This window comes from Scophthalmus maximus, chromosome 22 (genome assembly GCF_022379125.1).
Source record: "Scophthalmus maximus strain ysfricsl-2021 chromosome 22, ASM2237912v1, whole genome shotgun sequence".
NCBI classification, from domain to species: domain Eukaryota; kingdom Metazoa; phylum Chordata; class Actinopteri; order Pleuronectiformes; family Scophthalmidae; genus Scophthalmus; species Scophthalmus maximus.
The window spans coordinates 4227818-4516175 of NC_061536.1; the positions used below are offsets into that span (position 1 = coordinate 4227818).

General features: G+C 41.7%; 8 protein-coding genes and 3 long non-coding RNA genes across 17 annotated transcripts in view; 4 read left to right on the forward strand and 7 right to left on the reverse strand.

Annotated features, from left to right (window-relative positions):
* Positions 1 to 9916: 9916 nt before the first annotated feature.
* LOC118291859 lies at positions 9917 to 11490 on the reverse strand. Its single transcript, XR_004786777.2, has 2 exons — positions 11264 to 11490; positions 9917 to 11006 (listed from the first exon to the last, which is right to left on the reverse strand). It is a non-coding gene; the product is annotated as an uncharacterized LOC118291859 (long non-coding RNA).
* Positions 11491 to 15165: 3675 nt separating this feature from the next.
* LOC118291858 lies at positions 15166 to 29278 on the reverse strand. Of its 3 annotated transcripts, none has more exons than XR_004786776.2 (3): positions 29265 to 29278; positions 28986 to 29078; positions 15166 to 17139 (listed from the first exon to the last, which is right to left on the reverse strand). It is a non-coding gene; the product is annotated as an uncharacterized LOC118291858 (long non-coding RNA). The 3 variants fall into 3 exon arrangements; XR_004786775.2 differs by having other exon boundaries at positions 28952 to 29078; XR_004786774.2 differs by having other exon boundaries at positions 15166 to 19499; positions 28952 to 29078.
* Positions 29279 to 29554: 276 nt separating this feature from the next.
* Positions 29555 to 31326, forward strand: bet1 (Bet1 golgi vesicular membrane trafficking protein). The gene is made up of 4 exons (XM_035620315.1): positions 29555 to 29722; positions 29882 to 29988; positions 30156 to 30212; positions 30551 to 31326. Exons 1-4 carry the CDS (start codon positions 29704 to 29706, stop codon positions 30704 to 30706), a joined length of 339 nt encoding a protein of 112 aa, XP_035476208.1. The 5' UTR covers positions 29555 to 29703; the 3' UTR covers positions 30707 to 31326.
* Positions 31327 to 31373: 47 nt separating this feature from the next.
* zgc:85777 (uncharacterized protein LOC405871 homolog) lies at positions 31374 to 48282 on the reverse strand. The gene is made up of 9 exons (XM_035620314.1): positions 48061 to 48282; positions 41836 to 41956; positions 37241 to 37370; positions 35040 to 35146; positions 34433 to 34600; positions 34090 to 34263; positions 33380 to 33541; positions 32392 to 32542; positions 31374 to 31705 (listed from the first exon to the last, which is right to left on the reverse strand). The coding sequence occupies exons 1-9, from the start codon at positions 48241 to 48243 to the stop codon at positions 31615 to 31617; spliced, it is 1287 nt and encodes a 428-aa protein (XP_035476207.1). The 5' UTR covers positions 48244 to 48282; the 3' UTR covers positions 31374 to 31614.
* Positions 48283 to 49076: 794 nt separating this feature from the next.
* On the reverse strand, positions 49077 to 50791 carry gngt1 (guanine nucleotide binding protein (G protein), gamma transducing activity polypeptide 1). Its single transcript, XM_035620312.2, has 3 exons — positions 49902 to 50791; positions 49687 to 49785; positions 49077 to 49510 (listed from the first exon to the last, which is right to left on the reverse strand). Exons 2-3 carry the CDS (start codon positions 49780 to 49782, stop codon positions 49385 to 49387), a joined length of 222 nt encoding a protein of 73 aa, XP_035476205.1. The 5' UTR covers positions 49783 to 49785; positions 49902 to 50791; the 3' UTR covers positions 49077 to 49384.
* A 271-nt stretch (positions 50792 to 51062) lies between these two features.
* tfpi2 (tissue factor pathway inhibitor 2) lies at positions 51063 to 53570 on the forward strand. Its single transcript, XM_035620311.2, has 5 exons — positions 51063 to 51223; positions 51415 to 51585; positions 51822 to 52001; positions 52394 to 52567; positions 52935 to 53570. Exons 1-5 carry the CDS (start codon positions 51151 to 51153, stop codon positions 53015 to 53017), a joined length of 681 nt encoding a protein of 226 aa, XP_035476204.2. The 5' UTR covers positions 51063 to 51150; the 3' UTR covers positions 53018 to 53570.
* Positions 53571 to 60247: 6677 nt separating this feature from the next.
* calcr (calcitonin receptor) lies at positions 60248 to 110634 on the forward strand. Of its 2 annotated transcripts, XM_035620310.2 has the most exons (22): positions 60253 to 60874; positions 87963 to 88028; positions 90418 to 90565; positions 90908 to 91015; positions 92567 to 92652; positions 92743 to 92899; positions 93052 to 93162; positions 93291 to 93403; positions 94290 to 94362; positions 94497 to 94607; positions 94809 to 94921; positions 95257 to 95422; positions 95509 to 95619; positions 95847 to 95959; positions 97591 to 97682; positions 100010 to 100136; positions 103953 to 104106; positions 104881 to 104941; positions 105120 to 105186; positions 105330 to 105548; positions 106086 to 106127; positions 109208 to 110634. In XM_035620310.2, the coding sequence occupies exons 2-22, from the start codon at positions 87984 to 87986 to the stop codon at positions 109427 to 109429; spliced, it is 2439 nt and encodes an 812-aa protein (XP_035476203.2). In that variant the 5' UTR covers positions 60253 to 60874; positions 87963 to 87983; the 3' UTR covers positions 109430 to 110634. The 2 variants fall into 2 exon arrangements, with proteins under 2 accessions (XP_047186231.1, XP_035476203.2); XM_047330275.1 differs by lacking the exons at positions 106086 to 106127; positions 109208 to 110634 and having other exon boundaries at positions 60248 to 60874; positions 105120 to 105218; positions 105330 to 105453.
* On the reverse strand, positions 74546 to 118813 carry LOC124849779. Of its 3 annotated transcripts, none has more exons than XR_007030338.1 (3): positions 118314 to 118813; positions 117352 to 117450; positions 74546 to 74866 (listed from the first exon to the last, which is right to left on the reverse strand). It is a non-coding gene; the product is annotated as an uncharacterized LOC124849779 (long non-coding RNA). The 3 variants fall into 3 exon arrangements; XR_007030336.1 differs by lacking the exon at positions 74546 to 74866 and adding an exon at positions 90414 to 90531; XR_007030337.1 differs by lacking the exon at positions 74546 to 74866 and adding an exon at positions 100793 to 101602.
* A 7598-nt stretch (positions 118814 to 126411) lies between these two features.
* vps50 (VPS50 EARP/GARPII complex subunit) lies at positions 126412 to 227261 on the reverse strand. Of its 2 annotated transcripts, XM_035620586.2 has the most exons (29): positions 227096 to 227261; positions 226523 to 226591; positions 216634 to 216756; positions 215746 to 215817; positions 206860 to 206913; positions 202112 to 202182; positions 201515 to 201632; positions 200739 to 200774; positions 200334 to 200416; positions 193668 to 193710; positions 192426 to 192524; positions 188814 to 188954; positions 182034 to 182166; positions 173910 to 174001; positions 173629 to 173723; positions 171114 to 171212; positions 169108 to 169198; positions 167905 to 168090; positions 164705 to 164823; positions 163249 to 163355; positions 162059 to 162180; positions 159222 to 159299; positions 158691 to 158771; positions 139770 to 139918; positions 136887 to 136983; positions 136117 to 136275; positions 133256 to 133377; positions 128472 to 128661; positions 126412 to 128109 (listed from the first exon to the last, which is right to left on the reverse strand). In XM_035620586.2, the coding sequence occupies exons 1-29, from the start codon at positions 227126 to 227128 to the stop codon at positions 127990 to 127992; spliced, it is 2982 nt and encodes a 993-aa protein (XP_035476479.1). In that variant the 5' UTR covers positions 227129 to 227261; the 3' UTR covers positions 126412 to 127989. The 2 variants fall into 2 exon arrangements, with proteins under 2 accessions (XP_035476479.1, XP_035476480.1); XM_035620587.2 differs by lacking the exon at positions 159222 to 159299.
* Positions 227262 to 229344: 2083 nt separating this feature from the next.
* On the reverse strand, positions 229345 to 239762 carry hepacam2 (HEPACAM family member 2). Its single transcript, XM_035621274.2, has 9 exons — positions 239609 to 239762; positions 236291 to 236650; positions 235913 to 236200; positions 233086 to 233385; positions 232029 to 232154; positions 230719 to 230740; positions 230586 to 230620; positions 230363 to 230436; positions 229345 to 230249 (listed from the first exon to the last, which is right to left on the reverse strand). Exons 1-9 carry the CDS (start codon positions 239664 to 239666, stop codon positions 230139 to 230141), a joined length of 1374 nt encoding a protein of 457 aa, XP_035477167.2. The 5' UTR covers positions 239667 to 239762; the 3' UTR covers positions 229345 to 230138.
* A 14445-nt stretch (positions 239763 to 254207) lies between these two features.
* Positions 254208 to 288358, forward strand: part of cdk6 (cyclin-dependent kinase 6) — a 36048-nt gene continuing 1897 nt past the window's right edge. Inside the window, exons 1-8 of the mRNA XM_035620486.2 lie at positions 254208 to 254440; positions 255480 to 255895; positions 259539 to 259674; positions 265781 to 265948; positions 280181 to 280290; positions 286352 to 286402; positions 286743 to 286878; positions 287045 to 288358. The exon at positions 287045 to 288358 is cut by the window's right edge and continues 1897 nt beyond it. Coding sequence (XP_035476379.1) covers positions 255672 to 255895; positions 259539 to 259674; positions 265781 to 265948; positions 280181 to 280290; positions 286352 to 286402; positions 286743 to 286878; positions 287045 to 287197 — 978 coding nt within the window. The 5' untranslated portion in view covers positions 254208 to 254440; positions 255480 to 255671 and the 3' untranslated portion in view covers positions 287198 to 288358. The remainder of the gene's footprint in view (positions 254441 to 255479; positions 255896 to 259538; positions 259675 to 265780; positions 265949 to 280180; positions 280291 to 286351; positions 286403 to 286742; positions 286879 to 287044) is intronic.

Consider the following 288358-nt stretch of genomic DNA (forward strand, 5'->3'; position numbering starts at 1 on the left):
CAAGCATGAGCCAACGGAGGGGAGAGAAAGAGGTGGGGGTAACAGAGTTCAGAGGCTGAGTAAAGAAGAAGAAGTAGAGAGAAAGATAGGGGAGAGAGTACAGAAGGGGGAGGAGGTTTTTAAGGGTAGAGCACGCAGCCCATGACATAGCTGAAGCATGAGTACATGCCTGTTGGCTGACGTCCACTGTGAAAAGTTCTGCATCTGGAAAAAATCTTCGGCCTCCGCTCGCCTCCCGCTACATCTTTGCTTCTTCTTCTTCTCTTTTAATCTCACCTCTGCCGCAGTTGTTTCTCGTTGGCTAAGGTTTTCTCTTACTCTATTCCATCTCTCCTTTCTCTGGCCCAAAGATTGCTCTTTGCTCCCTTTTGCTTTCCTCTTTGTGAGGACAAGAAACAACAGACGGATGAAACGAAAGACAGGAGGAGGCTCCTGGACCTGTTTCCCCCCTTCTTGATGTTTCAGGATAGTCGGAGGGAAGAGTTCAGCATTTTTCCCCGTGTCTTGTCTTGTTGCTCTTCATCTGTAGTTTTGCTCCTTCTCCCCCCCCCCCCCCCCCCCCCCCCCCCACTGTTAAACCCCTTTATAGTTATACGTTCAGATATCGAGCGTAGAAAGTAGAACATTCAGATGGATTAATGGATCTGAGGAACTGAGGTTGTTGTTTATTTTAGGATAGACAGAGCTGGGAAATACAGTTGGTCACGCTCTTGCTGTATTCTGAATACGAAGCTATAGTTGTCTAAGAACAAAGGCCGGAAACACGGGGAAAGCGACCAGCTTGGCTTTGTCCAAAAAAACCTCACTAATTAACGTGTCATCATCTTTTCTTTTTAATCTGTGCAAAAGAAAAAGTGTAAAGCCGACCCATGGTTATCATGCGCGCTATCAGTCTTCTCATCTAACCCTCAGCAAGATAGCAAAGTAGTATTTCCCAATGTTCTACCATTTTTTTAATATAGAAAATATTTCTGATTCATGTAAATACTGAAAAGAGTGAGAATTTGCTCAATTTGTTGCCGTTGTAAGCCCCGAAAATGTGCAGCGCTTTGGTATTTTGAAGCCAGTTCTATCATAATGTTGAGGGAGGAAGTGTCACTTTCACAATCAGTTGACTCACTCCAGAGCTGGTGTCATTTTGTATAGTATCTCTCTCAAGAGATACACAATGAAAAGGAAAACAACAAAATCTACTTTGGCGTTAGCACGGGAAATAACTCATTTTCAGCGTAACTCACCATCATTTTTTCAAAGAGTGGCGTTTTGAAATGTGTCCATTGAGTCACATTGATCTACTATCAAGGTGGCCATGACTTACATGAGGCACATCGGCACAGCTTGTGCCCCAGATTCTCACTGCAGGTTAAATAGGCCAATGTGTTGAAATTGCACACTGATTATTTTGCAGCGTTCGTGGTCCGCACCTTTGCATTGAACAGATATCGCTGAGACTGGCGTGTGTGGTCGGACGGCCGAGCTCTGGTTTTATTGTGACAGTAAAGACTAATGGATGAGAGCGCGTGTTGAAACACCGTGGGGGTCCCAACTCTAGTACTGACTCCCCCAGTCAATTTCACAGGTTTTTCATGGGACAGTGGGACAGGTATGAGCACGTCCCACTCTCTCTCTCTCTCTCTCTCTGTCACACACACACACACACACACACACGCACACACGCACACACACACACACACACACACAGGCACACATACGCACACTTTTCTCTTCCTCTTTTACCTCTTTTCTGTTTTCAGACACAAGATTTCAACTTAACAAAAACTCCCCGATGCTGATAAAGTAAACAAGCCCATGAAAAAACACATCTGTTGAGCACATAACAACACATACCGTTTCTTTTTAGCATGTTTGGTGCACAAGGCAGATTGATTGCCACCGTCTTTCATGTTCTTTTTGTCGGGCTTTACATGTCAAACATTCGACTGGTGCGTAGCAAAGTGTGTCTTTATGTCTCAATCTTCTGACTTTAAAATTCCCTTTGAGTCGTCTCCCTCTTCCCTTTTTCTTTAATCTTCCACCTCTGTCTTTTCTTAAATATAATATAAACACGACACACACACACACACACACCACAGCTCCAGGGCGTGTCCACGCTTCCCCTCTTCACCGAGTTCAGTCCGTTGACCAGATGATCTCCTGGAGCCAGTCATGACGCTGGGGAGGAGTCTGAAATTTGCAAGAAAGAAAAAAAAAACACCTTTCTTTTCCTTTTCTCCAGTCCTGCTTTGTGTCTTTCTTTTTTTTTCCTCAGCCAAATTCAAGACTTCGTGATGACCGAAAAAAGTCTTCCACGTGTCCACTGCTGGACGCGGAGGGAGGAGGGGAGAGGGGAAAGAACATGTCTAGTTTTCCAATTCAGTTTTTTTTATTTCTCGATTCCTTAAATCAAGGTTCTGAAAAATGAGAAGTAGTTTTTGGTTCTATGTGTTTAATGTCCATTCAGATACATGATACAATGCACTCCCTAAAGCACGTATACACTCTCACTCTATCACACAGAAGGGCAGATTAAAAAAACACAGCTGGCTGGCTCAGAAATATCTGATATGATTTGGGTGAAAGCAGTACAAGATGAATGTCTTGACATAACAGTGTTTTTTAGGTTTGATCCTCATTTTTGTATAGAACTAACTGTTTGTTCATAAAATGCATGAGATAATAATAAAAAAGGATTTGGGCAGGAATAAAGGTTGGGTCACTAAAGCAAACTGCAAAACTGCACAGGAAAAGATGAAGGGTCAGAAAAAAAGAATTTAATTATAGCTTGCAGAAATGGTAAATGAAAGAGTATACTGTGTACGCAGAGTAGAGGAATAACGCAGAGGGAGAATTCCCTGGGACAAAGGAGAAATGGGAAACGTGTGCATAATATGTGCAAAAAACCAGAGTATGAACCGTTTTCATCATGCAAAAAAATTGCAGAAAGAGAAGTTAAAGGAACATACGAGCAATTGCGTGAGGGTTTTTTTTGCTCAGGTGAAGAACTTCATCTCTCTCGCTCTTTTCCTTTGTCATTTCAGTCTTTTGTAAGAGCACTATTGTCAGCTTGCGTTTATGAATATGACAAAGACGCTAGTTTCAAAGCTGCTGGGCTGTTTTGACGAGTAACTCAGTTACGCTGAAGAGGACAGGCCCTGGCTGGTGAGACACAGAGAGGGTGGGAGAGTTCCCCTTTTTTAATTATGTCTTTTTTAAATTTCGACATTCAACTCGCCTTGTTATGGCTGTAAATGGTCAATTGGCTGCAACCTGTCTCTCTTTTCACCAAATCACACACAATGTTATGGTGTTACGGATAAATGTCATTTCAAATGCATTAAACATGAACTCATTATTGCGTGGGCCTTCATATAACTTCGCCATCCTTTCTGCAAAACCTAGACTTGGAAGAGAACGTTTATTTGGTTCACATAGCACGTCACACGATCAACTGAATGTGCGGTGAATCATCGAAACAAGATGACTCGTGTCATAAGATGTAACACGACGTCAACAATACAAAGGAACAAGTCTCCAGAGAGCATGTGCGCCTTTTTACTCATTGTAAAATAAAAAAAAGACCGATTCACGTATCGTCATTGAGAAGGGGGTCCGCTGGATTCGTGAAAACATTCGCTTGTCATCTCCCCAACATGCTCACTTCATCACACCCGTCACATAATTGCTTAGTTTGCAGCTAAGTAACTTAGATATGAAAGGTGTGATTAATATTTTTCAGGAAGTCGGAGGGGTACAACAGAGTTGTGTTTTCAAAATAAAAGTACTGGTATTTATCAAAAGGTTCATTCATGGTGTCATCCCATTAGATCAAAAGACAGAGTATAGGACGGTGAAGCTGAGGGAGTTGAAACGGTGTACCTCAGAAAACGGCATCATATTATGAGCTAGATATGGAAATAATTAAAGTATTGTATTTATTCAGAGTCTGACTGAGAAGTCAATTCTACTTTTGGAATATAAAGAAATGTAGGTTTACGAGCTGCTAACTTAAAGGGATTGAAAAGGTTTTGAACAAAACTTTCCTTTTATCTTTGTAAATCACCTTCATTTCTAATTGCCCAGCATCTGTCCAGTAGTCATTTATTCTTCTGTCTGTTGTTGGTTGACGCGTGAGTGTTGGAGACCGGCGCGTCGTGTCAGTCCCGACCACGCAGAGGATACAGATGTGCTGGGACACGCTATTAGCTATGTGAAATGTGACCCCTTTTCCCTCCCTTAGGGACAAACGCACACAAAAAAGCTAAAACCATGTTTTCTCTTCTAAAACATGAACATATTTGATTGTCATCTTCAATTGATAAACCATTTTCTGCTCAGGGGAAAAAGTCAAGTAAACCCATCGTGTCTGGTCTAGGAGGCATTAGGGCTTCCACAGTAAAACCCTCCTAATGACAACTACAAGATTCCAAATGTTCAATAAGGCTGGTACAATGAGAAAGGTGTTATTTTGAACACAGGCCAGCGGCTCACCAGGCCTACGTGTATACAAAGATGGTTCGATTTTTTAATTCCGCCAGAGAGGTTATGTTATTGATTCCTTTTTTTCGTCTGTTTGTTAGCACGATCATTCAAAAATGTATGGACGGATTGAAAATATAATCAAAAAATAGGTCTCGTCCATGGCAACCAGGGCCTTCAGTGACACTATACATGCATTGCACATGCTGTATTTACTAGGAATGTCCTGATCCGATATTCCATATCGGTATCTGGGCAATATTGGCCAAAATGACTGGATCGGATATCCGATCCGATACATTATAGTAAACATACCAAATAAATGCCTATTTACAAACACGAAAAAGTGGTATCGTCCCATCCCTAGTATTTACCATGATTCTGTTACAATGTTTTTTTGTTTATCTCAATGTTATATTACCTCAAACCTTCACTGTAACAAACTAAAAGCTTGTACTATTCCTTGATCGTCTTACTTTTTGCATGTGAACTGTTAAACTATATAGAACTGAAGATATCTCATGTCGACTCACATGTTTTTTCGTGCATAAATGAACAAAATAAATGAAATGATGTCAGATGGCAAAGCCTTCATCATTCGGTTCGGAGGAATTTAGACCAAATGGTATCCATCAGCCTCGTACAATATATCTTTTGGGCAACAGGTCGGTTTTAAACTGTGAAAATTGGATTTGAGTTCATACAAAGGTTGTAAAACCATCCACGACTCTTGAGTCATTTCAGGTCTCACACCTGAATGTATAAAAACACACACACACACACATCAATACACACACACACACACACACACACACACACACACACGTGCTCAGGTGAGCATGTCCGCTGGTGTTGGGGACCATGTTGCTGTATTTTCTTAGCCTGTGTCAGACAGGATGTCCACACTGAGCAGGAATCAGGGGTGTTTCCTGTGACTGCTCCCTGGGGTCTGTAAAGTCAACACACACGCGCACACACACACACAAACACACACACACACACACACACACACACACACGCACGCACGCACGCACGCGCACACACTGTTATACACTGTCTGATGTTAGTATAATCATATCATTTCAAATACATTGACATGATTGATAAAAATTGAATTGAATTTGAATATTTGAATTGTCTCTTTGTGATGCCACAAACTGTGGGAGCGGACTGTTGGAATACCAAAGTGAGATACTCTTTCCGGTAATGTCCACTTTTACAGAACTTTGTCGAGGTTGCAAGGTGAGATTTTTTTTAAATCGCAAATGCTGAGAAAGACATGAGAGGAGTGAGAGATAGACTTTTTTCCAGCATGTAGTCTGATCTCTAAATCTGGTTTTCTTCCAACACGTCTGGAATTCTCCCCCCCCCCCCCCCTCTTCTTCTTCTTCTTCTTCTTCTTTTCCTCCAGTCTTTGCTCTTCTCCACGTCTGTTGACCCCTCCCTTTGGGGCAACAATCACACGTGAAAAAAGCAGCACCGTTTCCCATTATAGTTCAAGGTGTTGTCCTGCACACTGCATATTTTAAAAGGACTTTTATAACTTTTCAAAAAGCCCAAACCTGCACCGTTTCAGCTCTTAATCAAAAAGCAGTGGACTGTACTGGTCCGTGCAAACCCGCGCTGCGCGGACGAGCCTCGTTCAACTTCACACGAGGCTCTTTTGGATTTTGCGGATCTTCCACGTGGAGTCTTGGGGAAAAGTGTACAAAATGAATCGCCAGACATCTGGCATATTTAATCATCAAACATAGCTTAAATGAAGACCTGGAAGAAGCGAATACAAAGTGGCGTCACAGTGCATATGTAGCTGTCAGACAAGTTTAACCACTTCAGGGGACACAATGGGTTAAGACAGGGGATTGTATATTATCTCCTCTGCACCTTTAATATGCTGCTATTTCTTCTTAATGATGCGATGCACAGTGATCATTTCCCTTCAAGCAGACTTGTGTAGGTGACGTGGCTGGGCTGGGCCCCTGAGAGAGCCTCTGCTGCTCGTGGCTCAGACCGATTTTCTAAAAGAGAACAGAGAGAGAGAAAAGAAGAAGAAAAAAAGAAAAGGTAATGACAAGCCCCAGGGGCCCGAGTGAACCGAGTGCCGGTAGCACGGGGGTTGCGTCTCCCTGAGTCTGCCAGCCTATCGTGGAGAAGAGTCAGTGTTTAGGGAGGGATGTCTCCGGCTTAGAATAACATGGCATTAAAGTCAAATATGACAACTCACAGTCTCCTTCAACCTTCAACTGCCACGGTGTAGGTTTTGTGCATTCTGCTCTCTCATAGCCTCCTCTCTTCTTTGCTTTATTTCCTTTCATTCTCATTGCACTTTATTCTGATAAAAATGTAACGTTGGATGCTGTGTCCGACCACAAAGACACTTTTTCAAATAAAACCCTACAGTCCTTTGAATTTGTCTTCAAGAAAATACCATTTCTGCGATTGGCCCGGTCCTATTCTTTTCTATTTTTCTCTCCAACCAGATGTGTTTCTCCTCTGGATCTCCCCCTGTGCAGGCCCCCGTGATTCATTTTCCACAGACATCTTAAGAGGTCCAAAACCTCTCCCCTCCCCCCACGCCTTTTTTTTTCCCTTCCCCGCTTTCTCTCTCTCTCTCTCTCTCTCTCTCTCTCTCTGTGTTAAGGCTCCTACTGCTGGATTGTCTCAGCCTGCAGAGCTTGTCGGTAACAGTGAAACGAGGAGCCGACAAAAGGGAAGGAATGAGGCTCGTGTGGAATCTCCAGCAGCCAAAGGGTTGGTGCCTTGCGGAGGATCCACTCTCCGTCTTTCTCCCCTACCCCGGTGGTCAGAGGGGGAGGTAGGACTTTCCTGCCCAGGTGCTGTCATGGGTGGATCCACTAGATGACACCCCAAGGGTGGTAAACACACCTCCAATATGAGGGGGAGGTCATTCTCCTCCCTCTGCCTCCCTGCCACATTCCCACCCTTCCCCACTCCAGGACACACTCCTTGCCTCCTCACTCGTTCCCTTGTTTCTATGTGTTTCCTAGGACTTTCCAAGTTGGATGGCGCTTCCTTGCGATTGGTGGAGGACATTTCAAAGGCTGGAATCCCATAGGTTCAACAGTTTATGCCATGGCCCGGTCGACAATGTGCTCTTGTGTAACTGTATATCGGTAGAAATGAAGAGATTGACAAGTGAAACTGGTGCTCTCCCCAAAATGAATGAATGAACTATTTCTTGATGAATATGCGATGAAATTGTCCTAGTAACATGGAAATAATGGAATCACTTGGTGTCTGCTTACAAATAATAAAGAAGGATCTCCACGTAAAACAAATAAGGAATGAAAAGTTAAAGAAGACGTCACGCAAAAGCAGCAAGTGCAAATAAAAATTACAGCAAGAATAAAAACACGACATCACATAAAAGCTATTAGATATAAATCAGAAAGAATGAAAGTACTAGAAAAATAAAAAAAATATAAAAAGACATTGAGACATTCATGGGAACAAATTTACACAATGGATTATGAGAAATAACAGGATGGTGAGTGCCTCTCCAACGGGAGAACAGTACAATAAGGGAGGAGGTGAAAATAAATTTGTAGAAAGAAGAATCAAAGGAGGATTTGAACTCGACATTGTTCTGTGCAGATACACAACAGGGGGTAACTATAGTCCGACAGATTCAGTGTGTAACTAAATAAATAAGGTTGTCATTCATATGACATCTCATTGCACACAAGAGGAAAAAGTCACACACACACACACACACACACACACACTCACACACCTGTAAATTTCACGTCTGGCTCCTTGAAGTGTGTGCGTGCGCCGGCCGTACCTTGTCTTTACAGGCACGTGTCCTGTGATTGCATGTTGAGAGAATCCCCCCATTTCCACAGCAGTAAAGAGTAAAATTGAAAGGAAGACCGAGGAGAGGTGAAACCCCTCAATTACCTGTCGTCTGCTCTACAATATAGTTTTATTTTCACAGGGGTCAAAAGAATTTCACATGGGGTCACGGAAAATTCTTTTTTTAAATTGTGGAAATTGTATCTGCAATAACCTCCCAGGTGCCCAGGGCCCCGTGACTCCTGTTTTTTTGTTTTTGTGTGTTCGTGTATTGTCAACACGGATAAAAAAGAAAATACTCTATTTGGAACTTTGAGCCACAAGGATAACAAGAGCTCAAACAATCTTCATCTTCTTCTTCCGTGTCCGGTGACCTTTTTTGAGGCACCTGATTTGTTCAAAACCGCCATCGCTCTTTCCCGGAGGTAAACAGGAAGTGCCGTTTTAATCGGACGGCCCGATCATTGTGATAAAGTCTGTCTGTGAGCAGGAAATACGAAGAGTCGAGAGGAGTGAGCTCGGGGGAAAACATTGAGTTTGGCTCAACCGCACTTTAATACTCATGCATTGCACTGCAGTGCTGTTATTACATGGGTAATATCGTCATTTATGGCTTAATTTATCCGTAAAAGAAAAAAAACCTTCATCATACTGAGGCCGTGGGGTGTGGCGCCAAATAGTTAGTGAAAACTAGATTGCATGATGCAAAAAGCCCCATTAGCTGAAGTGCAAACAGCAGTTAAAGGGGGTTTTGAAAGTTAATGATTGTTTAGTCGCAGCGCACTTATGAATGGTTTCCGAGCTTTCTACCAGCAGTCATCCTCAGATGAACCCGGAGTCCAACCGTCCCCGTCCAAGGTCTACATCGCACCAAACCTCCTGCCACGTTGTCTCTCCTCTTCTTCCTCCCCTCCCTGTCTCTCTTCTCTCTCTCTCTCTCTCTCTCTCTCTCTCTCTGTCTCTTCCTCATTCCCTCACTCTACATTTCTCACTATGATTTTTTTTTTTAACATTTTCTCGTCTCCTCCCTTTTTTCTGAATTGTTTTTTGCCATCTCCTCCAGTCCCCCCCCCCCCCCCCCCCCCCCTCTCTGATGATACCTCTCCTCTCCTTTAACGTCTCTCTCCGCTTGCTCGCCATTTTGCGTTTCATTCTTTCTTTCTGTGGCAGCTCCGTCTTTGGCAGAGCTCTGACGCCGGCTGTGTGATGTGGTTGTCTCAGGGATGAAGGGAGGGTCAGTCCAGTGGATTTGCTTCCTGTGCTCGGTGCAGTCTAACTGCCAGCTCGTCGGCCACGCAGCAGCATGCAAAAGGGCGCAGTGATGGTTCAGCTGCTGCATCTCGGCCCGTAAGGGCCGTGTTCACCACGCGGCACTCTCTCATTTTGTCGAGACTCTCAGACAGACACACTGTCGGGTCCTGAGAGCCGCCAAACACCAATTGCCTGCTAAATTATTGGTAAAAGATAAGACTGGGCTCTCAGTAATTTCCACTTCATTCAATTCGGTCATTTTCTTAAGACGTTTCTGCTGCAGATTTAGAACAGAACTTTACAATTACTACACTGCATTTGTCATTAATGTTGTGACCTTTTGACAATGAAAAGACTTTACTACAAAGGAAAGTTCCGTAGTAAATTTAATCATGAGTTGCCATGTATTTTATTTTCCAAGTAGTGCAGAGGACCATTTCTCTTTTTCACTGTCTCAGACTGATTGATTTTCTTCTTAATCGAAACGGCTGTATAATCATTTTGATCATATGATGATGCATGTACAGCGTTTCCACTAAATGTTTCTGGAGAGGCTATTACATTTCTAGAATGCGTGATCAAGTCGACTAATCACTTCCTGATCAATAGCTGGGCTGCAGCCGGGGCTGTACGTGGCCTGTGGCCTCTGAAGCAGGAAAGTGTTCATGCAAGCACTTCTCATTGACACATAAAGTCAAATATTGTTTCTTAGAATAGACAAAAAATGCAGGGGGCAAGGGTGGATGTTTGGCAAGTGATGGTCAACTGGCGAAAAAGTACAGCAAATAGCATATAAGTCACATTCTTACAAGTCTTTTTACACAGTAATGGAAGTCATAGGTTCATATCTGACGCGTGGCAGTGTTTGTTTGGATCACAGGTTGATCTACCTGAAAGCAAAGCCTGGTAAAAAAAAAAAAATGATATCACGTGATATTTCCAAACTTTATGAGTTGACAAATATTGCCTTAATGTTCCTCTCAATGATGACATGGAGGATCCAGCCCTCGAGTTTGTACACAGCTCAAGTGAAGCTTGAGTGTGAACAGTTATATATATTATGCAACTCAATCATACAGAGTGACCACAAATGCAGCACAACGTCCAGAGGTGCAGAGCACAGAGCTGCTGTTTCTCTCCCCTCTGTTCTGCCCGTCAGAAAAGTACAAGCACTTGTCGCTCTTGATGTGATTCAGGGCAATTCTGAATGCATGTGCTTCAAATACACGTACACACCGTTGACCAGCCGTTTCAGTTCAGTCTCCGGTGTCTGGGCTCCAGTCTCTCACCAGAGCAACAGCGATCTGAACAGCGGATCCTTCCACCTGCTCATTACAACGTTTAAACCTAGTCCGGAGGATCATGCGAACATTTCACCTCAAAGTGTCCTTGGGCAACAATGTGAGAAACGTGAAGCTTCTAAACGCCTCCCACACTCCCTTCTAGGGCCCAGCCCAACCAGACTGAAAAAGAAAAAAGGAAAAAAGAAAGAGAGAGAGAGAGAGAGAGAGAGAGAGAGAGAGAGAAGAAGAAGAAAAAAGTTAACAGCTTCTCGCAAAAAAAGTATTGAGAATTGTCAAGACAAAACATGGAAACAGCATGAAACTGCCTTTGCAATTCCCTTTACAGATTGATGGAGTCACAGTCTCTTCTCTGAACATGTGATGAAACACTAAGGTGCTCATGTGCAAAAAGAGAAAAGAAATAGTGTTAAACCTACAGCACAAACAGTTTGCCGTGATGGATTTTCCCTTCTTTCCGCTCGTCCTATCATTGTGAGACAAAGTCTTTCCGAGCTCAGACACAGTGAGCTCCTCCATCAGCCCCAGCCGGGGAACACAACTCTCGTCTCTTCATGAGTGAGAGAGCAGCATCCTCTTCTGGTTCAAACGCTCAACAAACGAGACACTCCCCAAGCTGCTCCCGTTCCTCCTTTGTCTTCCTCTGATGTCTCTGCATGGCACAAAGGGATTTGTCAGGGGGGGGGGGGGGGGGGGGGGGGACGACTCATTACCATACTCATAAATAGATTTTTTTGCCTCCGATGATTTAAAGTCAGACAAAACAGAAGTTCTGTATTTTTCTCTCGAAGGAAACATAACGTTAAATGTAGCTGCTGAAAGCACTGTCCCATTGTCCAGTGGAGGGTGCCACTGCATCACACTGCACCGCCAGCCGCTGGAGGTTTTCTTTCAAAATGCAGGAGCCACTGCGTCCCGATTGGTGGAGCATGCTGAGAAAGCACGTTTCCAACTCTCCGTTCCACAGAGAAAGAAAGGAAAACAGTCCATTTGTTTAACAGCTGCACATTTCAGTGCCTTGCCCAAGGGACACCACTGGCACCCACATCTATGCTGCCAATGCAGAGACAGGTCTCTTCCCGTCACAGCGCGGTGATCTGATGACAGTCTGCAATTCACATCATGTGATTTTTCCAAGACACTCACCTAGGTGCAATCTCTACCGAGAAGAAAAAAGAAAAAACACAAACAACACGACAAAGGAATCCTGAGAGAGTGCTGCACTCCACTTTCAAGTGCACGTTCAAACTTACCAAGTAGAACACAGCTAAAGCCTTCTGCTGTGCAGATATGATATGGTTGTGTTCACGCCCAGCCTGACACCAACTCTGGAGCATGTAGGCCGGACGGACGACACTCCTGCCTAAACAATGGCGGGGGACCAGAGGAGCCCTACTACGAATGTCTTCTGTTTTTCTTTTTCTTCCGAGCGAGCCCGATTGGCCTGAGGGTCTCTGCAGCCATCCCGTCGCACGGTCTCATGCCGGGGCTTCAAGATGCATGGTTTCCTTTCCGTCTCTGTGGCTGACCTTTGAGTCTGTTTGTAGTCTGCGCAGAAATCGAGAGCCGCGTCCGAATATTCCGCTGCGTGCTTCGTGAACTCCTTGCGACCGCCACAGAAAATGTATTAAAAAAAAAACCTTTTCAGTGCAGCGTGACCTGGCTCTCAGTCAGCAGAATGAATTTTTTTTTTTTTTGGCGTTTGATTTTCTGTGGCTTCGATGATGTAGGATGACGGACGGGTCGCCGGTACTGTCCAATGATTGAGTGACCTGTCAGTCTGTGTTCACCAGTAATTTATGGCTAACTATAAAGCCTTTTTTCTGTTTTGGATTGAGGCAAAAGGACCAACACATAAACCAGTCTGAGGTGAATCACTTCGGCAGACTGTTGCTGTCGGGATTTACACACTCTGGTTGAATCATTATGATGACCAACTGATAAATCTGCCTGAACGAAAGTGGAACAAGAGAAGATTAGGAAAAATGTAAATTTGTCATGTGAAAATGTGTTCTTTCTGTCTGTCTGTCAGTAACCACAAAGGCCCCATGTTGACTCTGTGCCATGGAAGTAATCCTGCATCCTCATTTAATCTTGAGGTGCTGAAGTCTAGTTTTTTAAAGTTTTGCTATGAATCCATGCAATGAATGGAATAAAATACCACAATGAATGCTTTTCATTATATCTTATGCTCGGCGGCGTGTCCTCCTCTCACTCCTCTGTCATTTGTTTCCATTATATAGCATGACATTGATTGACACTGGTTTAATGACACCTTCACTAAACCAATGCCTCGCTGGGTTTTCTCGAATCATATCTCTAAGCTTTTTTAAATTTTATTTTGTGCAATATTCCCACCCAATGCCGCCTGGCAGCCCCCTAGATCCATTTCTGATCCGGCTGCTCTCTTTTGAGTCCAGTAACACTACCAGTGTGGGACTAGAGGCATATGCGTTGATTGATACCGATGCATGGCAAGAAGCCCCGTGTGGTGTCTGATATTAAACATCTTTTTGAAATCCCAACGAGCTGTGTCCGAGCTCATCTTAGATTGATTCACTCGCTCCGGAATAACTCTAAACTCTAAATCTAGGCTGACGTGTGTTTGCGAGAGAGAGACCCTGCCATGTTTGCTCGTGCTGTCCCCGCTTACCTGTGTTTACCAAAGGTCCTGTTCAGTCATTCAAGAGTCACCGGGAGACTCAGTAAGGGAATGAAGGCTCCATCTGCATACATTCGAATTGTAAATGCAGTCAGATGCTCCTGCCAGCAGCCATACATAAAGATTCGTTTTTAAAAGTGTCAGAACTTCCCGGCCAAGCTCGAGGGAGCAGAGAGGCACAGATCAGCGGACTAGGGACAGATGGGCCACCAGGACACACGGATAATCATGCATATGATTAGCGTGGCATGGCAAGACCAATTCCCTGCAACCTCTACGTCACTTTTCCATTTGCAAGGGGCATAATTCACAGTTGCAAATCAACAGGCCTTTGCAAGCAATTTGACGGATCTGCAACCAATTAGAGAAGGGAAAACGTGTGAACTAGTGTTCTAACAAATGAACATATTTGTTCTTCTTGTGGAGAAGAAGCGAAAGTCTACTGAAGTGATAGTGAATTCAAGCGCGCGCTCCTCGGAAGGGATCATTTCCCGAGTCGTGGCGTCTCGGTGTGTTCATGTGCTGTGAAAAAAACTAGTTTGCGCGCTGTAAATCTTGACACCTCTTTCCAATATTTGCATAATAGAAAAAGAAAAAAAAAAGGCAGCAATGGATGTCAATGATTTAAAACATGTTCACATTAATCATAAAAAACTTCTGTTTTGGTTGAAAGTTTGGTGTTAGGCGCGGAGCAGTTTGCCGGTGGCAGAAGTGTAACCTATTACAAGTTCACATTAAAAGCTACTATTTAGAGCTTATTGTAAAAATATGTTGGTTGGTTCAAATGCGTAAGTCGTCAAAGAAATCGACAGCTTGTGCACCAACATTTTTGCAGACTTTCCGTGTCGTTGTTCCGACTTGGGAAGGAAAGAAACAGCCAAACTACCAAATTCAGAGTCTGACTGACTGACAACCCAACATTTCATTAGAATTTATCATTTTTAAACAGCTTCACTCTCCAAAATATAATCATTAGTTTGTTCTGATCTTTTAGGCACTTTAGTTTTACAGTTCCATCTGAAATTAATTGTGTTTTGGTTTATGTGAAAGGAAAATGTATGCATTTTTTTCACTGCAGCCATTCACGACTCTGTATTTGACAACAATCATTATTAAATTGTGTCACATTTAAATTTCCACTGTTCAACATACAACCTGTTAGTGGATCCTGGTTGTACACGTGGTTGGTGTAGTTAAAGCAGTCTCCTGCTCCTCGATCACCTCTCCTTGGCGTTTCTTCCTCCACCTCTTGCCGCTCCGTGGTTCTGTCCTAAACACCCGTGACTGACCTACAGATTTGTTGATCTGCTCCATGTAAATTTCCGAGGAAGAGGTAAATAGCTGTGTGTCCTATAGCGCCACACTGGGAGTGTTCTGCCCGGTGCAGACGACGCACTCAATCATCCGTCGCCGGTCCAGACGATCGGGAGGTCGGCTCTTTCCACCTCTCCTCCTGCCACCCTGAGTGGAAGTTTGCCAACACTTGATTAGCTCAGTGGGAGTCCATGGCAAAGCCAGGGCTCAGGTGATTAGTGTCTATTTGACACGAAGACTCCAGGTTCTCCACACAGTACGGGGTCAGAAAACATGTACCTCAGGATGTTTTTCGGAAACTCGATTAACGCTCAATCAGTACGAGCGTACAAGACCTTTGCCAGGGCTGAAGAATCTTTTATTCACACTGTCACAAAGTCTTTCAACTTCAGTTCATTCAATGTAAGACATGACATTGATGTGTAACTTTGTCGGTTAAGTTTCACAGTAAAGGGTTAAAAGACTGACATCAAACTGCTTATTCTTATCTGTGCAAATTTCAGTACGCTTCTTTGAAGTCGGTCGGCTCGTTCTTGTGGGAAACATAAGCTGTGTCCAGACATGCACTGAGCTCCCGAAATGTCCTTGAAATTTTCCAAAAGGGGCTGTATGTGGGAACACAAGTGTCTTCAAATGTTGCCCCGGAACCTCTCCTGCCAGCCCCCTAGAAAAATGTCCAGAAAATGTGAGAATACTGCAGGATAATCTCCAAAAACTAATAATAAACAAAAACACTGCTCTCCACAGAAGAATTATTGTCATGTTCCGTCTCCTGCTCTACCCAGATGCAGCAGAATGTTCCGTAATTCTTTCCATTGGCGTTAACACGTCGGACTCACACAATAATCCTGCTGCGTTCATAATGTGTGAACGTTAAACTCCGAAAAAAATGCCCCCACCCAATTTTCCAGACATTTTCATGTCTGAAAGCAGCTTGAGAAATGTCTTTGCTGAAACAAAAACATGATGTTTTCATTGACTTCCTACTTTCTGTCATACCTCACCTGTCCACTAGTTGCCTCCAGTTGCTGATTCTTGTCTTTTAGATAATATAATAACATATTCTAAAACAAATGCCGGAGATCCCCTGAGTGTGAGAGAGTTCAAAAACTGTTAATGATTAGTGGACAGTAGTAACTTTTATATCCTTATTTTTCTTTCTAGGGCATTGGGTTATTTTTATCTTAACACTCCTCATGTACACTAAAACATTAGTCTGTGGTGTTTTTAATTCCAATAATGTACTTGTTAAAAGACATATAATCACAAGATTAATATTGTTTGTACTACACCACGCTGATAGACTGACCTGATCACAGACATAACTTATTTAACTTATTTGTATTCCATGTGGGAAATTTGTCTTGGTTTTTAATGTTTTTATTGACTTTCTACTTCCTGTCATTTCTCATCTGTCCACTAGATGTCTCCAGTTGCTGATTCTTATCTTTTTACACATTTGAAGATGTCACAGCGCAGGAGTAAATAATAATTTCAAAGATGCGCCGAATAAGAATTGGCTACTTCCATTTGGAGGTCGTGGTATACTTCATGCTGGCTCACTGTCAAAATGTCTGCTGTGAAAAAGGCCCGTTAATATCAGTCCACTGAATTTGATGACATGACTTAAATCCCTGCATGACCTGCAGTTTCTCAACAGGAAAAAATCCAGGCGGCAAAAATACATTTCCATCAAAACATAACTGAGAGAACAATTTAGTAATAGAAAATGTATTTTTAGGAGACAGGGTGACAGTTGTTGCTGACTTTCAGCTTGATATTTGAATAATAATAAATAAAAAAGCCTTTTAACCTTATCCTGAGTCTTTGTGTGCTCTCTCGACACCTTAACTGCCAGAGTGCACGGTCTCCATCTGAGAATATTTTAAAAGTACAATCTGCACATGCATTATTCAATTTAGATGATCTTAAACATTCTTTGTTTTTTTACGATTGATCACTGAGGCCACTTCTAACACCACTGTTCTACAGTGTGGGGATTTTATTGTGGATTAGACACATCTGTGTTTCTCTATTCATATTATGGAGTGCTTACTTTGGCTCCCTGAAATTCCAAGGCCTGATGTTCCACACGTGAAATGCATTCGTGCAGTGTTATATTCCCTTGAAATGAACAGTTGCCAGCAGCAGAATACATCGTGGGGGAATTAACAAGGTGTTTTTCACCACAAAGCAGCTGCATCCTGCAGAAAATGATGACCTTTCACGAATTCACCATTACAGCGGGCAGGTTGGTTACGGCGACCAACAGTGAGCAGTCTCAGCCTTGTTGGACATCGGCCGCTGACTGAATTCAACCTGGAAAATGACGATTAGGAGCTGGTGAATTACCTTCCAAGCATAGAACAGCACAAAAGACTTAGAGAGATACACATTCAGACACAAAAAACATATCGGGAAAAACAATTAAGCAAATTAAGGTCCATTAAAAAACGCCTCAAAACTGAAATCAAATTTAATTTTCCAATTAATCGATACCATCGACGTGGCAATTTGTACACGTGACTTCTCTTTATTGGAGCTGGCAAAAGAAGCATTTTCTCTAGGAGGTACGGACAGATCTGCACAAGCGATAATCCCTCCAGTCCTCCTCTCTGTGTCAGTCAGAAACAGCCATACTGACTCTCCCCTTTGAGCCATTTGTGTCACACCTTGTTTGTATAATGACCTGTTTTCTGTCTTCTGATCAAGTTTTGATTTGATGTTGCTCGTATTCTTCCTGTGCATTGTTTTTTTTTTTTTCTAAATCTGAGATTTATCATCAGAACGAGGATTTGTGCACATTTACATGACAATCCGCTGAATGAATCCCAGAGACAAGATCCGACGCAATGACTCTAGTGATGTACAGAGGGGGCCCTGGACTGAACTGTTCAACCTTCACTCCAGCTAAAGTCTCAACAGCGTCTGCCAGTGCCTCGCTTCATCTAATGTCCCAATCCACCTCAGTGTGACTCATCCCACCAGAGGCCCACCTTGACTCTGCCATGATCCAACACCTCTATATTTACACACAAAGCTCTCCTGCGCTGCGGTTGTGGTGGTGTCCCTGAGACTGCAGAAGTGCGGCGGGCAGGGTTTGAACGTGTCGCGACAAGAGAACAGCACGGGTCGCATTGAAGTCGAGGCCTGTCTCCGCCGCGGCAGAGAACAGACTGAATTCAGAGCTTGTGTGTGAACACAATGTTGAATGTCTGTAGAGAAACGGAACACAGAGAAAGGTTTCCAGTGCAAGTCAGGAGGCCTGGACCGTCTGCAGGCTGAGACGTGAAGGAGACTAACGGCCGTGTGTGTGGTGATGACTACTGATGTCAAGCTCCATACTGACCCTGCCTTACTTGTTAACATTTACTTATTCCATTCTTTTTTTCCCCTTCTTTTCGTCTACTAAGTTGTCCTTGTTCTATATCTGACAAGAAAATGAATACCTGGAGTTCAAGCACTGTTTCTGTGGAGCGCTTGAAAAAATCTGCAAACATGTTGAGTTTTCAGCAACAACACAAATAAGTCACGTTGGACCGATGGCGATGGTGGTGGCCCCCTAGAACAGGCCTCATTCCGAGGGTTTGAAGGAAAATGCCAGATGATGACATTAAGTTCTTCTTCCAGATAAACGATGGGTCCGATGAGAAGCAAGTATTTTGGGATGCCTCCCCCACATTTTAATCAAAGCTCTCATTTCACTGATCCTTTCAAAAAAGAATAATTTGGATCTGGTGGCCTCATACAGATTGTTGAATGGTCTGGGGGGGGGTGAATGGTCGCTGCTGGAGAAGATCTCGCGGACAAATATTCACTCAGTTCAAAGATGACTGCTGCACCTGATGTGGTTAAAGTCATTTGCATGACATGTCAGTTTCTGTGTAAGCATCAGAATGTCTCAGGTCTGAACATGACCATCTCTGGTGGAAACCTCAACACGCCAGCTATGCTCCAGGCACAAAGTCCTCTCATGTGGTTCAAAAGACAGTCAGGAGTCGGCTGAGCAGTTTCTAAATCCGCCTTGAGACTTCTTTGACCAAAGAAAGCGGGGAGGGTGGGGGGGGGGGGGGTGCAATCTGTGAGCTTCCATCTGAAATAATAGATTCCAGGCAGAAGAACATTAAATCTAACCAGCTCGTCTGTGTTTGTCTTGATTCATTCAAGGACAGACAAAGTAAAGACCTTTTTTTTTGCAGCAGCAGTTTCAGTTTGTGCTTCTTCTCCCCTGAGTGTGCAACGATGACTCAATGTTTGGGCCGTGCGAGGGATGGTGGGAGGACGTCATCGGGCCTGGTGACATCTGAGGAATTAGCGACGCTGTGAAGAGCTGACCCTAGGACTAATTAGGACGTGTCTGTCGAAAATAAAGCCTATTCATGTGCACGCATGACTCCACTTTCCACAAATGTATTCATCAGCAGAGACGTATTCAGGAAGGTCAGGCCTAATGTATTCCTGACGGCGATGCGATGTGATCTCCGCTACACTGTGACACAACAGGAGCAAACAAACGGTGCAAATCTCATCATTATATTACACCAATCTAATTTATTTTGCCGCGACGTTGAGGGCAAAAGTTCTGTTTCTGGACGACGGGCCTCGTGCAGATGCGGATACAGATGTTCGTGTCGTGCGTTGAACTAGGGGGCACTGTCGCTCCACCTCCAGTCGCTGTACTGTTGGGAGAGAGAAGCGCAAGAAGAACATAGTGATTTATGGATCAGTGACATAAATGGGACTCAAGATCAGCAATGCGGGCACAAAGATATCAATAACACTGGTGATTATTTGTAGTTCTTCAATTAAACAAATGAGTAGTTAAACTTCATCTTGCACGGTGCTATGTAATAATAGATGTGTTGTGATAGCGACACCCTCGCTGCATTAGACGCTTGAATCCCGTTTGACTAACGCAGCCTCCAGCTTCAGATTTCCATCAACTGAGGTGTGACACATTTTAAGAGATTCACGGTCGGCCCTTTTGAAAAATACTGCAGCCTTTAAACCTGTGCTGGCGTTCATAATCAGATTACAGCTCAGATTGTGCTTCCCAAGCCAGAAAGTGGGTCGGGATGTTACAGAACGATAAAGGCAGCAGGGATCTGAGTGCTCCTCCCACGCGCATTCTTCATCTCCCACTCTTTTTTTCTTTCAAGACGCTGGGTGTCTTCCGAGGGTGACGTTGTGAAAGCAAAGTCACTGCGTAACTTTTGAGATACTACAGAAAACAAACGGCTCCACTCTCAATTCTTATGAGAGCAGCTTGGATAACCGGGTGACGCTCAGATAGGATATGCTGTGTGAAGCTGGTGTATGAAAATAAGAAGATCAAGGCTTCATTGAGGCCTATAGTTAACAACAGTGCCAGCGTTTGGGTTGTTTCACTGTCTAGATTAGGTGTGGTTAATGTCTCTATACACCAGTGAATATATCGATGACTGACATGCATGCAAAATGACCTATCATGCTTGCTCTTCAGCCTTCCTTTGTGTGTTGTTATGGCAATGTTTCCCAAAAACAGTCATTGATTATAGACTGTATATAAAAACGAATTAAGCCACCAGGTCCGTAAAATGAAGCCAATGCGGAAGTGCCTGAAGCCTGTATTCTCTCGAATGACCAGCAGAGGGCGACCCCACTGGTTGCAAAAAATAAGACCGTTTCTATAGAAGTTGATGAGTAAATGACTCACTTGATTTATAACGTCAGTAAATATTTTTCTGAGGAGTTTATGGTCTCAATCGTTAGTTTCAAACTCTTTTTCAATACAGCATGGTGTTCATTTTGTAAGCCTTCTATCTAAAATAGATAGAAGGCCAGTATGCATTCGGGCATGGATATGGCATGATTGACAGCTAGCACCATCCAATAAAACAGCTAGGTGCATGGGTGCAAGTTGCAAAGATGGTCACTTCTGGTTTCAAAAAACCAAGATGGCGCTGGTCAAAATGCTAAACTCGAAGCATCATGATGGCAGTTCACAAACCAATAGGTGACATCACGGTGGGTTGTCACTGGTTTGTGATATATGAACATCCCTAAGACAAATGTTGGCCTCAAACAAGGAAATAACGGACTGTGTTGTTAAAACATGATTAACATGACGACTCTGCTTCACATCAGAACACAGCGCTGGGCATTTAATCGAAGATTAGATAAAATGAGAGAAAACATTGTAATATGAACTTGATTATATATAAATATTAAGACTGCTGTTGCAAGAACGCTGCCTCGCAATAAACAGGCCGTATGGTTCAGCCCATTCAAATAGCAAACAGTGCCACATTTAGTAGATTGCTGTGCTAATTTAGCTCGTGTAAAATATGTGAATAAGCCTCATCATGCACATCTGCCACTGGAAGTAGTTCAATGGGACACTGTCCAAACACTGTCCGTAGCCACTCCTGCCTGGACCCAAACACGTAAACGGTACCCGAGCGAGGCCATCCTCAGTCCAAATAAGTATTCGGCTGGCAAAACAAAACAGGCAGTTCGCCATTATGCCCAATCCCTGTGGGGAGATTACCTTTAAGCAATTCATAGCAGTTCTCAGCAAACTATGAATTACTTGTCAAAGCTTGTCATGCAGAGTACCAGGGCTATAAGAGGGCGCTGGAATTGAGCTCCGGTGATACTCAATTATAGCAGGACAAAGGCGTGCCGCACGTCGACATATTGTAGAGAGGAGAAGTGCAGCGGACCAAAGCTTGGGGGCCACAGGAGACACAGCAGTGCACAAAAATGTAATTCTGTTGTCGGTGCGTTGGTAAGCCTTTCAAATGGAATTCACATCAGGGTTAGCTCTGTCTGGATTTCTTCTTTTTTTTTGCCGAGACAAAAAAACAACAGCATCCTATTCATGACAGTTAATAGAAAGCTGTCAGGCTTGTGGACGCAGCAAATGATCGCTTCCCAAACTGTCAACACACCAACCACCACTTCACAATTAAACGTGCAAAACTCCCATATATGAAAATGATGCCAGAGCAGTAGCAGCTTGCACAGTAATGCTCTTGTCTGACCGCGTCAAACTGAAAAAGCCCAGCTTGGCTGCAGGGATTAAAACAGATGACAAAAATGTTTTTCTCAATATGATCAAAGGCGTCAAGCACAATCAGCTCGCGGCTGGCTCACGACTCACTCTGCCGAACTGTGTCTCCGCGAACTTCTCCCCTCCGAGTGGATATACAGGAAAAAGCTCATTAATGCACAATCGTGTTATTACTCATGCATTTTCATCATCATGATTATCTGTGTGTGTTGGAGCATAGGCTACATTCATCCATGACCTTGCATTTTACAGGATGACTGGATGGATGGACTTTGACACCTTCATAAGATGAAAATAAAAAGTGGGCTGGCATACGTGCATGATCCTGCAGACAGAGCAGACCCCCTGACCAATTGCCCATACCGATGTAACCCGCAATTCAGTTAATAACTCAGCAACTGTTGTCTTCCTGAAAAATAAATCAAAGATGGTACACGGCTAAAAAACGTGCATGTTACCGAATAAAAAATAAAATTTGAAGACAAATGTGGTTAACGGATTTAATTGGAGAAGCGCAGCAAATAATTGGAATAACTGAGATCAAGTGAACATGTAAATAATGTACTAAAGCAAGCATTTGACCAGTCACCTGTTCATTGCAACCATCTCGGATGTAGCTACTAATCCAGTAAGCCAGCTCGTCTCTCAGCACCAAAATAGTTCCTGGACACGACATTTGTTATGTCTTTGACACTGAAGGGGTTTCCGAAACAGTCTGTGATATGTGAACATCCTGAGATAAGGAAATAACAGACTATGATTAACATGACGGCCATGCTTCACATCATACCACTGCGCTGACCAGGTTAAACAAAAGATCAAAATCAGTAATGAATATAAATGTAAAAAAAACAAAAAAAACTGTTGCATTGCTAACTTTGCTTAAGGATCCAAATGTGATAGTATTACAAACATTTGAAAATGATATATTAATGCGTAAAGATACGTACAGTGTATTGAAGGTTATGTCATTCAGTGCCCTTTGGTAAATGTTTACATGGTCCTCCTCACACAGTCCAAAGACATGCAAGAGAGGTGAACTGGCAAATGGAATTGCTCGTGTGAAGGTGAGTGTGTATGGTTGTTTGTCTCTGTATGTTGCCCTGTGATAGACTGGCGACCTGTCCAGGGTGAACCCCTCCCCGTCACCCATTGTCGGCTGGGATCTGCTCCAGCCCCCCAGAAACCCTCATGGGATATAGATATGGATGGTTAACATGGGACATGGGCAAAGGTCAAGTGCTGATCAAATCTGAATATTGACAAACACCATCATAGTAACTAGTTATAAATCTTCTTTTTTTCATGTCATATGCACACAAACACAGGTGTTGTACAATACATTTGAATTCTTGCTTTTCTAGTCCTCCATTGACACAATTTAAGATTACAATTTTTAAATATTTAAGTGGTACAAAATAAAAGATTTAAATTTTTAATTATATATACAGAAGTATATGTGTAGCATAGTTGTTGTGCATTGTTGTACAAAAAGTCATAAGGTGCATTGTGCATTTTTGCATTGTTGTGCATTATTGCGCAAATAATGGCAGGAGTGTGATGGCCCATGGAAAGAAGCTGTATGCCAGTCTTGGCATAATAATAATTATTATAACAACAACAACAGCAATAATAATAATAATAATAATAATAATAAAATGTTGCCAGTATAAAAGTAAAAATCTGTACTTTAAAATATACTTAAGAGTTGCTTTGAATCCACTTGAGTCATCGCACTAAGTTTCTTTTTCACCTCCTCACTGGGGCCACCAGCTTCCGACGGCACGACGTGAAGTCGGAAGATATTTAAGCATCATTTTCCCATAATGTGAGATAATCACCACCAGGTGCAGATCCACTGACATTCTGTTGCATCATGCCTCGAGACAAACAGCCCCCAGTGGGCTCGATTGAATCTCAATGCAACTGTGTGGGCAATGACAATAAGAATGTATCCAGCAAAGGCATTCTCTGTCAGGCGAGTGCAGCCGACGTCCACAGACACTTTGCCAGATGTCTCTAAAGCAAAGACGTGCAGGGGAAGAGACAGATGCCACTGGAGAGGAATGGCTTGTTAAACACTCTCGGTCTGTTCTGCAAGTAAACACGCACCTTTGTGTCAATGTAGTAGGATGACTTTAAAACCTCTCAACATTTGATGTCAAAGATAATTAGATCTACAGCAAATCAGACGAGTTCCCTCTTAATTAACCGATATGTTGATCAATCCTTTGGTCTACAATACATAATAATATATAGTAATAAGCTGCATCTATAGGACTTTTTCTTAATAGTGCTACTAAGTACTACACCCGACACGGCATATGAAATGAGGAACATGAGCAGAGAAAAATAAAAACAATAAAAAAAAAGATCAGATCAGTCAGTATGAATATGAGCCCATGTCAAATTCCAAAAGCTTTAATAAAGAGAAAGATTTTTAAAAAGAAGCTAAATACTTCCCCGATTACATAAGAATGTCACATTTGAGAAGCTTAAAAAATATCTATTTTTAACAGTTTTAGATCAATTTTCTGTCATTCCTATTGAATAACTGATATATCCTCTCCATCTCTTTCAAGAGAATGAAATACAAGCCACACACTTATGGCTGCAATGTCCCTTATATGGTTTATTTGCGTACAGCGAGCAGCAACATCAGCCAACATCAGTGTAAACACACAGCTCACGTCTCTTTACTTTTCCTCCCAGCCGCTGTTCATTCAGCACACTGATAACGTATTAGCCGTGCATCAAGTGTGGACACTGAGTAAAGGCTTGGGTATAAGAGCCAAACACACACACGCACACTAACACGCACACACACACACACGCACACACGGAACAGCAAAGCCCAGGAGTCAGGTTTCCTTCCATTCAAGGGTCAGATAAGAAAACAGTCATGTAATTTGCAGCCAGAAGCACTTTGAATGACATTCATTGATTAAAATGTCTTCTGTGGGAAAGGAAAAAGCAGTCTTGTTTACATCATAATCAGAGGGAAAACAAAGCCACTCAAGCCGGCCCCCCGTGGGGTTAACAGGGCTACGGTGAATCAATATTTCAATTCAATTGTAAATAGTGCTGTCAAGGGAGTCAGTGTCGGTGTGAACCCCCCGAATCAAAGCTCAATTTGAACACAGGGAAGAGAAAGAAGCTACTCATATCTTCATGCTTTTTGGGGGGAACTTTGCTGCATTGCAAATGGATTCCGGGGGGGGGGGGGGGGGGGGGGGGGGGGTTGGTCATCAGGCCGCAGACACACACTGACAAACAGATGAGACGAGTGAATATGAACATGGACACAGAGGGGTGCCAACTTGTTTTAGTGTGAGTAATGGTCTTGTTCATTAGGAGTGACGGGGGGAATCCCCCTAAGGAATTCAGCAAAATGTGAGCTCTCAAACAGATGAATTTGAGAAAGGTACATCGCTCCCTTGGTTCTCCCCCTCCCTCTTCCTCTCAGTGTCAATTTTCCATTTCCTAATTTGTATGAACGGTTGGTAGCCATTACTGCAAAAAAGCAATGAGATTACAGACCACAGAATAATACAAGATGACAAGATTACATTAACTAAACCACAGCTTGAAAATGCCTTAAAAATATTTGATGAAATGGGGAAACTGAACAATGCATACTATATATATATATATATATATCTGGACATCTTCTTTTGAGATAATGTGCATTCAGTGGACAAGATTCAGGAGGGCTGTCATCTCTCTGACGTGTTGTCAGATGTCGTTCTGAGATGTCCTGAGACAGCTTCTCCTTAAGCCTCCATTTCCATTGGGAAAGTTAAGCGACCTGCAATTATGATGCCACGGTGGCATCATAATATAAGTCAGGAAATCCTATACTCTCATCACCACACCGATCAAGCTTCTCTCAGCTTAGAGCCACGTGGTGTCACGTTCTTATGTACTCGTTACCCACGTGCTTTATCCTCCTCTCACGGCCTTGGTGTTTGTATTTTACTCTGACAGTGTGGTAAAGGTCTATATGGGGCCCTACAGTTGTCAATATAAAATCAATAAATAAGACACTTTTCTTCAAAGTAAAAGTAAAAATACATATTCATAAACTGAGAATTTCTGAAATTATTGAATATACTATTCAAATTAAATAAAATATGAACCCTTGAGATGTTGTGCATTTTCATTTCACCAATAATCGAACCAATTACAATTCCCCAGCCTCTGTTAGGCATCCACACCATTTTAAAATTTAGATAGAGCAACATCAAAACCAAAATAAACGAATATAATGTGTAATACACAGTTATAGTAGAATAACTAATCACTCCTTTTATGTAACACTGTACATGTTTGTAAGTGCAGCCAAATCAAACTAGTTTGCTCGAAGGTGGTTGGCTTGTGTAGAGACGCTTGGGGGCACACGTGATAGCTGAAAGCTTTACTCATTATAGTCATTCTGCCATTCATAACATAATGTCACATTATTTATCACTGTTTGTCTTTGCCTCCACCCTCACTCGTCTTCTCTGTACTCTCTCTAGATATCACAGTCTCCTCCACATCGCATTAAAAAAAACTATTTGCTGACAAATTAAAGGATTTAGGTCTATTCAGAACAATTCAGCCGTCTATTCCGACGCCAAAATCCTGATATGATTGGTCCCAAGCCGGAGAATTGGCGAGCACGCCTAAAGGGCTGGCAGAGTTCTCTTAACTGCGGTTCAAAGCTGTGTTGAGTGTGGGATTGAAAATCCTTTCTCCAGAGACTAATAGTAAGAAGCACAATAACATCCTTTTGATCTCTCCTCCGGCATGTTTTCCTCTTCCACTTCTCCCCCCTCCGCCATCTGACTCATTCATCGCTCCACTCTCTGGAGAAATCATGCCGATCGTGGCGAACCAGATCGAGCATCAGGGTCTACAGTGAGAGGTGCAGTGCAGAGACAGTTGGGCAGCTCTCATTTTAGTTTTTATTTCAGCAACTCTATGTGCAGAGCAGCCGTTGCATGATTCCTCCAGCAGGCACTTTTAATCTTTTTCTGCCATTTCCTTTTTTTTTGATGACCCAACGTGCTACAGTGAGAGGCAACCGGTTGGCTGAGCTCTGTCCGAAAGGTGACGCAAACTGCCAACGAGCACCGTGGGAGCCTCGAGTTTCACCTTTTGACCAGCGCCATGTTGTGTTTTTTGCAACCGGACGTAAGATTGGGGGTGGGTCTGACTGAGAGCCCGTCCACTGCACCGTGCACCGAGCGAATACAGGCTACAGACACTTCTGCATTGTCCTTATTTTCGGGACCCGGTGGCTATGTCCACTTTATATACAGTCTATGTCTAAAGCAAAAAAATACAAAAAAATAAGAGTAAAAATGCATGTTTCCAAAAAATTTTTTTTTTAAATCCTTTCATAAACCCTGATATCATATTAAACATCCCCAGAAGCTTTTCCCAATTTATGTAATCCTGTACATTTTCCAGATATAATTGTCCTCACAGAAAATAACTGATGGTACTGACCATATAAAACATTTCAAGAAGCATTTCAAAGCTCATAGAGAATATATAGTCTCTAAGGGATGGAAACAAGCCAGCCGTAACACAGCATTGTGTAGGATATACACACACGACTGATATGGTATATGTGCGTGTGTGCTGATCATTGCATCGGGATGTTTTTGGACCCACAGAGTTTCAGTAATGATTCAGACCAGTTTCCAAATGCCTTTCTCCATCCTAAAGGCCCATTTCATAAATCCAATGCGCTCAGATCCACAAAGGCATCAGAGATGCGCGCACAAACACAGTTCAATCAATACCCTCTGTTTCTCTGACACTTATGTCAAGGTCATGCAAACAGCAAGGCCTTTGGGAAACATGAGCAGATAAAAAGATGAGCACCGGGGCATTTGAAACGCATTATGTGGTCTAGGAGCTTAAAGTTGGATTTATTTATAAGATATTGGATTGGAATAAATTAATGTCATGAAAGTCATTTTAATCTCTCATATCATATTAGATGTCGCCTGCGATATCGGCGAAAGTCTAAGGGAGAGATGATGTATGAGGGCCTAAGGGAAGCTAATCACTGCTAAATGGCACCTTTAGGATTTTGGAAATATTGAGAATCTCCTCTCTGTCCTACACAGCGCAGACGGATGTGTCAGTAAGCCCAGATATTAGAACCCACAAAGGATAGGCCTATTTGTCACAAGTTTATAGTGGTCACATTTCAAAATGTTCAAAGCGAAACAATCTGTGTGTGCCTGAAAGGGACATCATAGCAATTTTCTCCTCACAATATGTTGCTCGTATAGAAGACACATATTACACCGAAGGGAGATTAACCCACTGATGTTTGCCACTCTGGGACCTACTGAGTTTTCAAGATACTGGGAAGAATCGGTTGTTTACTTCTTAATTACATTATTTTTTTGTCCCCGGTAATTATATTTCTTATATGTAAACGATGCATTTACATATAAGTTGCAACCATTTGAAAGAAGTTTATTTGATGCAAGAAAATGCTATGAGCCTTGCCACCGAAAGAATGACTGATGTGACTGTAATTTATCCTCTCTAGCCCTGAAGTAAATTTGGTAAACCCCTTGAAGTACACATAATATAAACCGTGGCATGAAAGCAAAACTACATCTTTTTTATTTTTGATATTCTCACTACAATGAGGGAGGGGAGCAAAAACTATGCAAAGTCCAGGTTTTTAATGGGAGCGGGAACAAATGGACCAGTTAAGTGTAATGAGATAACACTGATTAGAGCAGTGATCAGGTCTTCTTCCCCCATCATGCCGCTCTTCACTATGAAAATACCATGGGATATTGTTTTTATTTAGAAAAAATAAACACTCTGTGGTTCCCATGACTCCATTTGTATCAGAAGTTCATCAGCAGGTTCAAATGTGACTCTTGTGACAACTTATGATATTGCTCCTGCAGCATTGAGTCTATAAAAGCTCACCGTAATACCAAATATTTATATATTGAATAACCAAGATTACAACAACCACAAAAACAGAGAAGAGAAAAGCTTTTCACTCATCAGAATTGTCACATTAATTGGACAGGACCATGCAGAACTTACCGTTGCCTGATAACGATAAACATAAACTCCTCACCCTCTTTAAGATACAGATAAATGTCGTCAGTCAGGAAGATGAGGTGCAGTCGACAGAGACGCATGCTGATGGGTTCACGAATGTTACATCCCCCTGTGGTGACACACACACGCACACACACAAATGTCTTCATCGCTGTGTTCTTGATTTCTTTTCAAAATTCTGTTCAAAGGTCATTAGTTATTCCAGTTAGTACATGATATACAGATGTAACTATACAATTAGACATATCTGACAAATTGTTTGAATTGCATTTGATTTTCAATTATTATTAATTACCTGATGCCAAGAACTGTGGGAAGGGGCCAGGAGGGGAGGGAATATGAAGAACACCAAAGGAAAAATGAGACAGACAGACAGACACACACACACACACACACACAATAAGACACAAACATATTTCTCTTTCCTATTTAAAAAAAACTTTATACTAATTAATCAAATCACATTTCTGCGTCCAAAAGTAGTTTTATATATATTTATATATATATAATATTATATATAATTTCCAAGGATCATTTTTGCAAATCGCGATTTTGCCAGGTAAGGATTGTCCCCCTCGGCCACCGTATGCTATCGTGGCGTTTGCTGACGAGCAGGCAGGGGGAAGTCGCTCCAGTCAACCCTCGAGTGACTAACTGTCATTCTCTACCTTAGTTCCATCGGAATTTGTCGCCGCTCACACAACATCCACCGCCGGTTCCCTCCGCGGCTCAAGATGCGACGCGCCGGTTTGGGTGAGAAACGCTCATCTCGCACACCTAGCTTGATTGCTACTTAGCCGACGGTAGCTAACGCTGTGATCAAATGTAAATGAATTGTGTTAAAAAAAAAAAAAATGCTAACGAGGTAGCAAACTGCCGCTGTGCTAATTGGTCGTCGTGGTTTCGGTGAAGGTGAAGGAGGCTCGGGGAGTTATGTCGCCAGTGGATACAGTGTCTACGAGGAGGAAAACGAACATCTCCAGGAGGGACTGAGAGCCAAAGTCAGCGCGCTGAAAAGCGTAAGTAGCTCGGGACGACATGAAGTGCACCGACGACACGACGGTCTCCCTCAGGGGAACCTTGCAGTAGACAAGTCGACCCCACAAGTGCCTGTGATGTCACGTCTAGTTGTCCGCAGTGGCAGTTGTTGTATTGATAATCACGTATCGACGCTTCATGTTCGCAGTTGTCCATTGACATCGGAACGGAAGTCAAATACCAGAACAATATGCTGGACGACATGGTGAGTTCCACTTTGACGATCAAACTGATTCAGATAGTAAAGTGAGAGCAGTCAAACGCAATGTCTGAATACTAAAGTGAGTAAATACAATACTGTTGTGCATCATATTTCCCTACGATGAGTACAGTGCATTTCACATCTGGAATGCAGTGGAGTAAGAGTATTAAGTAGCCTTTCGATTTGAGAACTCAAGAAAAGTACAAGAGTGGCTTAAGTAAATGTATTTGGTTATTATATTCCATCGATTGTCAAATATTACATGACATATGGATCAGGGTGTTGTGCTCGTCATCTGGCCTGTCCGGACTTTGGACTGTTCTCTCTCTTTCCCACACTAGGACTCAGACTTTGACTCGACCGGTGGCCTGCTTGGTGCGACCATTGGCCGAGTGAAGCAGCTGTCCAGAGGCAGTCAGACCAAGCTGCTGTGCTACATGCTGCTCTTCTGCTGTTTTGTCTTTTTCGTCCTCTACTGGTTCATCAAGCTGAGGTGATCGGAGGGATCCTCCTGGATTTTGGCCCTTGATAAATTTCTCATCGTCAGACCGCCAGTCTGTGCCACGCTGCTGCGCTTCAAAGTTAGTCCAACATAACGAGGACGAGAGGCGGGGATGTCATACAAAGTCCCCAAAATCAAGTCACTCCTGATGCTGTTTGATAGGAGTCCTAGAAAGTAAAACTGCTTTAGAAAAGTGACAGGTCTGAGGTAATCAATGATCACATGAAGTAGGTATCATATATATTGACAATGCCAGTATTTGTGCGGACTTGATATCAGCCCAATTTAACTGAACTGAGACGATGAGACATAACAAAACAACTGGAGAAGAAACTGTTTCAATAACCTCAGCGCAGTAGTGGGCACATTGAATATATATATATATATATAACGGCAACAGATCTGTGGATTACTTAATCAACCAAAACCTTAACAGCTTCAGAGGTGATGAAGTCATAGAATAACATCTGAAGCAAATAAGTGTAACTTTGATTAAGAATGAATGGCAATGTCACACAATTTGTCAAACAATTTTACAGCAGTGTACTTCATTAGTGTTCATATTCTGTTGTAAAAATGTTTTTTAATGTAAATAAAGACGTTTTATGCTCTGAATCGACTAGTATGCTTAAACACACAAACAGAATGCAACGGAAACAATAAAAACTGAACTGGTATTTTACTTATTTACGTCAGAATCACTGGATATTAATTTCACACACCCATTTTATACATAATACATTAGTCTCTAAAGGAGCCGACCACCAGTTTTGTTAAAACAAAGACAAAAAGAGTTGAAAGTATATCAGAACTGCACTTGGGTGATCTGTAATTCATTGTGAACGATTAGCTCATAATCAGCAGAGTTGGGACATCAGTCCCTGGGTTCAGCTGTTTATTACATCACTTCTTCGGGAGCGTGTCCATGTACTTGCAGATAATTCCCAACATGACCTCATCAGCCCCTCCACCAATCGACATTAACCGGGAATCCCTGTGGAAAGGGACAGAGTTAATGAAAATCTTGAGGCTTGCCACACATGATTTACTTCACAAAACCCAGAAGTGAAAACAGTGAGAAATCTTTGTTCAGCTGCATTATTAACCCCGTCACTAGATGTCAGAACAGAGTAAAAGAAGGGCTAGGACGATGTCAATCAAACAGCGTTACTTGACTGTACGTACACTGAATAAACAAGGCCAGCTGCTTCCTGCAACACTTCTCAACACTGCAGGTCTTCAAGAATGATTATTTGATCACATGCTGCATGTCTGTACAAACCGTTGATCAGTATGATTTCAGCTTTCTGGTTAAAAACAGAAATCTATTTAAGTGCACAGGAGAAAAGTAAGTGGACCCGAAGTAGTTGGAAAAAAACGTCATTTGCCTGATGAAGGTCTCGCACAGAAATGTCGCAAAATAAATATATCACTGCAAGTAAGAATGTGCGCTGCAGGTTTTTCAATAGCTTTGTGGTTAAGGAATTAGTTTTGACTTTTAAATACACTGACCATGATCTTTATAAGGCTCTTGCCAATTGAAAAGCAAAGCATGTGAAAATCACAGTGCAATGAGCTACAAACCACCACAATATGGTTCATACAACAACATGGTGAAACCAGATGGACAAGACATGTACTACATTTCAGGTGTGTTGCTGTTCGTCTCAACGGTCTCACCTGTAAAATCTGCTGACCAGAACCTCACTGGTGAAACCCATCCCTCCCCAGAACTGGAGACAGCTGTCACTCACTTCTCTGGCCAGACGGCCCCCCTTCAGTTTGGCCATGGAGGCCAGCTTGGTGACATCATTACCTTTAATGTACAATGCTGCAAGGGGAGAGGAAAAAAAAGGAAAGAGAGAAGTAGTGAGAAAAGAATTCCAGCAACTGATCCAGAAGAATGTGGGAAAGGGAAAACAAGGACGACTAAAAAATGTGGTTCAGTTTCACAGTCACCTGTGGTTGGCTTTGATTCAGTGTTTTCCCCATTCACATCTTTTTTCTCAGCGCAACGGATCAAATAGTGCTTCCTATAGTCAGGCAACCACACAAATCAATCAAAACTTAACACTGAGATACCAGCCTGCTCGGTGCCACTCGAGCCTAGTTTGGTTTTACGTCATTCTTGTTGAATTCAGTCAATGGCAGCGTTCGTTACTGACTCCTCGGGCTTATCTCCAAGGACGGCTGTCTGCAATCACTGGCGGCGCTTTTCCTAAAACACTGCACATGCACATCAAGCATACATGTTTCAAATTCAGACTTTCATGGGTATTTTTGAATGTGCATTGTCCTTAGTTGAAATAACTCAATCTACATTACCATATGAAGAAAATTCCCTTCATCTGGATGTTGCAGATATTTGTTTGTGTGTGCGTGTATATATATATATATATATATATATATATATATATATATATATATATATATATATATATATGTATATATATATGGACAATAAGTGTTTTTTTAAATGAATAGATTAAGGTCCCAAACAGGCATTCCCACAGATAACCCACCGGCTCTCATTTTACCGCCACCCTCAATCGTCTCCACACTCTGAACCAAACCTGGCAGACGCTGAGAGGGAACAGAGCCATTCAGACTACTGAGCTAATGTAAATCTTTCTTTTTGTTATGCCATCTCTCTATCAGGTGACCCTACCTGTGGCACAGTGGAGGAGGGAACGGAGGAGCTCCACCTCCGTCTGCAGCTCAGCCAACCTGAAGTGAACCGACTGGTGGTGGAGGACGGGCTGCTTGAAGATCTTCCTCTGCTTTGTGTACGCGATGGTCTCCTGGATGACGACGTCCATCGTTGTCAGGACTACAGGTGTTGAGATAAGAGAGACAGAGAAGTGATGTCGGGTTTTTACTTACTCACTGAATTCCTGCAGACGGCAGTGTCAATTAATAGCTGCGTGCATGTCTGTGAGTGTGTCTCTTTTTTAGTTTCGTAATGATGTATAAAACCAGGCTATGACGCACCAGTGTCAGTGGTATCATGTAGTTTCACTCCTGCTTCATGTCTCAGTCGTTAATAACAGCTGCCAAAGTAAATATTGACCCATGGTTCAAACTGATAATTAAAAGCAAAAAAGTATTTGAAAGAAAATTAATGGGTGAAAATATGTGACCTGCACTCCCCATTTTTAGAAACTAAAACCAAAAACAGAAGTAATAGCACAAACTGGGCCCCCCCCCCCCCTTCTATTGAATCTGTAGGAGGCAGATGAGACTGGGTGGAAGACAGATGAGCAGAACGGCGAAGATAAAGGTGAAAAACTACATAAAACTGGGAAGGATGACATCCAATTACTGGATGTGCCTGGGGGACGGGGAAGAGATGAAGATGATCCAGTAAAGCTCACTCACTATTGGCCACTGCCCAGAGCCTCTCTTCCTGGAACTGAAGCATCTGGTAGGTGAAGCCCATGCCTTCCTCGCCGATGATGTTCTTGCAGGGCACATGGACGTCATCGAAAAACACCTCGGCTGTGTCCGATGACCACATACCCAGTTTATCAATCTTGCGGGCAATGTGTACTCCTACAGTGGGAGGGACAGGAAACCAAATAAAAAAACTGAACACAAATTCCTATTATCTGAATAAATTATAACACTATTTTAGGAAAAGACAAGTCTGTAGAAAAGGTCCCAAAGTGTGAATCATTTCAATCTTGAATGTTTTTGTCAGAAAATGAACAGAGCTCCTAACCTGGCAGGTTCATGGGCAAACAGATGAGAGACTTGTTTCTGTGTGGGGGTCCGTCACTGGTGTTGGCGAGGAGGCACATCCAGTCGGCCTGGGTACCATTGGTGGTCCACATCTTTCCGCCGTTGATCACATATTCGTCCCCTTTCCTCACTGCCTTAGTCTTAATACCTGAATCAGTGAGTGTGTGAATGAATTGAGAGAGAGAAAGAGAGAGAGAGAGGTGAGTGGGAAGATAAGTGTGAGGACAGAAGGTTAAACGAAATGTTTTAAATGGATGAATACAGTAGGTAACGACTTATATTTGTCCAATGGATCAAATACATAATAAAATAATCCACACTAATTCAGACAAAAAAAGAAGCCGAGACGTGTTGAAGTGTGACGAGAGTGAACTTTGGCCGTTTTCATTTGGTTGCTTTCAACATGTTGTCCTTCTCTCCTGAGAGATCATCAGTGCCAACAATGATTGTACAACTGCTTTATTTCTTGCTCTTCAATCATTTTATAACATTACTCAATTGAGAAGGCTTCTTCAGAGGCAAAGAAAAAGAAGAAAAGGAAATTTTATGTAAATAAATGACAGGAAGATGATGAAAGCGAGTTATACTTGAGACATCAGAGCCAGCTCCGACTTCACTAACTCCGAGGCAGGCGACTTTGTCCCCCATGATGGAGGGAAGCAGGAACTCTTTCTTTAGCTCAGCTGAACCAAACCTGCAGACACACACATAGGAAAAAGAATGAATAACTAGTAATTAGTACCTTCTCTTTTTATTAGTTATTAGTAGTTATGTTTTGACACCAAGGAAAACCCAAGAGCACACCTCATACTTACTGTTTTGTGTTGTTCTTACAGGAAAATTAGGTCAAAGTTCACATTTTTCCATCAGATTTTCTATCAAATCTATCAAAAATGCATTTACAGGTGACCTATCAACCACATGACCATGCACATCAAAACTAGAGCCAATTCTTTGGTCTTATACTGCATTTGGTGAAAACATTTTGAATGACCATAACTTAGGAAATCGCATACAGAATTTAATGGAACTTCATGGTCCTCATTCAACATCCCTATGGGTTTATAGAATAAAACCTGCAGTGAACTTGATAACAACGTCACGAAAAATGATGCAATTCTTCTGCGAAATGCCATATGCAACGTTACATGAATGGGGGTGAAGTCTGCAATCTCCGATGAACTCGTACTATCGCACCATTGTAAAGGTGAGTTGGCTCTGAGTCAGGAAATTACATTACTGGTGATGATGTCTGAGGTGTTATTGAGTGCATGACAATAAATCTGTGAGATCAAAAAAGACGTCTCTCGTACAATGGTTGTCAGGCTCCTGTCTGACAAAAGTTGTGTGAAACCTGATTGTAAATCCTCTGTGAGACTGTGGCAGGACAGAACAGTTGGATTTGTGCGTTAAAACAACACTGCCAAGTTTCGGGTGATCACAGTTCCAGTGGGACAGAGGACCCTAAAGCTCCCACGGTACCCTCCCTTTTGTTTCTGCAGCTCTCTTAGCGCTCAAACCTCGTTGCAGGCGAGTGTGGATCCCCTAATTAAGCTCCTGAGACTCCAACTGTCTATTTCACTGAATTCTGCCTCGTGCCACCAGCAGCTGTTTCACAGCAGGAGGACGCCGCACAAGAGGCCAAGGCCTTACATGGGTCAGACAAACAATCACCAAATAAATTAGCACACCTACCCTCTGGGGAGTTTAACTTTGATAAAGGGCTTCACAACCGGCTGTATTTTCTAAAATTTCAATACTACAACCATCGACATTGACATGATGTGGTTACAGAGACCTGGATGATAAATATTTTTACAATACTACGCCAGTCTTCGATTCAAAGACGGGCTCAAGTCTGAAAAGCTTGTCGTCATGTTTGAATCCATGTTAAGGACCCAAGGGTAAAGAGTCTTCCTGCGGTCCATCAGTTCAGGATATAATTGATCTTCTTGAACATGAATATTGTTTTGTGACTGTGTCCAATCAGCCCCATGATGACTGATCCCATACTACAACTGACTGTTCTACCAGAGGGAGGATGCTCTTGGCTCGTCACTATTATATCTGTACTGTATATGTTATGAATATATGTTGAAGGACATTCAAGAGAAAAAGCGTTAACACATGATCCAGTAAAAGTGATTGAGATTACCCTGCATCTGTGCAGGAACCACATCACAGAGTCGTGATCTATTCACCTGATTCACTTCAAAATCCTCTGGTACAATTCCATAGTTGAGGAAAGTACACAATTGTCACATTACATTAGGGGAAATGCAAGTGGCAGCACATTAACCGGAGCAGCTTAATTAATGTACAATCAAAACACAGTAAAGTAATTATAAGCTGAGTAAAAATGGGTCTTAAAGAGGAGGCAGACAATCGCAGAGTGTGTCGAGCCACCGATGAAGAAAGTATTTGAAATCAAGGATCGTCGTCCATGGGACATCAGGCGTTGCCAGGGGTAGCAATACGAGTAGGTTTCTTATCATCTCAAAAATTAAACGCATTCATGTAGAAAGAAAATATTTGTGGGTTGTACTACCCAGGCAGTTGTAGTGGTGGTGTGAAAAGTAGCAGACATCATTGCCTGAGTCACTGACTAGTAGTGACTCATGCAAAGAGAAGGCAGCGGTGGAGGGAGATGAGTTGCACAGGCAAAATGTGCATTTCACCTACGGACATGGCAGCAAGCCAAACAATTTAGAGTTGACTTGAAAGGGGAGAATGAAAAAAACTCTGGATTCCAGTTATGCAACACTACAGCACGTTTCTGAGATTGTACCTGGCCAATGCTGGAGTAGTCATGTCAGTTTGTACACCGATGGCCATGGGGATGCCTCCGCAGCGGATGTTGCCCAGCTCCTCTGACACTGCGACACTGAAGCTGTAGTCCAGTCCCAAGCCTCCATACTCTGCACAGGACAAAACACACACACACTCATACTGCTGACAGTTCACTGTACAATTATTATTAATTGGTGCTGTCACGATGGGTTGACCCCATCACTACATTGGTCACCTCAAACACCGACTTCCCCGTCTCCCTTCCATCTGACCTGTTGTACCACAATCACTGCCTGCCATGTTTCTGCACAAAGACATATTCGCACAATGCACACTGTCAATCGTACATTACATCCTGAAGTAATCTGCTGGCACCGTAGCATGCACTCAAATCAATTACAGGGTGACACCATTATTAACTGCTGTATCTGTTATTATGTGTAAAAAAAAAAAGCACTGCTGGGGTATGGGATGCGTGCTGCTGCTGAGGTTCACTGTCACACCAGTGTCATCTCATCTCTTCTGCGTGAAACCTGATTTTTAAGAAGCCCATTTACATAATATGTCCAAAAATGGACGTCTATTTCCTCCATTCTGCAAAGACCTCAGGTCCTTAATGGAGTCGAACAGTGCATGTTTAAAACACCACTTTCTGTCACATACCTCCACAAAGAGCCATCTCTTTATCTTTCCTCTCATTTGCCTTTCATCATCATACGCAGCAGCTATTGTGTATTAAATAGCCTGGTTTTAATACTAATATACTTTTTTTCTGCCTGCTACTTATTGAATTTAGCCAAGGTTCCCACTTTTCACGCTGCAGTTCTCTCAAGTCGTGGACATAGTCATCCCATGCTGGTGTAGCAAATGTAGTCTGACAGTTATTCATTTAGGACACATCTTTTGATGGTAATCGTCCCGTCAGCCAAGAACAAAAAGACTGAGCATCTGTGAAATGCTCGCTGCTCAGTTTTCCCATGACAAATTAGGGAGTGCCAGCCACTGGATGATGGAAACAAGTTTTGACTCACAATGGATAATTATCAGCAAATTTACTGTGAAGGCCTTCAACACTAGCAAAGTGTTTTAATATCACCTGTCAGACTAGTTATCAAATAATGGAGAGCACAGTGAGGCACGACTGTCAGAGGGCGCAGAGGAAAAAAAGAAAGCGAGCTAATGAAATGGGGACAGAGGGAAAAAAAAGGGAGATATGGTGGGACAAGCAAACAAGTGAGGGAGTTGGGGGAGCATAAAATAATAAGAGGAAACAGGTGTGGCTTTGCGGTGATAAGTCTGTGAGCATCGGAAACCCTGCGGTGGATAATGTGGACGAAGGGAAGCACCAAGGTTTACCCCACTATCAACAAAACAGCAGGCGGTGGGGTTGAACAAGCAAGCAGGAGAAAAGCAAACACAATTTCTGTCACAAATGTCAAAACCCGTACACATGAAGTGCGTTTCTGCTGAGCAGCAGATGCTCCTCAGCACATGTTGCCGTCAGGTTGGAGGCTCCATATGAAGCAAATACTGAACGATAAAGAATCACAGAGGAAAAGGCAGTGACGCACTGTAGTTTTCTATTTTATAGTATCCTATTTCTATATTGAATATACATAAACGAAAAAGAGATACCTGCCGATAATTACACATGAACGAGAGTCAATGAATCATAAGCTACGACAACTAGGACAATGAGCATATATTCAACTCACACGCACACACAATGCTTTTGAAAAGTAATGTTGACAGTGTTGCCAAAGAAGAAGAGAGACACTGTGTCGGCTGTCAGGTTTATATCTGTCTGGCAGGAGACAAGGCCACTGCCATGGTGTGAACTGCGGATACCTGCGGATGTCAGTGCTGTGGAAACCAGGTGGCGAGCCAGGGGTCATCCCCGTCGCCTCCCTCCACATGGCTGCCTCGGGAAAACTTCCTGCTCTCATGTTTTGAGAGGCACTAATGTCTTCCCTTGTAAATAGGAAAGAGAGGAAAATGTGTGTTGAGTTTTTCGCCCTCAGCGGACCACATGAAGGGACACGCTGTCGTGCCTCACGAGTGGTAAAGACAAATGTGTTGCCAGTTTCAAACGTATATGGCAATTTAAAGTTAAAGCACTGTCTCTCTCATCCGCAGGCCGTGCTCCGTTTTCCTGTTTTCCCCAGATATAATGTCATCACTGCCTCCAGGGGAGCTCTAATTAATTACGTGGTAATTACGTGGCATGGCCTGATTAACCCTTCAGAGCTGGATTCTATTCTAAAATGAGTTGATTTGCATTATGAATAAATTACAAAACCCCAACACATTTGCCATATGTTTTACTTTTATTGCACCGATGTGTTTTTTAGGGGCTCAATCAATTACTTTTTTTATGGGAGATTTGCTTTATTGTATTGGACTTGAGAACCTTTCTGGTCACCCACCTGATCCATCATTTCTCCATTGAGGCTCTTTAATCCCTATTCCCCATTCGCCCAGACCTCTAAATCAATTAACCCAGTGCGTGGGGGGGGGGGGGGGGGGGGGGGGGGGGGGGGGGGGTCTTTGAGAGTATGCCTCATTAGTCAGCACTGCAGCAAAGGGAGTAGCTGAAGTAACTACACACTTATCTGAAGACTTACAATGCCACGCAAATTAAATCCTTCATAATATGATGGATGATCATAAACTGTAATTTGTCTGAATATAACACAATGTGTGTCAGCTCTCATCGAAGATGGGGATTTCTACAGTTTACTGTAAGACTTGAACCAGGTCAATTTTAACTGCATACTGAAAGATGTCATGGTATCGCATGTTATCTTTTTATTTTTTACTGCTGTTATTCTTTCTGATTTGTATTTATTTGCTCTTATGTGATGCTGTCTTTTGTTGTTCCTATTCTTTTTATTATTACTTACTGCTTTTACGCAATGTTGTCTTCTTTTGCTTTAATTGCCAATGTTTTAATTGGTGCAAATGCATTTTCGTGTCTGTCAAAGCACTTTGTAAACCCCCTTTTCAAAGGTGCTATATAAATTTTTTTTTTTATTTATTTAATTTTTTTAAAATTTAAAGTTTTTTATTTTCATGGTTACACCGTAATTGTTGTTCTGAATGTACTGAGTAAAAATGTCTGTCTATTGTAATTTTCTAAAAGTTGTTTTAGAAATGATACCTCCTAAACATATTTTTTTAGCTGAACATGATAGTTGCTAATTTACAGTCTACCACTGAGCTGCTGCTCCTCCTCTAATCCTGTCATCTAATGCTTGAGGCTTGTGAACTCAGCACATTTTAATTCCCTCGACCTCACTCTTCTTTGACCTACAGGCCTGTGGTGGAACCTTCCTCACTTAGCTCGCTGTGCAACATTAGTGTTTACAGATTTGTTAATTTCCACATCACTTGTCTGATAATCCACTGCATCTGTTTTTACTGAAGTGATGTTATCAACGCAAGACACAGACAATGATAAAAGCAGAAGGTTTCATTAGAAAAAATAAAGCTACAACTCAGGGAATAACTGAGTATGTGAAACTTTAGATCTCTGCCATTGAATGTCAAATGCTCCCCACACATCTTTTCACGTATTTAAAACGAATTACACTTTACAACCACAGATATTTTGTGGTCCTGCACTGTACTTATCCCGCTCCCTCCTCCGGCCCAGCAGTGACCCAGCTGGGTAAACATCTGGAAAAAGGGCTACACTGTAGCAGCAGACAGCTGTTGTGGGAAGTTGCTGTGACACCAGCACCGATCATCACAGCGGGAACATTTCAAAACCAGACCAATATATAATATAATATGTAATGTATGGCTGTCAGACAGACAGAAAATGAACGGAACATGAAGTCAGCTGTGAAAAAAGGCCTGCCAAGTGCTCACTGAAGCAGAGGTGGTCAGACTGTGAACACAGTGAAGGATTCCTTCATTTCTCGTCTATTGCTGGGTATGTTTTGATTCACCTATCCCTTGTATTCAGACAAATTTGAATTATGATTCTGAGTGATTGTTATTCATGTGTATCTCTTGGACTACAAATGGTATCCTTAAAGCAATATTTATGTTGTCCCAAGGCCTTTTTCCTTTTTAATTCAACTACTTGTCTTCATTGTGCAAATTACCAACTGGAATCCAAACGGACTAAAGTGTGTCCCTGAACATGCCAAACTCATGCACCACAAGGCTACTTTCATGAAATGGACGTATACTGAAAAAACAAGCCAAACAAGTCTGGACTTATAACGTTATTTTTTTAATGCTCTCGACTTGTTCCTTTAAAGCATCTGGGTTGAAAAACAGGTAAAATGTAAAAAAAAGGATTTCAATACTATGCTTGAGACAAAATAATTTTATTTCCATGAGAAACTAATGTGCACTGAGTTTGGCACATTGCAATGGTTAGTATCATTTCCTAGTTGGCTTATAATATCCTTCGATTCTTTCAGAAAAACAAAGCATTTCCAAACTTAAAAAAAGGCTTCTGGGTCGTTAATTCAAACACCATTTTTTCCTTTAGTCTCTGCTCTGATAATGCACCAAATGTGTTTATGAAAATGAATGTTGCACTTTTGTAAATACAAACAGCTCATCTACAACTCTTACCGACTGGTTTGTTGACTCCCAGAAAGCCGGCATTTCCTAAGATTTTGAAGATTTTGTGGGCTGGAAACTTTCCCTCTGCTTCCCACTGATCTACATGGGGGTTGATCTCCTGGTCGATGATCTATAGGGAAAACACAACAGGGGAAAGATATATATTTATGCATGTTTATGTATGTGTGTGCACAAAATTATGATTATAATTTTTTTCTGGTAAATGTTGAGCATAAATGTACATGTTTCCTTTTTCCCCCAACATGATTCTAACCACAAATGACAACCCTACTATTCTAAGACCAAAATGATATAAATTAATAAAATAATAATAATAAAAACAATCAGGGGTTGTTTGGCCTTAATCGCAATCACAGACATTTTGAGCAGAAAAGTTGGTATATAAACAATAACAGAAATCTGTAAAAATGTTAAGAAAAAAATGGTCCAACACAAAACAAAAGTGATATCCTGGATGTGTGTTTGGAAGTGTGATACTTTTGTCCTGGCGCAGTTGGCGACCAATCCTGTGCTGATATTTGGCATCTTTGCATCCAACCATTCAAATGCCAATATTTTAATGACTCTGAGTTTCCTTCCACCGTTTTCCTCTTGGCAGGGTAGAAAACCATCTTAAGTAGTATTTGGAACAGCACGCAAAAATAAACCTTGGTACTGAAACCCATACTAATGACATTCCCTGTGGGTTCGCAGCCACTCCATCTATTCAGCCGCAAAAACCTGAGATCCACAACTGCCTGACAATGACGGATACTTTATGAGCAGAACAACAAAAAAAAAGCCACACATTTGCAGCTTTGGTTGAAGATAGAGCTGCAAGTTAATAGATTAGTAATCGCCTACTATATTTGATTGATTGATTTCAGCTTCTTAAATGTGAATATTTTCTGGTTTCTTTGCTCCTCTGTGACAGTAAACTGAATATCTTTGGCATGTGGACAAAAGAAAACATCATCTTGGGGTTTGGGAAACACGATCGACATTCTTCACCATTTTACGGACCGAACAACTCATCGATTAATTGAGAAAATAATCAACAGATTAATCGATAATGAAAATAATCGTTAGTTGCAACCCTAATTATAACTTACATTGTATGAGAGCCGGTTGACTTTGTCTGATTTTAAAAACAGGCTAATATGATATATCAGCATGTTTATCAGTTTTATGCCAGTTTGTATCAGAATTCAATACAATTTTGAATGTATGAGGATGAATTCAGGTGAATGCATAACCGAATTGTACGTAATCTTCTTCAAAAGTGGAAGCAGCTTTTGTTTTGTCTCACAAATCCAAATTCAAGCAGCGCTGTGCTTCGTCAGTGGACATAACTACTAGTGGCTGGTGTTGCAACTCCTGAACACTGTGTCGACAGGAAGTGAAGAGTGAATTATAACGTGACTTTGGAATGAGTGAACTTTTAGTGCCGTGACTCAGTACAGTAGCACATAGGAGTAGTCCACAGCTGGAAAAGCACTAATGAATGACCAATCTATTGAGATGCTTACACAGAGCTATTTTTGCTGGAACTCAAGCTGCTTCACAGAACAGGCTAGTGACGGTTACAGTGTGTGAGGTATTTATTTGTCAGCCTCTTTAAAAAAAAGACTCTACCTGGCACAGCGGGCAACCAGAAGTTTTAGCACAGTTTCCGCAAAACATGCTGGTTTAGGTGCTGCTCCTGCCATTAACAAATAAATATACAAAATAAAAACTTATGACTTCCCTTGTCTATTTCTTGATGAGTGCTTTTCAAATTAAAATGTCCTCCAAAGAAATGATGTTGCTATTTGTGTATTTCACTCAAATGCATAATTTCTAATGGGCCATGGGTTCAACAAAGCCATGATAGTCTGCTCCATAAACTTTTCTTTGCTCAGTAAAATGTGCTCTAAACGGTGGGTGAAGCCAATGAAAAGTAATGATCAAAACAAAAGAGGCATTTCGTGGAAAGGGGAAACCTTGCCAATGAAAGGAGTTAAATGGGCCATGTGCAATAACCTTTTATCAATGAACCTTTTATTTTTTCATCAGCTTAGCTTTGGCATATCTCTGCTTGAGAGTGAAAGTGCAATCGTCAGCAAGACAAGACCCGTGTTTTACCATTGAAACTAAAAACAAGTACTGAAGAAGAATTCGCAGATTTTTTTTTTCCAGGGTTGCAACACATGATGCACACTCATCTTGTCCTTCCAAAGCACACAAAACCAAACCCACCAGCTATTTGACCAGCCAACACAAATAAAATGGCTGAGAAACATCTGCATGAAGGCAGACAGAAAACATGGACATGGATAATACTTTCAACTGGGCACACACACACACACACACAGGGCACATGCCTGGGCCTGAATCTGTGAAACCCAAGCTAACTTACATAAAATCCAAACACAACAATATGCACATAAAAGGTTGGTTTTGATTCCCTTTACCCCCAAATAAACTCAGCTGCATTCACAGTTCAGATCCTGAAGACCGGAAGGGAGGGAAGACGAGCCGCTGGAACAGGAAATATAAAGGTCATGGGGGAGTTATTCAACAATTTCACATCACCGAACTGACATTCATTGAGACAGGGTCAAGAACATTGTGTTATCAGGTCTTCCATGTTGTCGCGTCGGACCTAATCCCCAGTGACCAAGGATTACTCCACATGAAGAACAATTCTTCAGTTCTCTGAAAAATTCTAAAAGTCTAGGAAAAAGCAGAGCGAGAGTGCAAATGTCTGCAGCACTGTGACGGGTGGTTAATCCTCCCACTTGTACTTCAGATGTGCAGACAAAAACTGTGTATCAGCTGAGTATCAGCTAAGTCTCAGGATTCAACAGACGATGAAGGGATCCTGGCTGATACTGACGGTACATTTTGGACTAAGAATTGGTTTTAGTGTAATTTATATTAGAGATGTTCCGATGCCATTTTCCCCTTTTCGCTACCGATTCCTATGTCTGGGCTTTGTGTGTTAGCCAATACGGAGTACCGACCCGATACCAGTGGATCTAAAAAATATAAGAAATTTAACAGCTGTTTGCTGCAAACCCTGTTTGTAAGTGATGATTGCTATCATTGTTGTTTGGCCTGGCTCAGGTTAAACCCTTTGAAAACAGATACATACAGAGAATGAAGCCATAGAGCTTCTACTATTATCGATATTATTATCTAATATGACAGTCATAACTGAAAAAGAACACAAATGAATAAATCTAGGAATAAACAACAATCACTTCTTCTTCGCCGTTCTAAAAACATTTAGAATCGGAATCGGAACATCTCTAATTTATATATTAGAGGCATTCACGAGATGGAAATATAAAAACGTATATACAGGTACCGAGAGATGAGTCATGACTTTCAAAGTTGTTGAATTTTCAGAAAATAAATAAATATGTGACTATCATCTCGTCTTTTGAATAATGGTTGAATAGTTCCAGGTGATTGTCGAATTTTATTTTTGCTCAAAATGCCCATCAGTACCAAGTAACATCCTAGACATGTCTGGCGACAATGGCCTTGTTGTGTGAAGGGAAGTCCCTGTCTGAAACCAAGGGAGACTGCACATGAATAGCCTCTTCCTAGAAACGCTGGGGAAATCTCTTTTGGCTCCTTATCTTCATTAGCAACAGCAGCTGACCTTCCACACACAAACACATAAACACACACACACACTTTGGCCTCTGGTACTTTTACTCAGTCTGTAAATGAGCTCATGAATACACCACTCAATGTGACACACCAACAACTGCACTGATGAGAAACTACAGGATTTCCTATAGCCCCATTTGTATTCATCTATAAAAACACACAACCCTCAAATGAATTCTTTTAATAAACCAAACTGCCTCAAGTTCCCTTTCCTGCACTGCAAACATATTGTTCTGCATTTCCGTTTCACATTTTCCTCCTTCCCAATATTCCCAGTGCTACTTTATTTTCAGCCTCCTCGTATCCTTTTGAAGGTTTAGTCAGACAACAAGCTTCCCTCCATTTACAGCAACATCTTTCCTACCTGCAGGTAAATTAGGCTCTTGCTATTTTTTTGCAGCCTCTGTCTCCAATGTCTGTCTAGAAATTTACGTCCAATGAGTCAGGCTGATTTTTTGGTACCATAATTTGCCACTGCTGATATTTAGTTCCTAAAAAAACAGATTATTTGCATGTCAGATATTATTGACTGCAGGAGAAAAGGGTGAAACAGTTTAAAAAGAAAAACTATTTTTGAAAAAAGGTGCAAGACTAAAGTTGAATTCAGCATTTGGATGAGCTCTCTCACTCTCTATCACACACACACACACACACACACACACACACACACACACACACACACACACACACACACACACACACACACACACACACACACACACACACACACACACACACACACACACACACACACACACACACACACACACACACACACACACACACACACACACACACACACACAAACTTTTGAGACAACACTGGTTTAAACACAAATTTAGATATATTCATATTTTTATCAGTATAGAACAATATTTCAGGGTTTTGTTCAATTTCATGAAAAACTGACAAACTCTTAAATCCACAATGGTATGAACTGAACTGAACTACCAGTAACTTACCAGTTTATTCTCAATGCTGTGGCCCACTCCGTTTTTATCTACGTCTTGCAAATAGCTACAAATGAGCAAACCTTCCGATAACAGAAGCTTTTCTGCACATGAATCACATCCCAGCCTTCTACTAGCGGGGGAAAAAACGTGTTTTTTTAAATCTGAAACCGACTGTTAATGTAAGAGTACAGGCGAGTCCACAACAATGTTCTCTGAAGAAAGATAATACTGTTATGTAAACCTCCGCCATAACAGAGAAACACTAGATATACTGTACTTCCATTTTTAGATTCACTCTTTAGCTGAAAATAGCTGTTAAGCGTGTTCTTTTTGCAGGATTGACCTACATTTAAGACTGGGGACCCATTGCTCCACTTCTTTCATTACGTTCCGTGGCCTGTCACACAATGACACACAATGCACGTAACACCGGGTGTTGATAATCTGAATTGACAAATGTAACCCTAGTTTTTCGAAAATCCCACCACAAGAGCAGAGATGCTGCACATGCTGGCAAGAGCAGGGATGATGGATGCAGGATGGAACATAAATGCTTCTTTTTTTTTTTTTAGACGATACTGTTAAGCAGGATTTGCTGTTACTGAGTAAACTTCAGGGTTAACTCTGGGTTGTCAGTCTTATAAAGCTGGTTCACTTCTTACTGGGGTAAATCACCATGGGAACTAATGCTAAAATCTGTCAACACTCCAACTACTGACAAATCAGATCACTGGGAAACCAGAGTCATAAGTCTACAGGATCCTGACATGGGACAAAAGAGTTTACAGCAAAGTGACAGATAATAAAAGCGACAGATTTTTTTTAATTTATTTTTTATAGATGAGTGGAATGGTTTTGCTATACCATCCTTTGTTCTAATTATTATAATAATACAATAATGTGATGAACATTTCAGTCAGATAGACCTTCTCTTTCTCTCCTCTGTGCCATGGCACCAGAAACGGGGCCTATCCACACTACATCCTTGGCCTGACTTTGAAAAGTTATTTTTAAGTGTTTCTCTCCCACGGTATAGTCATGTGAACATATCGTTCACGTTGCACCTCCTGGCCACTTGTCTCTACGACTGCGTTCTCACATCATCCAAAGTGCCACATTCATATCCGTGGTCCTGATGACGTTGGCTTGTTGTGATGAAACAAACACCAGTGAATAAGTAAGGATCTCTCATGTAACCAGAGGCAGTAGAACAAAACTACAGCTTGAACTGAGCTGCGTGGGCTGATGGAGCGTCGACACTTTGTGAAGAATTGATGCATTCAAACTTCACTTTATATATATATATATGTATATATATATATATGTATATTCATAACTACGACGGTGAGGTCATGGCACAGAGCGGACTTCTTAACAGGGGAGCTCTCGCGGTGACCTCTCACCCACTTTGAGCGGACTGCTGTGCGAGGCTCCTTCCGGTTACATAAGAGGGACGACGCTTATACGACTACAATTAGTATTATTATTATTTTTTATTGTCCACCAGAACCTGTGGGCTGTCGAATAGCATGATAATCAGCCGATACGAAAGGCGAAAGGAGCCTCGTTCTCATGGCAACGTGACCGAGGCTCGCTCCCAGCGTTAGCATCCCCGTACCTTCCTGAGGGACTCCTTCAGCGCGAAGTGCTCCTGTGTGTAGATGAGGTGGTCGCCGGCGGTGGCGGGGTCGGACGACACCTTGTCGGACGAGCGCCTGACACCGACGAGTGAGTTGAACTTGTGGAAGTGACGGCTGCTAGCTAGCAGGTTGAGCCGCAGCGCTCCTCCGCGCAGCGCCATCTCTGTTGGCACCGAGTGCGCGCATGCGCAGTTCTGCGGCCCCGACCGGGTTCGCTTTTAGTGTCATTGCGCATGTAAACTGTACAACGACATTTTTAAAACTTTCCCACCGGTGCATTTGCATAGCAAACATACATTCACTTTAATAGAACAGTAGGTAAAAAATAACATGTATAAAATTATATAAATAGAAGTTTATAAATAAATGTCTCTGTTGACTGAGCATATAGTGCAGATAGACTAGACTAGAGAGATTGACTTTACGATCAATCATTGTGTGTGTGTGTGTGTGTGTGGTTTTTTTTTACAAAGCGTCCAACAATTGACATTGTCACATCTACTGCTGCACTAAAAGCAGATTTTAGTTCAGGTCACAAGGTCAGGTTAAATCGAATAGGTCGCAGAAAAGCTCAGGAATGCGACTTTATTCCATTCCAGACATCTATTAGATTCTGTTGCTTCCATTCCAAAACCTCCATTTTTGTTGTGAGGCAACGCTTCTTCCGATCAAGCGAATAAAATTGAACACAGACCTAATAATATTCACTTAAAAAAAACGTAAAAATATTTTTCAAGAGACGCTGTAAACAATATCTACTTGGAACTAAAGGTAGGTAGGTACAGGTTTTCTTAAACTAAAACTGTACAGAGAAAAGCAAAAAAGAGTCTGATATTTACATAAATGTCTCAGCTATATATGATGATAACACTCCATTAAAGATTTATGAGAAAACGTCCTGCAAACTCCAAATGTATGCAAACTCGGTTATGCAAATGTTTGTGTCTCTAGCCTGTCATGAAAAACCTTTGCGCAGTGAGTGATGGAGGCAGGCTGAATTATAAACAAGCATATTTAATGACACTTGCTTCTGTCTATGAAACAACACAGGGGTCAAATGTGCTCAGACTATATACACCACACGAGAGAGAAAGCATCATATAACCCTTACCAGTTACCCTTCTCAAAGAATAAGGTTACAAATCTGGTTGGGAGTCGGTTACGTGGGAAAATGTGAAATTTTACAAATAGTTTTTTTCATCATCTCCGTCTAGTGTTCTCAGTCTGCAAATCATTTTCATGAGGGGAAGGAGAATGTCCTCGGGTGCTAATCGGAGCTATGAAAAGCTCCTCAGGTCCAGTCTAGCAGATGACACATCCACCTTTCTCCTTGAAGGGGTTCTTGTCCTCTGGAATGCCTTTGACAAGGATGTCGTCCTCCTCTCCAGCCTGAATGTAGTCCTTCATTTCTTCACAGCATTTAGATGTCTAGGGTGGGTGATAGCACAATGGTGTTAAGACAGTTTAATGCAGCAATTTAAGTTTGAAATCCTCACGGTAGAGTGAATGTGTATAATTATATTCAAACAGGTTGACAGTTATGTAAAAGTCTTCTTTAAAAGTAAGGCCGTGACATATTTTTCACCTCATTGTAAAGAACTTACCAACCACCGCTCAAGTTTCACTTCAAGTTTAAGTTGGTTTACTTCCATTACAGCCTTGTCCTTGTCCGTCAGATCGTCTATGTTAATAACTGGCATTTTCTGCCAAAAAAGAGGAAATAAATAATATTCACCCTTTTAGTACAAATACAAGATCTTGAATGATTCTACCCCCAATTTAAAATAAAATATCATAGGAAGAATACGTGTGTACTTACGATTGCTTACAGGGAGCGGTCCTTCACCCCCAAAATCCTGCTGTAGAATCCCTCTCCTCTCACTCAATCTGGGTTATAAAGTAATCCGTGTAAACAATCCTAATCTGTTTTAATCCGATTAAAACATGTCGCCAATGTTTAATCCAGTCAATTGGAAAGAGAATCACACAGTTGTCTGTTTGGGGTCTTTGAATTAGTTGAAAAAAAAATGTTTCAAAAAGGAAGAAAAATTAACTGCATTTACTATAGTGCAGATTAAATTAAGATTTTTGCTACTACGACTGTTTCCTATGCACAGTGTAACCCAGATTTAGGTCAGAGGATGGTGCCTTGCGATTCAAGGTCACTTTGATAAGACGACTAATCTGTATTTAGCCTCCACCTGTCAAGGTGGAGACACATCCTTGTCCTAAAGATGACTGCAAGGCAGTTTTCCCAACAGGCCTGTATGTGAAGCCAAAGAGCTATAGTATGTTGCGCATATTTATATTAGTATTTCTATTTCCTACATACCTATTGCTTTTTTTAAAAAATGATCTGCTGTCCACTTTGCTGCTGTGATGCCCAAATGTGCCCGTTGTGGGACGAATAAAGGATTATTATCTTATCTCATGTTATCATTTAGTTTTCGGAAGGAAAAATGCTTTCAGTTCCAAGGAAGTAATGAAGCAATGCTGTTTCCTTGGGAGAAGAATTTTGGAGGCGGTTGCAGTCACTAGGCAAACACAGAGCCCAGGGCTTGAAATGGAGGTGACAGTGTGTGTGTGTGTGTGTGTGTGTGGGGGGGGGGGGGGTCAGATCCAGTCAGACGGGTATGTGGTGGGAACTTGTCAGGATGCAGTGGACATGTAAGGGCTGTCAGGATTTCACAAGAGTGTTTGTCACTTAGACAACACAACATGAGGGAAACTAACAGGGCTGCAGTAAAGTTCCTGGGAGCCTAAATCGTCGTCATCATCATCATCACCATCATCATCAGTGACCAGTGAAAGTGGCTGTCTGGTTTAAATAAACTCTTAGTCACGTTACACTAACAGTCCTTTACGCAAAATGTTACAAAACCCCCCGTCTGATGTCACCGATCAATTCGTCACTTTATCTCCGTCGGAGCTCCTCTGCGATATGGAAATGACTCAACACATCCCCGCCCCTCGAATTCCTCCGGGAGACACCAGACGCATATAAGTGGACGCGGTCCTGCAGCGCGGAAAGGAGACGCGACGCAGGGAGCCGGAGCCAAAGTTGCGCCATGGAGTTTTGCACGTTCGCGCTGGTCACACTTTTCCACTGGTTTTACAGCGCGTCGGCGCTGTCGCCCAAAGGTAAGAGGTGTGGATGAGTCGACGGTGTTCCTTTAGTGTTTGTGATGTTCACTGGACCTCGCGCCCAAGACCCGTTGGCACCATTTTCACGCACAACGGGATTGGGCTTTACGCGCGCCAGTGTTCACACCGTAACCAACTGTTCTATGGTGGCTTCGGATTTCCTCAACGCTATTCCTCGCTGCTTGCAGGCGTGTGTCTCCTTCCAGTGGAAGAGGGGCCTTGCAGGGCAGATATCGAGCGCTATTTCTACAACACGATCAGCCAAAAGTGCGAGGTTTTCTACTACGGGGGGTGCCAGGGGAACGCCAACAACTTCAGGAGTTATCAGGAGTGCCAGAAGACATGTTTCAGAATACCAAGTAAGTTGTCAAAGTGTTGATGAGCATACACGGCAGTCGGTTGATGACCTTGACCATGACCACCTCTGGAAGCTGTTGAATGTGTGAGCTGGGTGTGGTTTTACTCTGTTTTTTTTTTTTTTATATATCTAAAAGAAGAAATAATAAAATCTTGAATGTGGCTGTAGTCCAGTTATTTTTGTGCATTAAGATGCCACCAGATCCAATACCGACCGTCATTTTTTTTTCCTCCCCAGAGATTCCCCAGATCTGCAGGTTTCCTAAACAGGAAGGACCCTGCCGTGCCCTCTTCCGCCGCTACTTCTTCAACATGAGCACCATGCGGTGCGAGCTCTTTTACTACGGCGGCTGTCAGGGGAACTCCAACCGCTTCCAGGACCAGACCTCCTGCATGGAGTACTGCAGTCCACGAAAAAGTTAGTAGCAACGTCAACATGGTGGTTGTGTTGCACACTGATTATTAATCCGGACACAATGCACAGTGGCTCTCTTGCATGCATGGACAACACAGGGTGGTAGTAGCGCCGCTAAACAGTGACTGACATGAATTCATTTCAAAAGTTTGAACTATATTGTTTAAAAGAAGAAGAAGAAGGAATGAACCATTACTTCGTACAATAATGATGCTTCATCGTGCTTTTGTGAGAATGCACGATGGATAAAAGTATTTCAGTCAGAAGGAAAAGATTAAATAATCTGATTCAAACTATTTTACAATCAAAACCTTTTTTCTTGTTGTCCTCTTCTTCAAAAACCTTTTCTTTGGTCTCAGTGTGTGCTTTGTGTTTGTGTTCCCCCCTCCCCCCAGCTGTTCCCGTGCTCTGCCTGGACCCGATGGACAAAGGGAAGTGTTCAGCCTCCATTACTCGGTATTACTACAACACAGCCACCAAGATGTGCGAGGAGTTCATCTACTCAGGCTGCGGTGGGAGCAGCAACAACTTTGTCTCCAGGCATAGCTGCATGGACGTGTGCGTTAAAGGTGTGCGAGTATGAGTGTGTGGGAATGAAAGTCTCACTGTCCACCTTAAGAGCCTGTAACTCAAGATGGTGGAATCCTCTATTCCATGATTACAGTATTAGGAGTTTGTTACGTAGACCACTTGTTGGTTTGAATTAGGGGACTCAGCTGATTTCATTACAGGCTTTCAAAAATGCTTGGCATGTGAAGAAAGCATTTGCACACACTTAGTGATGATGTCCTCCAAGCCATTTATGCACTACAGCCCGTCTTTAATTTGTGACTAAAAGTGGAAACCAATGAAGATCTGGCTCTAGGAAGTTCTGTCTGCTTATTTATGAGAGAAGGCGATCATACTAATCAGCTGTCATACCCTTTTATGTTCCAGGAAGGAAAACGCACACGGGCCTAGGAAATGTTCGTCGCAAGAGACGGAATAGAAATAATCACATCAGTGTTGCAGGCGTCTGACACTTGTCCTCACAGATGCTCCCTCGGAGAGGAAACGAGCAAATATCAAACTGAGTTTGTTTATGCCAAAAAGATGACCAGGTCGTCCTCGGCGTGACCGGAAGAGTCTTAAATATACAACGTTGATTGTATTTATAATGAGTTCAAAGCCATTGTTTTCAAATGTGTTTTTATTGTATGACGTTGATGATGTTTATTACTGCTGCACTAATATTCCTGAGTGTATTTTGATACTGTATGTATGTAATGTACGTTTTGTGTGAGTAATGCTTTGAGAACAGCATTTTTCCTTATTTGACAAACTGTGTTATGAACACATATTTGGCTAACATATACATACTTGTAAAAATAGTATTGAGCCATTTTTTTGCACTTTTATGCTGCGGTTGTCTGTAATTAACTGTATTGCGTGTTATTTCAATATTTAACTAACTCCAAATGTGTTGATTGCAACTTCTTCACTCCCGGAAGTCAATGCTTACTGTATCATCTTCAGCGAGAGTCTTTATTACTGCAGCGAGTACTGCCAATAAAATGAGGTCGCTTACTGTGACATGTTTATCCATACTAGATTTTATATTGTTCATTAAAAGAAAAGAAAAAAGTACTGACCAGCAATTGCTGTACTGGAAAACAACAGAAAATGTCAGAGCCTGGCTCACTTTCTCCTTATGAATCTGAGTGTACAAGTTAACAGATAAATAATGAGAAACCACAGGAGTGTGGCCATGATAGTGAACAAAAACACATACTGTATATGGAGCCTAAACAAATATTAAACAACACAGACTGAATACACACTTTAAGCTCCTACAATTACTTTCTACTGAAGCACAATAGCGCTGCGGCCAACAAACACAGACATGGCTGGGTCTTCACTTTCTCTCAGTCACTTTCACTTTATCTCCAGGCCTCTCTTCCCTTTCCTTACTAATGCCGCTGTCTTCCCTTCTTATCTGCAAATTCTTTGCAAGGCTCTCGGCCTATCTCGGTTGCTTCAGTATAGCCTCGAATCAGGAAGGAAGCAATCTTGGAGCAGCAAATGTAACCGTGGCAGGTTAATTAGAGCGTCGCTGCGTGCTCGCGAGGAGAGCAAGCTGCAGGTTTACACATTGTGAATCAGCAATTATAATGTAATTATAGAGAACTACAAACTATTAATGAGCACAGACCTGAATGCATCCATGCACAAATGTATGTATGTATGCAGTCACACATTTTCTCCCCAAGCTAAGTTATTGAATTGGATTTCCTTTTTCTTTTGCTCAATACAGCCTATTAAGTGTATTCTCAGATAATAAACTTTATGTACCACAAGCGTGTATGCCCACTGTGGGTGGAAGGATATTAATTTCAAAGTACCCGGTGTTTCTAAAATATCCTGACTGTCCTCCATCTGCTTTGTTCAGTTGAAACAGTGTGATTTTTTTTTTTTAAAGCAATAAATATTTATGGAAGACACTAAATGAAACTGCTCACCCATCTGGCTGGGATATACTGTAAATAACAGTAAAAGGTCATACATCTGGCTAGGCCCTTTGCCATTAAGAACCAAAGCTAAATCATCTGTTAGGTAGCAATATGAGAGAGAGGATGTCATCCAAGGAGTGTGTATGCAGGCTCCCTACATAATCTTTGATATCATCACTGCTGTTTATGATCGAAATGTTGGCTGATTCATTTAAGATTATTTCGACTTGCTGTCCTTTGAGGTAAACCTTCCTTTCCTATCTACACTTTTCAATCAACAATACAAGCAATAATGAATTTATGAGGTGCAGAAAGTGGCAAAGAGCAAAAGAGGTGAATCGTTGAATCTCATCTCATCTAGTTCACCGGTCCTGCTCGGGTCGTTTCATTAGCTGCACAACATTAAGCTGCGTAGTTTTGTCTCACTCTCAATGGTGATGGATTGAAGTTTACATTGAAATGTGGTAGGTTGATTAACTGTGTGTAGCAAGCTGCCTTTGACTATTTGTCACATGGTAATATTGTTGGGATTTTTTATAAGTTAGTGTCAAAATACTGCACTGATTTTAAAAGTCAACATTCACAATGACTGCGTATTGCAGTTAGGTAATGTTGAATGTGCAATTAATTTACAAAATACTGAGACATGCTACTTTAGCATTTAACATGACATCAAATGATCAGAACATACTGCCCCACCATACTGTAGGTGAGGGGGAGTATCTTAGATGCCCCCTGGTGGCAGATTCACATATATAATAAAGATCAGACCCTTTTTTTAGAGTGCAAATAAGGGTAAATGTAGTCTATTCATTTCTAATGAAACATATTTTTTACTGTAAAATCCTGGAGGGCTGACAATTATAACTGAATGAATACAGGAAACTGTAGATACAACAGATTTTGCAGCCGCTGCATGTTTCAGAATACCAGTGCGGCCCACACCATGCGGTTCAGGTGTTGGCTCAGCAGCAGTTATTCTACTGCAGTCTGTGTCTGTAGGTGGATGTTATTTGCTGAAATGTCTTGAGTACTCTCACAGCTTTGGCAAGGAAGTATTTAAAAAAAAAAAAAAAAAAAACTCTGGTCGGAGATACAACTACACGTGGTTAACAAATTTGTCTCTGGGTTTTTACACAGGAAAAAAAAATCATTTTTGGTCCCCAACTGAATATTCAAATGGTACATTTCCCCAGAGGAAAACAACATCCTAAGAGTTGTTCTCTATATTGAGTATAGAGTATTGTGCATATTGAATCGTTCAATGTTCCAGTGTCCCCAAAGACAGAAACAAGAAATTATATTCGCCAATGCAACAGGATGAGAACACTTTGGTTTTACAAATGTTGGTGCCTAACAGATGATGCAGCAGTGTCGGCTTGGCAGCCCTCGTCACAGCTGGTAAGTAAGTAATTTTTTTAACCTTAACATACGTTTTTCTTTTGGGGTTTCGCGTGGCACTAATAAAGACGACACCCGCTGACAAGACACTGAACCCGGGAGCAACACTCTGCACAAACAGAATCGTTGTTTTAGGCTACACTATTTCTGGGATGTCAGTGTCTGGTCGGTTTAAACTGTAGACCAAACATGTCAGACGGCTTCCCCGTCCTGACATGACATCAGAGTTTCCCCAACGTTCATCACCCTCTGTTGTGTAGAGAGGAGCGTCTCAGGCCTTTATTCCTCTCGCCGCCACTCACACAAGATCGATGTGTGTGGGGATGAGAGCCTGGGCCGTTCGTCGCTGTCCATCTCGCTGCCAAACACTAGCTGCTGCATAATTAAACCAGTCGAAAACAACTCCATATTTGTGCTCCTGAGGCGGTTAGGAAGCCTTCAGTTGTATACTGCCATTTGATTTCCTGGGAAATGCAAACAGGGGAAGATGAATTTATCCACATATACGTGTTGCTTGTGGACATGCATGTAGAAGCTTGGTAAAAGTCATTACTCTTCCTCACCCACACATCCCGCTCCTGAAGTCCTAATGTTATTTCCCCCTGCCTTGGCTCTAGTAGTGGTGCAGTAATTGATTTTCGATGTGAATACTGATTTCTACAGTTTTTATGGGAAATTATAGTTTTGGGAATACACACAAAAGTCCCACCTGCTGTCCACAGACCATGGCCTTCACAGTAACAGTAGCATCTCTAATGTAGCGGATGACTCATAGCTGCAAGTAAATCTACAGCTTTCACCCTCCTGCAAATGTGCCAGCAAACAAATACAGATGCCGATTTTTCCCTAAGCCACATGACGATATTCTCTCCCGGATTCTTTTTGGAGTTGAAAATTGCTAAGAGCAAATCAAATGAATATAAATAAAGATATCAGTCTGAGCTGGAGCCTCTTCCTCCTCCTCTTCTTTGACTGTGCGCTTCAATTACCAGCTTCCCAGGGGTCAAATACTTTACACCGAGCTCCTGTTCGGCACTCTACATCTAAACATGTTGGCACATTTGAATTCACTGCTTGATAATGGGGATTTAATACATATTACATTTAGGAAAGCTGAGCCACGGCATGCCAACCCAGGAGGGGGTTGAGCGGGAGAGCTGAGTCCTGAATGAGAATATTTGTATGCAAACTGGAGGTGAGGAACAATCTTTCTTTATGTGATACCTGCCGCAAAATGAAACTGGACACATTTTCGGTAACTGATCAAGGATATGAGCAGACATTTACTCCACTTATTGCAGTACAGATTTATCACAACTATTTATCTGGTTATTTCAGATACATGAGTAAGTATTTAATAAAAGATTTGTCACAAATTGTACAACGACTTCACTGACATCTCAAAACTGCTTATCTTTCGCAGCAGATATTTTTTACTTGACACAATAAAAGCGCAAAACGGACAGTCGCACAAGACACTCATATTGAATCGGTTGATCAGTTTACCAGCTTGACCAGATGATCTCTAAGACTGAATCTTAAAGGTATATGCATTTAGCTCTGGTACAATATGTTAATATGTATCATGAAAGTTATTGGTTGCTGTTATGAGTCCTCCAATTCAAACTGTCAAATTTGTGCCAAAGAGCACTTACACTCGTACAAAACCTTCAACACACAGCAGGCAACAGAATAATAGTTAACCTAGCCCTCTTAAATGTGCATTGACTGAGTTTTTGGGCACTTTGAGCCAACAGAAAAGGACTACACTTACCCTTATTATTAGCTTATTAGTGAACTTGTTAGCAAACCATACAGATTTGAAGCAACTTTTGCATAAATTCTAAGTTGTGTTCTGGCCACCTGACAAGTGTAAGCAAATCCAGAAAAAACCCAAGAAAGCATGTAGCTGCTAAGGCATCGTTCTCTGATTAGAGAACCTCATATCAATGAGGTTGATAAGAGCAACGAGAGTGAACCAAAACAGAAGAGTTGGCCCGAACACCGAAACATTGAGCTAAAAGGTGCTAAAACGCAACATTGAGTTGAGACCAACTGCAGAGTTGGGTGGTAATTAACTTCACTGTCAGCAAGTCTCGGATTTTTCTGTATCTCTGGGACAAACAAAAATAATTGCATTCCATCATGGCAGGATATGATGCAGTGACGTCCTATTCCATACAAACTGTGTGCAGACGGCGCCAGCACTGGCACCAAACTCACGTGGCCTTTTTTTCGGGCATCATTATACTCCACATTAACCACACAGCAAGTCCCACAAAACAACTGCGGAGAAAAGTTCCTCCTGTCCTCTGCCCACAAAACCATCTGCTGCATACTGTAGCCTCAAATGTGAAAAAAAACCAACGAGAGGACTCTGCCAGGAGGGATTTCTCATATCACTATTGCATGGTCAGAAAGTTTTTTCTCCAGGTGCCGTTCGGGGTAAAAGTAGTAAAGTCATTTGAATCTGGGAAAGAAGAGAGACAGATCTATTGCCGTCAACCACAATCGGACTCCCCCCCCCCCCCCCCCCCTTCACAGGTCCAGAAAGTATTCAGGGTTAATCTAAACAACCTATGTGAGCACACGTGCATGTGAAATGTAGCTGACAAAAGCAATGTTGTTTTCAACAGAGGAAGACGACTGACACTCGCAGGTAGATTGTGTTTTTTGTCCACTCCCGTCCCTCTCCCCGGAGGGTTGTTCTGTCTTCTCTGCTGGTTTGCAGATCTCCTGGCTTTAGAGATGACAGGCTCATCATGTCTTTCACTGTTATAATGTGTCATAAATATGCAGCTACATGTCCACCACTGACTTGACTGTGCCTGTGCATGTGTGTGTGCGCGCGCGCGAGATGAAGAGAAACGAGAGTTCAGTCTGTAATGACGGGAGCTGCAGACAAACAGCTGGTTGCGCTGTAATTAAGTGTAAAGAGAAATTTGTGGAACGAAAAGGCATCATGGAGAAGACGCTTTCTGATTTTTTTAAGTACTCCCAAATGTGCTAGTTCCACAGATGTTTTCTGTTTTATGCACCACCATTTAAATGCCAAGTGTGGCGGTACCAGAAATCAAATTAGCAATGTTTATAATAAGGAAATCATTTGCTGCGACCAGGGAGAGCTTTATGTGCTCGGCGATTTAGATTTTTTTCTTCTTTTGCTGCATCATAAAACTCATAGTAATACCCCCTCTTAATTCGACTAGACGGTCTCAAATCCACAGGAAAATGCGAAAGGATCTGCCAACAACTCATCTTTAGTTAAATAAATAAAGAGGATGTTTCATTTTAAATGTTATATTTGATTCGCTTGTTGTTATGCATTATAGTGAGGCTGATGATGTAGAAGTGGGGGACAGTGCAGTATGAGTTATTATTACAACATAATGCTTGATCTACTTGAGCGCGACAGTTTCCTGTGCCCCCATCATACCTGAACTATGGTCAAATTGTTTTGGAGGGTCTTCTGTTGATTAGACTGCCACTAAAAAGTCTAAAGAGTCACAAATTAAAGTAGATCATTTAGATTCTCATTTCACATTTCCTGAAGTTGATGTGTTGGACGCAGAAAAAAAAAAAAAAAGGCAGAGCGAAGGGATCTGAGCAACCTTGACAAGGGCCAAATTGTGATGGGTAGACGACCGGGTCACAGCATCTCTAAAACCCCAGGTCTTGTTGGGTGTTAGTGAGCTGCCTAAAAATGTTCAAGGGAGGACAACCAGTGAAACCGGCAACAGAGTCACTGGTTGCCCAAGGCTCATTGAGGTTCACGGGGAGCAAAGGCTGGCCCGGTGTGGCCTGATCCCAAAGGAGAGCTATTGGAAAACAAAATCTTGAAAATCCTGTGACAGAAATCTGTCAGAGCACAGTATGGACAGGTCAGAGAGGAGAGCGGAGAGATAGTGCTGTAGCAGGATGCACCAGGGCTGGAGGGCAAGCCAACGGAGGTGGAGGCATGTGAGACGCCCTTTGACATGTACCACCAACCGACCCAAGCGTGGCAGACCATGTGCGCCCCATCACGGCAACGGTATTCCCTGACCGCGGCGGCGGCCTCTTTCGGCACTATCATGCAACACAAAATTGTTCAGGATTAGTCAGAGGAACATGAGAGTGCGAGGTTTTGGACTCGGCTTCCACACTACCCCAGATCTCAATCCAATGCGGGAGGTGCTGCAAGATCTAGTCTGACCCGCTGAGGCCGGGACACCCTCGGAGGTCTTGTTGAGGTCATGCTTGGAAGGGTCGAAGCTGTTCTGGCAGCAGGCTGCGAGGCATTAGCAAGGAAAGGAGACGTTTTCGTTCTCACCAAGATGTCACTTTGAAACGCGGCGCACTGAGGGGATCAGAGAGGCAAGCTCATTTTTAAAGTCACGGTCGAGTGGCACAAACAAATCGTGTCGTATGACGTCACCGTCATTCCTCTTTTAGCGGTGTTGGCGTTAAAGCGCCGGTGTCCGGAGGAGTATCCAAACCGTGCGCACACGCGCGCCGTGGAAAAGCTGCCTCTTCCCCGCGGTGTGTGTCTTTAACACACACGCACACACACACACACACACACAGAGAGAGAGAGAGAGAGAGAGAGAAGGAGAGGAGATAAGGCGAGGAGGAGCTCCGCCGCCACACGCTCGTCCGCGTCAACGGGAGGCTGCTGGACGCACTCGGATTAGCGGCCAGTCCACTGGCTGCAGACCGGCGCCGTGGCCCGCGCGCACCGCCGCCCATCACTCCGCCTCACGCACCTGGGCAGAGCCGCAGCACCAGCAGCATTTGATAGATTTAGTTTTTTTTTAATTATTGTGGCTTTTATCTCCGTGGGTGGCAAGTTTTTTTTCTTCCCCCCCCCACACACATTTTCTTTACTGCGTTAAATAGGCTTGGAGCGGTCTCCGAAGCGAAGAGGACGCCGGGGCTTCACGGAGGAACCTCCTCAGCATCTGTTTCGTTTCCTCTTCAGTTTTCTTCAGAATCTCTTCAAGTAAGGTAAATCCCCTCACTCACTTTCCTCACTGATGGGTATTCACTTCTAGAAGTTGCAGCTGGGGGGGGGGGGGGGGGGGGGGGGCGCACTGGTCAGTAAACTATACAGGGGAGATGCTATCTTCAGATTAAATCTCTATTTTGCTTTTCTATGTGTCCTCTTTTTGTCACTGACTGATGAAGAAGAGCACGTTGCGTGGCATGGCCGTGACTGTGGATTTTTTTTGTGTTTTTTTTTGAATTGCTGGGTTCATGCTGCACATTTGATGAGTGTCCTATCGTGGCGCGTCGAGGGCACGTTGGGATCTCCACATCATCTTAGCTCGAGATGATCTCCAAGCCTGGGAGGAAAAGCCCAGACAATGCAGAATGTGACTCGCACTCACGTTGTGCTGTGCAGTTGTCTACGGTGCTCTATTTTTAACATGGTTGAAGAACTCAAGGGAAGGCGGTTGTACCGGTGGAGAGGAAAAGAATGTTGTTCAGGGATTTTTTGGGGGACTGAAGAAAAAAAAGAATAAATCCTGTCTGAGTATTTAATTTAGGTTAATGCTTAGAGATGCCTTTGTCAGGAGCAGATAGTCCTTGGTGCACCTATGCAAATTTGCAGAGGGATTTTTTTTTTAAATTATGGAGTACAAACTGCGAACTTAAGGGAAGATCTGTGCTCCTATTTGCAGCCAAAGAGTTCTGAAGAAGGGTTTTTACAGATGAATCCTTTATGTCACACACGCGCACACACACGCCCGGGTTCTGTTATGTACAGGCTCCTACTTCTCTGAGAAATTCACAGGACAAAAATTGAAAGGCATCTGTTCTGTTCCCAGTGATAAATATAATTTTACAACTAATAAACGCACGGAAGGACACAGACACACACACACACACACACACACACACAGACAGACAGACGAGCATTCGTGCTGCACACAATGCACAACAGTAGTCACGTATACGCAGATGAAAGGTCAAGGCATGCCACCCCACTGCACTTGCCGTATTAATCAAAACAGGACTATGCCACACTTAGAGAACACAGCGGCCGTGTGTGGAGAGTGAGACCGAAGCTGCACCTTTGCTTTGCTCTCAGAAAGGACTGTTGACTTTGTGTGAGTTTGTATGATTTTCATGAGCCAAATCCATCCAGAGCTTCTTCTCCTTCTCCCTGTGCAGTTTTTTTTACACTGCTTGAGACCGCCCTCATGCATTCACCCTCATATTGATTATATATAGCAAATTCACAGAGGAGGGAAAATAAGCATTCCTACATGGACTGACTGGACCACAAGCCGGAAACGAAACAAGCCAAAGTCATTGCTGAATGCCGCCTGTCTCACTTCAGTCTCCAGTTGTGGCAGGGACGGAGCAGAAACTGAAGAGGCTGCCTTCGGAGAGGTCTGCGGCTAAATTGGGATTCTTCTTGTGGGGATTCCTTTGTGTTTACATAACCGTGTTTAGAGTAATGGCTCGTGTCATCTGGGGTTTTATTAGAGGCAATGGTGAGTGAAGCGGTTTCAGTGAGCTGATATGGCTGAGGTAGCGAGAGCCCCTCAGCTCATGCAGAATGCCGATACACTGTGTAGTTCAGAGGAAGACAAGAATAGCAGCAGACACCCAGTCGGTCTGTCGAAGAAAGAGAGGCAGAAACAGCACAGAATGAGAAAGACGGCAACGAAAAGATACGCGCAGACAGGCAGACTGAGATATACACGGCGCCCTGCGGTGAATCGTGATTGGTTGGTAAAGTGTCTGGCTGCTTTCTGAGTCTCGGAGATAAGTTTGTCATTCATCATCCCACGCGCTGTCTGCCGCTCGGCGTGCTCGTCTGTCTGCTCACAGAACCGGTGAGCGGTTGAGCGAGCAAGCGGAAAAAATTTGCTCCCCATTTCAAGGGACAGGAGCTGGAGGTCTGAGAGAGAGAGAGAGAGAGAGAGACAGAAAGGTCTTGGTGGAGAGATTAAAAAGCAACGACGGGCCTTTGGAGAGTTGTGTGTGTCCACTGTGCATTGGATATCAGTGGTCGTGCTCGAGGAACAGCTTTTCAAAAGCTTCATGTCCAAATGAAAGAGGTTGATGAATGTGGGAGATGCAGATTTATGTTGTGTCTCTGTGCTTCTATGTCATATTTTGAGAATTGGGACAACAACACTCAATGTAATACTGTAGCACACGTCACCAACATTATTTACACACTGTATTAAATGCAAATGTAGGTCCGTACTCAGCTCCTGTGCTCCTGTCTTCTTCTCTCTCTCTCTCTCTCTCTCTCTCTCTCTCTCTCACACACACACTCTCTCACACACAGCCATGTCTCTGGAGGACATTACATAGACTTACATTAATTTACTGGAGGTTTAACTAATAAATAATAACTATGCTACTTGCTTAAATCTAATCCTTAATCTAATCCCTTAACTAAAGCAAGCCTTGAAAAATGTCTTTGATTTAAAATCTAATGATTTAAATGATTGCTTATTTCCCTATCGGAAGACAACTCCCCATGATGTGATTGTATAAACAGGTTTAGGTCCCCACAACATGAGTAATGGGCCACACGCACGCACGCACGCAGGCGCACGCAGGCGCACGCAGGCACACGCGCACACACACGCACACACGCACACAAACACACACACACACACACGCACACGCACACGCACACGCACACGAACACACACACACACACACACACACACACACACACAGAGTCATGTAATTGAGACCCATCACTCTGGGAAGGTCAGCAGACTATCCTCTGCTCCTCTGCCTGTTGTTATACCTCAATATCAATCAAGCAAATGCTCCATGTTTTATTCATATGTACATGTAATGACCCTAAATGTCACCCTTTTCTCTCCGTCTGAGCATCGTAACAGACGTGTTCGTGAACGAGACAGTGCACAATTTACTCCTGAGGGGCTACCAGTAGTATTTATCCAGCTGCCTGCCACTTTCATGGCAAAATGAGCGATCAAGAATCGTGTGGTTTAATCTAATTCCGATCCAAAGTTCAATGTGGAAAAATCTCTTATTTGACCCCCAAAGCCAGATTGATGATGTGGACAATTTTGCTGTCATTCAATTAACTACTTGCGTTGGCTGTGGTGCCAACCTTGAAAGCGGAGCCAGGCTAACAGTTCTGAGGAAACTGCATAATTTGTACGAACGCTGCGATGTCACACACGAAGGTTAGAGTTCCTGCGTGTGCAGGCCGCACATCCGACGATGAAGGATCCAAGGGCGTGGTTTCACCTCTTCCATTACGTGATGAATAGGACTGTGTTGTCAGAGCCAGAGGTCAGGCCTTACTCCTTCACTTCATGCTTCCGGAGGTGCATTATTCAGCAGCTCATAGCTGGGTCCGTGCAAAACGATTAAGGTATTTTAAAGAGTAGCGAGAGACACTGGACTTTACTTTGGGACTACTGCGCGAGCTGGAATGGTCATAGGATGTGATTAGAGCTAAGCTTCGCAACATGTGCGGCACAGCTGCGGCTGTTCTGTACAGTCCTGTCCATCTTTCATGTTACCTCCATTCTGCTTCTGAGTATGAGTCAGATCTGAACTTTATTTAGGCAAATGCGCTTGTTCGTGTTTTTTATTTTTTTCCCCTTCAGTGAAAACAGGGGGTTGTAAAATTTAATTTCACAGTCATCTGTTGCCGTTATCTCTGCTCCGTTAAGCTGTTCAGTTGGTTGGACGAGCAGCAATAAGAGCTCGAAACATTTGCATGATTTATGACTGAACTCGAGACTCTAGGAAAGAGATGCACATGGTATTAATCAAACAGGAATGTATTTATTTTCCGCTTTGTTGTTACTTTAACACAAATGCTGACATGTGTCTACCGCGGTGATACATCTCCTATAAATAAAGCAGCATCTACGGCAGATCGTGAACAGCAACAGGAGCATCAATAGGTGGTGCTACAATAGTGAACGACTGAGATCTTTGTAAACACGGGTCTATAAACCCAAAGACAGCAAGAGTAGTATGTATGTGTGTGTGTGTGTATTTATAACAAAGAAGATACAGACATGTGCATTTTAACCTTTTCCGAGAAAATGTATTTGTGTCTCCACTGGCCTGTGATCCCTTCCCCACCTACAGCTATTACCCAAATTCAATTTGCAGCAGCACTGCTGCTCAAGATCCTCCAGCAAATGGCAAAAACGTGCTCCCTCCCTACCTGGATCGATCGAACGTTCCCCATCTGAAACCCCCCCAAGATTTGTTAGCGAAGCCAAGGAACGTGCACTGCCAAATTACTATTTTAATATTTGTACAGTGTTCACCTCACAAGTATAGCTTATGGTCATAAAAAATAAATAAATAAAGAACATCATAGGTTTTGAAACATAAAAAGCAATTTGTTGAAAAAGATAGGAAATTCTTTGCTGGGGCTTTTATTACTTAAAAAAAACTAAGCAAAGCAGCTCATCGTTGAATGGCTGTTCAAAACTTCCTTACAGCTGTTAAATTGGGCATTTAATGCAAATTCAGAATGGTTTCTGCATTTCTCCCCCAACCAAGAAAGCCGCATTCAAATGTTTAATTCATACCATCTCCAGCAAAATTTAAAAGTTGATTTTTCTTTTTAAATGCAGAGAGCAAACTAATTCACATGGGTGAAAGCATGGGTGTGTCGCTACGCCGGCCACGCGCCATTTTACGTCGCTTAGTACGAGATTCGAATCACTCGTGTGATCAACATGCTATGAAACTAAAAATTCTCTGACAGAGCTTTTCATAGCCAACTGGCTTTAGACCCATCTCTACACCCCTGGATGAGTTTGACACGTCAGTATTAAGGATCCAATTATCGCACTAATATTTCCTGCGGCCAAGATATGGCACGTTTCCCTTTGCTCAGATTCTCTGGCCAGTTATTCACTCTCGTGCTCCTGTACAATATCGTCTTCACTCTCATCTATTTATGTGATAGACAATTTTTTGTTGGACTTCCAAAGTATCCCATTTTATATTCAAATTGTCCTCACCACAGGTTTCTCCTGTCTCATTTCTTTGTACTTTTTGTCCCCCTTCTTTCATTCATCAGACACCAGACTGACACACCAACCTGCCTGCCTTCATGTGATTTCATTTTCTCTGTCCCTGTCTGTCACTCTTCATCTCTCTGTCCTCTGATGCTGCTCTGTCCTTCCACTCCTTGTCCTCCCCAGTTAATTACATCTCTCCTGTCTTTTTCCCGTCTCTCTTTTCCTTCCGTCCTCACACTTAAAAAAATAAATAAATACATTTTTACCTTCTCCTTCATGTGTTTGGTTGGACGACACTTCCCGACGGACATGCAGTCACAGAGAGCACATGATTCAGGGTCACAGACATACATATGGTTTGTCTTGAAAAGGTCCTTTGTCAAAATCTACTTTTTTCTTTTAGTGTTTCAAGTCAGTCTGGTTGAAAATTGATTCTCAGAAAAAAATAGACTTTCATAATGTCATAAAAAAATAAGCTGTTTCTTCTCTACCTTTACCTTTCTACCTCAAATCTTTCTTGCACCAGCCAGGTGTCCAGATTATCAATCCAGATATACCCCCCCCCCCCTTTTTTTTTTCATAGACACTGACATTTAGAGTGACGCACTGGGATATTTTGGGCTCCAGTTCTCCGAATCTGGTGCTCTCACACAGCACTGATGCGTCTCTCTGTAAACTTGCCTGCAGTCTGTCAAGACAATGGCATAGATGGGGATCCATTTCTATTAATGAGAATTTGTGTTTTGCACTGCAAAGACGTCACATGTCAAAGAAAACATGATAAGGTAATTAAAGGGATCATTTGACAGTTTGGCAAATAGGATAATTTGCTTTCTTGCCAAAGGTTAGATGAGTAGATTGATGCCACACTCCTGCCTATGTTGTTATTTTTGCTTGAGCAATGGGACTGAATTTAGTTTAGGTTTAAGATTGGCAACCGGAGCACACACGCAGGTGTGAATTGATGCACTTCACACAAGAGTGACAATGGGGAGTAAGGCAGATGTCTTGTGTCAGTGAAAAAAAATAGAATTGAAGTGTCTTTTTGTGCACAAGACAGCAGATAAAAATCACAAAAGATTTTTTTTAAGCCCAAACAAATATCTACACAGCAAAAGCATTCGGGCCCCCGTAAAAGCCCCCTGCTGTTCAAAATTAAAGCTTTCCTCTCAAGGGGCCTTAATGTAGTTTTTCCTTTTTCCATCTAAGGGCAGCTCTGTACGTTCATGAGAAATCAGGGATTCTGATTTATTACAATGTCCCCAGACTCCCCGACTACTCATTGATTTCCTTTGCGGTGGGCACTTTTTCATCCTAATTTTGGCTTAAAGTCTCCCTATGACTCACAGGGTGGTGTGTAATACCAGGTGTAATACCCCCCCTCCAATAAGGGGTTTTCTGGGATTGATTGGTGGCGCCCAGGTAAAGCCGTTACACTGTGGCCAGCGATTTTCTCCTTTCTCAAACTCTTTTTGTAAGTTGGCAACTTTCTGAGGAAATTCAGAGGAGCATTTTCAAGTTAGACATGACCCTTAATGATGTTGAAAAAGACTGTTAATTTTCGTGCCATTTATCATCACAAGTGATATTTGCAAAAAACACTCTGCATAATGGCCGTGAAACTTCAAAAGCTGCCTTTTTTCAGCCTCAGCCCTGAATTCTATGATCGTGGTTATTACACACTGCTGTCCTCTCCTTCTCCTTGATCTACTGTGCTGTGATCTCTGTTTTTAAAAAAAAAATCTGATGTTCCCAAACCCCAGAACGAGATACCTAAATAAAACTCTTGCTGTTTCCATAAAGAAGCCTTGTTGCATGGCACATACGTCCTTCGCTGACAGTAACAGCGAGTCAGCGCAAGTGAAGAGGTCTGGGCTGAGTCTTTCCGAGGGTCTGAGAGGCCTTCAGGGGCTTCACGATGAGGCTTGAGGGGCTTGTTCTGCAAAGATAGAGCGATTTGCAGCATAACTACTCTGTTCTTCAAACCCTTTCTGCACTCACTTACTGTACTACTTCACGCTTTCCACCTTTTGTCTTTCCCTTTTGTCAATTTCTCTCCTAACTGAATGTAGCACATTCTTGTAATTAACTAAAATTTTTATGGTAATATTTGCTCACTTTCTCTCATTGCTGCCTTTTTTTTGTCCCTTCCTACATTTTCACCCTCAGGCCCACAATACTACAGGAATGTCAAGGAGCATGTGCTATATTTCAGATAACCTGTTGGCTACCGTGTGTACATGTGATGACAGCACTCCGCCCGTCGCCCAGACACAGTCCACTCCACTGACCCAGCAGTTTGTGTTAGGAATACTGTGCCCACAAGGGAATTGTAGTCAATGGCTGAGGTCCAGCGACAAAATACCTCTTTAATTGCTTTCCCATAGCCCTCAGCTGCAGTGTGCGTCCTCTCCAATTGCACATGGATGCAAGTGGTAGTACAAAAGGCGTATCCAAGTGGGACCTATATTGCAAGCAGATACCAAGCTCTGCATGATCTCATCATATATTGTTGCTATTCATCAATTTGAAACTATTTTGCTTTCCTGTTTTGCTTTTAAATCTCATTCATGTCAAATAGCATCATTTAACTAAGGGGTAAGGCAACAAAAAGAAATATCTATCTGCCTGGTGAATGAAGAATCTTGTGGATATGTTGCTGGTTGCCTCCACATTTCTTTCTTTTTTATTTCTTCAGCCTCATTCAATGTCTTTAGAAAAACATTTAATGTGGAAACAAAAGCAAAGGTTGAGAGGGGTAGGCCCCCGGAGAGAGGGTCCTCCCTCACAGTGATAATTGAGAGCACACTGTGGAAGAATGTGCGCATGATTTCTTTTTGATTCCTTAGGAATTGAAAAAAAGCAAGGTTATCTTTAAGATATGAATTATGATTAGCAGATGGAGAAGGGGAATGGAGAGCTCTGTACAGTAAGTCACCTCCATGACAGCGCAGGCCTGGGCTCAGTCACTCTGCTCCCTTTCTTCACTGAACTGGCTCCTAAGATCTTGGGTATTTTTGTTTTTATGCTAAGTTGATCTCAGTTTGAAATCTTATTTCAAATTGCAACTTTGTAGAAGAAAGCAATGAGGAATCCGACCTTAAACTTATGAAAATGATCTTTTTTATTGACCATTATAGAGTATTCTAATAGTAATTTGTATAGTAATAGTAATGTGAACCAAAATAAATGTGACATGAAAATACATTTATCTTTCGTTCTAATGTAAAAAAGAAAATACCAGTGGGAGCAGTTTCAGTCACGGCACTGCAGAGGTTTTCAATGTCACCGCAAAAACAGCAATAACAGATACTATAATTATATGATTATTATATATTATTTACAAAAAGTGTCATTGAGAGAACATTTAAATGTAAAGACCATTTAATGAAATTTATGGACCAAACAATTAATCGAGAAAAGAATCGAAAGATGAATTGATAATGGAAAAAAATCTTTAGTTGCAGCCGTACGCAATTCAATATGGTAAAGATGAGTTTGATTTTATTTCTGTGTTTGTTCTTAGGAGACAGCAAATCAGGAATTACTTGGGTATATTTAAATTCTCCAGTTCGGCAAAACAGAATTCATCCTATGCAGTTTGTTAACTAAGTGGTATTTAAGGTAAAACAAAAACACAAATTGATACATTAGTTGTATTACTTAATCATATCAAAGTGAATAATTAACCAATTATAAATTACTATAGTATAATTTGGTGGACATTAATTGATGTACTCAAATAGGGATTTAATAATGATGAGTCTAATTATAATATTCTTAAAAAACATTATTCTGTGTTTAAAAAGGTTTAAGTGACTGACAAATCCCAGTTGCTCGTAGTTTTTTACCCACGATCCTGTCAAAATATTCATAGTTTATAAGAGAGATGGTTGCATTCCATTGAATTTTATAAAAATGATATCTATACAGCATTTTGAATCTTCCATAATCTTCCACACATTAAGGTTCTTTATAAAAAATAAAACTTTAGGCCTGTCAAAGTTATTAGCATACTGTATGCATTTGCTCAAATTTGTAAAAATATATCATTGAAGTGCAAACATCTTTTTTTAATAATTAACAAGTGTATAATTGTAAAATATTTAGGACTTTCATCTGTCAAATAAGAGTTAAAAGAATCCACATGTTTTCAATGGCTTATTTGCTAAATGATTGAAGGGGCACTTTGTCAGTCAGTCACATTTGAACTGCTACATCTCCGTTCATGAGGCAGTGTGGTGGAAACACTTTGTCAGAGCCTGTCTTCGTGTCGAAACTTCATTTTGATAGTGCTAATGGATTATTATGAGGCCGACTGTGATAGTAACAGTGCAGAACATCAGACACACAGTGAACATCCATCCACTGATTAGTTAATAGTGGGGCAAATTGCAGTGTACTTTGCTGGCCAGACTGTTCCTGGGCTCTAAATGGTTGCCATGCGCATGGCCCAGATAATGGTTATGGTATCAGACAGAGAGGAAATGGGAGACAGCGGGAGACTCTCTTCACCTCTGTGAATATATGTGGGAGCTTGTGTCTATGGATGTGTGTTAATACCGTACACGCTTCCTCCCTCGCCAACCAGAACACCTTCAGTTGCCGCAGATAAGGACTCGCATTGTGATGAACCACTTTGAACTCATCGACCAGATGAGAGCACAGGCAGATCAAGTATCCAACAAAAGAGGGAGGGCTATTTAAACAGATCCCTTTCTATTTTATTCAAATGGTTTCCAAAGGAAAATTCAAAGGCAGAACATTGAAATTGAGCCTGAAATAAAGACTGATTATCTCATTTGGAGTTATTTTTAGAGCAGTGATATCAAGTAAGGCTGAAACATTTTAGCTAATTGCCTTTGCATGATACTGCTCATATGCTCATATTGCTTGACACTGAGGTTTGATGGAGGAACCTAACTATTCCACTGTTTTTACAAACGGTCATACATCCATCACTTGGAAAACATAATACCCTGGTCTCGTAGCATCTTTAAGTCTCTGGCTGATACAGTGTGTACCTGATAAAACTGTCTTCAAGGCAACATGACTAATATATTTGGACTGTACGAGGCATTCCTGCACGCACCCACACACGTCTTTTGTCTTTCACTACAGAAATCTTGGTAGTCTTGTATTTTATGTTACTTCTTTGCTAGTCAGCAAATAAGATTTCCATTACTTTTGAAGGAACTTGTTTTGACATTTTGAGAAATTTTCACAGTCCTATTTTTGCAGATAAATTAGAGGCGAAGTTTAACAAGTAGATAGATACACTTTATAATCGGGGGGGGGGGGAATTAGTTCCCAAAGTTCATTTGTGAACTTTGTCAAAAAGTTAATAAAGGTGCAGTATAAAAATAATAATATAAATGAGTTAAATAACAAAACAAAACCAAGTGGTGTAATAGTCGTATGTACAGAGGTCACATTGCAATGTGTTTAGGGTGGCAGAGAAATAAGATAAGATAAGATAAGATAGAACTTTATTCATCCCACGCCGGGGGAAATTTAATTGTTATCCCAAAATATGGCTAAAAAATACAGGAGAAAAACTGTTTTAAAATAGCTATATACATTTCTACAGAGTGCAACATATTGCCCTGAAAGAAGGCTAAAATGTGCAGTGGACTGAGAAATATAATTAAAGTAGTAAATAAAAATGCATATATATATATATATATATATATGCTGTATACGTGTATTGCACAGGATGACAGAAATTGCACAGCTGTGGTGGATGTAGATAGCTATATAAAGTACAGAGGATCATAATGAACAATTAAATATTAACTGTAGTCCAGATGTTGATTAATAATACATATTAGTTAATAATTTATATGGCAGTTAAATATGAAGCCTAAATATGAAGCCTGGAGACAATTGGGAGCAGAAAAATATTGAATATTAGAAGTTGTGGTTTGTTATGGTACCAGATTATTGCTGCTTTTCCACTTCAGTCGCCCCCCCCCCCCAGATTAAATGAAATGAGAAATAACACTCCCTAAGGGTTGGGGAGATGAGCGTGGGAAAGTTAAGGATGTGGCTATTTGCTCATGAAATGGAAGAGTTTTGTTATCGCTTGAGCTGCAGTCAATAATCCATGCTCTGCCACAGCCATCTAAATGTGGTCTAACTCTAGGTGCCGGGGCAGGACCAATTACAGGGTGCAAAAGAATTACTCCCCTATTTTACATTACATTTAGCAGCAGCCACTTATAAATTAGAATTGCAAACGCAGTAAATATTGCACCGCCGCAGACACGTCATACAACGATAAATCTTTAATCACCATTATGAAGTCAATGAACAAGAGGCAATTTATTTTGTTAGATGATTGTGGTAGGCGTGGTACAGTAGGTAGGTGCCACTGTGACTTCCAATGCTGCAATTTTCAACATATAAATGCTGAAAAAAGTAGGCTGCAGTTAAGAAAAGTGAACACAAAGTAGCTACTGGAATAGATATTTTCACAGCGAGGACGTGTGTCCTTGTGTAAGACAGCTACATCCTTTTCCACCCTCAACAATGTAATTACGTCTGTTATTCAGGGACAATAAAAATTGCCTCGTTCATGTATGTGAATGATTTAAGAGCCTTATCAGCGTGAGCTTGGTTTCATTCCAGGTAATTCTGCTCAGGCAGCACTAGCAGTCAGGTCTCCCTCCAATCAGGGATGATTTTTAAAAAAAAAACCATCTCAGAAAATGTCATCGTTTTTGGACTTTTTCTGAGTTTCCCTGATGATAAAAGATAAAGTTAAAAAAATATGGAATTATTGTATGGAATTTATATTGAGTTGAGCAGTTGGCAAAAAAAACAGTGCAGTCACAGTTTGCGTGCACGCTTGCATTGCTGTTGCTATGTCTGACCTTAACAATACGTAGAAGAAAAATACTTATGACATCTGCTTTTGTCTTTAACACATGTATTATTCTTTGGCTAAAAATAACTGTCTACTAAGATAGATGGTCTGTGTGTGTGTGTGTGTGTAAAATACGATCGTGATGATTGAATGATGGTGTTCTCCCGCACAGTTTTTAATGTTCTCAAACAGGACACCAAAGCTTCACTGCCTGATGTTTTCAACAGTTTGCCTCAATAAAGGCTTTGTGCATCAAGCACGACGTAATGTGTTGTTACAAACTTCACTGTAATATTTATTATTAAATAATCATCTGCTTGTTATTATAAAATGTGAATGCAAAACCATGTTTCTGTCACAATGACAATTCTCTAGTTGTTGAAATATCGTAACCAAGAGCTTGCTATCAAAACTTGACCCGTTCATGACACTGTTGTTTCCTCTGCATCAGTATATGCAGGGTGGAGTTGGTCACGGACACGGATGATTAATTTGTTGATCATAGAATAATACAACAATCAGGGTTCGGGTCAGAGTGGAACTGAAAGCTGTGTTTCACCTGATGACCTGCAAAGCTGACATCACAACACAACTCACTAGTGAGTATTAGTTTGCCGTGCAGTAGCAAACTAATCGCCAGTTATGGTATAGATAACTCGCAGTACATAATAGGGACATGCAGCACACATACACATCACGATGCGTTGTTAATGATCCAATATATATGAAGCAACTACTGAATTGATGTGAAATGATTCACTGTGGCGCTGGGCAACTCAACACAATGTGATTCAACGCAATGCAAAATAATATGATGCCATTCGAGTCATTATTGACTTTTAAAACACATCCATTGCCATTTCACAAACCCCTTTTAGAGCAAAAATAATGATTATAGTTATTATTATTAAGGCTTTTACTGATTAACAATGAAGCGTAGTTTAATGTGCCGAACTACTGCCAGCAGAAAGAAGTTTCACTTGAAATTTGATGTGCTTAATCTGATACAGCTGTATGTCATCAGCAAATTAAAAAGCCATTTTCCAAAACCAGACTCCAAAAGTGTTCTAACATTAACAGTAAACACAGTAACTTTAAAACTCTGGGAATCAATAAAAAAAAATAGAGAGCTCACAAAGTTTGAAAAACTTTTCATTTCATCAATGACAGATCTCTGCGTTATTTTGAGGGAGAATTTTGGCTTATATTACGATGATCATTTATGCATTCACACATACAAAGAAAAACAAACTTCTAACCAAATAAGTGTTACAACTGTTAAAAGGGAGTAAATTATAATTTGTACAAATGCACACACACACACACACACACACACACACTAAATGTATATATATCTAGCCTTTTTTTTCTATGACTATTTTGGTTTGATTGACTTTTGATTGCACACGCATTTCTGCACAGCTGCTCCACTGTCAGCCCCTCTGATGTATGTCCCAGCATGTCAATAATGATGACATTTACAGTACAATACATGGTTTGTGTGTGGAGGTGAACAGTGTATTGGTTTAGGGAAATGCTTTCCAGCCTTCTTGGAAATGTGTTTCCATAGCTGCTAAAGATTTTCCTATGATGAAAACGCGTTTGCAGGTTACAGACAGAACTATTGTATTCTGTATTCATTGAACCGGATTTCTTTTTTCAGTCCGTGTGTTTGTGTCTTTATTTTGCAGTCATATTGGATCATGCACGACTAATATGCCTACTGAGCCTCTTGTGAAATGACTGACTATGTGTCTCTGATGTGCTTTTGCTGTATCTGCTGTAACTGAGCTATTTTTATCCGCCTCTTTTTTTTATGTCCTCCCACCTAGTCTGATTTATCATTGAAGATGTTTGTTCCATTCAACTTCTTCCATTCACATCCCAGAGCTTCTACTTGCTCCAATAGGTGCCCATCATTTACCATCCACATAAGCCCTTACTTTCTCATGCTTTTTGAACTGTCTTGTTTGAGTTTGAGATTGAGTAGCAGGATTAAGTTAGATCCCTGGCCTCTGGGCTTCTGATCTCATCCTCTGGGATCCATTTTCAGTCCGACTGCCAACCTTGATCCAGAGGGGTTTATCTTTTATCTTTGATTTGTAGCACCTCGTGGCCTTGTAATGCCTGCAAAAAGGAGAACCAGTGAGCAGGAATTTAAAAAAAAAATAATTAAAACCCCCCAAAAATACCAGATGAATGACATCATTAAAACATCAGTTATCTTAAAATACACTAATGTTAATTAAGAATAAGAAATAGTTTGACATTTGAGAAAAAAGTCTGATGCCAACCTCCTCTTCACGCTGCAGTATATACATTACTACGACCACCAGAGCTCACCCAACAATAAAATGTATCTACGGGTTGTAATCATAGACTGTATATAAACATGGAAGTAGCTTCCGTGACGTCACCCATTGGTTTCTGCAGGCCGGTTTTGAAGCCCAAAGTGGGCGGTTCCGCAGCGGCTCAGCCGTCGCCATGTTGGCAGGGAACGACTCCTCCCTTACCCGGCTAATCCAAATATGGACATAGAGGTGGGCCGAATGCAGATCGGTTGCTGAAACGTCATCACCTATGTCGAAGCTTCCCAGTTAGCTGAGGATAAGGAGCTAAGCTAATAAGCTAGGCTAAGTGCAAGCCAGCTAACGCCGCGGCCCGTGCACCGGGTCTACTGACTGCGGTCACGTGCGCTCCGGTACCAGTCGTCCCAGCGTTACATGTGGTAAGTAACACTGGAACAACGTTTGAAATAAATATTTGTTACTGAAATTATAAGTCTCAAAAATGAATTGTATTATTGGTAGTTTGCACCACTATATTTTGATTCTAATATGTTAAATCAAATAAACGTCAACTAAACACAAGTTACATGTGATGGTTAGTGTTCTTGGCATACAGTAAATGTTTTATTAACACTGGCTTCTAGTCTTAGTTATTATTGTCGTTTATTTATTTATTTTGGCCTTAAGGGACAAACACATACAACAAACAAAAAAATAGAAAAACTATAATTCCCCACACCACAGTTGTAAACAGTGCACAGATCAAGTTTTCACACTGGCATTAATCCGTGGTAATCTACCTTACCTGTACTGCTATAGACATTACTGTACCAGATTATCACTTTGAATATGACTAAGAAAGGCACTTTTATATTTGTTACAAGATGTTTATTACTTCCAGCACATTGGTTGTTGTTCAGTTCACCTGTGATGCTTCCACTTGCTGCACAAAACAAACCAGTACCAGTCGTGGCTGCTTGACTTTACAGTTATAGTCTGTCTAAAAATAAAGTATTAGAGACTGTAATCTATATTCTGAGATGTAGCTCTTTAGTTCCATTTCATCCTACAGATGTGACATAGCAGTGTTGTCAACATAAAAATGTGAGCTACACTCTTAGTGGACTTCACATTTTTCATTATCTGAAGCATTTATCACACTCATTTATTAATTTTAATCCTACAGTCACAATGTGGACGTGGTGATGAGTTTGTCCGTCGAGGTGTCCAGAGAGCTGCAGACCTTGGCGTGCTGTTTGGCTGGTGGACTGTGGTGGAAAAGCCTTCTTCCACTTTGTTTCCACTCAGTGAGGAAGAGCAGCAGCTGACGTCCTCATCATCCACTGTGGTGACGACAACCTGAGGGAGATCAGTAGCATCAGGCTGGTCCACATGAAGACGACCTGCAGCAGACTCACCTCCAGCACCTTGTGAAGGGGACCTGTAACTGCTACAGTTGGCAGTGTCACTGCTATTGAATTTGTCCTTCAGGACACACTTTGTTAAGTCTAAACACGTCCCTGACTTTCATGGACAATGTTGAGTTTATTTTATGTTCATCAATGTTGATAAAAAATACCAACTATAGCTCCAACACTTATTACCTCTGCTCTTCGCCTCCCCTACAGTCCCACACTGTATCCCCTTCTCCTCCCACCACATGGACTCTGCACCTCTGGGCTCATTCTGAGCTCAGCTGTTACTGCTTGCACAGGTCCAGTCTGTATATTAAATGTGTTCTATAATTTAATACTGTCCACCTTTTTGTGTTTTGTAGCGTCACTAAAAATAAATTTGAGAGTTCATCTATAACGAGCGCAGACACCGACACCCGCTAATGACTGCAAACACAGAACAACACCATCATTTAACTTACCGAAACAACAGGAGCGCAAGCTTCCTGGACTTCTCTGTTGGGACGACTGACAGCAGAGCAGGCGGATTATTCATCCGGTAGTAGCTGGACGTGTTCTCCGCAAGCCTCCGACACGGCGGTCGAGAAGTCCCGTTCAATGACCGGGGGTTAGCTCTGGTAACAGCTAATGCTGCCAGCGGCTAGCTGACACCGAGCGACGAGCAAACATCGGCGTCACCTGTCAATCAAGTTTCCACGCCCCTAATAATGCAGATTTTCAAACCTTAATATAATATAAATGGGGGAGTTATGAAAAAATTCACCCCCCCCAGAGTTGTCACGAAGGGGGAGATTAGCCATTGGGACCAAAACCGTTTTTTGAACCAGGCAGTAAACATGTTTAATTATGCTGTAAAGTTGGACATTTTAACTCTATGGGGATTTGCTCGTTTCTGGAGCCAGCCTCAAACGGGCATCTAGTGAACTGCAGTTTATAGCACTTCCGCATAGGCTTCATTTCTCAGCCTCAGAGTTGGCCCCTTGGTTGTGATAATCTGCTTACAGAAGGAGGACCGTCTTATTTGTGATTTAAAGGGCGTAATGTGAACAACAACATTAACTCATAAACTTCCCTCACTCTCCTCATGTCAACCTCTCAGAGCCACTAAGTGTTCCCCCAGTCGTTGTGCTAAGCTATGCCAACCACGTGCTGGCAGGGGCTTCATATTTAACATACCGTATCTAACAGACATGACAACTGTATTGATGTTTTTTAAACTTCGGGTAAGAAAGCAAATACTTTTCTTTTTTTCTATAATCCCATATTTTTACAGTAGTGTTTTAGAGAATTCATTTTGAGGTGAGTTTGAGCTGAAATGATCTTTCTCCTCTCTGTAACACTGAAGCCAAATCTGGCAGAGGTCATAGTGTAATCGCCATCTGTCCTTTGCGCTTTGCTTTTGGGAAATGAGACAAGCAAATGTCATTGGTTGGTTGACAGATGAGTTATACACTCAGAGGAAAGGCAGGGGGAAACGGAGAGGCTGGGGAAAAGAAATACCCCCCGTTCAGTGGCAGATGTCTGTAATCACCTGAAACCATCGACACAGCCTCTGAGAGGCTGAAAGTATAAAGTGACACTTAATCGGTTCAGGAAATGAACCAAAACTTAGCGTGAAGGTGTCTGTGTCAGGCAGGGGGCCGCCTATTTGACAGCGCAAAGCCTGTTTTCGTAAACAGACTCCTTTGTTTACTGGTATTAGGAGGGGGACGTGTTATTCGGGGGATTATATAACGGTAGTATATATTCAATAAAGCTGACAACACAGCAGCTGAGAGGTCTCCATACTTAAATCCTATCATGTTAAGTGACGGTCTGAAAAACAATTGCATTCTGTTTTAAATGAGCTTCATAAACTATGTAGCGTGACGTGTATATTAATGTGTTTTAAATATGCAGTTTTATGGTGGAGTTAGTCTTGTTAGTATTGGTTGTACGTTCTGACCATCTCAGATATCCATATGGCGAGTATCAAGAAAAAGAAACCTTGTTTATGCAGATTTACATAGTAATGAAAGGACCAGCTGTCCTCAAGATTGTGCATTGTCTAATGACGACACAAAAACAAAACTAAGGCTTCAATGATTGTAACGTTTCTTAACCTGTTTCTTTCGGTTCCACAATGCACATCATAATACTGACATGAAACTGTGTCTCTAACCAAACAGCATCTCAGCAGCGACCCTTGGGATGCGGTGATATTAGTTTGATTTAATCGATTGTATGTAAATCAGCTGAAGCTTTGAAAGCAGTAATCGCACCAGTGTCCTTCTTTTGTTCGCCAGGATGGTTGCATGGCTGACATTGTTCAACATCTGATTATTATTGTTCTGCGGGATGGCAGATTTGCTGGTGATTACATTGCAGTTTTGCTGTAGCGTTAGAATTAATTAGAATTAAGTATTTATGACTCTGACATAATTAGTCTCTTTTAAGTGGTGGAATCACCAATGTCGGTGCAATGTAATAAGCCTGCAATAATCAGTGTATCAGACATAGTTAGTGAAACCCTCAACTTTAGATTTTGGTTGAAATTGTGTCAACAGCAGACGTAGAATAAATACAGACTAGGTCTTACTTTTTCAAGGATGTTTTAATTTTTAATTTTGTTGTGGATTTCTGTTGTATGGCACCACATTGTCATATTTTAAAGGTAAATAAAAATGGTGTGATTGGAAATATCCCAAGTTTTAGTTTTAAAGCTGCACCTTACACTTCACATATTACAACTTGATAGTCTTGGTTATCCTTCTGTCCTTCTGTAAATGGCTTTTAATATATATATATATATATATATATATATATATATATATTTATTTATATTAAATCATGGACCTTCAGTTTTTAACTCAGGCTCCCCTGAAAAAATTGTCAAAAAGTGTCAAAACTCCAACCAAGATAAGTCTGATGACATCATCAGGGTAACTGTGCGGTGCCCCTTTAAGTTTCATACTCAAAATTAAATAGAAACTGCAATCATATCTGTATCCAAATGTCATGAATCATACAAAATGTGTGTGACTGTGTTTGGCTCCACAGCAATGTTTTTTTTATATGTATTTATAATTTTTTTTTCATGAGATAAGCCCCACCACCATATTAAAAAAACAAAACGGAAAAGGATTGTATAAATGGGCTAAAGCTAGTCAGACACTGAGGTGGAGTGGGCAGTTGGTTGGTTCGGCTATAAACTGTGAGTCCAATGGGGAATACTCTGGAGTCCCGGTGGTCCCTCTGCAGATTAATGCAAAGACCACCATGGCTGTAACCTTGACACACAGACAGAGGCAGAAAAAGAGCGAGACGAAGGAGGAGGAGTGGGAACAAGGAATGGAAGACGCTCGCAAAAAGCAGAGCATAATGGGTGCAGGCCCTGCCAGGATATATATGGAGCATGTAATTGAATGCTGGAAGACGTTCACTTCTGTGTATGGTTCTTTTTCCTGAATTCAGTTCTTATTATAACTCAATTTAGAGCAGCTATAATCAATATTTTTGTGTTGGCAGTGGAGAACAAGGCCTGACTCTGTGGCTCCTCTCAGTTGTACAGTGCTTTTTAGCATCTTCCATCTCATTGATTTGGTTTTTAGGCCAGTGATTTTACATGTTGGTTCACTCTTATACCTGCCTGCAGTGGGCAGCTGTATTCAGTGAAAAGGGAAACGCTGTGCAAACCAAATGGCAAACAGACAGTGTAAGTTACAAGCTGGTGAACATTTTGGGAGCGTTTAGAAGCTGAAGAATCAGATAGTCAATTAAATACACCAGGTGACCAGAAACATTACTCCAAATGAATGATAATGTTGCTACATACCCGCTAAACCCTAACGGCTGATAAAACTGTTTGTCAATGTAGTGTTTACAGCTTCACTCGCTGCTCCAAGAAGTGGCCGAAGAGTTAGCTTTTGCGGGTTTAGCACAGACTTCCCTGTTTTAACAGCTCAACGTAACTGTAGCATTCCTCGCCAGACGAGTTGATTAAAGCAAGCTGCAAATCCCTCCTAGATTCAGGGTTGCTGCTCTGCCCCTACCTTCTGATGTTTATTTTCTTTGAGAGGGTCTGCATGTAAACACGTTGTTGTGCTTCAGACATGAATATTTATGACAGGTAAAACACAGTACATAACCCAGTTTTTCCCAGACATGTCCCGGACAGATTGCCAAAACTTTAGGGATGTAACAGAAATGGAAAAAACATGTTCACCTTGGGATGTTACCTCACAGCGAATGAGGAAAAAAAAAATAGCAGCCATCCTCAGGATGCATGGGCACACGTACCCACAGCTTAGCTATTAGCTGTTGGAGTTGAAGAGTGGCTCTCAGTTCTCCATGTTCCATGTAGTCATAAGTGGAGAGAAGGGAAGTGTACGAAGTCTCCTATCAGTCTGCCTGGCAAACACCAAACAACTCCAATTTACACAAGCTGTATGTTTCTTGTAGTTGAAAAGAGTTCATACAAGAAAAAAGGGGAACAGGAGACTGTGTACATGTAGAGCAGCAACATAGTCAACTGGATTAAGTTAATATATCTGGATGATGTCTAGACTATGATGTGATGACCCCCAGCCTGAGCCTTTCTGTGCCAAGTTTCCCTTTTTAATCCCTTCAATTTCATTCTCGTCGAGGAGCGGAAGACTGTGGGATGTCATGGAGTTAGAGACCAGATAAAATCAGTTGTTTACATGGAAGCAGGGAGACTCCTCTTATTTCAGCAGGCTTCTTTTGAACAGCTGGAACACTCAAAGCACACAACGCTCTCTTGCTTCATTGCCCCTAACCGTAATCCTGCAACTCTGTTGGTGCAAAACCGGCAAGATTTGAGAAAAGTGCTTGAGCTCAAACGCTGAAAGACATTATATCTCCTTCAGGGTGAGTTGTTAGGATTTAATGAATGTCGAAGGGCTGACAACATAGCCTATATTAAGGGGTGAAGGAACTGGTGACCACCGGTGCAAACTTTGCATAAAATTCAGTTTTGTGCAGTCACTGGATGGTAATCATTAGGCAAAAAATCGAGAATGAAAAGGCTTAAATATGCACAGCATGTAACGAGGAGGACACTGTCTGCAACTAAATACACTGACCTCCTGAAGATGAATCACATTTTGCTACAGGAGATAACTGTCCAATCAATCCAGAAGGCTTTGTGTGTTCAGCTGCATCTTAATTTGTCAACTCAACACAGAGATGTGTTCTGCCTGTCATATTCAGTTTGGTCTTCCTCTGGAAAATATCCGCACATTTCTTTTGTTTGGGATGCTAGACAGAAAAAAACAGGCCTCGAGCATATCTTGCTCTCGCAGGGACTTCATTTCAATATTTGTATTTGTATAATATTTTATGAGAATCATTCTCGTAGACAAAACAATCAGCCAAAGGACTTTTGACCAATAAACCACTAACTCTGCATTTGGGAGTACATTACATTACATTACACTACCAACTTGGCAGACATGTTTGAGTAGGTACCAAGTGCTATATCTGTTCAGTAACGCACAGTGTAGGCCATCGAGTAATGTAGTGCACTGAAAGTGCTAGTTAGGCATGTTAGACTATTGGAGGTGTTCGGAGGGGAAGTGCTCTCTTAAGAGATGAGTTTTGGAGATAAGGAGTAGTTATTCGGCTGCCTTTGGTTTGTTTTACAAAGAAAATCAACAAATATTACAGGAATATCCAATTTTTTTCACTGTATATGAAAAGCATTAGTCAACGGTAAGGATTGGTGGGCTCTTACTGTCGTTGTTTTGTTCCTGGTTTGGGACATTGCTGACATTGCACCTGAGCACTTGATAAAAAGCCAACACTTGATGTCTTGCCATTATACTGTAGATTTGTACTAAAGTAACAAAACTAGAATGGAACTCAGTAGAGCCAATGCCAAGTTGTCCCCTAAAAAAGCTGCACCAAATTGCACACACTATTATGTCCAGAGCCGTTCCAAAATTTAATGGGTTCTTTATTGGCCCTCGTCCCATCCTTCCGCCAAGATTTACTGGAAATCCGTTGGGTAGTTTTTGTGTAATCCTGCCGACGAAACAAACAACCAACCACAAACAAGAGCACTCAGGGAGTGCAGACCTACGCCAAGGCTGAGCAATCCCCATCGTAAGGTGAAGATTCTTGGATCAAGATCCGGATCAGGATCCCTCCCAAAATGTAATCAGCTGAGACCCATCTTTGATAAAATCTTCTCGCAAATCCAAGTATAAACAATTACTAAAATGCCATGAAACCACAGATCTCAACACAAATAAAATATCATTATCACACTCCTCATACTAACTGCTACAAACAGCCAACACAAACTGTGCTCAGTCTGGGGCTGGATCCTCTCAAGTTCACATTTTCTAGCTCCAATAGATCTTAACAGTCAGATGAGGCTATCCTATTTCAGAGCCACCTTCTGAATAAGTCATCGTAATACTTTAATTCTAAAATTAGATGAAGCTCCCTTTCCCTTTTTTATTTAACTTAATGCCAGGTGTTGTTTAACATTTTTTTATTTTATAAAATGTTGTTATATTGTTTTAATTTCTATTATACACGATGATCATGGATTTGTCAGCTGTGGAGTAATAGTTTTGCATCTATAAAATGCACTAGAATTAGAATGAGGGATTGTTAACAACAACATTTCTTGGTTCCATTGTGGTCATTTTTGAAGGGCACTTTTTAGCGCACAAAGTTAACTCTCAGAAGAAGGACACTGTAACAGTAAACATCTATATACAGTATGATGTTGCTGCATTTATTTTCCATCCAATTTAATTTAAGCAAGAAAGTAATTTAGGTATGTTACCAGCTCTGTGTCTTGTCTGATGCTTCCATCATAAAGAGCAGAACAGGGGCAAGGACATTTCTATGTGAGTGTATTCTGTGGAGCAAAGACAGATTAGTCGCAAATACGATGTGTCACCAACAACGAGAACCTGCTCAATGTTTAAAGGATGTGGTTGCTGATGTATCTGTTGGATCCGCCGGGAGAGTTAGAGAGGAAATGTGAGTTGAAATGGGGAGAAAGGGGCGACTGGAGGGGGAGGGGGGAGCTAGGAGCACGGGAGTCAGAGTGAAGATGAGAGGGGGGTAGATAGCGAAATGAGGGGAGAAAGGAAATAGATTAAAGCAGCAAAAGATATACGGAAGTGAAAGGAGAATAGACGCCAGAGAAGATTCAGAGAAAAGTGGGCGAAGAGAGGGAGGTTAATGCAGGGTGAGGAAACTACGCAAGCTTGTTCTTTTTACCTTAATAGGAGAGACTGTCATTTTGGTACATTTATTTTTAGGTAGATGATAAAGCCAAAAATCATGAATAAGTCAAGCTGCAGAGCTTTCATCATTTACCTATTTCACCTCAACACGAGGTTGACTCAGACAGAAATATCTTCACATTGAGATGTGCTGAAAAGAGACGCAGAGCAGAGTCTGATCCGTCTGCTGGTGATTATCCATTACAGGGAAAATATATTTTTTGTCAAACTCACATGATCGTCACAGTACAACAGCAAATGTATTATGATTATTAATATGATTATTATTATTACAAATTTCTTTAGGAATATGAATACGAATGTGATTTAATTGGTTGGCAACCTGACATAATATAATGTGGTGGCTTTCCTTTTAATGAATCTGGTTGTTGTAAGACATTGTGGGCAATGTTGCAAGCAGGGGTGCTTTTTATATCATTTGTGATTACGTGCCTTGTTTTGTCTGGTGCAAAACTATATTAATTATCTTTGAAAAGTTTAAATTGATAGAATGGCAAATATAGAGGAGACAAACGCAATAATCAATGATTTTTAAAATATATATTCTACCCATGTATTTGTCTTTTTTAAGTTTTCCAAACGTGCAAAAATAAACAATAATTTAGTATGCAACAGTTTTTAATTTATTTATCTGCACACTATCACAAATATGCATTCAACAGGCATTGCTCTCACCAATGTCTGTTCTTCTCTCTGATAGCACAGTCAGTAGGCCATGAATGTGGTGTATGAAATATTACTTAATGGAACGTGTTTTGATAGATGTGTTGTTGCAGAGCTGTTAAACCTCACTAGCAATAAAGAGATTCCTTAAAGCTTGTAGATCAGCACGAATATTTAGACTCTTTAGATGAGACCAGTATGATAGCCTTGTGGGTAACGTCCACAATCTGTCCATTTGTCAAAATGATTCACTTGATCTTTTATTCTAATCCGTCTCATTTGTCGCAGCCCGGGAATTGGACGCCAAATCACGTCCATATGGCTGCTCACTTCAGACTGAGTGAAGGGGTCTGAAATGGTGAGACGGAGATCTATATTCTGCATCCTCCATCACTAATTTGATGTCAGAACAAACTCTGTGTTGTCACTGTGCCTGTGACTACTCACCGAAAAATGAAAGCCTTCTGCTGTCCAACAAATTTCTCAAAACAGGGAAAAAGAAGAAGAAGGAGAGACAAGGGGTAAATCAGGGGAACGAGGGGAAAAGGAGACCGGAGGAAGTTGGGGAGTAAGGACACTTAAATTCAGTGTCTATAGAAACAAAATGAAGCCAAAGACTATATGAAAAAGTACAAGTACAGTTCTAAAAATACATAATATCCTCCAAACATTGAGTCTTTTACGTTAACAAAAGTACAAATTAATTTTATGTAATTACTGGGATAAGCAATTTAAGAGAATAGCGATAATGAAAACAGACAATGGATATATCTTATTCAAAGAGAGAAGATACATTTAAACTACAGTCTCTGCTCTTACTGACAGTTACTACGTTTTAGTTTTAATTTCAAAGTTAGAAGCTAAGTTGTAATTGATGTTGTAAAAGTGAATAATTCCCCGTTCTAAGTGATTGACTTGTCATGTGATCTGCAGTGGCTTTAATGCTTCACAGCATTCCTGGAGTGCATCTGCTAAAAAAGCTATAAAGTTTGTACTATACACTCAAATACTGTTTGAGTGCTTTCCATTGTCGTCACCATTGGGGGTCTTGTCTCTTTAATGTACAACACATGCTTCACGCCTTCAGAGCTCATATCACAGTGGACCTGATGGCCCAAAGAATGCTCTGGTGCCTATGTTTAGAGACGTATGCAGAGCTAATGGGTTATGCAGAAAGGCATAGTTGCAGAACGAACCCCCACCTCCATCTGCTGAAACATAAATAGACCTGAGAGGCTTGAGTTTGACTAAAACTGTCAAATGTGCAGCAGAGATATTAAGATGTGAAATGTACTGTTGGAAAATGTATTATTCATGCATTGAGAGTGTTTAATAGTGTTAAAATGTTCCAGGGATTACTGGTGTTTAAGTAGATATCTCAGCTGCTACCCACCTCCATCACATTTCCATAGTTCCTTTAGATTGTTATGAAACTACCTGTTCAACAAATCCTTCATCCTTAAATAAGAAGGTAAGCGATTCTAAAGCAATACTTGTCTTGTAAAAATCAGCGAATATATCCTCACTGTTCGTTAGCTGTCGCTTATGTGTTTACGCCAAAAAAAATCAGGGATTCTAAAACTACTCACCACCGTTAGAGGACAAGTTGGTGTCCGATTAGCTGTTCCTCTCCCTTCTTTTTGGTGAGGTATGTGCCTTTGGTCTTCCTGTTTTCAGACAGTAAAATAACTGGGAAAGTTAAATCCGGACATTTTCCGGCATTCACCGTTCATTTATGATGAACGAAGCTGGAGATTGTCGAAGTCAAACACTGGGGGGCTGGCAGGAAAAGTTACAGAAAATGTCTGGCGCAGCATTTGCATTCTCACATACAGCCCCTCCGGAGAATTTCAGGGAAAGTGTCTAGACTTCAGTGCATGTCTGAAAGCAGCTTCAAAACCACTCAGTTTCAGTTTCAATCTCTCTTTTTTTGGGACAAAATTCACATGCTCATGCACACCCAGAGGTGATTTGCTGATAATCGAATGGTGTGAATCCTCTGCTTCAGCATGATGATGGTTTTTATAGATCTTCTCCTCCTAGGGAACATTTTGGGATCCATACTCTTCCACCCTCTGTTGTCTTCTTTTGTGATGCCTTTGTCCTTGAAATTGAGATTTTTGAGCTTCTTTGTATTCTTTCTCTATTTCTTTTTAAAGAAAAAGTTATGGAGCGGTTTGTCACTATATTGTCAACTGTAATCATGCTGGATCCACATGGGTACAATGTAGAGCCTTTTATTATACTGGGAATTTGAGCAGAGTTCAGGAGTCGAGAAACAGTGATTGGGTTGAGATTTGCATTCTGACCGGGGTGGGGTAATAGACACAAACATTTTAAAGGTTTTTTTATTTAGAGCTAAACGCATCAGTCAACAGAAAGTTTAAATTGATACATAAATAACAAATACATACTTGATTTTTCATTAAATCAATTAATTATTTTGTATAACAGATAATTGTGGAAAATTCCCATCAAACTAATTTCCAGGTTTTTGTCTCAAAAAGGAATTATCTCCAAAATCCTAATATATTCACTCTCACATAATACAAAAGGACAGCAACAGACTGACACAATGTAAGAGCTGGAACTAGGGACATTTTGACATTCCCGGCTGAGAAATTGATTTAAAAAGTTAATTACAATAGTCACATATTATTTCCGGTCTGTTAAGATTTGGAGTCTGGATCCAGAACAGAATTTATCTTGGACCACTATTGACGAAAATAATAATCCCCATGTCTACTTTCAATTACTGTATTCACAGTTAGTTTTGTGATTCAGAAAAACCTTGGTAGAGAAATAAGACATTTGGGGGAATATCGATGGATCGCTGGACAGGGATCAGCACTTCTATCAAATTTTTGGCAAATGTGTCTGTTTATTTGTCATACTAATGCTAAGGAGCCTTCCATAGTTGGGCTCCAAAAAGCCAAAACTAATACTATAAATCCTGCGAAACCTGTGTTTATCAGCAGTAGCTGACTTCTAGGACTTGCTTATATGTCTGTCTGTCTGCTCAACAACCGGCCCACTGGGCCGCTGGGGTGTGTGGAAAAAAAAACCAGTGGGTCGTCCTTGCTGTTCAAGCTGCGGAGTGATGGGATTCCAACAGGGACTCAGCACGCCAAAGCAAAGAGACCTGGAGTGAATTCTAATCTCACATGGATTCGCTTACTAAACTGGCAGATCTGCTGCTGCCGTCCTGTAGGAGTGGAGGCTCAGCACAAGATGATTAATAACCATCAACTATTTATGCCTGACTGTGTCTCAGTTTTTTTTTTCCTCCTTCATCCTTTTCCACAAACAATACAACGCTACTCTTTCATGCTGTTGTTTCACTTATCGGTCTAGGTGCACTGTATCTCTCTTACACATGCCCACACATACAATGTGAAATGTCACAAACTGCAGCACTTTTGCTGCAGTGTTTTGCATTTCAGATTAATGATTGCCGTTGTCGCCTTCTCCTGAGGCCATAATCCTGATTTGATACAACCTCACTGTGTTTGTTCAGTCAGTCACCTTCGCAGCAGACAACTTGTTTTCTGACAGTTTTAACTTGTCGTCCTCCTCTTCCTCTCCATAGATTTGCCTGTGAGAGGAAGATATGAAGTTTGTAGGCTCCCTATGGACCCTGTGGTTTCTCCTGGTGGTAAGCTCTCATTCTTTAATTCAAGGAATGCTGCAAGGTAAACCCTTTCAAAAGGTCCCATGTCTCATTTTGTCCATTGTGAAGGCTGTAGGTAGTTGTTGGGGCACAGAATTCAATTTTCATTAGCTGCTGTAGGCAAGTAATGTGTTGTGGTCTAGTGGTTGTCTTTTATCAGCAAAAATATCATGATTAATATTCACTCAGACTTTAAAAGTAATTATAGTTTATAATTAGTTCAGCTTGTTCATTACAAACTTGGATGACCTGAAAGAGAGAACATGTGATAAATAATGTGACATACTTGTGTACGTGGGCAACGAAATACTTGGTCTACACATTCCTACTTTAATACGCCTAATTCCCTCACATATATTGTGATACATGCATGTGTGTTTGAATATCCTAAATGTATTATTTGGGTGTTTGGAGTGGGCATTGGTGGTTTGTGCCCTCAAAATACAAAATCTTAATTTGTAGCAGCAATGACTGACAAAGGTTGGAAAAGCAGGACGCAAATGCAGGTAAACGGGCAAGGCATGTAGAGAATAGTAATAGTAAGTAAATTTAATTAAAAAATGGTTTACAATCTTAATTTGGCAGTAGGCAGGCAAACTGAAACTCCATAAGGTAAAAAACAAGCACGAACACAAGATAATGATAGTGAGCATAACTGAAACACAAGGAGTACAAAACTGGGGAAATGAACAAATGAACTTACAAAAACACAGAGACTATATTTTTTCTGAAAGGGAGGGGAGACAATCAAGGGCAGGAAACAGAACAAAGACAGGAAGTTAATTAAAGAGAAAAAAGTTATTGACACGGGCAGATCGCGACAATGATTTTATTTTAGCCCAGCTCAGAGGGTTGAGTCATGTTCACAGGGTGCTCCAGTGTTTGAGAAATTGCATGACTTTACTTAATTTGGGTGGTGCAATCATTGGTCAAACCTTTTAGCATAAATGTGATATCTTAGACAAATTGTGTCATGATGACAGATTTTGGCACTATGTTCTGTCATTTAAAAATTTACAGAGTTGCCTGATGAAGGTGCTATAATTAACAATCATATCACTATCATACTCTGAAATGTCCTTTAATGGACTCTCTGCTTTTTAGTATTTTACAAATTACAATAATCAACTTAATGAGTGTCCTTTAATAATTGGGATTTTTAAACACAGTTCGAATGCTCAGAAGCAGCATTCATTCATCCATTTCATCGTTACCAACTGGATAAAGGGATGTCAGCACCCGTCCTTGGGAAAATGTTAACTTTAGGATGCTTTAAAACTTTCACTTCAGAAAAATAGGCATCTTTCGTGAGTTATTGTCCCAACATTTGGTCCTCTATTCTTCACTGTTGGTGTGAAATGGAAGATTACCATTTCCTTATCTGTTCAGCATCGACCTTTAAAGTGAGGTACTGGATAGTTGCCCATTCCCAAATGTTGTATGTCTGATGTATCTTATGCTATTTCTGCTTCATGTTTCTGTAATCCAGAAGGATTGATGAATTGTTATAAGGGAGGAGAGGCATGAGAGAAGATTTTTTTTTTTTTTTTTCCTCATCCAGCTCATCTGTTGATATTGGTGGTGGCCTGGTGGTCGTATGTATGACGTCATTTACTTCAATGTTTGGAGTGACATCATATGTACGGCTGCTAAACTGCTACATGGGACAGCAGCATTCTCACACTTTTATCTTTTGAGGGTTTTTGCCTTTATCAGACAGGTAAGAAGGATATTTTGGTCTAATGAGCATTTCTTTCCACACAGACCAACAATAGGTTTTTTTTAATATCAATTCTGATAAAGCATGTGAAGACAATCTCCCAGTACTGAAAATTCCTCAGATGATTCAGAAAATGCAAGTGCATGAGCCTGGCACTCTGAGAGGCATAATTTTCATAGCAAAATGGGCTCCTTATCACAACAGTGAACAGCATTATCAAAATCTCTTTAACATTTCTACCTCCAAAAAAAAACAATAGATAAGATTAATTTTGAGAAAATCAGCTGATAATCTTCTTTTGTGATCTCCCAAATGCAATTCAATGACTCACATGAATGGAAAGTGACTAGATTTTGTGAAATCCTCATCAGATCAGCTTTAAAGATGCTTGAAAAACTTTGCAGGTTCATACGTCTAATTAAATGTGTATCCTATATTAGGTTGCATATCTTAATCAAGGCATGATAACAGCTGTGAAATTTTACTATCATCCCCTACAAGTATCTTATTTCTCAAATTCAAGGAAATGTAGCACAGAGCGGCAACCAATAAGCACGCACGCACAAACACACCTCTACCTTCATATCTACACTCTATAGTTAGTATCGGGCATGTTTTCTTCCTCCTACCTTTCATGTTGTGTTGCCTCTATAGCACAGGGCTGCAGCAGGGACTCAACCAATCCCAGACACATCACTCAGCCCTGGACAGAGCATGACAGACGGACCGAGTCAGGCGGTGAGCCAGGGTCAATACCAATGTCTTCAGCTGTCCAACAAAAACCACCAACACAACAGAACTGGTGAGGAGCCCAAATCATTTTAAGGCTTCTTAAGCCCAAATCGATTACATCTGGGAGAGCATCACAATAACAGTGTTGTAAGGAGGTAGATTGGGATGAGAATACTGTTGTTGTTGTTGTTGTTATTAAAGATAATGGTGGTGTTGTCTGCAGTGGTTCAAGGGCTTTTAGAGTAGAAGCTTTGGGGTTATAATCATTTTTTCAAGGCTGTGGTGAAATTATGTTCCCCTGACATACGCTTTCTTTACCGAAGACACAGAAATTGTATGTTGGTAATTATCCAGATCAGTCATTACACTATTTTTCTCTTTCTGCTTTTGTTTGGCTTTTCCCTCTCTCGAGGTAAGTTCTGTGGACGTTTATGGGATGGTTTGTTTTGCTGGGGTGAGACACCAGCTGGGACATCTGTAACGCGAAACTGTCCAGATCATCCTGACCTGGACCCAACTGGTAAAAATTTTTTCGCACTTCTCACACTATAGTCCACATCAACAAGCTTAGAGCATCGAAGTAATTCAGGCACTGAGGCCAAGCTTGCATTAGCAGAATGGCTTTAACTGATTAATTCATGCTTGACAAGAATTGGATCTTTCCCCAACTGTTTGCATGGTGGCTGACTAGCATAGTCCAATAGAATTCATGCAGATGTAAAGCTTGGCCATTATAATCAGACAGTTATAACACCATCCTCTGCAACAGCTCCCTCCACAACCCAACCCCCCCCCACTTTTATTTTTGGTTTAGATTTGTGTCCATGAGTTTTTACGGGGTGGTTAAACAAAATCCTCACTACTACTGCGATAGTTGAGATTCTTTCAATGCCCTCAAAGCCTTTTCAGACAAATCAAACTATTCGTCAGTTCCCTGACGTAAGGGGTCTCATGTACACAGTTTTGTGTAATCGTGTGTTATGCATCATATCCCAAGTAAATGTGATTTATGTTGAGCAGCAAGTAGATGTGTCATTACAATGGTAGTCAGATTCTCTGCTGTAGTGCCCTTTTCACCTTCCCACAGAGGACATCAATCAGTCAATCCTGTACTTTGGTTTAAACAAATACCTGCACAAGTGAAGATATTTTTATCAGGCGGAGCTGTAATTTGTATTTAGTGTTAATTAGTAAATGTTAGCATGTTGTCTTTTATCAATCAAATTGAGTATGAAAATTGATTTTAGTACACTAAATGTTTACATTGTGATAAATGGTTACAACAGTATGTGCAATGTTTACACCATGAGGATTGCAAGAATCAATAATGTCCAGTTGAGAAGGGAGGTAAGGGAGAGGACAGAGAGAAGAGTGAACAGTGTATAAAGAAAAAGAAAGAAGCAAAGAAAAGAGGGATTTTGCAAAAGATGGGGTAGCCAAAGTCAGAGAGATGGATGAGGAGAGAGAATATGAATGGGAGAACAGAGAAGGTGCTTTTTTTAAGAGACGGCTCATAAAGGATCTGCCCAAAATGCCTTTGACATTAAGAGTCCCCTTATGGCTCCTCTTTTGAAAACTGATGCTGCTGATTTGAGGCTTTGGGGGAGACGCACAATTGGAAATGATTGTTGAACACTAGATGAGCTGTCAGAGAAGACTAGGCAGTCATAATACGGTTGTTGTTGTCAGGAAGAATATGATCTCATTCTTAGTCTAGTCATGGATCTGTAGTACATGTGGTTTTAAGCACAACAATTTTTTAATTTGCCAGACAATTACTCCAAAAATGTAATCTAAAAGTAAGATCAATCAGTTGTCCTGTAATGTTCTGTAAAGATCCAGGGTCAGATTTATGGGTTTCGGATGATGCCAACACAGAGTGCTACTGCTGATAAACAGAGAGGAACCAAAAAGACAGAGCCAAAGAATACAGAGATTCTCTACTGGACATGAACCCAAAACACAAGGAATAATGTGCCCATCAGTATTAAGTAGCTTTCAGGATATTCTTGTATGGATTATTCTGTTGTCCATTTGCTATTAAGTCAATACATGGTTTATTCTTTTACAGAAAAAGTGACCAAACATTGTGACAAATTGGGTAACTGGGTCGAGACTGTCTCCACCTGTCAGCCTGATTCAAAGGACAAATTAGAGGTATTTGGACATTGACAATGCGATTCGAATACAAAGCTTGCCTCAGTTTCTCTGTACACTAACTTTACAATGAACATTTCTTCTCTGAAGGAAATCCCCCATTTTGTAAGGGATGCTGCTGGAGAGCTGACTACAGAGGCCACAGAGGTTAACTCAGAAAAAGCCAGTTTTGTTCAAAAAATGATCTTCGAGAACAAAAAGAAATGTTTAGAGAAAATGGAACAAGACCCTCCTTATGATAAATCAGGTACTGACACTGTCTACTGGAAATCACTGCCAACAAGTCTTATTTGTTTTATATCAACATGATTTATACATGGGTTTTTATGTTATTATTCAAATGTATAACTAAGACCTGTAAATGTTTCTTTGTGGATTGTCTTTTTGTTGCTTCTGCAGGTCTGTACTGCAGTCGTAAATGGGACGGCTGGCTGTGCTGGGATGATACTCCAGCAGGAATTTACGCCTCCCAAAACTGCCCCAATTACTTTGTTGACTTGGATCCCACAGGTGAGCAGTGACACCTCAGAGTTCTTCCTTATATCTTTTTACCCTCTGATGATAATTTCACATCTAATCCTAATACTGCTGACACTATTAAAAGAGGTGGGACTTAATCACATAATAACTCTCTTCAGAAAAGGTAACTAAATACTGTGGAGGGGACGGACAATGGTTTCACCGTCCAGAGACCAATGGGATTTGGACCAGCTATACACTCTGTGCAACCGCCCATGAGACGAGACAAAGGGTAAAGCTTTGTTGATTTAATAGAAAGTATGTCTTGTCGACTTACTGTACTGCTTTCTACATACTGGTTCCTAATAACTATCTATACCAGGATTACTAGGTGTTTCTGTACGAGGATTGCATGGGACATGTGGTCCCACTCACAATTAAATATAAAAACAAACAAAAATTCAAATATAGTATGTGAATTAGTTTGTGCAATTCTAAATAAAAGCACATGTGCTAGGGTCACGTTATCAGAAAATGTAACAATAGGTACATTTTACACAGACGTACTGTAACAGGCACACAAACGGTCCTCGTGACATCAGTCAGATACTGTTGATTTTGATCTGCTATAAAAGGTACAAAGTAGTTTCAGGGTACTAATGAGAACCAATTCAGTCTAAAATGGCGCCTGCGATGCAGGAAAATTCACAACTGTAGAGATCAGTGGTGCTCCCAGCTCTGCCACACAGCAGTTGTGGGAAGCTGGTGAGGGATCAATATGTCCTCGTTGTAGCACGAGGGTGTACTTTTGTTTGGTCTGTCCACACTGCCTTTTATGTCTATGTATTAAGCCCTAAATCCCGAACCACCAAATATGTTTTTCATGATTACCATCCAAAATGACCTATTTGTGGGCAGGAAGACATTGTCCGCGTCTGCCAAAACTGAAAGTAGCATGTCAGAAATTATTCATGTGATGACGTTCTGGTCTGCCACCACTGTGGATATGCCTTGCTTAGGTTTCAGCAACTAAATCCACTTGGTTGGGTTTAGTGCAATATAATGTGGGGGGTTTTGCTGATTAATGTGTATCAGGAATTGAGTCATACTTGGTTAATCCTCAGTTTGTCTGTACAATGTGTTAACATACAAAAGAACCTAGGTTTGTTTTTCCACAGGAAGTGAAAATGCTTGAGAATGAATTCAAATGCCTTCTGAAAATAAATCAAGATCCGCCGTTGAACAATTCAGGTACTGGTTCTGTCTCTACCGAGCCTTAAAGTGTCACTCTGACAACATTTCTTTCCCCATATAACCATGTTATATCTACATGATGACAAGTTTAATTTTGAACAATACTTTTTATGGCTTTAATGCTGCCGCAGGTGTGTACTGCACTCGTTACTGGGACGGCTGGCTGTGCTGGGGCGACACTCCAGCAGGAACCTACGCCTCCCAGAACTGCCCGGATTATTTTTCCGACTTGGACCACAACGGTGAGCAGCAAGAGTGAGATTTGTTCAGCTCTAAGGATGAAATCACTTTTGATCTTTGTTGTTGATTGTTATTTAAGACATTGGATTATTGAGGATGAATTATTTACCAAATTTAATGTGACTTAGATTTATGGACACAGATTTATAGAAATTAAAAACTAACTACAGTACATATTTATCAAATAATTGTCCTTTTTTTAGAGAAGGCAACTAAGTACTGTGGAGAAGACGGGCAGTGGTTTCGCCATCCAGAGAGCAACAAAACCTGGACTAACTATACACTTTGTGCTGTCAACACCAAGGAGAAGTTGAAGGTTATATAATGTTCACAAAATATTTATTAATCAGATAAATCATCGAAGGAGGTTCTTGGTAACTAAGCCTAGCAACACTGATGGCTTTTGCTTCTAGTTGAAGGCATGTGACCACTACCACTGTTACAAAATGAATAGCATGTATGTAGCTTCACCTACTAAACTGCAAAACATATCTAGTAATAAGCATAATTTGCTAATTGTCATTATTATTGTATTTTGCACTCAAGGAGAAATTTCTCATAAATGCATGCTTTTTATCCTATATCTTCTGGGCTTATTGCGTCATCCTGACTATGTATGCATGTGGGTGTGTGTGTGTCACTAAAATGAAGGCAGCTGCCCAGTTCTCAGGGGACACTGAGGTTCAGCCCATCGAAGAGGCCACGGCCAGCCCCACGGTTAACCAAGAAGAGCAGGAAATTGTGAGAAGGAAAATCCTTGACAGCCAATACAAATGTTTTGAGAAAATGAATCGAGATTCACCATATAACAAATCAGGTAGTGATTACATCTAACTGAAGCTCATCTCATCATTCTGTCATCGTGCCTCTCCTCTGTGAAGGTTGACTTTGTTGGTGTTTTAGGGTTGTACTGCAGTCGTAACTGGGATGGCTGGCTGTGCTGGGATGATACCCCGGCAGGAACCTACACGTCTCAAAACTGCCCCAATTATTTTGTGGACTTTGACCCCACAGGTGAGCAGAGACCCCAGAGTTACTGCACTTTGAAAACCACTCGTGAGAAATTCACCTCTGATCCTCTGTTTTTAAAGAAGTTGTACAGTAAAATATCAATTGCTTTGAGGATGAATTATTCACCAAGTCTAATGGAACCAAATTAAATGAACGATGAACTGCATGAATTTGATGAAAATGGTTGGAGGATGCATTACAAATATTTATGACTTAATTGTTACTTACAGAAAAGGCCACTAAGTACTGTGGGGAGGATGGTCAATGGTTTCGCCACCCGGATACCAACAGGACTTGGTCCAACTACACACTCTGCAACGAAAACACTAAGGCCAAATTGAAGGTAATCAATTAAAGAAAAAAGTTGTTTGCTATGATTAATCGGCGGGATGGTGACCACAGCGGGATGGGTCAGCATTATTTTTTGGGATTCCCAACGTATTTGCAGTATGGGCAGATGGGAGAAAATGTGGAAACTGGAAATATAGCTCTGACGTAGTTGTGCGTTATATTGTAACGGACACCATTATTATCAGAGTTCCATATTTACACATGGAAAGTAGCTTATTAATGCAGCAGTGACAATAGACCTTGCATAGTCTATGGTACAACAAAACCATCACGCTACCCCCCCTGTGACTCAGGTAATACTTCATAATAAACACAAAAACACTGGTCCAGACAGAGGAGTGTCCCATCATCACCAAATTTTAACACTTATCACCAACGGCACCAGGCTGATGTGCCAAGCTGCAGCTTGAGGACAATAAACAGCTTGTTCAGGTGTTTTGCCAAAGGGGACAATAGAGACACAGTCAGGGTCTAAGAGAGATTGCTCAAATGTCTTTACGTAAATATAATCTAAAAAGTTGAATCAATATTATCCATTCTGCACTACATAGTAACACGATAATGACGCTGGCTTGTGGTTTCGTTTGGTCACATAGTGTTCAGGTTCTCATACGGCCATTTTGTTTTCTTCACTCTTGGGTTTTACATCTCTCAACTTTTCTTAAACTTCATATTTATCAAACCAATAACTTGGCACCTTCAAAGATGGTTTTTTTCTCATTTTTTTTTTGGGCTTTCCGTTTGCAACTTTTTCATTTTGTCATGCTGACATTAGGAACTCCCTATCCAACCTGTTTCTTGGAAAGTATGTTGATATACAGTACAAGTAAACAGTTTATATGCAAGCTTACCAAAAAAATTATTTCACCTTGTAAATATCCAAGGAAATGAAAAAAAACAAAAACATTAATAGCCCTTCTCTGCTCCCCCATCTGGAACAAGGAAACTGGCCAATTGTAAATACCTGAAACTTGTAAACAAAACTTCTGCAGAAATTTCCTCTTGCTATATCAAGTCGCAGCAGGCAGCTGGAACAGCTGTCCTGGCAAACCCTAAGGGAAAGACTACAAGTCCATCAGCCGATCAGAACCGAACCAGCGATCAGCTGCTACATCTGTTGCAACAGAAACATGATCTTTGCAGTAATGGATTGGTTTCGCTCCTTAAGGTTTAATTTATAGCAATTATTATAAAAGTGTCAAACTTTTTTTTTTTTCATCCATTGTACATTACATTACAACCCTTGAAAAAAAAATGTGCTCACACTCTTTTAAAGTTCCCCTAAAAAGCTATCTTTCATGGTTCTAAAAGATATTTCCATAATGTTTACATCCATTTATAAGTAAAAAATAATTGGTTTAGACATCAGTTGGGTGGGAAATGAGGAATAATTACAAAAGCAGTCAGATTACTTGTGTGGGTGCTGCATTTTTTCTTCACTAAAGTTGGGTCTAGCAGTAACATCATTTATCATAGACATGCAAAATGGAAGTGATGCAAAAACTACAAATGTAAAACACAGGCTGCAAAACACAAGGTTTCTTGTTCCCTTTGCTTAAGGGAAACATTTCCCTGCTATTAATGCTACACATTGTCTTGTTTGTGTTTTTTTCTTTTTTGCAGTCAGCATACATCCTGTTTTACATGGCCATTGTGGGCCATGCTTTATCTATAGCCTCGCTGCTCATCTCTCTGGCCATCTTCTTCTACTTCAGGTAATGGGAAAAAATGTCCTCCATGTATGATCCTAACAATATGGGAATGTAGCTGTAGTAGCAGTTACTGCTTTGATGACGCAAAGCAAGCAATGAAGATAAAGCAACAATAATTAAATGATGAATCAATGGGGATTTTGCGCTTAAGGACTCAATCGTCATCACTGTCATCAGTGGATCTGACAGAGAAAGAGATGGTGTTGAGCTTTCGCTGCATTCTCCTGCAGCCATTTCATTACTTATGATGCCCATGGTCTGGACTCAGTCTTATTCTCAGTCAGCATTCAGTCTGCTTTTGTCTACAACAGTCGCTAGTGTAGACCGGCTATACAGACAAATGTATTGATTGTACACTCTTAGCAAACGGCTACTCTTTCATTGTCTAAAAAATTTAGAAGAACTCTGCTGGCGTAAACAGCATCACAGTATTAAATTATCACTGAAGACTGTAATCAAAGATTACTGCCATCTTCACTTACACAGATTAATGCAAACTATAGACCTAAAATAGTTCTGCTGCTTCCCTGAGTGTAATTTATACACAACTTAACTTTCACTAATTTCATGCCAACTTGGTTTCTTTGTAAAGCACAATTTACTCCATGGATATTTAGGATTCACAAGTGGAGATCTGTGACGTCCATTGAATGTGTTGGTGCATGGCTCTCATTGGAAACGTGTGCACCTGAGTGCATTGCTCATTAAAGATGTTCATACCAATGTACTCCTTAATCCCAGAAGGGAAGAGTGCACTTCATCACAGAATTAATTAATTACAGATTTTGCTGTTGAAATTCAATTAGATAAGAGTCCAAAATAAAGTGGATAAAGACAATAAAAGTATAGAATTCAGTTAATGTCTTTGAAATCTGGAAATGAAAAAGCTAGAAAAACAAAAGACTGCACATTGTTGAAACTTTAAATCAAGTTTGTATCTGTTTGAAAGGCAAAATAGGGTTGAAAAAAAACAAAACCTGAAATGAAGCCCTGGGGGGAAAATAACTATGTTCTGTAACAATATTTGGATGACTTACTTTGTTGGCCTTGTTTCTTGAATGCTGCAGTTGTAAAATTTGACATGGTGACGGGCGCTGACCTCCTAAAAACAGCTCTTATCCAGAACAGATCTTGTACGAGAACCTCAGTGTGCTGCAAATTTTCATACAAACTCATAAATCTAGAGGCCATGTTCAGGGCAGGTGCATAATCGCAAAAAACTATTACCCACTGAGAATCACACTCTTAACGAGGCCACACAACCGTTCAGTGGGACATTCACAATTCATCGAGACAAAGTCCGAGCAAATTAAAATCTCAATAAATAACGTGAAAAAATTATTGGCAAGGAAAGTCTTTTATTTCTTATTTTCTCTTTAACCATAATTTTGCATATTTATAGCTAGAAGACTTAAAATATTGGAGGCTTAATGTTTCTTATAAGATCCAGATGTGAAGCTTACAATGGTATGTGGTGGTGTACAGCTGAACTCTGTTATTTACGACTGTACATCAACGGTGTCAAGATTCCCAGATAAAAATACTCCAGGACGCCATGGAAAAACAGGAGATGGTCGACTGGCCGATCCGATGCTGTTCAGACCGGTGACAGCATGAATACCTTTGCCAAAACGTTGACTGACCTGTGTTTTGACGTCTCCTTTTAGATAAATTCAATATAAGCATTCAGCAGCTCCTGTGTCTCTTCTGACTGAATATTGTTGGAGGCGCCCTCTGAATGAGACCGAAACTTGCGGTCGTACATGTTGTTTTGTCTCGTCTTGAAGAAATCTAGCTCTCCTACTTTTTTCAAGGGTCTCTGGGGTTATATGAATCAACAAAGTCTGCCACAAGCAGTACAGGATATCAGGATGAATGAAACTCTGCAGTCTGTTTGATGTCTGCCCTGAAATTAAAACATTGTTAAAAATGACCAACAGTAAAGCTACTGGATATGAATGACTTTTAATAGCTGTTTTTACTTTGCCTGTCAAGCATTTGATTGTACTATTAATTCTGAGTGGCCAGCCAAGGTAATGAGGAAGCACCCTTGGGATCCATCATGCATTATTTAACAGCATTTTAAATACAGTAGAGCATTTAAAGGCAATCCATCTCGTTGCTCCCAGAGAATTTTGTCTTTTACCAACTACAAAAATTTAAATGCGAGATGAAAGATCGCAGTTATTTGATATCTGTAGCAACATCTGACAGCCTCATTAAAATAGCCTGCCTTCTTTAATGTTTTCGTTTTTCACAGAAGAATTTATTCCAACGGCATAGACTTTTTTAATTTACCAAGGTTAATCACGGCATCTCTCTCCTTGCAGGAGTCTGAGCTGCCAAAGGATCACCCTTCACAAGAACCTCTTCTGCTCCTATGTGCTCAATTCTGCCCTCACCATCATCTACCTTGTAGCAGTGGTCAACAATCCAGAAGTGGTGGGCAGAAACCCGGTGAGTCTGAATACACAGCAAAATGCTACCATGAGTATGCTAAAATGCTGACAATACCAGCCTGAAGATAAATATTCCACAAGGTCACTAATTCACTTCTCACTTTATAACAGATTCTCAATAATTACCTCATTAGTGAACAGTAAAATTACATTTTAGACTCTGACTAATCAATGTTTGCATGTTAAAACATCTAATTAGCACAAAAAACATGGCCAATGCTGATGTAAATGTTTTGCAGGTGATGGCCCAATGAAATGATCAAAAATAAAATGTTGATACAATTATGTTGCTAAAGGAAAACTTGTTGTTTTTACCAAGGACATTACAAATCATTGCTGAATATTATAGTCCAATATTTGTTATATTTCAGTGTGGAGAAAAGTGGTGGACTGACCGACTGAAGCATTGGCATCCCTAGAGCCATATACTAGCATGGCAAATAAAAATGCCATTTAGCAGAATACAGAGTGTGGAAGAGGATTAGTTCCACCGTCTTGAAATGAGATACAAATGCATTCACAATTTATGCAAAACCCAATAAAGTTACAAGAAAGAAAAAAGTTTGATAAACTTTTTAAAATCCATTTGATTTGTGAAGCCAAGCAATGCAAGGAAACTTAACTTTAATATAGTTTCTCTTTATTTTAAGTAATTCAAAAGTCTCTGGCTTTTTAAGTGATTTCACCGTGCTACATCATGGCAGTGTTACATACATCATGGCAGTGTTACAGAGTCAACAGACAGGTTTTTTTTTTGTTCTCTTTCACATTCTCCTCTTTTGGAGCCAACCTGAATGCCGTATGTGGATTCTTTGAAACCCTGAGGTCTGCTTAGGTAGACATGATAAATCTCTCTCATAGGAATGCCCAGCTATCAGGACTGAACATAAATTCAAGTGTTGCTCTTCAAGAACCACTCCTTTTTGGAAATCAAAATAAAAGCTGGTTAAGTCCGTACCTCGCTACTTCTTAATGTTGTTATTGCAGAGTTTTTCCAACTCCATAAAAGGATCACATCCTTTTTTCTTTTATGTTGAACTGAATAAAATTCAACACATTCAGGCTCTTAGAGTCCAAGTTAATAAAACTGTGTCAGAATAGTGTGCGCAAAAAATAAATAAATATTAACAATCAAAAACACTCATACTTCCTATAAGTAAATGCATGAAAATTAGAGCTAAATGAATAAAGAACTTGAGATAATCAAAGTGCTATACATAAACGACAAAAACAGCATATTGGATAGTAGACGTTGGCTCACATATCATACAATCCTTTCAGCCTCAGCCGGCTTTGAGCTGGAGCAACACTAGCCCAACAAAGTACTAGAAACATCCAGAAGACAGCGGAGGTTTGGGTTTGCTTCTGTGTCCTGCTGCGTCTGGCACATCCGACTTGTCTTTAGTCACATCCCAACTATAAACGTATCCAATAGGCAGGCTGGAATGACAGCCTTAATCATCACTGTGAGGAAATATATATTAAATATACAAATATATTTATTTCAAATCTCAAAAAGATTTATGTTGAATTTGTTAATGTTTGACAAAAGGACTGTTAGGCTGTGCTAACTCACTGCAACATGGCAAAATAGAATTGTTAGAATTGTTCAACGTGGCCCTGGTTTTTGAGAGCAAGCCAAAGAAAAAATAAAATCACAAGCACCATTGATTGAGATTCACGCATGTCGGTTGGGAAACATTTTGAAATTTACATCTGCCAAAGTGAGACTTCTAAGCCTGTTTTCTGCTCTGGTGATTTAGGAATAGCGGATTGTGGTGGAGATTTACTCCCCCTGAGAAAACAAGCTTTTTTTAATTTCTCTCTGGTTTGGTGATACAAAGTCTGGTTTAGCCAGCCAGCAGTGAGGAGGAGTGAATCCCCAAAGCTTATGTCAAACCAGGGAGGAGGCTGAAAACATGAGAAACATCTAAATGATCTATAGCAGTTTGATTTGTAAACCAGAACATTGTCGGTAACGTTAGACAAACCTCAGTTTGCTGCAAAGAAAAAACGATCTGAATTGGTGAAAAGTAATTGAAGCTGACAGCAGTCCTCGTCTGTTATAGTAGAGATTCCTCAACTGGAAAAGAGAAAGGTAAGAAAGTGCAGGAGACACACATGGCTAAAAGTTTAGAAGTGTCTTGAGCAAAGAAGACCCCCGAGAGCAGCAGTTAAAAGTAATGCCAGCATTTTGGAATTATACTGTTGCCACATATATGCTGCCACCAAGAGACAGAAACCCCAGTGCGAATGTATCTAAAGACATTTATTCATGCAAAAGTTTCTACTTTTTCTACTACTAATATAAAATATCCACTACAGATATTAAATATCTCAGGACGATAGAAGCTTTGGCATATAAATGAAAATACAGGTATGCTGGTGTCAGTGATGACTATCCAATCTTTTCACCGAATTCGATAAATTAGGCGGCAATTTGGTATACTGGATTATAATATGCTTTCCCTGTTATTGAAGAAAAGACAAGCTGTGTGTTAGTAAGAGTTTTGAACTCTTCTAAAATAAAAAGTGCCTGTTTGGAGATCCAAACAAATTTTGGTGAATAAAAATTGTTTGGGAGGTCATCAAAGGCGGACTGTAACCTAAAGATTTATGACAATAGTATCGTCGGCATAAAAACAGACATTGCAATGCTCAGGTGGAAAATAAAAATGATTTGTTTATCGAGTAAATTACGGGGGGGGGGGGGGGGGCTAACATTGATCCTTGAGGGACATCTTTATCAACTGTTTGGGAAAGACAGACTGAACTCTTCCGGGAAGATATACTTAAAACCATCTGTGTGCCAAATTTTCAAAACCAATGGAAAGCAATGGAATCCTAGGAGTGAACATGTTTTTTTACTATACTTTATACAACACATCAAAATATGCTTTGGAGTATAATATTGAGGTCTCTGAGTAGTTGCTATAGACAGAATAGCAAAACTAGGGTTTTGCAGCAGCTGTCACAATTTGTGACAATTATATAATTCATAAATTTCTCCACGGCTGTGGGATTTGGTTTTATCACTTGCTGCAACCTTGGCTTTAATTTGAACCAATTTGGGAAGAAAAACCTTGCAGCGCACGTACACCCAAACACCAATGAGCAAAGATGACGGGACCTGCAGAGAGGCCTGTCAAAAATGTTCACTCGCTTAACTAATCTCCAAAGAAATATAACAATGGGTCCCTAAATCACCAGTGTGGCACACACAAATATGGAATTGACTAACTGTGAAATTCTGTGGAAACTTTTTTTGGAGACTTCTTGGAGAAGACTTCAGTACAGGCAGGCTCATTGAACCACGGTCTGGTCGTCATCAGAGGAATTAAAACCTATGGAACGCCCATAAGTGTCTTTGTTATTCCAGCATTAGCAGACTGTGGTTATATGAGATAAGATAATATCTTTCGAGAAATTAAATAACGACTCAATCAAATCAACAGAATACATAATGAGACATATTGTCTTGCACAAAAAAAGCATAGTACTGTATAACTGTATAAAATTGCCTTCTTTTTTTTTTAATCACAATTGAAGAGCACTTCACATACAAAGAAAAATATTAATTTCCATCTCTCCAGAGGGGGTAATTAACTAAACATCCTCTCAGTCTGGAAAGGATAATACTGGCTAATGATTTTGTGCCATGAGTGCAGAAACCTCCACTCAGATCTTTTTTTGTCTAATACTGAGATGACGTCAGGGTTTCTTAAAATTGGATCATCCTAATAGGCATCAGTTAATAGAAGAAGTACAAAACAAACAAAACAAATAAACATTTCTGTTTGGGCTGTCACTGCAGGTCGGCTGTAAGGTGTTGCACTTCTTCCATATGTACATGCTGGGCTGCAATTACTTCTGGATGCTCTGTGAAGGCATCTACCTGCACACTCTCATCGTGGTGGCTGTGTTTGCGGAGGAGCAGCATCTGCACTGGTACTACCTCCTGGGCTGGGGTGAGTCGTCTGCTTCTGATCAAAACTCTGTTACTTGTATTGTATTCTGTTGTGATTCCTTTATAGACTTACATTTTTATGTCCGCATTGGACCCAGCTTGAAAACGCTGCAAGCACTTCAAGAAGATGGGACACAGTCCAGCAGCCACAATTTACTCATAACCACACAGTCCTCGTACAGTACGTCAGCCAGGACATGCTGACGGCTTTATTGGCCCTCCTGCTGCTTAGTGCTGCTTCTGTCCTGTTTTTCACCTTGTTCAAAAACAGGAATAATGAGTGCAGTCTGTCAAACAAGTAGGCAATGGAACTAAATGGATGCTCATCATTAAAAATGGGCGGATAACCTTGAGGCCTGTGCTTGCCACGTGCGTGCGTGCGTGGCATAAGCACAGCTAGCTTGTCAGGTCCATCTGTGGCCTTTATGCTGCAGGGCCCCAGTTGTGTCTGTAAAAGAACTGTACATGGATTCATCTGTTGATTTCCAGGTGAAAAGAGCCCAGCTTCTAGGTTGTTGTTTTTTTTAAATCAGCATCAGCTTAAATAAGCTTGGAACCATTCAATTAAGATGGTAACATGTATAAATGAGGATGAGAAAATTGATCCACTTCCAACAATAATTGCAACGGTAATGATATTTTTGATGAGGTGGATTAAACCAGCAACCCGACTGACCAAGCTAACCACACTTTCACCGTTACATAAATGACAAAATACATTTCACAGAGTTCACTCAAGACCTCATGTGGTCGCCATCTTTTTCTCCTGCCCAAGGCTTTCCACTAGTCCCTGCATCCATCCACGCCGTGGCAAGGAAAAAGTATTTTGACGACAAGTGAGTAATGTTCCAGAAACTTCTGCAAATAAACAGGAGACGTTTACACATGTGCTCAGCTGAATGTGGCGGTGGGTGAGAGTGTGCAGATCCGTGCATGTGCATGTTTTTGTATGTGTGTGTGCATGTGTATTTTGGGCGGCAGACAGTACTGACTGATATGTTTTTCCTTCTGTAGCTGTTGGATGAGTGTGGAAACCCATCTGCTCTATGCGGTTCATGGTCCTATAGTGGCAGCGCTTCTTGTAAGTCTGTGAATCCACTGTCTCAGCACAATGTAAGACACATTATTAGCATTTTTGGTGATGTTGGTCAAAGATTTAGTTCTTAAAAACAAAATAACGGGAAAGAGGGCTCATTTTTCTTCTGTTTTTTCCACTTTCTGCAGGTGAACCTCTTCTTTTTACTGAATATTATAAGAGTGTTGGTGACCAAGTTGAGAGACACACACCGGGCAGAGTCCAACATGTACATGAAGGCGGTGAGAGCCACGCTGATCCTGGTGCCCCTGCTGGGAATACAGTTTGTCATCTTTCCCTGGAGGCCAGAGAACCGGCTGGCTGGGGAGGTCTACGAGTACATCATGCACATACTCATGCATTACCAGGTAGGTACTGAGCGGACAGAGAGGCACAAATTAATCCGATTCCATTGAAGTGCCTGGTATGGGGCTTAGTTCAAAGGTAACTCTGCAACAAATATCACAGGACAGAAAAGTGAACACCCCATAAATTTTAACATTTAAAAAAATTAAAGATCCTGAAACCAGCCCAGTTTAGTTTGTACGCTTAGACCCTGACACATTTGAGATTTTGCCATTTGGCATGCTTCAAATTTTCCAACCATGAAACTGTGTTTTCTGCCTCATGCTTGTTGTGATTGAATAATGTGACTCTCAGCTGAATTACCTTTAAGGAACCAGTTAGACGCTCCATTAAGTTTATCCAACTACCATTTAGGCACAACAGACAGGCGTCCCATGAAACTTCAAGGTAGACAGTCCATTCCCTACATTCACTTGTCAGACAGTGATTGAATCGCTCCACCAGACACTCTCTTGGTTTCTAATTGTTCTGAAGAATTTAATTATTTTTGTGAAAACTTATATTTCAAATTTTGTATACATTTGTTCTTTTTTTTCAAGGGTTTACTGGTAGCAACAATATTCTGCTTCTTCAATGGAGAGGTAAGCACTGTTCATACAACTACACCTATATAAGTGTGGCTTCCTTGCACTGCACTGCACTGCTAATACACAAAGAACACTTTCAAATTTTGTGTAGTAGTATATGCCTAAATCGCACATGGATGCAATAATCTTAAAGAAATAATGTGACTGGCTCTGTCCCAAGGTAACAAAATCCATGATGCCTGAAGGTCACCAACTGATCATACAAAATATTCATTAATTTTATTAGTCAGCATTAGAGAGGATTTTTTTTTTAAGTTTGCAAGCAGCAACACAACAAGACAAAAATTGGCCTATTCCAAACAGACTGCAATAGTTCACAAAAAGGGAACTAGAATATATTAAAATATTCACATTTAATATGCTGTGAACAGTGGGTGTTTGATATATAATGATCAACTGATTTTTTTCAAAATGATAGTGACTCATATCTGTTGTGTACATATCGACTGATTAACTGAACAAGAGCTTGGATTCTTAAAAAACGAAACTAGAGCCACTATCCTCCTGCACTGCAATGTTAATAATCCCGTTCTGTGACACTGATGCTACAGTTAATTGCTGCGGGTATACTAACGCACACTGATCTAATGATATAAATTATGACACTAATTGTTATAATGAGACAAAAGAGCAGCATCCATGTAGAACGTCTTGCTTGATATCACAAATACAGCATGAAAAGCTGTTTGTCTCACTGACCCAACACCACAATGGGACCATTGAAGAAACAAGGCAGGTCTGTGCAGTTTGGCCTTGAAATCAAAAAACAGAATTGAACCCAGCCCCAGAAGCCCGTGTCCTGATTACGGGAGCGGAATTGGTCATTATGCTGGTGGAGCAAAGAAACCCTCTCATCTCCTCCTGACAATTTGTGCGTTTGTTGACCCTCCGTCTCCCAGAAAATTGGGTTTGCCCTGTAAACATACAGTATGCGCTTAAACATACAGTATGCGCTTCGCGTTGTTTACACGCAAATTGTTGACGTTATTTAGGAAGAAGCTGTTGCGTTCTGGCTGCCTGGGTATAAACTAATGCCTGACCTATTTTCCAGGCTGGATGTAACAAACACAACCACACAGTAGGTTGCTGGTTCCTCCGTGCCAGACACCTCATGCTGAGTATTTAAATATGCTCCCTCTCTCTGTTTATGCATGTCCTGTTTTCTTCTCATGCAAAAAAAAGCCTCAAAACTACATCATTGTCTTAATAGATAATTTCACTGCTTTATTTTCACTTGTTGTAACTCCAGAAGTAATACACAAGCAGACATTAGTTTTTAGCACAGAGAAATAGTTTTCTGTAATTGCCTGATTTATTTGTGCTATTCAAACTGCCATGGAGTCTAACGACCTGCAAACAATTCCCAATTCAGCCGAACGGCTTGTATTGTTGGTGCTCTGATTTGCAGAGACCTCGGTCGTCTGTCACACAATGAGTCCGTGGTGCTGCGAGGTCTCAACAACACCATTAACCCCACCAGACGTAGGTTTTAATGAATCTTATTTGTTTTGAGATGCGTTTGAACCGAGTGAAGAATGTTTGCAGTCAGACAGCGGCAGACAGACTCGGAGAGGCTGACAGGAGGAGAGTCAATTTCCAGCTGGACCTGGAAACCGCACAGTCATTTATAAACTGTGTCTTACTCCTCACCTGACATGACCCTTCAGTTTTTACTGCCGCAGCACAGGATCAAAGTAACAAGCAGCCAAATGCTTTATAACCTGTGACAACTCTACTTATGTCAGATGTAGCACCTCTGTGAAGTTACTTTTTACTCAAGTCATGCCAAAAAAATCCCCAAAACAACTTTGAGTCTTCACCGATCACAGGTACAGATAAGGTTCAGGTCTGACCTGAAATACGAAAATAGTTTGCCCGATGGAGTCTGACTTCACACACTTAATGTCATAAGCATTGAGCAGCTTTATTGCTCCATGAGTGAACAGCTCCCAGGGTAAGATGTAGGTTGACCTTTATGAACTATGGTCTGGGACACAATTACAAATTAATCTGTACCCAGGAAAACATAAAGGCCTGAAACTATGGGTAACAACTGTCAACAAGGTGTGCAAAAAACGCGAAGCCTCTGGTTTTCTCCAGTTTTTTGAGTTTGAGTGTGAGCCTGAAGTGAACGGAAAAGGGAACAATCTTGTAGGAGGGATTTGAAAGCACTTTTCTTCTTTTCTAAAACACATCCACCCAAGAACATACATAATATTCTCAAGTATTTCAAATTTTGGTTGGTTGCACTTTGACAGCAAATCCACATTCTAGCCATTGAGGATCACAGTTGAATTTTGTATCTGGGAGTTTAATTAAGAATTTGTACACAACACTAATTTCTTACTAATTACAGGGATCAGGCATAGTTACTTAAACGCTTTCAGCATGATAATGGTTTTTGTGATGGCACAATATAAAACAATATAAAATGGTTGAGAGAGAATATATATAATCGCATGATTTACAGATCCGTCGAGATTACACATTTGTTCCCTTCAAAAAAGGTGATGATCTGGCCACATGCACAAGTTGGCCACATTTCAGGAAATGTGACCTTGCTGTTTACGTTTCCTGACTGGCATCTGCTAATGTGATTGAAATTTAAGTGATCCACACATGCCGCAGTTATTATGCTCGCATCAGTTAAAATCACCATCGGTCGGATAAATATTGTCACAAGACGGTGTTTACACGGGCCCTGTCTTATTCCAATTTCAATGTAACTGCGTATTGATTTGCATTTAAAATTGGAAATCTGGTGGAACCATTTTGTGTTCAAAGTAGATCAGAAAACAAAACTACTGGAAGAATGTTTGTAAACTGTAACTTGGACAACTAAAAACACAAAGGGCTCACATTTTTGGAGTATGCAAAAACAAAAGGTAAACAGTTACACGGTTCCATGAGACTGATGGAACTGCCAAAGTATTTTTATTCAGGTGCAGCCAAAATAATAATTGCCTTTCTGATGACATTACTAAACTTGATTCCCACATTTGGGCCACTTACTTAGAAAAACTAAAATATTCTCACCATAATACTGAATTCTCCTTATTCTGTGTGCCGTCCAGGTTCAGGCAGCCCTAAAGAGACAGTGGATGCAGTATAAGACGCAGTGGGGTCAGAGACGAAAGGACCACTGCTCCATGCGCTCCACGTCCTACACGGCCACCTCCATCACCGAGGTACCCGCCTTCATGTACCACCACGAATGTAACAGCGAACACTTGAACGGACGCCACACAGAGGACTCTGAACTGGTGGCACTAAAATCAGGGGAAGCGTACGCATGAGTCACACTGAGGATGAAGAGTGTAGCAGCTGGAACAGACAAGAAAGAGCCACAGAGCAACAGAGATGTACAGCAAGACCACAAAATGAATCCAATTTCCCCACCACATCTCAGCGATTAAATCTCAGAGGCTAAAACTGGTTTGTTCAGCCCAGGATGATAATGCGGGCCGGACACAAAGAACTCGGAGAGACGAAGATGGATGAGCTATAAAACTGACACTTATTTTCACTTGATAACGGTGTGGGCGGCTGCTTTTGGGAGAACTTTGATGTCGAGAACTTGTGGCACAAGAGAAGAGCTGCTTTTGACGCATGTCACTTCATAAAGCTGCTAAACTGTGAGAGAGAGAGCTCAAGGTAACGGAGGCTTCTGCTCGTTTGGAGACGGAAATAACTGTGACTGTGAACAGTGTGGGTGGTGAGTTTTTTTGTTTGAGACAAGGTTGCTGAATGTGACAGACGATCGCACCAGTTGTGGTTGAGATGAAGAAGCAGTGAATGACAGTTAAGATGGTGTGATGTTATGGATGATTCTGATCAACAAGGTGAAGAAGAATCCTTCCAAACCTCACCTACACCAAAGGGTACGGTATGTTGGTCACAGTTATAAAGAGGTGTACTGTGAACTGTCAAGATGAGCACAGATGTGGTGCCCTGACGCAAAACGCAAAACACACGCACGCACACACACACACACACACACACACACACACACACACACACACACACACACACACACACACACACACACACACACACACACACACACACACACACACACACACACACACACACACACACACACACACACACACACACACACACACACACACACACACACACACACACACACCAATCAATATTACAAACCTGGTCGTGCCATGATAAGAGGTCAAAATTACAAAAGACCCTCTGTGCTCTGGAATTGTGTACATAATGTATGTTCACCATGTTTTATTTGGAAATGTGTTATAATGTTTTGGAAAGATTTTATTTTTAATTTTCTATCAATATTTTATTCCAGCCAGTTTCTAAGTACGTGCAAGTACGTGTTTGTCCTGTGATGCACTCCCGACAGCTTTGTTGTTTTGCAGTTGCTGTATTTGTGCCAATGCCGAACATCACAGGGCAGAGAAGCAAAAAGAAGCTAAATGTGTACACACACACAAATATAAATACATGAATAAAAAACTTTAAGATTTAACAGCCACAAGAGTTATTTCACTGTTAGAAGTTGGTGATGCTATCGGTTGTGCCAATGACTCTGACAAAGAGGCAGTTCCTTTAAAGCATGGAAGCAGCACTATTTGATTTTATTTCAGTCATCTTTTGTCATGCTCATGATGCCTTTAATCTATCTTCTGTTTGTTAAAAACATGATATTCTGTCCTCCGTGCATATTTAGGGCAAAGGAAACCGAATTCTAAAGAGGATATGATGAACAGATCACATCCGTACTGTATGCACAAATTCAAACTCCTATCCTAAAGGCATATTCACATTTCGCTCAAAAGCTCGCTGTCAAAAAGAATCGGCGAATTTATTTTGCGTCAGTAGCCCACATAAAAGTCACAAGTTTTGTTGGAACTAAAATAACTGTGTCATGCATCGATCTATGAAGGTCACTTCGAAGCCCAGTCAACTTCTAAACACACATCCAATGACAGACATTTAAATTCAGCCAGGGAAAAACATTTATTATCCTAGAGCGTTTGGCCAATAGCGAATAAATCTTCGAGCTGGCTCTGGCTTTTGTGATTTGTTTTTCGACCCATCAACTGGGAAATGTTCTCTCTTTTTTTTTGGCTGAGAAAAAGTTTAGAGTTGGATAAAATCTTTGTAAAAGAAAGGAGAAACTTAAAAGATGCGATGAGATGCGGTTTCCTGCTGAGGACCTATATCTGAAATACACAGCTCAGTAATTTTATGAAACAGCTGAGCTCTTAAGTTGTTGAGAAATGGGGTAAATATTGCATTTGTCTCTAACTATTCTATAGTACCCATTTTCTCCAAGCACAACTGATGTCTTTTCTTTTTTTTTAATACTTCATGGATCAAAAACGAACTCTGTGAATAAGAGGAATATAATATTTAAGGCTCTATGGGTCTAAAGATGAGATTTACAGTGTGTAGGAAAAACAAGTTCACATTGTAATGTACTTGTTTATTAATTAATATCGATTAACATTAATGGGCTGCCTCACCTTGCAGTTCCCTCTATTTATTAAATAAAACGGACATCTTGATCTATTGCAATACTATATTTCAGTGACTTTGCTGTTGCTAGCCACGCATGAGGAAAAAACAGAGAGCGACAATCAATATGAGCAAATGAGATCATCATCCTATGATGGCAGAGGTTTTAGGTTTTAGTGCTTTAAAATTTTTAGAGTATATTATTTATTTTACTATGAAATAGATTTTTTCCTCTTCATTTTTGAGATTGTAATTTGCCTTGGATGTGATGCACACTGTAAAACATTAGCAATCCTTTGGGTTTGGGGAAGACAGATTCTGTATATTTTGTATGTTCATATCCATGTACAGTAAATACAAGCAGATGCTGTGTACATAATAGATTTTTGCACTGTGAAACACTTTGACAGCTATTTTTGTTAGGTTTCTGTCGTTCATTTTGGCTTGTGTTAGTCTCTTTCTCCCTCTCAGCTCAGACTGGCATCATCTCAAAACGGATAAATACCTGCATTTTGTAAAAGCCAAACTGATTGTTGTTTTTGTTTTCTTTAAAATGCCCTCAGCTCAAGGACTAACACATAAAAGATTGTTTGGTGTTGCTCTGCAAATGAAACAAATTATTCATTTTTACACTTATGCTTCGATATGAAAGGGGCTTTTCCGTCTGTGGTTTTTAGATTATTTAATGAGATGGATGGTTCTTGTTCTGATCACACCAGCGAAAAACTTTCTTATCAAGTATTTCTGCACCACTCTCTGGTGATTCAGCAGCGGTCTCCTCGCCAACACAGTTCCTGTCAGTGCTTCAGGGTTGAGAGATTTTGTATTATGACAAAACAAAGGAAGTCTTACTCCATTTGGTGTCTTGCTTTTTGATCCCTCAGGTTTGGCACTGTCAAATCACATTCCAGCCCCCCATGTGCGCAACAGGACAGAATCAACTGACACAATTCATCTCCAAGATGGACGTCTGCTCACTTCCTCACACCCTTAGGTTGTTATCGCACTAACAAGGCTGAGTTCTCATTTATATGAGTATTTTCAGCCTTTCTATAGGCCGATACTGTATAATATGTAATTTCAGGCTCTGCTGCATCATAATGGCACAGCTGAAAGAGGAGGCGCCGTCCCACTGCATATTCACGGCCCTTCTGAATCTATCAGATATTAATAATATGATGATGAAGTTAAATGTGTATGGGGCTGTTATTCTGATATTGTCCCCTGCCAACAGCCTTACACCTAAATCATCAAAAGGATTCTTTCAATGAAAATATTCAATACGACGACTGGAATTGTATTGCAAATGAAGGCAGAGATTATATATATATATATATATATGATGAAGATATGAGGGTAAAATATCCATAAATGTCAAAGATCTTTCTGTTAAAGTCTTTTCTTCAGTAGATTCAATGGAACAACAACAGAAAGTTAGAGGAACCCGTAAATAGCTTGAACAGCCTCCATCTTGGGAGCATGTTTGCCTGGGATCTTCAGGAAAATGTCAGCGCCTGGCTATTTCAGGAATTTGAGAAAATTCCCTGACAGCACACGGGGCCAATCCAAAATGTGTCGCGCGAGCTCAGAAAGCTGCAGTGTAAGTGATCTTTACATGTGGTTTTACTCTGCAAATTCAAAAACGCGAGATGGCAGCGAAGTTCCAAGGTCACTCGACGCCTTGACTGCTCTGATCCCTGTTGTCGCGGACGGTCAATTTCCTCTCCACTCCTACGCTGGGCACATTCATCTCCACTCATTCCAACTCAAGTGTACTGACTGTGCACTGAACCATTCACCCAAGGCTTGGAGCAGTTTCAGCTGCTGTGGCCAGGAATTCATTACAGCTGAGCCTCACTGCAGAAGGCACAAGAACAATGAGGACAAACACGTTTATCCTTGAATACGGTCATTACTTTGTTACTTTGTCTGGTTACACAGACAACTCACTTATGTCGATTTCCTTCATCCAGGTGTGACAGCAGCTGATCTGGCTTTTCACTTGGGTACAGTGCACCGCATCGCGGCCCCCTGCAGCACACAGCATCCCAGCTCACAGTCACGGTTCATGAGCAAACACGCCTGGAGCACCGAGATCAAAGATTGTCACGATGTGGCCATAGATTCTATATTCAGAAGCTCCGTCAGGCTCAGGAGAAGGAAACTACATTATAAAAAACTGATTTGTCCTATTAACAAACAAAGTTACAAAAGATATTTCAGATTTTGTGTTTAAAGGATGTCAAAAATAACAAAAGTACATCAAGTCTTTCAGGATATACTGCACAACTGCATTAAACCCATGTGGCTCATATTTAGATTGTCTTTCACTTTCACTCTGTCATTGACCACCTATAAGGAAATGTGTCTCATGGTGCATTCAGATTAAAAAGCAAAGACGTGTCATTCGCCTCACACGCTCGAGTAGAAATATTTGAACTCAAGCGAAAGATTCACATGAGGCGATGCTGTGAAAGCCAATCAGCACTGATGGCCGCTCGTTCGCCGGTTGAGTTTGGCTGCAGGATCATTTGTGTTTACTTGTTTTACTCATCTAGCAGCCACAGTAACGCAACATGAAAAATTTACTTTGCGTTTGGTCTGAAGGCAACATTAGGGAGGGAGGGGTAAAACAATCTGCAAGAGTGAATAAACATGAGCTCGCTGATTAGTGCCAGTTCCAAGCTAGGATTCATCCTCTGGAGACAAATTTGTGTACAAATTTCGTGATTTCGCACACAGCTGGTACAGTACGTGCAGAGAGCGCTTGGTGCGTATTGTGTGTGAGTGTGTGCCTGCTATAGTATTTTGAGCATAATGTGCAAAAAAGGGAACCCCTGCTGTGTTCAATGAAAACTGCCTCAAAGACAATAAATCAAACCACAGAAATCTCTTCTCACTCTGAGACTAATCTGCACCATTGTCTCTATCTGCTCATGAGAGATAGGAGTTGAGATGGGATTTAACAGCGGAGGATCAATTTATAAATGTGGGGAAAAGGCATGACGAAAAGGAAAAATATAAAAATCCTTGATGTATGATGATTCTTCAGGAGGAAAGATCCGTTTTAGCCTCATTAGTTCGTGATTGGGACATCATCCCCAGACGTATTAACTCATTTCAGCGTCTATGGTGTCATCTGTGCTCTGTTTTCAACATCATGCACTCACATACACCATTCCACATTGAAAAGGCAGGCTCAATGTATTCACAAAGCCCAAAACAATCAAGACTTTTATTGGATTTTTAAATTGTACTCGATGCTGTTTGCCTCTTCAGGATATTACCATCCCCCAGAAGTCTATATAGAGAGTAGAGTAGAAATTACCAAATGAACTAACTCCTCCTTCAGAATTACAATGCAACACTCATGAATTAAGATCTTAAAGGGGTTTTGTTTTTTCCAGACCCTTTGATGTATTATTGGAAGACAATGCTGGCTGCATGATAATCATCTAAACCCTTTGATATGAGGAGCATAAGTGCCAAAGCGATGCCCTAAAGCACATCACTGATCTACTTGTGTAACGATATTTACTGCCACATTCATCATAGTATCTCATTTTGTGGAGAAGCGGGGGAAATGCGAGACCCGAGGCTTGTTGGCCGTAATTTGTAAAGTTGAAGAAACGGGGGGGCGGGGGGGGGGGGGAGTATATTTGCAAAAAGTATATTTCTATGAACGTTATTATATTCTTACTCTCCCAGGATGAAAGCAGCCCCAGCACAAGATCCATCTGCCACGCCACTCAATCCAGCTTCTTACCTCACTCATGTAACAACTCTTGTAATGCAAAGCCTGATAAGATCTGTTGACTCACAGTTGAGGTACGACACAGACCGACAGTGTGAGGTTTATTTCACCTTCTGCGACAACAGGGAGGCTTACCTTTACATCCTGCCTGTCCTAAAAGCAGGGGTGAACCTGTCAGTTTGCCCCGGGATTACAAAACATCTTGGGAGATAAACCGTCTCACTCATGTCTTTCTAATAGGACTTGTTCCCTCATTACGCACTAATGAGATTTGCGAGGCAAAAAATTAATTATCAGGGCCCTTGATAGACATGCTATGGCGGCACAGAGGCTTTCCATGGCACAATTTATTTCTGTCCATCCTTTCATTAGGAGCAAAAACTCACATCTCGTATTTAAAAGCACCGCTTTGTTCTTTGTTTCTGTGCGAGTTCGTTTCTGCCAGATATTTCCGCACTCGTGACAGCAAAAATGCAATTGCTCACAGTGAGACGATAATTACACAAACAATATCATTTTCTAGATCCTAGGAAGGCAGGACACTTCAGCACACTTTGACTTGTTTTTTTCTGCTTGTGTACTGACAATGTTGAACAAATAAGCAAATGTATTACTTGTTGACATTGCTCAAATTAGGATTCATCTGGTTATTTCTCTCTCTCTCCTTAAAAGGCAGGAGGTAACACTCCCTCACTGCACTCTACTAACTGATGGGGAATGCTTCTTTGGTATAGACATTCATAAACTAGGAACACAGCTTTTAGTGATTTTGTTTTTTAGGAGTCTGTAAAGAGTGTTTCAAGCATCGAGAATAATTTGATGTAAAATCAAAATGAAGGACATTATTAGAATCAATCGCACCTGTTGAGTTTATACAAAATGTCATCTACCTCTTGGACCATGCTGTCAAACTAATTCTAACACAATACAGCGGAATTATGTCTACAACAGGGCATAAAATTCAGCAGAACTGATCATCTGTACAGGAAAAAGTTCACCAGGCTGTTGTTCCAGTCCGACTATCAAAAACCTTCCAGGTCACTCGGCTACAGTTCAGCATCCATTACCCATGAGCCACGGATTTCAACATGTTCTGTGCAAACACACGGGTCTGCTCCAGTGTTGTCTTTCTTTGACATGGAGAGCTTACGGTGACACGGCCAAAAGAAACCAAAAGTGCTTTAAGTTAAGGGCCCGCAGAGCCTTGTTAAACGCCGGGTTAACAGCCAAAGTTTCCCTTTCATCCAAAGGGTGTACGCTCAGATTTTCCACAGCATTCGGAGCATTTTATGAGGGGTCCCAGCACAGCAGGCGGAGCACTAAGTTATTTCAGTTTTACTATTCCTGCAGTGTGACATACAGCTTTTTGAGGCATCTAGATAAGAAACAGGAGATCGATCTTCTCCCAGATGTTGTTTTTTTTTTCTTTGTAAAAATTGCATTCGTTTGCACTTTTGAAAATGTGGGTTGAATATTGCTTGCAGGTACAAATACATTGAAGTAATATTTTAAAAATTAAGAAGGGATGAATTCACACGAATCAACGCCTTTGTGTATTAACACCACACAACTAGTTTGGTATGGTTCAAGCCGTTATACGAACTCTGGTGTGCGAACACTTGAGAAAAAGAAAGTCTCGCCAACTTTTTAGTTCAACTTGGAGTGAGATGTGTTCCATCAGGGTACTAGTTATTTATGAGGTGAAGATTTTACACAGTGGATAACATAATAATGATAATAATATTAACAAGCTTTTAAAATACAACAAATTGTTAAAAATTTAGATTGTGGTTTCCAATATTTTTGACATCATGATTGGCTGCTCCACAGGAACTTGCATTGCAACACTGTTCCCGCTGTTCCTTTATGTGAATTTCTTTTATTGAATACTTTACATCGGAGGAAGCCCAGAAGGCTGTGAGGTACAGTGTGTGTGGGCACAGTGGGCAGTACCTGCTCTTCCTCTCTTACCTCTCTCTCTCTCTTTTTACTCTCAGTCTCTTCATCTCGTTGCGAATCTCCTCTCGTCCCACAACTGGGTTTTGATTGATGCGGTCATTTCATTTTCGTCTGTGTCAGTGAAGAAAGCAAAAATAGGGTCCGTTGATCTTCATCTTCAAATGTAACCGGGCCTCTGCTACGACAACCTTGCAGTGAAACTATGTCATTTTAACATGCATTTTCAACCCTGCACACACACGTTTGCAAGGTCTAGATAAAGAGCGCAGAGAATTAGTTTCTCTGTGGAGGCAACTACTGACAGGCTATGATCACCACCGGAGGTGCAATACCAACACCTGTAGATGTATGCCTAAACTGCCCCGCCTCCAACAATACACAACCATGATTCAGATTCTTCCACCGATCTCTCTCTCTCACACAAACACACACACACACTCTTACACAGAGGATCCTACAGCAAATAATAATGTTGTCCGTAGAACGGCAGGAAAGAGCCAAACGACAGTGACAACAAAGACCATTTCGGTGAACAGGCTACACAAGCAACACAAAACACAACCATGTTCTGATGCACGCAGACACGTAGAGCAAAAATAAACAGTCCACATAGACACAAAACATATAGAATAACGCACAACAATCACGTTGATCTTGACAACACGTTAAAAGATGCAGTCGCCAAGTATGGCTCAGTAAAATGGTGACGTACACGTTTCACACCAGCCATGTAAACACATTTGGTTAAAGAAAAACGTACCCAGTTGGTCATGAAATACTACAGCATGAAAGAAAACCTAACTGCATCGAATGATTTACTTTGTGGCCCTTAACAGGAAGTAAAACAGGGGATAAACTTGAGGCACAAATGTTTATTGAGATCATCGGGTGAGGGAGCGCCAGACAAGCTCCCCGGCACCCTGCTTCTGCTTCACTGTGGTCAAAATCGGTTAGTGAAGAACTCCTACACGTACCACATGGCCCCGTGTCTCTGCAGGAGGGGGCGGGGCAGCCGAGCAGGTGTGCGTCCTCCTCGTTTATGTTGTTAGCATCGCCCGCTCCGAATGCTAATGCTAGCGAGGCAAGGCAGTTAGCATATGTTCACCGAGGTCCTCTTCTCGCTCTCTCTTCCAGTCTGTCTGTCTGTCTGTCTGCCTCTCTTTTCGCCGTTTCTCTTTTCGCCGTTTCTCCACATTTTTTTTCTTTGAGAAGCGACTTCTCTCTTTCACTCAGCCGGTTTAAATTCGCCACGGTTCCAACCTGAAGTGACGTCATCATCAGGCTACAGACCATGGACCGCAGGCGAACCGATTTTTATTGTCTGTAAATTAAGTTTAAATGTATTTCTCACAAACACACAACAAACACAAACACACAAGCACACACACAATTATTTATATGCTATAATAATATTTTTTTTTTAAAGAGTGGAGAAAAAAAGCAAAGCGACGATCTAGCCCCAGTTGTTGGGGGATTGGACGCCCCCTAGAGGCCGGATGTCCCCTGGCAGCGGCCCAATTTGTTCGCCTTCCGCATCGGTGCCTGGGGGCCTTTTTGTGCTAAAATAACTGTAACATGTAACAACAACTCAGACTACCCAAGCCTCATATTAACTTTGCGCTTGTAAGGACATCTTCTGATTTGAAATTGTGGATTTTCTTCCCCGTTCCTTACACTGTCTGTGGCCACACTGAAATAAATGAATTCAACCTTTTGGGAAAGCATGCTGTTCAACTTCTGTCCAAAAGTTTTAGCGAGATGATCAAGACCATTTTTAGTCTGAGCCAACAGATGGCTGGCTTAGCTTAGCATAAAGACTCAAAACAGACAGCTGGCTTACTTTTCCTGTGCAAAATTATACGGAATCCACCAACCAGCATCTCTAACACGTGCTGATAGATATGTTGATCAACACAATTTTCTCCTTTTAATATTTTGGTTTTCATACTGATTAAACAAACGTAATATTATGTGTTGTGAGTGAGCTAATTGGTTGCTGGTTTAAGAGGTACTTGTTATGTTAATAACTCTCACAGCGTATGTTTTGCAGTCTTGACAAAATCATCTTTTAGCTTGAACAAGGCAGTAAAACACAGACAACTGTATGATATGCTCCACTACTAATAGATACATGTGCATTCATACCATTCAGCACGTGTGCATATTTCAAGCACAAGCAGAATCTTTAATTGATTAAGCATAAACAGATCCCACACACTTGAAGGCACTTCTCAGGCATTAAGTCACACTTAAAAAAGGAAGAGTGTGTTTCCCTCCCGCTGGGTTACATACTAATATACACACCCTGATATCACCTATCAAGCTTAAAAAAAACCTAGACGGTGCCAATCTGTCTCTCGCTCCATAGGTCTTAAGATGTCTGCAGAAGTGGAAGATTAACATCAGCTAAGAAGCTAAACCAACGGATCTTTGAGCAGAAAGCAAACGCGGTCGCTTTTCTCTGCCCTTTGTTTTTCAAAGGTGATGAAAGAAACCGCCCGAATAAATATTGTAATCAAAAATGGCATTTATTTATCAAATATTATCATAATCAATTCAAGCATATGCACGGGACAGACGCATTGCGCAGCCGCTTTGGTGAGTTCACAACGCAAACCTCCAGTTAATTCTGAGGTTCATTTGAATATGCAAATGTTCTGGCTGAGGCCCAAGTAGGATTGGACGGGGTGATTCACCTGAAGCAGGTCTGTCTGCAGTCTCTGTTGTCCTCGCTGCATCCAAGAGGAGATTCTTGAGAACCCGTCAGAGCTCGGTTTGCTGCAGCCCGCAGTCTGCGTACAAACCTAACTCACTGAAAAACGCAACTATAGGCCCTCGGACTTACCAACAATGAAACCTTTATGTGATATTTATACATTACGCACGGGCGAGAAATGCAAAACGCCAAGACGTTCAGAAGGCTCAAATATCATCCACATCTGTACAAATATATCGATGTCAACTGATTGTACTGGACCTGTTAGTATGCTAAAAAGACAACTGGGTTATTTTTAATATTTGGGGTTCCAAGCAAGTGGCTGCCCAACGTGACGTCACCCATAGTTTGTTAACTGAGCGTCCTTTTTTTTATACACAGTCTATGATTCCTCGTTGATTCCTCCCCAATCAACGATCTTAAATCCCAAGGCTGGACGGTGGGTCCGGTCCATGCTGGGGGCACAGCTGTAGGCGGTGACTGTTTCGTTGTGACATACATTTTGTGGAAGACGTGACATCTTATTTTAAATGCAGCGTCACTGAAAACAGGCTGTATGCATTTTTCCATGGGCTGAGCACTTTGATACTGTCACTGTATTTGTAAAGCACCTACGCTGCTTCTCTGATGAAAGAAGATAGTTCTCTCTTATCTCATTCCATTCGGCCAAATGAAGCTTCTACTTTGTGCTTCCCTTTGTTTGCTGCTTCAATACCGTCTTACTGGATTATTACAGTCATTTAGGGTTTGCTCACTTTCAGTTTGCCTAAAGTGGTTTAGGAAGTATAGACTAGACAGGCTAACTTAACTGTTATTTTTTTTGGCGTGTTTAAATTCATTGCAGTCCTGTTGCCCTACTCCTTGATTTCTGACTGATGATTTTGGAGATTAGAATGTTTTGGCCATAACTATGAAAATATGATTCAAGTTGTACTTTGCTGGAATTATTCTTAACGTGCTTTCTTGAACCCCCCCCCCCCCCCCCCCCCCCCCCCCCCATCTGTGAGGGGAAAGGCACAGAGGTCGGACACATTAACATTCACCATGGTGTTTGCACCATATAGCATATATTACATATGTCATAGATTGCCCCTTATAGAATACATTGCATGTGTGTAATATGTCATGCCTCTCCCTTTCTAAGTCGCTTTAACACACACACACACACACAGACACACAGACACACACACACACACACACACACACACGCACGCTGTCGGTAAGAGAGCCGAGCAAAGGCGGTGTGTAACTGCTCTTGAAAAGTAGCTGTCACGGTTCGAGGTTAGCCTAGTTCCGGTTAAACCTTCATTTGCCATCGCCTTGACTCTGGCTTCCTTAAACTCCCCGATCTGTAGGCCACAGCTCTCCTCTGAGTAATGAGGAACAGGGGATGCCGAGCGGAGCATGTTGGGCCTTGTGATAACCAAGTGATTGAAATGGAAGGTACAGTGTACAGATTATCTCACCGAAAGCAATGTGGAGGAGCATCTGACAAATCGGCCTGTGAAATATTGATCTATATACGGTAATGGTGGTCGTGACACGTTCGCCACAGAAGACAGAGGATGTGAGCGGGTGTACTTTCCTGTGCGTGATGTATCGCTATCATTATTTCGCCATTCAATAAAGGGGAAATACTGTGGGCTGTACAACACCTTTATGCTGTGCTTCATTCTTGCAGTATTAGTATTATCTAAAGGACAAAAATGTGATGTGGTTGTGTCTTTGAATCACGGGCTCGGGATCGATAGGCACAACGTTTCGCCTAAATCTAATTCAAACATGCAACAACGGCGAGTCTGGCGGTCTCGTCCTTAAGGTCAGACATGTTTTTTTAATCACACGTGGCAGATCGTTTGTCTGCATTATGATACGGTCGAGCCTGCAGAATGTCGATGCTGTTAAATGTTGACCCGTATTGTGTGTTGGATTCTCCCCCCAGGTGATACAACTTTGAAAGGTGATCTGAGGACATTGGTCAAATAAAGAGGAAGTGGAACAAAACAGCAGAGTGCCTTTATTGTGCTGAAAGTCAATACTACACCGGAGATCAAAACACACGCTCATCAGGGCTATTTGCATATCGTGAGGCCGTGAACAAACTGCAGTTGGATGCGTGTGATACTGTAGCTCGTGAAGTCCAGAGACTCTCATCTGTTTCCTGTCGCACTACTTGAAAGTCATCATCTGTTTGTCGAGAGGGCGGACGTGAGCGGCTGGGACCCATGAAATTAGGTAGAATAATCATTGGCGATCATGTTTGTTTAGGAGTATAAATATTCCACCCGTTCTCCTACTGTGTGTAAACATGGATTAGGCGTGGTGGATGTAAAAGTCTTGTGTTGTCAGGAATGTGTAAATCATGCCTATGCAAAAAAAAAATATTGAAATCCAATGAATAGTCTATGTGTTGCAAAGTGGCCTCGGGGCACCGGTGTTATTTTTGAACAAATACATGAAATACACGAAAAAGAGGGAATACCAAGGGGACACAATGTCACTGTGATGCAAAGCAACTGAAACCTTTGAAATAAAAACACTAAGAGCGGCATCGGTTTCACATCTGCAGCTCTGGGTCTGTAGATCCAGTCTGACCTGTGCCGTCTCTGAACTCGGTCGTGGACTCTTCAGCCGTCGTCTGTTTGCTGTCCGTGCACAGATTTAACGATTCGTGTTTCACGTCTCAAAGTTACAAAATGAAAAAAACTTTGGGATGAACAAGTCTTGTGGCCGAAAGGAGCTTCCCTACGGCAAAATAAACCTCTGTCTCCTCGGGGGAAAAAATGTGCGTGAGATACAACCCAGGTAATTTACACCTGAATATAAATCCAGAAGAGAGAGAGAGAAAAAAAATCAATACTCGTTCCTCGATTCCTTTCGTTTTCTTTCCTTCTTGTTCCGCCCTCCTACCATGAAATCCATCCATGCATTTCTGTTTTTTTGGAGGGGAGACAACTACCCTACCTCCGTCTGTCTGCGATAAACGGAGACCCTGATGTTTCTTGAGAGGTTTTTCCCGCCCTGCTCATGTTTTACGACCACACGCACAACTTTTTGTTTGTTTCTTGCCGCCCACAGCCAGTCAAGCAAAAAATTAGCAGCGGCTGGTGCAAAGACATTCTCAGAGGGCCGTCGTGAGAGTTTATGCAGTGAAGTTGTCATCCAATTAGCTGCTGTCGCTCAATAAGAACAGAAAAATACCGGCATTATGTTTCATGAAATATTGCAAAACACGCAGATTTTTCAGATTTCTCAGATTTCTCAGAGATGTAAATTACCCCTCTTGCATTCTGCAAGATATCTATAACTATTTCCAAACAACAACAAAAAAGCCCATGTTTGCAAATGGCCAGATGTAATTTTTTTTCTTCTGTTGGCTTCAGTTATTATTGACTTTGATAGAAAGCTGAATAATCTTCTCAGCATTTCCAATTTGCACCGTGCAACAAATAGCATAGTGTTCTTGAACCACATGCCATATAAACATTTCTGAAATCCCTTTCCCAGCACATTAATGGACATGTTTGTCCGCTGATAGGATCAAATCAATAAGAGCGCTTTAATGAAAAGCTCTGTGAATACACTTGGCTGTCATTATGAGAGAGAGCGAGCGGGTTTTTCTAAACCGCGCGCGGTTCCCTCGTCGCAATTTTTTCGATTGTCTGCTCTTGACGGAGGGAGACGCTGATATTAAAAGGTCTTCGTGTGTGTGTGTGTGTGTGTGTATGTGGGAACCAGTTTGCCTGACACCCCCAAGGGCTTTTATCCCTCGATCGCTAAGCTCTCCTGCCTCCTCCTTCCAACGGGATCTTCACAGGGCTGTATTTTAATAATCCAAGCACATGGGGAACTAAGTCCAAACGTAGTCCAAATTAGTTAACTGAACCGCAGAAGAAATGGTCAACAGTTCTACAGTTCTGACCTTATTGCGTCTCAAGCATAACATGCACCAAATGAATCAGAGCGACGTCTCCTGTTCCTTTTCAGAGCCAGTTGCACCTGGACCGTGGCGGATTGCCAATCGTCGGGGGCGGATTTGCCTGGTAGTAAGAGAATGCGTCTCTCAGGAGGAAATGGAGACAGCAGGGCCTTATTTCAACTGGGGGGAGGGACTGAGAGCTCGTCTGCAGCCCACCTGCACATGCACCTGCACCCGCAACCATGCACCGATTGGACGACACAAGCTGTTTTCTTTTTTTTCTTTTTTTTTTACAACCAGTGGAGTGGCCCCCTGCTGGTCATTTGAGAGAATACAGGCTTCAGGCACTAAACCGCATCGGCTTCCCTTTCCGGACCCGGAGACTACGTCCATTTTTATATACAGTCTGTGGCTGCATCAACTGAATTTCTGTGGTTTGAAAGTTTAACTCCAACAATCCTGCAAGGACTTTTATATAACAGACACATTGTTTAATGTGTAATATTCTATATCAACATCTGTCATAATTAAAACATGAGAAACTGGAACTGAAACGATTGAAAAGCCGAGTGAGTTAAAAGTAACACGTTAGCATGAAACGAGCACTTATCAGTCAGCGATAGAGCTCATTGTTCTTGCACAGGTTATATTCTGATTTCCAAAAGATCTCCCGGTTGGGGATGGATTGTGCATTCAAAAGAAACGATATCAATCAACTTCCAGGGAAACAAAAACAAACAAAAGAAAGTTGCCCCTGAACATAATGCAGCCAGCAATTACATGTCTATAACAATATGTGACTGGGGGGAAACAGTTCAGTGCCGTATGAAAGTAATTTCCCGAGAGTCCTTGGGGCTACAGTATATCCACCATGCATGACCTCCTTTACCCACATCCTGATATGTCAGGACGAGTGACGAGATAGACAACCTCTGCAAACTTTCAACCTAATGAAATCCTCTAATCAGCATTTCCATGTATCTGGAAATCCACTGTGGGGAGACGATGGGTGGGCAGCAACTGGGCAGCGCTCAGTGGAACAAGCAGAGAAAAAGGAATTTCTCCTTTAGTAATTCATTAAAAAAAATAAAAAAACGTCCAATCAACTTTGATTACTAGGAAAACCCTTAAAAAGTGAGTTTGGGGGGGTTTGTAATCAGTGTCACAGCTCAAGATTTCAAAGAGCCTTGATTATTAACTGGACGGCCTGAGAAAATTCATACTTTTCCCACTGAGCGACAGACCTTTATAGGAAATTGCCCAAATGTTGTCTACTCATGTCCTACTCGAGTATCAGAATCTGCTCTGGTTGTCGACCCCCCACCCCCCAGCCCCCTCCACACCCCCACTGTCAAATCCTGTCTTATGAATCATGTTAAGTATTAATAGCCTCTGCCAGCGATTGTTCTCGGTTAAATATGTATGAACAGACATGAATGACGGCTGAATGGAGGCACACTAACAGACGGGGGCCATGTAGGGCAGTGATGGTGATTTTCTATGGACTTGGCTGGTTGAAATTTTCAGACGCACAGGAGCAAAAAAGAGCGCCTGGTCTTTTATCCCAAAATGCTCACTGGACCACGGCATCACAGGAGACAGGAGGGAGTGCGATCCAGCCGGGCACCCGACAGTGGTGCTGGGAGGGTCGTGACTCGAAGTGTTCGATGGTGGTGGGGGGGGGTGAGGAAATCGCTGCTCGGAAAAAGGTGTGCACAAGAGCTGGATGGCTGGGTGTGAAAGCACAAACTGTAAAAAAAACCACCGAAACGGGAGGTGACGCTGTCACCATGCCATCAGGGATTCTTGTAGGAAATATTGAATGAAATGAATATAGAGTAATTGATTTTGGCAAAAGCTCATATCCTCAGATCTTTTACAAAAAAATGGTCTTCAGGATATTCAATTTCAATTGTAAGGTCGACGGCTTTTGGAAAAATCACATTAAAAGAGTTGGCAAATGAATCCCGAGTGAGGATGTCATCACGACCCGAAACCTGTTACCCTTGATTCAGTCGCAATAAAACATGTCAGTAAACCATTTTTTTGTATATTTTACCAATAACTAAGGGCTAAAAAAAAAATGTATTTACAAGACAAATATTGTCATTAAAATCAGACCTGCTGTGTCTTTCGTCTCCAAACCAAGAAAAAAGGAAATTACAACCATCATTCGATTAATGGGTTAGGGTCAAGGACATTCCTGTCCGTCTCCTGCTGAACAAGACGGCTGAGGGCCACATTAGTTAGTCCGACAGCGTCCCCCTGAGACGGGCCTCATTAGGATGGACAGTGGCGCCGCTGAAAAGTGACACTGAAATATTCTGACGCACGGCAAATGTCAAACTCCACCAAAACTGCTGTAACACTGGTGTTCAACAGATTATGCCATTTTAATCGTGACACCGCGGCTGAGGAAGAACCACAAACAATGAAGTGTTGTTAGCGTGTTTATTACGTTGGAATCATCTCGGCTTAACCTACGATTCCGACACTGATTACTGATTTCCCCTATAGTGCACTCGACCCTTGATGTAACTGACGACGTTTAGATATTTGCTTGTTGCTTCATTCTATAAGTTACGAGATACCGAGAGGTGATGAGCGACTCCCAGAACTGATCATATAAAATCATAACCAAAGACACAAAGCAGGAAATAAATACACTGTTCAAAAACATTGACATCTACAGTATTTTGTCTTGGAATAGTTGTACACAAAGTATACATGAAGGTGCATCACAAACGGTAACTTCATTTTTTTTTTTTTTTTTTTTTTAACGATTTGACATGAATCTAGATCTGCCCCCGTGGCAGGCGTGGTCAGGTCAAACTAATGGAGAGGACTGCTGGGGGCAGCGTTACAGCCTGGAGGGAAAGCTGCTCTGGTAGTTTTATCACCATTCAACCACCAACTCATTATCAGTGTTTTGACTGCACAACCCGACAACATGGATAAAAACACAAGCCAACATTTTACTGTTCAGCACGAAGGCCGGAGACTCGAGTCCAAGATAAGCACCTTCACAAAGACGTTCATGAACTCACCCCGGGACGATAAAATCAGTTCGTCCTCAGAAACAAACAAACAAACAAACAAACAAACAAACAAACGCAGCTGGTGCAGATATAATCTATAAAGTATGTTAAGGCCAACTACAACAATTTATATTATTTTCAGAATCATCATTATATTAGATTTTACGTAATTCATAGAGAGAAAAAAATAAAAAATTGGAGAAACAGACGATGATGCCGTGGAATATACAGCAGACACACGGGCCGGAGTAGCTTGAATGATTTAAGTGAACAATAACCCAGATTTACTTTACTGTATCTCCTACAGAGAACACATTCAGATCGCAGAGCTGTATGACCGTTCTCCCTCCGGCAATATCTACCACAAAGATCAACAACGTCACGTGACAATCGAATTCAGGCGACTCATGAATACTCCCCCGATTGTTTTCTTTTCATCTCGGCGCAGGAGTTGTGTCAGCAAAGGAGCCCATTTGGTGAAAAAAAGACGGGACGCCATAAACGGCCACATGTTCACATCTGCACAGTTAGATCCTGCAGAACGAAACTCAAGATCTGTTCCTTCACGGTCACGGCAATATTCGCAGACCGCTCGCTCTAGACATTCATTAGCAGCACGTGTGTTAAATGAGATGGTGAGTGCATCTGTGACGGCACGTCCGTGAGCAGAGGGACTGAAAAGCATGCGTGAGTGTGAGTGTTAGTAATAATGTCCGTCACTGTGTCTCTTCTTGATAACATAAAGACTGCAGGTTAACAGAGAGCTAGCGCCTGGCTAACATTTGAGCTATAGTATACAGTAGCTCCACTACTGTACATGTATGCGCTGTAGTGGCCGTTGAAGACACGTCAACATTGGCATATGCCCGAAACAAAAACTGAAGACACCCGACGCCGGGCTCCACCGAGGGAGTTCCTCTGCTGCTCCGTCCGTCTCCGTGGGTCGGTCGATGCGTTTCCACGTCCGCGCATCGGTCTTATCTCTTGGGTCTGTCAATGTCATCGATGGCTGCCAGGAGTTTCTGGCGAGCTTTCTTGTTTATGTGCGAGCCCAGGCAAACATTCACCAGGTTGGCTAGCTGCTTCATGGAGTACTCCTGCAGGAAACACACAGAGAGTCGGTGAGTAAAGCAGATGTAACATCGGCAGGACACTGACGTCCTAACGGTCCAGGGCTGCTTTTCGGACGTGCACCGAAGTCCGCACACTTCCCCGAACCCTTCGGGTACGTCACAACGCAAATGTTGCTCCGGACATTTTCAGGAACTTAGTCAAAATTCCAGAAAATGTCCAATAGAGCCAATGTGAGACCACAGGAGGGAGATTTACGGAGATTGAGCGGGCGCTCTGGCCAGCTGCCAAACCCCTCTCCTGAATGTTCTGGAAATGTTCCAGTTTGTGTCTGACAACGGCTCAACAAAGGTCACTACCCTCCGACCGGCCCCTCCCACCGCCTCACCCTGTGGTTCTTGATGAACTGCTCCATGTCGTTCTCCGTCAGGTAATAAGCCTTGATGTAGGTCTCCACAAACTCTTTGTCGGGGATGGGTCGCAGGTCCGTCAGCTTCTCCAGCTTCATGAGGAACTGCTGGAAGTCCAGCTGCATCAGGGCGCGGCCCTCGTTGCTGCATTTCTTCACATTAGCATATCTAGGGAAAAAGGGACAAATAAGCGGATGGGGAAAGGGGAGGTTGGCATTGCTTTAAGCAGTTTCAGGTTGAGCAATGAGTCAATCCTGGGGACATTTTCATTCTGATTCAAATGCTCTGACTTGAGCCTCTCCACCTGTTCTGAAGCACATACAGGGATTCAAGGTTTAAAAAAAATAAAACTGGGGCTGGGGGGTCTCTAGTCAGGTCAGTGGAGGTTGATCACACGGCCGGGAAAAAACTTAATGGATTTCTCTCACTCTGGCCCAGAGTGGGTCCTGACCTTCCTGGGGGGGTGTTATAGTTCAGTCTACTATTACCCCCACTGGCCCCACTCCTGCCTGGCAACAACGCGAGTCCTGGGTGATCCGACCGCAAGTTGAAAACTCTCAGTGCATCGGCTCACACCCGGTATTCAAACACGTCTGACGTCTCCAGTGACCACTCTGGAACGGATCTCACCTCCTCGTTCGATGCAAAAAAATAAACACGCAATGTTGCTTTTAGTCAGTCAGAGTAGGACTGGCAGGTCGGTCTGTGTGTATATGTGTGTATGTGTGAGAGAGAGAGAGGTTGAGGCTTATGTTAATAATCATACGTGATCTCCTTGTGGCCACTGTTGCTGTGTGTGGCTCATCTGTTTTTATAAATCTGCTCTGAGATTTGCTTTCATCAAGAAAACACAACAACTAATATTAGGGTCAACACAACAGATTAGAGGATAATCAATTGCTTATCCCAGGTTCCAAATGTGTTAAAACATATTTAATCAGCGCTCAAGTGTCCAGAGTCGTAACTCACCCTCGCCTTAGAGACTAGATGATCATTGTCTTTTTTAAAATCACGTCGCTTCAATGAGGTGCACCGTCATGCCCGCACACAGTCTGCCGCCTACTGACCAATCAATTCTTTTGGAAAAATGGCATCGCCGTTTGTAGAAGGTCCCTCAGGGCCTGGTGTGCGGACCGTAATAGGTTACAGAGACGGGCAGACCCCCTATGGCTTTTCCTGTCAATTCTTTATATGAAGAAAAGCTTATTACTTGCAGAGGGCCGGCTCCTCGGCAGGAGTGTACTCCTGTGCAGCGGCCCCTTACCGTCTTCTTCATTTCATTTTTTTCAAAGTCATTTCATTGTGCTTCTGTCGTTTCAGCAACATCATCCTACGGCAGACTTGAAGCACTGAAAGGTTCTATTTGCTGGACAGTAAGACTTCTTACCCCTTCGAAGAATGTTTTGATATTTATTTTTCATCTACTCCAAAGGCTGTTTGACACCTCCGGAGTTTCAGTTAAAGGAAAAAGGGCTAAAAATGACATAGAAGCAATAACAACACATCTAAGCAACACATTAATTTAATGGAACATAAAGAGACATAGATCTACTCGTGCTCCATGACGGGGCTGTGATGTTATGAAGCGGTCAACTTTCACACAGTCTGTGGTTTTTGCCAGCTGTCCTCGCTGCATTTGGCAGCTACAGCTTTAGTTTTTTTTAGTCTGGATTATGTGTTTAACCTTTTTCGCATTCGTCTAATATTATAGTTTGTTCTTCTATTTGTAAAATATGATGCCGAGCTGCCAGTGGACTTCTCCATGTTTGCGACTGGGTCATATGTTGCAAACAGCATGCACAAGCAAAGTTTCACTATATAATTTGCTGACGTAGTGAATGTATAGGGCCAGTGCACCACTGGGTGTGCACACTTTACAGCCTTTTGTTTTTTTTTCTTCCATGGAAGAGGAGGACCCCGTCCAACATTGACGGAGCGCAGTCGCAGCGACAAAGAACTTGAATCCCTGCGTTTATCTCCACAAAGCTGGCCAGCCTCCAGACTTGGTTGCGATGCATTACCTGGGTGCATTACCTCATTTTGTTCTAAGTGAAAAATGTCCTACACACATCATTTAGCTTGCAGGACGACTCTTACTTAGTGGAATTGAACTGAGCAATGGTGTTCAATTGAATGATGTGGTGTTAAATTAATTACAGGAATTCCTCTCAGGAACTTTACCTCAATATCCTCATTATCCTGCATATGAAGGAGAGAGTCAGGTTGCAGCGGTTTGCATTAATCATCAGTGGGCTCCCGTTTGATCCCCGGCTGCTCCGAAGTGTGTGAACACCAAACGGCTCCCGATGCCGCATCATCAGCGTCAGAACAGCTTTGAGAGGTCGACAGACTAGAAAAGTGCTGTATAAATGCAGTCCATATACCATTGTGTAGTTCTCTCTGAATTATTTGATGCATACAAAACTGTCTGCATGATGTGTTTGTGCTTGTCACATGTCAATGATTATTAAACTTTAAGTATAGATGCATGGGGGGGTGCCAAAGCTCTGTCAAAAAGTTACTGTAATAACCTTCTGTTAACAGAAATAGAAAGAGAAGAGGGATGTGACATGTACTTCATTTTTTTTGTAAATGTACAGTTGGCATAATGGGTCATACTTAAAATAATCAAAATGGTTTACAGACAGAGCAATCATAATGGACCTTTTTGTCCTGTCAAGCATCGATTTTTTTTTAATATTATTTGCATATCATGTTATTTTTCATTTGTTTTATTCTATTACATTATTTTTGTCCCCATGTTTGTATGACATATGTTGGACTAAATATTTTTTAATTTTTGACCATTTAAAAAAATGATCATCAATTTAATGTAACGGGAAAATATCTGTATTGTTAGAATATGCAGGATTCCTTTTATGTGCATGTAAACTTCTTCAATGTTCGGTCCGGTTGTTCCACTGTAGTGTGGGAGGTAAACGTGTGTGCGCGCGGTCAGTGTCTGTGAAAGCTCCAGTGCATTACACAGCACACATACAGGTCTGCTCTCTGTAAACTCTCCCTGTCTCACACTTCAGCTTCCTTTCTCTTCCCTTTCCATTCTGTGCCTCACCCCCCCCCCTTCTCTCTTTGCTTGTCAGACCTGCCAGAGTTTGGTGCCGAGTGTGTGATCTGTGGCTCACATTCCTATCGGAGCCATTTCGGCGAGTCTCTGAGGGGGAGACGAGCGCTGGGCAGAGAAACTGAACAACAGAGTAGAAACAAACAAACAGGACCACTCCTTCTTCTCCGTGTGCTGGAGAGGTGGCCAACAGCAGGAGCAGCTGCAGTCGTAATGAGCCAATTTTTAACTGGAAATGGTTCAAAAGTCCTCTTACGCAATGGGAAGGAAAAGTGCTCGGCAAATGTGTGGGGCGGTATACACATTCTCCTTTCCCAGTGAGTGAGGGCGAGCCCCTCCACCTATGGTTATGTGCAATGTTCTCTCCTCTTCTTAAAACACGTAGGGAGCACTAAACCACTTGACAAGCATTTGTTTTTAACTGAAACCATTTTTTTTGTGTGTGTGCCTGCTATCAACCCCGCCAAACACATTTACCGTCGCCTTTACAAATTAGCAGCTCAGGGTTACTCTGGTGACATTATCAATATCAACCGATTAACTTGTTCTCAAAGATTCTGGGGGGGGGTTGGCAGTCACAAATGCAAAAAAAAAAGAAGAAAAAAAGACGTGTTGTTTGAGCTTAGAGATACTATTAATGACAGTGACCTAAGAGTGAAGGAGCATTTTCAAGCAAAAAAAAGCTGCCGGAACAACACACTTACATTTCCAACCTCTCCCTGGTCTTACATAAATAAAACCACTATTCTACAGGTCTGCACTGCATTCAACACTTTTGTGTCCTTCCTCCTTTCAATGCGGTATAATTATGTATCAACTTGAAAAACTGCTGAAATATCCTAAATATATATTTGACACATAAAAACCTTACCACTTTTACCTCATTGACAAACTATCAATAACTGTTGCATTCATTACTGTACAGAAACGCTGACTTTTTCTCCAAAATAATTCTATATTTATGAATAAATGCATTTCAATGGGTAGAAACTGCCAACAGGCATCATTTTCTCATAATACCACAGCTAAAAGATATGTGGGCCAAAGTTCCTTCATACCAAGAAGGTTTGACCTTAAGAGCTTTTATTAACCAACAGCCAAACTCAACCAACATTATGCACATATTTTTATAGATATGAAGAGATTCAATGTTACTTGTGTGCGAAAGCCTAGCGTGACAGAATCAACCAAGGGCAAACTGCAGCCTGGGCTCGTGCTCTTAGGATTCAAGTGCTCTTAGCTGGAATAAACAAAGTCGACAAAGTGTACAGAGACGTCCGTCGTGCTCAGGTATAGTTACGGGACCTCTAGTAAAACTTCTGCAACCACATTGTACAACTAAAATCTTGAAAAAAAATCCACATTACTTTTGCTATTAAGCGCTGGTTTGCTCATAACAGTGTGCAAAGTCAATATACAACATAATTGCCTTTTCATCACGGCGCCACATCGAAGCCAAACCCTGCGATTATTTTTGTCTGAATTGGCAACTTTGTAGGTTGTACAGTTCTAGATCTGTGTCATACCAACTTCTGAGTCAATGTTTACTATAGAAAATGATGTTTTTCCACCGGAGCTTGAACAATGATTCATATTAATCTCTGGCCACAACTTCATCGGAATGACGTCAGGCTGCACACATGCCCTTGAAGCTGAGGAGGTGTTTTATGGCTTCCTTACCCCTCAACAAGAGTCCTGTTGGCCAGACGGATGCAGTGCTCCCACAGGACGTTGGACACAGGCAGTGGGATGCGCACATGTCTGGAAACATCACCCAGCCGCTTGTTAAACTGCTCAAACTCCTGAGTAGATGGAGGAGAAAGCTCAGGGTGAGCACATGCATCAGGTAACTTGAGTATTATAAAAACCAGGAGAAATAAATAATGTTCAAAACATGGGTGTGTCTTATATAATAAGATTCACTGGTGATATTAAGATACAGATGAATTGAGCTTGTATTAAAAATACAAAACCTTAACATAAGGTACATTTAAGAGGCAAAAGACTATGACCTATAGAAAGGATTTATGACCACAGCCCTACACATCTACAGCCTCTTAACAGGAAACATGCCGCAGTAGGACTAATACATCTTTGGTTCCCAGAAGGAAGACCTAACGAGATGAAAGTCTTCATGAACATCAGTATGTTTCCTCGGATTCGCTCGAAGCTACTCTGTGTTCTTGGATAAGCCCCACACCAGCTCCCCCCAGTCTTAAATTGTAGAAGCAAACAGGGTTATAAAAACTACCTCATGCTGTGAATTGCACAATCATTCACAGCCTGTGAGGAATAAACTGAATTAGGGGTTTGTATCAGTTTTTTTTTATAAGTAATTAATAGTAGCATAAGTAAATCAGAGCAATGAAATACAATAAATGACATACTTTCCTGGAGTAAGCAGCCCACAGCATGTCTGGGTTAAATTTGACTGAGCCATTTTCACGATTTTGTGGTCTGGACTGATGGAAACGAAACATCCCAAAGTGCAGAAAAGACCAGCACAGGAAGTATGAATCCACCGGGGCACTATGCAGGCGTTGAAACAAATCATCTGTGCGCTGCTGGATGCTTTACTCTGGTTTGGGAATGTCCCAGCTGGACTTTTTGTAAAATTTTTGTTGCACATGCAACCTGTTGGAGTCCATTCAGAGTCGACCTTTGGGCACTTGTAATACAAACAAAGTGGTGACCTTTAACTAACTGCTTTCTCTGAAATGTTTAATTATGGATGGACATGTTGCCAATAACAGGAACAAATTGCAGCCCATCGGGACTGTTTTCGTGAATGTGATGGATGTGTCCCAAGTGAAGTTTCTGGATTTTCCACTGCGTATTTAACAAATGATGACTTTAATTCAAACTGCATCATGTTTGATGAAAACAAACCTGAATTTTAAGGCATACATTATCATTAATTCTGCTCCCAGGAAGGAAATGTTGTTCATTCACAAACAGTCTTGCAATAGTTTCTGACTTGAACATTTTGTCAATGAAGTCATTCTGTGGCTGCTGCATTTGCTTGCCACTTTATATGCAAATCAATGCCATTGTTGAATGCCAGTGATCAACCTGAATTCATGAATAAAATATTCTCCAGTGTGCAGTTCCACAAAATGTAGCACACCCTTTCCAATCAGTGCACATAACACGATCCACATGTATTATGGGCGTCTGACAAGTTGGCAGAGAGGCTATTAGCACCTGATGGGGAAAAATACATGCTAGTTGTAATGTGCACCATGTCAGTCCATCAGCTGGATCGTTTTGACTCGTTGCACATTTCAACCTGGCCAGTGAGACAGAAACTTCCCCTCAGGTAACTTAGATCATATGCTAAATTAGTCTGGCTCAACGACGCTGCCAGAACCAGACAAAGATCTATAAGCCCTTTAGAGCCTTTTTCTTATGAGCAGATAACTGTGAACCCCACGTCTGAATATTTATTTATGTTTATGTACATGTATTTATTTTGCAGGGATTTTAACAACATCTGTCATTTAACACAGGCGATTTTAATCATGAGATTTCTAAGACATGCGGATGGATACCGTATATGGGGAATTGTCTCGGTTCGGTGCTGGTCTGCTGAGGATTTCACACCGCCGTGTGTCCTTCCACCCCATGCAAAATTTATAAAGGGATAAGTAGCCAGCATGCATAAAGACACGTTTAGTAGAAAACTTCCAATTCCAAAAATACTTCAGGGACCTGGAAGCTCAAATGTCTTTAACAATGTGAAAAACTGCAGGGGAGATCTGCATTCTGCTCGCAGCAGCTCATTCATGGACTAAATTATTCACCCTGTCCCAAATAATTGATATTAAAGGTCCCTGAATGAATTTAAAGTTGTGAGGAACAACAAGGAACTAAAGAGTTCTTGAATGTCTAAATATATATACTCGATTTTCACTGCCATTAGATCACGCACTAGCACCAGCATCTCCGATCCAAACAAATGCGGGACCAGAAGCACAAATGAATAAAATGACCCTGTGTAAGGGAGAACCAACAAATAAACAAAAAAACTAACGAGCTAAAAAAAAGAAGAAGCTAAATGGATTAATCTATCACATCTCATTAGCGGGTTGGTGATCATGTCAATGTCAGAGCCTTCAGGGCACACTCACAGCGGCTAGCATAGTTAGAATAGTCGTACTGTGTTTAGCCAACTGACTGTATAAACATAAGGTGTAGCTGCGGTGTTGCTCGTGTGGTGGGCAGGTGTTTACAGTGTTTGTGCGCCTTTGAAAGATGTCACAGCGTGGGAAAAGGCAGCATGTCCACCCATGTGTCATGTTTATATATACGTGAAGACCGCCAGGGGCCAATTAAATCACAGGGAGAGACGCACTAACATGAACACGAAGAACAGAAAAGCTCGGACCGATGATCCATCTGCACATTATCTCTATGAAAGGCAAGAGAAAGTTGCAATGGCGCCGCCCACTGTGTGTGCACCTTTTCACCTACCACCGACCCGCGGTAAACCACATTAAATAACACATCAGCAGTCGTCTGCATCTCTTATGAAACAATACCTTTAACAGGACGTCCACATATACATTGTGCTGTGACATTATCTCCCTAATGTCCCATTTAACTCCGGCCATCAGGAGGAGCATTTGTTCGTAGTCGATGGCCTTGGCTGCCACAATCCAGTATATTGGTTTCCGCAGTTCACTGGCTGTAGAAACCGTCTGAGTGAAAAAATAAATAAAGGCAGAATACGTACATGTGTGTTATTTTCATTTTGTTTGAGAAAGTTATGTAAGCTGTAGACATAAAGCCAAGGTCTCCTCAGGGATGAACATGCTGTGCAGGTAACATAAAGTCATCGATTGCGCAATAGAAAATTGCAATAACATTTCCAAGGGGGAAATCAAAGGACATGACATTCATTTGATGTTTGGGAAAAACAGACATGTTTGTGTACCTGAACATTATAAATGTCAAGTGGACAAAGGAAACAAACAAAAAAGACACAAAGAGCTGCATGCATGGTTATGAGTGACAGACAATTTTCTCCTTTGTTCAGAGAGCAGGACTGAATGCTTGGCTGCAGTTACATAGTTATTTGTGTCTGAGGAGAAATATGCTTTCACAGAAAACTAAAAGTGAGAATGATGGATACAAATAAAAGAGTGAGAGCATCTGCACTGTTGTTGTAGGGAGCATTTAAAGTGAAAGACACTGTATATGAAAGACATAATGATAGGTTGGTCCTAACTGAAGCTGACAGTGATTGACAGTTAGTGTAGTTACTCAGACCCTTTAGAGTTAAGATAAACGTGTATCAAGTCTACAATACCTGGGAATAAAACTGCTGCAGGAAAGGCTTCTTGGCTGCAGGCATCATTGTGTCCAGGTGGGACTGAAGGGACTCAAACTGCTCAGCCAGAAACACACTGTGAAAAAAAACAACACAAAACAAAAAGCACAGAGTCGTTTCATTCAGCACAGCAGTGGTATAATATGATCCGCAAATGTTCATAACACAACAAAAGATGTCTCGTTTATGTCTTGTTTTTAAAAAATATATTTTCATCCAGGAGTGACACATCTATTTCCAAGAGCTGAAGTTACTTTTGGCTGAATTTGAAATTGTAGTTGGGCTTTTTCACAAAATACCCTCTTAAATTTCTGTCATCATCACAGAACTGCAAATTCAATCCTGAACCCATTAAGCTGTTAATATTAATACTATTAAAGTTCGACCTCTCTTGTCTGTTAGTAAGAACAGCACTTAACTAAACTATACAGATACACATTACAAAAACACAAGGTAAAGTCTTTTGCTCCTTCGATTTTTTATAATTTCTTTTAGATTTAGATTACCTCTGTTCGTTTGATAATGTGAATAACTAAAAAAAAATTCACATATGTACAATGTGCACCCTTACTGCTGCTAACTTGTGCTCCCTCTATGTAAATTTGCAAATCATTCTCATATTGCTGCAACTACAATCTAATTTCTCCCCTGTGATCATTACAGTTTGATGCAATAAATAATTCAATTGAATGGACTTGAGATTTGTCAGAACCTTAATGATCCTCTGGTTCCTTGGGATCTGCGCTTATATTTGCAAAGCATTAATAACGTCCAACAAATCAGGCAGGAGTTTTAACAATACAGGGATTTCAATTATACTTGAAAAATACTGAGACCAAGTGAAGTCGCAGGGAGGCAAAATAAATGACAAAAACCCAGGGAAAAAAAATCAATGCGGAAAAAACCTAATACCCCTGTTCCTCAGTGAATCCAGCTCTGACTAAAGAAAAACCTTCTGCCTCTGGCTGATCTATGTCTCTGAAGTGTTACTATAAACTAAATAAAAAGGGAGGGAGCAGGTTTGAGTGGGCTGAAGTTGAGTTGAGTTCAACATGGACGACTGGTGCAGTACACCGCGGCTCACAAATGACGATATCCTTGCAGCACCTCAAATGATCAGAGAGTGAAATTCAAAAGACAACGGCGTCTCAACAACGCAAGATTGCCACAAGTATATCTTTTACATATCTCTACTGCATTTATTACTTATTGACAGACATAAAGTGCACATATAACATTAAATGTCTACTAATCTTATAGTGGTCAATATATAATCTCGACGGATTTAATGGGCTACCTCTAGTTTTTGTCACTTCTGACAGAGGCTCTTGCTCCCATCTGAGCACCAACAGGCGAAGTGTTGGTCTTAAAATGAGGTGTGTGTCGTCAGGCACTTTCTTGTTATCTTGAGGCTGCGTAAAGCGACTGTCCAATTGACCAACAAAGACCCGGTCTGAAGTCACTGTTATTTTAGAGCATAATATTAAGATATATTGCATGTTATATCCCCAAAACACACCCATGATTAAACAAGAGACTAATTACAACCCTGTCGAGCCATGTGTGGCAAACTTTCCGTCTCACCATTTTGCCATCAACATTATCCAAAAGTGGATTTGGATAAGCGCTTTACAACATGCGTTTAGATTGTTAAAATAGAGCTGTGAATCTGAGAGGCCCTACATTAAAAACCAGCCCCCTCCCATAAATGAGGACAGTACACAGTTGTTCTTTTCGCGGAGCAGAGAAAATCACATTAAGATTAGCTGGAACAGCTTGTGTTTACCTCGGCAACATGGTGCAGTTTGGAGAAGAAAAAGAGCACACCCTGCAGTTCACGCTTATCTGATCACGCTTGTATAAATACAACACCTGAACAACAGCTAGAAGGGCAAACAGCAGCGAGAGCCACTCCACTAAGCTCTTATCTCGGATTCCTGCTAAGGGCTACGGAATGGGGACCAACTCTTCTTTTTTTCCAAGATGGTCTTTGAAAATGCATCTGCTGAATATGTTGGAGGTTCTCACAATGCACACTCAAGGTCAGCCGTCCCTTTCAATGTTACCTTTTCTGACAGAATAAAGTTTTCTGTATTTCGTCCGTCTTTCGACACAAAGAGATATCTTCACCTCACCATTTACAGCTCTTTTATTTCAATTATTCTTTCGAGCTTGTTGCCGCCTTGGATACGTGAAAAAACGCTGCATGAGAGTGTGTAAGTCTCTTCAGCAATGATGACAGTTTGACCTAATTATGTATGAGGACGCTTTTGTGTAGAGTGTTGTGTAGAATGCAATGAGGGAGAGATGAGAATAATTATGGGGGCAAGACAAAGAAAATAAACCGGTGAGACTAATTGCACGAGTTTAACAAAAATTGTATTTTATAGGGAGAAAGCTAGAACCTCTTTATGGGGGTAGACTAAGTCTCTCTGTCTCTCCTTCTATTTCAATAACCCTTTTTTTTCTTTTCAATTTAACACGCTTTATTGATGCGTGTGATGAAAACGACCGCACACATACAGCAAGGGCACATTGCAGGTAGAGCAAATGTTTGATGGCCAGGCCGTAAAACACTGTCTAATGAAATTACAAGCACCTCGCGGCGAGGAATTGAGCGAGAAACTGCTTTGATGAGCATAAACCCCCGACTCACTGCACACCACACAAGACACGAGTTGAAAGAAACACTGCTGTATTAACTTTTCTCACTTTTGTCAAACTACAGCGCTTATTTTATCATTTTTCTTTCCGATTATTGTGTGGTTTATGTTTTGCGTAATGTGCAAAGCCATTTGTAGCATGAAGTAATATCATTGCAAGGTGATGATTTGTGGTTTCACTGTAGAGTTGTGTACTCACAGAGACTCAGTAGCCACCACCCTCTGTGCTAGCCCATAGAGAGTACCACTGTTTGTGAGGACCACCAGTTGGCTGAGATGTGGGCTAGGAACCTTCTCCTTCCTGTCCTCTGCCTGGCCGTGGACTCCTGCACTCTCCCCAAACGCCTCCTGGAAGACACAGAGGTGGATGGGAAAGTTATATTAAAATTAAAATTATATTTAAACATGTAAATATACTGTATATTTGCCTTATAAATAAAAAGATAGATACATAGATGAACTTTATTGATCCCAAACTGGGAAGTTCCGGGGAAATTATCTATAACGTAAAGGAAGAGTGCTAGAACAAGTAGAGATGAGTCTTGATCAGGTGACAGAGATTGCATTGGATAAAATACTGAGAAATCATTTCAATGTTGTTGTTTTTTTTTTAAAACCATCAGTGTTGTTAGGAGCACTGTGATAATCTGCTATCAGACAAGTCCGGATATTTTCCTGAAATTTTCCAGAGGGGCTGTAAATGAGAACGCAAATGTCCGCAAATGTTGCTCTGGACCGACTGAAGCATCTCACACAAGCTGCTCTCAGAAATGCAGTGAAGTCAGGACATTTCAGGAACTTTTCCCGCCCTCCCGCAGGTAAAATATCCGGAAAATGCCTGAGTGAGCCCATGTGAGGACACAGAGGGAAAAAATCATAGTGAGTTCATATCTGGAATCAGCTTTACAGTTTCCTTCGCAGCTGACCCGGCAAAACGAACCTTTCACTTGCAAATGAAGACAGAATGTAGATGCACTCTGATAGGTAAGCATAATCTGAAATTCAATCAGCCTTGTGGTGCTCAGTCACATCCAAGGCACACACTCTCGAAAAAATTTCTGCTGACCGAACACCTCGGCTGCCAGCATTTATTTTTTTCTAAGATATATTCCACTACACCCCTGCGTCTAGAAAAAAAGCATTTATCCCTTCATTGAAAAAACAATGGTAACAGAAAAAGTAAGGTTTCCAACCTAAATCCAGGCCCATCAATCACAATAATCTTTATCTGCATAAAAAAGCCAGTGGGATTCCATACGGTCGGGCAGATCATAGTATTTCCTATTAAGCATGTGTGTATGACATGATGTATCACAGTGGCACGCAGAGGTTTGCGGTCTGCAGCTGCAAAGCTCCTGACGCAGCCTCTGGCAGATCAATAGCAATCACACAGGTAATGAATGGGAGCTATTAATGCGGTGCCATATCATCTACTAACATACCCCACTCCAGTGCAATCTGGGTCTTATATTGTGTATGAGCACCATTATTCCAGACAACCAGTGGTTGACAGCTTTTATCAACGCACCAAGTAGCCACAGGAGGAACAAACTATTTTAGAATAAGGAAATATTTAAATGAAATGGCTACGTCCGCCCTAAAAAAAAAAATGACAGTAAGACTTCATAACTCATGAAGAGTTATGAAGTCACGAGTTGAAGTCTTCACCAGTTCACCGTCGCTCAAAACCAGGGAAAAAATAATCTGTGGAGCGGAGACGAAACAGTGTTGTAAATCAGGAAGTGACGCGCACAGTTTTAAGAGGGTGACATCTTACATTCCTCCAGCAGCCATCTATTCACTAAAATAAGATATATTAACAATCCAGAGTAGAAATGCAGAGTATGCAGCTCCTCGGACAATTTATGGTTCAGACCCTGCTGGAATGACACGGTCTCCTCTCCTCTGTGAAAAGTGCAGCCTCTCCAGAACCTCTAACTTATCTCTCTACGTTCAATCAAACCATCAGTGGTGTTGAAACCATTGTCAGCCTGAAATAAAACTCCATCACTTTCACAAGATTAACACTTGAATTACATCACTTTTACAGTGGTAATCGTTGGTGCAATATATCTCGCCCTAATATAAACACTGTGACTATACAAGGCAGAATGACATGAATAAAATAAGACATTAAATATCACACCTCTGCACAGTGAAATTAAATAGCCACAGTCTTAAATCAAATTAATAATTTATAACTTACTCACAAAACTAGATTAGTGTTTCTTACATTGAATCAGGTTTCAAAAAGTGAAACATTTCTGATGTTCTGCTTTGCTATGAACCATCCAGACCTCTGAGGTCATCTGGGACAGGTCTGCTCTCTGTCCCCAGAGTCAAACAAACTCCCAGAAACCTGCGAGGACAGCTGCAACTCTTAGTTCTTTTAAATCAAGTCTGAAGACTTTTTGTTTGCCGACGCCTTTCATTCATTTCATTTCTTATACTGCACTGTAACTTTTATCACCTGTCTTTTTCTCCTTTTACATGTTTTTATTTTCTCTTTTTAATTTTTAATTATTATTATATTTTAATGTGATTTTACCTGTTTCTTCCCAATTGCTTTTTATGTTTTATGTTAAGCACTTTGAATTGCCTTGTTGAAATGTGCTATACAAATAAACTTGCCTTGCCTTGCCTTTGACATCTGATTCCAAATTTTATAAATATGATTTACCCTGTGATCTGGCGTACGTGTACGTGTGCGTGTGTGTGTGTTTGTACACGAAATAACTCAACAATGCATGGATAGGTATCTGCATCCTGTAAAACTATAGACACCACCTAACAGAGACACAATCTAAAGCTCATTTGGACTAATCAATCATTTACAATCATCCAAAATAAATGGCATCACGAAGATTTCATTATGAAATGACATTATTACAGTAAAAGAAAAGGTCATTGCATCGCCCCTGCAATGCTTTTTTATTAATGTTTCATTAAAGATTCCTTCTCCTGACTGGTCACTTAGGTCTTCTGACCAGGACTTACTTACCGTCCCCCGCACACGACTAAAAACTAAAGGTGATCGAGCATTTGAATCTATGGCTCCGTCATTATGGAATGCTCTTCCGGCTCCCATAAAATCTTCAAGTTCTGTCACTGTATTCAAGAAACAGCTCAAAACTCACCTTTTCAAACTGGCCTTTGAGTAGTTTTCCACAAATTTCCTATTGTCTGGCCCTTTCATTGTTTAATTTTTTTTATCATTGTATGCCTTTGTATTCTTGTATGTAAAGCACTTTACTTACTTACTATTCTGTCTCAAACTACCAGCAAGAGAAAGTAGAGGACAAAAATCTGTCCTTGAACTTTTTCCACTGCAGATTTTTCTCTCCTTTGACACAAGGCTGCAGAGCGTCCACAGCAGAAACTCTGCCTCAAACCAAAGGACCCTGGACTGTACAGCTGAACTTGCTGAAAGTGCAATTATTCTTGACTCAGGGCAAAAGGGAGTACAAGTGTGGCTCCAAATGAAATTATTGTTCTCTATTGTTTCATCGGCTTGATAATTCAATCACAGAGCTACACTGCACTGAATTTGGTGCTTTTTAGGATATAAAAAACTGCTGCACGTTTCCAAGAATGTATTTCTTTGGACTTGTAGAAGTGCTGTGGTGTGTGTCAGCTGGTAACCGTGAAGATCATTTTCCAAAGATTTTTGTGTAACAAATAAACCCATCGCATGCTGGAAAAATGTTTTGTTGTTTTTCTTCATAAAACATTGTACATTCATAAAACATCGTACATTAGGTCTGATCAAATCCATTTCCCTGTTCAAAGGTTGCGGACACTAAAACGAGGACAGTCCTCAACATCTCTAACGACACAAATATGACAAACATGCAGTGGTTATGGAGTTTGTCCAGAGAGGCCATTAGTAACCACTTTTAACTGCGACAAATGATTTAAGATGTGCAACATGACAGAATGAACACAGCGCGGCAGCGGCTGACGGCTATTTGCATGAAAGACGAGCTTGAGCAACAGAAACAGCAAACAAATACGCCAAGTATTTTGTGAACATTAGCAGATAATATGAAATAGAGAAGGTGTTTTCTTCTTCTTAGCAGTTGGGAAAATTGTTTGGCTTGGGAAATATAATACTGGAATATTGGAAGAGTAATGCCATAACTCTTCTTTCTAAGCTGCAAAATGGCTCATAACTTTCTGAATCTCAGCAATGTCTTGGACGAGCTTCTTCCTTTAGATCTCCTCCTGCTGAGAACACTGTGTTTGCAGCGGTTACAAAAAGTAAAGCCAGATGATTTTCATCAGTGAACCATCTTTGTATACTGTATAATTTATGCGGATTAAGTCATTTTAAATATTGTGAGTAGGATATGCAAGTTATTCATACATGTCAAGATCATCAGCGGGTAAGGTAAGTTACTGAAGCCGTTTTCAGACATGAAGAGACAATTGGGTCCTGATATTATCCGTAATTTGCTGTCCACATATGATAAACGCAGCAGGAGACTGTCCGAGTCAGACGCGTTCACAACAGCGGGAACAGTTCCTGAACATTCTGCGGCGTCTGGGTAGAACATGCAGGTTGGATTAATCGCAGGAAAAGCATCAGAAAATGCCCAGAGCAGCATTTGCAATCTCACATACAGCCACTCAATTACAGTGCTTGAATTGAAACAGCTTAAGAGAGAAAATAAGAAAAGTTTTCTTCTCACTCCTGTGTGGCCACTGCTGATTACCCATCAGTCCCTTCTCTTCCTGACATTACAGTGTTGCTCATTACCAACATTCTGCTGCATGATTCTAACTTCTATCGTTGCGTTGCCCTGTGAAAGTCACCCTGGCCGTTCTCCTCCAAATGAACCAAATCAATTCAGCTTCAGTTGGCTTAGTTTGATGTTACAGCAAAGTCTGGTTTGGTCTATTTTTAATCACTCCACAGGAGGCTTGACCTTTCGTTGACTGTGCCCCCGCAGCATAAACACTTCATGCACTAAAAAGAAAAAAAAAGGGGCTGCTGGAAGACTGTTGGGAGAAAAGTCATGTTTAATTTTTTTTTACTGCACGTCAGTGCAGGGATCTTGGGGGAAAAGCAACGAGTAAACTGAAAACTAAAGGTGAAATACAAAACAGGAAAAAAAGGAAGAGAAGAAACCAAACAACATCCATGACATTTAGGATTTTAAATCCCTACTTTACAATTCTGAGGCGAGAGAGAAGTGAATGTCAACTCAGTTTTTAGATGTGCTGCAAGCTTTGGCAGCTTAAATTGACCTCCACAGAGTTTTATCTCTTCGCTTGTTTGGTGATGTGCACAGTCACTGTGACACGGCGTCAGTCCTGAGCGCCAACTTGATGTTTATTTGTTTATTAGCTGCTTGATCTACTATCACTCTGTGCCCCCAATGGCAAACACAATTTAATGGAACGATATTAACATATGTCCCACTGTTGTTGCCCTTTGGTGGTCCTGAATATGTAAGTGTTTTTGCTGATAAACATGCAAATCATATCTGATAATTGTGAAGATTGTATGTTAATATAAAGGAGACAAACAGTCACACACGTTGCATTAAATTCTTCTGCCTGTTTAGATCTGCAAATAAATGTAGATTAGAAAGGTTGCTTGTTTCCAGAGATTAATTACTACAAATCAGAGTCAAATTAAACTTTGTTGCTTGATTGTCTTCTTAATCCTGTGGCAGTTATGAGTCAAGTACAGTGATATAGTGCAACAAAATGCAGCTGAAGAAATCCTCAGATTTATCATGTTAATAACGGATTCAAGCTTCTAAAAACAGCTTTACGTATCAACGTATCAACTCTTCAGTCATCATTAAGGGCCTCCGGTAAACGGTTGTAGTGTAAATCGTTTGTGATTCTTATATCATCAAGAGCTACGACTGCAGAAGCAATTATAATCAAACTTTTAAGGTGACACTCGATCAATATGATGGATGACTGCAGCGAGATAAAAGAAAACCAACTCTACGTGTTAAATGCGTTGCCAACTGTGTGCGGAAGAATGCCATACTGGACAGACTCAGCATCAGAGATGGATTTCTCAAAGTCACATGAGGGGATGAAATGCGGGGGATGAAGCAGACCTTTCCATATAGCATGACTTACAGTGAAGAGGCCATACTTCATTTGATTAACATCCTGCAGCTGCAGAAGATATTTAGGAGGAATCTAAAACTGAACCGAAGCTGCTCTGCTGTCCCCATCTGATAAATGGTGAAAATGCTTTTCCATAGTGGAGCATATTTGTTATATAGACAGTAGAGACCTAACATGGTTGGTCGGTGGTGAATTTGAATGTTTGCTCTAAAATGATGAATGCCAGAATTACCACTGAATCATTCTCATGAAATTTCTGGTATGAAGATTTACAGATGTCTCTGTGTGTGTCTATACAGTATCTATCTGCGGCTATATCGTGCAGTGTAGTAGTGTAAAGAGATTCTAATTTTCACTCTTTCCTAAAAGGTCACTGAAAATATTAGAATTTATTGAAAACATGAAATCCTGTTTTTTTTTTTGCGTATAATGACAGTGTGTGATAACCATTTATTTATTTACAATGAAAAAAATTCGAAGCACCAGGCACAATGCAATTGTCTTTGATCATTTCAGTCCGACACAGTTGTCACTTTCACATCCAGTGCCCATGATGTTTAAATAGCAAATGCCCATCTGAGCGCCCATGGTCTTAAAAGCAAGTGTTGTAAAGTCGGCAGTGCTGTATTCCACTGTTACTTTAACAGCCCATTATACTCTCAGCTTGTTACACACACACAGATGATCTACCTGTGTGCTTTTTCTTCGCACATGAGCAGATTTCATTTCCTCTGCAGAGAAGCGTTCTTTTACACTACCCGGTTAATCTGCCATTATAATAGCGAGTGCTTTTGATGGGAGTGGGAGATGGGACTGTGATTGGTTTTCTCAAACATTACATACCCATGATTAACAAAGAGACTGAATACAATCCTTTTGACAATGTGTCTGCTTGTATTGACCTATTTCTGCCATGGAAGCAGCAAAAATGGATTTGTACTTGTGTTTGAGACAGTGCCCTTAGTTGGTAAACAACTGGCCATCATGTGCATCCAAGCATAAAACAGATTAAGCTGTTTTACAATGAACCGCTCTCAAATTGCATTTGTTTTGAGTGGTCGCGGTGTCAGAGTCAAAGGCTGAGCATGCACTCTTCACTCGGCAGATATTCCCAATTCCCATCTGTGAAGACATTTTACCAATAGCCAGAGTTGTTTGGCAGGTTTATGAAAAGGTAAATATTTTTGTTTTCATGTCTATCTGTAAATAAATTCATGAAATTCTAACTGAGTTAATAAGCACCGCAGCTGAGAGCTCTGCCAAGGCTTACATCCAATTTCCATGTAAAAAATAAAAATAAAAAAAATAATCCAGGATCTGCCCATTTGTCTGGATCCGCCCCAAAAAGCAACGGGTTCTTCCTTGGGTTGTGCCCCACCCTTCCACAACATTTCATTGAAATCAGTTACATAGATTTGCTGATATTAACATATCCTGCCTAGTGGAGGTAATTAAGACTAAATGGAAACTTACCATAAGAAGTGTGAGGCGAAATTCTAATTCAAATTTATATTTATTGCTCATTGACTCAAGTGACAACATCACCCACAAAAAATGTTGTAAAAAAAGTAATAGTAATAGTCCAATTGATTAAGTCACAAAAATAACTATACTATAAAAAAATGTCTATAATAAAAGGTGTCTGCAAAAATCAAACTTACTTAAAAAAGTTGATAAAGTGCATTTACAGACTCTTTGTATTCGACTCCATTTCATGACAAACAAGGATTTGTTTGGGAAAACTCTGAAAGTCTGGTTACTCTTGAGACCAACAGCCACTTTAGCAAGAGGGGCCAAAAAAGGAATTTCAAGTCCTCCAGGTAATAAAAATACGGCTGGCATCCTCCACGGAGGATGCACCGCAGACCACGGTTTGTTCAACACAGAGGAACAGAAAGCGGTCCACCGAATCACGTAACTGAAAAGACAAGCTAATAGGTCCGCTGGAGAACTGCTACATGTAAGTGGTGCTTGACACACGTCCATCAGTGACCTCAAAAAACATCTGACAAAACACAGAGCATATTCTTTAAATGTTCAGCTGCAATTCCATGGACATTGCTTCCTGAGAGACCTATTGATTATACTTTCTTTAAATGAACTCCACTGAATGAATATATTGTACATGAGGTATTAAATTCCCAAATGTTGTGGGTCTCTCCCTCAGACTAAGCTTGGAAAAAAGGTGCCTCCTCACCCCAGCTCACTTTACCTGCTTAGTTTCCATCAATCCCCGGATGCCTTTGTGGCCATGATTAATGTATTCGATACTATAGATACTCAACAATTGAGCAAATAGACATACTGTATACTGCAGCTGCCTGGCATCACTACAGACTTCACCAGATACATAACAAAGATCTGTCCTAAGACATTCAATTGTCACTGATGTGATCTTCTTTTGATAACAAATGCAATTAATAAAGTCATATTTTTCCCACTTCTATTCGCTGAGCCTCTCCTGAAGACCCCCTTAGGTGGCCCACCTACCACTGAAAACCTCTGATCCAACACATTGGGGTTGCAATTATGTAAATGATTTCATCAGGGCAGCGGTATGACACATTAATTGAGATTTACTTTCCCCCTACACCTGCAGCAAATATGCCCTCATTCAAATCATTTGTTTCAGGGAAAGAAAGAAATATTTATGCGCTGATGGAGATGAGGAAAATAGGAGAACATAGACTATATGAGCAATATTTCACAGGGCTGTAGTCTGCAGTGATGTCCCTGTGACATGCACAAAAGCAGAGGTGCTAAAGTCATCACACGTTATTAGGCCATTATTAAATTATTTTGTTCAATTAAGGTCATATTATAACTAGAATAAAGTCGTAACATTACAAGAATATAGTTGTAATTTTGGGCTATGTGTAATTTTGAAGGGGGCGACTAACTGTGACCATGAATAACTATCAGAGAAAATATGCAGGTGTAGAAACATTTACCAGAATCCTTGTGGATAAACAGCATATACTCAAAATTGAAGAGATTTTGCCAAAGCAGCATGCATCCATTTCAACAGCCAATGTCCTCCAATTCATTTTCATAAACTTTGAATACCTCATATGAAAAATAATCACCAGTGAGGTCACCGGCGTGGTATGAAAAATAAAAATGACTTCTTCCATTGCATTTGTCAAATGAAAATATCTGTGCGGGTGTCTGAATCCCTGGTATAATCTGAATTCAAGTAACAAAACTGGGGCCAGCAAGGAAGGCCTTGAGGGAGTGAACGGGTTTTCTCTTTGTGAGCTCATTGTGTTTTAATTATCTGTCTGGCGCTGGAGCTCGGACAGAAGTGGCCCTTGAGTTAAGGAACCATTTCGCTAAACGATGACTCAAAATGGGTCCAAAACCTCTCTGTGGCGGACAGATAAGTTTCGGTCTTTTTAAATAGAGTCCACAGGGTAACACTTAATGCTTCAGGCATAGGAAAATAATTCTAATGTTTGACTTAAAAGATGTCAATATACACAGGCCAAATATATAACTAAAGGCCACTTAAATGAGATACGTTACACTTTAGTGTAGGCGACACTTCCAATCACCAACATTATGTGGTAAAAAGCAGAATTTGGCATCAATTAAAGACATTTGGTTTGACTCTTACTATAGTAAATGCACTATTTCGGTGCGAGTGACAGCTAAAATTAAGTCACAAAGAAACAAATGCTAAATTTGGATTTACACCACGTTTCAAATGTTAAAAAAACGGGAACATGCTAATCTAAGGCAATGATGTATGACAAGGAATCGCGACAATACTTTGTTTTATCCATTTTTTGGACATCATGTCATGCTGGTTTATGTATTCCAGCACAACAAAATGCCTCTGAAATGCCATTTCACTTGAACAATATTTGACATGTTTACTCTTACTTAAAACAGCTTGAATCTTAAACAGAAGCTACAGAACAGTAAAGGTTGAACTATTCTCTTGCAGTCGTTGTTCTTTGTTGCAGCCCGTGGAACTTTTTCAGCAATAGTTTATACATGAAAATATATTCCTAGTGTTTACAGAGGGTAAAAGCATACAGTAAATGCCAAGATAAAAAACAGCTCAGAAAACAAAGTATAGAAAGGAATGGCAGCGCTTCGAGATTTCACTGAATCTGCATTTATATGGAGAGAGGCAATAATTTGAGAACAGCATCACCACTTGAACCTGTTCTTTACTTGATCCCGTCAGCCTTTCTAACGTCCAGTCGTTGAAGAAAACAGGTTTCTAAAACGTCAATGTTGAGGTCTTTAAGGACCTTTGTATCCCCTGGTCAGGCGAAAGGAAAACAAGTTCTGTTTCTGTTTGCAGAGTAATAATACCAAAATGGTTTCCCCATGTGGACCAACAAGAATGTTAAATATGAAGACATCAAATATCAAAGCCACAGAGCTTATCTGCCCTCGTGTAATGATTAGAAATTAAGCCCTGGAATTCCCAATAAAAAGAAAAGTTGTCCAGGCAGGGATTTGAAAACAAGAGCAAAGCTTTGAATAATTATGAAAAACAGGGATAGAGTGGACGTGTGTCGACTTTCAATTCCTGCTGTTTTTCATCAAACACATCAAAGAAAACAGATATGTAGCCAGCCAGAAATTATTCATAATGAGAAAAGACAGTTAAAACAGTATATGTGTGTCTTAGGATTTAAATAAAACAAGTTTCTCTACTCTACCGTATGGTATTCACATAGGACATTTAACAAAACTGATCGGCGTCTCCTCTCTGGAGTGCATTTCAGTTTTTGTGTAGGTCATCAATCAACATAACATTCCTTGTTATTTATCAAGCACAAAACTGACCATGAGCGCGGTTCCAGCATTTTTTCCAAATGTACTTCACGTGCAAAGTTTGCCCATGTCGCTGGGGAAACAAACTACAGCTAATGGCTCATTCCATTATGCCTCAAAATAGCCACAGTCTGCATTGCGGACCATGGGTTTCACTTGACTCGAATAAATTCCGTCTTTCTAAAGTGCTGAGTCAGAGCTCACCTCTGCTGGGGCATCTATTATTGGGATTTCCCTGCACGTCCATATTGTGTGATGTGCTGTTGTGAAAAGCTCAATTTTGAGAAACAGCTGGAGGAGGTATTGAGGTGGTTATGGGAGGCCCTATCTATCAGCAGCAGCAGACACCCGGGGAGAGACAGGAGCTTCCTGTCAGTATCATGTCTACTGGATCTGTCATTTGATCCGTGTGAAGTAATGTTATATAGAGCTACAGAATGGACAAGTAACAGTTTCCGACACAAATGCCTGCTACCAAATTGGAAACAGTTTTGGCCATTTCACATGAGATATTATTGTATTTGTATTTTTGTCTGCTCACTTAAGTAGTTTTAGGTCGACAGGAGTAATAAATATGGTATAACACAGTTATGAACCAGTTTGCTTACATTGTTAGCACTGTTGGTCACATTGGATCAAACCACACTCACACAGTCCTAATGAGACAGAGGAACTGCATCTTTGATTGTTGTCATTAAGTGTCAATATCAGAAAGAAAGGCTTTGGATTTGAAAATTTAATTTTCAGACACGTAAAGTATAAAGATTCATCGAGACCTGAAATAATGATTAACTGATTGATCATATCAACATGATCAATCTGCAACTTTTTTTGATAATTTATCATTGTTTTGGTATAAATGCCAAAATGGTGGTTCTAGCTTCACAAATTCTTGCTCCTTTTCTTAGTCTTCATTCATGGTGAACTGAGGGCCATTGCATTTTGGAACCAACAGTAAGACCAAGGACAAGAACTGTAAAGCGAAGTCATGTAGCCTCACAAAGAAAATTTGGCTCCTGCACCTTTCAGCCATAAAAACTGAGCTTTAACTGTATTTAAAAAAGGAACTAAGAATTGTGGTCTTTTCGCAAACCAGAGTTTGCAGGTAAAATGTAAAAAAGTAAGATAACTTTTAATCAAATAAATAAATAAATAGAGAACTAATAAATAACTCTCAGAGCTTGATAGTTCTGTAATCACCCTTGTCGTGGAGGAAGTTTAACGCTGGGAGTTGAAAAGTGATCTCTCAGTTTTAGTGTCTCAATCTATCGTGATTGACTGCTTACTCCTCTTCAATGCATTCCATAGAGATTTATGGACAAATCGAGTGGATTGGCTGCCAGGCAATTACTGTCAAGTGGATCCTATTGCACCTCTTTCATTCATTTTCATTTATTTTGTGCGACACTGTGCAGCCCCTCTAGGCTTATCTCTGGCGACTTCCTCTGCCCGTTGCTGCTGGCCTGCTAACCTGTTTTTCGGGAGAATGAAAAAAATAAAACAGCAAAGAGAGAAGATGAAAATCTCTTTCTTAAAGTATTTGAATTAAAAAAACTGCATATGTCTGAATAAAACTGCAGCGCACGGTGAGAGGTAAAGGAGAGACGCATAATACAAATTAAAGTTAATCCCCCTGGGCTACTTTGGCATTTTTGGATGCTTTTGATTTTGCCTTTATGTCTCATTAAAAAGAAATAGACAACTTTTTGACTTAAACTTGTCGTTATGATATAAAAACAGATTGCATCTATTCACCATGCCAATGTTTGGTATCTTTTTTTAGCATACCATTGCCTATATTACCAGACGATTAATTTTTTCGGTTTGACATAGTATGTCAACATATTGGACCCCAAAACACACAACACAAATCCCATGATTTGATCATGGTAGCGTGATTGCAGACTCCAGAGGGTTCGAGGGCAACATTCTGGGAGATGTGATGAGTCAGTGGCAGAAGCTGCAGACAGTTAGCAGAGTTTCTGTATCCAGGGGATCAACCGTCTCCATATCACAGCGGAGGAACATGACCTGCAGCCGCGCCTATCAATGAAGTGTGCGCGTGTGTTCCACTGAAACTCCCCCAACAAAACGTCAATACTTGTGATAGCCAGACAACTACAGTTTAAAGAGTCACGCCACGGATCTTAATTATGATCTATAATCCCTGTCAAATGGCATTCCCCGCTGGCATGTTGCACCATTCACAGAGCGAGACATCCAGAACAAAGACACCGGCCTGGACAGTGATGTGCCCTCATGAGAGATGAGGGATTAATGACTGGGCTCAGCGTGTAGTGTGTGCATGAGGCGATGTAGCCCGTGTTTATGTATGCCTGTGACATTAGCCAGTGCCTCTCATGAGGGGCAGCACGCCAGTGTGTGTCGGCTGTGCCAAGCCAGTGTGGCGACCCACAACCAGTTTAGGGATTATCACCCTGAATCGAGCTAGAAAATGTGGTGGACTGTTGGATGTAGACATTATGCACCACAGGACTACAAACCTATGTGTTGGTGTGTTTGTTAATGAAAATTTTTTGGTTTGTGTGTGTTTGCATGTTTGTCAGTGTGGCTTTTTTTCCCTGTAAATTTCTGCAAGCGCCATCACTGCCAGATTAGTGGTGCCAACACAGAAATTACCTGACTCCTCATTACTGTTTCAGGGCCAAGCTTGAAAAAGCTGGAGCCCAATCTGCACTAAAGCTGACGACCAATAAACAGGCATACACACACATAAAAAACCCTCATAAACATCTAATCAACTCATCACACATTTTCAGATTGACTTGAGCAGTTATAAGACTTGAATAAAACAGAAAAAATAGTATTAAACATAAGCTCCCGGGGTTTGATTGTATTTTTTAAATGTGTGGGGCAATGACTGACACTGTTAAACACAGACATACAAACCACAGAACCACAAATAAACTATTTAGAATGATAAAAGCAGTTATTTGTGCTGGGAGTTGAGAGGCATGTAATGGCTGGCACACAAAAGAAAGAGGCGAAAGGACAAACGGATCAGATTGAAGGAGGAAAAGTGAAGAAAAAAAATGAAAGGAATAAGAGATAAGACTAACAAAACAAGTCAGACAAATGGACCGACCGACTGAAAGAGTAAATACTGTCGCTTTATGTAGTGAGAGAAGCTAAACGACAGTGGACCAGAGGTGGCCTTCAGTGGAAATGCTCGCCTGTGACAATGTTGCCTGCGGCAGCGACTCAACAGCTGTCAGAGCTTCCTGGCAGTGACAATATGGCCACAGACGGGGTTCATGGCATGATCCTGATATGGCACTGTCAACCCAACCCGCTCCAAGCTGCATCACCAAAAGATTTTAATTTTTTCAAGCAAGGATTGTAAGCAAACCATTATTCCACATGACAGCTGGTTCCTTTCCAGCCAAACAATTCAGAGCTTCACAATCAGGTGAGGATGACATATTTGAACTTGGAACTGGAGTAGATGACAACCAAGGCATCTGATTAAACATTACGTAAAAGGTCTTTAGTGGCAAATACTGAGTATCTGAAAAAGGCAATTACATCTCTGCCTGTCTCATAACTTTCTCCCTAACCCTCACAGCCTCCAAGCACTCAAAATGTAACAGACAAAAGTCAAAAGTGAGTGAACTCAGAAGAAAACTGTCAAACCCACACAAGCGACATGGTTTCAGAAAGGTAATCAAGGATATGGCAGGCAGAGAAATAGAACATAAAATAGGGGATGATCTTTTACTTTTCCCCCAAGGAGCTCCCAATTTGTGCTGGAGCCACTCTGCACCTGAGATGAGATGAGATGGATTCTCGCTGCCGTTCATGTGGGACACCGAGTCATTAGCAGCACATTGGTTTTGGAATCAAAAAGTTGTGACGGCAAAGCAGGGGAACAAAACCGCAAGGATTCGGCCGCTCAATTGAAATGCAGTGTGCAATTAACTTTATAATCTGTTTACAAATGAGGTCTACCCTGCTGCAATCTCTGGAGTGTGTGGGTGTGTGTATTAGTATGCAGGTGGAGTGCATATGGGTACTCTGTGAATATATCCACATGTTCACTATGGAGTGAAGTCACTTATATATGTATATGTATATATATATATATATATATATATATAAAAAAGAGGGATTTATACTATCATACATATATTATACATCTAATAAATCATGGACACGGAATATAAATATCAAAAAGACAGTAGATGGCTGGACAGTATATGGTCAATGTAAGGATTTAAAAGTGAAAACAACTAATTTCAATGGAAAGTAGCTAAAGCCTGGTGGAAAAGTCCAACGATGATGTGATACACTAATTAGCATATTCATGACATCATTGCCATGTATTCTGTTATCTGGTTGCTTCTCTCCGACTCCCTGTGCTCACATAAGAAGTATTTCAAAACTGAATTTGTCATGGAGCCGTTCTTATTTACATGTTGTTCTGTCTCAGACGACAGAATGGGTGTGAAAAAGTGCCTCGCACGCACCTTTTAAGACGACATGTTCACCACCAGTCAATTCAATCCTTTCCCAAGCTGCTGCTCTGCTCTTCTAAAATCCTGATTGTATAACGGCAACGTCATTCGACAAAATCACCAAACATTTCAAATCGTGCTAACGGCTGTGGTGGGATTTCGCCTAGAGGTGTGCAGAGTCTGGAGATTCTCTTCTAAGCAAAGTAGCTCAGATGTGTCCAGAAAGTCTCTTGATTTGTCGTTAGGTGCTTTTTTAAAGGAGGGGGGGAAAAGGATCTTAAAGGGTCTGAAAAGTCGGTGAATCTATCGACAAAGGTACGCCAATAAACACCTATAAAATCCATCTGATGATATGACAAAAACCGTGAGTGCCAAATCTTTTTGAACGATCCATGGCCAATGGGAAATTCAAACACTTGGCAGTTCAAACAGTGGTGTGACTTCATCCGTGAGTCGCTCATGGAAATTCACATTCATATTAGCCTCAATATATACGATAATCTACATTGGCGCCGGAAATGAGAACGATGCACGAAAAACAACTTCTTTTTTTCAAACAGGTATATTGAGTGAATGTGTACTAATACTTTTTATAGAAGAGAGTGTGTATGTGAGATTTATGTGTGTAGGTCATGATGTGAAACACAGGAGAGCAGGAGGAGAGCGAGACAGAGATGAAAAAAGTCATTCTAGGGAGTGCTGTGTGGGTTTGGAAAACAGGGATTTTTTCCAACTATGATTTATTAAGACGAGCTAAAATAGTTTTGCATATGCGAAAAGGACAGACTAAAAGCATTTGCCAATACTTTACAGAGCGGATGGGTGTAGGTACAAAGCCCAACGCAGAGTCCTCCCTCTGAGGTGGTCTTAAATAGCTTTTCCTCAGGCAGCCTGAGATGGCCACAAAGTGATATGATTATGCTCATCTGAAATGCATGAGCGTGTGTGTATGTGTGTGTGGTTTAGGTTTAGCATGGTCTCCTGAGAAAACTTTCTCTCACAGATGTCTCAGTGCAGTGCGTCACATCTTTCTCTTTCTCTCCCTCCACCTAATCTGTCCATTTGTCTGACCGTATCAATTTGATTAGTTGAACAGCTGAGGATATAAACATATTAGGGTTCGACCAACAAGATTTTTTGTATGATCAGAATTATTATTAATTTTATCCAAAAGCTGATAAAATAAATAAATATAAAAAAGATGCTACTTTAGCTCTGATGCAGTGAACTCTCCCTGTCCATACTTACTACTCTGTGGTCTCGAGTGATAGTCTTATCTGATTTGTTACATGTCTATTAGTGGCCTGTCAACACTGGGCTGAAGCCAAAGACGGGCACAGAGGGAACGCAAAGACTGAGGCAGCTCCAAAGAGCGAGGGGAGCTGTGTGTCGGAGGTAAAGCAGCAGATATTGCAGACGTTATAATCACAATATATCACAAAACCCCAAAGTTAAAAAAATCTTGAGAACAAGTTCATTTGTTGATCTAAGACACACTGAGCAAGGGAGAGTGAGAGGAAAGAGAGAAGGAGAAAACTATGAGCAGAACTAGTGTAAATTTAAATGTACAGTGGGTAATTTTCCAGTGGTATAAAAGAAGTAGCTGTATGAACAGAACGTATAAGGTTGAGACAGACCAGCGGGACACTGCTTTATATTTTTAAAAGGGGGGTAGGGAGGGGGTGACCTGTTCCAAGTTTAGAACTTCTCCAAAACCATCAGATTAATTCCAGTCAGGCACTTTCCAGCCTGTGCATATAACTGATAGTTGCAAATATTTACCCTCAGCTGGTACATGTAGTTATAACTGATGCACTGTAAGAAAATTGATTTAATTGTACAGTCAGTGTCGAGGATGTAGTGTGTAGCTGTTATTTAGCCGAACTTCACTGATGTAAATGGGATGGAGTGAATAACAGAAACAGAAAGGTATCCATAGACTTTATGTAGCAGTAGTTTTGTGTTGGAGTTTGTCCTATTCTTGCTTTTGACAACAGGATCAGCTGAGCACCAGAGCCGAGCTGATCAGCCACAGTCTCTCTGACATTTGAAAACGGCTCACAACTTAGCCAGTAAACGTCTGAGGTGTTAATAGCTGCTATAGTGCCCCCTGAGGGGAGAAGGCATGCTGCTGCATTACTTTGCTTAACACAATATAAAAAACGGATGATTTATTATTCTTTTATGGGTTTTCTGACTTTGATGGGTTTTCTTGCCTCCGCTTTCCTGCTTTATTTGCCCCCTTTATTTTTCCCCTTGTCCTCAGGCCACCCCAGAACTGATAAGATAAGATGTACTCCGTATGGAAATTTGTTCTGGACTAGAAAAAGAAGATGATCAAATCATACATACTGTGTCAACTATAATACTCATAAAACTGCTATGATAAGAGCAATACAGCCAAGTAGCCTGCACAGCTATCATCATGCTGCACTGTCAAATAAATGCTCTGTTTTTTAATAGGTGCTTTGGACTCTGTGTGGTCTCTAATGTGGAAAACTGCTGATAATATCTACATGCAAAGGCGATGCTGGCTGGAAAACCATTCAGCTCGGTTTGCCGCACTTCATATTCTGATGCTATACTGTATATATATATATATATATATACATACATATACATACATTAACGATGATATTGCTGGAGATGGTTGCCATGACAGCTCATCATTAGGTTGTCACTAGCAGTAACAGCTTACAACTCCTGATACTGTTTGAATACTGTAAAGTCAGAGCTTAGCCCAAAGTCAGTAAAAAAGTTATTGCCAGATCTTTTCTTGAAGTTGTGAAATTGATTCAGAACCGAGAAGAAAAACACAAAATTACAAATTCAATATTGTGTAGCTGGTGTGACATGAATGTACACTTGAAATTAGAACGGATCCTCGAGGGAGACATGGACAAAAAGGCCCAGAGGTTTAAAAAATAAAACGAAATAGGAAATAACACTCAGAATCTCAACATTCTGTCAAAGTCAAAACTGGCGACGTATGATAAAAATCTAATGTAACTATGCAAAAGCAATACCAGCCTTCAACAGTTGTGGGCTTTATATTTGTCTGAAAAAAAGACAAATGGTTTCTACAACTTCAGACCTGGAAAAAGAGAAGATAAACAGATAACATTTTCATTTTTAATTGAAGGCAGAGTTCAGAGCCTTTCAATCACACTTCTGTCATTATTAGACTTGTGGGACACAACAACTTTTCCTCACTGAAAAAGTCTGGTTTCTCTGAACACAGCAGAAAAGACATACACAACACTAACATCATCATGTAACAAAGAGGAGGCGGATTGTAGAAAGACACTATCTGACAAAAAAAAAAGGGAGAGAGTTTGGACTGGAACGGACTAATTGTCACTATGTAGTATTGCGGAAGGGAACAGTGATTTAGAGGCCTAATGGAATAACACGCATCTGCTGGGGCCACTTAAACTGAGGGAGGTGTGTGAATGTGTGAGTGACCACTGGCCAGATAATGACGACCCATAATGCATTTTGCGGCGACATGTGCTGTGGGTTCTCGTGATGGATAGAGTGGACCGGCAAAAAAATAAATAAAAAATTGTACTGTGAGAGGCTTAAAGAGGAGAAAGGCATGTAAGGACGGAGGGCGACGAGGGGGCAGATTGGAGAGAGCAGGTTTGTGTCCGAAAATGAGGCAATGAGATAACGAGCTATGGTAAAAGAGAAATAGGGAGACGGACAGCGAGAGGAGGAGAAAGTGAGACAGAAAGGGAGAGTTACAGTCTTACCATGTCAATGAGGCTCTCCTGGATCCGGTTCAGTGTGGTTCTCAGTCTGCTGCTGATAAGGCCCAGGCCCGATGACTCATACTGTAGAATACACACACACACACACATTTAATAAGAACAAACACTATAGCAGTGTGAGAAAGCATGTACACACATACACACGTCAACATCTGCTCTCAGCCCCATAGTAGGACACTAGAGAGTTTTACTTTGGGCTTTAGCTGACTCTAATATCCAGGAGAAGGGAGCAGTAACTGAGAGGAACAGGCGTCAATATAAAAACAATCACACAGGCTGCAGCAGATGACAGAGGTACGAGAAAGGAGAGGGAGGAACCACGACAAACTCTACATCTAAAAGCCTCTGAAATCACTTTTCAGACGCACTCAATGTCAATCAAGGAAGCAAATTACACACAGATTGACTCAGTTTAAAAATCCACCCCAACCACAAGTGTTGACTGGTCGTTTGGACCCGCAGAACAAGTACGGCCTTGTGCATTAGTCAAAACACTTCCGGGTCTCCTCTTACCAAGCAAGCAGGGCCCACCACCCTGGCAGGGCCCACGTCTCTGCCACCACGAGTTGGCAAAGAAGGGCTTGGCACGGGCTATGGATGATGAATTGACAGAAGGAAGGAAAAACAAGGGGGAAAAAATGCATGAAGAAAGAAGCAAAACAGTGAAACAGAATTAGATTAATTGAAGTAATGGGTGGAATTAATCTGGTACATGTCTACACTATTCTTGCCTTACATTTAATTTAAGAGTCACGGCAAAACTCTATTCTAGGTTATGGGGAATCGCTCATCAGCCAGGTGTAACAAGAACATTGTTGTGTAGTGTCCACACGTTCTCAGACATGAACTCAGGAAAATGCGTTCACAACGGCAGGAGAATATCTGGAACATTTAGACGAGGGGGGGAGCCTGGGTACAGCGCCGTGAATCTACCAGATATTTTCCTGCTTTACTCACACATGGGCTCACTCCCTGATATTCTACAATACTAAATACTAAATGAGTTAAACAGCTCTGCGTCTGGTGAGGCAATTATCACTCCTGCTTTAAGACCGGCAGGCTATCAATGAAGAATCAGTATGTTAGATTATAGTCTAAATTCAGTCTATTTCATTCATCAGAAGGAAGACGGAACATATTTGCAAGTGTGTGTGGGGGATGTTTTATTTTATTATATAAACACTGACTTGCACGTGTGCATGCAAGATGAATAGCACCCAGTGTGTAGACCTGTCAGTGGGAGTCAGGAGTCCACAATGAAAAATAACTATTTATTGCTTTGTTGCACATTTTTCAGGGAAGCCATTTATTCTAGATCCAGATCCTCTCCTGATCGGCTCTGTGTTTTTTTTCTCTCTGCTACTCAGTGTCTGCACCTGCTTCCTTCTTCATTGTTTTGGTAGCCAGCTTCTCTCCTCCCCTCTTTCATGAAATATTTCCAAACAGAGTGACACAGGACAGAATCTTCCATCTTTATCTTCTATCCATCTTTATCTTCCATCCTTCCTTCAGCTCACATCTCTCTGTCTCTGTCCTCACTACATCCTCCTTCTGTCTCTTCTAAGAACAGACACCCGAGTGAAATATCTTAAAAAATGTTACCAAAGGGAACAGATTACCATAAATTGAAAACATTTATCCATTTTCTAAAAAGAAAGTGTTACTAAATCTGCCTCTCCCAGTCCCAGCAGTTCAAAGCCTGGTTATCAACGGAGACTGAGAATCTGTGAGTACGGCACATAATGCATCTTTAGCATATGTCTGGCAGAGTCAATAGTGCATCCTGACTTGACGGGGGCCTATACACAGAGATAATGGGGGTATTTACCCTTTTGAATATTAATGTCACCCATTACTCTGCGAGTACAGAGGTCAAGCAGTCCATCTCGATTCCAGTGGTGCAAAGAGAGCGGCACCTAGGTCAAAAATACCAGCATATGTGCACAGCAATCTGGAGCAGCTTTTTAAAGATTCATGGGGACATTAGCATTTTACTGTAGGTGCCTCTTTGAGTGAGGGCATTAATGAAATGGGTGGGTTCATGAAATGACACTTAATGAGGACCAGAGGTACAGAGGGGAAAAAGAAACGGGGAGAGTTTTGGAGAGATGCAGACACAGAGGTAGACAGCGGAATGGTGAATGGCTGTGGATCAGGAGTTCGAGTGGGTCGCCCACTAGTCAGAGGATCGGAGGTTTGATTCCCAGCTCGTCCACGCCGTGTATCCCGCAGTGTCCATGGGCAGGACTCTGAACCCCAAATTGCCACTGACAGCGTGTGAATGAGATGCATGACTGATAAACAAAGTGCTGAATACAGAAGCACTGTATGATATTGTGTGCGTGCGCGAAAGGTTGACTGTCAACTGTACTGTAAAGCACTTTGAATGATCCATAAGACAAGAAAAGTGCTATATAAATGAAAACCGTATTACCAATGGCCCATGGCACAAAAAAAAAAGAAGAAGCAGGGTGGTCTGAGAAAAGGCCAAACATATGTGTGTGTGTGTGTGTGTGTTTGTGTGTGTAGCAGAAAAAGAAAGTTTAAGACTGATACGAATAAAGCTGTGCGGATCATGACCTTACGCATGACACAGTATGTGAGGGAGTTTCTATCACATACTGTTCATGAACCCAGTGGTCAGATTGAGGCACATGGGAAAAGAGACCTCCTAACAAGCCGTTAACTCCTATCTAGTGTGTTCTTCATCTCCCCATGACACACACGCAGACACACACACACACAGACACGCACACACACACACACACAATCTGTACTGGAGCAGCCCCCGCAGAGTCTTTATCCTCTTTATCTCCTTCACCTCTATCATTACCACTTCCCCGAGGCTGATAGTGACACATGTGCTGTTGTCTTTTCTTGGTGAGGTTCAGTGTAAACGACACAAGAGTCCTCAGATGGAGTGGGGGAGACTGGGCTTGCAGACTGTAACCGATTGTTCAGCTGGAGTTTTTTACTGTGAGACAGGCAGCAATAAGACAAGATGGACGCAGTGGTTATATCATACTAATGCACATAATAAATCTTTGGAAATAATCAGGCGATTTTCTCAAAGCACCATACCACAGATGCAGCTGAAGTTGATTTAAGTGGCTTCTCTTTTAGTATAAGTAAATATAAGAAATACACAAAAGACAACTCACACACAAACAGTTGTAAGAGAAAAATGTTTAAAAAATGACATAGCTGATGTTAGAAAGTCAGAACAGAAATATCGAAAAAGCTTTTCCTGGAACGTCTAATATGTTCAATATACTGTGATTGCGGTGCTCCGTATTGTCTCATTGATCTTCGGCATAAATAAACAGAAGAATGGATCAGAAATACTGTACCATGTCATTGCGTCCAAAGAAGGTGTACACAGCATACAGGTAGTAGTCGAAGAGCTGTGACACACAGTGGATGACGTCGAAGGCGATTGGCTTCAGAATGTTCATCATCTGCATGTACTTTCCTGTGTGGGCGAGGACACAAACACACAACATACCTATGGGTTTCTGATCGTAAACCAGAGTGTAACACATATTGTGGGGGCTTTCTTTTGCTAGGGCAACAGATGACGATGAAAGAATTGGTTCTGCTCTTACGTAAATTTTGAAGGAGATTAAACAAGTAAGTAAAACTACTGTAAGTTAATCACAGTGGAACCACATCCTGTGGGGAGGGACATTAGTAGGAGCATACTGCATTTGCATACACTTGAGGGCAAGGATTTAATTTAACACCAAGGTAATAAAAGCAGTAAGTATAGAGGAACAGGGGTAAAACAAGGTTACCATTGACTCAGAACTGATGAATGGAGGAAGAAAAGAAGAAATAAACTCAATCTAGCTGGCTTATCCACTGAGGCAGCATTATTTCTCTCAAACAGTCTCATTTTTCACACCGTTTCTCTTGAATTCAGCACCGAGAAGAACTCGGGGAGCCATCTAAGAAATTTTCATCGAAGACTGAAATTGAAATGATTGCTTGGAATCAAACTTCAGCTTTTTCTTACTTGAAGTTTTTCACATGGCCCCAAGTCGACATTACCTATTTAATTAATAAATTAGTTAATAAAAGCAAAGCAATAATTTCAATTTTGCCAAGTGAAATCTGTTGAAAATCTGTGTGCAGCTGAGTTATTAAATAAATTCATATCGTAAAACTTTTAGTCCGCCACAGGAGCACACAGGAGAGATAACTGCCTGCTCCTTTTCACACATTAAAAATCACTTCAAGAGGGTCACGTCGCCAAAGAGCACGCTTATCCAAGGGCGGGACCTGATGTCTTCACGGCCGCGTCACAAAGGCGTGGAATCACCTCGAAAGGTCAGAGCTCAGGGTGAAGGGCTAACCATTATCAGTGCAGCTCCGGCACATCTCAGCATGAAGAACCTCAATGAGCTCTTAGCTTAATTAGGGAATAAATGGACAGGCCAGCGAGGACAGGCACTGCAGCCGAGTCTGAGCTTCTCTCAAGGAGGAGGTCAGTGATGTGTGTGTGTGTGTGTGTGTGTGTGTGTGAGAGAGTAGGACTCACCAACAAGCCGGATGACGTTGAGGGTGGTGTTGGTGAGGATTGGTGCATTGGTTTTACTTAGGTTGTAGTCAGACTTCTTCTTGCTTCTCATGGTCTCTCGGGACACACTGATGTGTTCATTATGTGGGGATGAAAGAGAAAGTAGGGCAGGACCATGAGAATCATTTTTTTTAAAAAACAGTCAGTGATACATGTTAACTCCATTAATCCTCTGACATGATCAGACAGGTTCAAAGACCTTAGTGCAGGTCAAACTCTTGTAATTGATCAATCAGGACCCATTACACAATGCAGAAGACACAGATGGACCCCTGGTAGTAAAGTCTGTGAACTGGTGATCCTGGAGCACCAGACCCCTGACACGGACCATCCAGCCATATTAGCAAGCAATCATTGCACAGGCCGTGTCACTTCTTGCAAGTGATCGTGCGACCCATTCAATAATTAACTGTCCTGCAGATAAAAATACGAAAATTAGCATTTTAGTGACTTAAGTCTAAGTCAGGTTAATACGCATGGGGAAAAGGAATAGGATATGTGATGAGAGTAATACCAAAAATATCAAGCATGTCAGACCTGAGAAAAAAAACACTGAGCACACATGTCACAGTACCATTAATAAGTCACTGTAAATGACAGGAAATTATCAGTTTCACAAAGCCTCTGTGATGAGCTACAGTGTTGAATAAGTTAAAGTATTGTGTTTCTTTACAATTTCAGTTCGAAACTTGACATGTACACACACAGTCCTGTGTTCTTAAAGTGTCCACCCCAAACATATGAAGCATAGTGGGCTTATTTAAAAAAGACACAAAACTCCATCATGCCGCATCGAAAGCATTGTAATATGCATGATTATTCATGACGCCTACCACATCTAAATAAGAGGAAGATCTAATAATTACATCAATAACATGCTAAGATTGTTATTATTGGACCGTAAGAGTTAAACGTCGATGATAAGATGGACAATATACAATTTTTCCCTCAATTACTTTCAAATTTCTTTCAAATGATAATGAGTCCTTCTATACGAGGTGCAGAGGAGCGCATGGCTGCCTCTACAGTTATTAAACAGCGACTAATCATTCAATAGCCATCAATCACATAGGCGTAGGAGGGAAGAAAGATATTTTTTTTCATGGGCAGACATAAAAGCTTCATACAAGCTTTCAGCTTATTTAGCAGGGTTAGGCAGAGGTAAGCTAAATGTATCACTGCTAACGGCACATAAAGCCGGGTGGTGCATGACTCAACCTCCTTTTGGAAGCTCCTTAGAAAGAGTCAAGGGCAGATCATTTTATTTTGTATGTGCGAATAGTGGCACATTGACTTTCTGTCATAAATCTAAAGGGGGAGCAGAAATGATGGACACCTGAATATACTGTGTAACTTCACTTGTCATCCCCTGAGCCGTGTGCCTTCAGAGTGTAAAATAACAGGACCTGGACCTGACCTCTTGAGGGGGGCGTCACCCGTCTGCTCGTCCACGTAGTCCTGCTTGAGCTCCTCGGGGACATCGCTGTCGCTGTCGTAATCCTGATACGCGCTCTTCTCCAGCTCGTCTGACTCATACTTGAGAAATGTGGAACAGAGAGAACAGACTCAGGCCGGAGGAGAATGGACAAAGAGCCAGTGCAAAGAAGAAATACAGTTCAGAGGAAATCTGAAAATATATAGGATGCCCTGGGGAAATTGTGTCACTGCTGTGGATCAGATAACATACAACGATTTTAAAACAATACAAAATGCAGGACGGCTAAGAAAAAAAAAATGCTCTGATTCATAACAGTGAAACAACTGGCTTTTGCAGAAAACGCAGAAAAATGCATTCAACTCTCAGAGGAGAGTTCAGGTAAAGCCCTGAAATAAGACAATGTTTTCTTTGTCCTAAACTGCGAGCTCAGGCAACACGACAGTCATATAGAAAGGATTACAAGCTTAAGAGTAAGCCCGGCAAAGGGATCGGTGAGCCTCAATATGTAAGACAGTGCAATATTGCCTTTTGATGTTGAGCCTAAGAAGAAAATATAATTATATTTTTAAAAAGTGGGTGATGTGTCAGGGTGTCGTGCCCCTGTGTGCAGACTTTTCCTCAAGGAACAAGAGAACGACTGAACTGTGTAATCCTAATAATCGGTGATGTTCATTGATTCTCCGTCTTAACCACACATTAGTAGCCACAGTTTGGGGGGTGTTCAATATGAAGGTTCATTTCACATTCGTCTGGCGAGCAGAAAACACTTGACTGGATCTGTTATTTTTTTTTAAATACATTTTATTTTTATTTGTCTTTTTCTGATATAACACGCTCACTTTTTTGGGGGGGGGGGTAGCCTAGATGGTGGGAAAAGTCGTGATTGAGATCGTGAGATCGTTAGAATCATGAAGTAAGAAGCCAGAGCTCCTCCCTCCCGGAGTCAAGCCGGGCTGGACTGCTTTGAGTACAGCAAAACTATTTATCTTCTCCGTCAATTATGTATGGTGCAAAAGTGGTTCGCCTAGTAACTTCACTTACTTACTTACCTAGCAAAACTGAAAGGCACCATATTTAGCAGTGGCACACTTCTGTCTTTCTCTGAAGATGAAGTGCCGCCTATTTTAAATTCAACACAAAGCACACAGTAGTAAATGTGTTCCGAAGAAAGGGTTCCCAGTACGAGAGGGCTGGATGCAACTACTACACTATGATAGCATTTAGGGGCTCCTGATGCACTTTTTAACTGTATTAGATATCAAGTCCTGGATGGCAAAGAATTGTTTCTCCAGCTCAACCAGGATAAAACTGAAGTTTTAGTTTAGGTACTGAAGCCCAGAGAGACAAACTCGGTATGAAACTCCAAGCAAAAAAATCAAACCCACGGCGAGGCGTCTTTTTCCTACTATGGCCCAAGACCTACCTTTTTAATATAGCTTTCAATTGAATCTTACTTCTTCTTTAACTTGTCCTTTTATTCATATTTCAGCCTTTTTAACGTTTTTTATATTATTTATGTATTTATATAGGCTTAATTCATCTTCAATCTTATTACTTTTATTTATTTATTTAATCTCCTTTTAATAATATATTTTATTAACCCTAACATAACTTTTCTCTGAAATGTATTATTTTATCCTCTTATATGTATATATACATATGTATATATGTGTGCATGTATGTATGTATATATATATATATATATTCATTTTTATAATGCTCACTTTTCCTTTTACTGAGGTTGAGACTTTCTTTTAACTCTGCCTGTTTTCCTCATTGCAAATTAGGCGAGACAGCGTTTTCCTCAGATTCCTCGTTCATGTTTTTACATAATAAATTTAAAATAAAGGTTTTATTTATTTTTTGCTCTTTTGGGTCTTGCATTGTATGTTTGATCGTGATTAATTGTATGTGTGTGTGTGTTTTTTGTATGAAAAGTGCTTTATAAATAAAGTCTGATTGATTGATTGATAGGGAGCAAAACTAATTAGAATCTAATTTATATATTTATACATATATATCTATATAAATTAGATTCTACATTATTAAATTCAGTTCTACTGTTTAGTTTAGATGCTCACAGATTGATTTTCTTTTGAACAGTTTTTATAACGTGTCAGACGATGCATCAAATTGCTATAATAAGCATGGCGGGTTCTGCACTGCTGGCATTGCACTGTTAATAAAAGGCTGTCGTGACCCAGCTGATGACAGCTTGAGGCCTGCTGTAAACCACCTAATGATCCACAGTGTTTATGTGCCAGTTAATCAAAGTGCATCTTATGAACTTGTTTTATTGTCTCTTCATTAACTTAACGTTTTGGATTTTGTACCTCAACAGGCAGCCTTTTAATTTAGACATGGGTGTAAGGGGCTGAACGGTATCTGACTGGGGGCAATGAGCAACTTCAGTCCATCAGCAGTATAGAAATGTCCACATAAGGAAAGACAGAATGGTTACATTACATGCATTACAGTGTATGATGGGAAGTGAATGAACACAACCACTGTGTTTAAGGGCGCTTTCACACCTACCTTGTTTTTCTGGAACCTTCTGACTTTTTTGGTTAAGTCCAAACCAAAATAACAGGTGTGAAAGTAGCCTCGGACCAAAATTTTGTCTAACCAAAAGAGGTGGTATCACTCTGGATCAAAGTAAACCACGGTTTGGTTTTTAGAGTGTGAAAACATTCTAAGATTTTCGGACCAATCGCTGGAAGTTGAGACAGCATAAAAAAAATAAAAAAAATCAATAGAAGCGTTAAATATTAAAAATGTATATGTTTGAACAACAAGGATGTTTATTTGGCGCAACTAGTGTCGAGTAATGCGTCTAAAGTTGGTGATGCTGGTAGTAAAACCATAATGATATGACTGGCGACAAAATTAACCGAATGAACCGGTTTATTTCCTCCATTCAAACGGAAACACAGCTACACACCGAACTGACAACACGTAGTCGCCAGACACACCGCCACCTACAAACAATCCATGTCATGTATAGGTAAACGCAGCCCACGAAGGTGATGATGACAGGATGTATGTACGTCATACAAAATTCTTCAGTGCGCTGCCTAAGAAAGACATGGACCTTGCTTTGGACTTCCAGGTGTGAAAACGCCCTTAACGTTGCACCAACCACAAGCACGTGTTTGCAACTGCCTTTCCTAGGCACTTACTCCGTTCGATGCCAGCACATCCTCAGTCTCTTCCTCTTTTTGCTCGATGTGCATCTCAAAAGGGTTTCCCTCCAGAAGGAACTGCTGGAACAGAGACAGCTCCTCCTGTGACGGAGTGGTCGCGGACGTGGCCTGTCTGCTCGGGGAAACGGACGGAGAGCGACACTGGCCCATGAACTTAAACTCCTGGATTGGAGAAGATGGGACAAAGAGACACTTTGAAGGACAACAGATGTAGGTTTGTGTTTGGCGAGAAGGCGAGACAGATGAGACAGAAAATGAAGAAAAGAGGTTTTGTATTTAATTAAACAACATTTATTAATAAAAATAGCCTAATTGTGGAACACGTGCAAAAGAAATTGTTTTATCAAGCATACTATCTCATAAAAACTTATAAATATTAAAGAAAACTAGAATTACCAACCCTGTGTGTCCAGACTTGAATAATATGTATTGTAGAATTAAAATAATCTTTTTTGGGGTAAATAGAACTTATCATTTGATTGACAATTCGGAACACCAAAATCGAATCAGTTCATCTGTGAGTCCAAGGGAAAGTTTCTGCAAAATTTGAAACAATTCCCTCAAGATGTTGCAGGCTAAAAACATATTTTTTTACGTCACGGTGACCTTGACTTTTCACCACCAAAGTCTAAGCAGTTCATGTTTGAGTCGAAGTGAAAGTGTGTATTAAATTCTAGGATTCCCGTTCCTTTGATATCATAATCATGAGAATGGGATGGACGAACAACCCGAACACGTAATGCATTTGGCTACGGCTGTCGTCTGCGCAGAGGCATACAAACAGAAGTACAACAGTCACAATGAGAGCAAATTGGCAACATTTTTTACTTTGAATAATGTTGTAACAGCCAAGCATTACATTCCCTGTTTACCATAAAGTAACGCTGGAGAACAACATTTTCATGCAACTCATTCTGAAGATTATTTTACATGCGCGTTTGTTGCACAGTGTACCCAAACAAGGTGCATGAAAATGGAAAAACAGACTCTGGAGTAACTCCATTTGTCTTTCTCGATACACTGGCCGAGACACACACACCCAGACGCGCACAGAAATCAGTGAGCAAAATTCCTCGTGTTTCATCTCTGTATGCAAATTTCACAGCGGTCGGGGGTGTGAGGTGAGTGACAATGTGGAATAAATGATCACCACAATGCGTCACTTCAATTCTAACTCACATGGAGCTGGGCGATGTTGAAGTTGGACTTGACAGGACAAAGTTCCCACGTCTCATTTTCCAGAAACATCCTTAGTTCTTCCAGTCGTGCCCTGAGGAGTAGGTAAAAACAAAAAAAGGGGAAGAAGGAGGAGGAGTCAACATCTGTCAACCTTATGTCATTTCGTACATTAACCAGCTCCCATTCTGACAGTCCAGATTAAATTTGCTGATGTAAACACAGCCTGCAAAGTTCACTGATACTCAGTGAAAAGGAAGACATGCATGCGCGCGCGTGTGTGTAACATCCATGTTAACAGTGATCATAGCTCATGACAGCCGCCACGGTGTCCACCTGCAGGGTCAATATCAGCTCTTTGTGTGTGAAATGTCAGCGCAGTGTTGACTTCAAACACTGCAGCAGTGCCCACCGTCAGGCATCTTAAAACTCGTGGTTCACTTTAACATACAGTAGCATATTGACTTAACTTTATTTAATCAGTCCATTTTTCCCTCCCCTACAGCTGTATTAATCCAATATAATAGATTGATAATTAAAGGACGTGGATACAAAACATCACTCAGAGAGAAAATGAGCTAGTGGGAAAAAAAAGGAGAATTTACCCGTGGCCAAGCTGTAAGATATTTATCATGTCTGAGCCCTAACAAGCTCTGCCATTCTGTCCTTTGCACCCGCAGGCCGACAAATTCTGGCATCAGACAGTCAAAGTTCCCTGATGGGTAATCTCTTTGGGAATCACACCCGGCCAGAAAAAATCATCAAAACTAATGTAAAAATGATGCACACTGCAAGCCTCCTGGCCAGCGCTGCTTTTGTGTGTATGTGTGCGAGTTTGTGTGTGTGTGTGGTTCATAATGTGCCTTCTTGTATCCCTGTGGGTCTGTTAACTCTCAAGCCTAGTTTACACAATTTCGATTTGCAGCCAGATTTTCCACTCGCCGACAAATTTTGCAACCTGTCGACAAAAGCCCCAGATCAGAGCCACGCCGGCTCTCGGTCTGCAGGTCACCAGTCACTATGTGTGAAAATCGGCGACAACTCCAGCCAAACAGAGACCAGGACGGGGTGGGGTAAAAAAAAAAAGGGCATCATCTGTGATCAGGATGACACAGAGGAGCAGGAGTATCATTTGGACTCATTTGAACAGTCACATATTTGGCAAATAATGTAGCAATATTATTTGTGTCTATGTGAGGAGAGTTGTGTAGCTGTATCTCAGCCCATTTGTTGCATAAAATCTGCAAATCAGCTGCAGTCAGACAACGACAAAGAGCTTCAGAGGATTTTGTTTTTTAGGAGACCAGACATTCTAGTCGGGGGTTTCTCCTGGTGAGAGATCGTTCAGTGTCTGACCCTCTGTCGCAACGACTGCAAGACTCCTGATCATAGCAACGACAGCAAGCAGAGAAGTGTGAACTGCACAGCGATCTGACCACTTTGAAAGTAGTTTAGTGTGATCTTGTGTTTTATTCTCTTTTTCAGTTTGCATTGCAATTAAACACTGACATCACCTGACATCAGGATTAGGCATTTGCACTTTATGGTATTTCAATCATTGATAGGTAATCACAATCAATGATCAGTGCAAATCACCTCTGATGATGTGATGCCGTCTCGTGGGACAGCATGCATATTCATGTGGTTGGCGAGTAGGGGATATGTAATCAAGATGTAAATGTGATTCAGCTCAGCGAGGGTTACCATGTAATTACACTTCTATTCTAAAGGGGGTTACGCTCAGAGTAGAGTGCATTAGAGGCAGCCAATGGCTTTGATTGTGTGCAAAAGTTTCTGTCAAGCAATGGCAACCTGCTGTTCAAAAATCTGTCCCACTTACAATCATCTCACTGTTTTTCTTTCAGTAATATCAGAGAGGCTGCTCCTGTAAGATCCATGCACTCGGCGTCTAATTGTCCACACATAATTAATCCAAATCAGCTCAGTGAATGAACAGAAATGACTTCTCGTTGTCACGCGATCAGGTAGATGCAATGGAAACATCCTACCTGTGATAGTTTTTGAAGTAGTTGACACTCTGGCGTTTGATGGACTCCTGCAGGACCTCAGACTTGCTGCCGCAGAACTCCTCGCCCACCTGCATCAGCCTGAAAGAGAGAGTTTAAGGGAACGAAGGGTGAGATGAGACAATGGGGCTATTCTTTACAAATAAATACATAAGAATAGAAATATAACCAATTTATCTACACTATATAAAAATAAATCGCAATTAGTAAATGATTCACAGTGAGTGGTGTTTTATGGAGTATGTGGTCTTGATGTTTTCAATACTCAACATGTCTTTGTCACTGACAGCAAGAACAAAATGGCTCACAACTACCAGCTCAGTTATCTGATACAGCCAGTGGTGGGACGACACATCGTAAGAAGAACAGTGTTGTGCACGAGCACTATGGGTATATGACAACTTCGGCCTACATATTATCTCAGAAGCCTGACCGCATGGTCTTCTGAAGAAAGGGACGCCAAGACCCCTGGACCCCCGCGGCGACCCCGCATCTCCCACCTGAGAGCGTGGTTTGGACACAGCCCAACTCGCATCCCTCATTGGCAGAGACCCACACGGCACCGCGAGGGGTCGCGAGGGGTTGCGAGGGGTCGCGAGGGGTTGCGCGACGTCACAGACTCTATAAAATAATGCGATGCCCACCGATCATCGCTCTCCGGGAAAGAAACCCACTTTGATCAGGTGGGTTCCTCTGACCTACAAAGGAGGCAACCACTTCTAACTTAGCCTTCGTCCACCGCGACAATTACTCTAGAAACCAGAAGAAGTGACCGTGAACGCAGCCGAACCAGGCCCCAGGATTCCCGACATTGCCGGATGAATCGGAATTCGCCTTTTTTCCCTCTTCCTTGTGCGCGTTTGGAAACGCACAGCGCCGGTACCGAGACAAGAGCCGCCGAGAAGGAACACTCTGGCTATTGATCCCTGCAGAAGGGAAGATCTGAACCCACAGTCTTTCAACCTGAGTCGACCGTCGGTTCAATCCGAAACCCCAGAGGACCGCGCACCCCGCCGCCAGTCGCTAGGAAGCGCCGCAGCGTCCCGCCTCTCGCATCACCGCATCCGAGGACGGACCACACACGCTTGTTCCCCCGCAAAGGAGTACAGTAAGAGGCTTTAGCTCTGGGCAGAACGTAGGCTATTCATGTGTGTTTCAGTAGGTTAACTTACTGTGTATTTTTGTTAAGTTTGTACCGGACCGCCGTGTCCTGTTTATCGCTGCTATAATAACCGCGTTATTATCAGTGTTGCTTGACTGTGATTTGTGTCCGACCACGTCGGACTATTGTGTGTTGCACTGCCATCGTGTCTGAACTCATCACGCTGTTGTCTGTTTAGAGACCTGAGACGCTAAGCTTATAATAGACATTTATTGATAAAAAGTAGTATTGATTGTAAATTGATATTGCTAAAGTTAATAAATGCTGTTATACTTAAAAGAGAAGTTGTTTGTGTTATTTGCATGTACATTGTGATATTGGCTGGTTGACAGAGTCAGTGTTCGAATTCACACCTTCAGTTCACTCCATGAATGCTCATATCTACCAGATATGAACATTTTGAGTGAACACCTTTAATTCTTGAGACTGAATAAACGATTTGGTTATTGGTCCCGGATTCTGGGTGGTGCCCCGTTGCTATTAACATTGATTAATAAGCTCTATTGATTTACATAATTTTCTTTGATAATTATAAATTATTGCTGATTATTGCCAAATTAGCCCAAACCGATGCACAACAACAGTGATGCAACCAGTGCATCGGTAGGTGCACACCGCTGCTAACCTGGAGCACCTCATGACCTTTTCCTGTTTCGGTGAAGCACAGACGCAGATGTCTGGCTGTAACGATTCTGCCCCAACTCTTCAGTTAATGTGTAATATATTCCAGACCTTGACATGTGGCCTTGTGACATGATATACAAAATCATCAACTTCTTCTGTGATTGTTTTAGCTCATCTGCGTGAACTAGAGCGTGAATCGGGTCTCATATTTCTGTCTGAAGCCGAGCCAGAGCGAGTAGTGACCAAACCCGACCTATGCCCGGTGCAGACGAGTTTTTGTTCCTTTGTCTATAAATGTAATGTAATTCTTGTTACCAAGGTTACAGCTTGCCTGTTTCCGCTGGTTACACATGCGTGGGCAGACTAAGCACCTTGTAAACGACTGCATGTAAATGCATTGTTTGAGATAACGGATAAATGAAAATGCCCCATACTGTCAATTTCTTTGCGTGGTTTTCCATAGTTTTGAGAGAAGTATATCATTATAACAAGTTAATATAATAGTGTGTTGTTAATGGCTAAAGGCCTGATAATCTCTGATTTTTTTTGTGCACATGTAAGCAAAGACAATGAGCTTTTTTTTTTTACTGGGCTTGTTTGCAAATGTTAGCATAATTCGAGTGAGTTACAGTATTAAGTCAGTGACTGCGCAAATGAGTAACAGTGACAGACAAATAAAGGAAAAGAGAGAGCAGGCATCGCGTGGCATACCTGCTGATGATATCGAGTACCACTATGAAATCATCATATTTGAAGTTAGACATGTCTGTCCCCAGGATGTAGGCCTTCACTTTCAACTGGACATCCTGAAGAGACGAATGAGAGCGGAATGAGAGGGACGGGAGGATTATTGGAAGGAAAACTCTGTATTCTGGAAGAATGCATATGTAAAGCAAAACTAGAGGCTGACAGGAAGGAAGGGAGACAGGCTTCAGACCACGCAAAGAGAGGAGGACAGAGAGAAACAGGGAAGCGGACTCTTCTCTACAAACCTGCCAGATCCGTGTCAGTCCATGCTCCAGTTTCTTCTTCACATAGCTGCGGTCCACGACCAACTCATCAGACTTTGCTGCCGCTGCATCATCTAGGAATATCCAAATATTCAAGACTGATTAAAAAAACAAATAAGGAGACAAATAAGTTTCATTTCATTTATATAATTGGTGCGGATAAGATTTTGATCCAGAACTCTAATCCATTATTTGAATTATCACTCAAAATGTAATCAAAAAACAGACTAAGCACAAGACCAGACTGCAAATGAGATATAAATATAGATACGACCAGTCTAGAATGAAAATGGGAATCACAGAAAAAATAATTTGAGCAAGAATCCATACTCAACTTCTTGACCAATGACATAAGCAATGTGTTTTTTTTGTTCAAATCACTGAACAGAAATTATCCTGTGCATGCTAGCATAGATTGATATATCTCTTGCTTCTTCGGGGCACAAAATGTTTTAAAGAACTATGATTGCTTGCAATCTAATATGAATATGGTTTAGCTGAGCAGCAGATCTGACCCAGTAGCGTCAGAAGATATTCAGTGTAAGTTTGACCATGCTTCAACGTTAACTATCAGAGGGAAGACCTATGGTGACTTAGAAGACGGTTGAGCTGGTAGAGATAAATGGCAGTTAAATAAGGTGTTGGAGTCCTGTCACACTGTCCGAAAACAAAAACAACATTTTCAGCCAACACGGCCCGCCCCCCCATCATCAGCTCGCTATCCTTTTATCTATGTTCTTCTCTTTCTCTGATCAGTCAGATAGAGTAATGTGTGGCGCAGATATTGCAGAGGCCACGGTGTCATAGTAGCTGCAATACTTTCCTCTGGCAAAAAATTGCTTCAGTCAATCTCAAGCTGCTCGTCCTGTTTGAAATGGATTTCTGAGGAAAAGCCCGAAACACAGAGCTGGCCAAGTCAACAAGAAGCAGGTGGCTGTCAATCCCACATTAATGTGCTGGGAATTCAGATTAAAGCACGGTCACAGAAAACCCCACTGATTTATGTTTCTGTTTGATTTTATGGTTTGTCTGTCTCTTTTTATTGCTCATTATATTCGTAGAAATGGCTCCTTTAAAACAGATAAATGCCACAATTTATATATACTTTTAAAATCTATCCAAAATCTTTATTATGGATTACGTTAATGAATAACATTCATGGCACTAAAGTTTATATTGTAATACCTCTCATGGCAACAAGTCGAAATACATAATGAATAGTTTCTAAGCAGGGGGAAAGCAAATAAAATGCTAAATTCTGCTGCAGCATCTGTTATTAAAGTTCTTTCTTTACTTCTGGTTTAAAAAAACAATCATTCTTCAAGGATTGGACAAGGACGCATCTTTTCAGGCAAACTAAACATGGTAAGTCCATCTCCATGTGCACCAATCAATTGAAGGGTCACAGGTTATTGATGAGAAAGACATTCAAGACGCAAGAATTTCCAATACTTCCCCGTCATCAACAGAATACGTGCTGATCTTGTGATTGGGATCACTCTGTCCTTCATTAACTATTAAACCAGATGACGTTAGATACATTAGTCAGAGAAAACAAGGGCGACAGGCATGAATCATGAGTCGTGTTTTTCTTATTCTGTAACTGTGAGATGGTCGAAGGACTGAAAGACAAACACATAATTCAACTTTGCTTGACTCAAACGTCTCCAAGCTGTAGTCAAAACAGAGGAACTGTACTCCAAACCTGCTGGGAGAGGCATTTTTCAGCCGAGCAGGAGGATAAATATCCATTGTCGTTTGGTGGCAGTGGGGGTGTTTTCATAATGGCCCGCCGCTGCAGAAAGCATATCATTAAAAAAATCGAATCATGTGAATATGATTGGGGGGGGGGGGGGGGGGGTCAATGAACCTGGGTTAATCTAAACGGCCCAGAAACCTTTGAGTATGTGCAGGTATTCTTTTATGGAAATACAGACTGGACTCACTCCTATGAGACCTCTTTCCCCCACCTACATGAGCTGTTTAAAATGAATGTCATACATGTAAGAAACAAAGAGGTGTTTGGTTATGACAGATACATGAAAGGGTAACCCCGGGACTAAACAATGACATCAATTACTCAGTAAGTATGTGACCATGATGTTCTTGACCTATAAAACAAAGGATTCCTGCCGTGCTCATATTACAGGACCTATTGCTTTGTTTTGTTTTTCTTTATTCTGCTGTCCACTTTGCTGCTGTAACACCCAAATTTCCCCGTTGCGAGACGAATAAAGGACAATTATCTTATCTTATCCAACATCTGAACTGTGCCGTTAAATCCATTTTATGCCACACAGACACTGAAAACAGATGGAACTGATGTCCAGTGCAAATACGCAAAAAGTCTGTATTCCACAGTAGAGGAAAGGGAAAAACTGAAAAAAGCGTAATGTCTCCTTTGATTGACTTTTGTGATAGGATTTTAGAAATGCAGTGCTATATCGAGCTGCTTTCAGACATGCACTGAAGTCTGGACTCAATTTTCCAGTTCATGTCTGAAAAAAGGCTATGGTGATAAATTCACCATAACTAATGATCAACATTTCTCTCTGAGAAAAAGCAAAACCCTGTCCTATGCAGACCTTAAAAGGTTTTCCTACACCACTCCCACTACTTCCTTTTTATCAGTCTGCAGGCATAACAGCACTTTACCCACTGGACATGTGTTAATCATACTCTGAAGCATACAATTAGCAGCACAATGGATCTACTCAGCCTCACCATGGATTTTGACAGAAGGCCCAGTACACCAAAGGAGAGAAAATCTCCAAGAGGAATTCAAGTCAAGTTGCAGTAGATCGGACCAATGTGTTTCCCTTAAACATTATTAAGGGTTAAGCTCTTGCCCTGGATTGTTTCAAGAGGAACAGATGCTTAACAAGAACTCAATTAAGTACAAACGTTGTATTTAATTAAAACAAATGGAAAAAGAGGAGTTAAAGCATGCGTTTCCTTTACCACATCAATCTTTATTATCTGTGTATGTACAAATCAAATAATCGAACTGGTACCATTTTTTTTTTTTTTAAACTAATCTTTAAGGCTAAATACAAGCTGTGTTGCCATTCCCAGACACACCCAGTTAAACTGTTAGTTGTGAACAATGTGTCATGATCAGAAACATGAGTAAAAAACAGCTTTTCTAACACCGATTCATTAGAGGTGACATATTATGCAAAAAACACTTTTCAGTGTTTGTGCACATAGCTGTGTGTATCTGTGGAGCCTGCCAGAACACAAACTGTGAAAAAAGACCACCCTGTCATTTTTTGTGAGCTGGCTAAACCCTACATCCGGAAGCTCTGAACATCTGGCTCAGATTTCTCTCCCAGTCTGATGTCACAGTTGGACTCTTTTGGGGTAACCCCGCCTGCAATCTGATAATCTACACTTCTCTGGTGAAAGGGGATTACATTTCCTACACGTCGGTTGACCAATCACAGCAGACTGGGCCAACTGGCCAATCAGACCAGCAAGATTATTTGTTGGAGAAGAAGATACCAATTTCATAACAGTAGATCTCATCAAATTTAAATTTTGGCTAGCAAGAACACCTCTGCACCCAGCTATCATGGATGATTATCTTCTCCTCGTACCAACTGATTGCCATCATTACACTCATGCATGTGACAGTGATACACCTCAAGCTTTTCCTTTACTGCTCTAATTTTTATGAAATATATGTTCTTCTAAGATTTCTCTATTTACTGCAAGTGAATAATTATGTATTTTAAATTCAACTCCTCCCTATTACACTACTGTCATGTTAGAGCCACAACTATTCATGATTTTTCATGATGACATTGGCCTGGTGTTTAATATGATAATGAATACCCTAAATTGGTAGATTTCAAACACTGTTCTCAAGGACTATATCACATTGGTTGTTATGTGAATCATTAATAGGAACAGAACTGTTGAAAACAACTGAGTTATACCCGGAAAGGACAAAAGTACAATAGGCGGGGGGAGTCATTGTGATGTTTCATTTGATGAGCACAAGGACAGTAGTGAGACTGAGTGGTGTGGGAAAAAAAAAACTTTTAGAAAAGTAAAGTAACTGAATAACTCATTATGAAAAATTTAAAATGTGATGATTCTCAGGTAAGTTTTGGAGTTATAAAGAGTGTATTTTCTATTATATCTATAAGCAGATATGTTTGTCTGCAATGGACATTGGACATAAATAATATTGGACTGTCCACAGTGCACTGAATCTAAAAATATGTCTATAATGTAGATAATATTTATATATATATAATCTTGAATTCACAACCATCGGATAGAGAGTCTTGAACTTAAATGTATGTACAGGCAGCCTGAATCCAACTATATATATACACAGAGTATATTGATGTTTAACATTACATTTCCGTAAAAAAATAATATTGTTTTACTTTTTCATCAACAACTATATCCCCATTAATTTCCCATTATGATGTAAATGCAGTTTGTGTCACTGCCGTTTCCCACTGTTGACCCGGTGAGGGTGAAGTCAGCTTTCCCAGGTTAACCACTTCGACAGCCTTAATAATGGTTATTAAAAAGTGTTAAAACAGAGAGGGAGGAAAGGATAAATGATAGGGAAAAGCACCCTTTGCCAACCTGTAGGTGGTAGCAAATGTTTGACCTCTGGTGGCTTTGTGGGTAACGGAGTTCTTGATGACTCACGACAAACACCTACAGGGGCCCTAGCTCCCCACCGATTTCAAACTATGACTCATACACCAGCAGCCTGTGCATGACTTAGCATAAATCTGTAAAAGTTTAGGAAAAGAAAAGTCAGAGGACGGCTTGTGGTTTCTGAATATTATAACAACAGATTCTAAATGGAAGTAGAGGAACCTTCCTCACACTCTATTGGCCTGGTTCATCACTGTAAATGGTCAACTGTAAAAAAAAGTTTTGTTAGAAACCAGCTCCGCAAAGAAAGGCATTACTGGCCTGTGTCACTGCACCACCTAATTCCAGAGCATTACATGCCATCACACTTGACACCATGTGAAGGTGAAATGTAAGTTTGTTATTAATTAATTCAGTGATGATTTGTTGCAGTCGGAGCATATATAATGATGTTGTTTTCATTCATATAAACACACCTTGATATGTTGAAAGGTTTGTGCAACCCAAACGTGACATCACCCATTGGTTTGTGAGCTGCCGTTTTGAAGCCTTGAGTTTAGCATTTTGACCAGGACCAGAGCTTGAGAACATAAACTCCTAAGGAAAATGTAAGAAGTACAGTCACACTTCTATAGAAACCAGCGGAGGCGCCCTCTTCTGGTCATTTCGAGCGAAATCAGATTTTAGGCACTTCCACAATGGCTTTACTTCCCCAACCCTGTGTCTACATCCATGTTTATATATACAGTTTATGGTTTGGTCACTATATATGTGTATAATACTGAATATCCAAGGTCCCATCTGAAACTCCTTTAAAAGAGATGTACTGTATTTGAATGTCGGTTACTGTATAAACATGATCTATAGGCAGGTTGAGAAACCTGAAAGAGCAATTAGTTAAAATTGGAATGACATGCTGACTCAACAGAAGGGATGTGTGAACAGTATGAATAAAATAAATATAAGGAAATGGATCAATCAAAAATAAAACAAATTGCAGTATGTGCTGGGAGAGGTTAATTCACGTAGCAGGTAGCAGTTTAGTTGATTTGGTATGTTACTACTGAACACTAATGAGGTGTGTAGGCCAATTCTCAGCCTGAGTGCTGAAAACTAATGGTTTTCTTTATCATAACAGAGAGGACGGCCTCGAAACACTCCAATATTAGTCTGCATGTTTCATGGCCCTGCTCTGCATGAACATGTAACAGATTCACAAACTGGTCATGGTTATTTACCCTCACACAAGTCAAGTGCTTTCTCATACACGAGGAGCGACCCCTGTGCCTGACGGCCGTCGGTGCTGATCGAACATGACAGGGTGTGTGTGCTTCAGCAGCAAATCCTTTTTGTCAGCTAGGGATATGACCCTGGTCAATTTCACTTCTTGAAACCACCTTTCCTTTCATCAAGTGGCCAGATTGATTACAGGGACACGGCATTACTCCGACCACTTCAATATATCAAGTGTCCGCAGCCCTAAGTTCAACGGGAGGCTCTTTTTGCTTTGTTAATGAGGAGGTAGGTGTGTGTGTGTGTGTGTGTGTGTGTGTGTGTGTGAAAGAAAGAGGGGGGTGACAGTGATCTTCAGTAGGTGTGACTGTTTAGACTCTGATGGCCTCTGGTGTGAGATTGAGGTCACTGTCACAGCAAAAAATTATCTTCGACAAATAAGACAAAGCTTTTACAGTAAATCACTACTCTGATGGAACACGCGCATAAAGAGAGAAAGGTGAAAGCCAGGGTCGGGGACACCTTTACACAGGGGTGACAGCCCATCAAATAGTGAGATAATAGATGGGCCGCATGAGAGGAAATGTGGTGTGTCCTTTCCCCTGAAGGGACGATACTGTCACCAAACATTCGGGATCTTCTTGAAACCTCATCCATTCACTTAATGAATCCAGTACAGGAAGTGAAATTGTAATAAGCTATTTTCATAATTACTGCTATAGGAAGGCGCAAGCTAATATGACAGTTCTCCGTTTGCAGTGGACATCTTACACCGTCTGTGGTAAGACCAATGATCAAAACAGTGACAAGGTGGAAAAATCCAGCATTACTTCTTTTATTATACCGTTGAGCAATTCAACATCTAGTGGAGCTTACTGCTAAACCACAAAGTGTGTTTTGCCTTGACAACAGAGCTTCCTGAGAAGCAGTTTCCACATTTGGCGGCAGACTGGAGGCTTGATGGACTCTCCTTGTTCATCCAGACATAAGCTTTGGGTTTGTACTGATGTGGTGTACTGTCGCATTGCTGCTGTTAAGGAACTGTTACTTGAGTGCACTTGGAGTTTGTGTCACAAAATGCACAAAAACAATTCAAACAGGTCTAGATGAGAGTGGAAGTCAAAAAATGGGTCCCTGAACACAATAAAAATAGCTTTATATGAGTGAAAGAAGACCTCATTTGACTTTAATCCCATTGTTCACTGTTTGTGCCAAATTATTCATTATAAACCGCTGGATCGGAAAGCCCTGGGTTTATTATCATGGCAACAGAACAAACTCAAAGTCACACATGACACATTTCCATAAGCAAAGAAAAAGCATCATTCATGTTTCATCAACGGTGCATATATTTACCCAGGGTCGTACTAATCCTGCAATGTAAATTCAATAATGTGTACATATAATTTATATTCATATAATTAGGACAGACTGCTAACCCAATTTAGATGATATAACGCTGCGGAAATTTAAAACCTACAAAATACTTACAGCTCTTACATCAGTGTAAGAGCTGTAAACATGAAATGCACCTCTCTGTGCTGCTGCTGAAAGGCGTTTGTACAGATTATTCTGCTTTTGACTAACTAAACGACCTGCACGCTGAAAGCTGCAAAATATGTCAACGTACGACTACCACTACTCTGCACTGCACCGAAGCACCGGCACAGATTCAATTCCCTCATCTCTTTTTCATAAACCGAGGTGAGCCATAAAGCAGATAATCTTACTGTATATTGAAATGAAACAGCAAGGAAAGAGTGGCACTCCTGAGAGTGTGGAGAAAGCTGACCCCATTTTCAACGAGTCATCGTAGACTGCAACTGTCAATTACTTCTTAAGCTCACGGCACGAGGAGCAGATCTGGTGTGTTATGAGGAAGTCTAAATGAAAATTCACAGCGAGCGAGTTGGTATGTTTCCTGGTGTGTTTGTTTATTTTTCAACAGAAAAAAGAACACAAGTGATTTGCAACAAATTTGTTGGGCGAGGGAAGAACCCATAACATTTTGGGATGAATCCCCCCGCCCCCCAATTTCTCTGGAAATAATGACTGGATCTTATGTACAAAAAAAGAGAAAAAAAGAAAGACTTTCAGGATTGTTTGGCCTTGGCGGAGGTGTGCGCTCTCCTAAGTGTCTCTGTAATTACCCCCTGATAAGATGCTTTTACAGGAAGAGACACTACACCTCCCACTGCTTGGGAACAAACACAGTAGTGCTGCTGCGCATGAATGAATTCTCCTTACCTGGAGTGGGTGCAGACTCCTGCTTGTCGTGCTCCTCGTGCCACTGCATGGTGCAGTGGTAGCTCAGCATCACCTCCCACAATGCCTTGCACAGATCGGTCAGGCAGGGGATGTAGCTGTCCAGGGTGATATGCTGCAAACAAAGAAGTGATGAAGACATGGGTCACTAGTGTTTTGTTCAAAGGCCTGAGAAAGTCTGTAGGAATGTATTTCATGAGTCATATGACCTTAACACGTCCTTTCTACAGTATTCCATTAACCTAAAGTAAAAATGGATAATTTTGGAGTCATGAACACAGTGCTGGACTACTTTGAAATAAATTACAAGCTTCAGGAAGAGTCTTAGACAAAAAATAAATTGATCAGCTGCCCACTACATTACACCTAATTAAATCTCACTTATACTCATCATCCAAGGACACTGTGTTGAAAAACATCCATTTTCTGCATCGTGAGAAATGCTTTCATCTTATGTAAGAGCTAATTAATGTAGGAGCAGATTAAAATATGGATGTCATTAAGCCGGGGCCTCACTAATACACGCCATAGATTTAAAAAATATCTCAGAATATCTTCATATTCCCAGGCCCTGAGTTCAGTCACTGCTTTCGTAAAGAGGCAACTTACAAAAAGAAGAAGAATTATGCCAGAATAAAATGATCTTTTGTGATAATGAGTTTCAAGAGAATTCACATTTCTTTATGATAAATTAATAATTTTCAACCCAACTACAACGGCAACGACGATGTCACTTTATCCATGGAGTGACCACAACCCCTTGTGCTCAAACTGCTCAAAGGATAATGCACACTGTTATGCACGTCTGATTCTGAGCTCTTAGGAGGCCAGACGGACTTAAAATTTGGCCCGCCTGAGAGAAGTGCAGCTGGCAAAATACTCGCCACTGCCACAGTTCAAGGCTCTGCAGAACAACTCAGCGTGTTCAGAGACACATCAATCACTGCCAGATGAGACGGGCGCACTACACTTTGTTTAAACCCGCGATAATGAAAAAGTGTTTGTTGAACCCCGCAACCTTTACACAAATTACACACCGCAGGCCAGACACTTGGGTGGTTGCTGAGAGTGAGAGAGTGGCGCATTGGCATTAAGACCCCAGCTGCGCAAAGACCAACATGAAGTAAGTGCCACACCTTCTTCCGGCTTTTTCCTCTGGCACATCCGAGATGAGACAAACCACGACTACAGGAGAATTTCAGGAGCTGCTGTTAATGACAGAGCTGTTGCCTGAGGCATCTGAACTGCACAATAGACGCTGATCCATTATTGTTAGAGATGATTTGGTTCTGTGAGAGTGAAACGATATTAATTCCATCAGTCAACAACATCACACAACAGAATATCCCTTAGTTAAATAACGTGTGGTATTAAAGCTCAGAATATTGGATGGCGCTTCTATGCATATTTCACTCTTAAATAGACGGCAGTCCATTCTCAATAGCACATTAATACACCACATTCCCTGCAAGACATCCAATGATGACAGTCAATTATGCTCTTACCAGTGTAATAAATCCTCATTTGAACTTGTTTTGACTGAAATCAAACTCGAAAGGTTAATGCCTTGCTGCCATGGACATTAATCACCGTTTTCTGACTGAGAATGTTTCTGTTATCACACATTTGGGCAACTCATTGCCACACTCAACAACCGAACAAATAAACCTTTACAACTCTACCATTAAAAAAAAAAAAGTCTGTGAGCTTCACTGACTATGGGAAAATGTCATTACCTGGCAATGGCAGGGAGTATAAGCACTGTTTTGAGCCATCAACCCCACAAACAAAGGATAAACCAGCATCGTTTTTGCAAATCACCTTTATTTTACCCTCTGTTGGTTTGGTCCTATACAACTTTGTGATCAGATCTAAGCAGACAACTTGAAATGTAACAAAATTTAAACATTAAGACATCAAATGTGTCAAATACCGTTTTCCTCAAGATAATAGGAAAAGATAATCTTGATAAATCCTTATGGAGCATCATCAGGTTTATCATTCACTGCAGCCAAAGTACAAACTAATAAATCTCTTGTTTTCTAGTTGTAGTTTGTTAAGTAAAGCGGCGCTAAATTGAATCAATACAGCTGTTCACTGACCAAACAGTCCAAAAGAACTGTGCAGTAAAACAGTCGTTATAATTTCCATGCACAGTGAAAGATAGTAATTTGCACCGGAGCAAACAGGCTTGACAAGCAGCGGTCAGATAGGTGAGCTAATGAGCCGTTCTGTTAACACCAGGCTTACGTGTGACATTCCCTGTTCTCCACCAGTCAACCATATCACAGCAGCACGTTGCCAAGCAACCGGAGTGAGAGGAGTGGGTGTGGGGGGCAAGAGGTGCGAGCGTGCGTGTTCGTGTGCGTGCGTAAAGACCTTCAGCAGGTTCGACGAGAATTAAACTCAGGTAAGCCTGCACAGAACAGCTGTCTTACCATTTTGATGTTTGTTTGTGTGTGAGCGTGTGTGAGCGTGTGTGTGTGTGTGTGTGTGTGTGTGTGTGTGTGTGTGTGTGTGTGTGTGTGTGTGTGTGTGTGTGTGTGTTTGTCTGTGTGTGTGTTTGTGTGTGTTATACGCTACAACTGACATAAGTGGGTTCAAGGTCACAACTGCAGACCTGGTTGTTTTTTCTTTTTTTACTGGAACCAATGATGACAGCTTGATGGGTGGCGAGCTCGGGGTGTATTGTACCACAGCCATTTGGTTTTCGGAATATAGTTACCTATCATTATGCCAAGCTGTGTCAGGAAAGCTTCTGAAAAGTCAAAGCACCGAGTGGGTTTTTTTTCAATTGTGAGTGGGCGCGTGGAGGAGCATGCATGAGACAAATGCCACACATAAAAGAGATGAGCAAGACAGTGCAGGTGTCCTCGATTTAGCTGATTCACTTTCATTACCAAAAGGACAAATGAAGAGCATCGGAGGGGCGATATATGCCCTTAAGTGTGCGTTCTATATAGGCTACTACAGTGTGTCTACACTATATATACTATTTTACATCAAAAATCACACATATTATTCCTTTGGAGTGACAAGAAAAAAAACACTTTTCGTGTTAAACAACAGTTCGGCAATAATTGCAACAGTAGAAAAAAAAGAAAAAAAAAGGTGAGGCCATGACACTGCTTAACATAAAAAAAGCAACAATCTGCATCCACAGTCTCGCAAAATGGTCCGTCCTTCAGATATACAAGGATCGTACAGCAGCACTAAAGGTCAGCCTATATCAAAATAATGGAATGCTGCACAATGGAGAGTGGGAGGAATCACTGTGGGTTACTGATGAGCGTTGGTTTGATATCATCATCAGGGTGACTTCTCTATCATCAATGCAGCTAATGGCTTTTCAACATTGGAGGAGAAAAAAATTGTAAAAAGGTTAAGTCTCACTGACAGTTTGTACAGACAACAAAGTTCATTACAACCCAGTTAAATGAATGACTGCAGTGTTGGCATGCAGTGCAGCGTATGGTCCGGCCGTCGCGGTCGGTCACCTCCTCTCCCGCGATTCTGGGAGTGAACTGTCCTTTTTCCATGAGGAGAAATATCAGACAGACCCCGGGCATCGACAAGGAGTGAGGCTCGCCAATAATGATGAGATGTTGATGTAAAATTAATAAGACCCTTTCACAATCCGAACTGACCTTTCCGAGTGTTCCCCTCACCCTTGAATTTTAAGTTGCATAACTAAGTTCAGAGGGTTTAAAGTGTCTCCAAAATTAGCATAACCTTTATTCATCAGGGAAACAACAACTAAATAAGTTTACGAGTCGTACCGCTCTGCCACCTCCACGGGAACGGGTGAGGATTCGATGCCTTGTTCAAGAAAGAACTCAAATCAACAACATTTGTTGGGAGAGCAGTGCGCATTGCTTAGCTGATTTCCCCAGCTGGACTACTGATTTAAAATATAATTTGTCACAGGTACTATTTTTCCAATCACATACATTCCTCAGTGGAGGGCATTTCAAACACTCAGGAATCTCAGAAAGGGTTTTTCATGCTCATCTCCATCTTTTTAGCACCTCTTCAAGTCCAGTGTGCACCACATAAGATGTATAGACATTTACTATGCATGGGCACTACGGTGAGCTCTCCATCCTAAAGGCAGGCACACAAAGTAAGAGCAGAAGTAACAACAACAATCGATCTTCCCGCAAAAGTTACAACTGACAGGCTGTGTGTTGCCCCATCAATTACCATCACACAGCTGAGTGTGACGACACATCCCATCTATCTAAAGTATGTGAGAGTGGTGGTACAGTATACATCCGTGTTCGTGGTATGATGGGGATCATCCAGGCAACACTGCATGCTGACAGGGTATCTATCAACCCCAAGTAAACATTAGGATAGATGTGTCTGTAACTAATGCACAGATATGCACGCTGTATTTCAGGGATCTATAGAACAGATTTCCAGTAAGTCAACTAAGATTATCACTTGGATGGACGGGCTGACAGCCAGAATGACAGAAAGCCTTCGTTTCAGCTTCTCCATCACAATTGGCTATTAGTTTAACCAGCCAGCTGTGGTTTTGTAGAACATGCCTCCGAGTGAGAGCAAAGGCTGTAAATATTGTTTTTCTACATGATTTCTAACAAGTGGTTTGATAAACTGCCTCATTGTTGACCTTTTACTTTTTTATCATAAGCTTAGTTGTTGTCCAATCCAGTTATCTTTACTCCACCCGGTAAACAGTGTCCAACGCAGCCTCTCTTCTCTGCTGTTTGTGCAGTGTGTGTGTGTGTGTGTGTGTGTGTGTGTGTATTTGAGAAACATTGTGCTGAAACAGGAATATGACAATGGCGAATGTCATCTTAATTGGCCGATAGGTCGTAGGCAGTCCACGATGTAAATTAAAAATCTGTGTAAATGCTGCAGATTTCTATGTGAAAGGAAGATTCACCATGCATTTGATATTTTTCCCACCACATTTGATCCAAAGTTTTGACTGAGATTATCTAAAATCAATGAGTCTGTTTTATATATATATATATATATATATATATATATATATATATATATATATATATATATATATATATATTGTATGTATATACTGTATATATAGTGATATTAACAGCTGTCAGGCACCCGCTTATGGCTCAGATATTATCTAGGAAATAAGGGATTACACAATACTTGCACTAATAGCGTAACACCTAAAGCTGTTCTCTTAAGCTCAAGTTTCTCAAGAGAAAAAATCTTCTCTTAAAACTACAATAGAGAAATAATTAACATTTTCACCACCACACAATTTGTCATATTTAGCCTCAAATCTATACTGAAATGACAAGCAAACTGATTATTTGATCTGCTACAGAACTCCTGGACATCCTTTCAGCCAGCTTGAATGAAAGCCTGCACTGACGCCTCTGGATCTACAACATGGGTTCAGACAAAAAAAAGGCACCTTTGCATTTATGCACCGAAAAATTTTCCTGCAAAAGAGGGTAATAAAACATGCATAAAACAAGAAAAAGAAGCAAGGGAAGAAGAGATGAGGACTGAAGAGCGGAGACGTACTGTAGCACAAAGGTAAGAGGTAAAGAGCAGGGCCAAACATGAAGCAAAACGGGTCAGGGAGAAAAATATGACAGCTGAGATATCGGGAGAGACTTTAAGGAAACAAACTGTACTCTCAGATCAGGCTTGGATAACCTCCACCTTCACTACGACAAAGCCTTCCACACTGCAGTTCAGACTGTAACACAGTCATTGGGGGTGGAAAATCCACTCCCAGCAAGTTCATGATGAATTGAGCAAGTTATGGCTCACTGGGCAATGCAGATGTGATTTATGTTATACCAACAGTATAGTATGCTTCTCACTAGAGTAGGTACTTTTTTCCCCCTTTGTCTCAACCACGCTCTCCACTACCCATCTATATAAGCCAGGCATCAACAGAACCTCCTCAGTTTATTTTTAATTTTCCAAGGGGTTATCATCAAAACACGTGACGTAGTGAAAAACATTTTAATGTTATTTGTGTTTGACCCTTTTATGTTTTTCTCATCTTCTTACCTACATTTTTTTCTATATTTCCTTTTATTTCTGTGGAGCTCATAGAATCACCTCTGTGTATGACAATGCGCTATATACAAATTAGTTTGCCTTGCCTTTTTACAGTTAATATAGCATCTGGTTCCTTTACTATTGTGTCCATAGCTGACAGTCCACTCCACCTCAGCCGTACTCGGTTGTTAGTGAAAATGCTTCAGCGATGCTCTCATGGGGCGCTCATATGTCAGCATCAAACCCGCCCTATTTTAGACAGACAGTTACGATTGGCTCAACCAGGGTTGGGGAGGGAGGGTGGCTGACCCATCTGCTAGAGTGAATTGGTTCGGTTTCCAGGCTGCATTGTTCATTTCATTCCATTATGAAAAACTGGAGAATCCCCCTGTCGTTAAATTCAAGGTAATAATACGAGGCAATAAGGAAACAAGGGGAAGGATTGTGAGGGAAAGTATGTGTGTGTGTGTGTGTGTGTGTGTGTGAGAGAGCACCATGGTGGTGGTGCATTTTATTGAGGTTTTCACTTAACTGACTGAAGAAGTGTTTCGTCTTCACACTCGAATCTAACCAAGTGTGAACTGAATATTTTCTGGCAGAAACCTGTTAAATTACTGACAGAATCGGTAATGGTGGAAGAAATTGACCACCCCCAGACACACGCAAGCACACGCACGCACACGCACACACACACACACACACACACACACACACACACACACACACTGTGTGTCTCCTTACCGTGCACAAGTCCTTGTATTGCATCTTCTGGAACTTGGTGTCAGCGTTGCCGGCACACAGCTCCACGTATCCCAGCACCACTTGGAACACGGTGTTGTGGATGGCCTGGGTGAAGTGCATGTGCAGTTGGTCCATGGCGGTCTGCAGCGAGAGCCACACGCACGGTTAGTAAAACCATTTCATCAAGATGTCACTGTCATCAGCCAGTGAGGATGTGTGATATTGCGAACCAAACGTCTCGGAGACACATACTGTGCACTCAATAGTTTTTGAATTATTTGCAGACATTATGTTAGCTACACAGGATGGAATGATTGAAAATGAGAATAGCTGTCTACCATGGGAACAGCAAGAGTTCGCATCCAAGAAAAAAAACAAAAAAACATTTTGTTTGCAGATTCCATGACTCAGTTTGCTGTGGAACGTTATAAGAGCAAGGACGAAATAGAAAGTAATATTAGTGACATGTATGGTGTAGCAGCATAGCTAACTTTCCCCAGATCTGTTCAATTGTGGGGTTTTTTGATCTCATATATAAACCTGGAGCCGTTTCAACCATATGATTTAGTATAGCAATTGTATTAATATAGTAAAAATCATCTAGCTGTTATGAATACTTCTTGGTTTATTTTTTCCCCTCTTTTCTGGACTCTGTTATGATTTCCACTAAAGTTTTCATTGATTCATTGATTAATAAGCAATTGACTACCTAATTAATCACCACCTATTTTTATAATCGATTGAGTATTTTTTTATGGATAAAAAAGGTCAAAATGTTCTGATTTCGGCTTCTTAAATGTACATATTTTCTGGTTTCTTCTCTCCTCTATGAGAGTTAAATAAATCATCTTTGGTTTGTGGACAAAATAAAACATCATCTTGGGCTTTTGGGAAACAGGATCAACATTTTATGGACCAAACAACTAATCCATTAATGGAGAAAATAATCGTGATTGATTAAAATTAGAGTTCCCTGCAGCCCTAGTATCCACCAACTCCTGAGGGGGCTTAAGGCTCTGCTTGTCTGTCTCCTGGTTGTGGACCAAAACCAAGAACAATGAGCTGAAAGAGGCTAAAATGCTTCCTCAAACTGAAAGTTGGGTAATGGTTTTCTGTGGGTTCATCATTAAAAATGGCCCTAATAACATAACATGTAGTCATTCATTAATCATAACCATTGTTAGTGTAAAGCATTGATTAGAGGAGCTTTAAACATATCACATCTTATTAACAGCAATATAGACTTTCTATTTCTATGATTATAACTTTGTCATTTGTGTCATTAATCATTAAAAATCAGGTGTTTTCAGTAACCCCCCATCCCTCATTGTGCTCTGTGTTCATTTACCATCACTTTCTGTTTTTCCAGCTCCCACCTACAGGCTTGAAGTGAATTGAGGACAGTGTTGAGCAAAAGCCCCGTAGGTAACGGGTGTTGCAGTGCAATTAGATTTTCTTACTGAGAGCTCAAACTCTTGTCCCCCCACCATCTATACTGCCACAAAAGTAATTTAAACAACTACTTCGCCTCTCTGAGGGAGTCTGTCCAAAAAACACCCTTATAATCAATGTACAAAGTAGACAACTCTCAGAAGAATTAGAAGGAGAAGTAATAGAAGAAGAAGAAGAAGAAGAAGACTGCATTGGAAGCCAAGATTGGGGGAAAGAACATGGCTAAATGTGGGAAACACGGATTTAACAGAGAATGTTACAAACTGAAAAGGGGAGGGGGAAGTGAAAACAAAAACAAGCTCTCAGGGGCTACAGCAACAGACAGAGAACAACAAAGCCTCAGTTTGCTTTTGAGCCGGAAAAAGCTCATTATCACGGCAATAACAAAAACATTATTCATTCTCAACAAGCTTGTCTCCACCTCGAGGGTTGGCTGTTAATGTCATGTGGCATACGGCACAGTTATTAACATCAACACTACTCTCAAGTTTAAGTGTGTGACCAAGGCTCTGTCTTGCTTTGAGTAACTAGTTGATTCAAGGTGGTTAAAACCCACATTTTGATTTGCAGTTTCTACCAAGGGAGGACAGAAACCACTTAAAGAATCCTGTAATTACAAAGATTGCGGGGACAGCCAGTCACCTTTTGCACCAGAAAACTGACGCAGGCCAATATGGCGTTATATTTGTGTCTCAGAGCCAGAGTTTGTGTCAGTGTACATAAACAAAACTGCATGAGAGGGGTTATTAATGCATGTTAATATGGATAATGGTAAACATGCAAATACATATATGGAGCACAGAATAGACTTATATCCGCTAAAGGAAATTACGTTTCGCTTGCATATCATTTCTCTTCATTTTTTTGTGCCTGCAAAATGTATTTTCCTGTGCTCCGTTTTTCTCAAGTTGCTCGCACAGAAAAGAGACACAAATATATAATGCATGTTCTTCTGCGCATTACTGGTAACTGATTGCACATGCTTGCACTATTTCATGTACATTCTTAATATTTATTCCTTATTCATTTATATTTTTTGTGATTTATATATTTTCATTTATATTTCTTATGCTGTGTTACTGTTTCACTGATACCTGCTGCTTTAACACTGGTATTTCCCAGTTTTGGATCAATAAAGAACATCCATCCATTTATCTATCTATCTAAAGTATTAATCGTGGGGGAAAAAATGTTTTAAACATCATCTTTTTAATTAGATTTGACTGGTGATCGCCTACATCTAGTTTTTGTGATGGCGAACATCATGGAAATGCCGTTATCTTCAGGCTCTCACCGTTTATTTAGATGCCTACGGACTTTGGCTACAAAGAGACCTGCCAGGGAGGACTTTGTTGTTACCAGTCAAATACCCCTCAAACGCTAGTAGCTCCAAGTGAAATGTGGAGGATGAAATTCCCCATTTAATTCATTCATTCACAGATATTACACTGACTACACAACATGTTTAGGCTGTAATGTAATATCAGAATAAAATGATCGCAAAACTTTACCAAATGTAAGTCTACACTCATGTGGAATGGAGCCCAAGTGACAGATACACAGAGAGGGCAGGTGTTCAGCCAACGTCTTCCTGCCTGTCGCGGGAAAATACACAGCTACAGCAGAAACCACCAGTGTTATGACAAGTGTTTTTCGTCACTTTATCTGTGCCGTTGTGATACTTTGAGAGCTTATTTCAGGATTATTTTTGAGCGAGATTTCTGTGGGTGTTGTGAGGTAGGAATAACTTCACAAAGGGTGAGAATCATGTCCTGTGGCCTTGATAGTTCAAAGTGCCGAAAATGTTCTCTGCTCCAACAAGAAGACCCTGAATTGACTCACTGGAGTGAAGACGCTCAACTGAGGCAAAAATAAATAACAAAGACAAAGGGAAACTTGAATAAAACTAATTGGATTCTTACATCTTCTGTGATGGTTTAACCAGTATCTCTGTGGAAAACACTCTTCTAATCTAAATGGTGGCAAAAGGTCGTGAAAGTACGGAAACAACTGTGCCAACCAAATGGGCAAACTGCTGAAGTAGTGCTGAGGAGAGGGAGATAAACGGCAAACTTTCTTCTTTTTTTTTTCAATTGAAAAATACATTTTCCATCCCCTCCCAACAAACAGTCCATCACATAGATAAATCCAACCACTGACCTGCGTCTTGCCCAGGAGCGTGTAAGCCAGCTGGACCTTGGTGTAGTGCGAAACATCAAAGTTTTTACAGGTCTTCGACAGGGCGACATCAAGCTGCTCCTGAAGCCAGAAATAGAAAGATGACGGGTGGGATTATAAACGTAAAGACCAGGGATTAATGGGCATATGTATAACTAGCACACAAGGCCAATGGCAGGTAATTGGATGAGGATGTGGGTGTGTGTTTGTGTGTATGTATATATATATAATGAGTGTGTGTTAGTCTTTGACAAAGGTCAGAAAGAGGGTAAGAAAGACGGGGTTAGCAGGAAGTTAGGAAGTATAGGGATGCGTAACAACCCTGACACATTAAGCTGAGCTCAAAGAGCAAAGCGCTGACAAAGGCTAAACGATCAAACACCGTGCGCCTTTTCTCACGCCTGCGCCAACGACAGCCGACATGACAAACTACACTGTAACTAGTCATAATGTAATTAGTAGTCCAAAGTAGTTTGAGGAGAGGCAAGTAAAAATAACTAGTGCCTCTGTGAATTTCTCTCATTATATTATAATGTGAGACTGAGGGTACTTCAAGGTGCACTGATTAAAGCCACTGTGTGTAGAGTTTAACTATTTTCATGTGTGGCATGTAAATATTGGCATGTATATAGTTTTCTATATAGAAAACTGCCTGAGGGCAGTGTGTGCGTGTGTGTGTGTGTGTGTGTGTGTGTGTGTGTGTGTGTGTGTGTGTGTGTGTGTGTGTGTGTATGTGTGTATGTGTGTGCGTGTTTGGGAGGGGAACCAATAACAGAAAATCTTAATTTGCTTATTCCCAAACTCAAGCCGACAGGTAAACAAACAAGCACCTTGGTGAATGCCACGTATGTGCACGTACACGCGCGCCTATTTTCTGTGTACAGACAAAACTGTAAGTAATTAATCTGCTCAAGCGCAGCGGCACAGAGAAAATTGCTTTGCATACCATTTATCAAACGCAAGTATCACAGCGCAGCTAGAGATGAAACAGATACAATTTACTGTGCCCCCACGCTCGTAACAATGACTTTCTGAAAGTGTCAATATTTGGCAAATCCGGAATGAGAAAGCTTAACCATCAAAATGTCAAAATGAAGCATAAATTGCTTCTTTCAGATGAGGGCATCTGGAAAATGACAATGTTAGGGCAAAATATCATTCACAGCTTAAAGTCTCTTTACTGATATCGCTCACAAATAATGGACTCTGAGATAAAGCACATACCTCTATCTGTTCCAGGGTGTCTTGCAGTTTGGAATTCAATTCACTGTGGGGTAAGAAAAGGAGATTATTGAGTGTTAGTTGCTCAATTGATTTCCATAATCAATGTATCTATTGATAGCAATTGGTTATATTTTGCTTTGGTAGTAAAAATTAAATAAACACCCTCCACAAGTTGCTGGAGTTCAAGCAGACACATAAAAATCTTTATATTGCTTAACCAACAGTAATATATACCAATTATTAATTATATGAAACATAGAAAATACAGCCAGTCTTCCCAATTAAGAACCAGTAGGCATATTTGATCATGTTAATTCTGACCCTTCAGTTATGCCAACAAAATAATTGGTTTATTATGATTTAGATTATTGTAGCCAAAAAAATTATCTATAACATTTTTATCACACTGTCTATAGGAATTTTGAAAAAGAAAATATATGTATATTGCTATCAGTTAAATTCATCTCTAACTTTGTTACTGTTACTGTGTATTTTGTCTCTTTTTGGCAAATTAATTGCACTCAAAATATTACAAAATGCTAATACCTATTATGTTGGTGTGTTAAATATCATGGTTATCGTCAATAACAGTATATTACAATACCCCAACTATTAATCAGTTAAGTTTAAAAGCAACCAGAATATATCACAAAACCACTGAAATGCTGATGCTTCATCCAAAAAGGGCAACATTGGTGGAAAAATATGATGCATATATTCCAAAAATTCCTTTGAGAAGGCATGAATTATTTTTGTGTGTTTCAAAGTGTTTGTTCTATTTCAATTTCAGCTGGGGAATCCAGTGTATAAAAGGTGTTGGTGTGACTGTGTTTGTGCGTGCCTGTGCATGTACCCACGCTAGTCAAGACACAAAACGCCCACACATCCTTTAGGCGTCCTCAGATTTTTCCCTTATCCTGGGAAATGCTTTCAACTCGAAAGCTGAGAAGCAGCAACAGAAATCACGACTGCTTTGCTCGTCCCAAGGCGCCAATTCTATTCCCTCATTACTCCCCCCCCTGCACTGTGCCCATTCATAATCATCCCCCTGTCCCACAGTTTCTGGGGGTCTTCTTCGGGTCAGCCTGCTCTTATGTTGTGCCTTGTGAGACTCCAGTTACCCCAGGGAGCGAGTGTCCTTAACAAATTGCTAATTAAGCATCTTCGCTCCAGTTGGGGACAGAGAGGGAGGAGGAGGGAGGAACCGAGAGGAGACTGCAGATTGAGTCCCACTGGTCGTTTGGAGAGCAGGTAACAAAATGAGCATGCCATCACAAAACGTCTGCATGTGTATTGCGAGTGTGACACTAAACAAAGGACATGAATCCACACGACGCAAACAGTTAGCAAATATTCAAAAATGGGCATGAATAGCCTGTTTTCTCATATTGGAAACTGATGGACTAGAACGGAAAGGTCGTCATGGTGAACTAATAGAAGAATATGAAACGAGACCTTGCTTTTCATGTGACCAAGAGGAATCACTGTGAAGCTTAAGAGGCAGATATTACTTACAGACAATCACTATACTCACATTCGACATGTACCACAGTGTAAGTGAATTTGAATGAGCTTGTATTTGCCAAAGCAGTGATAACACTAGATATTCTCAGCTGCGAGATCCGTAAGGCAGGTCACAGCCCCTATCCTCAGTGGAAACCACGACCTTTAGCCAAGATAAAGAAAACACACCACGGAGTGAGTACGCCGGCTCAACTAAAGAGATATGATATGATCAATGTCAGATCATGACATCCAAAGAAAAATACATCTGAACGTCCATCTGCAGGGCCCAGGAGAGCGCTAAACAAAGGCTCACAGTTCTTGCAGCCAGACTAAGGTGATACAGCCGAGGAGAAGGGGCCAACATGATATATGCCCTGTTCATCACCACACAGTGTTCTCGTGAACTCCCACACTGCAGTGTGGTGAGGTAGAGGAGCAAAACCACAAACTGAACAATTTTGGAGCACGTGAGAGGGAAAAATGTCCTCCCACAAAACCACACACCTGAGAGCAAAATGGACCGGCTCAGTTTCCCAGAACGGAAACCTATCACCATTACTGCGTGGCAGACGACCAACAATACAAGGAATACCATGAAATAGTTTGGCTTTCATGCCAAGAGTTACAGTAGATGAGATGACTGATACAACTCTCATGTCTTTACAGCTGTTTTCAGACATGACATTTTCCGGAGTTTTGCCGTTCACTAATGACGAACGCAGCAGAAGCTTGTCCAAGTCGGATGTGTTCACAACAGCAGGAAAATTTCCGTAACATTCCGCGGCGTCTGAGTAGAACATGCAGGAGGTAGGAGGACGATAATTCAGCTGCAGAAAGCAGAGTTTTTGTTTACAGCACTCAACATGCCCAGTTGCTTGCTGGGAATTCAACGCAGGTTTCCCTGCTGTATTCGCACATGGGCTCACTCTGAAAATTTCCAGAATGTTACTAGGCGGCTGATGGGAAAAGATTGGGAAAATGTCTGGAGCAGCATTTGCGGACATTTGCGTTCTCACATACAGCCCCCCAGGAGAAGTTGGTGAAAATGTGAAAATGTGAAACTTCAGTGCATGTCTGAAAGCAGCATATGTTAAATGTGAAGCTATGGCCAGAACTTGGGTAATTGAGCTTAGCTTGAAGACGAGAAGCAGAGCAAAACCAATAGCCTGGATCTTTCCAAAGTTCAAAAACGACAAGCACAAGCACATCTTAGATCCTTGATCTAGAGAGGTCAAGTCAAAGCCGATACCCCAGGTCACCTGCTGTCGTTGTGTCCACGCGCTGTATATATTACTTAATGACACTGTCCAAACTCCAAGGTGTGTACAGATGCAGCTCCTCCCTACATACTGACACCCTCCCATGATCAGACAGAATGCATAAATAACAGATGAGGAGGAAAACCTAATTAACAATCTGTTCCCTGCAGGGAACAAGAGGATTGAAATAGAGTTACGTAGAGATCGAGGGTGGGGGGGTTTGCATCCCATTTTCAATTATCACTGGCAATAGGTGTCCACGGGGCCTGGAGGCTAGTCTCTCAGCGGTGACTTGCTGACTCACTAAATAGTCAATGTGTGGTTTCGCTTCGAGGGTCAGCCGGAAGCTTGAATTTTGCAAGAATCCTATTTTTGCTGTAGTTGTGGAACGAGGCAGGCACAGAGGCAACAAAGTGGCAGGGGAAGGGCTTCAAAGAGAGAAACACAGGGTCAACAGCAACCACAATTTTGCATGCGCGTAAGCAGGGGAAGTTAGCAGGAAGGGTGCTGTGAAAAATTGATCACAACAGATCAAGGGAATTTGTCCTTTTTTTTTTGTTTGTGAGAAAAGGAGTGTGACTTCATTCTCTGCTCAGGACGCCATCACTTCACTCTTAGTTGTTTGCTACTGTGCTAATGTTTACAAGCTTGTGTATATAGACAACCTTTAAGCATCAACTCTCTGACAAGCATGCAAGTGTAACAGAAACAAATAATATTGGTGACAAACGGAGGCAGACAAATGCACAAAACACCTCCATAACAAAATGTTGTTCAGACCAAAGAAACCGACTGACTTTGAAAATGTTCCAAAACCCTGCTGTTGTTGTGAGGGAGGGCTGCAAGTATTCGCTACACACTACTACAACATTGCATCTGGAGAACTTTTTAAAAATCTGCTCGGGGACACAGTCACCCAGCCTCCAAAAGAACATATACTCCGACCACAAAGACAGGGAGGAGGGTACCGTGGCTCTCAATAAATATATGAAATGGTTGCGTGTTGTGAAGCCTGCACAAAATTGTTTGTGTGTCTGACAACACAAACATCTGATATTAATACAGAAGCCTTCCTCTTGAACATGCAGCTGAGGCACCCTGTCCTCCAAAGAGATAAGAACACCTGAAAGAACAACCTCCCTCAATCCTAAAATGGCACATACAGTAGCTGAAGAGATTCACCTAGAGTAACCTACAGTAAAGTGAATTCCTTTTTTTTTTAGGTGGAGTGAAAGAAAATACTTAAAAGCCAGAGCAGGGTGGAATTCTGTTACAATTGTCTAATTGTTTATCGTCTATTTTCCTGTAGATGGGACCATAATTAAATAAATGAACACCACGCTGTATTGGAGAAGACTTTAAACTGGCGATTGAAACCATAAACTCCTCAGGAAGATGTTTACCAACATTATAAATCAAGTGAGTAGTCGAGTTTTCTCATAGACTTCTGTAGAAACAGAATTCTTTTGGTAACCAGCGAGTCACCCTCTGCTGGTGATTCCAGAGAATACAGGCTTCAGGCACTTTGCTATACACATTGCTTTAGGTTTTAATCACACCGATGTAAAGCTACAGAATAGTTCACAGGTCTTAAGTGGCCCACTAGCTGGCCATGTGCACCGCCTGATGAAAATGGCCTGAGATGGAGAGGGAAGCTGTACGAGTGCCTTGTTGAGAAAATATTGACTTTTAAAAGGTCGATGGGCAGCGACAATGGAAAGGTGGGAGTGAAACAAAGCTTCTCTGTAGGGCATGGAAAACGCATAGCTACAAGGTCACATCAAATTGCAGCAGACTGACAAGCAGCTTTTAGGTAGAGGGCACTGCTGCAATCAGGGTTCAAGCAATAATGGGCAGAGAGTCTAAGAACGAGGGTTGATGCCAATGCAAAGCATGACAGGAATGTGATCAAGGCACCAATGTGTAAAACTACTATGTTCAAACCCCCCCCCCAAAAAAAACAAATGGCACTGAAAACAAAAGTGATACCGCATAAATACACAGCAGCTGCAAGCTGGAGGTAAGTGAATGTGGCTGGTGTTACTGTTGACACTACCACCTCAGGAAGTGTTGACAATGTGCTGCATGGTTGGTTACTAAAGTTTACAGAGAGGCAACAGACAACTTTCGTGCCCCTAGTGGTTACAGTAGGTATTACTGTTTGGTCACTGTTGTAAAGACGCTGCAGCAGCAAGACGCCTGAGAAAGTTGTGAACACCACTTTGGAGATAACGGAGGAGAAGAAAGAAATATGTCCACTGAAGCTCCTTCTTCGTTTTCTGGATCCAACCGCCAACTAGCAGCAGCGTTCGCATCATGGCTCACTCAATGCAGCAGCCTGGCTACTGTCCAAAGCAACAACCAAAAACCCCCCAAATAATCCCAATTTGAACAAAAAACCTTGAGTTACACGTGCGGTTGTATTAATAAGTTGGCTGGTTGCATTACAAACCACAAGTCGTTTATAAAGCCTCTCAAATCCCAGAGCTCTAAACTCTTGTTTCATCTCTTTTTCTATCAAACTCCTTCTTCACCTGCTTTTGTTCCTCCGTCAACAGGATTCTTTTTCTCTTGCAACATTGAGTTGTTTTTGTCAATTCGGCTGTTCCACCATCTGCAATTTCCATCACTGGGGATAATTACTGGGAGAAGAACATTCTCTACCTTGTTTTGGTAACGCTGTAAATCGGGTTGTGCAAGGCTTATATGGGACCAATATAGGCGCAGATGGTGCCTTTTTTTCTGTCGCAATTACACTGTGCAATCAGTTTTATAATCATAATGACAAGTTTAAGCCAAAATGTTGTCTATTTCTGTTTTAATCAAGAAGCTGGTTTGAAACAAAAATAAAAAAAGAAAACAGAAGGAGAACAAAGCACAGTGTTAACATTTTGCTTGTTTCATGTAATAGTCGTATGTTATGGCCATCTCTGCCCTCAGTTTAGGTGTTTGAAAAAACCTTTTTCACCGAAACACAGATGATGTGTTTCTGTCAGATGGCCGTGTGTTGGGAGCAAGGGAAGCTCTTGGCTCTACACACCTCTTCATACAACATTGTGTCTGAGCTTGTACAAGGTGTCGCAGGAGGAGGGAGGACGCCAGCAATGACATGCATCCCTGATCAATCCGTAATCAATACATAAAATGGAGCACTGAGTAGCCCACCTACTGGCACAAATTGCGCACAACTGGAAATCAAAGGGGCCGAGACGTTTCTCCCGCTGGTATTCAACATCTTTTCCTGTTTGCTCAGGAGAGCAATCTCACAAACATATACTTAGAAACAATAAACTTCCAACACACCCAAGTTTTCTGTGGCAGCCTTTCAAATCTGGCTCTAAAGAGGTGTGTCTCAACATTTATGTGGGGGCATTAAAAACATAATTTTACCCTAATGGTTCAGCTGTCTTCCTGCCTCTCTACATCGTATCAGCAGATACCATTCAATCCAAATACTATTCTAGAGCAGAGGGTGTTCACCACAATTGATAAGCAATATGCTTAAAGCTGGAGGCTGCAATCCAAATTTATTTGAAACATGTCAGCAATGTTCTCAAAAATACAGTGGTAGCAACAGGTTTCTATTTGAGATGAGAGGGAGTCCTGCTTTAGACACGTTTCAATAGGCTAAAAGCCTGATAGTAAAAAGTCAAGAAAACTGCTTTGACGTCACAGTCGATGTAATCGAATTGCCAGAGGTCAATGAAAATCAGGTGGGGTTTTTTTCAAAGGAAGAGGAAATAAAAAGCCCCTTAATCAGACATTATTAACATCCAACCTTGTGAGAGAAAAAACACAACGTTCTTCGATCTGCATTTCAAAGAAGACATAGGGTCGTGATTTAAAGGAGTTTCCAAGAGTTGACAACGGACTTAGAATGATGAGTCTGCTCATACTGTACCTGATGCAGCTGTAGTGTTTAAAGGTGCTGGCAGCTTTCTGACATTCCAGACACAACTGGATTGCACCTGGGTAGTCTTCCTCCTACAGAAACAGAGAAGGGAGTTAATCAAAAAAAAAATTGTTTTAAGAAAAAAAACGGGCTTAAAGGTGTAGTATCACATGAACCCATTTTATAAATACAGTTTTAAATGTTGACGCTGGATCATTCAGGATTATGACGGTGATGATTCATTATGAAACAAGAATCTTATTTTAAAAAATGGTGCTTACAGCGGAAAACTAAGGATCACACTCGGTGGTAGTCAAATCCATTCGATGACCTTCACAATAGATTGGTCCCATCGTCTTGTATTTTTGAGTGAGTGAGTGAGTGTGTGCGCGCGTCTGGAGGGGATTACAATACCTCAAGCATCTCGCTGAGTCGTACATCTGTTCTTTGCTGTGAGGGGAAAAATGACAAGAAGAAGACATGAATGCAGCATAAAAATCACCAACAGGCCTCAATATTAAAAGACAACTATTTGAGCATTAGTTACATGAATCCCTGCTCTGACTATGTTGGTAACATGATCAGTTACAGCAAATGAGCTGAGCAAAAACAGGATGTTTTGCTATAATTTAAATATTCCAGAAGAACAGTTGTGATGATGACTGTGGATTATTGTAGAACATGTCACACTGTGTATGACAGTATTTCAGACAGACCTCAGGGTGGATTCTTGGAGTAGCATTCAGAGTCAGATTCCCAAACAAAAATGGTGACTTTCCTCAGGATTATGATGCATGGGATTTATGTTGCACGTCAGAAATTAAACATGAACATGAATCAACTGTAACAGTACAAAAACAACTACGAAAAGTAATACAGAAAGGTATGTTAATCACCTTAAGAAGGTGAGTTTTACTTGATTAATTCAAAGTGTTTGCTCGTAAGCTGTTGTCTGAATTTCATCCCGTTCAAACAGATATGAGTTTCATTCAACAGGCACCACAGTGGATGATGGAACAATCTGTGTAAGGCATGGCAGCCAAGTTGCCAGTTACTAGTTTAGTTTTGAACCAAACCGCAATTACTCCTCTGGCCTTTGTGACCAAAACACTGGTCTCCCTTAACTGCAAAATGAGGTTTTGAACAGAACATGTTTTATTACTTAGGAACACTGTGTGTGTAAATTTTACCAGTGTCTTGATGGTTCTCAGTGACTTCAGCAAGCCTGTCAGCAGTTGTCTTCTCCTCTGATTGGCCAGTAGACCCAGGCTGGCCTCCGTGAATCCCTCCTTTGCCACGCTCAGTTGTCTACACACAAGATGTTACAGCACAGGCACAGTAAAACATCAATACGAGTTCAGATTGTGATGTTTTCCTGACATTTTGAAGTTTGGTACAATAAGGTGGTAGAATAATACACAAGTAGAACTCTCTACTATGTAGGGAACGATCTATAACTGATGTGACTACACCGATCAGCCATAACATTATGCCCACCTGCCTAATGTTGTGTAGGTCCCCCTTTTGCTGCCAAAACAGCTCTGAACAAAGAAATAATATATTGTAGCAAAGAAAGTGTCATGTTTTTGATAGCTACTGTACTTCAAGGGAAGACTGAATCATTTGTCATGGGTGACCATATCAACACAATGAGAATATTTAAAGGGGGGGGCAGCTATGTCAGTTACTGTACGTGAAAACACTTGGTATCCAGATGCGATTTGAATGGGCTATTTGAAGAGCCATTCACTTAAGTGAATAGTTGGTATGTGAAAGAAATCCATTACCTTCTTGCATTAGTGCAAATGACAGCTGCCAGCTGCAGGTTGGTCTGTAGAGCGGTCACTCGCTCCAGTTCCTATGAACAAGGAACAAGGGGTTTGGTAAAAATGACAAAACGACATAAATTACCTTCTTTTTTTTTACATTACATTCATTTAGCAGACGCTTTTGTCCAAAGCAACTTACAATTGTGTAAATAACACTGACCCATTTCAAAATTAATGTTTAAGATCGCTTACTATTTGACAACTGCTGAAATATATACAGTATAAGTATTAAGAAACAGCCCCAAAAAGAATACTCTATTTGGTCTACTGTATACTCTTATAATATCCATAGGACGCCATGATATTATTGTTAAACTGGTTCATTTGCCATGCTGTCAGCGAGATGTATTTTTTTTATAATGCCATTTACTGAGCAAATCACCACTGCACAGACATGAAGAGCAACACTTGCAAACACACACACACACACACACATATCAGAGCACTCTTCTGTGAGATGCATCCTGCTGTGAGCAATTTATGAAGACAGATATCATAGATGAGGCTATTATGGTGAGGCATGTATCATCAGCGCCAACGTGTAACACAGTTCAGGAGACCAATTTTCAAAGAAGAAAATCAGACAAAACCTTCCTTTCTTCAGTGTTGATGTGCAGTGAAAGGATCAGTTCACTTATTATTCCCCTTCAGTGACCTCTGTAGAGAACAAGCACACCCTCAGGAGCCCCTTGCACACCAAGGGCAAATTACATGGCTGTTATGTCTTTTACTTTTCTCATGCTCTTTTCATTTCATTTTGTTGATTAACCAGATGTCAAGCCTGAGGTGGGAGATGGTTGTTGTTTGATTTGTTCTTTCCTTTTTTATGTATCACCACTGTGCGAAAATAAACATTCCAATGATCATCAAAAATGTCATCATAACACTGTCAGACTAAAAAAACTTTTACCAACAGAATTAATTCATTAATTCATTTTCAATGGCAATAAACAACAACAACATCAAAGTGGAACTTCTGCTGTTGGTGAGAGATCACGACCTGGACAAACCCTCATGACAGTTCACAAGGGTAGCTTCAAGAGTCAGGGATTTCTCTGAGTGACATGCATCATGAGAAATACAGTATAAGTCCCTTAAATGAGAAGTAAGCGATTTTGGAGAAAGATTGTTTCTCTGTTGTTGATTTTATTGCCCTGGCCGGGGCTCGAACCCGCAGCCTCGATATGGGAGACAGTCATGTTGTTAACACAAAGTAAATTTATATATGGATCTATCTATCCATCTATCTATCTATCTATCTATCTATCTATCATGGCAGTGATGAAAAGTCAAAGTTGTGAAAGGAACCAATCAGTGAGAAGTATAATAATAGTATTAAGTTGGCAATGGTCAGTAGAGTCAAGAGATGCACTTAAGAGAAAACCAGGTCAAAGAAACATTTCTTTTTTGTGTCAGTGTCAACACACAGGCACTACTGTACACAGCAGTACAGTACACTTAGCCAAAATGCATTCAGTAATACAGCCACTGAGCCGTCGGTCCACTCTGTAGGCTGCAGTAACCTGACAGACAACAGTTCACTGCGCACAGGGGTGCAGCTGGTCAGTGAGATTTTAGGTTAAAGGTTAAAACAAAAGATATGCATGAGGGGGATAAACTTAAAAAAACTGCGTGATTAAGTACAGAAAGGCTGAATACCATTATCTAACACAACAAAAATATCGGTGTACAGTAAGTCTCTATGTACTGTTCACATACACGGAGGTGAACGACTCCTACGACCTCCACGTACACATCTCGGCTGTGGGGACTGAAGGTCGAGGAGGAGGAGGAGCTGTTCAGTCCCAAAGGAAAAGTATTTTCCAAGCTTCTCCATTCAAATTTTCATAAGAGGTCTTTCCTGTGACCCTCCAGCACATCCATTATACACTGGCTCCCTGTTAACTGTCCTACCTTTACACTCCAACGGAGCTTCTACTCAAGCCCTATCCGAGTTGCTTTTGTGTAGTGAGGTGAACGAAAAACTAAGCTGAATGGCATTTAGGACTCACAGCAGTGTTTGTCTCCACATTCACACACATTGTCCAGTTTGAGATCAAAGTACATCCATCCATCCATCCATCTATCTATGTAACCATCCTGCCACATCAATTCCTTGTAAATTTCTGGTCTCCCCCAATGAAAATGCAGTGTAATTGGCAGGTAGGACCACCAAGGTTGGATAAATTACTAACTTACTGCGCCAACTCGCGCTGGTGCAGTATCACTCCGCAAACAGCGACTCAAGCTACGAGTTGGCGCAGTAATTCATGGCCGAAGTACGCTTGAAAAAAAAGGTGCAAACTTAAACGGCTGTCTGGCAGAAAACTGAAGCAGTGAAAAAATACATCCTTTAGCGTACAATTGAATGGATATTTTTTTTAGCTAAGCATTTTACAATGTGGTCCCCTCTGCAACAGTCGGACTCAGACTTCCACTACTTCCACTTCTCCATCAAAAATCGAGAAGGCAGAAAAAAACTATAAAAAATATATACACAGTTCATTAGTAATCAGCAGTTGTAAATTAATTTGTGATAGTGACCTCTGTGTAACCTGCCATGTGAGGAAAGCAGATCAAACTTCTGACCCTTTACAAGTGTTAGCAGCAGCCACGTGTCGCTAGTGGGTAGAAACTGCAATCCACACACGAGAGGTCTTTCACTCCATGGCTGTGAATCACATCAGACACTTAGCGTGCTAAGGCATGACTGTATGTGTCTGCACAGTTTGTGTTCACCGATGTGTTGTTCACAGCAAATGAGCACTAGTGAGAAGTGGCATTGTGCTCCGTGGCTCCGTGTCTCTGCAGCAGGATGTGTCTCTCAGTATATGTTTGATAAGAAGTCACACTGAGGAGATAAGAAGACTTGGGAAAAGAAAAATAGTAGACGTAAAACAGATGAAAAAACCTTATACAGAAGCAGGGATACGGCGCCGAAAACACAGGGCAGTAAGAGGAGCCTTGGGCCACATCCACACCGATATGTTTTAGGTTTCAAATGCATCACTTTTAAAACGTTTACAACTCTGCCATTCGTGTTTGAGCCCCTGAAACTGAGACTTCTGGATCATTTCAGGGGTTGCATACTAGTCCAGACAGACAGAAACTGAGAGTTTGGGAAACGATGAGGCAGACACCTACGTTCCTTCCCGATTGGGTCAAATACAGTATGTACTGTGTGTCACCATTTATTCAGCTGCCTTTCATATTCAAAGGGCAGAATAAATCATATTTACCATGCTGTATACACTAAATACATCTGCAATCAAGAGGCAAGCACCAAGAACATTGTTGACATCTACCCACTGCTTCTTTTATAGTTGTTGTGCTGTCATTATCAGTAAGTGTAAAGTTTCTTGTGTGGATTGACCGCAAAATGAAGCGTCTTTACATAACGTAAGTTTCTAAAGAGATAAAGCAGAGCTCTTTCTTCTCCTCTCACCAGTGTGTGGTGCTTATAGGGGAAACACTGGATGTGGGCTGAGATGAGTCAGTGGAAATGCCGTGAAATCCGATAAGCCCTGCTGTTTTTGTAATCTGCAGTCACATGGCGGGTCATAGAAATAATGATCAATCTACTATTCATAAACTGACCTTCAAATGACTCAACAACTGCAGTAACAACACTGCAATTTCATGACAGACAAAAATTTGTAAAAGCTGACGGTCATCTGTTTTATCTTACCAGGATAAAAGCTTTAATGACTAAATACAAATTTGATGCACTCGACAAAACTTGTACCTAATGAGATTAGTGAATCAAACTATTTTGAAGCTCAGTTAATGCAACGGAAACCCCCATTTAAATGTACACAGTAGAGCTGCAGGAGGGAATCGATTAGTAATCGACTACTAAATTAATCGGCAACTATTTTGATAATCGAATCATCGGTTCAAGTAGTTTTCATGGGGGAAAAAGGGAAAAAGCATATGATTTCAGCTTCTTAAATGTGAATATTTTCGGGTTTCTTTGCTTCTCTATGACAGTAAACTAAATATCTTCGGTGTTTGGACAAACAAAACATTTTTCACCATTTTATGACAGTTAATGGACCAAACAACTAATCGATTAATAGAGAAAATAATCAACAGATGAATCGATTGTTTGTTGCAGCCCTAGTACACAGACATGTTTATCTGCAGAGACACTGATGCTGGCTTCATCTGTTGCACCAGCTTCAGCACCTAGTTTGATTTGATAACAAGAGATGACATCCAAGATTATTAAACCTCCCGAAAAAGAAATTGAGTAATTTCCTCTCCTGTCTATAAGGCGCGGGTGTTCAGCAAATTACTCTTAGCCCACGTTTTTAAGGTTTGAAAAGCAAAGTAAGTTGCTCGAGACTGTATAATGGCTAAGTTAATATAAAGTTAATTAAGGCAATAAAACTGGTTTATTTCAGTTCATAGAAACATCGCTTGGCAATCAACTTTATCAAATTAGTTTTAATTCACAACCTGACCATGTTCTTGATTAAAACTATATTACTGCCCCCTTTCCTTATCCACAGATGGAGTCAAATATCACATTGCCATGGTAACGAATGTTACACCTTAACTGGTTTGTGGGCGGCAACTGACACATGAAATCCACTGAAAAGTTGCCATTCCCAAAAAAAAAGGATGCGATTTGGAATTAATTTCAGCAGCTGAGAAAACACATGAATCTTTAATGTGACCATGAGTTGACCTTGGAGGCTTACCTTGACATAAGCAGGCTGTTTCTCCAGAATGAGATCTGCGACCTTTTTAGAAACCTAGACAGACGGAGAGAGAGCAAAAGTTATGGGAAGTAGAATAATAAAGAAAACCAGAATAGCTGCTTTGCCATCATAAGTCAAGTTGCAGTTTACATCCATGCATATCCAGTCTCATATGTGTAGTAAAGACTTTTCCACCCAAAAGTAGAGAAGACCTTTGAACATAGTTTCAAGGTGGGCACCCAAGATTGGTGTCACCATTTCAGTAAGCAACCGACTGTTTAATATGGTCAAAGTCTCCCTCTCTGTTCCTGAGTTATGGCTATTTTTCCGAACATGAACATCAGAGAACATCATAATTGTACCTTACTAAACGTGTGAATTATTTTTTTTACAACTGTTGCGTTATGACCAAACACATGTTCTGTGAGGTCATACTGACCTTTGACCACCCAACTATAATCAGTTCATTCTGGAGTTTTGCTCGTTCCAAATGTAATGTAATGAAATTCCCTCTGGGGGTTCCTAAAATGTCACAGTCACAAGAATGGGATGGACATGAGGTCACCGTGACCTTGCCCTTTGACCACAAAAATCGAATCCCTTCATCCTTGAGTCCAAGTGAACATTTGTTCCAAATGTGAAGAAATTCCCTCAAGGCCTTCTTGAGATATCATATTCATAAGACTGGGACAGACAGACGGACTTGAAGAACCCAATGCCTCTGGACACGGCTGTCGCCAGGGCAGAGGCACAGGAAGAGAGGAGACATTTCTCAAAAATACATTTTTGATATAACAATCACAGATGTCTGTATCTTATCTCGATATAACCATGGCCTCTTCAGAGGGCTTCCCTCTTGCTCAGTTTCATTTCATTCAATGTCTTTCTCAATCATGTTTCTTTTAGACACGTCCCTGTTCTCTTGGTTCCAATTGTGTTTTCTAAAGTTCTCTCAGCTCCTTTTGTGCCTTTTCCCAACTTGATTCGCAGCTGAGGTGAAACTGTAATTAAAAAAGCAGTATTAAGCACAGTCATGAGATCAGTGTGACCCCTCCCCGGGTATGAGTGGTGCCGACCACTGCTTTTAGTGGAAGTTGAGAGAGCTGATAACAATGAGGGTCAATGGAAAATGGAATGAATCGTAGCCACACTGAAGGACTTACAAACAAGGTCGTACACAAGGTCAACACATTTCCAAAAGGTGAAAGGATTGTGAGCTCTCTGTCTGATTTTGTGTGTACGTTCCATCACATCTTGACATTTAGGGCATTTTCACAACTGGAAGTAAGCTTCATGTCTTTATTACATTGACTAGATTTGATCGCAGGAAGGTTAAGGACATTTGTATTGTCACCAAAGGCTTAATACAATACGTCATTGAGTTGAAACAGACATAACCTTCTCAGTTGCAAATGACAACTTTGCCAGTTGCACAAACAAAACTCTGTTTTACTGAATACAGAATGTTGTTCCATTTCAAGCTTGTGTCATAGTTGGTGTGTACACAGTTTTCAGCTCCGCCACTATTGTCTGGCTGTTGTTCCGTCCAAAAGACAAAGTCGACAGCAGACCCGTCAGACCAAATCCAGCTGCCTTCTTTGTGGAGATCGCTGAGTCCGATCCAGGTGTATCCCTCAGCAGGGTCGAAGTTCTTGATCAGGTATTTGATGAAAGTCTGTTCCTCCCCATTGTGGATAGACACCAGGTTGGCTCCCTCCGAGACACACTGGAGCTCTGCATCAGCCCAGGTCATGTGTGTGGCGACACATGGTTAGTTTTAAGAATTTTCTACGACAAATGTACGTCTTTTCATCATCACCTACGTGGGCTGCGTATGTCCGAACTAAGTCCAAATAAGTGTTTTCATACTGCAAATCAACCGAGCCAGGGTTCACTTTGATCCGGAAGAGACCATCTCTTTTGGTCAGGCAAAATTTTGGTCCATTGGTCCGGACCGTGGTCCGAGGCACCTTTCACAGCTGTTATTTTAGTCTGGACCAGACTGAAAATCAGCGGGTCCGGACCAAAAAAAGGTAGGCATGTAATCGTCCTTAGATGAATTGGCCCATAATAATCTTAACAGTGACCGTGAACACTTTTGGTCAAAATAAAAGTAAAAAAGTTTGTTTAAAATTCCTAATATGTGTGAAGCTCTGAAAGGACTGGATCCTAGATTTACTGATGTAAGTCAATTAAAGCATCCTACAAATCCTCACTGCCCAGTACACATCAACATCTTTCAAACTCTTCAGTCCAAGCTGGCAACGCAGGCTTTCTTCTATAAATTTATAGTCTGGAAACGTGAGTTCAAAGCACTTCCCTAAGTACTATTAAATTCATTTTGCAGTGTGCCCTTACAACAGAACCCCTAACCCCTAACCAACCCTAAAAAATGGGAAATAAAAGAAAAGCATCCTAATTCATGCTCAGAAAAGGGCTAATTTCCGTAACACTTACAAGAAGAAAAAAAATACAATACATGAGCTGAAAATGAATGTGCAGCTCAATATAATGACAAAGGACAAACACTCATCCAGTTAAAACTTACTTTCGCTGACACTCGTGAGCAATCTCTTCTCTCCCATTTTCATTACAGTGCAATTATCTACACTAACACACACACAACACACACACAACACACACACACACACACACACACACACACACACACACACACACACACACACACACACACACACACACACACACACACACACACACACACACACACACACACACACACACACACACACACACACACACACACACAGTTTAGTATTACGATAAGATTGAGTTTATTGAAAGTAGTGAGGAGGTGTTTCTATCTGCTGGCGTGCAGCAGGCGAGGCTGCGAGCGGGGGTTGACATTTCGAAATGTTTTTCCAACTTGAGACCTGAGCAGATGGTGAATGCAACACAATTGAAACTGCTCCTGACAGGGTGTGAGTACCTTAGTGTCTTTTAAAATCAAAATGTATGGGTCAGATGGTCAAAGTGAAAAAAATATTCAACAAATGGAAGAGGTGCAAGAAATTGGACGGGGACGTGGTGGAGAAAAACAAAACGATGAGAAGTCGCATGATAGAGAGCCAAAGACTGACCCACTGAGCCACCTAATAGAAATCCACTGACCTTAGCACAAAACAATAAACTTTTCACGGAGCATTAGAGTCTAAAAATATCATGAAAACCCAGCAGTGAGTAATGAAACCCTCCTCCCTGAGCCACAAGGACAAAGTCACTAGTTCTCTCACAAACACAATATGGAGGCTAATTTTGTAGACACTGGGCTGCAAAGCAAATACTTTGCATGTAATATTAAGCAAATGGAGAAGATGTTGTCCAAAACTAGTGACTGACAATGAACACCACCAACATGATCACGGAAAGACAACCAGTGCATTCTTTTGAAAACACGAGGGGAGTCACAGTAGAAGACGGATGCCTTATGCCCACTACACACTGCAGCCCACACACATTATCCATTGGAAAGAAAAAAGGTAATGAATTGCTGACAGAGACATGTTTGCACAGTATATCTGCAAGGAGACTGTACACTTTAGATATCCAGTATACTGTATGTTAGGTTTATAATCAATGTGTCTGAACAAGAACATGTTTGCTATTTAATGCAAGTGTTCCCCGAGATGTGCGAGACAATTAGAGCCAAAGTAGCTCATACTAATTAGGGTTTTTACAGCAGTGTAATGTATCAAGCAGCTAAGAAATAGAGAAGGTCAGTCTTTCTCATTAAGAAACCAAAGGACAGAGACAGAGTGAACTCAACATTGACACCGCGTCCGCAATAATGCACGTATTTTTCGATGGGGATATTTTCCACTGCGTTTTTAGAGAAAATTCTGTCCACACAACCTGCATTTTACAAAATATCTCCGTCCAGACGAGAACAAAAAGAAAACTACTAAAAACGCTCAAAGAAAGCTTTCAGAGCCAGAAGGTGGCGATAAAGTCTACCTCAATGATACGTGAAATACCAGAGAAGAACATTCTGAGCATGCCTAGTGATCCTATTCTCCTTCGGCGGTAGTATCTTTATTTGACACCTGTTTCATCACTTTAATTCATCCAACATCAACTGCGAGGCAGACACGTGGTGCAGTAACTTTAATTGCAAACTTGTAATTAGACCTAGCAGTGCTAACCAAACATCGAGAAACCAGTATGTATAGCCACCGTTGTTGTTCTTGTTGCGTCTATGAAGCATGTTCTTTACACAAAGCAACAGTGGGCATCAGCGAAGTGAGCTGTGACATCTTCGTTACCTAAACACTTGGCATGTACCAACGGAAATCATAATCTGCACTTTACAAGGGTTTTTTAAAAAATGTTGCTCAAAGCTCTATTTACATGTGGATGAGAGGCCCAAACGCAGAGGAAAATGTTTGTTTCTTAATTGCAAAATGAAAACGTTTGAAAAATCTATTTCAAATCTTCGATACCTCTACAAAGGTTCGCTGTCGCAGTTTCACATTCTGTCAGATTGACCACTGAATGGGGAGTTGGGGCTTTTCCCTGCTCCTCAAAATACCCCTGCACTCGGGCTTAGAAGCAGCGTCTGTATCTCACTTTTTTTTCATAAAATTATGTGACCTCTGATGTTCCGTTTTCACTCACATCCTCTACGTTTAACTTCCTCTGCACAGCGGGACGTCGCCTCAGCCTGAGAGGAATCTGGCAGGGCTTAGGCAAAGGTTGCATAAGCAGTGCTAACTTTGAAAAAAACTGAGCGGAGGGAGAGAATTCATCACTGCTGCAGAAGGGATAGTCATCGCTAGCTTTTATTGGTATAAGTATAAGTTTCATTAAAAATGTAATATGTTCATCCATGTTATTAATACCACCTCCTCCGACATCTCCGCATCATACGTTCATAAATAGAAAGTCCCTTGAAGAAGCGGCCCCAAAAATATACTAAGCACTATGTATGTACTTAATTATGATCATGTGTAGGTAAATTGTTGGTCCTCACATTTTAAGGGTGTATTTTAAGATTTAGAGGGTTAAAACTATAATCAGGATTCATAGGTTAAATGTTAATGATAACGTTTGATCAGCCTTTGCATTACATAAACAACACAGCTCACAAAAACAATTAGAGGTATGACACAGGCATGTGTGTTCAAATTAATTAAGCCTTCCTTGCATTTGTGTTTAAGTGGGGATTATGGCAACCACACACAACCAAACCATCTCTGAACCCTGACATTTTTCGTACAGGCCGAAGTCTCGCTGCGCGAAAAAAAAGGCAATTAGCCTTGACACGAGTCTCTGCCAGGCGTGTCTGTCTGAGATGCCAATTAAGCTCGGACACTGTGGCAGAGAAACCGGTCAGTTGTTCCCCTTCCCCCCAGAGCAGAAAACCCTGATCGACCCGGTAGAAGATTCAGGCAGAGAGGAGAAGAAGAAAAGGGAAGCATGGCAGATATTTAATATCAATGTAATGAATGTGCCAGTTCACTCACTCACTCACTCACTCACACACTCACACACTCACACACTCACACACACACACACACACACACAGAGGGCGCCTCGTGGTGAGGAGTGAAAGCACTATTATCGTGTCTTGAATCTATTTCACAGACTGAGGTCTACGTGTCTTTGTAGGCTCGTGTGTGTGTGTTTGGGCGAATCGATGTGTTACTGCCCACCTGGAGAGAATAACTTTCCATCAGCAGCAGCAGGAGATCCACACTACTATGATAACATCTACACAATCATCATGTATGACTTCACAATACAATAAGGAATTTTAAAACAAATGGTATAGCTTAGTGGGTTACACTGCTGACTTTGGTACAGACGGTCAGGATTTGATTCCAGGTCATCCCAGTGCTCTATTAGCATATTTCAAACTTTCTCCCGTTTTTCATTCGTGATGAATAAAATAACACTGATTTGAACTTTACATTGAACCAAATCAAAGCTAATAAATCAGTTACTCAGGCTCCCTGTTATGGCTACAGGGCTGTTTGTGCTTATCCACGGAATTCTATTTTTTTTTAAAGATTTTATTTAACTTTATTTAATAAAAAAGTGTCACCTAGGTATATGGTTTCACAGGCGTAATCTCCACCTCTTGGTGAACTTCTGAAAGTTTCCAACGGATGGAATGAGTAGGTAAGACTTTGAACTTGAAAACATGAACTGAACATTATATTTTCATGCATGGATTTTTTTTGTTAAATTTTTTTGTTGACGATTCATTTTCAAAACAGATTAATAATTGCATGTTCGCATTTTATTTATCACAAAATTTTACTTTATTACAGATTTTAAAAACTGTTGATTGATTGTCACTCTGACAAACCAATGTAACACCACTTGTCGAGGATGAGAGCTTGAATCTAAAATCTAAATTAGGACTGGAATCTCTGCCACACAGTTTTATGCTTCGGCCAAGTCAAGTAGAGGGAAACAAATGATTTTGCAGAACATTATGTTATCTCAGTGAAGCTGACCTTTGACCTGTTGGATATAACCACTGCACCGTTTTATCCTATATGACAGGTGTGTGAAATTTTGTCATTAGCTTGTGCTTTTTTGGATTTATGAAAACGTATCAGTGTCACAATGTCACAGTGATGCTGACATTTGACCAACAAAATCTGAGTGTGAATCTGAGTATAAAGAAAAATCCCTCAAGGCGGTTTTGACATTTTACATTCAAGGGGTCACAGTGACCTTGACTTTTGACAACCAAGAGTTCATCCTTGAGTCCAATTGAAAGTTTGTACAAATGTATGAGAAATTCTCTCATGGCGTTCCTGAGATACCACGTTCACAAGAATGGGACAGATGGACGGACCAACCGGGACGGACAACCTGAAAACATATTTGCCACAACTGTCACCAGTGCAGACACATAACAAGAAAAAATAAATTGCTTGAAAAAATAAACATAAACAAATCAAAAGAGGGATATACTGAAGATATTAAACAAACACCTCAGGGGCAATGGGGTAGACAAACAGGTAGATGTTTTGCTCATATAGATTTTGGATTGCAGGTTTGCATTAATAAGCATTCTGTGGATTTTCAGATTGAAAGCACACTGGACCAAATGGTTATCCCCACGAGGTGCCTGCATGCTCACAGCCAGAAAAAGAGAAAGATGAAGAGAGAGAGGGAAGGTTTGTGCAAGAATGTTTGTGTACATATAAAAGGAGGGGATGTGTAGGAAGAGAAGTATTTTTAAAGAAAAAAAAAACAGGGATTAAATGAGGTGTGGAGGAAAAAAACAGAAAAAAACAAAACTAGAGCTGAGGGAGAAATGGAGACAGGCAGGTATGTGAAAGTACAGAAGCCTGTCACGAAGAAGGGTAAGTGGGCAAAATCTGCACTAGACTGTGGGGATTGAGGGAGAAGAGGGGGGAATAGGCGTTTTTTTATAAATGGAGTTTGTTGACAGGCTGGCTCTCCAGGCTTGAAACAGCGAGTATCTGACTGACCTCAGAATGACGGCCACTGTGGAAATGGGTCCTGCTGTGGCCGCAGGAGGAAAATAATCACGACATGTCGTGTTGTCAAAGCTCCTCTTTGTCATTCACAACATCTCCAACCCTCAGTGTTGTTAAGCCAGAGGAGCACGTTCGGCCAATGACTCCGAACGACTAAGTGCTCCACTGAGCGCCACAGGGGGTCTTTCCTTCCTGTGGCCAATCAGCTTAGAAATTCCTCCCCTTCACGCACATCTCCATCTGAACTCTGCTGGTGAACTACTGCTTAGTCACTGTTGACCAACATTTACAAGTTTCTTTCAGTGTATTACAGCTATTACTGTTGACTTACTGTTAATCTACTTTGCACATTCACATTTGTTGCACTTTTGTGAAATCTTTTCATTACAACATTTTGCAGATTTACACTTACACTTTTCTATTCACCTACTGTCTATTTAACATCATCACCACTATTTTTTGGTGCTTTCTCTTTACTAGCCTAGTGTTGAGTAATTTAAGTTTTTTTTTTGTAATTCTGATTCACTGACATCACAAGAGTCTGCTGTGGTTGGTGGCTGTTGGTCACCACCACATAAAAATCTATACATTTGGGGCTGTTGATGCTCCTGTGGAGCCACGCGTACACTCCACTTGGGGTGGATCACTGACCGTTGTCAGGCAGGCGTACGAGATCTTTGGACTGCTTGGCCAAATGTAAGAGCAATGTGACACATTTCCATGAGATAATGGAGCAAACGCAGACATTCAAAGCTTTTATCTAAATGAAAATGGGCTTTTCCGGTATTATTTTTCGGATATATATCAGAGTTTCGTAATATGTAAGCCAGTGTAGGGTTTTAAGCAATTATCATACTTTCATTTTTCAGAAAATCTACTTGAGGTGAAATTGTTTCATCAACAGAGGTTCCCATGGTTTTTATTAATTCCTTGATAAATTATTCTAAAATGAGCAACTGGCAGGTGTAGAGTAGGGTAGATTTTATTTGCTCATGACTGATAAAATATGTCCCCTAAAGAAAAAACACTACAGTTATTCCAGCAACTCTCATCCACGATACATATGTGGAGCACACAACAAAAAAAACTAAGACTGAACCATTAACAACAAAATTGATAAAAGGACATTCACTAGCCTTTTCTGTCACTTCCAACCATATAACTGTATATTATGTACTTCATCTGCATATAGTGTTTTGGCTCATTAGAACGTGAATGAATAAAAGTCCTAAAAGTGTTGTGGATGAAATAACAGCTTAGATGTCAGCAAATCAATTTCCATGACAACTGGGCTACTTCCATTAAGATGAAGACAGTGTGATACAATCACAAGTGGGCCTTGAGTTTTTTTGAGTGAATGAAGAGAAAGAGAGAGAGATAGAGAGAGAGTGAGAGGGGTACGTACTGCTGCCTGTTGTCTCTTCAGTTTGTCTCGATACTCCTCCAGCTCCTGCAGGTTCAGCTCAGGTGGGAGTTTCTATAATCACACACAAAGACAAAAACACACAGCCTCACTTTCTGTTTACAATATATCCTCCTACACTGGTGAAGGCACCCAAGACTTTTTGCAGACACATCCACAAACACAGTCTGCAAGACACTGCTGCTTACATGCATGGTGAAAGTCCTTGCAAGGTGTGAGTCAGATAATAAATTACAACTACGGCAAAATCCAAGTTATGGTGCTCAGGGATTTCATTTATTCCTTTAAGAAGGCAATTTTTCACTCCTGACAATCTTAATTTGACTCTTTCTCCAGAACAAAAAGATTATGCTCTGTAAAGACAATGCCAGATCTAAAGTCATATTAGTCAAGAAGGTAGAGGACGTTATTTAGTAAACAGCAAACAAACTCTGCTAGGAGAAGAAGATATTACAAATCCACGGCCCAAAGGATGATAGGTAATTACTTTCCCCTTGACTGAGAGTCTCATTTCAGATGGTGTAGCAAAACCAAGATAAATCTAATGAGATTTCACACCCTTCTTCTGTTGAACGGATGCAATCCATCAATCCGGACGTCAACAGTGTGCATGCAGCTCAGCAGAAGTGTAAGAGGCAGCAGCTCAGGTGAGAGAGAGCTTTAACTCTGCCAGTCAGATGAGGTTCAGAGCGCAGGAAACCATATTTATTCATATTAGAAATGCAATACTGTTGTTATCGGAATTACTGAAATGTGGTGGGTTTGCTGGAGTTATCATTTCTCCGAGAGGGGGCGTGTTAACCTGGAGAGTGAGTCTGTTGTCGTCATTTTACAGGTGAGTGGCACTCGTTCATACAGTGAGTGTCTGACCTCCAGTTCGTGCTGCACCATGTCGAAGGAGTCGTTGGAGAAGTAGACCTCCTCGATGCTGTTGATGATCTCCTGCTCCGCCTGGGGGTCGATGGACTGTTCCCTCATCTCCCGCAACTCCTCCTGAAAGAGGGCGATACGGACGGAGAGAGAAAAGACGGCGACAAAAAGAGAAAGAGAATTAAAAAATGTTGTTGTAGTGTGCACGTTAGAGAGTTGAAATACAAAGGAGCAAAATTTTTCTAAAACAGAGAATTTTGATCATTTCAAAACTTATGGAAAAAAGGACTAATTAAACAACAAGAAAAAATAAAAATAAAAACAGAGAAAAGGAGAAATTTGCATTAAAAAAAGAAAAAAGGAGAAGGGATGTGATGGGAAAGAATGTTAAGGGAGAAGGATAGAGGGACAAAAGGTATAGAGGAGTTTAAGGGTGAAGGTCAGAAGAGGACAGAATAAATGAGTATGAGAACAAAGGGCAAGAAGCGAGAAAGAAGAAGTGTGTGATGGGAAAGAAGTGGAGGAGAAAGCATTAATCATGGGGTTTGCCAGAAGATTGCAGCTTGTTTCGTTGGACAGCTATCATGGGGGATAACAGGCAGCCTTCAGAGGAGGGGGTGGGAAAAACGGATGACCAAAAGAATTCAACCGAGATTCCCCTTCAAAGCTTCTCTGAGAAACATTTCAGCCGTATTGATTAACATGCTGTGCATCCATCAATCTTCATTGCTGTAGTGAGTCTTATGGATAAAGGGGTTTTAAACCCACATCCCCTCCTGGCTGCCTTAATGAGCGGAGATACAGTCACAGAAGCAAGAAAGTGGTGATTTATGTTAGCAGTATACTCAGCAGCTTAAGTTAAAGAGGAACAAAGCTAAAGATTGCCAGAGATTGTCCATGTAAGAGGCAATCATAACAACCGGAAAAGTTCCCCTAACATTCAGGTTATGGTTGGTGTCCGGGTAGAGCCCGAGGTCGCTCGACCGTGAAGTCTTGTGGAAAATTTTCCTGCTGTATTCTCAACTTGGCTCACTTGGAAAATTTCCGGAAAATTTTACCAGGGGGCTGACAGGAAAAGTGTCTGCAAAATGTCTGGAACAACATTCGTGGACATTTGTATTATCACATACAACCCCTCTGAAAAAGTTAAGGAAAATGTCCGGTGGACTTCAGTGCATGTCTGGAAGCAGCTTTAGTTTAGCATACTGGCATTCTAACCTTTGTTAATTAGCACTAAGCAGACAGTATAGCTGAAGCTGAAGGGAATGTCATTAGCTGGGTATGATTTTAGTCATAAGCTAAAGCTAAAGTATTGGACAAAATGAAATGTCATAACCAAACGTGGATCAGTGAAAGTCCCCTCCCTCCTCGTCTTGAGGGGAGATCCAGCCAATAATTGTTGAGATATTTCAGTTTGGACCGTGGTGGTGCAGGGACCCTGTGCCATCCCTAGACCCCCATACTAGCCATACTGCTAGTATGGCTCAATATGAATATACTGTATAAAGATAGATTAATGCTATATATTACATTCAAATATGACCTCCTACACAATCTTAAGTAGGTGATGTCACTTCATCCTCTGACTGGTTTTGCTTTATTCAAGCTGAGTCTTACTTCTTGCTTTTGTGGGATCAATAAGTCTCCGGCATAATAAATTATAATGGCACTATAAATAGACTACGGGCTTAGCAAGGAAGTGAACCAAGATAGAAGTGGAATTATGGGATGAATGCAATCTATATACACCCCCTATATGCAAACCACCCACAGACACGTATAAAAATCTTTCACAGGGATCCCTCAACACATTATCTCATATAGACCTCATGCGATAGCAGAAACTGATCAAAAACCTTGTTACACACCTGCCTAGGCACAGATATTCTCCCAGCTACTATCAGCGAGAGGCATGTGCAGCGAGGCGATGGAGTGTGCCACCCATGGAGTGTGCGTCTTGCTGAGTGACATTTATACGTGAAAAATGCTGCTGTGAGCAATTTTAAATGTTCACAGTGGAACTGAGCTTCGTTTAATTCTATTACACAAACGGAATCTCCTTTTGTGCCACGTTTGAAACGTATACTCGGCGATTAAGATGAACATAAAGCATTAAAACATGTTTCAATGTAAGTGTTTGCATGTGCGAAAGCATCTGCAATGCACAGACCTCCAAGCAACTGCGAGTGTGTGTGTGTGTGTGTGTGTGTGTGTGTGTGTTGCCATGTTAGAATCAGGTAACGGAGTGAGCAGGAGCCGTGAAGGGAAATGTGTGGGTGAGTACGTGAGATTGGAAAGGAGGGGTAGAGGTAGGAGGTAGGAGATCACGCTCCATGCCATCAAAAGGGTGGGTAGGAAATCAGCTCAAATGAGAGGAAAAGCCAAAGGAGAGGTGGGGGAGGAGGGGGAGACGGGCGAGGCGGATGACTCATTGGCAGCAAAAGTTAAAGCAGAAAGAAAAAGACGGCGGAATGACAGAAACAACAGACAATGATGAGTCTCTCCCGTGACGCCGCAGGATGGCGAGAGCAATTCACCTCTCCTGTGTCCCCGTATTTCTCTATTCTCTCCTTCTTGCCTGACTCGCCCACCCCAAGTCTAAACATCTTTAAGCGAATGACTCATTGAGAGGATACCTTGGGAAAATAATTGCCTTCCTGGCAGCCACTGCACAAGTATCAAAAGAATAATAAAAAAAAAGGAAACAGACGCCCCTGTGCCCCACATGTGAAACCCAACATCAGCTGCTGAGACGCTTTGATCACATTTTACTTTGAAGGATGAGGGACAAACACCCCCCCCCCCCCCCCCCCCCTTTCCACAAATTAATGCAATTCTCATAGCGTTGCGGAAGTTAGAAATCTATTTGCATCCAAAGTGCGGGATGTTTAACAAGCCTTATTAAAGAATCAAATCAGATATTCATCTACAGTGCGTACTGAACGTGGAAAATTAAGCACGGGACCAAAAAAAAAAGGTGCTATACAACAGAGGACCCTGACGAAACAAAAGAATGAATAAACAAGAGGAGATTCATGGAAAAATCCTGCGAGACACGGGGAGAAAAAGATGGTGGGATGTGGTGAGCGAGACAATGGCCAATTATTTCCACTGTGGAGCCATTCATTAGATGAACAAATCAAAACCTCCTTATTGTAACAAGCGCTGAATATGTATGCCAAGCCTTACTGCGTGTACACGCTCATCTGCTCCTAAACAAGGTTTTTAGTGCAGTTGTTCCACCAGACAGAATGACAACAGCAATACCCAAGCTCCAACAGCGCTGTCAGCTGACGGGTTAACAGATAACATTATTGAATTTTCACTGGGAGGTATATGATTATTAAAACTTTTTATTTAGCTCTGTCTTTTACTGAGGGAAAGGCCCAGGTACACTGTATCTGTGATGTCGTGCAGACATTTTGTAAGGAGTGCATAATCAGGCCATTGGAAACATATTTAGACAATAGCTCGTCTGAGAAACAAACACAAATGTACCCTAAGACCGTAACAAATGTGAGGTGTCAAACTGAACTGTGTTCCCCTTCAAAACAAAAAGAGAACTAATGTTAGATAATCAAACAGTCTTTAGCCTCAGTCCCCATCTTCAGATACACGTTGCCCTCTGGAGGCACAGTCAATCGCATTAGCCCTCAGGAATTTCAGGAAATAGTGCAACGTTGATCAGGAGGAGACGCATTCAGCCCTTGTAAATGAATGCTGTTTGTGAACAGAGTGCTTTTCACTCGCAGATAATCTGTAAAGAGTAAACTGATGGTGGCCCCTGCTGGAAGGAAAATGTAACTGCATGAGAAGCCTGCAGAACAACTTAATGTTCCTCACATTTTCCCCCCACTTGCTTCAAAGTAAAAAAAAAAAAAAAAATTAGAGACATTACAACATTTATGTAACTGCTTGTTTGGACAGTCAATAATTAGACCACATATATTCAATTTGCTTAGTATATGACAAAGAGAAGCCAGAACCAAACCACTTTTGATATTTTTTTTAAAGACTGAAACAATGACTCAATTGATATCATTTTGCTGTCAATCACCTCATTTGACAGTCAACTAGTCATTTTAGCTCTACTTGTGCCAGAATTCCACAAAATCTGTGGGAAAACAGTTGATTAACTTGTGAATTTCATACTGTCTTCCAGTTAAGTGCGAAGGATATGAAGTTGTGTTGATTCGATCCCTGCTTTAGCACACAACATAAGATGGGAATGATGGAAGCCATTACAGGCTCCACTGGGTTGAAGCGATCCAGTGAGATAACGCACCGGAGCAACTACGAAGTAAATCCTGAAAACTGACTCGGACGGGGCTTAGAACAGAAAGGATTGGAAAGGTTGGTTTGTTTGATTTAGTGTGGACCCACAAAGCAGCTTATGCCTTCTCAGCAACCCAGGGAGATTAACAAAAGGAGAAAAAATATCAAAGTGGTCAAAAATAGCTTAAAGCCTTTTGGAGTTATCTAAATAAAGGAAAATAAGAGTTTAAAAAAATCTTCCAATGCAGTGATTTATTTAAAGGTTTCGGTGCAAATGAGGGTTTTTTTCTGAGACATGAAAAATACCTTTTTTTATCTCAATCTTGGGAATGATACCAGATAAAGACAAACTTTTATTAAAATTCAAGTCCATGGCTCATTGCCCAGATTTACATGTAAATGTGTAGAGGACATTTACGACACAGCAGCAGGTGAACTGGGGGCATCAGATGTTCTTGGGGAGACTTATTTCCCCTGAGGGTAAACTGTTGCTAAAGCCGAGAATCGGACTTCTTTATGAACACACAGCCCGGCCCAAGATCGGCGAAAGCAACTCAATCAAATGTTCTACTTCAGCAGCAACAACAGTACATCAAAACAAAAAGAGCCTTCAACATTTTGCACCAGTCGTCTGAATTTCATTAACCTCTGTAATTACCCAAATAGAGCAAACAGGCACATCTGTTGGATGAGCTGCCTCGACCATACCTTTTTGTTCTTAGAGTCAGACCACAGCCCGACAGTCGAGGATTTGAAAGACGTCTAAACAGCACAAAGCAAACTAGACACCTTGAAAAGGTGCAAAGCATCAGCTTGTTGTTTGCCTGCCATAACAAAGATAGTTTAAAGATGTCATATAGGGCATAAATATTAATTAGGAACGGAATCAAATGATGAATCGACGGTGAAAAAAACTGCTCCGGAGGAACAGTCACTGTTGCACAGTTTTTCCTGCAGATTTTGATGACCACCAGAGAATGCTCGTGCACTTGTTCAGTTTAAGGCGAACGCATGGTCACGTGGCCTGTTATAGATAGCCTGCTGGTAACTTTTCATTTACTCATTATGCAGACGCTCTAAAAAACCCTCAAGTCTTGACAGCATCATTTATCACTCATCCCCTGCATCAGTTACCCCCCAACAGTCAGCCAGATGTTGCTGTCAGCTCCTGAAGGATGAAAAAGGACAGGATCGCGACAACGCTGCTTGGAAACGCATAGATGGTTTCCCGCCATTATGAATTATATTAAGCATCATAATAATACATGCATCCGCCCCGGTCTCCCTCTGCAACACAAGAGTTGACCCCAGAGGCAGCGGTCGTGGCTGACTGAGAGGACTGTTCATCTCTAAGAGTGAGAAGTGGGAAGACAAACTGATATGGATTTATGGGGGCCGATGCAGATACTGATATTAGGGAGTATATTTTACAGTTTAACCGTGGACTTTATAATAAATAGCTATATATAAAAATATATAATGGATACAAATACAACCAAATATATAGACCTTGAATTATGAAAAAGTATGTTTTTTTTAGGTAAAATGTAAACATAAATGCACATCTTTCTGCATTGTTTATTCTGTAAAATAAAAGTTTTTATACTGGTGAATAATTGGCAAACATAAACACAGATTCTTATATGTCTATGAAAGGCTCATTTAGGCCAGGCTCCAATGTGAACCTTTAACTTGTCATAAAATGTGATCTGACCGTCATCTAAGTCACAAGAAAAGACAAGCAAAATGTGTTAAAGCTATTTCCAAACAATCGAGTGTAATCATATAGTTATCGTATTTAACACTTCGAGATTCAGGAATAAATACTCTACTATTTTTCTTGGCGAGCTCACCCGAACATAGAGAAGACAAGCCCAGAAAAAAATTAGACCCACTCAAAATTTATCAAAGACCATGAGAGGGGAGAAAATGAAAAGGGCAGTGAGCTGGGAGGGATGTGTCCTTTATGATACTAAATATCATGCAAACTTTCACAAACTCTTCCAGGAGCTGCCGATCAGACCTTCACAATGTTGCGGAGGAATTTTGGACCATTTTTCCAACACAACTGCTTCAGCTCGGCCATTTTCTTTTGGGATGTCTAACAACTCTCTTGAGGTTATTCAACAGCCTCGGTTCAACAAGGTGTATCTTCATTGTCTGATATTCTGTAGTACAGTTACAGTACAACACACGCTACTTCTATCGAGCTTCAGCTGGCTGACACTTGCCCTGACATTAAGCAGCAGCGTCCTCCACGGTGTCTTGCCATGGTCACCGTGCTCTGTGCAGCCACGCAGCATGATTTACACGTGGAAGACTCGTGGACAGAGATGTTGAGCAGCTGCTGTGATTCTTTAGCCTTTAGTTGTTATTACTCTGGGGTTGTTTTGAACGTCATTGAGGATTCTGTGTTGCACTCTCTGAGTCCACATACTGTAGCTGGATGCCCACTTCTGGGACGAGTCGTCACAGAGCTAAATCATTATCATTACAGACAGTTTGTCTAAACAGGGGATTGATGACTAACTAAACTCTTTGAAATTACTTTAGAACCCCCTCTAGCCTGAGGCAAATCGACAATTATTGACTCTGAGTCTTCTGAGATCTCTGAGAAGCAGATGCTTTCTTTGAAAAATCAAAGTTAAAATGTTTTAGTGGGGTTTTTTTCAAGTCAAAGTAGCTCTAACCCACAGCTCCAATCTATTTTTTATTGACAGACTCCAATTAGCTTATGTTTTTGTTATTATTGGAGGGGTTGACATACTTTTATACTTTATACTACACTGTGAGTGTCTGAATATTTTATTAAATATGGACAACAACAACACAATGATTTGTGTTTTGTATTTAAAATGGATTGTGTTCGATCATGAATGTGACCTAGATGAAGATCTGATCTGACGACACTTTGTGACAAATCAGTACATAAATGCAGCTAATTCAAAACTGGGGGTCACCTACTTTTTTTTATAGGTACCACCGAAGGCCAGCCTGTGTGGGTCCAATCTCATTTTCCTGAAAGCTGAAAAGCCCCGCGGCAAAGTAAATAAAGTCAAAGCATAATATCATCAAATAAGAAGCCCTGTGTTTTGGTTGAACACACAATAAGCAGATGTTTGCAGTGCAAACAGGAGAGGGAATACATGGGTGATCCAGAGCAGTAAGTGTGAGTGCATATAACCAATTGTTCCGTCTTACTGCCTCATGTCGCATAAACTAAACTTAGACGCACAGTCATTCTTAAGGGGCCTTACTTCCACAACGAACAAAGGTGAATATTTTAGATGTTAAAACAAAACACAAAAGGGTGTTTGATTACCGCATATCCAGTTTGACCACAATGACTGATATCAATCCCAAAGCCGGGGGAGACATGCGTCCTGTGAAAAGAGGCACTTCCATCTGCTTCCATTCAGACTCTAATTACACTTGGAGGGGAATGGCTGCTTATCTTATCAGAGCCTAATCTGTGTCACTGAGCAGAATTCTGCAACAACAAGGCCAGCAAACAGCAAAGCCATACTGTTTTCAACGACCTCAAATTATTCGCAATTATATCATATCATCATCGTTGTCGTCCATGAGCTTGTAGTTGCTGTTCATTGTCAGAATAACACCAAGCTCCAGTCCTAACAGGGGGGGAAAAAAACATTGTAATATAGGAGTGTCTGTGTTTATCACACACTCCTCCGTCTTTTTATTTTGTCATGGCAACTGGGCTGTTGAAATAAAACATAAGAAGATATTTTTCAAACTTCTCTCAACTTGATCTTTTGCAATTCCCTTAGACAAACTGACAGACAGGGATTTCCTTATTTTGTTCCTTTTCTTTTGCAATATTTTTTTAAAACCTGGCCAGAAAAGCTCAAATGGCGAACAAGCAGAAAATGCCAAACAGAAAGTTGTTCAGGCCAAATTACAGTGACAACAAAACATCATCAAGCAGCAAAAAAACAGGTCTTTGGAAAGAGAGGCATTAAACGTCTGGTTGAATCACCCTGCACAGTCACATAAAAGAAGGTCATCACTACGAAGCAAAGTCAAAGTGAAGCCGGCAACTACCAGTGCATAGAGGTGTGAGTAAGAAAGGGACTCCACATTACATAGACCCACGTTGATGTTTCGCTCTGTCTGCTCTCGACGAATTGAACTTGTGCAAGTGTGTCATGACGAATCCTTGCCGTGACTAAGCATGACTGATTACATTTTCGAAGGCTGTCGTGCAAACAATGTTAGTAAGTACTGTTAGGGCAGAGCCGTGTTTCACACAGTTGGTGTTGGGATTGATGTGAACTGTGTCTTTAAGTGATATAAATGAAAGCCCTCAGTCTCTAAACACTGGGACGGGATGCAACTGATGCAACCTTCAGGAAGCACTTCAAAATGTAACACAATGCATGGTGGGGGTAAGCGCAGACACACAACTTAGTCAATTACATTACATTACACGTTATATTAACATAATCCACCACACTCACATTTAACCATCTGTGACCCAGATATTTATTGTAAATTTATTGTAAATAGTGTGAATTTTATTTTATTTTACCTTATTTTACTTTATTTTATTATATATTATTTTTCTAATTCTGTGTATATCCGTTGACTGCTACATGCACCTTAATAACACCCCAAAAAATTCCTCGTATGTAATCTGTTACCTACCTGGCAATAAAACTGATTCTGATTCTGATTAAGTCTGGTTCAGTTCTAACTGAGGACATAACTGCCTCTGAGTTTGACTGGACTTTGTTGGACTTCTTTGAATGATATGCATTCTGAAGTCGCCTAAAAAAAGGTTGCTGTACAAAATAAATCTGCCGTGCATAGGATGACCGTTCAAAAGCACATTTATAAAGGGGAGGATTTTTTTCAGTTCCACTGTGTATTGAAAAAGAATAAAGGGACTGCAATTTAATAAAAACTGTTACATACAGCTACTCTGACATTTTGCTACTCAATGATGCAGATAATAGAATAATGGGGCAGGTAGCAATCTACTAACACATCATCGCCTGTGGTGTAATGTGGACAAGGAGAGAGCTCAATAGGCCTGTCACTATAACTACTTTTTGTTGCGCGATATATTGTCCTGGAAATTATTGCGATAAACAACATGATTGTCCTTTTAAGACCATTTTTTAAAACTAAATCATGTGAGCTTGGTCGTTGGTGCGAATCCTACACGATGTGTGTTGCTGCTCAGAGAATTGTTATCCAGGGTTAAGACTTGAGTTTAGGCACAAGCACGTTGAAGACACGGTGCCTTTTAGAAAAAGTATGAAGAAAATCCATATCTTGACATTTTATTGACCAATCCAGTAAAAGATTAATCATACGACGAGAACAGATGAGAAACACGGAAGCAGCGAGACTTGCTGTTGTTGATGTTCATTCTCATGTCAACAAACACACATGTAGACATAATGGCGATTATTGAGGTCAATAGAAATGATTGATTTCATATTCATGTATCGTACGATAAGTCGATGACGTAATTATCGTGACAGGCCTAGAGCTCGAATTTAAAGGATGTGAGGCATATGTGCAAAAGACATCCAAGGGGGAAAAAAATGACAGTAACAGTTTCAGACTTGTCATGAGGTTTTACCTTGCTGGGGATCCTGAGGTTCTCCACCGGACTGAGGTCTGCCATGCTCTCCTGGGGGCTCTTCAGGCCCTGTCAAAATCAGACTCACTGTTACAATTCAAATTAAAGCCCCCAAAATATCCAATCATGTTAACGTGTTCGTGTTGTTGTTGTTGTTGTTGTTGCTTCCTGCTTGCTGTTCATCAGCACACAGCAGCAGCACGCAGCAGACCGTGGGAGGGGACGGGCAGCGACATGCTCCCGTCTCACATTACTGCTGTGCAAACTGACAACTTCCCTAACCGCCCAGTTTGCACTGTTGTGCCCTGTTGCCGTGCTCGTGCGACGGGGAACTCTCGACCCCCCCCCCCCCCCCACGCGCGTGTGACTGCTCACGAACACGTGTTTCTCTTTAAAGGGAGGTAAACGGGTCGTAGCCGTGTCGTGGTCGCTCGACATGCGGCTGTCAAAACGTGAGCCGCACGACGAGCTGTCAAATTAGCCGGTTAGCTTAGCTAGCTAGCTAGCTCGCGGCTGTCGAGTGACAAGCGGCCAGCAGCCCGGCCTGTGTTTCGGCTGCTCTGCTCAGCTCACCTGCCGGGCCATGAGAGACTTGATCTTCTGCATCGTAAATCCAAACTTGAGTCCGTGGACGAGTGAACGAACAAAAGTCTCTGTTTTGTTTTGTTTTGTTGCTAGCGATGCGCCTCCATCACTACGAGAGCGGAGCCATAGTCGACTGTCACGTGACTGTCACGGCAGGGACGGCAGAGGAGCCCAAAGCATCCTGGGAAATGTAGTTTTTTTGTTTTTCTTATTGTGAGGCCTGCTTGTGACCTCAACACTCAGAATATCCAAGGTGGAAATATGGGCTTCTTTTTTTGCATTCAATTAAATTCCATGTTGTTACTTGTGGTTGAAAAAAAAATTGTTAAAAAGAGACAAAAAACATTTAAAAGTGGTGTAAAACATTAACAGTGTAATACATGTATTGCTACAGTACCCCACTGGATGGCGGTAATTTGACATCACAGAATAGAAATAGAGTAGAGTTGGATATTAGATGATACCTTTATACTGTGGTTATTACAGTAATAATAACCCTCTCTTTCTCCCAATTTTGTGTCTTATTACATAGATCCATATAATTTCCCATATATATCCAGTGGTGGAATGTAACTAAGTTGATTTAGTCAATTACTGTATTATGAAAACATATTGCATACTTATATAAAACATGATTCATGATTATAGTATAGAATTTCCAACATTGCATTAATTAATTCAAATGGGCAAATCATACCACCGAATCCTTCTTTTAATATTGTGAATGTGGCACTTTTACTTTTGATGGAGTACTTTAAGATTGTGGTATTGCTACTTCCACGAGTACATCCTCTATCGCTAATGCCACTATGCATACCTACGTTATGTTATTTTGTGTTGCACTGTTTAGCATACCACAATTCCTTTCATGACCAAAAGTGTTCATGTCACCATGTCATGCCATCCTCCACTCGCTGCCATGTCGCTCCGTGTCTGCCAAGCAAACAGAACTGACTCTGCATTGTAAACTGTTCCAAATAATTACAAAATGATGTGGAAAAAAACACAGAGCCATTCAACCTGCTCTCTAATTGCTCCCCAAGGTGTTATTTTGAGCAGCGCTCGGGTAAAAGCAGGCGGCATGCAGCAGACAGCAGGAGCTGTGAGATCTAGTTCCTGGTTAAAAATGCCTCAGGCTATTTCCAAGTCAAATGAAGGTGAGGTCACTCTCCTTAGGTGAATTTACTCCACTGCTGTTTGTTAGGCAGTCATCTACAGTGCAGAGCCTCTCCCTTAAAACATACACTGAGACGGAACAGATGGCAGCCACTACCCGGAGATGCCTCCACAGAGACACAGAGCACCCACTTGGTCAGTTCATAAGCTATAATTAGAGCTAGATTCAATAAACTGCTTGTGGAGAAGCTGGGGAGCATCGTTATAAGCAACAATTTATTGCTCATTATGAGGGTCAGATCAAGACAATCGAATTTCCTTAAACTGTAAACAAGTAAAAACATACCAGTGTCATAATTTATCAAGGTTGACGTATATTTGCAATATTGTGACATACTCAAAATTGAGTATGTCACAATTTTGACAGTTTAATTTATCTGTGAAAGACCATCAAAACAGAAAGCAAAACACATCATAAAGACTTTTTGAATACAGATTTCTTTCTTTTTTTTAATTGAAGCATTAAGCATGAGTTTGAGATAATGGGGGCAACTGAATGCTCTGGTAATAGAGAGCAGACTGCTGCCTTTGAGTGACCCACTGTTCAAGGTGAGACAACAGCTAAATTCTGACCCCTATTTTCTTAACAAAACATTCTCTCCATGCTTGTCTTCATCTCTTGCTTTCCTCCTCCTTCTACCTCTTTCACACACACACACACACACACACACACAAACACACGATTTTATCGACTCGTGACAAGGAGACTGCAGGAGCAGGTGGAGGGCACTCGGCCACATGCTGAACCATCCGTCTGTTGCTGGCTGTCTCCAGATCTTGCCAGGTACACAGCAACCAGTATGTCCAGGCTGAGCGAAACATTCCCAGACAACAAGTACAACTTGTACACTTGTGAGAATAAGGAGAGATCACAGCCAGGACATGGAACAAAGACTGACTGAGAAGTGGCAGAACAACTGACACCTTTTCTGGCTTCAATTCCTATTTTCTGTGCTAGAATCTGTGACAGAGCGAATGTTCATTTTAAGCCTTGACTGCCAATTGCCATCCAATGAAAAAACATACATAAATTCTACTGTAGGCAACAAAATGAGCCAGAATAGTAAACAGTTATAGCTTTAATAAAATACAAAACAAACTTGTGAATGCAAACTGTACAATAATTTAAGAATTAGCATTTCATTGAGTCCATGTTGAAAAATGCTACATTTGATGAAATTGAGTCCAAAGTTTCTATAGGAATAAATAGATTTAAGCAAAAACATAGATATAGAATAATATAAAGAATCTGCAGCGTAGTCCATGTACAATATATACAGTACATTTACCTAAATATATTTAATACAAGAAAATCCATTCATTATAACACTTCTTATACACTTGTCTCACAAAATAGACTTTCTTTTGGGCGGAATTAGAAAGATATTAATTTAGCAAAAACAAACTCTAATATTTAAAAATGAACATGTTTTTTTAATAGTAATCGAGATATGGGAGTTTAAGTACCTTGTATGTTAACTTACAAGATCTTCAAAATAATATAAAGATGGTTACTACTAATCAGCCTGGTTAAATAATATGTTAAAAATTGAATGGTAAAAGCTTGACAATTTCAACATCAGTTATTCTTTCACATACATAATAAGCCATTCGTACGTACATTTTCATTTCACAATAACAAAAAGGTCGTTGAACATCCGTCCCAAACTCTGGACAAAAACAGTGCACGATCAGGTTGTGTACTCACCATAATTTCCTTCATCCCTTGTGCAAACAAGTGGGCCACCAGAACCAGTGTGTCAGTCTTTGATAACAGAGACTTAATGAAATACAGCAACACCAAAGTCTTGAAGTGAAATGACTGTAAGTTACATTTCGACTCTCCGGCTGGAAGTTACTCCAACAAACTGTGACTGGGGGTTTCAGGTACATGTCTGATCACATCGTAAATGGTGGTGTGCATATCCTGAACTGACTCGAGGCGGGCCAGAGATCTGCATGACACCTGGAGGACAGTTGTGTAGGAAAATTAGAAACTGGAAGTGCATTCAGACAAAATGAGGTTTGCAGCTCCCCCTTTAAAATCAGCTGTTCATCAATGTACAACGTGTTTAATACCTGTGCAGACTCAAGTTTCCCAGGTATGGAGACAAACTCATAGATGCCAAAGTCTTCTGTTGCATCCTCATGACCTGTTGATACACAAGTGTTAATATCAGAGCAACGGTTTGGTCACAATAACAGGGTGTATTCAACTGTCAAACTTTACAGTGACACGATGAAGGCAATGATGCCATGAAACCAAGATTCAATCCAGGAATCAATGAAATACCCTGCTTACCTGAACGATGAGGTCTTTTCTGCTCTGACAGCGGTCTGGCGAAAAGAGACAAATAGCACAGATAAGTAAAACGTACGTAGAATAAAGGCACCGTGAAGAGTGTCTGTATTCATTTCAAATTCAAGGCTCTCACCTGTTGTAAATGCTCATAAGCACTGTTGGAATGGAGAGAAAGACAGAAGGATAGAATTATTCACAAATACAGAAATTACTTTTTTAATTTAAAAAATTACCTTGACTTACTCAAATGAAGTAGTCACCTTGCCCTGGTTACGTTTAGATTACCCTGGCATAGCCAGACTGTTCTCCACCAATGGAGTGTCAGTGCTGGAGAATGGTCTGGCTTCACCCGTTATCATTCTGCTAAATGTAAAAAAAAAAAAAAAAACCTGCTGCATTTCTTTAAACTAATCATAATTGTTTTAGGTGGGGCTAAACCCGGGATGCAGTGACAGGGTCCCTACAAATAGAGTCAGGGGTGACACATTTACACTTGATCACTGTCATTAAAAAAGACTTTATTATTTTTGCCTGACTACACTCTCCGAATATTCAAATATTCCATTTTCACATTGTGGGTTGCTGCACAGAGGTTTTTGTTATTTCCTGTAGAAATGGGGATATTTAAATTAGGATGGAGGCAAAAGGGAAGGAACATTCCACATGCGGCCAATGACAGGCTTATATCTGCAATTGATTCAGACTATGGCTGAAAATGAAATGTCCGTGACATGTTTGTAGACTTTGCAGTTGCATTTGCAGTCAGCCCGGGCGCTGAGGTGCTGCCCAAACTCCCAATCCGTCCAGTTCAGACATCAAGTGGACTTTCTGCCGGCTTTCAGGTTGTGCTTGCATGGGTGCAGACTTCACCAGACTTCACATCCAATATGGATGTGACATTGTAGTTAATTACTTTATGAAGGCGTTACATTTGTCGATCAGTAACAGGCCAGTAATAATAATAAACCACAGCATGGTAACGAAATACTACCTCAATGACCATTTGTAGTAGGTCATAGTAGCCTATAAAAATCCACGCAGTTTGTAACAAAGGAGCCAAAAAGGAAACAAAAGGAAATAAACGCTGCAGCGATCAGCGTGCACATAATTGTAGTTCCTTTAAACATTTCAACAGCAACAAGTGAAAGAAACTCGATGCCTGTCTATCAGTGACTTATCAAGCCTTGCAGTCTCCTGCTCCTGCAGACTTGATGTGATGACTGAATTTGTCGCAGTACGTACGGCTGAAATCCGTGAGGGCTCAATCGGCAAGTTTTGAGGATGGACATTTAGAGATTGCCCCCGGGAAAGGTGACGATTGAATAGCTATGATATTGAAATTACAGCTATTTAGGCATCAATTTTTAAAGCATGGATCGTGTTAAACAGAGGGCAGAGCTGGTGGTGGGGGTGAAAGCAGCAGAAGAAAAGACATTATCTTACCTCTCTTCGGATGACAGGTTCTCCTAAGGAAGAAGAGCAGCATACAGCCGATGATGAACAAAGAGCAGACGGTGATGGCGGCCAGCGGAGATACAGCGCTGCCCTCCTGGGTGTGCTTCTCTTTCCCTGTACACATACACACAGGACACAAATGTGAACACTCTCTTTAGCCAAGCTCGCAGTGAGTGGACAAGTTCGAATAGGTTGGGGGATTCCCTGACTTCTCTCCCAGTGTAATTATCAGGTCAAAGTTTCAATTTGTCCAATATTTTGACCGAATCTACAGGACATTTCCATCAAACTCAGCTGTTTAGTTGTAAAGTGCTAATTAGCCAACATCAGCAATCTAACAGATAAAACTAAAAAATATACCGGGAGAACCTGGGAAATATTATATCGATTAAGATCAGCATTCTATAGTCACTTGGTGCCCGTTAGCCTGGTCACAAAGCAGCTGAGATGGCCGAGGACTCCCGGTCTTATTAAAAGGTCGGTCATCAGATATTTCCTCGGCAAGGGGTCATAAGTGATTCTATGATGTCAATAAAAATGAATGCTGTCATGACTTTCTGTTTACTCAATAAACAGAAGTCACTTCAATCATGGCCGGTATCAGCAGCAGCCATCAGAAGGCCTTTCTCAGTATCACCACGACAACATATCAACGTCGCGTTCGGCACACAGAAAACTCTACATGCTATAAAACGTAGTCAACAAATACAACAGCTGTCAGCCTCTGTTTACTTTCCCAGTCACTGAACTTAAATACATGCTGCAGGTGCTGGAACCTAGCAACAGGAATAAAACAAGCATTTGTAAATTTCACGCTATACCAATAACTGGTCTCACCTGTTATGCGCATACGGCCTTTAATACAATATTGCATCTACCTAGCTGTTCCCAAAGATGGCTTGTCGTTGTCCAGATCCATCTGTCATAGCTCATCAACCTCTCCTGCTTTTGGCACGACACACTGTTTGCACAGTGTTTATCTCGGAGGATTCCCATTACCTACCCACGCCCTGCACCCTCCTGCCATGTTCCACCCTCAACCCACCTGTTCCTAAACTGGCCACCACCAGCGTGAACTGGGCCTCGTCCTGCTTCTGCGTCACGTTGTTGAAGGCGCGGCACAGGTACTCCTCGGCCTGGGCCAATCTGTAGGACTTCACCTCCAGCCGCGGGCCCTTGGTGATGACCTGGGTGGAATTGCGGCTCTTGGAGATCCACACGTAGCTGTTGGGTGGATTGGAATCAGCCTGGCATTCGAAGAAAGCCAGCTCCCCTGGGTTGATGGTAAACACCTCCCCTGTCCGCAGGCCCTGGCCCGAGTTCACCTCCAGATTGTAGGGGCCATCTGCAGGGGTTGGGGGGTTGGGGGTAGAAAGTGAATTCCAAGAAACATGACAGTTTGTTGCTAGGATGGTGCTTTACTATACATAATTGTTACTATCTCATTCTAATTCATAATGGGACAGCAGTGGGCTAAAGGTCAGAGAAGGGACCTCCTGAAGTCACTAAGTTCCCAGGTTAGTACTCCCCTGAATTGGAGTTAGAGTGCCCTTGAACAAGGCACTGAACCTACCAAATAGCTCTGGTGGAGATGTCATTAAGGTTAACTGAAAATAAATTCATAATTTTTTTTCCAACAGGGTGTAAAGTATTTTTAACGAGGGTTGAGTTTTCACCCCTTTGCAAGGCCTGAATTTGTGTTGTTCGTTGTATAGCGATTCCATATAATTTCTTTATCAGTGCAGCATACTCCAGATGATCAATGAGTAAAGATGCCATCATTAAATGTCAGTAAGATTCTTGTGCTCTGTTCGTCCCCAAACGTGTCCGATTTTTACTCATACTCTAGCTCAACAACGGAAGAATCCCATGGATTAATGGATTTTTCTCAATGGGTCTTTGACTTGGGCTGCACAGTGGTGTAGTGGTTAGCACTTTCGCCTCACAGCAAGAAAGTTTTGGGTTTGAGTCCCGGTTCTAACCAACCAGGGCCTTTCTGTGTGGAGTTTGCATGTTCTCCCCGTGTATGCGTGTCTTCTCTCCAGGTTCTCCGGCTTCCTCCCACAGTCCAGAGACATGCAGAATGGGGTTAGGTTCATTGGAGACTCTAAATTGACTGTAGTTGTGAATGTGAGAGTGAATGGTTGTCCGTCTCTGTATGTGGCCCTGTGATAGGCTGGCGACCTGTGCAGGGCGAACCCCGCCTCTCGCCCAATGTTAGCTGGGATTGGTTCCAGGCCCCCCGCGACCCTTAAATTAATAAAGCGGTAGACGATGGATGGATGGATGGATTGATGGTTTTTGACTGATCCCTAAAATAAGGCCACAACATTTTTCACATTTAATTCCACTAAATAAAATAGAGTTTTAAAAAAGTAGGTTGCTTTCAAGTGGCTGAATAAGACTACAGATGTTGAAAAACATTCTAGTCCCTCTATTAAAGTGTACAATGCAATTATAAAGGAAATTTACTCTTAGTCCTTTAAGATAGGCTTCTTCATAAGTACCAAGTAAATCTGCCCAAGAACTTCAACATAAATTTCATGTATTTAAAACTGGAAATATATGTTTAGAAAATTAATAACAAATTTTCAGTTGTACATCAACATTACTAAAGACGGACTGGGACAGAAACTGAGCATGATTTGATGTAAAGTAGGTACTTGAACTGTTAGTGGTGGATCCGTACTTGCTGTAGGATGCTTCTGAATGCTAACAGTAACATGCTTTGTCTATGCAAACAGAAATTATGACAGTAATAAATGTATTGGGAGTTCTCAGTTCCACCTCCTGATACTTGCACACTCACTGGTTTATTACACTGACTAAAAAGATTAAAGGCATGTCCTAGTGATAAATGCAACATATCTTATATATCCCATCAATAAAGAAACGCCAGTTCAAGATAAAAGATGCATAGATTTCTCTGAGGTTCAACTTCAAACTCACACAACAAGGAAAGTTTACAGTGTATCTTTGTTTCCCTTTATGGAAGAACAGAGGAGCTCTGTGAGACAAAGCTGCGCCATGCAAATATGGATCCCCTGACAGCCACATATTATCCAGTTGTCAGTTTGTGGTCTGAAATGTACATACAACCTCGTGCTTCAAGTAGACCAAAGCATAAAAGAGCATTCTGTGTATTGTTAAGATATTCAATTGGAGCTAAAGTTCAGGGCTGGGTTATCATAACCTTGTAATGATGACGGACCTGGTCGAAACATTTGTGTCGAATTAAAAAGCGAGTGAAAGCAATCACTCCTCCGACTTCCTTGCTCTAAATAGTTGACTTCGTAAGCATTTTTCTGATCGATTCACTTGGGTTAATCCAAGTAGCAATTAGCTGAGCATTCTAGACTTCACTTTTCTCCAATTGCTGACCTCTATTGTAGAGCCGCAGCGATATGGATTCTTGGGGGCTGATATCAGTATCAAAGAGTAAAACATTTCAATACTGATATATTGGCTGACATAAATATATGTTATAAATATAATTGATTGATCCTAAGATGTCATTATCAAACCCTCAAGACAAAGAAATGTAATTGAGGTTTGATAATATACAGTTTAATCACAAACTTAATTATCAATAACAATGAGTAAAAACAAAAAGGAACAATGTATTGAAACTAAAACAACATAACTTAAGATCACGTTTTTAAATCTTTTCTGCTTTAACTTTTCATATGGGTGCAAATCAGCAAACATAAACGCCAAAATCCCAATATGTCTGTGAAAGGCTCATATTGGCCGATGTTCATCGACCAATCGACACATCAATCAGGCTCTGCCTGCACCTTACTCTATAAAACACCTGTTTTAGAAGGAGAAGCGGAGGTGGAAGGAGAATACTGAGGAATATATCTACTCACAGTAAACATTGAGCTCCAGGCCCCTGCTGTGTCGACCGTGGCTCACCGGGTTGCTGGCCACACAGTGATAAATTCCCTTGTCCTCTTTCCTCACAGGACTTATCAACAATGTGGAGTTGTCTCGGGAGAAGTGGCATCGGCCACTGGGGCTCAACGGGATGTTGTCCCTCAGCCACTGGAACACAACCCTTGTTCCTCTCTCAACAGAGCAGGTCCAGGTCACGTTGGCCTTGTCCTCAACAACTGCATAGTTTGGGTTCTTCTCAATGACTGGACTGGACACAGGGACTGAGGGGGGGAGTAATGTTGTAATAAATGCCATCAGAAAGGTAATCATGACAGGACAGATCACATGTGAGGGACATTTAAAACACTCACCATCCACTGTCACATGCACTGTTCTCTCCTCCTTGATAACCCGTCCTGTCTTGTTGTGAAACTCTATGTTAAGACTCAGATGATAATCCCCTTCATCGCCCGGGTCTAATTTCTGGATTAGCAAAGAGGCATTGGGTTCCTTGAAGAGGAGGTGGTTGCGATACATCATGTCAGTGATTGTAGAGTCTTTGGTGAACGTCACCAACGTGGTCCTGGTGCCACTCGGCCTGGTGTGGGACCAAGTGCCCTGGATCTCAGCGTTGTCCAACGGAAAGCGAGTCTCCACAGACAGAAGCAGGGGCTTCCCTTCGATGCCATGATGGACTAACGAAGGGACGTAGATGAAATCAGAGCAGACCTCTGTGGTGATGGAGAAGATGAGATGAGGGGGAGGGAAAGAAAGAGCCATTACACAATTGTCGTGGGGTAGTAGGCAGTAGGCCTTTTTTCATGAACATGTTTCATATTCAGCATGTCTGTTAGATACAAATGGAGTGTTTCTGTTCCCTTTATCCCTGAGATCCATAACCATGTGGTACTTGATATTGATACCAGTACCCAGAATTAAGAAACCTATCAACCTTCCCTCTTATGTTGGATTAATCGTGATTTTAATGTTTCTGGGGGAAAAAACTATAATGAGGAATTATTTTAGGGGGCTAACAGCACTTTCGGACAGGGTGACCCACATTCAGTTTCAGTGATAATGGGAAATATTTATTTATCATATTGTTTTATATTTAAATTTGCAGAAAAAATAAAAGTCCTTTTTGTAGTTATTGTGAACAAGGACTACTTAAACCTACAATTTAAACCACTTTTGCAAACTTGAGGGCAGAGCTTTACTCACAACACCGACTCAAAAGGCAAAAGATAGGGAGCCACGTTACTGTTCGTTTTGAGTTTTTAGGCAACGTGCAAAACTAAGTTCAATATTCACTCTGTTTTTGGTCTCTACCAACTGAGGAAAATATTGGTCTCTTCAGCTGCTAAACGGTCCATCGACCGTGATTAGGTGCTGGGCAGAGTCTGGTCAGTTGTTTTCACAGAGTAGGACCGACTGCAAATCTGGTTGACATTTGGGGGGCATTTGACAAGACACTTTCATAACAAATAACATAAGTGGCAATATACATCACATTCTGCATCGATGAATTTATTATTGGTAATTTGTATTGATTGAATATCACAGACTTGCATTGTTGTTGCATGATATGATCCTCTTCGTTTGTCACTGCAGACGAAGATGTAGTCCAATTAAAGGGATTTGAGAAAACCTTTCTACAAACTAAAACTTATACCTCTAGAAACATTATACTCATATCGGAAGAAGGAAAAAAACATTGTGCTAGTGATAGGATGGAGAGGTAGTGACGATTTCAAAGATGAATCCAGATCTGTTTTGACTGCGTAATCGTACAAACTGGTGCATATCCTAGTCGTCCGATTGTCCAAATCCTGAAACTGTAGAGAGTTAATATTGACCCAGTTCCCTACAGAGTGTGATTGTTGTCAGGCAAGATGAGGCCTGTGTCTCTGATCCCAAAATCGTCACAAAACAAACACCGGGCCTCTGAAGTTGCCACAGAACGCTGATCTATTGCACCTTGCTGTCTGTTTTTAAGACCTGGCTGGTTGCCAGGGCAGTTTGTTCACTGGTTACCGGCTGGAAAACAAAAGAAACAAATAATAACGTGTCTCGTACTTCTTTCCCCCCAGAGTGCATTGAAAAAAAATAAATGAGATTGGCCAGCCTGTCGCCATTTTTGCGTCCACCGCCAAAATACCTTTCTCATGCATTTTTTAATGCAAGCATCGTTGATATTTTATTTGAGCTCTGTCATTTGGACGGAATATCAGACGCTCAAATCATTTTTCAAGTTTAAGAGTGAGCAGCATGTGAGTAGGCAGCGCCACTGTGAAACAAACTCACCAAAGCCTTGCGCTTTTGGTTCCCAGTTATCTCTTTTAAACTTCCCCGTCGCTCTTGTGTCACTTTTGTCTCACTTCTGACCGTGTGGCTGATCTTGTTCCGTTTCGGCATTATGAGAAGTGGCAGGGGAAATGGAAGTGAATGACATGTTCATTTGCTTTATGATAAGAAATAACTGAATCCTTAGATGGGGGGCTGGGGATCTCTCTCTCTCTCTCTCTCTCTCTCTAATGCATTGAGCACAGACGCCCTCATGGCACGCTCCACTCTGACAGGCCTGCGGGCCAGTTTTTCTGTGTGTGTGTGTGTGTGTGTGTGTGTGTGTGTGTCACTAGTAGAAGTGTGCCTGTGTTTACAACAGCTGAGATCCGGAGGGAAAAAAAGAATGGGGAGGAGTGTGCCGAGCCCGCTCCTCCACTGTTGTCCCCAAACAATTAAGACTACAGTGACAATGGTCTTTGAGGTGAGAGGGCACACACACACACACACACACACACACACACGCACACACACACACACACACACAGTGCGGTATCGACTACATGTGGCGAGCCACAAGCACCTGCCTCTTATCACCCTCACACACATCCAAGTTGTTTGGATACTAAACAAAGTCCCCCAGTGCGTATCCAAACGCCACCATCATCTGACCCCTTTTCAGATAAGGCGAATGGTGGTCCGCATGGAAGGTCGATGACGACACAAACATCAAAAGCAGGGGGGGGGGGGGGCGTCCGTGTTTCAGGGACCTTGCCTGTTAGATTTATCAGGGTCATGTGAGATGAAACCAGTGTATCTGTATTCACTGAGTCACAGAGCTGTGGCCTGGGTCACTTCTCCTTTCCGCGGACCCAGACCGTACGTCATCATGAAAAAGGAAAAACAAATAGACGAAAAGGCTAAGTCTATAAAGTCACACGGTGATGACTATGGAAAGGACATGCAAAGCAAACCAAGACAGACTCGAATGAGCACTTTTTTTTTTTTTCCTCATTTGCATTGAAAGAGGCTGAGGAGTGTAAATAACTCATAGTTTAACTTGCCCAAAATATTACAATATCTAAAAGGCAAATTTGAGTTTAAAAAAAAAAAAAGCATTTCTCATGCCAATGGATGTATTTTTGTGTTTTTAAATCTTGCCAAAACAGATTTTAACTACTGCTTCTCTGACCTGAATGTCTTCAAAGACAGAGGTTATAGTGAACATTGCCAGTGTGCACCACAGCGGGGGGAGAAAAGAAAAAGAACTTCCTCAACTCACTCATGAGTTTTACCCTGCCAGCCGAGCAAACACAGCAACCACAGTGGCTGCAGCAACGCAACACTGGCAACGCAAGCATCGGCGTCCCCGCGCGACGCCTCGACGGCAGCAACGCGACGCTCACCTGTGAGGATGAGCAGGAAAGAGCAGACGTAGAGCGCCGTTCCTCCCGGGGCCTCCATGGCATCTTATCCTCTAGGGATATGTGAGACTTCTGACAGGGCAGGCAGGGAGGGAGTGAGGGATGGTGGAAAGAGGACAGGAGTGGAGGAGGAGGAGGAGGAGGAGGAGGAGGAGGAGGAGGAGAGAAATAATGACTGGTTGTGGTGACAACATTTGCCAGGGAAATAAGAGGAGCGAGCTTTTGCCAGCATGCACCCAGGCCCCGCCCACGTGACACCAGGAATCAAGAAGAGGTCCACCTGGCAAAGAGATAGCACTGTGTGGTCCTCTCTCCCTCTCTCCCTCTCTCCCTCTCTTTCTCTCTCTCTCTCCCTTGCACACACACACACACACACACACACACACACACTGAGAGCTTCCCCTAAGGGCTGCAGGTTTCACTCTGTCAAAGAGAAACTGAGACCTAAATATAAAACTGTAAAAGGATAGTCGAAACAGCTCCTTTACATCATCATACACCAGCTGTCTGCTGCTTCGGTCCCCTCGGGCCGCGAAACAAAGGATCAGCAGACGGACAAAGGGCTTTTAACCGCTCACGGCGCGCCGTTTGGTTAAGTTACGCGGGGTTTTCAGGGGGCAAAACGGGAGAGCAATCAGTTATGCTGTCGGTGATGATTCTGTGAGCTCAGAAGTGACAGGGGGGGGGGAAAGACAAAGAGACTGATACTGGGGTGAGGAAGGTTGTTCTGACACGGACAGGTATTGACCTTTCAGATGCAGACGCTCAGACTGCCCTTTTTTAATACTGTTTTTCAGCCCCCAAGGAGACACTGTGGGTGAAAAATCTGCATTTGATTCTTGTCTCCCAACGCCCAGACAAACGCGCCTTTGTGTGTGTGTTTTACTCTTAGACGTAAATCTGCGGAGAAGATTTTACAATTCCCCTTTTTCGCATGGAGAAGAGGGGCTTTGTTTGTGTCTGCTATGGACTCCACCAAGACCACCAGTCCATGGAATGATGGGCAGAGGGCAGTGGCAGCATCCGTTTTTAAAAAAAAATGTATTTAAAACACTTTTTGGGGATAATCTTGATGTTGACTTTTTGCTCATTCTGCTATACAGAAAACAACGCACGCAAATAGTCACATGATAATAAAACACCCGCTGTACCCTCAGTGCAAACTATATATATATATATATATATATATATATATATATATATATATATATATATATTCCTTCCCCCCTGCATGGTTGTCCTCTGAAAGGATGTGGTGAAACTTAGAACTGCAGAGTGAATGAATCAGGCCATTGTAGGCTGTGTAAATGAGTGCCTAGTTTGGTGATGGCACCATTAAATAAAGTGATTATTTTCTCTGCTGCCACTTCTTCGCGGGGAGGCCCGTTTACTGAGAAAACTAGGAACAACGTTCAATGTGAATCACATCACTACAGTGTTTTGTGGGTCAGAACCCACGAGGATTTGGAGGATTTGACAGCGAGTCATCTGTTCCGGTTCTGGAAAACAAGTTTGGTCCTCATATGAAAAATGTAAGCATAAATTGCTTCTTTAATTCTTTTTCTAAATGAATGATCCCTTCACATAGGACTGTGTTGCTATTAGCTGTGGTTCCAAAATTAGAAAAATCCTTAAAAAGCATATGTGCACTGGTCGTGTTCATTGGATCCCTCTTCAGTTCATGACTCTTCTTTCTCCACGGAACCTGCAAGGTTCTTTCTTCGCCATTAGATGGGGTCAGTGCATCACATACTAGACAGCGTCTGCTGTGCCGTGGCTCTGTTTCCAAGCACGAGACCCCTTACAAAGTGAAACAGTGTTATTCAAACTGGCCTCTGTGTAGTTTACAGTTTCATATTGACTGTGTCTTTCTTTGTTAATTTTTTTTTTTTTATCACTGTATGCTTTTGTATTCTTGTAAAGCACTTTGGGACCCGCTCTGTGAACGGTGCTATATCAAATGAACTTTCCTCACTCACTTACACAGGTTGCCTGTGCCTCATTTGAATAGCTTTTTAAAAGTCTGCGGAGGTATAACTATCCAGTCTTTTGTTATGTAAGACAATGGGAAATAGAGGAAAGTAATAAAGATAATGTATTCATTTATTTATTTATTTATTTGTGTACGGATGTATTTATTCATTTGTTTGTTTTGATTTAGACAAAAAGAACCATTCATGCTTTTAACTTTTTTAATTTTGAATGTTAGCTGAAGGATTCAGTGTTCCTTGACAAAAAGTCTCCTACATCTTGAGCAGGGTAAATAATAGATTTTTTTTTTGAGAGCTTGAAAGGTGACGATAACCGGTTATCACTGGACAAGACAGTATATTATATCACCATGCTTTGATGTCCTTCCCTGTGATGGCGTTGGTTAATGGGGATTTAGGAATTTTTCTCTTATAAGTCCAGGTCGGATTGCTCCATTTAAAAGCACTGACCAAAAGCAACAGCTCACAGCCGATCATGTGAAATGCTGTGCGTTTTCATTCAAAACGGAACAGCATAAGACAGAAGAAGATTGAGAAACAAAAAGCTTTACTGGGTGGGGGTGTGAGGGTTTACACCCTGAACTTTTGACTTCTGACACACACACACACACACACACACACACACACACACGCACACACACACACACACACGCACACACACACACACACACACACGCACACACACTGCCTGGTGAGGGACGTGGAGGAAATGCACTTCCACCTTTGAACTAGGGTCAAGATAATATTGGACCAGGCCACATCTCATTTCTTGAATTTCCTGGACGACAGTATGGATGTTCAGCCGTGACAGAAAGATTTCACACAGAAACTTTGTAATCCTTGATCCTGGTTCCCCTCCGTGGTCTTCCTCTTACATTGTCATGAATGAGACAATCAGTGGGAGCTTCCGGATATCAACATGTCTTTCACTGATGTGGTCTGGTCTGCCTTTGCACAGTGAATCCACTGAGTTATGGTACAGTATGGTATGGCCTGGTGCGGCCTTTTTTGGACCGTCCCTCCAAAACCAGGACCCAGCAGCTGATTGACACACCCACAGACATGCACACACACACACACACACACACACGCATGCGCGCACACACACACACACACACACACACACACACACATACACACACACACACACACACACACACACACACACACACACATACACACATGTGCACACACACACAACCTCAAATGGGGGCCCTCTTGCTGCGCTAAAAACGTGACACATTTTCCATTTCCAGCCTCCCAGCCGATGTCTGCGACCGTTGCCATATTTTGCCACAACTCAACCCCTCCGTCTTCTGAGCCTCCGGCTGCCTCCTGCTGCCTCCTGCTGCCTCCTGCTGCCTCCTGCTCCTTCCACCTCATTGTCATCCCATACCTTGTCCTCCCTTTTAAATCATTTTCATAAAATTTGGTTTGTTGAGTCACACCTATACCCTAACTTCTCCTCACTCTCGTTTTCATTTTGCCCTTCGCCCAAACGTCTTCCCCTTGCCTCAACGTCTTCCTCGTTTCTTTTGACCCTTCCATTCGCACTCTTTCGTTCTTCCTCTCCTCCAGCAGCCTTGGCCTCCAGCTGCAGACACTCAAAGCAGACACAGCACACCAGCCCACATGAAGGCCACACTATTGGCACACGTGTGTGCATGTGCGTGTGTGTGTGTGTGTGTGTGTGTGTGTGTGTGTGTGTCTGGAGCAGTCATTACAGTGGGGCCACATAGGGTGTGAGTGGCCTACTGTGATATACTGTAGCCTCCCATATATATTGCTGGCCACCGTTCCTGTGGTTAAAAAAAACTGTAGCTATATTAAAGGGCCTCTCGCTTTTGACAGTGATGATGCTGAAGTACAGGATGGATGGAAAATCTGACCAATGGAGTACAGGTCATATTAAAGAATAATTCACAGGAACAGCCAGCGCTCACACTCTTATGCACACAATCATTTACTGTGCAACCGAAAGGAAAAGCGGGTGTGTACCGTTGGGCCTTTGAAGTCGTTGATAAGAGGATGTCACGCCTTGGGTGACGATTTGATATGAGTTTTGGCTTCATATGTAGAAAAATGTTAGCCTGTAGCTGAGAGAGAACAAGAGACGGAGAGAGTGGTCTTAAGTGGAGCAGTGAGGAAGCAAAAAAAAAAAGGGGGTGGGGATGTCTGCGTGGCTGTGAGTGATTTGATTGGGTGAAAATGTTTCATTCACATACAAAGATTTATAACAGTGGGAAACGTCGAATGTTGGACACACATGCTGCACAGTGAGTGCGCGCACATGTGTGTGGGTGTATGCAGGCGCATGTTTTTCTCCCATGCTTACATGTGTGCAGTGCAGTTTTTTGTGTGTTTTGTCTTTACTGCTGCACTGCTGAACCCGTCCATCGCGCTGCGGATCTGACATTAGTCGCCCAAGTGGCACCTTCACTTCACAAACTGTGTGCCTGACCCAGAGTGTGGAGGCCGAGTCGGTGCCTCAGCTCTCTCCATCCTGAGCTGCCGTCACATGTCAAAACAGTGTGAGAGTTTAAGGGAACGCGCGTGTGTGTGTGTGCGAGTGTGTTTGTGCTTCCTCTGCATGCTTGACCTCTGTCTACATGTGTCCCAAAACATGTAAACATGCTTTTACACGCTCTGCACACTTGTATGTCTTCCTTTGGTACAGCAGCGTATCCAGCTGTGTGTGTGTGTGTGCGTGTGTGTGTGTGTGTGTGTTTCTGGTGGCAAGAGCCTCACCCCTTTAACGCATTCCACTATCTCTCGCCCACGCACTCACCATGTGACCCGCAGTCAATGACAGGAAATAAGCCGATGTCAAGTCCTGCTGCCTGCAACCATCGTCCTCTTATGCTTCCAGTCACAGGCTCGGCGAACCTAACACACCCAGAGCACAGAGCTAAATGTAAATCTAAAGGATCACAGCTGCATTTTTTAAATGTGTGTGTGTGTTTGCACCTTTTTTCCCTACTGTCATTGCTTAACCTCATTTGAGTGATCGCCCTTCTTAATTCAAAAGCAATGCTGTGAATATGATTAACGACTTGCTTAAATACTCACAATACAGAGTGTACATTCAAAGCAGCGCATGTGACATGGTGTCTGTCAATGGCAGGTGTAGCACTGATAAAAACTTTCCTCGAGTTTACATAATTGACACCCATACACACACACACACACACACACACACACACACAGACACATTATCTTGTTTCCTGTTCACCAGTCTAAAGTTCCTGGGAGAGATTAAAAATCTGATATACTTACGTAGCCTTTTTCTGTTTTCTTTTCTTTTTTAAGATATATGTCATGCTGAGGACAAAGAAAAACTGGCTGTTTGAATGTGAGAACGGCAGACATGACTAAGTAAAATGTCTCTGCTGTGCAACGTGCAAATCAGAGAAATGGAAGTGCACAGTTATTCCTTTGCAGCAATGACTCTTGGGTTAATTCTGAGGAGGAATACACACACACACACTTATGAAAAATATGTGTTTACATCGCACATGCCACAAACCAATGTGGTGTGTGTGTGTGTGTGTGTGTGTGTGTGTGTGTGTGTGTGTGGCTGGGTGCACGTGCATGCATACAGAGTTGAACGGACACAGCCACCTCTATGTTCTCTCCAGCAGTAAACTGTTGGCTGTTAAGGCAGACCAGGGTTTCCAGGCTGAAAGTCAGTACTCCCTTTGCTCAGGTCTGTGCTTGTCCTCTTTGCTTCACTTGGTCGTAAAAGGCATAGGATCGGGGGAAAGCAACAACACTTGGCTCGCACCAATCTGAGGTAAAAGGGTACATATTAACCTCATATGACCAGCTTCACGGGCCTCAGACACAGCCTCCTGCAAACCAGGGAAAAGGTGACATTCTGCGACACAATGTCAGACACAAGCATTCCAGTTTGCTTTCTGATTCCTGAAAGCACGGTTGTGTATCAAAAGTCAAAACACCCACCTCCCAACACACACACACTAACACACACACACCTTTGCCACTTCCAAAGACCACCTCATTCCTCCCCGTTGCTGTTGTGGAAGGTGCTTGTGTTTATCGTCACTCGACACAAGCTAGTGGTCGCCAGCATGAACCAGCCATTTATCAAAAAATATTCAAGGTAATGCTCCATGACTCGCGCCCCTGCTGCGATGGCCAGCATCTGGCGGTCTCCCCCTCCCTAACTCCCCGGAGGTATCATGGGGAAATGTTTCCTATACCGGCACATAACAGAGGTCTGAGATTTCATAGTTCCTGCCAAAAGAGAGAGATGTATTGATAGGGGCAGTTGAACAGCTGGATGGGGCCTATCACATTCCCAATATCTTAAATAGAGGCATTCCTTTGTCTGAAGGAATTTAAATGTTATACCCATAACCACCCACAGTGGTGATGTAAGCAGCAATAGGTGTGAAGTAAAACAAGCCATGTTGACATGTGTTATTTGGACTCCATAAAGAGAAGGTTGTTTGGCTTCCTGTGTCCACAATGTTAGAAGGTGTAAGGGTTTTATGCAACCGTAACCCTACAAAGATGCAGAAATGCCCAAACATGACACCAGTTGCACACGGCACACGTTAACAGAAAATCTGACGTAAACTCTTCATGACCTTCAGGTATGAAAGTTTGGGTTATTATGAAACCAACCAACGAAGCCTGGGTCAATGTCATATATAGAAATATATACAGCATATACACATATATATACGTATGTGTATATCTGCTACTCGAGACAACTGTTTTGTCTGTGTTACAGCAGATAGACCACATTATAGTAAGTCATACACTGACTATACTGTAAGTCACACTCGCAAAGGCAGATGTGTAAGTGTGTCACGTTGTGTCGAACCAATGAGCAGAGTGTGCTTTCTGCAAACACGTATGGCCAACTGCTGCCTGACTTTCCGCATGGTGCATCAGTCACACAACACTTTAAAAGTGCGTTACGCGGTGTGAGGATTGTGTCAATTGCACGACGACTGACAGACCGAACAAAAGAACGAATCCCACCACACGTTTTGCGCTGTGAGGCGTTTCTGCTGTTCGGTCCACCGTTTGTACAGTAGACATGCGAGGAAACACAAGCTGGAATGTTAAGTATATGTTTACTCATACGAGAAAACCATAAACAAAGACAAAAGCATGGCCTGAAACACTCTCTAATTGAAAGCAAATGTGGAAAAAAAAGAAGAAGAAGAAAACAACCATCATGTTAACATTAGATCCCACCTGTCTCCAAGGACTCGAGGTACAAGTACGAGGACAGTGAGACCCTATAGCCCTACGTAACACAGCCCTGCACTCCCACAGCAGATAGACTGTATCTGTGAGCACTCAGCTGATTGCAAAATTGTTCCAAGGTGAAACAATAACAATTCTTCACAACACAAGAGCCGCAGACGCCAGAGGAACACCTACAGCGTCTCCTTCAAGGACCAATTAAAGTCCTGTCAGAGGGAACAGATAAAACCATGATTACTGCGCAATAAAACGGCCCCACTTTACGGATCAGACAGATTTGGATTGCTGATATTGTGAACAATTCTGCTTCTCCTGCGACGAATATGATCTATCTGGCGGTCGATGTTGCTCGGCAACAGGTTGTGTTGCATCACAGATACTCCGCATGTGTCGCATTCTGCCTGCATTCTCTTTCTCTTATCAAGACAAGTAGCTTTGCCTTTTGTCTGTGCTGAAGCCCAGACTGCAGTTCATTACCCTGACAATTAAAGCCAAATACCACTTGGAGTTCTCCGTTCAATAGCCCATGCAGGAAGCATATATAAATTCTACTCTTTGGCACCAGCGGTACCTTTGAAAAGATCCAGTCAAAGTCCTTTCCAGGTCAAATACACTAAGGTTAGTTTCTTTATTACAGTCAGGTACACTAAAAATAATGTAATTATCTTTCCGAATGACACGAAACATGACATATTTAAATCCTAAGAAAAAAGTTTGATAGGGGACAAAATATTTGACCCCTCTGCGGCCCAATTAGACTCAACCATAATACTGGCAACATGTTTGACAGCTTTCCCTTCTAAAATAAGATTGCTTCATTCATTTGCCTCATATCCCCTGAATAACTAAACGCCAACACAGCAAACATTATCTTCCGCTTCTTTAACTATTACCACACAGGCTCAAAATAATCCTTCCGATTCATAATCGCCAATCCGTTCCTTTAACGGGGAAAGAGACAAAAAGAAATCTGTCAAATATTATTTATTGATGCTCCCAGCTTGTTTTTTTTCCCGGCGTCTGCGGTTAATTTTCTGAGGAATGTGAGGAGCAGCTGTCACTTTAGCACATGAATGGAGCCAGTTTAGTGGCCCAGAGGCATCAGAGTGGATCAACGGAGGAGGAGGGACAGCTGGGCCCGAGGGGACAATAGCACTCTCAGTTAATCATTAATACTCTTAATGAACAGCAGCCAGGCACCAGAGGTTCACTCCACAGTCTCTTCAGAATATTCCGCTTGCAGCCGGTGGACGCGGGCAGCCTCAGCCTGCCGGGTGACCCCAAACTGACACTTGTTGATTGGGGCCTTTTGAGGGGCTGCGGGAGCTTTAAAACCGCTGTCTCTTTGGTTTGAGTTTCACCCATCTGCTTTTGGGGGGAAATGACACTTGCTCGGCTTGTTTCAACGTCATGACCTTTTAAATGTGTCTTAAAAATGTTGTTGTTGTTGTTGTTATTTGTTTAAAAAAAAGAAAAACCCGCAATCGCATCAATTTTCAATCAACTCTGCAAGAAAGCAAAGAAGTTAGTTCCTCCAAATGTCTCCAGTTCAGTTGATGTTGCATGGGTGAGAGTAAGTCGGAGGAGCAGGTGCATGCCAGTCCGTTAAGCAGCAGTTTCCTTACTTATGAGTTTAACCGCTGTTTTTTAAAAAAGACAATCTCACTAAGTCTTACATTTTAAAATAAATGTTGAAACCACAAACCTCACCTTTTATGGATTGTTTGTTTCCATGAATGTCTTTCCTTGTTTTTTGCCAGAAGACATGTTGAGGAAGCTACTGCACAACCTGAGATGTTACTGGAAGATAAATGAGCCTCTAGAGGGGAGCAGATGTTGGCTAAAGGTCTCATTTGAATGTTACACTGGTCCTCTGTTTATGTTTGTGTGGATGGGAGAAAAAGAAAGAGAGAGAGAGAGAGAGACAGAGAGAGTGTGTGTGTGTGTGTGTGTGTGTGTGTGTGTGTGTGTCTGTGTGCTCGCGTGTGTATTTGTGACAACATGAATTTGTATGTAAGTGTGTGTCTGCACGTGGCCGTGCGTCCACCCTGGCCCTCCCCGTTGGCGGAGGTGGCAGGTGTTCCTGTGTCCCCTAAAAAGAGCAGGTTTTTATGTCGCCTCCTCAAGTTAGTGGCTTGGTTGTCATGGCGATGCCCCAACAGAAAGAGGCTTGTGTCTGGGGGCCGGTGCCGGGGAGAAGAGAAGGACAAGGGAAGAGGAGAGAAGGGGCTTTACCCGCACCACACACTGCGGACTTCAGTCTGGCTTGACAAGAAAGAGGACGAGAGGAAATCACGTCGGGGAAACAAAGCGGCCTCGGTTTGTCTGCTGGCATCGTGTCTCGAAATGTCGCTTAAATATTAAGCTGCGGATGGTTGGATAAAGACCTGACTCACGAAAAAAAAAACTGTGGCCCTAAGTGATGCTTGTAAATCCTGACAATGGGACTGAGAAGTTAAAAAGGAATCCAATATCACCCATCCTATCAGATTCCTCCCCAGGTGTGACAGCTGTGTGCCTAAAGACTTCTGCTTATTCCAACTGCACCCTGTGTCTTGTGGCGCGGACATCCCCCTCTATTTAGGTGGGACGTGGTAGACAGGCCCACAATCAATCTCTCCCTCTCTCTCTCCCTTTCTCTGTGTATGTGTGTGTGTGTGTTTGTGTGTGTGTGTGTGTGTGTGTGTGTGTGGGTGTATGGGTGTGGGTGGGTGTAAGAAGATCTGGGAGAGACTGGGAGTCACCTGTCCCTTGTTGGCCTCTCTTGTCCCTCTTGGGAGGGCTGTAATTCTCTTTTGGCTGGGCTGATCAGCAGCTGCCACACACGTGCACACACACACACACACACACAAACGAATATACTGGCATGAAGGCGAACACACAAAGAACCACAAACATCATACATTTTCTTTCACGGTTCGAAGTTAAAGATGGAGCTGGTCTTTTGCTGATCCAAAGTGGCAGCACGTAATGACTCAGATGACTATGCTTTAGGAAATGCGTGTTCGTTGTAAATCATTGTCCGGACCATAAATTCATGAGCATTGTGAGTAATGTTGAGTGCATCTAGCTTATTTCGTTTTGGATCTGGTTCCAGGGTGATAAAATACCTTGATTCCATTTAATTGTGAGTCACTTCCCTTTTCCTTCTTTTTGCAGAGGAGAAATGTACAAAATATTTAGGATGTCTTTCAGATAACTGCCACCAGGGGCATTTCACGGGACAGTGGGGGCCCCAGTCAAAAGAGACCTGGGTACATCGAGCTGGGGCCTTGTTTGCGACCATAATGTCTTTGCAGTATCCTGTAAATAGCCCATCATAGAATTTAAGGGGGCTCTCAGAAAATTGTCATTGCTGTGAACTGCTGCATACCCCCCTCAGCTTAAGGCCAAAGTGAACTGCCTGCTTTGTTGACCCCGTTGCAATGCCCCTGAAGACCACATGAAAAAAAGAATTAGTCTTTATCAACTATGGGCCATGTGGTCATTGGAAGAACCCACAGAAAATGATCACTTGACTACTGATTTCTGTCAGCCCGAGGAGCGTTTAAGCATCTTTTAGCTCGCTGTTTTAGTTTTCTAGGACACTGTAAAAGTTGGACTAACGTTAATGTGGTGGCCAGAAGTAGGAGTCCAAACCAGTGCTCATGTCTATTTTTCTCTTCTGTGTCTGTAAAGAAGCAACTTTATGCCAACAAGTTTTTGTACAATTTGAAAAGTATTTGCAAATTGGTCTCAATTTGATGAAATTTCCATCAAACACCAAATTCTGAGAGATGACCACTAGCAAGAAAGATAGCCATGAAAGCAGCAACGACCTTCTCTCCCTTTCCCTGATGTTTGATTCCCAAGCTGGTTTCACCTTTAATCCAGGAGAATGAAGCAGTTCCCGCCACAACACACCTCCCGCTGTCCTTTCACAACAGCATTCAAACACGCAGTCGGCCTGTCATCATACCTGGACTGCCGTTCTGGTGAACATTTGACCAACTTGTCAAATAATTCATGTGCTGACAAAAAGAAAAAGGTCACACTACATTTTTTTATGTACTCATGATAAAATGTCCAGGAGGGGCTCTGTCAAGCAGCATTCCTCCACACCAGCGGGGAAGAGGCCATCGAGCAAACTTGCTCCACGCCGTTGACGCCGGCGGCAGATTCTTAGGGCTCAAATTGAGGCTTTAGGCTTTGCAGCATCTTGTGCTTCTTAACTCTCATTTAGGATTGTTCAAACCTTTGATAAGGACTGACCAAATGACCTACTTCAAGCATGGAGACTGCACCAGCCTGCAATGAACATGGAAGTACATTCACCCATGCACTGTTCACTTTTGAGGTACTTGAGTATTGAGTATTGAGTATTTCCATTTTATGATACTTTGTACTTCTACTCAACTACATCTCAGAGGTGAATATTGTACTATTTTACTGCACTAGATATACACATTTGATGACTTCAATATCTGATTACTTGGATCAAGATTTAACATAAAGAACTTTTCATACTTTTCATAAAAAAAACCTGTTTTGACACCTTTTGTCCTGTGACAGATGAGAAATAAACAGTGTGCGATATCAGCTCCTTTTTAAATTTCAGATGTCTGTAGGAGATGTTTACAATTCCACCAGAGAGAGATTTGCCCACATGTGGACCTGAGCCCGAGGTTTGAAACCACTGGGTTAATCTATAAAACAAAGTTCCAACTAGCTCCACTAACCACCAACAACCTTACAATGCTGCCTGCACATTTATGCATCGTGAGTATTAGTAACATCATCATCTGTAGTTTTACTTAAGTAGCCAAATATTTTAAAAAAATAATAATACTGTACTTATATTCTGTACTTTCAAATAATTAAGATTTTGAATGCAGGAGAATTTGAATATTTTTATATTAGCAATTTTTTGGAGTAAAGGAACAGAGTATTTACTCTGAGGGCCTGAATTAAAAAAAACTCCAACAGCCTTAAATATCAGAAACATGAAAATGCAGCAGAAAAATTTGAAACGCTGTGATTGAATAACCATTTTGTAAACTTACCAAAAGTCAAGTAACTGACCCAAACATGTTGATGTTTTAATGCATATTGACTGCTGCTTGACAAGGATACAAAATGATTTATAATTGTTATCCAACTAGACAATGATATTTATTAATAATGAAATCCAGTGTTGAACATGTCCCCCAAAGAAACTTTTGCTTTTGCATCTTGTCCAAATTCGCTTGTGAATTTTCGGTATAGGGTTTGCTCATATGGCAACTTCAAGATCTCAAGCCAAACAGAAAGATTAAACATTAAGTTATGTTCGGACCACGGCAGTCCCAGAACAGGATGTTCATAATTGGACCATCCTGTCCCTGCATCTTCTCTGCAATGATTCCCCTGCATGAGCCCCTTCAAGGTAAACACAAGACAAAACACATGCTGTGGAAACATGAAGAAAGCCTGCACGTCAGATATTGACTATCAATGACTGTTACAGTATGACTGTATTGAACAGCCAGTGTTTCAAAATGTGTGTTTGAGAATTTTCTAGGTGTGTGTGTTTGTGTCTCTCCCTCTGTCTCTAAATGTCTATACCCCATACAATGGATCTAATTGGTTTGTTCTCCAGCTAAATCAAAGGTATGCATTCTAATGTATTCAATCTGGGCAATGGCTCTCAGAGCTGATTTCACATGAACAATGATGATGAAAAAATGTAAATGCCCACATCTACAGTAATTGGTCTTGGGCACATTGTCTGCATTGTCTGTTTTGTGATGCAAATGTGTTTTTAAATGTGAGGTTGCCTGTAAAGTTGGGCAGGGGCAGATTGCCATACTTCCATGTCATTATCCCCTCATAGTTTTACCTTTTCAATGGAAATCAGAGGAATCTACAAACAGCATTCAAGACAGGTTTGCATGTAAATCATGGCACCGGGGGAATGTCCTTCCTCTGATCTTCTGCGCATTTTCTAATACCCTCCCTTCAACGACGTTGGGATAATGGAGCTTGGTTACACGCCTGTAATTGGCTATTCATTGGGATAATCTAACATCAAGTCTTGTCATGTCTAAACCGTGTCTGGCATGAAAGGGGGAGAAAAAAAGAAATACAAACTCTATGATGAGGAACTTTTCAGAGAGAAAATGTTTGCTTTTTAAATATTTACACCGGTCATAACATGTAGGCTGATGGGGGTATACATTTAAAACATAAATTCATTCATCAAAATTAAATAAAAACTAGACAAATAGATTGAAAATATTTTTTTAAATGAAGTTGATAAAAGCCAAGAACTTTAAAGTGTGTATCATATTTCACTTTGGTAAAAGCGAGGTTTTAAGAATTTAAAATGAAATTCAATTCAATATTTAAGCTATATTTATAACAAAGTCCTAATATGAACACTTGTGTTGAAATAGTGATGGAACTTTTGACATTGCGTAGTTGTTTACATGTAAAGAATCAACTTGCTGAAATAAAGAATGTGTCATCTTTTGCTGTGAAATGGATATGAAGATGATGATGATGCTTTGCAGAATTTTACACACATATTCACAAGGAAACAAAAAAAAAGTTTGCCACAGTTGCCCACATGGCCTTCGAGCCTGTTGTGTGTAAGTGTGTGTGTGTGTGTGTTTGTGTGTGGAGGAGGAGGGGGGGCTTTTGCAAACGACCACCCGAGCAGAGGAGTCCTCCGGCCACAGATCGAGCCGCCGGGCCTTGAACCTGACCCCTCGGGACCATCTAGGGCGAGCTCGTCACACCGCATCCCCGCTGGCACTTTGTCGCCACGGCAGCTCCTCGGTGGTGCACAGGCAGATAGAGATGGTGCCTCCGCCCTCGCCGATCCCCCGCGGCGCTCCCGGTTTTGACACGGCAGACAACCCCCCCCCTCGCGGATGGGGACTGAATGGCGGAGCACCGAGGAGGCCGCGGGAGAGCAGCGAGGAGGCGGCGGCCCTTTGTAGTCGGCGAGGAATGCGGAAACGTCCGCGCTCCGTGTCAAACCTCTCTGAAGGGGGTCAGGCCACATTCAGCCGGCGTGGGAAAGCCAGGCGGGGACGGCGCTCACACGGGGCGAGCGGGGCCGGTCCGGGGACACAGCCCCGGGGAAGAGAGAGGGAGAGAGAGGGAGGGAGAGAGAGAGAGAGAGAGAGAGAGAGAGAGGGAAAAGAAGGAAGGAAGAAAATCCAAAGAGGAGCGTGGTCGCTCGCGGAGGGCTATATCACGCGTTCGCCTTTGTCCTGTGACCCCCCCCCCTACGTCCCCTTCCTCTCCACACACCCCCCCGACACACAAAGTTGCAGTGAGAGTGTGTGTGTGTGTGTGTGAGTTCTCGTACAGCCCTCAACCCCCACCCCCTTCCCTTCCCCTCCCCTCCCCTCCCCTCGTTCGAGTGCCTCTGCCTGGGCTGGTGCCGTCTGAGAGGCATGGGGGGTTAGAGCCGGCGACTACCTGTGTGGCCCCCGCATGGAGGACAGCGCGCGGGGATGCGTTTGACGCGAGGGACATCTTCTCCGGGACACGGACGCCTGCCCAGCGGCTCATCGGACATGCCGACGTTCACCGGCGACGCACAGAGAAGGTAAACACTCGCGAGCAGAAAGGGGCGTCGTTGTGCACAAATTTGACAGCAAAAAAAAAAAAAAAGCAATTCAACCCCCCCAACAACCGGTGTCTTCGCGGAGCTGTCGCTTTAACCCTCCGATTGTATGATTATTTTTTTTTTTTAATGTATTGAACACATTTTGTGTGCGTGTGCTCGTGTTTATACTCCTAATTGGGCCGCTCGAGTCCACGCACAATTCCAAAAAAAATAAAAAAATAAAATAAAATAAATAATTCGAAGGAGGACGCCGACGCGCTCGGGAACACTTTTCAAACTGCGACGGAGGGTCGCTCCGCGCGTCCGGGACGAGCCCGGGGGAACCGCACAGGGGAGTTCTGTAGGGGCTTTTTAAAAAAAAAAGAAAGAAAAGATTTTTGTAAAAAATTTAAATGGCCCGTCGCCGTGGGGAAGTTGGGACAATGCAATCAGCGGAGACGAGCCACGTGCTCGCCCAAGTCTGTGCGTCGCCTCGAACACAAACTTTGACAAACCGAACAGGGCGAGGAGTCCTGTTCCTGTTCAGAGAGCCCCCAATGCGCGTGAATGTCTGCGCCTCCTTTTTGTGCATGTTCTCCTTTAAAAAAAAAAAAAGGTGCTGTTTTAATTTCCCTTTTTTATCCGCAGAGTGAGACGGCCCACAGGAACACGGCCCCGTAACTTCAGCGACACTTGCACGCGGAGTGATCTGCTTTTGAACCGAGGCACCTTATTTAGCGCCGTATGTCATATTATAAGGGGCGGTGGGGAAAGAGTAACTGTGGCTCATTTGAATTATTATTATTATTATTATTTTTTTTATTTTTTTCCACCGGGCCACTTTGTGTTCAGAGGCAGGAGGACATGCGTTGCCATGCGTAATAGGAGGAGGAGTGGACGTTGGGACGCAACGCTGCCCCTGTGTTGATAGTCGGAATAAAACATGACAGTCCCGCTGTTGTTGCCTACCTGCGGCCCAGTTTTGACCATATCTGACAAAGATGGTGTCTTCCTCCATCTGTGTCTCCCTGTCATCTAGGCATCGCATGTGCCGCCTCTCCGCCGCGAACATGCCCGTGTAAGTAAGTCTCTGGCTCGCCACACTCGCCGGGATTCCCCGCGATTCCCCGCAATACTTTCAACGAGAGACGAAAGGTGGGTGGGGGGGGGGAAGCAAAAGCCCCCCAAAAAACCCCCAACAACAACAACAACAACAACAAATTCTGCAACAATGGACAATGAGAGTATGGGCACTCGATATGAGCCCGTGGCCGAGATCGGAGAAGGCGCGTATGGGAAAGTGTACAAGGCGAGGGACCTGAAGAACGGGGGACGCTTCGTAGCCCTGAAAAGAGTTCGAGTCCAGACGGAGGAAGAGGGGATGCCGCTCTCCACCATCCGGGAGGTGGCGGTACTGAAGCAGCTTGAAGCCTTCGAGCACCCCAATGTTGTCAGGTGAGTGAGGGGTAGAGGTAGGGGTGTGTGTGTGTGTGTGTGTGTGTGTGTGTGTGTGGACATTCTGGATGTTGACCTTTTTAAAAGAAGTCTCTGCTGGCGACAGTGGTGCCACGCGTGACCCATACGTCTTTGGCACGCACTCACCCACTGTTTTTGCAGCACAAGTCCCTTTGACAATTTTCTCTGCTGACAATGTTGAAAGTGTTCGGTTGCACAACAAGCGGCCCGCTGCTTGCCACTGACAGTGGGTTGCACACCTGTCGGATCACAACGTCCACCATTTTCATGGTTGGTTACCTGTCAAGTTTGACCCTCCCACACACACACAAACACATTTTATCCATGATCACTGGTTGGATTTGGTCACACTGACTGATCTCCTGCACGTGCAGTAGGGCCTACCTCTACAAAAGCTGACCTCCAATGAATATTAGACTGCTCTGCTTTAAAGACACAACATCCTCACAAACGAGGAAGCTTTCCATCCCACGATCCCCTGGGAAGGTCTACTGGTTTGTAGGGTAAATTGTAATTAGTGTATATGTATTTTAAGCCCATATATTTAAATGCTTGAAAAAGCCATTATAGTCTCATGTAGGCTAGGGTTAGGGTGTAGTATAGGATAAAATGAAAAAAAAGACAAATCCAAGTTAAGGATTATTAAGTATTATTAAGTAGTCTTTACATTAGTTATGATTCTACATCTGGCAACACATTCATCATCTGTAATTAAATATTCTGAAAATGTATATTTAAAAAGTGTGTTTAGCCCGTGTCACCAACCCCTAGCAGACTGAAAAACACAGCAATTATTTACACAAAAGCTGCAGCCAATGATCTTTGCTTATTTTTATGTATAAACCATGAAATCAGTTTTTTAACTGACTGCACGACTAGTTAACAAAAAATGTCATTGTTTTGATGCATTTTATATAATCCACGCTAGTGTGTGCCCACCGATCCTGATTATGGGCTAGGGTTAAAGTGATCATGAGCATGAACACTGACTGACTGGATTTACTGTTACATTAAGCCCAGTTTTTCTTTAGTTCCTGTCCCCTCGGCTCCGCGCACAGAGGCCATTTTCTTTCAGTTTTGTACTGACTTGTTCACTCGGAGTTGATACTGCGTCATATGCTGGCACAATCCAAGGTCTGACCTTGGTACTTGTTTTATTATGGAATATTGAGTGCTTTGGGATTGGATGGGAAGTTCTAAGTGGACATTTCAGAAGCAAGGCAAGTGCCCTTGTGCCTCTAACAATAATTCCCCAGCGTATGAATGAATAATGCAGGATAATGGTTAGGGTTTTCTCTTAAAGGGATCACAATGGCTTTTGTTCTCAGTGGAAGGCAAATACGTCAGTACACGTTGAAGTTGTCTAAGGTCAGTTAGACCGTGAGTTTGTGCGCTACTGTGAAAGGGCTGAGTTTAAAGACTATGCAGGAGCATTTGCTGCAATGAATTGGTGCAAGAGTGCAAAACCATCAGGCTCCTTGAACCATCAGTTACCTCTGGTTAAGCCAAGCAGCATTCCCAAGCAGCTCAGGCCAGGAAGAGTGCATTGTGGTCTTTCTGTGTGACTGCAGGCAACCCCTGGAAGTTGGTAATGCGGCCCATTATTCATTCCATATGTTCGGTGTCTGCTGAGAGCCCACATTGTAGCCCAACAATCGGGCGGTGAGGGGCGTTTAACCCCAGAGCTTCAAGAGGAGGGCGCAGTCTATTCTGTGACATCATGCAAAGGGCTTATATCTTGAACGAATCATCTCGCACACACTATTGTGACATTCGCATTTCCAAGTCCACTGATTTCAAGCGCATTGGCATGGACACGTGATGTCATGTTGGATGTGAATGAAAGAGTTTCCGGAGGGGTTTGGTCAGCTCTTTCCATGCTCCAATTTAAAACAGATAATATAGATTAGCTAGTTTGAATTATAGCCGCATGCATTGGAATAATTGATGTTGCATTGAATAGGATCACGATGAATTCATATCTGCAGCCACATGGATTTAGTTTCTTAGGAGTCACTATTTCCTCTATTTCCACCACCCATCACATTGGGCAATGTTAACTATTTATCTTTTGTGTCAAAAATATATAATAGGTGAAGCTTAAGTGCAAGTCTAAGTGGTGAAACACAAATCAGCCCTTCTGTATATTGTCTAGCTTACATATTTAACATTTCAAAATGCTACTTCATTGGCCCCTTCACATCAGTCAGAAAAATACTTTATTGATCCACGTTGGAAATTGTGTTTCCTTTCCAGCTGCTCAAACCAAGAATATAAATGTATGGCTTTAAATTTTAATAAATATTAATTAGAATCTAAAGTATGTTAAAAAAAAAAAAAGTATGTGCAGTTCGTGATTAAGAAAAGCATTCAGTGCACAACAGTTCAAGTGATTATGGTTCAACAGTTAAGTTGGTTATTGCAGATAAACGGGTGTAGGTGCACTCTAAGAAAATTATGCCGTAGCTTAAAGGTAATGTTATTACAGTAATCCATTATGTGGTAACCCATTACTGGTTCTGTGTCAGATGGAGATCCATCAAGGATCCCTTCACTTCGTCTGCTGCCTTTGCCCCAGTCGACTTTCCATAGAGCATCAGGAGTTGTCATAGTGCCGGGTTGAGGAATGCTGCTTGTGGTCCCCAGCTCTTTGAAGAGGACATACTGGATAGACCCCCCCCACCCCCCCATCTTTTTACTAAAGCCTCCATTGGCAGGTCTGCTGACACAATCTGGATTCTTGGCCCTCAGTTAGTTGCCTAGTGAAACACAGGCATAAACACTGGGGTTTTGGGGTCTTGATAGTCTCAAAGCTTCGACAGTTTAGCATGGAACAAGTTGATTTTATCATCGTAACCTGAGAAAGTGATATCAGCATAACCCGTAGGAGATTATAATCCTGGTCACTTAAGTGTTTTCATTATCTGCTGCGGTTGGGTAAAAACACCCAGGAGCCCAGACTCATGTTTTGGGCCTACGCTTTATGATTTCATGTCCTAGAGTGGATGATGCTTCGTCTGTCGGTCACAAAGCACACACGTTCATCTCTCAGCTGCTAAGGCTTTAATAGTGGACCTTCCCTTTCTGTAACTGAATTTAGACCTAAAAGAAAAATAAGAAATGCAAGATACGTGTCTCTTGTGTCCTGTGTGATCTCTGGTGCGTCAAGATCACCAGCCCCGATCTTGAGCCGACATTTTGACTTGTCAGAGCAAGAAACGCTGGTGTGAACAACAGCATTAACCATTAAACTCTGTTGTCTTGCCAGCCATTATTAATGTCATCAGTCACAGCTGTGTGTGACATGTGTATTTCTGTCTGAACCACTCCCTGTTTGCTAGATACAGAGATGATCATGATGTGACACTGGGCCTGTCATTAATTTAGATAATGAGGATGTACACAGCACGTCTGAAATCTCAAGTAATATTGAGGGGTTGTTATGAAGGGGATATTGACTGGGATTATAGAAGTAACAAGACCATTCCGCCATTTTAAAGAGAGAATATATGGTCCTCTCGTTCAGCTGTAGTCAGAAGGTTTGTGGCATACCTAGCACACCGGATGAAACACCCATGAAATCAATTGTACTGATCTCCTCCTCCCGGTCCTCTTGTTCCAGGTTGTTTGACGTGTGCACAGTCTCTCGAACTGACCGAGAAACCAAACTCACGCTGGTCTTTGAGCATGTGGATCAGGACCTGACCACCTACCTGGAGAAGGCCCCTGACCCCGGAGTACCACCTGAGACCATCAAGGTAATCCTTGCCATTGTTTTCTAGAAAAAAAAACACGGAAGCTAAATACTGTCAAATGTCAAACTTGAATTGTACCTGTAAGTGACGACGCATTATAAAACATTTAGGAACCTCCTTTTTGGAATATTACTTTCAGTTTCTTTTTAAAATACGGAGGAAGCTGAGAGCGAATCCTCCGTTGCATGAATGTTGCTCGTCTGTATGGGACTGAGTGAGCTTTCTTGGTCAGAGACGTGGAGGACAGGGTGCAGCTCCCTCCAACATCAGAGGTACCAGGGCGTTTTGAAGGGCAGCACATGTGGCAGATGGGCTCCAAATTAGAGGCTCCATGCCGTCTCTATTTTCACTTTACCCTCTCGCTCCAGCTCTACACTGCGTTACAGATGGAGACGGAGAAAGTGTGTGTGTGTGTGTTGTCTGAGAAACTAGATTTAAAAACAACAGTTGTCTTTCTCTGTCCTTTCCCTCTCTATGTCTATAGAACACATTCACACACTCACTATCAGTTTCTCCGATTCATTAAATAAATTACACCTTTGCCGAAAGCTCGGAAGTAGATGTGTTGCCAGCTCCTTTCATCTGTAACTGTCCTCTTTTATTTTAATCTTTCCCACACGAATCCCCTTTAAAGATCTCTATGGTGTTTCGCCCCAAGGTCTGTAGATGCACCGTGGACAGCACTGGAGGGGCAGTGGACTATTTTTGGACAGAGGGACCTCAGAGTTTAAAGTGTCATATTTGAAACGGAGAAGCTGTGGAAGCTTAAGTAACCATTGGTTGCCACCCTTAGGGCTGGGTTCATGTTTGGAAGTTTTGTGTCAGGCTGAAATGTTGGCGGGATGCTGTGCAAGCGTAGACGAGTCAGGTAGATCACACCCAAGGCTTTCCCAGGGTTTTTTTTCGCTGAAGTCGATACAGTATGTGGTACTGTAGTTTCTGTGGGTATCTGTTTAGCGATGATTGTGACGCGTTTGACCTCATGTATTCAACGTAGACCTGCTGCAATACCAATGACGATGATGTGAATTTAATTACCCGGGTTATTTGCAATAATTGGTCATAAAAGGTGAGTGTAGACAAACCTGAGGTGCTAAAGACAATGAAGTACAAACAATTATAATCTAATTTCTTGGTTGATTACTTGTAAATTTACAGTACTGGTGGGGCAAAAAAAGTTAACCCGCGGATTAAAACGGTTGGTCAAAATCTCCTTCGGCAACAATAACCTCAAACATGCATCTTCTGCTTGATGTGCGGATCAGAGCTGTACAATGTTCAGGTGAATGCTTGGACCATTCTTCCCTCAGAACTGCTTCAGCTCATCCATATAGTCAGGATGTCCTGTTGTGAACGGTTCTCTGAGGTCACTCCACAGCATCTCTGCTGGGTTATGGTCTGAACTCTGACTGGGCCACACCAAAAAATTGAATTGCCTTAGTTTGAATTCAGACTGATAAAGATTTACTTCAATGTCCTGTTGCATTTACATACTTGATCTGAGCTTCAGCTGGTGAATAACCACCCTGACTTCCTGCAGGATATCTTGATAAAATTATAATGAGGATGTCGAGCTGTTCAGGTCTGGATGCAGTAATGCTACCACAAATTGTGATGCTTCCTCCGCCCGACTTAACCGTCATGATGATGTGTTCATGTTGTTATGAAGTGGCCCTTTTTACCCCATATAATGCTGTGTTCCTCCCAAATCATTCGTCCACAGTTTCGTCAGCTCACAAAACAGTTTCCCTGTAGTGTTTTGGAGTGTCAAGGCTTCTTTGGCAAACTTAAGGCCTCAGTAATGTTTGTTTAGGAGAGCAGCAGCTTCCGCCATGCAACATATGGTAGACTCATGGAAAGAGATGTTAACCAGCTCCTGTGATTCTCTTATGCCTTTAGGTCTTTTTAACCTCAAGGATGATTCTGCGAAATCATCCCCATCTAAAGACCATTTTCTGTCTGACTGTGTACTGATGAATATCCACACTCTTCAATATTACTTTGAGACCACATCCAGCTTCATGTAAATCGTCAATTCTTGATTGTAAGTCTTTTTCCTCCTGTGAGTCATGGTTCACATCAGCAAATAATTCTTCGGGACATCAAAGTCAATGTTTTGCATACTTTCATGAGTCAAAGTAGCTTAAACACACACACACACACACACCTCCAGTCTGGTTTCCTTGACTGGATTCAATTTTTATTAACTACCGACTCCACTAAGCTAATGTTGATGTCATTAGTCGGGGCGTTCACTTTGTATGATGTGTTTGTTAAAAAAAGATCAAAATCAAACCTATTTTAGGACAAATGTATGCACAAATGGAGATAATTCATAAGGAGGTCACATGCACAATTTTTCGAGAACTAATTCTCAAATATGAAGATTTGCTGATTTTCTGCTTAACTGTAAGTTGGACAATACATACATATATATATATATATATATGACCCTGTGAGCTCTGGTGAAATGTTTTTTGACATTTTATGTCGAAAAAAGTGATCGTTGGATGCAGTCCTTGTAGTTTTAACTGTTTGATTATTATTAGATATGAATTTGAAATCAATTTCCTAATTAATTGTTGTGCCTTAGGGATAAGCTGATTGATCAACAAAAAATTAACTGACAATTGATTGATTCAGCATTTTCCGATACAAATTACTGGTCCGCTGTTTCCAGCTGTCAATTAGTGATTTACCAGTGATTAATAATAATGACTGATGGTTTAATTGTTGGAAGGAAGGCACTGTTATTTGCAGTCGTTTATTCACTGATCTTACATCAAGATCTTTGGTTGTGGTGGTGTAAAGGCAGTGGTACGCTTGGAGCAAACTAGAAGAAGGGGACAAAATAGCCTGAGATAGTAGATAAAACCATAGCTGCATAAAGTTGGCTCGCCTGTAGGATTCTCTTATGGAAAGTTCGTAGACATACCCCCCTTCCACACAGCCGCAATTCTGACATTGGGAGCGAAGATTTCTGACGCTGTTCAACAGTGCAACAAGCACTTTGTTTGAAGCATAGTGACCCGTTAAGGAACACCTCCTTCCTTTGCTTTCTCCTAACATCCATACAGCTGGAGCCTTGAGTGGACAAAAGGACAATGATGGAGTGACAAGATGACCCAGGCGCCATCCCCTGTTATTTCTAGGACAGTGGATACTGCACAGTAACCCCCAATGTGTCCCAACCCCCCCCCCTCCCAATAACTTAATTTGCCCCTGGGTATGCCAGATCAGATTAAATGCTTATACCTCTCCCGTGTTACCCTTGAGTTTATTCACTTTCTTTCCCAAACCAAAAAGAACAGGCAAAGTTTTTCTCAAAACCAATCCACCCCCCAGCACCAGACACCCCACCCTGGTCCACCCTGTCCACTTTAGTCCCCCACTCTCCACCACCCACTCAGCCTTACACAGACTTGAAGACCCACCACATGCTCATTGATGAAAGAGGCCCTCCTCCAGCAATCAAATGAGCTGGAAGAACATCAAGCAGCCAGGCTGCCCCAGCCTCAGCGCTCCTCAGCCGGGCCAGCGCTTGAGTCTCACCCACCCTCCCGTGCTGCAGTCGTCCAAGCTTCCACAACTCCATTCTGTGGGCCCATAAAGGGGGAGGTTAATGAAGCATGGGGAGGGAATTACACTAACGCTAACCGGCAGATGTCCCATATTGTGCCTGGCTACAATAAACAATATGGCTGCCTCTGGTCCATTTGCATTAGAAAGGGAGGCGCACTCAGAAAGCCATGTTTTGACTGCAACTTGCAGAGGGCTGACTACTTTTTTCCTGGTCCTTTTGCTTTTTCAGGGTCAGATCTGTTGCCTTTTTGTGCGAATATGTTTCCTCACGGCCAAGTTGTTTTTCAGTTGAACTGTTGCCAGTTGAAGACAGTTGTGTGTTGAGCAACTCATGTGAGTCTCGTTGTTGCTGGAATAAACTTTTTTTTATTTTTTTAAGGCCGACTTAGATCTCTTTTACTCTCTGCGTCATGTGGTCTTAAACTTAAAGGCAATACTAGACTGACTGATTTAATTTCCGCACTTTGGATTGCCTATGCTGCAAGTCATGCCGTTTAACACAGCTGAGATATATTTCGTTATTCAGTTGTATGGGGTAATTGATGCAACAGAGAGGATGGCACTTGGGCCAAGATTGTTTGTGTGTTTGTCCAAGAGTCACACTTCTGAGATAATTAGTGTTTACTCTGAAATGCTGCTGAAAGGAAGCACGGTGGAATGGTTATTTAAAGCAAGGAGGAACTGATGGGGGGGGGGGTTGCTATTGTGTCAGCCACCCTTAACGCACACACAAACGCACGGACAAACACACACACACACACACACACACACACACACACACACACACACACACACACACACACACACACACACACACACACACACACAATAATCAACTACTTGCCTCTGTCCTATGGCCACGTCTGTCTGCTGCTCTGCTCGCTAGGTCATGGCTGGATGGAGACGTAGAAAGGAAGGTCTGTTTATGCATCCTGCCTGCCCTTGGTCAGAGGGCACCCACACTTGTGCATGCTCCACACACACACACACACACACACACACACACACACACACACACACACACACACACACACACACACACACACACACACACACACACACACACACACACACACACACACACACACACACACACACACAGCTACCCAACCCCGAGATGCACACGCACAAAACGAAAATGTAGATGTAATGTTACATTAACACAAACCCTGGGGGGGGATTCACTCACATCACTCCCCATCTCTACAGAGCGGGGCGCCCTGTCTCCTCCACTGTGGGCAGCACAGCAGCCAGCCCTGCGCCGTTTGCTAATGTTTTCTGCTTGAATGTGCAGACCCCTTTGACTCACTCACCAGCTGGTTGGCTAGTGAATAGAGCTGTGGGCTCGGGTCCATGTCACTTGTGAGGTCTTGGCGGAGGGTTTTGGGGGTGTGTGTAAGGGGCATGTGTGTGGGTATGGGGGGGGGGGGGGAGAGGGGAGAGAGAGAGAGAGAGTGTGTGTGTGTGTGTGTGTTTTAGAGGGGGTGTATGGTCAAGGATGCATGATATTTCACTGCACTAACATTTACCGAACAGTTATCGCCACATTGTTTTCTTTTTCGAACAGACAGAATTATTGCAGAGACTTTTTTACACATTTTGATCCGTTATTGGGTCTTCAGGCAAAACCGCGCTCCCTAAGCTTTTATTTCCTCAAACAATCTACATCATAGCTCTACCGAAACCAGCTGGTCCTCTCACGGTCCCTTTGTAATAACTTGTTATCTGTTTACAGGTGCAGGGCCTGTTTGAGTGTTTCAGTTTGGAAAAAACAAGTCGAAGCAGGTTGTGACCTGGTTCATTCCCATTCACACACCAGTTGTACTTGTGTGTCGCGGACGCAGTGTCTATGGCCATTTCTGAGGTCAGCTCTTGGGCATGAAAAGAGAACCGGCGCCAATTAACTCTAGCAGGACAGCTGCTAAGAAACAGAGATCCATGCTCGTACAGAGCGGGGCCTCAGCCTCTATTATGTGTGTGTGTGTGTGTGTGTGTGTGTGTGTGTGTGTGTGTGTGTGTGTGTGTGTGTGTGTGTGTGTGTGTGTGTGTGTGTGTGTGTGTGTGTGTGTGTGTGTGTGTGTGTGTGTGTGTGTGTGTGTGTGTGTCAGTTATCAAACATCTGCCACAGTCCAAAAAAAAAGAAAAGACACAGGCCTCCTCCAGTTAACTCCCTCCCTATCCTCCCTATCTAAATGTCTCAGCCATTCTACTTAACTTCTCACTGCAGGTCCCATTCAGGCTTTTTGTTGTCTGGTTTCACAGAGGAATTAATTTGAATGTTGTTCTCGAGGTGCAAGGTCACGCAACCATCTGTCTTTGACGTTTTGCAAGAACAATTTAGGAAAACTTTTTGGGAAATGCAATTAATATATATTTAATATATATATATCCTTTTTTAAAGATCAACTTGGTCTGGTCTGTACCACTTTCTCCAAATAACCCTACAAACATCCCAATATTTATTTTGATTTATTCATTTACCAAAATTAACCCATTTCCCTGCTCCTTCCATTGTGTTGTCTTACAGGATATGATGTACCAGCTGCTCCAGGGGCTGGACTTCCTGCACTCGCACCGCGTGGTCCACCGCGACCTGAAGCCCCAGAACATCCTGGTCACCAGTGGAGGGCAGATCAAACTGGCCGACTTCGGCCTAGCCCGCATCTACAGCTTCCAGATGGCACTCACCTCTGTGGTGAGTTACGTTCCTCATGTATCTGAACACGGTAGAAAAACCGAGTACTGAAAACAAGCACCGGAATCATGTCAGTCTACGGCCTCACAACAGAAGAGTTGTAGACGCACAGACTTGGACAAGAGAATATTAAACTAATCTGATCTGATACCTGGTATCAGTCGAGCTCTATTACACCTGTATTTCTGCATTATGCCTTTTACACTTCAGTCCACTGCTTGTTGTATGAACCTCAATCAAGAAACGGTAACTTTTCAATAGTTTTATATTATGCTATAATTTTTTCCATCTACTGTATATAAGCTTTAGGTCGTGTCTACTGTCCTATAGGATGCACAGATGCTTCGAAAGATGCATTTTTGAACTATGTATGACGTAATTTTTTTACTCCTTTTTGAGTTCCTAATGTTGTCAATGTGGGCCCTCATACGACATCATACAATGGCGAACACACACCCGCACGCGCACACGCACACAAACTGAAACACTCCGCCCTGAACTACCCTCCGATCTCCAGAGAGTTAGATAAAAAGCTCCTAATGTGATATAGTGGGCACTTACAGGGCATCAGCGGGTAGCTGTGCAACACTGGGCCAAACGATAGGGTTTCTCTGTGTAAAGTGAGAGCCGAGGGCCCCTGCGGCCTGTCTCAGGAATCCCTCAGTGGTTGTCGCAGACAGCGACGGAACAGACGAGGACGGACAGAAACCCCTCCCTTCCCAGTGTCGGCACTTTGATGTCCAACTGTTGAACCCTGGGCTCTGATGACCAGATAGTGTAGAGGGAGACTGGAGGGAGTCTTTGGAAGAGCTTGAAATAAGGAGAGATGAGACTTTTAAGATTAAGGTAGCTTGCATGTTAAATTCCATCTCTGATCTGCGTCACATTCACGCAGATCAGAGATGGAATTTAACTGACTAGTGTAAATAGTAAGACTAGTGTACGAGACTGGTGTTAATGACTCTGTGTTAACACGGAGCGGTTGACATGCTTTCTAGAGTTCGCCAATAATCAGCTCGATTTTTGACCACTAATACAATACACAGTGTAAAATTTAGATAAGTTAATGTTACTTAATGAGGGGAAGAGTTCAGATCAGGAGCTGGAGCTTGGAGCTGATTGCCATGCAGGTCATATCCAGTCAAATTAGCAAAACTCTGGAGAACGTGTGTGTGTGTGTGTGTGTGTGTGTGTGTGTGTGTGTGTGTGTGTGTGTGTGTGTGTGTGTGTGTGTGTGTGTGTGTGTGTGTGTGTGTGTGTGTGTGTGTGTGTGTGTGTGTGTGTGTGTGTGTGTGTGTGTGTGTGTGTGTGTGTTCGTGTGTGTGTGTGTGTGTTCGTGCGCGCGTGTGTGTGTGTGTTCCAATGGCACCGTACAACAACAGGTGAGCATTCGGGCTAGTGGAAGGGAGCAGGTGCTCCTTCCTTCACATCAACCAGAGCTGGCGTATGAGGGTCCATAAGTATTTGGGCAGTGACAAAATGTTTGTGAGTTTGCCTGTACACACAATGTGGATTTGAAATTAAACGATCAAGATGTGATTTAAATGTATAGATTTAATTCAAAATTTTGTGCATTAACCATTTAGGAATTACAGCTCTTTCAATGCAAAATCCCTCAATTGGAGTTGTGTACAGAGGTGAAAATAATAAAAATTGTGTCACTGTACAAATACAGATGGACCTGACTGTTAACCATTTGTCTCACAACAAGTGTGAGACAAGAATTTTACTCTGACAAATTACTTGAAGATGGCAAATGCAAAAAATAAAGTAGTATTTTAAGACATGTCAATTTTGGTTAGTTGAAAGTTAATTTTAAAATCAGCAAATCAGGTCCTGGTGACAATAACAGGACACACTCACTGAAGCAACGTTATTTACCATTTCTTCATTGTACCAATAAAACACTAGTGCTTTTTTGAATTAAAGCAGACATTTACTAATGTAGCTCATTCCGCCTTAAACAGATTGTTTGTCTTGGCACACAAATAAAAAAAAATAGTCATACTAGACTATTTAAATAAAAAATATATATTATACCTATATCATGGTTATTATTTCCCACTCACACACTCAAGAACAATACAGGATTGTAGCCTACAGGGGAGCAGACCAAACAAAACATGACAGGAATTGTATCCAGACATTAAACTAGAGTAAATGATAAATTTAAGTTTTAATTGGAATTTATAAAAAAAATTTGATCACTGATAATGTTAAGATTGAGTGATTTTCACAACAGGTGCTTTCTCTAAGACAGCAGTTATAAGGAAGTACTGATAAGTGTCTCAGTTAGTGTCAGTTGTGACTGGGTGACTTTCAAAATGTTTATATTTTTTAGGTTTATCTCTGTTTGAGTGTAGTCCAGGGCCCGGCCACTAATTTCTCTGCATTACTAGATTATTTTTATGATTAAGATGAGTATCTCCCCAGTTAATGTTTTTAATTTATCATTCTCAGGGGAAGTCATATCATACCATACCGTTTAGAGGGTTACGCAATATTCAGTGTATGTGTGGTTTCAATGGAGGTTTCGCTTTTGAGTTGAACTTCATTTATGACTGGACGGGGACACTTTGTCAAGGGGAGAATGCTTACCCGCGATTTTAACCTTTAGATATGAGTGACAGATTTCACAGAAGTTCAAATTCTCTCTCTCTCTCTCTCTCTCACACACTTATTTCCTTCCTCGGTCATACAGATTGGGCCACAACAGCGAGGTGTGTGTGTGTGTGTGTGTGTGTGTGTGTGTGTGTGTGTGTGTGTGTGTGTGTGTGTGTGTGTGTGTGTGTGTGTGTGTGTGTGTGTGTGTGTGTGTGTGTGTGTGTGTGTGTGTGTGTGTGTGTGTGTGTGTGTGTGTGTGTGTGTGTGTGTGTGTGTGTGTGACTGCATGCATGCAACGTGAGCACAGGATCTTCGGTTCCGGATGAATGTTCCTGTGTCTGGAATCCCCCTAACTGTCCAACACACAGTTACAGCACATAAACACACACACACACACACACACACACACACACACACACATATGGCCTCCATTCATTGTTTCCTCTTGCTAATAAAAGCTGATATTCTACGCTGCACAGATACACACTGTTTAAGAGGATCTTCCCCTTTGCCCAACTGAGCAGCAGTTACTTATTTAGTCACCTAATGCCACCGTTACTGGCAGACAGATGGGCTTTGGAGAACTGCTGTTGCTCAAGCGAACAAGACACTTCTCTCTCGCTTTCAAAGTGAATCATTTAGCACTTCTACAATGACAAGATAACTGATGTGAGCATTTGCATACAGTTGTCAGAAAGAGTCCCCAGCTCCTCTTTTTGTTGGTCTTTTTCCCATTGTCAGTTACTGAAAGTAGCACTCGTACTTTCTGCTGATGACTGTTGAACTTCACTTTTTGTGATGAATTTGTTTTCTCACATAGCAGCACTTTAGCTTGACAATAGGTCACTGGCAGAAATGTGGTCTGGGTGTGTGTGTATAAAAAAAAACCAACAAACCTTTGCATTTGCACATGCATGGTTGTTTTTCACTGATTGTGTATGAGAATCACTCGCCTTCCATGTTGTACATATTTTACCCTCCCAGAGAGAGAGAGAGAAAGAGAGAGACAGAGAGAGACCACCCACCCACCCACCCACCCATTGGGTTGGTACAGGGGTCCAGATTAGGCTATACCTCTGGCAGCCCCCAGGGGTTTTGTTGCTTTGTTGATGGTTTTTTAATGACCTCGGTCTGGCTAAAGCTTCATTGTACTGCCATGAGTGACGGACAGTTGGGAAAAGCTGATTGGTTAAGTTGACATACCAGAAAAGAGTGGAGAAAGATCTTTTCTCGGTCTGTCCCACCTTCTGCAAAAGCGCCTCAGGGAAAGCATTTCTTTTGATGTTGGAATAAATGTTCCTGCAAATGTTTACACAAAATAAAAGCCAAGAATCTGCTGTGTTACAGAACTCCCTTTATGTGACGCAGTGTCAAAACACAACTATGTCCAAATACTGGTGAAGAATCAGGCAAGTTTGATCAATGATGGATATTTCAAGAATTCAACTTTCAGACATATTAAAATCCAAACATCTTAAGCATAAAAGTAGCTCCTACCTACCCGAGTGAGGAGAGTGATCTTCAGTTAGATGCGTCTGTCCCTGTTTTTTGTGTTAAGAGTTATTACTGGCTCCTACGTTTGAGATAATTTAGAGGTTTTCCATAAGCTCCGCTTACAACCAGTGGGATTTCTCTGACATTAGTCTTTGTCACATTGGTGTAATGGAAAATACAACATGTAATCACCAATGATGTTCTTTTGAAGGGGCTCAACCCCACCTTGTAGCGTAGTAGCTCTCTCTAGATTCCCAGTAAAGGTTTCTCTGATATAGTCATAGGTCAGGTAAACATCCAAAAGGTGACCTCCAGTAACCGTCCACAGATTGGCAGCCATTATGACACAAGGATGACTGGACGGTCCCATGAAACCCATTAGTTCCCACTCTCATGCATGTCATGTGCGTGTATTGGCCCGTCAAATTGAATTTCGAAAAACTGAAGGGGAATGCCACCAGGCCTATGTTAGCGCTTGTTGTTGGACTCGGGTGTTTTCCCAGTTTGATACCAAAATAAACCGGGGGGTTGCCATAATTTACAAGAGATGATGACAACAGTAAATGAATATTAGTTTACTATTAAATGTATTATTTTTTTTAATGTTTTTCTTTTTAGCCTCTGATCTTATCAGAGTGAGTGTGTTATGGAGTTACACAATAGAAAATGGGATCTTTAGGATTTTCAAGCTTGGTTCTTTTGAGGTCTTGTTCAGCGGAATAATTGCTTCTACACATTCTTATATATGACCAACTGAACAAAATATTCAGATTTATTAGTAGCAACTGTCAAAGTTTCCAATGAACTCTGTTTTTGACGTGCAGCATCAGAGTGGAATTATTACCTGATCAGAGGTGTTTTCCCAGTTCTCCCCCTTAGCTTCCTCCACTTAAAGCCCTCCCACTACGTTTACCAAAATAAGACACCCATATCTCAGACGGCATTAAACAAATTGAAACCAGATTTCCTGCCCGCGCTGCAGCAGCAGAGCAACAATACAAAGCTTTCAGCACCAGTCCGACTCTATTCAGTCCGGATTTGCGTTTTCACTGTCAAGGTGTTTCCCTTTTTTGAATGTGAATATCGTTTCAAATCTGTGGATGTGGGTTTGGGGAAAGTATAGATTGGATATAGATATAGTGTTCTCACTTGTGTCACGTTATGATCTTGTAGTTGAATGACAATATTGCAGATGAGATTTGTGTAGAGGGGAAACCACATGCTTGTTGATAATGGTTTTTGACCTTGCTATTAAAAATTAATCATTTTACACAACATGATGACGTGGGACTTGCGAGTGTTATCACTAGCATTAGTAGTGCGCTAGTAGTGCAACCGAGTTCAGGAAAAGATGAGACTTATGAAACTCAAACTTCTCAGTGATGACCAAGGATGAACTGGACTGTCATGTCTGTGAAACTCTTCCTTTGCCAGACAATGTGTTTCTACTCTACCGGCCGAAAGAAAGAAAAGCAGGCAGCAGTTGGGAGAGGGAGGGAGGGAGGGAGGGGGGGCTTGCACTGCACGCAGGGGAGCACGTGCAGCACTCTCTGGGAATGTTTAGATATCTCCTCAAATGGCTCCGCATGGGAAAAAAGGAGAAGTCATCCTCTATGCTTTGACTGCAGCCGGCTGGAGCAAAGGGACTGGCCCCAATTTGACATTAGTAAACACGCACGCACGAACATGTATACACTGTACCACATTCAAACACAGACAATAACATTATTAGAAATGTTCGACACATGCACACTGTACAGTTTACTGTATTAATTGTTCATGTTCTCTTGGCAACATTGGGGAAAGGGTTTACCAATCAGTGTGTGCACGCACGCACACGGACATGCACATGCACACACACACCGGCATCTGGATATTAAAGCCTTGTCTGTACAAGTAATGGCAGGAGGAAGAGGAGGGGGGGAAAAAGAGAGAAAAAATTACAGCATATATCAGGAATTTTCCAGCTAATGATGTGCGGATGTGGTAGCACTGGGGAGAGAGAGCCACTGACTGTGCTGTCTTTGTTTCGCTTGCCGAGGGCCCCATGCTGCATTCCTGTACGCTGTGCATACTTTGGCAACAGTTGTGGTGCCCCTTTTTTTCCTGTTTTACTGTATACAGTTTGCGTGCTGCTCTTGCACTTTTCTCTCTGGCTGTTTAGCACTCTGTCCCTCTCTTGGTCTACCTTTCTCCCTCAACTCTCTCTCTCTCTCTCTCTCTCTCTCTCTCTCTCTTAAATCTTCTCTCTCTCTCTCTTTTCTCTCCTTATTTCCTTTCTTGGCCCGGTGCAGCGGTATTGTTGCGTCTGCAAATTGTCCTTTTTTGCGGAACAAGAGAGAGAAAGAGGGAAAGTGAGGGAGGAGTGAAATAATGGTGTTTACAACATGGCTGACTGCTGTAGCTTCGAATGGGGCCTCTCAGGAGACACAACATCACAGCCCCAGCTCCACTGTACTCTCCGAGTGCATAGTTTTGCTCATATTATTATTATTATAACATCCGCTGCTTCTCCCATATGTGGCCTGCCTATACAGTCTGTAGCCTTTATCCGTTTTCCTCTGAGATTCACTTAGGAAGACTTTAATTAGTGGTGGATTGCTTTCAAGAATGTAATCAAATTCTAGCTCAAGCCTCATGCATTAAAAAAAACAGTCCACCCATTTACCTGGGAGAATTAAGTGCTCGCAGGTTCATTCCCTTTTATTCAGTAACTGCTTAAAGTTAAAACTTCCATTCAACTCTCTCATTGATTCAATTACAGTCATTTGGCCTCTGGTGCATCTGAAGTACTGTGTGTGTGTGTGTGTGTGTGTGTGTGTGTGTGTGTGTGTGTGTGTGTGTGTGTGTGTGTGTGTGTGTGTGTGTGTGTGTGTGTGTGTGTGTGTGTGTGTGTGTGTGTGTGTGTGTGTGTGTGTGTGTGTGTGTGTGTGTGTGTGTGTGTGTGTGTGTGTGTGTGTGTGTGTGTGTTCTTTCATCCTGGCCTTCTTCAGTGAGAGAGAATGTAAACATGGGCCCCTGTCCAAGCTCCGTCCGCCCCAGTGCCTCCGGTGTTGCAGCCCTGAGCCCCGGCCCCAGTCATCGTCGTGGCACCGGGTCACTGTAAAGGTCCGCATGGAGAGTGACAGGAAAACTCTTTGTGTCGTGGTGGTGGGAGTCGAAAATGGATGGAGGGTGAGGGATAAAGGAATGCTGTTCATAACAGCTCTGGTGGTTTGCCAATCATTTCCAGAATAATTCTGATTTACTACAACATGGGTCCTATTTTCATAATTTCCGTGGAGACATCACAAAATCGGATTGGGCCAAGAAATACAAGCGGTCAGACGAGCAGGCGAGCTGTAAACGAGTCAGCAGTTTAAAGGGATTGTTTAATACTTTGGAAAGGATATACATTTTTTGAGTTACATCAGACCGTTCTCACATGGGCTCCCTTGTACATTTTCCGATGCCAGTCTTTGTGAGTCCAGTACAGGCTTGAGAGTGTACAAACGGTCTGAACCAACTCTAAAAATTTACAGCAGGAGGATGTCGAGGAGTCATGGGCAGGCACGTGGGCGCTGTAAATAGACGCCAGACCCTCCCAATGAATGTTACGGGAAATTTCCGCAGTCCATGTCTGAAAACAGCTTTGAGCTCTATATGTGCTGGTGGACAGACTTTGTTACCTTTGGACAGAACTAGGTAGCTAGATATTTCTCCCTGCTTCAAGTCTTGATGCTAAGCTAAGTTCACCATCTTAGCTTATTATAAAGATCTGAGAACGGTATCAGTCCGCTTAAGCTATAAATATTTTCCAACATTACCAATTGCTGCAACTACTAAACCACAATTTTGTAGGTGAACCGGAACCCTCTGCCACCGCCTGCCTCAGACCTCAACAGGATGAACTATCCTTTTAAACATCAGACGCACGCTCTAGATAACTTGCATACATTTGCAGACACTCAAACACAAAAGCATTTGGCATCCTTGTTCTTTCACCCCGGCAAGAGCAGGTGCTCTCATAGTCACGCGCAGCTTCTCGAACATTACAAGAAACCAACCGCCCCCCCTGCGCTCTCACATCGCGTTCACTCCATTTCCATACCCCTCCGCTGTGCACGCACAGTGCGCTGGTGGCGCAGGTCCGGACGCTGCATGTCAGACGGGCTTGGAGGTCCAGACCAGGAGGTCTGGAGGTCCTTTGGGGCAGGAGAGGCCATTTCCTCCCCAAAGCGGAGCAGGGAGGAGAGAGCAGCAGTGAGGCCTGCGGAGGAGGGTGGTGGGTGGTGGTGGTGGTGGTGGTGGAGATGAGGGGGAGGATGCTCTCAGCAGAAAGGAATTCCCAGAATGTTGTCCTTTAATCTGGAGTCAGCCTCTCACACTCTCTGTCTCTCAGTCCAACCCGCTCTCCCTCTCTTTTATTCCTCCGTCGACTTTATCTGACCACCTCCAGCATTTCTGTTACCATGTGGAGGGGGAGAGTAGGATAGTGTCGGATAGGCAGGGAGACTTGAGTGAAAATGCAAAGCAGCTGACCCAAGAGCAGGATACCGTGTTGCACAGTTTTAAGGCTGACTCACTGTCTCTGTCTCCGTCCAGCACACTGTACGTGCGAGTCTGTATGTCTGTTTTCGTGCAGCCTGGACGGAGGAGGGAGAGCAGGGGAGGGTAATGAGGGGATATATGAAGGAGAACAGAGAATTAGAAGGGTGAGAGAGACAGCGAGAGAGAGAGAGGCTAAAGAAGAAGGAATGCAAATGTGGTCAGAGGAAGGGAAAGGCCAGAAAAAAGCAACATTGCAATTGGTGCATGTCCTTTTTCTTTATATAACTGTCTGTGTTATCTCCTTGTAAATGGTTGTGCCTAGGCCGTGGCTTGGAGCATGTTTTTAATATGTGTAATACTTTTATGGAGAGTGTGAAACTGTGTGTATGATCAAAGTGCATTCATGGACAGACTGCTCCTCAACAAGCAACTGCTTCCAGAATTAAGGGGCTAAGAGTCAGACAGACAGGGAACGATCATTTTGTGAAAAAGAAACCTAAAACATTTTGTAGAGAGGGAACGAAAGATTGCAGGAGAGAGGGAGGGAGGTATGGAGAAAGGGATTGCTGAGTCGAAAGCAGTGTTGGCAGTAGACTGTTTGGAAATAAAAATGAGCACCATGAAAACCTTTCAATCTGAGGTTTCAGGGGCCAGACGGTTGAAAATGTGAGAAGTGTGAAGAATAGCCATCTACTTTTTCAGAAGATGGTTTTGTTTATACACAGTTAAACCTGTGAAATCATAGGTATTTATTTATTCCCCAAATCTCCCCAAGTCACCAAAAATTCCAGAATGATTTGATTGTACTTAAAAAGTATCGCTTGTGTAGCCGAAGCCTGAAACAACTTATTCTTACAATGACTACGAAAAATAACAAATGAGCCACACTTTTGCACAGAGCAGCGTGTTTTTCTTTTTATTGTGATGAATATTTTATGTTCGTGTCCGTGCTACGTACATCATCCTTCACAGGTGTGAAGAAAGTATCTTAAAGAGGCAACAGACAACTGGCTCCTATAGTGTTAACTAGCGGCGGCACTGGCATCATGGCTACCTTAATGCCAGCAGCCTGGCTACTGTCGGAACCAGAAAACATCCGTAAAAATCTCAATTTAAAACAAGTAACTTTGAATCAAACGTCCAGTAATATTTATAAGTGTGCTGGTTCTGTTACTTACTGATCTAGTAGAGAGAAGACAAACTGCTTGTCTTTTTTGAAGCCTCTCAAGTCCCGGAGCGCTCTCCGCGGAGTGAATGTCCGTCTGAGGTTCACTCCTGTTTTATCTCTATCACTCTACTTCTTTGCCCGCTTTTTCTCCGCCGTCAATGCGCTTCTTATTCTCTCGCGAGGTTAAGTTGATTTTTTTCAATTCGGCTGCTCCACCATTTGCCATTTTCCATCACTGGCGATAGATACGGGGAGAATGTGATTCTCTTCCTTGTTTCGGTTGCACAATGTGTGACGCAGTTCCGTAGTGCCATGAATTGAGTCATCATTTTTCCATGAAAACCGCTTCCCGGCGGCCAAGAGAACGACATGGTGAAGGCAAAGCTTCTCTTGGACCAGTATAAGAGTGGAGGGTGTCATTTTCTATAGCCATTGCACGGTGTTATCAGGTCTAACATAATGATATCAAGTTTAACTCAAAAAGGTGTCTATTTCTGAACAGTGAAATCAGTCCTTAACAAATGCACTTTATAATCTGCATCACCCCAAAGCAAAGAAGACAGTGTATATTTTTGACCCTCCAAAAAATTAATATGGCATTGGAATCTGGATCATTTTTGTTGCCAAGTAGGTTTTCACACACGAGGGAAATTGCTTTGGTGTTTTGGTACATTAAAAAACAAATTTAAAAAAAATAGGTACTGTAAGCACAAGGAAAAGAGCCAGAATGAAAAAGTATACAAAGGAATAGATAACAATGACAAATTAACTAGTATTGAAGTCTGAAAGAACTGAGACAGACTTTCTGATTCATATTCTGTTTCAGTACTTTCATGATATTCACTGAGATACAGAAACACGGCGTTGTCAAAAACATTTTTACTCCAGTGAGATTAGTTGGGGTCTACTTTCAGATTGCAATAAACCTTGACACATCCTTCTTCCAGTCAGCGTTTGTGAGAGCATGCAAGTGTGAGATATATATATATATATATATATATATATATATATGTGTGTATATATATATGTGTGTGTGTGTGTGTGTGTATATATATATATATATATGTATATATATGTGCCTTAATCTGAAATTGTGGTTTGCGAATAACTCTGCATTGCACCGAGGCGGATATACCTAGAGCTCTAGATCTGTGGTTCTTCCTAGAAAGCTCTGCATGAGCATGTGTTCATGAGAGGACTGACCTTTGACTCTGCAGGGCTTTAACCTCCATGCACTGAACTTGAGTCTGTTTTTTTATATGCATATATATGTATTTGAGCCTGCAGCTGCAGGAGTTACAGGAAGGTGTTGATCGGGACATTTGCCACTTATGCATCCATCCTCATTTTAAAACGACATGCATTTGATTGTTTGATGGGTTTTAGCAGTGCCATGTCCTGGCTGGCAGGGGCAACTTTGAGAAGTGTGCTCTAAATACAAGCTAAGCACTCGCAGAGAACTTATTTGAAAGTTAAAAAATAATTCTAGAAAAAAAAGGAGAGCTATTCAGTCTTCAGTTTTCCTATGTTTAAAAAAAACCTGTGACATTTTGTTGCCTGACTACGAGGCCAATCATGCAACTTCCATTCATGTATTTTTTTTTCTTTGAGGTTTTCACTGTTCTAAAACTCCAAACAGTCGGTCTGTTCATTCTGAGCGTGTGTCTCACTTCTGGTCACGTGGCTGAGCCGACACATCTCAGCCAGCTAGCCTCAACTTCCTCCCTATTTCCAGTGAAGCAGGAAGCAGGAGATGAGAAAGTGTCACACATCTGCAAAATGCAGCCCCGGGCTCTATTATTAGCGTCATTCAGTTTAGAAGAAACAGAAATGTGACTGAACTTTTTATTCCTCTTATCAGTATCTGTTGACCGCCTCGCTGAAGAATTCCAGCTCGGGGGTAATGTTTGGTCAGATTGCAGGTTTGCCTCAATGATTTCCCCTTACACTACAATTATGAATGAGGCCCTGTTGTATTTCCATTCTGGGAGGGGGGGTAAAATAAAGCCCTGGAGGCTGGTAACTTAACTCATCGTTAAGCTGTTGCCAAAGACAAATAGACAGGCAATGTTCTGCAGGAATAAATGTTGTCTTTGTCACTAGTGGCTTACTAAATTCTTGTTTTATTACTGTTAACATTGCTTTTAAATGATGTCATATCTTTAACTTTTGAATTGTCATGGCAGACAGTTTCACTGCTAAATGTATTTTTTTCAGATTTGAAAATTGACAATAAGTCTTTATACGGATAACAAGACTAGATGCTAGCAGCGCTGTACTCGGACACAGTGATGCCGTACACGTGATGTCAACATCAGGACATGGTGACCATACGGGATGCGGCTATTACTCCCACGGAGTAATAAACTGGTATCAACACCGGTGTTGCTGATTACACTGGACATTTGACAAGAAAAGCTGTGTCTGCCAAGTATCTGTTGATAATGACACACAATTGATGTTTTACAAGAAGCTGAATATCTCGATGGCACTTAACTTTGATCTTAAACATTAGATTGTCCCGCGGGCAGCCTCACACTAGTGGTGCATTTAAAGGTGTGTAGATCAGAAGCATTGACAGCAGCTGCTCTTAACTTCATCAGACAACGTTTGCATATTATTGCAACATCGATTTTAACAGGTTCCCCTTTTGTCATTTATGTTCAATTGGAAATATTGCCATATAGATGCCTTTACTTCTCTCTACCAAAGGTTTTGTGGTTCGACTATGATCTTCGGCACGTGAAAAGACACTACTACTCTGACGTGATTCTGCAGACACTTTGAGTTTACAGTTGTAGCGTCAGCCAAGTGTTGATGGTATGTTTCAAATGGGAGATTGGATCATTTTTCTGGATGCTACCAGTGATGCACAAAATTTTCTACAAAAAATTACAGTAGCGGATTGAATGTGTGTATTGCCACATTGCTGGCATGGCATCATGTTTTTCCCTATGGGAATGACATAAAGTGAGGATCAACAAGTACACTTCTTGAAGAACTGGGAGAAAAATCACACACTCACGCACACGTGTTCTCTGGACAGGATTAAAAACACATCGTCAAATGTAATACTGAAGTCATCAACCTCCCCGAGTGAGAGAGATCCTTTCCAAAAGTCTGTGAACCATAAAGTTACGTGAGTGCTGACTCCGTCCAGCTCCTCATGAGGCACTTGAGCACATTAGTAAGAACCTGCTTCACTCTTTGATAGTTCATATTTGGACATCTCTTGCCCTCATATTTACCCATACAAGCTCTTATGTATATCCTCATATTTCTGCTGAGGGTTCAAGCCTCGAATAGAATATGTCTAGGTGACACTGCACACTCTTTGCTTACAAACATCCACCTCCAACTCTCAAGATCCCGATAAGCTCTCTGCAGAGCCTGAAGGGGGGACGGCAGCCAAAAGCTGTTGGAAAAATCTGCAGTTAAGGAAAGCACCTGGAACCAGTCCACTCTCTTACCAGGGGTCACTGAGTTTTGTCTGGAGGCTTTCCCTACTGTAGCTGTTAACAATGCTGCTGCTTTCCTGCAGGCTATGGCTATGCGCGCACACACACACACACGCACACACACACACACACACACACAAACACACACACACACACACACACACACACACACACACACACACACACACACACACACACACACACACACACACAGACACACACACACACACACACACACACACACACACACACACACACACACAGCTCCCAATAGAATAACAGCGACAAAGTTGGAAACCATGCTTTGTGCGAATTCGTACAAAATGGCACCCATTTAACCTCAGATGGGTGCAAGGTTGCTTGATACAAGACAGGAAGTGTTTGTCTTTCTTTCTATTTTGGCAGGAGGAAGGGACAGGATGGGATGGTTGATGTGAGTCAAAGTCGACCCATTAGCTCTCTTTTTTTGGGGGGGGAAATTACATCTGCCGGGTTAAATCCAGTGAATTGTTGTGTTGTTCGTCACTGCAATGGGTAGCACGCCATGCAAACGTACACATACTGTACGTGTGCAGGTATTGTCTGTTCCTGGTAGGCTGCTGTGGAAAGAGTGTGTGATGTGGGTACAGGAAAACAGGAGCGGGGAATCGTGTCCTGCCAGATATGATTTCATGTCTTACGTAATGATGAGATGGGGACAGAGAAGCTTTAACCGTGTGTGTGCGCGTAAGAGACAAAGAGACAGTAACACTTACCTAGTGCTGCTGGCAGGTAAAACTACAAGGGAAGAAATTGAAAGATCTCTATATGTCTGTCTTTGCATGTAAACTATGAACAATATTGTCTTAACGGTGTGTGTGTGTGTGTGTGTGTGTGTGTGTGTGTGTGTGTGTGTGTGTGTGTGTGTGTGTGTGTGTGTGTGTGTGTGTGTGTGTGTGTGTGTGTGTGTGTGTGTGTGTGTGTGTGTGTGTGTTATAGGTGGTGACCCTGTGGTACAGAGCTCCAGAAGTGCTGCTCCAGTCCAGTTATGCCACACCAGTAGACCTGTGGAGTGTCGGCTGCATCTTCGCTGAGATGTTCAGGAGAAGGTAAGAGCTGCAAAACACGACACAGGGCCAACTGGACAACGTTTCACTGAAATGTCAGTGTAATATTCTCACACTGGAAATTTCAGCGGCACATACTTTTTATACCCCTGTAGCACTATCAGTGGTTTTTTTGTGTGTGGAGGTAGAAGAAGGAGAAATGGCATGGCAGCCTCATAGAGAAAGCTCTGATTTGGCTTGGCAGTTTTTTCCAATGGCATCCCTCAGTGAGCCCAACACCAGACCCATTAGAACTGGGGGGCTTGTGGGCAACGATTTAGAGGTTTGTAACCAAGCTACCACTTTTCACATGCCATTATTTTCAAATTAACCCCTTTGTTTCCTCTCGGTCTTCTGACTTCACAGAGAAATTACATTTACATCTCATCAACTGACAACTGACATGTTGAGAAGAGATGGTGTAGCATTTCAATATGTAAACGGTCACACCCATTCGGCACAATCTCTTTGCCACATACAAGCTGGCCCTAAAATGTAAATAAAATGTAACGTATAATATATACCGGCATTCACATGCTCATATCAATGGGACTCACTGTAAATCTAGTATCGCTGAACGCCATCTGCCGTCCTCTCTTTCCCATGAAGCGGTTTTGCTGTTGTGCACAATTAATCACAAATATGTCACAGATCTGCGGTTGATAAACTTCAATTCACCTGGTGTTTCTTCTGAATGTTCTTCATGTTTGAGCTATAACTCGGGTCCAAGATCTGAAGATTGATGGTATGATTGATACCATAAAAATTCCACAGAGAAAAGGGGACTTCCTCTATTCCTCTATATTAACTTTTTATTTTTTTATTTCGGCTTTTCTATACTTTTTTTTTCTTTCACAGGAAAAAAAACTGCCATCATTACAGAATCAGTTATTTGGGTGTTTTTTATTCATCGTTTCCTTAAATGACACCTGTCAGATGCCTTGCGAGCATTGAGGAATCACTTTTCGGTTGGCTTATCAAACCATTGCAGTAATGACACGCTGCCTGCTGTGGTCGCAGCATTGCAAGTCAAGATTCATTCTACTTCTTGGTGTAGGTATGTCAGTTTGTGGTCTAACGAACTTCACACACTGGAGAGCCAGGCTAATAACGTACCATTTTTCTGCCTGCTTATGCAATGAAAAAAATAAAACTTTTCCAGGGAATACAGACAATGTTTTGTCACCATGGCATCAATCTAAGGTTAATATTTATTTCTCACACTGTGTTTAGAAATATGTCTTTAAAACCTGAGAAGCTGGCCTAGCCAGCTTGTAGTAGTGTGCTTTGGAGTAGATAAGAACAGTTTCTCTGAGGTAGGGCTGAGTGCCAGAAAGAGCAGCCCTGCCTGTAATATATGCTTCCTTCCCCAACCGTCCTCACACCCCTAACATGCACAGCCACACTGCTCCTAACACTTTACACGTGGGGCACAGTCGAAATGTAAAGGCTCTTGTAGCAAAGGGTCACACAGGGTGAACTGGAATGGAGACAGGGGTCAAATAAATGAGTAGTTGCATCCATACAGGGCAGAATGAAGGTCACTACAAAGGGTTTGCGTGTAAATATTATGTGTATCATATCCTAGGAAGTTGGCAGGCACCACATTTCAATCTCTATCCAGGATTTTGGACCGACTTGTTGGATTCCATCTTCAGCAAAACACCAAATGAGGGAATCTTGGGAGCGAATGTTCTGTGTGGAATGCCGTTTTATTCGATATTAAATAAATGAATGAATGCATAAGTAAATAAATTGGTCTATGAAATGCATCCTGAAATAAATAAATGAGGCAATAAATAAATAAATAAATACATAAATGTAAATATAAATATATTAAATCAATTAGTTAATTAGTTATTAGTTAATGCCACATTTATTTTTTTCCCTCTATCTATTTCCAGTTCTTACTTGCAACCCAGGGGGCGTGGCTATATCTCAGATTCAGACCAGAGCCATGGGCTCTTAGATAATAATAATAATAATAATAATAATAATAATAATAATACATTTCATTTATAGAGCACTTTTCATTGCTAAAAGCACTCTCAAAGTGCTAGATATAGCCATGCCCCCTGATTTGTATATAATAAATGGAAATTAATAGAGGGAAATAAATAAATGTGGCATTAGGAAATAAAAGTCCATTGAAATAAATAAATGTAGACTTATGAAATAAAAGTACCCTGAAATAAATAAAAAGTCAGTGTTTTTTCCACATTCCCCCCTCTGGTAGGTGGGCGTGTTTGGTGTGATATCCAGACAAAACATGTTCCGCTGGAAACAATCTAAAAACATGCAGTTGGTGGCCTTAACTCCAGCGTCAGGAAATTGTTGTACAATTAATCAATAAAATAATCAGATTATTGAATAATGAACATACATATTAGTTGCAGCCCCACTGTGGATGTGAAGTTTTGATCTAAAGTACGACAGGATACGATTTGTGTTCATTCCAAATGGATGTTTGTGTGGCCAGGTATGAAAAGATATATGATATCGGAATTTCATTTAGATTTGCAGTTGTTAGTCAAGCCCTCAAATGAAGGAATTTAGTTTGGTGTACATTTCACTCTTTTGTTTCAAAAATGTTTTGTTTGTTAAGTGGAGTGCAGGTAAAGCTGGAGGACGGGCTCCTAGTTACAGAGTTTTAGTATTCACAATCACTTTTGCACAATATACGGTCAAGTATGAAGGTGAATGGCAGCTGGATTCGCTTTCAGACATGTTTAAAGCCGATCAGACCTCATTCTACATGTGGTAACACATCACACGTCATTTTACACGGCCGTGGAACCTTTTTTTTTTTTGACGTTTTAACACGGAGCAAAGAGTCTGTGGTGATCATGTCGCTGCCGATGAGGAACTGACATAATAATTTAATATGTGCAGAGGAGAATTTAGTCTTCCTTTAAACATAGGCACAAAGTGACTCTGTTGGCAAACCTTGCAGATCTTGATCTATGATAGCGGTGACGTGTGTGTTTGTTTGTGTTTGTGTGCGTATTGTCTGGGTTAGGGTACTCACCCTAACATAATAAGCCCTAAAAAGCTGTGCGTGCGTGCATGCGTGTTCGTTCACAATTTGGCACCTGTCCAACAGTGCCTTAAGATGGAAACGAGGCAGAGCCCTTTGATGGTGATAAACAACATAGACTCTCTCTCTCTCTCTTTCTCTCTCTCTGTCTCTCTCTTTCTCTGTCTCTCTCTCTCTGCAGGTGATTAAGATGGCTTTTTAAAAGGCCACCTGTTAGAGATTAAAGGGCACCTGGGAGACGTGGTGAAAGAAAGCACAAGAAAGAGCGATTGAGGGAAAGTGCACAACAAGAGAAGACAAGGAAAAACTGACTATTGACTTGCAGTCTTGTCAAAAGTGGAGATTACGATCGTTGACAGCTCAAGTACATAAAACCAGACAAGCCCACTGGTGGTGCAGTTGCCTTCGCCGAAATGGTCTGGTACCAACATTCTGGAGTCAACTCTGGAGAATGAATCGATGCATCAGCAGAGAAATCTACACAGTCAGAACGTGTATAACCAAGCATTTTTTGACAGTCGTGATGTCTTGCTAAATAAATCCAACATTTTTAGGATCCTTCTTCTTAACTTTGTTTTTATATTATTTTCATTTAACCATCTACAGTATATCGTTTAGTTTTGTTGGCTGTAGACAAAATGAGCAACCCGACGACGTTACATTTTTTCCCCTCGGCTTGTGAGAGCAGGTTTCAGGCGCATGCCGCAGCCCCGTTGAGCAGTGACAACCCCAATTCACCCTGTCATCTAATGTTGCAAGTCAGAAAAGTGCAAATCTATCTTCAAAACATTTTTCTTATGACTCATGACACTTCAAAGTTTCCCTTCTTCTCCATTTTCATTGTCAAACATGCCAGTGTGGGAAAAAAACAACCCTCTTTTAATGACTATGTACTGTAGCAAGAAGAGTAAGGAGCTTGTTGTGAAAGGAATTTGAGCAAATATCATGCAAGTCTGCATCTGCATGACTTGGATAGTGTCAGGGTGAGTCATGATTTGAGTGAATGGGAGAGGGAGAGAGAGCGCCTGCTTGTTGACATTCCTCCAATCGAAAAAGGTTTTGTATTAATGGTCGGCGAAAGGCCCCACATCCGTGTTGACTTTCTCGCAGTTTGGAGCTCAATTGATAAACTTGCGAGGACCTGTGCGTGCGCTCAACACATCTAAACTCAGCACAGACTGACACATCCACACACTTTACAATGACTCGGGCTCTAACACATGAAGAAGACACAAACCAACACACACACTTCATTTCTGTTCTTCTCTCCATTTCCCACCCAGACACATTGATGCTCTCACGTGCAAACACTGGGACACGCGCGCACACGCACACACACACACACACACACACACACACACACACACACACACACACACACACACATTCCAGAGGTTGTCTCAGTGGAATGTGGGACCGAGCCGTGTTGGCACTGAAGGAAGCGTGACTCAGCTGCCTATCCCAACCCAGTCTCAGTCCTCCTTTAACTGCCATCCGTCTGTGGGAGTATGTGCATATGTGCACGTGCAAAAATCGGAGAGGGGAAACAATCCCTTTTGTGCGAGCGTGTGTGTGCATACCTACACCATTTTGTGCGTACTCGCGCGAGCGTGTGCAAATGTGCGTTTGCACTCGACTGTTGTTTGTGTGTACATGCCAGTGGCCAGCTCTATGTGAATCCAGTGATCCCCCTCCAACAGACCGACAAACCGCTCCAGGTTTAAAAATGGACCTCTTGGAATTATCGGCCCTACTTGTTTTGGCACAGTGACTTTGCTGTAGGTGATTTTCCTTTTTTTCATGCTTTGCAACAGTCAGAACTGGTTTGGTCTGATCTTGAATGGCTTTCAAACCTCAGCGCAGTGATTAACCCCAAAAGACCTGCATATGTGGCGGGGTCCTGTTTAAATGTCAGATGTTGAAAAAAAAATATTTTAAAAATTCAGGACAATTTTGTGAATAATCAAAGCAAACTCCATCTCAATTTCGCTTCTAAAATGGTGCACCTGATAGTGAGTTTGCTGTCGCACTATAAAGGAGTGCAAAATACCCCTGTGTGACTAATATCCCAGTGTCTGACTGTGTAGGAAAGTGTGGGTGTTTAACTATGCGAAGCTTCCTGCAAGTGGCAAAACACAGGGAAAGCGTGGTGGCTAGCCAGTCTCTGTCGACTCCAGCTAGTGGGATGCACTTGGGCCGCGTTGAGGCCTGGACGCAGAATGCATATAAGCGCACCTATGTGTCGATATCCTGCATAACATTGACATCTGCTGGCGACGGATCATCTCAAACCAATAGAATATGACTCAAACAGAATGTGCTCAAACAGAGCCCTCTCTTTAGGAACACCTCATCTCCTTTTAGAGGGCACTTCAGCAGGAAGGTCGACTTCCCATACCTCTTTCTCTGTTAGAATAATCCAACTCTTCTTTCACACGGCCCTCCCTCCCACTTTCCTACACACATGCAGAGAGCAAAAGCAGACACACACACACACACACACACACACACACACAAACACATAAGGGATAAATGGGCTTTTTCTGCCTGATGCGGTGGCCGGCAGGCCTGTGCTGATGATGACTACTGGAATTTGTGCGGGTGCCAGGCCAGGCATCGCCGCCCACGGGCATGCAAAGACAGCCCAAAGCCACAGGAACCACCAGCAGCCCTGCTGTCGCTCTCCTCCCTCCTTTCATCCCTCCCTCCCCTCTCCTTTGCTACTACCAGCCACCGCTTCACAATCTGCGAGCTGCAAGTGTGTGTGGCCACTTCAAACGTTCACATCCGAGTCACACATTCCTCTTTGGCCTGAGCCTAAAAGCTTATATCTTAAAGCTGTTCGTCCACAGCGTCATTTGTGAGCATCATATCGAAACTAATGCTTTACACTTTCAGCCAATGTGTATTTTAATATGATTCATTGAGTTTGTTGCAGTGCAATATACTCTATATAGACACTGACTTGTGTTAATGTTACAGCAGCGGCAGTCAGTCTCAACTATGTTTTTATCTTTCATTTTCCAGACCGCTATTTCGAGGAAACTCAGATGTTGATCAGCTGGGAAAGATTTTCGAGTAAGTAATACTGGCTCTGTTTTCTCTTACCGCTTCTGGGGCCCTGTACGTTTCCTGAGATTGAACCAGACCTGGGTCTAAGCTTCCCAAAACTTTATTGTACAGTGTGCATACAAATCTGTCAAAGGTCAGCCCAATAGAACGTTGGGACTTAAATCATGTGTGTGGAAACTTTTTGTTTTCCCTTAATTGAACCTATTATTTTGTATCTGGCCGATATAGAGGATCTATTTGCATTCATCCAAAGCTTAGCAACAGACACGCGAGAGAACTTTCAGTTGCTTCAGCGAACCTACGATCGTTTTAAGGGAAAGATCTAATGTCCATTATCATCCCACAGTGTTGTTGGGGTACCTTCAGCAGACGACTGGCCCCAGGAGGTGGCCCTGCCACAGAGTGCCTTCACCCCTCGGCCCCCTAAGCCAATAGAAGACTTGGTTCCAGACATGGACGAGCAAGGACGGGCCCTCTTAATGGTGGATACCTCTTATTAAACTTTATCAAAGCCTTGATATCAAGCCTTACACTTATTATACCGTAACGGCAATTCTTCTTTTTGGGTTTCCTCATGTTAAGTTATACATCAACCAATCATTCGTGTCATTTTTCGTCAACTTCTCTCTTTCTCTTCTCCCCCTGCAGCAATTCCTTGCCTTCAACCCCTCCAGGAGGATATCTGCCTTCGCTGCGCTGAGCCACCCCTATTTTCAAAGTGTGGACAGCCTTAGTCGAAGTGTGTACGCGGCCCAGCCCATCCCAAGCAACAAGCCCACTATGGAGGAGAGGACTGCTTGACAGTCCTCCCTCACCTGTAATCATCCTGTGCAGGTTCTATAAAAATGATTCAGCTCACCGCTTCATGTTTGACTGTGTTCACAAAGTTAAATCACAGTGAGTTAATTAGCATTTTCTGACACTGAGCAGCAGAGAAATTCTTAAATGTCAAAGTGAATGAAATTTAAGTTCAAATATAAAACGCAAAGTGCCTGATTACATAAATATCCACTCTCTCTAGTCAGTGTATTTATCAGACCCTTGGCAACAATCACAGTCTTGCATCCGTGTTGTATCTGCATCAGCTGCACAATTGAAGAGAGCAAATTTTCTTGTTTGCAAAAGTGCTTCAGCTCTGTCAAGTTGCACATCGAGTGTGAGACTGAACAGTAGCCTTAAATTCTGCATGAGATTCCTCATAAGATTGTGATTGTATCATATTTTTGCCTAAGGACCGACCTTTCCCTGCTCCAAACTCACTGCCGTCACATTTTACTCGTACCTTTCCAATTATTCTCCTTTTTAAGTAACCCTGTTAATGATCATATTGTAGTTTATGCTGGCCCCTGCAGCAGATGCATTTAACAAAAACAAAAAAAATCACATTTTGATTATACCCATGTGATTTCATCTATTATATAACCTCAAGAGATTTGTTTTCGCAAAGAAAATACTGTTTTCTGATATTCAGTGTCAAAAAAAAGAAGCTTAATCAACTGTGGTTCCATGTTGTTTATGAACTGAAAAGCAAAAACATGAAATAGACCAAGGGGGCAAATACTTTTTATAGTCCATGTACAGCGCTCTGGGAACGTACTCCGAAAAAGAGTGTATAGAGGTTGTCGAGAAAGACAACACCAACGCTCTCACCCCCTGAACAATGCACAAAGCTATCCTCCTTCCATGAACTGATGGATTGTAATTGCTGCTTTTAGTTGATGTTGTCGATGATTGACTCGTGTTAACAATGCAAAGAGACTTGCATCTCAGACTGACGGGTAGTGGTGGACGGCCAACCTGTCGAGGCCTTGACGCAGAGGCCCTCTTTGTGACCAGTATTCAGCCTTGCAAGAGCCCTCTCGACCTGGAGGCCCTGACCGGACGGTAGCCTGTGTGGACAGCATGGATCTCACCTTCGTTGACGCTCACTGTGGCCGGCGCTGCGAGCAGATCTGCACACAG

Bases quoted from the DNA above. Each gene is read 5' to 3' on its own strand.
- tfpi2 (XM_035620311.2), top strand. From the start codon at position 51,151: ATGGAGTTTTGCACGTTCGCGCTGGTCACACTTTTCCACTGGTTTTAC. The intron at 51,224-51,414 runs GTAAGAGGTGTG...CGCTGCTTGCAG, and splicing joins GTCGGCGCTGTCGCCCAAAG to GCGTGTGTCTCCTTCCAGTG. The intron at 52,568-52,934 runs GTGTGCGAGTAT...TTTATGTTCCAG, and splicing joins CATGGACGTGTGCGTTAAAG to GAAGGAAAACGCACACGGGC.
- vps50 (XM_035620586.2), bottom strand. From the start codon at position 227,128: ATGCAGAAGATCAAGTCTCTCATGGCCCGGCAG. The intron at 159,300-162,058 runs GTACAGTATTTC...CATCATCCATAG, and splicing joins TCTTTGGACGCAATGACATG to CCCGTGCCAAGCCCTTCTTT. The intron at 136,984-139,769 runs GTGAGTACACAA...TTTTTTTCACAG, and splicing joins GTGGTGGCTACTGAGTCTCT to TGTGTTTCTGGCTGAGCAGT.
- calcr (XM_035620310.2), top strand. From the start codon at position 87,984: ATGAAGTTTGTAGGCTCCCTATGGACCCTGTGGTTTCTCCTGGTG. The intron at 93,404-94,289 runs GTAAAGCTTTGT...GTTTTTCCACAG, and splicing joins CCCATGAGACGAGACAAAGG to GAAGTGAAAATGCTTGAGAA. The intron at 105,549-106,085 runs GTAGGTACTGAG...TTTTTTTTCAAG, and splicing joins ACATACTCATGCATTACCAG to GGTTTACTGGTAGCAACAAT.
- bet1 (XM_035620315.1), top strand. The intron at 29,989-30,155 runs GTAAGTAGCTCG...TCATGTTCGCAG, and splicing joins AAGTCAGCGCGCTGAAAAGC to TTGTCCATTGACATCGGAAC. The intron at 30,213-30,550 runs GTGAGTTCCACT...TTCCCACACTAG, and splicing joins ACAATATGCTGGACGACATG to GACTCAGACTTTGACTCGAC.
- zgc:85777 (XM_035620314.1), bottom strand. From the start codon at position 48,243: ATGGCGCTGCGCGGAGGAGCGCTGCGGCTCAACCTGCTAGCTAGCAGC. The intron at 37,371-41,835 runs GTAAGAGTTGTA...TGTCCTGTGCAG, and splicing joins GGGAGTCAACAAACCAGTCG to AGTATGGAGGCTTGGGACTG. The intron at 31,706-32,391 runs GTGAGACCGTTG...CCCTTTCCACAG, and splicing joins CTGGTCAGCAGATTTTACAG to GGATTCCCGGTTAATGTCGA.
- hepacam2 (XM_035621274.2), bottom strand. From the start codon at position 239,666: ATGGAGGCCCCGGGAGGAACGGCGCTCTACGTCTGCTCTTTCCTGCTC. The intron at 230,741-232,028 runs GTAAGATAATGT...CCATTCCAACAG, and splicing joins AACCTGTCATCCGAAGAGAG to TGCTTATGAGCATTTACAAC. The intron at 230,250-230,362 runs GTATTAAACACG...ACTGTCCTCCAG, and splicing joins GGAAACTTGAGTCTGCACAG to GTGTCATGCAGATCTCTGGC.
- gngt1 (XM_035620312.2), bottom strand. From the start codon at position 49,782: ATGCCAGTTATTAACATAGACGATCTGACGGACAAGGACAAGGCTGTA. The intron at 49,511-49,686 runs GTAAGTTCTTTA...CACCCACCCTAG, and splicing joins TGAAACTTGAGCGGTGGTTG to ACATCTAAATGCTGTGAAGA.